Below are 271,737 nucleotides of genomic sequence, written 5' to 3' on the forward strand. Positions count from 1 at the left end.
GCCCAACGATGAAGGACTCTGAAATCAACTATGATCCAAGACCACAGTGGAACAGGAAGTCACTGTAATAAACAAGAAAACCGCGAAGTGACACAACAGCTTTTGCAACCACTCAAGGAGAAGGGGAGTCCTATGAGTGCCAAAAGTATTGATGAAGACACAAATCATTTGCTGATAAATTGCACAGAATAAATTTCAAAATGGAAATGAAATGGACAGGAGTTGGGTGGGTCCTAGCTCATTTTGTAACTGTTTTTGTTTTTATTTGATTTGGCTTTTAAAGACAGGGTTTCCCTGTTTGGCCCTGGCTATCCTGGAACTTATTCTGTAGACCAGACTGGCCTTGAATTTACTGCTGGGATCAAAAGTCTGTGCCACTACTGCCCACCTCATTCTGTAGCTTTGTAAAGTTAGAACTTTGTATCGCCTACTCAAATAAATATACTGTAAATTAAAATAAATAATGAATTTAAGCCAGGCAGGATGGCACACACCTTTAATCCCAACACTCTAGAAGCAAAGCCAGGTAGATTTCTGTGAGTTCGAGGCTAGCCTGAGCTACATAATGAGTTCCAAGACAGTAAGGGCTAAGTAGAGAAAGCCTGTCATAAGAACGTACTCCGTAGCACATGCTCGGCTTCAAGTCACTATGTCGCTCAAGCTGGTCTCCCATTTCTAGTAATCCTCCTGGGTCAACCTCCACATTGTCAAGATTACAGGTGTCTGCCACTTGCCAGGTTTGTCTTTTGTTTCTAATTTTTCTTCTATACATATGTCTATGATAAAGTTTAACTTATCAGTGAGGCACTGTGATCCTTTGAATGAAATGTCTCCCACATTCTCCAGTATTTTAATACTTGGTCCCCAGTTGGATGGCCCTGTTTGGGTAAGTTTGGGAGGAAGAATAGATTTGCTAGAAGGGAGTGTCTTTGAAGTTTCAAAAGGATGTATGATGTCCAGTTTGTTGTCTCGGCTTCCGGGCCCAGCTACCAAACATGCTTGCAACTACATAGCCCTGATGTGAGGATGATGGACTCTCATTCTTCCAGAACCAGAAGCTAAAATAAATAACAAATCAACAAATAACAAACAATCTTCCTTATATAAGTTGCCTTGTTCCTGGTATTTTACCACAGCAATAGAAAAGTAACTAAGACAGGCACTTTAAAGAAATTTACATAACCCGGGTGCAGTAGCACATACCTTTAAACCCAAAACCTGAGAAATAGAGGCAGGTGGGTTTCTGTGAGTTTGAGGCCAACCTGGTCTACAGAGTGAGTTCCAAGACACCCAGGGCCACACAGAGAAACCCTATCTCCAAAAACATAAATAAATAAATACATACATACATACATGCATACATACATACACACACAAACATAATGGTAAAATAGACCCATTATGACAATATACTTAATGAAAGTTACTTAGAACTTAACCAATTTTTTGTGTGTTTTTGAGACATTTTCTCACTATGTCACTTGGCTTGAGACTTACCCTGTAGATCAGGCTGGCCTAAAATTTATCAAGATTCACCTCCATCTGCCTCCCAACTTCATGCACAACCACATCCAAACTCACTAATTTTTATATTTTATTTTCATTCTTAAGTATGTGTGGGGGGGGTTGTGGGCATGTCACTGAGTTGTAAAAGTACATTTCCTCTTTCCTTTATGTTGTTGTGCAGATTGAACTCCAGCCATCAGTCCTGTTAGCAGGAGCCTTTTACCTGATGAGCCATCTTGCCAGCCTTGGGATTTTATTTTTGCTTTTTAAGATTTATTTTTATTTTTAAGATTTATTTTTGTGTATGCCCGTGTGTCCGTGCAAACAAATGCTTGGGGTGTGGATGCCCTTGGAGACCAGAAGAGATCACCGGATCTCTTGAACCTGGAGTTATAGGCAGTTGTAAGTTGCTAGAAGCCAAAGTAAAGTATTCTAAAAGGCTTAATCGGGGTTGGGGATTTAGCTCAGTGGTAGAGCGCTTGCCTAGGAAGTTCAAGGCCCTGGGTTCAGTCCCCAGCTCTGAAAAAAAAAAAAAATCCTATGCCTAAAAGGCTTAATCACCAAGCCACTTTTCTAGTTCTCCAATTCCCCCACCCCTCACCACCAAGATGAGGTTTCTCTATGTAGCCCTGGATGTCCTAGAACTCATTCTGTAGATCAGGCTGGCCTCAAACTCAGAGATCTTTGTGCCTCTGCCTTACAAGGACTGGGGTTAAAGACATGCACCACTAACACCCGGCTCCAAGTTTGACTTTTTGAGACAAGATTTTGGGCTAAAACTCACCGTGGGGCTGGAAAGATGAATCAGCTGTTAAGAACACTGGCTGAACTTCCAGACAACCGAGTTTCAGTTCCCAGGGGTTCACAAATATCTCAAGTGTGATCCACCTGCACGTACCTCTCGTGATGGAATTATAGGAGTGTGACATGATACCCAGCCTAAAATATCTTTCAGAAACCAAAAAACCAAAAAAGAACAGTTATGACAGGAGTAAGGTCGTTGAGAAGAGAAAGAATGAAAATTAAGCCCTCAGGTTGGTAAATATGGATATGAGGGTTCTGGAGGTGGTGAGACTGCGGCCAGCTTGCAAATGGTGGTTAGCACAGCAGCAAAGAATACGTGAAGAGTGTTCAGCATCATTAGTCATTAGGGAAGTAAAAGTTAAAACCACACTGTGAGAGCAACACACAGGGTGATCACAGTCAAATGGTGTGATGCCACATGTCTGTTACCCTACTGTGGGGGAAGGAGCAGAGACAGGTGGAGCTCTGGGGATTGCTGGGGAGACTGTGAGCGAGTTTCAGATTTAATTAGAGTCCCTGTCTGGAAAAAAAAAAAAGAGCAATAGAGTAAGACACCAAATGTCAACCTTCCATACACACATGTTCTGGCACCTGCATGCACACCGTGCACACATGAACATGAATGTACACGTGTGCGTGTGTGTGCGTGTGTGTGTGTGTGTGTGTGTGCGCGCATGCGTGCACAACACAATACATACCACATACACACACACCACACATATATACACACACATACATACCACATACACACAAACACATATACAAACACACACACATACACCACACACACACACATACTACACACCACACACACATATACTACACCACACATACTACACACCACACACACTGGTGGTTACTGTTAATTTGTTAACTTGACAGTGTCCAGAATCACCTAGAAGAGAAGACAGACCTCTGGGCATAGTCTGTGACCAGACTACCATTTTTTTTTAACCTTTTGTTCTTAAATTCCATTTACAAATTCATACAAAGTGTTTCAGATCAATGCTTTTAAAAATATTTTATTTTTTATATGTATGAGTATTTCACATGCATTCATATTTGTACACCACATGAGTACAATGTCTTTGGAAGCCAAAAAACAGGTCCTCCAGAGCCAGAAATGCAAGCAGATATGAGTTGCCTGAGTGCTGGGAACCAAACTCTAATCCTTTGTTAAAGCAGTAAGGTATGTGCTCTTAACAACAGATGAGTTATTCTTCTAACCCAAATTATTCTTGTCTTAAGGATCTGTTTATTTTTATTTTATGTGTATGGGTGTTTTGCCTGTATGCATGACTGTGTGTTGCATCACTACCTGCATGCAGTGCCCATGGACGTCTGAAGAGGGCACTGGATCCTCTGGAATTGGGAGTTGCAAATGGTTGGGCTGAACCATATGGCTGCTGAAATCAAATCTGGGTCTTCTAGGAGAAGAGCCAGTGTTCTTAACAGCTGAGCCACCCCTCCAGCACAAATTATTCTTTTAAAAATATTTTTCCTCTCTTTCCCCCACTGCGCGCGCATGCGTACGTGTGTGTGTGTGTGTGTGTGTGTGTGTGTGTGTGTGTGTGTGTGTGTGTGTGTGTGTTTTGGTGTTTTGAGACAGGGTCGGTCTCCTGTATCTCAAGCTGCTCTCAAGCGCAGTATGAACCAAGGAGATCCCTGAACTCTTGGTGTTCCTACCTCTCCTTCCTGTGTGCCGAGATTATAAATGTACGTCACCATGCATGGCTTGACCTCTGTTTTCGAAAGTAGATGGACCCTAGAGCTTGTATCCTAAACGAGCTTCCCCTGGGAGGCAGCTGGGGAGGAGAAGATAGGTTGTGCTCTGTGCTCCGCAGATGGGTATCAAGGATTTCCAAACAATGACTTCCCCCTGCTTGGGAAGAGAAGGCTGGGTCAGTGGAGGAGGGCAGATCAGGCAACACCGGCTCAGTTCTTTCCAGTTTACTGGGAGAGACTGTCCTGCGCTTACCACAGGTCTGAGGTTTCAAATTCAAGAAGAACCAGTCAGGCTGGCTAAGTAGTTTCCTTTTCCTGGTTCAGCCAGCCTGGAGAAGACAGGAAGCTGAAGTTTGGTCAGGTGCATACCTGAGAGGACCAGAGTGGCAAGGAGGCTAAGGATGTTTGCAGGAAGTGATTCAAAGCATGAGTCACTGAAGGAGGGGCTGAGCAATGCCCAGGAAAAGATGGCTGAGAAGAGCAGGAGGCCTGGGCTGCTGGAGTTGCTCTTTACCTTGTATATTGCTGGGGCAATCTCTGATTTTTTTTTCTATTTCCTTGGTCCTTCCTTGTCAGTGACCACACTAGTAGGCTTCTCTGAGGCCTGACCCTCTCAGAATGCAAATATGGGATACCCTAAGCCCTTCCTCTTCAGTCCATTCTCCCTAGTGTGCCCATGTGGGTGAAGGACCATGAATAACCTGCTCAACGGAAACTATGCTCAGGGGGCTGGAGAGACAGCTCAGTTATTAAGAGCAATGAATGCTCTTCCAGAGGCCTTAGGGTTTGATTCCTAATACCCATATGATGGCTCACAACCATCTGTAACTTCAGTTCCAGGGCATCTGATACCTTCTCTGACCTCCACAGGAACTAGGTACACACATTCATGCTAGCACAGCACTCATACATGTGAAATAAGTGAATAAATCTTACAAAGTTTAAAGACAAACAAACCAAAGAGATAATCAGGAAAAGCTGAGAATGTCATTCAACTGGTGGAGTGGTTGCCTAATATGAATGACATCCCAAGTTCAATTCCTGGTAAACTTCCTCGCATTGGGAAGTGGAGGAGGATCAAAAGATCAAAGCCACCCTCCTACTTAGTGAGTTTGAGACCAGACACAAGACTGTGTCTGAAGAAAAAAAAAAAGCCAGAGTGAGATGGGCACTGTGACATAGGTCTGTCCTCACTACACTCAGGAAGGCTGAGGCATGGGGATTGTAAACCTGAGGCTAGCCTGAGCTACACAGGGAGAAGGTGGAGAAATCTGGACATGGTGTGCTGTATTGGTAACCTCAGTATCAGGTGACAAAATAGGTAACAGAAACCATATATGGGAGGAAAGTTAATTTTGGATCACAGTTTTGGAGGGATTTCTTCCGACTGTGGTGGAAAAGCAGGGTACAGCAGTTCTGTCTATCCATCAGAACTTGTGGTGGAGACAGTTTACAACATGGTAGACCAGGGAGCTAAGAAGTCCTGTAACTAGGGGTCTGTCTGCAAGCGACCTCTTTCGGACAAATAGCTGTCCCCTCAAAGTATCATTACCTTCCCCAACCAGTACCATTGCTGAGAAACAAATACACAGCACCTGCATTTGTAGGGGGCCATTTTTGATTCAAACATCAATGGCTGTATATGTTAAATAAAAACACAAATGGGGCTGGCAAGATGGCTCAGTGGGTAAAGGTGCTTGTTGCCAAGCTCAAGAACTGGAGTTCAATCCATGGGATTCACTTGGTAAAAGGAGAGTGACTGACACAAGTTGTCCTTCACATATATTTTGTGTATGTGGAAGCCCCTCCAAAATAAATGTGATTTTAAATACACAGAACAAAATCCCCTCACTCTCCTGTATGTCTGTCTCTGTCTGTCTGTCTCTGTATGTGTGTGTGTGTGTGTGTGTGTGTGCGCGCGCGCCCGCATGCGTATTAGAAGCCAGAGATATGTGCCTATTGCCTTCCTCAAACATGCTCCACATTACTAATTATTTTTTGGTATTGCTGAAGATTGCATTCAGTATCTCCCAGTGAGAGACCTGCACTCTAAAACTGAGCTCCATCTCCATCTCCTTCACATTATGTTTTGAGACAAAGTCTCTCTTTGAACCTAGAGATCATTTAATGGCCAAAGAGCTTCCGGATTCCAGCTGTATCTGCCTTCCCAGAGCTGGGATTTCAGGTACCAGTAGCTGTGTCTGGCTTTTTTACATGGCTACTGGGAATCTTAACCCAGGGCCTCATGCGTGATCAGCAGGCACTTTATCCACTGAGGCATCTCCTGGATCTCTCCACAGAATGAATTTTAATGTTTTTGCTTTTAGATGTATCTATTTTATGAGTTATTTTGAATGCAGTTACGTATTGCATCATATGCATTATGTCTTGTGCTAGGAAGTCAGAAAAGGGCATTGATCCCCTGGAACTGGAGGTACAAATGGCTGTGAACTATATAGGTGCTGGGGACTGAATTTGGGTCCTCTGCAAGAACAACAAATGCTCTTTTTTTAAAAAAAGATTTATTTATTTCATGTATATGAGTACACTGTCACTGTCTTCAGACACACCAGAAGAGAGCATTACAGATGGTTGTGAGCCACCATGTGGTTGCTGGAAATTGAACTCAGGACCTCTGGAAGAGCAATCAGTGCTCTTAACCACTGAGCCATCTCTCCAGCCCCATGAATTTTATGTTCAATGGATTTCAGTTCTGGTCAAACATAAGAAGTCTCAACTTCATTACAGAAGTGCTGAAGAAAATGGTTCCACCTGAGCCAGTGAGATGGCTCATCCGGTAAAGGGACTTGCCAACTAAGTTTGATTTGCCAACTGGAACAACTGGACCAACAGGTCCAGAGGGTATGTAAACACTTGTCAGCTTGTCTGTCCTGTGTCTGACCCTCTCATACCTTATCAGGGCCACCAGGTTTAGTGCAACACTGGACACACACTGGCATCCTAGCAAATACTGTTGAACTGTTGGTTCATTCAAAGAGTTGGACATCAATCAACACAAAGCAAAATTCTTTTGAAACAGAAATCTCAGTTTTCTCAAGAGCCTCTATACCGATTTCCACATTAAGTGCACCGGTTTATGTTTTTGTTTTTGTTTTTGCTTTTTTGGTTTTTCGAGATGGGGGTGTCTCTGTGTAGCCTTGGCTGTCCTGAAACTCACTCTGTAGACCAAGCTGGCCTCAAACTTATAGACAACCCTCCTGCTTCTGCCTCTCAAATGTTGGGATTAAAGGCATGCACCACCACCACCTGGCTGAGATTATAATTTTTTATGTGCATTGATGTTTTGCCTGTGTGTTTGTCTGTGTAGGGGGTGTCAGGTGCCCTGGAACTAGAATTACACACAGTATGAGCTGCCATGTGGGAGCTGGGAATTGAACCTAAGTTCACTGGAAGAACAGCCAGTGCTCTTAACCACTGAGACATTTCTCCAGCCCCCAGACTTATGTTTCTTAATGAAAATGTTTTGTTTTGTTTGGGGGATTTAGTTTTTATTGGGGCCAGAGAGTTGCCTCAGAGTTCAAGAGCTCTTGCTGCTCTTGCAGAGGACTAGAAAAACTGGAGAGATGGCATAGTGGTTAAAAAGAGTTTATTGTTCTTGCAGAAGATACAGGCTATTGTAAACTGCCCCATATGGGGACTATGGACCAAACCTTGGTCTTCTGCAATGGCAACAAACTCTTCTACACACTAAGCCACCTCTCCAGCACCAAATCTGTATTTTTAAGCATTTAAAAAATTTTAATGTGTGTCTGTTTTTATGCATATGCCACAGTGTGTATGTGGGGGTTGGAGGATAACTTTGGGAGTTGGTTCTCTCCTTCCACCATGTAATTCAGAGTTGGAACTCGAGTTATCAGGTTGCTAGCCAGTGCTTTGACTGGATAAGCAATCAAAACGATGCTTTTTAAAATTTTTACACAAGTTCTCACACTGTAGCCCAGGCTGTACTCAAACATGTGGTGATCCTTCTGCCACAGAATCTCCAACGGCTGAGTGGCACAGTACTTCCATACAGCCATTAGTATTAAGTCTGTTTATTTGTCTCCAAGTTTGTAAAATTTCGAACAATGGAAAGAGAAACTGAATGTTATAAAATGTGGCTTCATGAATCTTCTGTGAGATGTACAGGAGAATAAACAGATCAATTTTAAGAAGTTAACCAAGAACAGAGGGGAAGGACTGTAATCAAAGCTACTTCGGGGTCTGAGGCTGGAGGATCAACTGAGGCCTGCCTGGGCTACAGAATATGACAATGCCTCAGATATTTATTAAAGGGAGCTGAGGATATACTCAGGGGTAGAGCATCAGGGTAGAATTTACCACTAAGGATCTGAACTCTGCAGCAAAGAACTTTCCTAGAATCTCCCCTAGTGAGGGGCTGGGGCATGATGCAGTGGTAGTGCCCCTGCCTAGAATTTCTGGAGACTGGGAATATGGTTCAGTGCAAAAGCGCTTGTCTAACAATGAACGAGGCCCTGGATTCAATTGATAAACAAATAAATAAATTAGCCAGTCTGAAATTCCTGCAGCGGACCCAACAGCTCAGCTCCCGGGATCAGCCTACCCACAAGCATGCTCAGAACGGCTTTAGTAGTCTCCATCACTCAGGGAACACTGCTGTCACCAGGGATCTATACTGGAGGGTGTCCAGTGCACACAGGCATTGTTTTAATGAGGGCTCAGTTCTTCTGTCACGCCCCTCCCCCTACTGCCCTTCCCTTTTGCCCCTTTCCCCAGTCTTCCAACCGCCCGCCTCCCAAAATGGCGACCAACCGCCTCCTTTCCCGCCCCGTGGCGGGTCACATGACCTCTACAGGTCCTGGCCGGCAGAAGCCCCGCCCCTTCCCTCTAAGCCTCCGGGAGTCTGGCCCAGGGGCACGCGCTACGAGCCCGGGCCGCACGTGCCTCGCTCGCGACGACGCCGGGCCATGCTTGCGCGCACACACCGTGGCAGGCGCACGCGCCGGGGGCCGGGACCGGGCTGCGCGTGCGCGCCGGGCGTCGTCCGGGCGCCTCGCGGCTGACGGGCGGCCGCTGGGAAGGCCCCGCGAGGCGCGAGGCACGAGGCCCGGCGCGCGAGCCCCCGGGGGCGGGTAAAACCCGGTTGCTGCTGCCCTTGCCCTTTTCCCCTTTCCCCTTTCTCCCTAGCCCTGTCTGCCCGCCCTTTCCTCTCACCTCAACCCCTCTTCACCCTCTCCTTGGCTTCATCTTCCTCCCCGAGCGCGGGCCTGTGTGGCTCCTGTCCAAAGACGCCGCTCAGCTCCGCGTCGCGCACGCTCCTTCTGCACCCCCGCAGCCCCCTTCCTCCTTGGAGAAGACTCTTGGGGTGCCCCCAGCCCGCTGCACCTACCTTTATTTTCTACCCGGTCCCTGCCAGGTCCTCCAACTGCCCCCTCGCAGCGCCCCAGCTCGCGCCGCGGGCCCTACCCGACCTCTGCGCCTTCTGCACCGCGGCCTTGCATTCGCAGGCCCCTCTGCTGACCGCCCCCTTCCTCCTCAGGTGTCCCGCTTTGGGTAACCCGAATGTATCTCTTTTCGAGGATCTTCCAGCACGAACAACAAACTCTCTTCTCTTCCTTGATCATGCCTCTCCCTGTGCTTTTTCTAGCAAAAATACTATTTTTTTTTCAACCAAGGTCTCGCTAGATTCCAACAAAAAATAGAATAACAGTATTATTATCTAGCCTACAATCTCCCCTTTTGGAATACTTATTCAATTATAAGAGACCAACTCATGTTTTTTTTCCAGTTTCTCTTCTAATGTGTTTGCCTCTTAACCCTCCCTTCTGACTTTTCCAACAAAAAAAATCCTTTTCATCAGTTCTGTCCCAATTAGATTTTGCCTCACACGACCCTCTAGGTTCCTCTTAACTGGCTGGGGTGGGGGGAAGGAATAGGGTTTAAAAAAAAAGTAATTTCCCCCACATTCTCTCTCCAGCTTAGCATTGCTTCGTTTCCTCCCCAAACTGCCTTTCTCCCCAATTTCATACCCATGTCCTTGCTTGTTTTGAGATCCACGTTCTGACTTCCCCCTGCTTTTCACTACCTGTTTTCAGGGCAAAAGATATTGGATGAGTTTTCAAAAATGACCACCTCACCCTTCCAGGAGGAGATACTGAAGGCCTGATTACCACCTGAAACCCCTTCCCAGTGGAGCCTAAGCCAGGTTCTCCTGTTTCCTGGAGAGTCACTCACTTGCTTTTCTGGTGAGTTTTCTTCTTCTGTACCAGTTTGAAGACACCTACTGTGTTGTGTGCATCACTTCTCAGCCTTTCTGAGCATCCCTGCACTAGTGTAAGGACCATACATGTTGCTAGCAACATCAGCAGAAGGATAAGTATAAGCCTAAGAAAGTCATTGAAAGAGAACACAGGGCATATGATAGCTGACCTCTTCTGAGGAAGGCAGACTTTTAGTAGACTGAAGTATGTTCTTAACTGACGGTGTTCATTGCAAAACAAAAACCTTTTACCTTTTCTGCCAGATCAGGGTAACAACTCATCCCTACGGGGACAAGCAATTGAGGGATCATACTAGTAGCGATTATGGCAATTCGAATTGTGTTCTCACCATTGAGTGATGGTAGCCAAGCAGAAATACCAGTCCAACTTTGCAAGAACTTTTTTTTTAAGTTTATTAATTATCTGGTTTATTAATTATCTCTATGTGAAAGTTAAATTACTAATGCTAGCAATTAATTTAATAGTTTAAAAATGGCAGGATCTGGAAAGATGGCTTATTGGTTAAGAATATTGGCTTCTTTTCCAGAGAATCTGGGGTCAATTCCTAGCACTAAAAAAGCTCAGTAACTATCCATTAACCAAGTCCCCAAGGGTCTAGTTCCCCCTTCTGGCTTCCTTGGGCACTGCATGCATATGGTCCAAAGACATGCATGCAGGCAAAACATCCATACTCAAAAATTTAGACAGCAGGGCAGGAGACATAGCTCAGTTGTGAGAGTAGTTGTCTAGTATGCACAAACCCTGATGTGATCTCCAGCACTACAGAAAACTTGGCATGGTGGTGCACACCTATCCTCCCAATTCTTGGGAGATGAAGGCCAGCAGATCAGAAGTTTAAGGTCATTCTCTTCTTTGAGTTTGAAGCATACAAATGGATAGATATAACCCTGTCTCAAGAAAACAATTTAAAAATCCCAGAGTACGTTCTACACCAGTAATCCCAGTACTCAGAAAGATTGCCAAGTGTTCAAGACTAGCCTGAACTAAAGAGTGAGGTCTTGTCGAGAGGGGGGGGGCGGGGGAGACAATGTGAGACCTCAGAAAATATGTTTGGGTTGGGTGTGGCCAATTAGCACTGGAGGGGAGGCAAGAAACAGGCAGATCTTTGAGTTCAAGTTTAGCCTAGAGTACATACATAGTAAATTCCAGAACAGCCAGGGCAAAAAAAACCTGATATATATATATATATATATATATATGTATATATATATATATATATATATGTATATATATATTAGACTTAAGGAAGTTTGTTAATTTTGCAATGCTGGGAATCCAATCCAACCCAGGACCTTGATCATGCTAACCAAGCACTCTGTCACTGAGCTACACTACAGAGATTTTTTCCTATTGGAAACACACTTACCAGAGTAAATAACTTAGAGGACGGTTTCTCTTTAGAATATCAAGTGTTAAATAAACCTCTGATCCTCAGTAACCTGTTACTGGACACATACCAGTAATCCCCAACTAAGGAGGCAAAGGGAAGGGCTACACAATGGGACACTGTTTAAGGAAAAACAAAAACTTTCATGCTTGAGGATCCCAGAGAGTTTTAGTGTAAAGTATATAGGTCAATATTTTCTATTAGAATTTCAATTAAATTATTGGGTATCTCCATTCAGCCTTCTGAGATATTAAATATATTGAAGTTATTATCTCAAATGTTTCTGGATTTTCAAATTTTGCAAATGGTATACCATGCACAAAACACTAAGTTTGATCCCCAGCACTGCAAAATTAAGATAGTGACTAGACCTTAAGAAACAGCCCAGACACTCAGGAGATTAGTAGTCAAATACAGTCAAATGTGGCTTGTTGAAAGTTTTATTGTTTGTATGAAGTATACATGAGAAGAACTAGATCAGACCAAAAAACAAAAAAAACCAGAGTGAGCACAGTGAGTCAAGCCTGTAATTCCTCTGTCACTAGAGGATAGATATTGCTTGACTCTGAAATCAGCTTGGGAAACATAATAGGACCCTGTCTCAGAAAAATAGGCTAGGCATAGAGGTTCCTGCCTTTAATATCAGCAATTAGGAAGATATATCTCTGTGAGTGAAAGACCAGCCTGGTCTATGTAGTAACTTCCAGGCCAGCCAGAGCTACATAATGGGACCCTGTCTCAAAGCAAAACAAGTAAATAATACATTCTATTCTTCATGGCAAAGTACAATAACAAATGTACAGTTACTTATTAATATAAATGACATCTTAATTTAAGACTATGTAAGAGAAATTTAGTGCAAAGAATAATGTTGACTTATATTTTTATAGTCATATGGAGTCTCATGCATGTCTTGGCACTCAGCTGAGATACAATGGCATATATTTTCACTGAGAATAAACACATATTATCATAAAATAGCTTAGACCACTGAACTTCCTGAAAGATTCCTGGGAGACCCTAAGTATCTTCTGTATGTATCCCATTTTAAAAAATGCACACCTTTAATCCCAGCATTCAGAGGCAGAGGCAGGTGGATTTCTGAGTTTGAGGCCAGTCAGGTCTGCAAATGGAGTTTCAGGACTGCCAAAGGCTACACAGAGAAACCCCGTCTCAATAAACAAACAAACAAACAAACAAACAGGCTGCTTTTCCAGAAGACTGGGGTTCAATTCCCAGCTTCCACAGGGCACTCACACATGTCTAGAACTCCAGTTCCAGGGGATCCAACACCCTCACACAGATATACATGCAAGCAAAACACCAATGCACATAAAATTAAAATTATATTTTTTTAAAGAAAGAAAAAAATGTTGCTCTAGGTTTTGTGTTTTCCCCCTTTTGGAAACAGGATCCCAGGCAGAAACTCATTGTGCACTCATGAGAATAACCTTGAACCCCTGGTGGTCCTGCTTCCACCCTACCCCACCCCAGTGGCTGAGATTGAGGTGTGTGTCACCATACCCTGATTGCTATTCTAGAGCTTAGTGCTTCTTTGAATTTTCTGCTAGGACCAGCTCCTAGGAAGGAAGAAACTTTGATGTCTCCTTTTCTCCTTTAGTTGACTCAATGCCAGGGTTTTTCTTTGTGAGCATCCTTCCATTCTTGTGTGAAATATTTAAATTCATTCTTTGTGTCTCATTATTTCTTATGGCAGAACTTTGCTCTGCAGCCCATACTGGACTTAAACTCTCAATTCTCTGCCTCTGTTTCCCATGTGCTAGCAATACAGTCATCAGACAAATACAGTCATAAAGACAGTTAAAACTGACTGGAGGAGGAGGTCTTCCTTAATTGTTCAACTTCAGAATGCAAGGCAGAAACCCAATGTCAGGTATGGGATAATAGCATAGTAGAGTGCTGAAGTGTGAAGGCTTCAAGACCAGACTGCTCGGGGCAGGATTCTAACTCTGAATTGGGATGAGTTATTATCCGGATTGTCTTTATGTCACCCATGACAAGGTTAATAATGTAGTACATGCCTCAGAGAGAAGTTCAGGGAACTAAAAATGGCATGTGAGTAATCTCAGCAGTACTTGGCATATCGTAAAACCTCAAGAATGTCCATGTTGTTATTATGAGAATGATTATTAAAAGGGCCTGCTGGGGAGACAAGTTGGGACTATGGGCAGAGGAGGCTATGAGCCCTGGCTAGAGGGGACAGTTATATCTGGCTCTGTCCTGTTGTTCACTGTTGGGAATAGCAAGGCCAGTTTTCAGAAAATGACAGAAATCTGTGTATGTAGGGGAAATTCTAATTGTGCTGGGGATAGAACAAGGACTGTGCATTTATACAAGTGGTTTACTACTGAGTCTTGACTCCAGCCCTTGAATTTTTAGTTTAGGCTAGCCTTGATCTTATGACCCTGGTGCCCAAGTACTGGGATTACAGGCAAATGCCACTGTGCCTGGGAAAAATATCTCTTCATTAAAAAAAGTATAGGCCAAACCAAAAAAAAAAAAAGAAAGAAAGAAAGAAAAAAAGAAAAAGAAACAAACAAAAAAGTATAGGCCAAAGAAAACGTGTCTATAGTTTATAATAGGCCCTATTATTCATTTATTAGTATGTGGTTTGACACAAGGTTTCATGTTGACTTGCTATATAAAAACTGAGGTTGGCCTTGAACCCCAGATCCTTCTACTCATGCCCCCCAAGTCCTGGGATTGCAAACATTTGCTCCCATGTACAGCTTTATTATAATTATTGTTTATTTATTTTAAGATAGATTTTTACTGCATTACTCTGGCTGGCCTTAAACTTACAGTAATCTTTTCCATCTCTTGAGATCACAACTATTATACCATGTTTGACTTGATTGGCATTTATTTAGGGGTGTGTTATATTTTTTTAGTGTGTGTGCACCTATGTGTGTTATGTTGTATGACATGACGAGATGAATCTTTTTTCAATTATTCTCCACTTTTATTTTTTGAGATAGGACCTCTCATGAAACCTGAAGTTCATCTAATCTGTTAGGCTGGTTGACTAATGAGATTTAGGGATCTTGTCTCTGTCCTATCCCCAACCCTCCACTCACAGGGTTTGCCCCATGCACCTATCACTTTATATTCATTTCAGGGATCCACACTCAGGCTGTCATGCATGCATAAGAAACACTTTACCAACTCAGCCCTCTCCCCAGGCCTCTTTTAAAAGAAAAAAAAAACATTACTTTGGATCCCTAGTGTTGAATTGTTTTCTAAGCCACTCAACAAGGCATTCATGATGCTAAAACAAGGCGTATGGTTTTAAAGCTCACAGCCTTTATAAAGCTATAAAGCCAAAATTAATTTGCAAATGAAATGCAAACAAGGTAACCCAGCCAGTTTAATCAGATTGCATACACTGATTTAAATGAGGTGTAGCTATCTCAATGCGTCTTTAGTGTTCCTGAAGAGGGCTCCCTTGCTGATTGGGTTGCTGTCCCTTTTTGGTTTTAGCCAAGACTCTAGTGCCTCAATCCTCCAAACTCCTTTCTCATTTTTTCTCAGATTTATTTTTGTGTATGTGAGTATATATGCACGTGTGTGTACAGCTGCCTGTGGAGGCCAGAAGAGACCACAGGATCACTAGGACCTCAGTTAGCTGAATCCACCTGCACCCTCTTCCCTTCAGTCTGCAACAGTCAAAGCAGTGCTGCTTTCTGGATAGAGAACAAAGACAGATTGCATGTTAGAAAATAGTGCTCCTTCTAAGGCAGCAGTTTTCAACTTGTGGATATTGAACCCTCTCATTGGGGGTTGAACAACCCTTTCACAGGAGTAACCTAAGACCAACAGAAAATACAGATATTTACATTATGATTCATAACAATAGCAAAATTACAGTTAGGAAGTAGCAATGAAAATAATTTTTTTGAAACAGGGTTTCTCTGCTCTCAAAATCACTCTGTAGACTAGGCTGGCCTCAAACTCTAAGATCTGCATGCCTCTGCCTCTCCTCCACCCACCCTCCCCACAACAAAAATAATTTTTTTAAAGATTTATTTATTTATTTTGTATATGAGTACACTGTAGCTGTCTTCAGACACAGCAGAAGAGAGCATCAGATCCTATCACAGATGGTTGTGAGCCACCATGTGGTTGCTGGGATTTGAACTCAGGACCTCTGGACGAACAGTCGGTGCTCTTAACCACTGAGCCATCTCTCCAGCCCAACAAAAATAATTTTATGGTTGGGGAGACAGCACGGCATGAGGAACTGTATTAAAAGGTTGCAGCAGTAGAAAAACTAAGAACTACTGTTCTAAAGGGTCATTCAGTGATCCACATATTACTCAACCTTTTTCTTTTAGATTATCTTCAGAGTGAAAACAGAAAATTACAAGATTCTTATTTAGAAGCAACATGGGTGGTCTCATTCCTATCTCTTGGGAGGTATAAGCAGGAAGATTATGAATTGCAGGCCAGCTACATAACAAGTCAAAAGTCTCAAATTTCTTATAAAGCAGGACCCGTAGCTCATGTGAACCCACACTAGCCCAGCTTTTTATATGGGTGATGAGGATCTAAACTCTGGTTCTTAGATTTGTACAGCCAACACTTTAGACTAAACCATATCCCTACTCTTCTTCACATTAGTTTTTTTTTAAACAAAGTCTTCCTGCACTTGGAGCTTATCAATTTGGTTAGACTGGCAAAGAGCAAGCCCCAGATTCTCCCCCATTACCTCCCAGCATTGTGATCACGGGTGTGCACTGCCAGACCTGGCTTTTTATGTGAGTGCTAGGAGTTGAAGTCAGGTCCTCATGCTTGATCAGTTCTGTTCTGTCAGTTTAATAGTAAGGGAGAGACAAAGATTCTGTTGGTCTTAGGTTACTCCTATGAAAGAGTTGTTCAACCCCCAATAAAAAAAAAGAGTTCAGTATTCTCAATAAATAACCCAACAACCACCAAACCAAAATAATCAGTGTTTCAGCTGACTCCTGTCCAAGTATGGAGCCCTGAAGTACTGCTAAGCAGGAGCTCTATCTTAGCCTTCCCTGCTTAAGTAAAGCAAGGGACATTCGGGACCTTGTCAGGTCTTTGCTGAGCATGTACTCATAGCCTTCTAAATTCCCAGAATTACATAGAGCTCCTTCAGAGGGTAACTAAGTCCATGTTTATGCTAATGTCCACTCTCGGGTACAGTGTGGTTCTGTGGTTCCTGACTACAGCTACAGCTCTCTACACAGAATAGTACTGCCCCACCTAATGCCTTCTGTGTGCCTCCTGTTAATTCTTTCCCAGCCTGACAAACATCATTGCTAAGCATTATTGTCCAGAATGCCTCGTAGGTGGAGTCATACAATATTTGGCCTTTTTGTGCTGACTCATAATCTCTGCATTTTCAGTTCTTCCCTTCCTTTTTGGCTTGATAGCTTATTGCTCCCATCCCCTTAAACTGTTTTATTTTGCATGTATGGGTATTTTGCCTGTGTATATGTCTAGGCATGCCTGATGCCTATGGAGATCAGAAGAAAGCATCGGATCCCCCAAATTAGAGTTGCAGATGGTTGTAAGCTGTCATGTGGGGGCTGAGACTCAAACCCAATTCTTCTAGAAGAAAAGTCAGTGTTCTAAACTGCCAAGATATCTCCAGTCCTGGTTATTGCCCGTTTGTTTGGTTGGTTGGTTGGTTTTTGAAACAAAGTCTCACTATGTGACCCTGGCTGGCTAGGAACTTGCCAGGTAGAACAAATGTCAAATTTATAGAAATCTGTCTGTCTGTGCCTCCTGAGTGTTGAGACTAAAGGCACGTATCACCATGCACAGTATTCTACTTACTACCTTTTTACTACTGAACAATACTCCATTCACCTGTGAGATTCTTGGTAACTTCCAGGTTTGACATCTATGACTAGAACTGTCATGAGCATTTGTGTGCAGGGTTTTGTGTGGTCATGTACTTTGAGCCACACAGGCTGGCTCCTGAGAGAGCAGTTGCTGGTGGTGTGATATGATTATGTCTAGCACCGTGAGAGAGGTAAGATGAAAGCTTTTCAGAGTTCTTATCCTGCAGTGCACCATCACCCCGGCTTACTCTTTGGCTTTAGCAAGTGAGTTCCTTGCCCCAGGCTGTAGCAGCTTCCCTCTTGCAGCTCATCTCCACCCTAAGGAGTTCCCAAAGTAGGTAAAATAAGGTCAAACCCTTTGCCATGGGCTTTCAGGGAACCAGGACAGGTCGGATGGGAGGCTGTGGTTCTTTAAGAACAAATTCTACTCTGTTCTCCCAGCACCAGGAACCCATACCAGACCCATAGCTAACTCTTCAAGACCACTGCTGAGCCAGGGAGTCAGATGGGCTAGGGTAAGTTAGAATGCTGCTCCATCCAGCAGGTCACTTTTTCCTGTAAAGGCCTGCTGGGGCTGTGAACCTTCACCATTACTAAGAGTTTTGATGAGGGGGCTGGAGAGATGGCTCAGCAGTTAAGAGCCCCGACTGCTCTTCCAGAGGTCCTGAGTCCAATTCCCAGCAACCACATGGTGGCTCACAACCATCTGTAATGGGATCCGATGCCCTCCTCTGGTGTGTCTGAAGACAGCTACAGTGTACTTATATATAATAAATGAATAAATCTTTAAAAAAGAAGAGTTTTGATTAAGGTTTTTGTTTTGTTTTGTTGGTTTTTCAAGACAGGGTTTCACTGTGTAGTCCTGGCTGTCCTGGAACTCACTTTTTAGACCAGGCTAGCCTCAACTCACATAGCTTCATCTGCTTCTGCCTCCCAAGTGCTGAAATTAAAGGCGTGTTCTCCATCACCACATGATAAAGTTTTTTTGTTCTGTTTTGTGTTTGTGTTTCTGTGGTAAGATAGGTGGGAATTATTTGAATTCAATTTGAATTTAGTATTTTTCTTTCCCTTCCTTCCCCCTTTCATTTCTCTAACTCTCCTTACCTTTCCTTCTGTTCCCCATCTTTCTCTTCTCCATCCCTATCTTTCTTCCTCGCTACTTGCTTTTCCTAGGCCAGTCTTAAACACCTGGATTGAAGAGCTTTTCCCATTCAGATTCTGGCATGCTAGGAGTATAGGTGGGCACCACTCCATATCCTCTAATCTTTTTATTTGTTATAAGATCATTCACATATTGTTCTGAGTTTTGATAATTTGTCTATGTCTAGAAATTTGCTTATTGATTTTTTTTTGTATCAGAGTTCAGTGACTAACATAATTGGGTGTGTATCGTAGCTTATCTACTGTGTGAGTGCACTGTCTAAACACAGTTCTTCATAGTATTTCCTTGTAATCTTTTTTATTTTTAGAAGGTGGTAATACTTCCTCTTTTATTTCTTATTTTGGGGATCAGGGTGGGAGGACTATTAAGATAGTATCTCATGAAAAACAGGCTGTCCTCAAATTATCTATTTAGCCAAGGATATCTTGCCTCTATATCCCAAGTGTTGGGGCTACAGGCATGCCTGGTTTATGTGATGCTGGGTGGAGCCTAGAACTTTGTGTGTGCTAAGTAAGCATTCTACTAATTGAGCTACACCCCCAACCTGACTTCAACATTTACTTTATATTAAAACTCACTCTGCTTACTTTTTTATGGTATGAGATTTTGCCAGTCCTGGCTGCTTCCATTTGGGCAGTGGTATTTCATGTGTCTCCTAGCCACATGGGACAAGTGGACAAGCAGCCCTAGGCTTAAACTTGGGCCTGAGTGTCCCAATGGACTGAACTTGTGCCTGCACAAACTCTAGCTTTGAGTTTTCTTGTGGCTGGCCTTGGGGTTTTCCTTGCTTGTTTTCTCAGCCTGAACACACATTAAATTCTATCTGATCTTTCTGGAATTTATAGCTGGAGGCAGAGAACTCTGCAGTCCACCATGAGCTATTCATCTGTCTAGTTGACAGATGAGGAAATGGTGCTTATGGAACTTGCCCAGAGTCATGCAACAAGGTTAAATGTCCAAGAACAGACCCATTTACGTGGCTCTATTTTCAAGTCCACATTCTGCCTACCACACCTACTACTTCTTAATTCTAATACCTTCTTGTTCATTTTAAGGAGCTAGCTGCCAGCAAGGGCTCTCCCTTCCTGACTCTGGACACGACTTCGCTTGTCTGGAGACGGGCTCTAGCCAGGACCTGGCAGTGGAAAGCCATGGAGCCATACAGTCTTGGAGAAGAGGGACCACTTCCATCAGAAGGGCACCTCCCATCCTTCTCTGAGAGTCAAGGGCTCAACTGCAGTGACACACTCAACCGGGACCTGGGCCCCAGCACACGGGACCTGCTCTATGCTGGCTTAAGCGGTTTGGACCTTGACCCCAGTCTCTCCACATCAGATATGCCCAGTGAAGTGCTGGAGGACAATCTGGATACCCTGTCCCTATACTCAGGGAAGGACAGTGACTCTGTGAAGCTGCTGGAAGAGTATGCGGACTCCGAATCACAGACCTCCTTACAAGGTGAGGCTGCTCATGGACTGAGCACCTACAGTTCCTGCAGGTAGCCAGGGATGGAATCAGCTGGCATTGGCTAGGAAAGGTCTCCTTAGCTGGGCATGGTGATGCCTGCTCATAATCTCAGGGTGTAGAAGCCAAACACAGGAGAATACTACAAATTGAGGCTAGCCAGAACTATATAGTAATAAGACCCTGTCTCCAAAAGGTCCTAACCTAAAGGGAAGGAAGGAAAAGAAGAACAAAAGCCTCTTCTTCTACAGGCTTTTGACCTACTTCGGAATTGTTCCAACTTGTGGGATCTGGGGGCTAAATACAGGTCCTCAAGGCTTCCATAGCATGAGCTTTACCACTGAGCCATCTCATAGACTGAGACCACAATCTTTTATCTGTGTATAGGCAGACCATCAGGCTTATAGGGGACTTTCCTATCACTGCCATATCTCAAGAGCATTCTTCCAGAATAAGTGAGGATTCTGCCCATTCCATTCTGTACTTGTCTAGCTCTTCCCAGCCTTATGTCCTCACCATTAAAATAGGGGACCCCAATCCTCTCATGCTCCCTGCTCCAGAACAACAGTGGCCAGAAGACTGCAAAAGCCTCCCATAGACCATAATGCACCAGACAGGTAGTAGGCGCTTGATTAGTTCCTGCTTTGTCTTTTTAAATGAGAGAGAAAGGCCATCTTTCCAGAACACTGAGGCCCCAGCAGACCTCTTGCCTCAGCCTGTCAAGGAACCAGGACTATAGATTGTGCCATGCTCAGATAGTTTTTTTGACAACCAATACTGTCAGTAATACTTCATCTTAAATAGAGCCTCCAACGTTTCTCTTCAACCATGGAAGAACAAGAGAGAATTAGTGAAATAATTGAGCAGCTTGGTTAAGTCTCATTTTAGTTTGCTGTTGGCCTCCTGTGGAAGAGAGTTCTTTTGTTTACTTTTGGTTTGGTTTAGTTCTGACTCTCTTTATTGGTTCCTGGCAAGTTGCTTCAATGGATTGACTGGGAGTTTATAATGTTTGCAGGGAAGTCCACATCTAAATGCCCTGAAACTCAGATAGTAATCTGTTGGGACTGTACCTGAGGAAGTGCTCCAAGAATTTGCTACCAGGAGAGATTTCTGCAGGCCCCACTCCAAAGACTACCAAGCAATGACAGGCCTGTGTCTGTGTTGGAATGATGGCAAAGCAGGAAGTCTTGGAACTTAGGAGAGTTCACATGGGGACACTGACTATGGCACTAGCCAGGTCCAAGGCTGTGGTATAGCACTCACCTTGGGCCATGGTGATAGTGAAAAATGTTCATGGTGGAGATGTGTGCATTTTTCTGGACACGGGAACCCTAATTGTCATCAGTTATTCTCAGGGTTTTCCTTAGTTAGCCTTTATACTCAACTGTTACCCCCAGCCCAAGCTTTACATTCCAACTCTGCTTTTAAAACTTAAATTAAGGCCCATATAAGTGACACATGTATGTGTCACTTTTTTCTTTTTTGTTTTTGAGATGGGGGTTTTACTATGCTACTGATCAAGCAAAGCTGGCCCTGAATGCCTAGGCTCAAGTGATTTTCCTGCCTCAGCCTCCCAAATTCTTAGGACTAAGGCATGTACTACATGCCCAATTTTCATTTACTATTTGTTCATTTGAGACAAAATCTCACTGTGATGTCCAGGCTGCCCTCGGACTCTGAGTAATTCTCCTGTCTGTTTCCCAAGTGCTGATGTCTACTGGCATGAGCCACCACTCCTGACTATATTAATTTTTTTAATTAGAAAAGTAAAATGTGCTGGGGAATGTTGGTGCACACCTTTGGTCCCAGCACACAGGAGGCAGAGACAGGTGGATCTATGAGTTTAAACTCAGCCTCCCAGGACAGCCAGGGCTCCACAGAGAAACCCTGTCTCTGTTTTAAAAAGGAAAATGTATTTATTATAGAAAATACAGTATGAAGCAAAAAACCTACCTCTAAGCTATATACTATACACATGCTTTGTTTTTTATTTGTGGGGACTGTCCACTGTCTGTGTGTCCCAGACTGGCTTGAACTCAGCAGCTCTCCTGCCTTAGCTGGGACTACAAGTGTGAACCTCCTTTAGGTTTACCTTCAAATTCTTGGGCGAAATTGCTCAGACATATGTTGTATTTTTACAGTTAGTACACATCAAAGGCTCTGAGTTCCAATCTCCAGCAGTACACCCATATACATAGTTGATATGATTGTGTTTGCTGTTTTAAAAGCTTGGTGTATTTGATTCTTATGTGAGAGTGAACTGATTGCTATTGCGAGAGATGTTCTAATGCATTGTCATACCACAGTCTTGTTGGATTGTTAAAGGGTTTCTATGAACAGCTTTAAAAATATTTTATTTATGCATATGTGTGAATGTCTGTGAGTGTGTATTCTACATGTATGTAGGTGTCTGTGGAGGACAGAGCAGGAATTGGATCCCCTGGAGCTGGAGTTAACGGGCAGTTGTGAGCTGCCTGACATGGGTGAGGAACTGGACTCTGGTTCTTTGCAAGAGCAGCCAGTGCGCTCTCGCTCTCTCTCTCTCTCTCTCTCTCTCTCTCTCTCTCTCTCTCTCTCTCTCTCTCTCTCTCTCTCTCCAGCTTCTGTGAATAGCTTTTTAAATACTGGATTTCCTTTTGGATTGGTTCACTGAATATACTGCTCACAATTTTTCAACCTCATGTCACTGCTTTCTAGAAAACTCAGGTGACTGTCTAGGCCAATTGCTTTGCCTGTTTCTGTGTCCTTGTCAGTTTTGTTTTGATGTAGTCCGTTTTCTAGGTTTGCTATTGCTTTAAGGTCTACTTAAAGTACCCCAGCAAGGCTGAGGACTATATCTGCTTTTATCTTGTTTATACTTTTAGAGTTTTTGTTCAGTTAACTTGTCAAGGTGATTTTTCTCCCTTCAGTCTTTTTGTCCCAAGCCTCTCTGTCCCCCTGAAACAAGACATAAATTATCTGTTCTTTCTCCATACATTGGCCTTTCTAATACTTGCACACACACCCTACCCCACCTGAATGTCTTCAATTCTTTCAGCTGCCCCTCAGTACACATAATTCATAAAAATATGTAACATTTTACCAAGGGATACAGAAAATATGGTAATTTCAGATACATACAGGGGTGAGAATTAAAATCTGCCCATCTCTCTGGCATCGAACTCCAACCTTCCTGTTTCTTTTAAATGTACTTTTTTTCACATCTAGGGTAATTCTGTGTTTAAATAGGCTGCTTTCTCTTTTCTTCTTTCTATTTTTAGTAATATTATTGTATAAACACTGTTCCATGTTTTTAGATATTTCTCCAGTTTTTGTTTGGAAAGTTGTTTAATAGGTCATAATACAAGCTGGTATGTAGCTCACTTAAGGAGTACTTGCCAAGCAATAGCATGTGTCAGACCTTGGGTTCAATCCACGTGTCTGTCTGTCTGTCTCTTTTACACACTCACACACACACACACACACACACACACAGAGAGAGAGAGAGAGAGAGAGAGAGAGAGAGAGAGAGAGAATACACAAATAAAGCACTGGCCTCTACTCTAAACTTTCTAGTCAGATATAAGGTTGTTTCTAACATTTTACTAGAAAAAGCAGGTAGATTTTTTTTTTTTGTAAAAAGGTGAGAACCCAAGAGCAGCGCAAGATGGTGAGTGCTTTTTGGTCTGGATAATGCATCTCCAGATAGACATTATGTGGGTGGGTTGGCTTCCACCCTTGCTTGTCTTACCATACTGCTGCCCTAGAAGCTCAATCTGATGTCATTTCCATACCTCTACATCTTACCAAGACCCAGTGCAGTCCTATAGATAGGGCCTGCTCTAGACCTCAGTTCCCTTCTAGCTAAGCCTTGTCTTCTGGTGTTGCAGAACCTCTGAGGTGGAGGAGTCCTCAGGTGAACAGAGCTTTGTGCTGAGGGTCTATATTGCTTTAACACTCCCCTGTCCTATATCAACATAACCTGTGCTTTCTCCCTTTGTTTAGACCTGGGGCTGGGCACACTCAAGGTGCCTAAAGAGGCTGATGAAGGAGGCAGGGCCACTGGGAGTACAAGGAAAGGCAAGCGGCAGCACAGTTCCCCTCAGAATCCACTCCTGGACTGCAGCCTGTGCGGGAAAGTGTTCAGCAGTGCCAGTTCCCTGAGCAAGCATTACCTGACGCACAGCCAGGAGAGGAAACACGTGTGCAAAGTCTGCAGCAAGGCCTTCAAGCGGCAGGACCACCTGTATGTCAAGAGTCTGGCCAGGAGAAGGGCAGGGGGCATGCACCTGTCCTTCTTGTACCCTCTCACCCACCTATCTGCTCCTCTGTTGAGTTCCCACTTCTGTGCTCCTCAGATGTGTGTCCCCTGTTCTCCAGTGTGGACTCTGTTCTCTTCACACTGCTACTGTCTGGGGCAGCTTCATTACTGAGCCTCCAAACTTACATCAGTGAGGAAATTTCTGCCTCCATTTGCAGACATGACTCTTGTAGTTTATAAATGTGATGAGTTATCAGGCATGATAGCACACTGGGGAGGTAGAGGCAGGAGGAGCAAGAGTCTAAGGCCAGCCTCAACTACATATATTACAAGTTTGAGGCCCATACAAGTTTGAGACCCACCTGGATTACATGAGGAAAAAAAAACAGTACAAATGAGGTTGGCTAACTTGGTAAAGAGATGCCCTAAGTCCCCAGTGGGTATCTAAGGACAACAGGTCTGCAACCCCCCCAAAGCTGTATAAAAGCTTAGAGCAACATTCCTTTGTTATTAATGTCTCTGTTGCTGTGAGGCTAAGGAGTGGGAGAGGACAATGCCTAGCTAGAAGGTTGGGTGGAAGGAGAGGTTTTGATAAGTCTACTACCTCTCTCTTGACCCTCTGGTCCAGCCTCACCTTAAGCAAAGGTCATTGAGTCCTTCCCTCACAAGATCATGGACATTCTCTACAGAAAAAATAGGAGTCATTAAAACATCCCAGCCACATGCACTGGAATTGTCCAAAGCTAGACTGTTAGGACCCCAAAGGTAAGAGCTCATTGTTCACTCATATTGTAAACATAAGCAGGAGTAGGCACAACATATATTTACATGCATTTACACTTTCACAGATTATTGACACACCACCTTTGGCTCTAGGAAGGATTATTAACTCTCTGTAAGTTAGTTTCTTGGCTGAAGTGGGAGCTGTTCAAGGAAGCTGTCACCATAGACAGTATTATCATAGTCCCAGATTGGCCTCTCCTCAAATGTATTCTAAGGAGCTCTGCTTCTCAGGAAGCTCAGGTGGAGCTATATGAAAGCAAAAGTTAAAGATGAGCCCCCTCACACACCCAATGCTTTGTGAACCTCCAGAGTAAAGTGGTGTGTGTGCATGTGTGTGTATATGCATGCTTTAACACATCCCTGTTGTACCCAGGTCCCCAGAGCTTACCTCTAGAAAACTGTTGTCTCTTGTGAATCCACTTTGGGGAAACCTGATCTGGCTTCCATTGGATTTCAGTGTTTGTTAGTGATGAGGGCACAGAAGTGAGGCCCTCCCAGTTGGTTTGACAAAGTAGAGGTCCCAAGCAGTTCCTATATTGAGGTGTGGGACCTTCCTGGTGACCTCCCTTCCATGTCTCACTACAGGACTGGGCACATGCTCACCCACCAGAAGACCAAGCCCTTTGTGTGCATTGAGCAGGGTTGCAGCAAGAGCTACTGTGACTACCGCTCACTGCGCCGCCACTATGAAGTCCAGCATGGAGTATGCATCCTGAAGGAGGCTCCACCAGAAGAGGAGTCCTATGGGGACCCAACCCACAACCATGATGTGGCCAACCAGCCTCCACCCAGTGGCTTGAGGTCCCTGGGGCCCCCAGAAGCTAGGTCCCCAGGCTCTGTCTTGCCCAACCGAGACCTCCTCCGCTGTATTGTGAGTAGCATCGTCCACCAGAAGATTCCTTCTCCTGGCCCAGCAGTGGGGTCTTCTGATACTGAAGCAAGGAGCTCAGCCTGTGCCTGCCCCACCTCATTGGGGTCATCATCATGTACACCGGCCAGCACCCCAGTGGCCCCAGGAACCCTGGGCTCTGAGATTCCTGAGGAAACTCATCCCCCACGAAAGGAAGCTGCCACTGAAATGTTCACAGCTGTCCAGTCAAGAGCAGCTGAGAACAGTGCCCCTGATCCACCAGAGTCAGAGTTAGAGTCAGAGTCTCCACGACTTCAACGGCCATCCTCTCTGGAGGGCTGGCCAGAGGGCAGCTCCCTGCCTGCCTGCCTGCCTCTCTTTAGAGGCCACTCTGTCCCCTCAGGATCCCAGCCTTCCAGCCACAACTTCCAGTGGCTCCGGAACCTGCCCAGCTGTCCCAAGAACAAAAGCAGCAATGTGTTTATGGTCCACAAGCCCTCTGCAGTGGCATCCCGGGAGGGCTCTGAGGGGGGCTCTGGGCCCAGCAGTACCCCGACCTCAGTGGAGCCTTCACCCAGCCTGGGCACCAGCCAGGAGGACCTGCTGCCATTTCCTCCTGCACTCCTAAAGGCCCCTGGTGAGGCCTCCAGTGAAGTCCGGCAGGTAGCTGGGGAAGATGAAACCTGGGCTCCCAAAAAGTGCAAACCCGACTGTGAGTCATTCCCATGGCAGAGCCCCACTGAGCTAGGGCTCCAAGATGCACAGAACCCAGGTGGACTCCCCTCAGATGCCACACCCCTCTTCCGGCAGCTTTTCATGAAGTCACAGGAGTCTCTGGTAAGCCATGAGCAGATGCAGGTGCTCCAAATGATTGCCAAGTCCCAGCGGATCTTCTCCCATACCCAGGTGGCTACAGCCGCAGCCCAGAGACCAGGGCCTGAGGGCAAGCAGTCCACTCTGAAGCCATTGCAGGGGCCATGGCCACCACAAACTCTGCCACCAGTACCCACTGTAGACTCTTTCCAGATAGGCCCTGGACACTCAGAACCAGAGGGATCCCCAGTCCGCAGGAGGAAAACCATGCCTGCAGTGTCCAGAGAAACATCTCCTGGGGGCCCTAGGCGAGACACAAAAGGAGGCCCCAAAGTGGCCTCTGCACCACCATCCCTCACAGGGCCAGCTCTGCACCCCTCCCGGAATCCAGACAACTCTTCCTTGGCCAAAGGGACCTTGGACCTGGGAGACATTATCCCCAGTGCCGGCTCAAGGCAGTCCCAGTTAGGTGGAGATGAGCCATCTGGAACCCAGCTGGTTGGGAAACAGGGGCAAGGAGAGAATGGCCTGGCTTCAGGGGCCATGAGAGGTGAGAAGGGCCCAGCCTGCCCCCGAGGTGGAGGCTACAGGCTCTTCTCAGGGCACCCCAGGGCCCAGAGATTCTCAGGTTTCCGGAAGGAGAAAGTAAAGATGGATGTGTGCTGTGCAGCTTCTCCCAGCCAAGTGGCCATGGCCTCCTTCTCATCAGCCGGGCCCCTGGCAGATCCACCCAGAGACATGAAGTCCAAGCTGACAATCTTCAACAGAATCCAGGTACTGTAGCCCTCTGTCATGTTCTGGGCTGTGGCAGGGTTATGTATATGTCCTTGGATGTATAGGATTGCTTAACTGTCCAGGTACTTCCCCCACTGCAGTAGGTCTTCAACTGTGACTTTATAAGAGCACTGATTGCTGCTGTTCACTAAGTTACCTTCCCTGCTTTCCTTTGCCTTCTCCTTCCACCTAGATTTCCCTCCTTCAACTCTTGAGGGAGATAAAGGTACAGGCCTCCTCTCTTAACTGTTAACTACATGCAATGGCTATGCATTTCCCATACATACGCAGAACCCAAGTCCTTTCTGCATCATGCAGTGACTTTCTGCTCTGGGCACTTAGCTACTCCTCTTATTGAAACCAGCATCATTCCTTCCATCTCACAGCTACCACTTTGTAAACATCTACATCTTTGTTAGCCAAATGATGTTTAATGAACCCTTACAAAGTTGATGTTTTGGCAGACATTGTTATAGACACAAGTTTACACAGCTATTACTGTTGGCCAGAACACTTTATCACTCCCAGAAGATACCCTGCATCCCTTAATAATCACTCCAGTCTTTTGGTTCTTCTACCATTATCCTTCCAGCCCTGGGAACCCACAAATCCTCTGTCTCCGTGGCTTAACTGCTCTGGACATTTCATGTCAGTAGAGTCAGATGTGTGGTGGTTTATATCACATGATTAAGGTCCATTCATGTGGCAGCATCTGCCAGTGCTTCATTTTTTTAGAAATTAAAAACAAATTTTACATTTATTTAGAGTCAGGATATGTAACTTTAACTGGCCTGGGACTCGCTATGTAGTTCAGGTTAACCTTGAACTTACAGAGATCAGTTGAGATCAGCCTACCTCTGCCTCCTCTCAGTGCTGGGATTAGAGACTGTTTTGTGGGTGCATATTCTTGTTTCTCTTGGCTAGACCCAAGGACTGGAATCATCAGTCTCTTGCTCAATGTTTAAAGAGTCACCAGACTACTTTCTAGAAAGCAGCAGTTTTCTAGTGCCTCTGCTGTGCACAAGTGCCCTGTTTCTCCATGCTCTTTGCTGTGACAGTCACACTAGGCTATGCAATGATATCTGCTGGTGCTGCCACTGTCATGCCCTGGCATTGCTGATGTTAGAATCCTTTCCTGGGCTTATAGACCAAGTCTTATTGACTTATACACGCAGGTGTGCGCGCGCGCACACACACACACACACACACACACACACACACACACATTGTGTATGTACATCAGACATCAGACATCAGACATGTGACTTTCTCTTCCATTGTGTGGACTGCCTTTCCATCTTATGTGTGAATATTTGTGGGGTTGAAGCTTTCAGTTTTAATGAGTCCAGTATGTCTGTTGGGTTTTCTGCTTTGCTTTGGTGTCAAATCTGAGAAATCATTGCCCAAAGCACCATCAAGCAGGCTTCCCCAATGCTGTCTTCCTTTTTCCCTTGTCTGGCCTCTGATGGCTCAGATATCTTCTCATCCCCAGGGTGGAAACATCTACAGACTCCCCCATCCAGTGAAGGAAGAGAGCTTGGCAGGCGGATGGTAAGTTTAGGAGCTCTCATGCCCCACCAAAGCACTCCACTGGAAAGTCCTCTAGACTCTCTGTACTGTCTAAAGAGTGAGGGAGCCAGATGCCTCTAGCCCTGCAGAGGACATTTCAGCCCTTGGAAAATTGAATATGGTCTTCCATTTTCATTGTTTAGTACAAGTTTTCAGTGGATTGGGGTTACATGCAAAAAAAAACAAACAAACAAAAACAACCACAAAACCCAAACCAAACCAATAGCGAAGACAGCAACAACAAAGCAGCAGTCAGGGCTAGAGCCTCATTCTCCCATTCTCCCTCTGCCTTCTCTATCAACAGCCATCAGCCAAATGGGACTCCCACAGATTGGATGGAGTCAAAGAGCACTTTTGTGTGCAAGAATTGCAGCCAGATGTTTTACACAGAGAAAGGGCTGAGCAGCCACATGTGTTTCCATAGTGACCAGTGGCCATCACCTCGAGGGAAGCAGGAGCAACAGGTGAGGGGCAAATGGTGGCTTCTGTAGCTGGGTTAGACAGGCTTTGGAAGTGGATGAAAAGACAATGCCATCCATCTCAGGTTAAAGGCAGCATACTGGCAAGGATGCTGGGTGACATGAGGGCCAGCCAGGACCATCTGGCAGGCTGTAGTAGCCCCACTGGCCCTTAGTCAGTTTTGTGTACTTCCTATGTCATCAGGAGCCACTCTTCTCCCTAGCTGCTCCTTATCTTGGAGCTACCAACTCTGTATGCTCAGGTATCTGGCACAATTTTTCACTGAGGCCTGCTGGGGACAGGGGTCCCCAAAAGCCAAAATGTCCTTGGAAAGCATAATCATAGCTAGGGAACTCAGCCAAGATGGGTGCTTCTCCAGCTGCTGTTTCCTAAGAAAATCCCAAACCAGAAACACCCAGAGGTCCTCACTCTAGAAGCCTTGGTTTGAACCCACGGTCAGCACTGGCTGAGCCCTTATCAGGCCTAATGGTGTGAGTGCTGGTGACAGCACTGATATTGACAGCCCAAGTCTTGACCCTGGTCAGCAATGACCCAAAATTTGCAGAGCTGGGATGTGGGAGAAGAAGGAACTGAGGGCCCAGGCAGGAAGGTATGTCAGAGCTAAGACCTGGAAGAAGAGGAAGGCCGGCAGGGAGGAAGGAACAGTAGAAGATATGAAAGTCATTATGATTTCAGTGATGGATCTCCCTTATTATCTTTATTACTGGACCCTGTGTCAGTGCTAGGCCAGTGGTGGCTCATAAAAGACACAGGCCTCTGGGAGAACACATTATTGTTGCCACAATACTCTTGTTTCTTGCTCCCATTCTTTTTTTTCCTTTTTTTTATGATTTTCTTTTCTTTTTTCCTTTTAAGATTTATTTATTTTATTTATTTGAGTACACTGTAACTGTCTTCAGACACACCAGAAGAGGGCATCAGATTCCATTACAGATGGTTGGGAGCCACCATTAGGATGCTGAGAATTGAACTCAGGACCTCTATAAGATCTGTCCGTGCTCTTAACCACTAAGCCATCTCTCCAGCCCTCTTTTTTTCCTTTTAATACATTTTTTGTTGTTTTCTAGGTTTTTATTTGTTTGTTTGCTTGCTTGCTTATTTATTTTGTGAGACAAGGTCTCTATTATAGCCTTGCCTTACCTTGAACTTGCTATGTAAATGGGGATAACCTTTTACTCCACTTTGCTTCTGCCTCCTGTGTGCTGAGATCAAAGGCATACACCCTGTATCTGACTCTCACTCTTGGAATGCTTGGCACTTGAGCCACTGAACTGCCCCAGTGTCTTCCTATATGACTGTATGAGGAGGCCCCTGAGCCTCAGGATGGCACCATACTGAGTATGTTAGTCAGTTCTGGCTCATGTGGGTCTGGGCTATGAATAGAAGAAGGTTCTACTCAGCTTCCTGTGCTAACCCTGGGTATGGCCATGGCAGACATATATATCCTCCTCCTCTCTGTCCCTATGAGAAGCCCCATTTTCCCTTCCCTGAACAAGCTGAAGACTGAGTTAGTATAACAGATGGTCTCAGGTGACACCTGTGGTTCTGTCCTCTCTTCTTTAGGGACAAGAAAAAGACGGGGAAGAGAGAGACAGCAAGGAGAGCAGCCAATACAGAAAGAGGAAGAAGCGGCCCCAGCCCAAGGCCCTGTTTGCCCCTCCTGCACCCTCTGCCCTTGGGGAGCCAGGCCCAGGAGGGTGCCACCAGAGCTGCCTACGCTCTCCTGTGTTCCTGGTGGACCACCTCCTCAAGGGCTTGTTTCAGTGTTCTCCCTACACACCACCACCTATGCTTAGCCCAATTCGTGAGGGCTCCGGGCTGTACTTCAATACACTCTGCTCCACATCCAGGGCTGGGCCCCACCTTGTCAGCCCTGTACTTGGTGAGTGAGGCCAGAAAGCTACTCTATTCCAGGCTAAGGTGCTTCTCCTATGGCCCACAATCCCTGTGCTTTGCTGTATATGATCCAGCCATTCTTTCCAGCCTTGTATGTGCCTGTTCTGGGGGGACTCAGTGCTACTCAGAAACATACCAAGATGATTCTTCTAGATGTTTGATTGGTTTAGTTTGGCTTTGGTTTTGGTTTTAACATCCAGAAAGAACACATAGAAGCCCTTCAGCCTAATCCCTCTTGTATTCATTTTATAACCACTCTATGGATACAGAGATACACACCATGCAGATCAGCCATTTCAAGCTTGTGCTTTGAGCTTATTCTCTAGCCGCTGAGCTTCCCTGCACACAATCTTTAGAGGGTTTTTGCCATCCAAGAAGCCTGTTTTCTGGGCGGCTACACCACCCTTTTGGCTTTCATTCTCACAGTCCTATGTATCTCCCAGCCTCAGGGAGCCACTCTAATTCCTGTCCCTATAGCCTTTCCTATGCTGGTTATTTCATATAAGTGACATCATACAACTGTGGCTTTTTATGTATCCCCCATTTTACTTAGTTTATGTGTTCAGGGTTCACCAGGTGGTTGTGTGTGTCAGAACTTTTTTTTTTTTTAATCAGTGAGTAATAGTCTACTCAATGGCCAGACCACTCTTTTTAATTATCAGTTGGTAGGTATGGGTATTGTTTTCCTTTTGGCTATTGTAAATAATACTGTAACAACACTTGTGTATAACTTCCTGTGGGGGTCTATGTACCAATTCCTTTTGTGTAAATACCTAGAAAGAAATGCTGGGTTACATGGAAACTCTATTTAACCATATAGGAAACTGCCAAACTGTCTGCCAGAGTATTTGTTCCATTTTGGATTCCTGCCAACAATCGGGAGAGTCTGGATACCTCTGCCCCTTACCTGCACTTACAGGCTGTGATTCTTTCTAGCCACCCAGTCAGATGAAAGATGCCTATTGTTATGTTTAGATTTGTATTACCCTAGTGGCTACTGGTGCCAAGAATCTTGCTGGGTGTTCATTGACTATTGGTGTGTCCTTCTTTATAAACTAAGGAGATCTGGCTATTCTCCTAATGTGCACTGGGTTTTATATGTGACCACTTGACTGGCACAGAGTAATGAAGAGCCATTCCTGTTTACTCTGTTGGCAGGCAGGCCTTGAGTTCACACCCCTCCTACCTCAGCCTCCGGAGTAGTTAGACACATAGTATTATATTTTTTGAGAGTTTTATAATTTTGGTTGGTTGGTTTGGTTTGGCTTGGTTTGGCTTGGCTTGGATTTTCAAGACAGGATCTCTCTGTCTAGCACTGACTGTCCCGGAACTCACTCTAGATCAGGCTGGCCTCTAACTCATAGAAATTCACCCGCCTCTGCCTCCCAAGGGTTGAAACTAAAGGCATGTGCCACCACTGCCCAGCTATAATTTTGACTTTTAAATTTATATCTTTTTTTTATTTATTCATTTTATATATGATGAGTACACTGTAGCTGTCTTCAGACACACCAGAAGAGGGCATCAGACCCCATTACAGATGGTTGTGAGCCACCATGTGGTTGCTGGGATTTGAACTCAGGACCTCTGGAAGAGCAGTCGGTGCTCTTAACCACTGAGCCATCTCTCCAGCCCTTAAATTTATATCTTTAATCAATTTCCAACTAGATTTGGGATATTGTATGAGATAAGGATCAAAGTTCATTATTTTGCATGGATTCAATTCACTCCAGGATTGTTTGCCAAAAATATCATTCCCATCCTATTTAAAAAAAAAAAAAAGCCTAGGGTAGTAGCATACACTTGTACTCTCAGCACTAGGGAGACTGGGGCTTTCCTGGTAGGCAGTTTAGCCTGTTTAGTGAACTGTAGGCCAGAGAGAGATCTTGTCCCAGAAAACAAGGTAAGTGACGTCTGAGGAATAACATGTGACATTTACCTGAGCCACCCCCACTTGCACGCTTTTCCGCATAAATGTGCACTTGCACACACAAACACACACCTCCATTAATTATCAGTGTGTATGGTTGCTCCTCAGACTAGGAGTTCTCTATTATCTGCATGCTTATTCTTACGCTGCTACCATAATGCTTTCACTACTGTGGATTTGTGTACGCTTTCTAATAGGTGTATTTGAATTCTTATGTTGTTCTGTCTTCCAGGATTGTTAGCTGCCATGGGTCCATTGCATTACTATAGAACTTTAGATCAGTGGTGATTTTGATGGCTACTCTGTTTAATATGTAGATACATCGGAAAGTATTACTATCCTAAATAATTTAGACCTTTCTATTCATGATGGCCTGGACCATCTTCCCATTTATTGAGGACTTGTGGCACTTTGTCTCTCATTCTCCCAGGGTGTGTCTTACATATCTTTGCTTGCTGCTGTTTTTTGAGATAGGATCTTTATACAGCCCAGGGAGGCCTGGGACTCCCCACTCTCCCACCTGTGTCTCCCAAGTGATGGAAAGGCAGGCACATGCCACCATTTGCTGTGCAGTAGACGTCTTTCCTTAGAAGAATCCATTGAGATTGGTATTCATGTAGTAACTGTGAAGAACAGAGACACTGCCTTCTCCATCTCATGGGCCTTTCCTGTTCCAGCTGTTTCCTAAGCAGATGTGTCAGCAGACTCCATTCTGAACTGTTGTCCTTACAACTGTATGTACATGTATATACAGGTATACATGTGTGTTGTCTTAGGGTTTTACTGCAGTGAACAGACCCCATGACCAAGGCAACTCTTAGAAGGACAACATTTAATTGGGATTGGCTTACAGGTTCAGAGGTTCAGTCCATTATCATCAAGGTGAGAGTGTGGCAGCATCTGGGCAGGCATGGTGAAGGCAGAGCTGAGAGTTCTACGTCTTCATCTGAAGGCCACCAGGAGAAGACTGGCTTCTAGGCAGCTAGGATGAGGGTTTTAAAGCCCATGCCCACAGTGATATATTTCTTCCAGCAAGACCACATCTCCAAAGAGTGCCACTCTCTGGGCCAAGCATATTAAAACCACCACATGCGTGGAGGCTAGAAGATAACCTTGTCACTGCCTCTTTCTTTTGAGACAGGGTCTTTCACTGGACTGGAGCTCATGGAACAAAGTTCGCTGGATGTTGAGTAAACCTAAGGATTCTGTTTTGCCTCTCCATCAGTGGGTTTGCAAATACGCACCCCAACACACAGACTTTAGTTTAGTTTAGTTTAGTTTAGTTTTCTCTTGTTTTTCTATTGGCATTCTGGGAGTTGAGCTGAGGAGTTCCAGACTTATTGTGCCATCTCCACAGAAGACAGCTTCAGTCCTTTGTACTGTCACTGTAACATATATTTCTAGATGTTTCAGGCCCATGATATACATGGCCTTATGCAGCTGATCTTTAAGTTAATTAGAAAGAAAAAATAAATTACAATGAATTATACTACCTTTTATAATTACATGAACAATTACTTCTGCCAGCATTTTAGAGGGTGGAGTCACACCACTGCCTGAGCACTCTTTACAACCTTTTCTTAAAGATTAATAATAGCTTTAATGGCATACAGTTCACATATTCTACAATTAATCCTTGTTTGTTTTGAGACAGGGTCTTACCGTGTAGTCCTGGCTAGCCTGGACCACATTCTGTAGAGCAGGATGGCCTTACACAGAGATCTGCCTGCCTCTGCCTCCTGAGTTCTGGGATTAAAAGTGTGTACTACTATGCCTAGCTTAATTTTTTAAACTCTCTCTCTCTCTCTCTCTCTCTCTCTCTCTCTCTCTCTCTGTGTGTGTGTGTGTGTGTGTGTGTGTGTGTGTGTGTGTGTGTGTGTGTGTGTGTGTGTATTATATGCACATGAGAGTGCGGGTGCCTGTGTAGTTTAGATAGGGGCATTGGACCTCCTGGGGCTCAAGTTATAGGCAGTTGTAAGCTACCTCATGTGGGTGCTGGGAACTGAACTTGGGTTTTCTGCAAGAGCAATCTGAGCCATCTCTCCAGTTGCACAACTTATTTTAAACTGCATAATGGTTCAGTGGTTCTTAGTAATGATACAGGACCATCTATCATCATCCCACAATTGCTTTTCAGATATTTTTCTCACCCAAGAAACTCCACTCTCCGTCACCATTCCTTTCCCATTCTCTTGCCCAGGTTTGGGCTGAGCTCATCCAATTTCTGTCTCTGTAGGCTTAGCTGCTTGAAAGGTTTCAAACACATGGGTCACAGTATATGGTTCCTTATGCTTGGCTTCTTTTACTCCCAGCCATGTTCAGATTCCATCTGTGCTGTGGGATGTCTTGGTATCTTTCTCCCAAGAGTGAAGATTATCCCCCTGTAATATTTCTCATAAACCAAGATTGGTAGCAACAGATTTTCCTCAATCTTCTTTAAATCTGGGGATCTTTGTCACTTTGCTTTTTAAGGTTAGCTTTCTGGTATAAGACGTGACATTTATTTTCAGCACAGTGCTGTGTCCCTATCTCCTGACCATCACTCTATTAGAAGTCAACTGTGAGTGTTACTGGAATTCTGCATAGGATGAGGTGGGTTTATTTTTGCTTTTTTTTCTCATTTTGCTTTTGAGATTTTAATCTTTGACTTTGCACTTTTGCCTCTGTGTTTGTCCTGTTTAGAATCACAGTGCTTATTGGATGTGTATATTGTTTCTCACCAAATCTGGGGGCTCTTCTACCATTCTCTCTTCAAATATCTTTCAGTTCTCTTCTCTTCTCTCTGGGGCATCTATTGCATGTGGTGTTAGCTTTCAGTGCATTCTTTCCCCTCTTTAGGTTCTTAATTCATTCTCCTCCAGGTTTGCTCATCATTTCCTTCTACCAACTCAGGCAACCTGATTTCCACCTCTCAAAGTTATCCCTTGATGAGAATTTATTGTTCTACCTTACATGATTTTTAATTGTATAGTTTTTAAATTTTTCTTTTTAAAAATTATATCTATTTGTACATGTGGGCACATGGGGAGGTCAGAGAGCATCTTGGAGTCAGTTCTCTCCTTCTACTATGTACGGCCTAGGGATCAAACTCAGGTCATCAGGGTTGGCAGTAAACACTTTTACCCACTGGATCATTTCATAGTCCCTTCTGCAATTTCCTTAAGCCTGTGAGCTGTGTGCCATGGGGTAGCCCCATCTTTCAGCTGAGTCCTTGGGAGAAAGCCTCAATTACTCAAGCCAGGAGCTTGTGGGGAAGAAAGTCAAGCTTGCTCAGGATTCACAGACTCTAATTCTTATCAAGAAAAAGTTGTCTCTATTGTTTTTTTTTAATCTTTAAAGCTTATATTTATTGATTGATATCTGCTTAATCATATGTGCATGGGTGGCATGTGTGGATTCAAATGGCAACTTGTGAATCAGATCTCTTCTTTCACTTAATGGGCCCTGGGAATTGAATCAAAGGGTCTAGGACAAGTGCCTTTATGCCCTGAGCAATCTCACTGGTCTGCTAACTGTTTTAATGTGTGGGGTTATTTTTCTATTAGTTTTTAATCATCTACTATTTATTTACTTATTTATTTATGTTTATTTGTCTGTCTGTCTTATGTGTGGGCACATGTGAAATGAGGGGACAACATGTAGCAGTCAGTTTCCTGTTTCCACCATGCGGGCCCCAAGGATTAATCTAAGTTCATCAGACTTAGTGGCATCTTCATCAGATACGCCATCTCACCAGCCTCACCAATTGGTTTTTTGGGACAGGGTCTTTCTGTGTAACCCTGGCAGTCTGGCCTTGAACTCACATAGATCTGCCCATCTCCGCTGCTCTGTGTTTGTTTGTTTTATTTTAAATTACTCAGTTTCTTCCTCTGCATTTTTCATGGGTCTTTCTCTCCTTCGGTGCCTTACAGTTTGTTTACCATGTCCACAAAGATAGGCCCAGAGGATCTTGCTAGGTCAGTCTTGTTAAGGCCCTTCCCTGTGTGTTTTCTAGACCAAGTGGACGGCTCCTTTGGCATCTGTGTGGTGAAGGATGACACTAAAATCAGCATCGAACCGTGAGTTGGAACACTTAGTGTCCAAATTCTTCTAGTGAGGGTGCTTTCACCAGCCTGACCTTCCAGAGCCTCCTTTCCCAGCCCTATCCCTCTGAGGGAAGGGCAGACCAGATGCAGACATTTCATATAGAAGTTGTGGGTTTCTCCAATTGTAGGTCAAAAGTTTCTGCTGTGTTATTTCTGTAACACAGATGAGCATGGGGTGGGACAGAATCTTTGCCATGGACCTGGGTTTTGGATAGTAGTGGCAGCATAGTGCAGGAGGCTGGGGGGTTTGTGGGTTGTGGCTGAACACAGGTGCTCTGAAGTGCCTGTGTCTGTTGGGTGATGAAGGTACTAAGCAGCCACCATGTCTGAGAAATAGCAGCAGACTACCATGAGCAGCCTGTGGCTATGAGCAGAATGCATGATACATCTCTGCTGTTTCCTGGCTTAGGCAGCTTTGCATCCCAATGTTTGTGTGTGGCCTTGTTTCAGACATATCAACGTAGGAAGCAGATTTCAGGCGGAGATCCCAGAACTGCAAGAGAGGCCGCTGACCAGAGTAGATGAGAATGTAGCTTCTCTGGTCTGGAAGCCATGGGGAGATGTGATGACCAATCCAGAGACCCAGGACAGAGGTAGCTGAGGCTTTGATCAGATCCCAAGGCTCTTCCTTTCCCATCTAACTCCAGAAAATAGACCCTCGACCCAGCATCTCTCCCTCATTGCATTGCCCCCCCCCTCACTTGCCAGTGCAGGTGCCAGGCCAGGGTCTCTATGGTTCCTCTTTGTTCCCCTTACTCAGCCTGCCCCTGCCTTGGGATTGTAAGGAAAGGGAAATTGACCAGGATTCCCTGTACTATGGGGAAGACTACCTCCCTCACAGGCCTGACTTCATTTCTTTTCCCCAATGCTCTTTGGCTTTGCTGGGACCACAGTGATGGAACTCTGCAATGTAGCATGCTCCAGTGTGATGCCAGGAGGGGGCACCAACCTGGAGCTTGCCCTGCACTGCCTGCATGACGCCCAGGGCAGTGTTCAGGTGAGACCCTGGGTACCCTACGCACCTGAGGCTGGGCTTTCAGGGACTTGGATGGCCCAGCCGAGGGAAGGTGAAAGTCCAAGCCTGCAGTCCTTTGGAGCTAGAATAACAGAGTGGGAAGTAAAGGCTAGTCAGTTACAGGATTTTCCTCTAGGACTGCAGTTCTCAACCTGTGGGTCATGACCCTTTTGGAGTCGGGCAAAGACCAATAAAAAACAAAGATATTTATATTATGATTCATAACAACAGCAAAATTACAGTTACAAACTAACAATGAAAATAGTTTTATGATCATGTAGGGTCACCACAACATGAGGGACTATATTAAAGGGTCACAGCATTAGGAAGGTTGAGAACCACTACTCCGGGAGAAGGGGTTCTGGGGCAGTGTAGGAGGACCAGTGTTTAAGACCTGAGACTCAGTCCTGGGCCATGCTTTCTGCCGAGCTGGGAGGCAGTGTATACTGAGCACCCACTGGGTCTCAGTCATGTAGGATTCTGTCCTTGGCTTAATACTTCATTGTTTTCATCTAGGGAGTCATTAGACTTTCTGAGTGAAAATATTTGGTGTTTGTTTGTTTATTTTGTTTTGTTTTTTTTATTTTCAGAGAAAGTGTTTCTCTGAGTATCCCTGGCTGTCCTGGAACTTGTTCTTTATACCAGTTTGGCTTTGAACTCAGAGATCCACCTGCCTCTATTTCTCAAATGCTGGAATTAAAGGCATGCACCACCACAACTTAGTGGAAATCCTTATTTTCATTTTGTACCAGATCCTAAAAAAGGTCTGGTCCCCACTGGGATTAGCGTAGCCCATACCTCACAGGGCTTTGAGTCAAAAGCTTTAAAAGTATATTGCTAAGGGATGTGATTGCTCACACCTGTGCTTCCAGCACTTGGAATAAGTTTAAGACAAGCCTGAGTTACAGTATGAGGTTCTATCTCAAAAGTCAAAGGCTGGTGGTATAGCTCATACGTGAGGCCCTGGCTCCATCCCCAGCTCGATTGAAAGGAAGAAGTCACCCAGTACCGAGTGCAGAAGAAGGAATAAAGTGGAATGCTGGCTGAGATGCACTCTTCTAGGCAGCAGCCTCTGATGGGTAGGAGAATGTGCCTCACACACGTAAATCCATATGCTGTGTTCTTCATGAAAACAGTCATATTTTGAAAATAAAGATGACATTCAAAGGGGTGCTTAGTGAGGTCATCATGGGCCAACAGATTGTCCACCAGCATAAGGACCAAGCACCTGTAGGTTGCCTTGAACAAGTTGACTTTAGAGATATTTGTTTTTCAATGAAAGAAAGAATGGAGACAGTCCCTGATTCCTATCCCTGATTCCCATGCCTTGTGAGTGACCCACACCTCCTGTCCTTCCAGGTTGCCCTGGAGACTCTGTTACTCAGAGGACCCCAGAAGCCCCGGACTCACCCGCTGGCTGACTATCGCTATACAGGTGACTGGAGAAAGGGCTGCTTGACACTGGGACCTGGCTGATCTCTGCCAGGCTGATGGCAGACTTCACTTCTGCCTCCTCCCCTTGGCCTTCTTTCCAGGGCCTTTGTCTTCCTAAAGGGGCCTGTTCTTTCCAGGGGGACTTAGCAGGCACTGCTTTGAGTTCACTAAACCCCACCAGTCCTGTCCCATCGTTCACCCAGAGTTCTTCCAGCAAGATCAGTGTTCCTGTCTAGGGCAGGGGATATGGGATAAGCTGAGCCCACCTGCTTTTGTTAGGCCACTAAGGCAGGCCCAGCTAGTTGCCCACATCTATAACCTGAGGATAGTGAGTCCCCAGCTTAGTAGCATTAGGGAAGACTGTCTGAAATTAGTATATCATCAGTGTTCATAATGTCAGTCAGGCTGTGGTCCCTGGAGAAAAACCTACCCTGTCCCCGGCAGGGTCAGACATCTGGACCCCCATGGAGAAGAGGCTCTTCAAGAAGGCATTCTGTGCCCACAAGAAGGACTTTTACCTGATACATAAGACGGTAAGATGACAGAGGGCTGGGGCAGCAAGCCCCGCCTCGCACAACTGTCCCTACTGCCTGCAGCACATTCAGTACCTTGTAAGCGGCTTGTTACCTTAGAAGGCTTCCCTGCTGCTGCCCTGCTTCTCATCAGTAAGTGCTGTTCACTCCAGCTCAGCACTTGCTGCTTTTCTCTCTCCTTATTTACTCCTGTGCTGAAAAATACACAAACATGAGTCCTAATACTCTCTTCTGTTTTTTGTTTTTTGTTTGTTTTGGGTTTTGGTTTTTGGTTTTTTTTTTTTTTTTTTTTTTTTTTTTGAGATGGTCTCTCTGTGTAGTTTTGGCTGCTCCACTCTGTAGACCAGGTTGGCTTCAAACTCACAAAGATCCACCTGCCTCTGCTGGAATTAAAGGGGTATGCCACTACCACCCAGCTCTCCTTTCTTTCTTTTTTTTAAATGACATACAAAAAACTACACATAAGCAAGGTGCAAGGATGAATATTTTTTATATGTATGAATCCATAGGATTGTCACCAAGGCAAGATAGCAACTTCTCTGTGATGCCCAGCACTTCATCCTGCCCTGGCAGTGTATCACACATGCCACTGTGCCTGCCTCCATGTCACTGGTCAGCCCTGGTCTGTAAGAAAGTTTGTACTTTCTGGAGTTTTATATCTCTAGGACAGTCAAACAGCATGTGTTCCACACTTCATCTGGCTGCTTACACTCAGTATACTTACTTTGATGTTCATTTGTGATGCATTTATTAATAGTTCGTCCTTTCTGCTGCTAAATAATACTGTACTGCATGGATCTACTGCAGTTGTATTTAATCATTTATCAGTTGATGGGCATTTGAGGGGGTTCCAGTCTGGGCAATTATTAAAGTGATTATGAGCGTCATGTACCAAGTCTGCTCTCAAAGTTCACTACCCTTCCCAGCACTGTTTCTTTCATTGTTTTTGGCTGGAAGGTGAATTTGTTCCTATTTCTCTATCTTTCTTAGAAGCTGAAGCCGGTTTCTGTTTCCTTTTAACTTGGTGCTGTTTCCTAAGCAGAGGACATGCTGCTTGACTTCTAGTTTGTGACAGCACACAAGCAGTTTCAGGATCATGTGGAGAAAGTGTATTCTGGAATGAGGCCCTCACTTGACCAGTTAATTTCCTGGGAACGTTTCCCAGGCAGCCCAACTTTCCTTCCATCCTACCTCCCTTCCTCGTCTTCCTCTTCCTGGTGCTGGGAATGAAGCACACATCCTCTTTCATAGTAAGCAATCTACCACTAGGTCCCACCTCCAGCTCTCCATTTTTGTTCCCTCCACCACCATCCAGAGGTTCTTTCTTTCTTGATATAAGGCATCAATGTGTAGCTCCGGCTGGCCTCAGGTGCTCAGTCCTCCTGCCTCAACCTGCTGAGATCTAGGATTATTGTCCCACATCACTCACTATACTTGGCTCTAAAAGTCATTGTTTTGTTGTTTGTTTGATTGATTGGTGTTTTGTTTCGTTTTTCAAGACAGGGTTTCTCTGTGTAGCCTTGGCAGGCCTTGAACTCACAGAGATTCGTTGCCCTCTGCCTCCCAAAGTGTTGGGATTAAATCATGCTTGTTTCGACACGGTTGCTCTATATCCCTGACTGGCCTGGACCTCACTATGTACTCCAGCCTGTCCTTGAACTCTCAGAAATCATGCTGCCTTTGCCTTCAGAGACATGCGGTATGATATTCAGCTCAGGAGTCATATTTTTGCCTGAGTGCTGTGTGCACTCATGACTGTCCTTCTTTGGGGCCACTTTCCCTGGAGGGCTTCCTAGGCTATGTTTAGTTGTGGTGGCTGAAAGCTCACCACAGAGGAAAGGCATTCTGTGTTAATCTTAACCTCACCAAGTATGGCTGTTGCCTGCTGTAGTGTCACAGTGAGCCTCCTTACCTGTAGGTCTTTGTGTGTCTTCCTACAGGGAAGAAGCATGCTGGACTTAGTGCTGATGGCTACTGTGTGGCTTCACTTTGGACCCTTCACCACCCAGAAGGACCAAGATCCCTGCCTTTGCCCTGCCATGGGCAGAGATGTTGGGGAAGGGATTTCCAGGGTGGAGTTCACATGTGAGGTACTGCCCACAGCCTGCTTCTGTATCTTCCTTCCCACTAGATCCAGACTAAAAGTGTAGCACAGTGTGTTGAGTACTACTACATCTGGAAAAAAATGGTTAAGTTTGACTGTGGCCGAGCTCCTGGGCTGGAGAAGAGGGGCAGAAGAGAGCTGGATGAGGTAGAAAGGACTGAAGACAAGGTAGAGGACGCATGAGGAAGTGGTCTGGGTGCATCTGTGGTCCAGTCAGAGGGTGGTGGAGGCTCTCAAGGGAAGGTTTCCCTGCAGAAGACATGGTCCCACACTAGTGTCCTAAATCATCTTTACCCTCTCTGTAGGTGACTTGCAGCCCTCGAGAAAGACCCACCCACCGTCCAACTCCTGAATTAAAGATAAAGACCAAGAGTTACAGGAGGGAGTCTATCCTTCACTCCAGCCCAAGTGCAGCCCCCAAGCGCACTCCTGAGCCTCCAGGGAGTGTGGAGAGCCAGGGCGTGTTCCCTTGCAGAGAGTGTGAGAGGTACTAGCCTTCCCCCTGAACCTTCACCCTCTGGCCTGACTTGCTTCCCCAGCTCCTCTGGGCTCTGACCTATATCCTTGTGACTCCTCAGGGTGTTTGACAAGATCAAGAGTCGGAATGCCCACATGAAGCGCCACCGCCTCCAGGAGCATGTGGAACCCGTTAGGGTGAAGTGGCCTGTGAAGCCCTACCCACTGAAGGAGGAAGAGGAAGAAGAGGAAGAAGAGCTGGGGGCCGACATGGGTCCCCTGCAGTGGTGACTTCTTGCTAGAAGTTGGTCTGCAAGGAGAGGGGATCCAGCTCTGAACCAGTGCCCTGAGCCCCCGAGAAGTGTTTGGGGCACTCTTATCCTCTCTGTCCTCTCACTTCTAGCCTTGCTAGCGAGTTTGGCTAGCATTTGGACATGAACAGGCAGAAGCTCTCAAGGTAGCTCTGAAGTCATGTGGGTAACCAGAGGCTCTATTCTCTCCTGGTTAATAGTTGCTTACTTGCAGTCCCAGTCACTTGGAGCAGGGGACCCTAGGAAGCAGAAGGTTTGGTCTAGGTGGCATTTAGCCCTGAGCTGTAGGCATGGGACTGACATTGGTTAGAGACAATCAGTAAGGACACCTGAGATACAGTGAGCTGGGCCCTCCTTGGGGCAGGGCCTCCCTGCATTCCCACCATCCCTAGTCTTGCAATGACTGTATATTGTTAGGTGTATTTTTTACATGTCTGCTTGTATCTTATTAAATTGGGTTCTTAAAGAGCTGTCTTCCAACTCCTAAGCCTGTGTGCTCTGCAGAAGCTTCAGGGCCATAGCAGGGGCCAGGAAGTGAGCAGAGAGAGGAGAGAAGGTGGGCACAGTCAGCTGTGCTCGGTTTAGCAGCACACGGCAGTTCTTCTGAGTCTGTAGATGGGCATACACACACAACAGTGAAAGCCCCTTCATCATAGAGCTTCATTTTAGGAGGGGTCTTGTAGCAGTTGTGAATAAGCACACAGGTGAGAAGGTAGTGACAGGAGGCATGATCTGGCCATGATAATGGGGTCGGTTAGACTGAAGCTAGAAAAGCATGTGTGGCTGTAGCTGCTCAACCTGAAATGAAGGAGAAGGACCTTGTCAGCAGGCAGCCTTGTCAGAATGATGCCATATCAGGTCAGAGACATCTATACGAACCCCAACTTGCAAGAGCCATGCCTTGCCTCCTGTGTTCCAGGGCCCCATCCCAGCACTACAGAAAGGGTCTCAACATCTCAGCTAAAGCTTGAAGGCAGCAGGGGTGGGGGTTGATTTTGGAGCTGTTGAGACATCCTGTTTGAGGGAAATGAGGGGTACAGGGCAGCCCAGGAACCAGAATGGCTCTCTTCCTTCCTACCTGAACATTTTTTCCCAATGTGTGTAGTGGGTAAATGAGGAAATGCACTTTTCTTGGTGGGCATTCCCAGTGACATGAGCATTGCTTTGCAGTGAGCATTCCACTGCTCTACCCTGAAGGACCCAACTCCATGAGTGGAAGCAGCTGGCCTTATGGGTTGAGGGTATATAGTCATCTATTGCTGCACAGCTCATTGTTCCAAAAAGATGAGACCATGCAGCAAATGGAAGGGGAACCATAACTGCTTGTGGCCCTCCAGACTCACCAGCTCCGGGGTCAGAGCACAGTCGGGAGCACAGGTATATTTGGGAAAGTGCTCAATGGGAAGGAGGTGGGGGTGGGGAGATGTCTTTTGCCTTTTCCTGACCCCCAACACTCAACTCACATAACACTTTCCTCAAATGTTCTCTGCTAATCAGTAAACTTCAGTAAAGAAGAAATACAGATTCTTGCACCACAGCACACTGTTGGGACTGAAATCGCTGTGCACAGGGCCTTAGAATAACGAGATTTACAGAAAACTAGCATAGTACCAAAAGTTCTCACATAGCCAGTTTCTCTTATAGTAAGATGTTGCTCTTACTATAGTGTAGTGTATTTACTACAGCTACTGAACCACTATCAATAACTGCCCATGCTTTATTTAGACTTTTTTTTCACTAATTTTTAACAATGTTTAATGTGTAGGCCAGGGGTTGATGTCGGGAGTCTTCTTCAGTTGTTCTGCATCTTATTTTTTGAAACCAGGTCTCTTTCTGACCCTGGAGCTCATTGATTCTGCCAGACTTGCTGGCCAGCAAGCTCCAGGCATATGCCTGTCTCCCACTCACCCATTCCTGTTACAGCTACACGCTGACACACCCAGCTTTTTACATGGGTCTGGGTATCCAGTGCCATTCTGTGTGTGGCACTGCAAAATATTCTAAACGCGTTGTGTGCGTAGGTTAGAGAACAGTTTGGAGGAGTCAGTTCTCAGCCTCCACCATGTGGGTCCCTGGAATCGAACTATAGTTGTTAAACTTGCCTTTAGCAGCTGAGCCATCCAGCTAGAAATGGAGAACTTCTGGACTCCGCAAGCCAATTCTAGAGACGATCGCCAGAGGGAGTTAGAAGGTTCTTTTTTACTACAAAGCTGTTACTCCCAAGTGACTAAGACGTAAAGTGAACCAGGAGGTGGAACTAAACTGCTGGGTCTGTCAAACCTCGAGAACGAACCTTGAGGCGTCACGTGAGCGCCGAGAAACTGGTCAGCTGATCAGTGCTTCCCAGTTCCGCCGAGGCGTGGCGGAACAGATCTATGGAGCCTGCTGATTGGTTGGAAGGAGTCAAAGGTCGCGTTTTGTGGGGGGTGGGGGAGAAATTGGCACTTGGCGGTGCGAGCTTATGATTGGCTTACTTGGTGTCACGTGGCAGTGCGCTCTAGGGTTCTAGGAGGCTAGCAGCGTCAGACCTCGGGCGTGTGCTCACGTGTTGCGGGTCAAGGTGCGGAGTGCGGTAGCCGGAGGGGCGTGCCGGGACGAGAGTGCTTCGCAGCTTGAACCCTCTGGTTGGCTCTCACGGTTCACGTGGGATAGCAGACCCGGGTGACGTCAACGTAGCGGGCGGAGCTCCGCTGAGTGCGCGTTGTCCCGGGCCTGTGAGTCGTAGCTTGGCTGTGTCGGGCCTGAACCGAGCAGCTGCGCGACGTCATGGACACCTCCGGGAAGCAGGCTGAGGCTATGGCGCTGCTGGCTGAAGCGGAGCGCAAGGTGAAGAACTCGCAGTCCTTCTTCTCCGGCCTCTTTGGGTGAGCAGCGGGCGAGGTTGGGCCCAAGGCGGGGAAGAGCGGGCTCTTCTGCTCTCTGCACTTTGGGAGCCCCTCTGCGGCCTTGCAGGTTCTGAGGGTGGCCCTGTGGCTGACGGCCCTGTGGCTGAATGGTAGCCGCGCCTTTCCCAGGCCGGTAACCGTGGATCTGTGCGGCCCAGGCTGCCGGGGTGAGGACACCAGACCGAGGGCACCCGGGCTGGGGCGACCCTGGGCATGATGAGCCGGAGTACGAGGTGTGAGGGTAGTGGCTTCCTGCTGAGAGTGACTGATGGCAAGTAACTAAGGAGACCTGGACTGAGAGGTGGAAACTTGGGGGTTGGGGGGGGCAGCCATAAACAGACAGTGACACTGGTTTGGTCAAGGAAATGGCTATGGGAGGATGAGGCAACCAGGAGAATCAGAGTAGGGTAGAGGTCCTCAAGTCTGGGGTCTGAACACACCCAGGAGGTGGCAGGTACCTCACACAAAGTTTATGCAAGTTCGACATCTTCAGCCATATTAACTTGGGAGCAGAAGAACCCATGCTTGGGATGTAGTTCCGAGGTTTCTTTATTTTAGGGGAGTACGTTTCCCTGAAAGGGCTCATTGGTAAAAACTAACTGACTGCAGAAGTTTGTTGTGAGTATGAACTATGTATAATGTGCTCAGAATTGAGCCCTCTGAAAGGCTTACCAGCCAGGAAGAAGCAGAGTCAGAGAGTGTAAGATGCTGGTGGGGAGACCAAGATGGTAGGACAGGAGAGCTTGAGGAGCTCTGAGGAGAGGGCCAGCTGTTTACCACTTCCCACCACTGATAGAGCAGAGCCTTGGGGTGTAGGAAGGGTAAGGGGAGACGACACTGCATGGGAGCAGGCAAGACTCCTGAGGGAACAAGCAGAGAGGAGCACTGGGGAAAGGTCCAAGCAGGTGTCGAGGAAGAGCTGTGCTCAGGGTAGGACACAAAATCAAGCCTCCGAAACAAGGATTGAAGAAGACAGAAGACTCCTAGGAAGTTGGGGGAAGGCTGGGAGAAAAGCCCTGGGTTCTGGGAGAGACTGTTAGGAGCTGGGTGAGGACAGAAAGACATGAAGTGGGGGAGAGGATGAGGCTACCCTTTTGTTGTTTGACATTAGATAATGTTTATCAAAGGAACTTGAAAAATGTTTGTACCTGCTGCTGAGACATCTGGCTAGTGACAGGCTGTGTCAGTTAGATGAAAATGTTTCATTTGAGAGAGAGAGAGAGAGAGAGAGAGAGAGAGAGAGAGAGAGAGAGAGTGTGTGTGTGTGTGTGTGTGTGTGTGTGTGTGTATAGAGGCATGGTAGTGGGATGGCACCTCCAACTCAGTTTTCATCAGTAGTTTTCCTGATGGCTCAGAGTCTGGTCTCTTTGGCCCAGAGAGATAAGTGTATACTTGGCTGCTCCAAGGGAGCAGCTGTGTGTCCCTGTTTACCACTTCCCAACCACTGATAGAGCAGAACTGTGGGGTGTAAAGGCCAGTTTATCACACACACAAAGTTCTCGAGCTGAAAAGAAACTTTGAGAACTTGAGGGAGGTTTTTGGTGAGGAGTGAGGCTGAGAACAGTGGTCTGGGAGGGCAGTCTAGGCTGCAGGGATGGTGGGAATGAAGCTCGCTCTGGTGCAAAAGAGCTTCTGCCCAGAATGTAGAGGACAGGGACAGAGATGGCTTCCTAGAGGATGAGCCTCCATCCCAGGGCTGAGCAGGAGATCTCAGGTCTCTCAGTTGGAGAGCAGCAGAAAGGACAAGCTTGAGAAAGGGCCCAGAAGCCTGCCTGCTGAAGGAAGGGTTAGCATAGGCAGAATTCCAAGTCAGACTGTGACTTGAAAAGGGGGGAGCAGAGGCTGGACATAGATGAGGACTGTGAGTATGGGCTTGGAGTTGAGGTACTGGGGAGCCTGCAGGATTTTAGTGAGGGCCTGTTAAAATGACTTCCTCTTTTACCCTTTAGAAAAAAAACAAAACCCACAACAGCTGGTTGTGGGACAGTATGTGGGACCCTGTTACAGTGATAGTGGATCATGCCTGCCAGTTGTTCACGCTACTGCCCAGCCTTGCCTGGCCAGGCAGTCAGCCTTATGTAGTCCCCACAAGATCACTGTGGAGGTGGGTAAAAGATAAAGGGAGCAGTCTAAACTTGATTCATTTGTCTAGCAGCACAGGAAGCTGAGGAGGCACCAGGTGGTCAGACCTGGCCCATGTAGGCTTATAGTCCCCCCTCCATTAGTCTGATACCTCTGACACCCAGAGAGTCCCAGACACTCAGGCCTGCTTGTGGGCACTACATGTAGGGAGGGTGTTGGCAGACTAGTTTGGGGTGCTACCTCCCTTAGGCTGCTGCCTGCCCCCACAGTAGTTTTCTACAAACATTTGAAGGAGCAGGTGCATTTCTTCTGGTCCTTCCAGGAAGAATAGAGGAGGTAGGGAAGTGAGCAAGGCCCACTGGAACTCAGGGTCCTTGGAGGTACCCTGAGATAACCTGGAGAGAAACCACCACCAGGTGGGCCCTGCTCTGGCCCACCACTGGGGCTGCCTGGTAAACATTTGACAAGCAGCCTTTCCCCAGCTGCTCACCAAGGCTTCTTCTGCTCTATGGAATGTCTGTGTTAAGGGCTTGCCAAGTTAAGAGGCCTCTGCTCAGGTTACACGGGTCAAGTAGGCTATTCTCACCCATCTTCACACTTCTGGATTTGTGGGCTGGTAGACACTAGGGGGCTTTAAGGCACCATTTAGTTTAAGGTCAAAGCCTTTTTAGCCCTTCCCTTGCTGGTGGGCATACCTGCCTGAGAGTTTGGATACCCGTTACCTCCTCTTGTTCCTCTGCTGTGCACCATAGGGACTGAATTGGTCCTGAAGGGCAGTTCTGTTCTGTAGGGCTCTAACCGATCCCTAACTTTGCCCTACCACCTTCCCTTCAAAAACAAAAGACCAGCATTTGGGAACGAAAGGCTGGCACATCTCTGTAAATTTGACGTCAGTTTGGTATATACATAGCGTGCCAGTTGTGGGCTTGGAGTTGAGGTACTGGGGAATTGGGGAGTTCCTTGACAAGACAAGGCCAGGGTGACGCCTCTTCCCAGCATTTTTCTATGGAGTAAGCAGGCTGACTTGGAGCATGGTGATTATTGTTGACTCCGAGTGTGAGTATGAGATGCTCACTGGTATCATTGCTGCAAGTTGAGCTGGAGGCGCTGGGAAACTGGAGGAGGTGGCAGAGTGTTCTGTATACAAACAGCCAGTTCCTCAAGATGACATGTTGACAAGCTGGTTCCATGTGCACTGCCTGCGGCACCAGGTGCCTGCAAGGCCAGCTTTGGAAGTGAGCAGGAGAGGGAGGATGCCTCCAACTGGGCCCACAGGCATTCAGCAGAGCCTGGGGCAGGCTCTGCCTCGTGTCAGCTCCCCTGCCATTTGCACTATCCTTCCCAATAGGAGACACAGTGCTCACCAACTACCAGGATACACAGCTGAAATACACAGCAGGATACCTCTTGCCCAGTCTGCAGGGCAGGTGAGGTTTGTGGGGGAGTCCTAGAGCTCCTGACTTAATCAGAGAGGTTCCCTGGTACCTCCTATGTGGAAGAAGTTGCTGAGAGGCCAGGGGCATCCTCAGCACTTTTTTAAGGAAGGCAAATATTGGCCTTCTAGGCTGTGATGAGTGAGATCCTGTTGGGGCACACAAAGGAGGCCTTCCAGGGTGTGTGAGCAACATCTGTGACCTCTCCTTGAGCTGGCGGTTTCATGAGACAGTAGGCTCACTATTAAGTCCCAGTGTGTCCTCCCCTAACCACCCTCCACCTTCACCCCACTCCCACAGACACCAGCATCTGCTCAGATCTCTTCTATGAGAGGGGGTAGCACTTACATAAACCCCCTGTACTCTTTGAGTCACTTGCAGGTTACTTCCTTATACAATGTCAGGGTGGAAGGATTGCCTCTCCCCTGTGACAAGGAAGAAGCCAGGACATACTGAAGGCAGGTATAGGTTTTTAGGACATTCATGATCCTGATAGGTTGATCTATGGCTGCAGACCCAGAGACCCATAGACCACTGCCCTGTCAGCACTGGCAGATTGGTGCAGGAAGGGGAGACCTGGGACTCTAGAAACAAAGGAGGTGTTCACAGCTTACCAGAAGGAAGGAGGAGGCCTCAGAGCCCACACTGAGCTGCTGAAGTGGGGAAACATTCCTTAGTATGACTCTGAGGTCTGATGACAGTGACACCCTCACCAGCAAGGTGTAGAGCCCTGTCCCTGTGGCAAGAAAGGCAGGGATGCATTGTCACAAACCACTGTGAAAGTGCTCACTGTGGACGGGGGTTGTTTTCCTCTGTTCTGCAGCCACCTGAGCACCTCATGCACTTCTCCCAGGCCAGGTACTGAGTGTGTGTTGTCTCTCAGATTTCTTCCAGGTCAGGTTCAGTCTCCATTGTACAACTGAGGAGAGGCAGGCTCTGGGGTACTAGCCCAAGGTCACAGACACAGACAAGTGCCTGAACAGTTCCTGCCAGTCACTGACCTACAGACTCGTGTAAGAGGGTTCTGAGAAGATTTGAGGGCATGGTGGTGAGCTAGTGATCCTTTTCCTCTGCCTGTGCTCACCTGTGAGGGCTGGCTATATAATGTGTCCCTTACCTAGAGGATGCTTGGCAACTCCAGGAAGGAGCAGAGTTGTGCTGTCAGCAGCCCAGTGTTGCATGCTGTTCTCGGTATACTCAACACTGGCATGCACCTGGCCACCTTCCTCATTTTCCGGAGGAATCTGGGGTGCTCAACAGGAGACAGGCAGTGTCAGCTTGTGCACACTCCTACAGGTCCTCCAGCAACATCAGTTGAGAGCCATGCTGGAAGCCATGGGTGATTATGGCAGGCCGTGGGTCCATCATATTAGTGAAAACTAAGTACCAGGTGGATAATCTGGCCAGTGAGCCTTAGGTCCTAGGAGAAAACTGGGAACTAGTGGCTATGGCTGCCAGGGGGACAGAAAGGAGAGTCTCAGACTCAAACTGGGGGACTGAAGGGGGAGTGAAATGGCATGGTTCTGGGAGCAAGAACGTGTCTAGGGAATGGAAGCGGGAGGCAGGCAGGCCAATCCTGTCCTGCAGAAGCCCTTGGCCGCTGCCACAAGCGCCTGCATTTCCCTGGCACCATTCAGCACTCCATATGACAACTGTGCCTGGGAGGCCTGAGGCTGCTTCCTCCGCGCCTCTTGGGGGAGCAGAGCTGAGCGGTAATTATAGACAGCCTGCACCAGGCCAGCCCCAACCAGTTCCCTCTATTCCCAGTGAGGCTTGGAGCTGTGGGCTGAAGAGTGCAACCGAGGCAGCTTGGAGGAGGTCAGTGGGGGAGGCCTGTCAGCTGTCACATGCAGCTCTAACAGGCCCTTCAGGAGGCAGCCAGTGAGCCTGTGGTGCATCCCGAAGGAGTCTTCCTTCCAGTGGTCAGCATTCTAGTCAGGCCATAGCAAAGAGGTGACTGAAACAGCTTCCCCAAGCTGGGATGGGAAGCCTTAGTTAACCAACAGAGGAACAGCATAGCACAGTGGATCTGAGGGCATCTTCCTTCCAGCCACTCTCCCTCATGCCAGAGCAAGCCCTCTACTCTTCCTTGTCCTGCCTGCTCTAACCTAGTTGTGCCACACCCTGCCCTATCCACCTTGCTGACTTCCCTTAGCTCCTCAACCATGTTTTCTGACTCAGCCTCTGCACACGCTGTGCACCTCACCTCCAGTGCCCCTCCCGCTTCTGTGGTAACTCCTTAGCCACTGAGGACTGAGCTCTGGCCTCACACCATCAGGTACAGCCCTCATGCCAAGTAGCTGTGAGCAAGTATGTTGATACTGTGCACGGCAAGCATCTTCCTCTGTGAATAGCCATCATCAAATCCTCAGATACTTGTTTTCACAGCTAAAGGATGTGTGCATACGGCTTTTTTTTAGGATTTCCTTGGATAACCTACACAAATGGATTTGCCCCTTGTGACTTTTCTCCCATCTGCAAAAGGAATCGGGACTCTGGAGATCTGTTGCCACTTCACAGAGGCAGGGACCAGGGTATGAGAGCAGGAGGCAGCCTGGGGCCAGAACAGGCAGTAATCCCTCTGGCTTTCCCTGCAGTAGACAGGTCAGCCCAGCTTAGCACAGGATCAGAGAGCTTCAGCGAGACAGACTTTGTGCTGAGTCTGCCTGTCGTGCTAAGCTGAAGCCAACCTAGCCAGCAGTGTCTGCTCTTCGCCACTCCGCCTCAGACTTCTTGGTGACCCTGGACACATCTGCTATGTCAGGAGCATCTGGGACCCATGGGACTTAGTTCCACCCACCAAGTAAGGATTAGCTGGGGGAACAAGGGGGGATGGAAAGATCTGTGGCTAATGTCTGTGAGTATGGACTATTCAACAATCTTCCAAAGGGCAGAGACAGATGCATTTAAGAACAATTTCTTCGGGCACCAGGCACTCAAATGGCATGCATGCATGCATGCATGCATGCAGGCAAAACTCTGTGCATAAAGTGAATGTAAAAGAATGCAGGGGCATAGCTTAGTTGGTAGTGAGTTTGCCTGGCATGCACAAAGATCCAAGTTCCATCCCGAGCACCACATAAAATCAAGCCTGAAGGCTAACCTCGGTGCATAACAAGATGAAGGCCATTGTGGGTGTTCAGGTACAACAGACTGTGTCAGAGACAGAGAATACTACTATTCTGGGGCTTAGGGTGCCAGTGGCAGAACAATTGAGCATGTGCCAGGCCCTGGCTTGTACGTCCAGCACATTCAGAGAAAACATTCCAAAGGTTCTAGTGGGGCGTTTTACATCCGGGTTCAAGGGGCCTTCCTGATTTTTCCTGTGCCAACAGCAACATAATATTTCTGACCTCACCATGGCTCAAGAGACGACAGAGTGCCAGTAATGTAGGGAAGAAGGACGTGATGCTCGAGCAGGAGAGGGTGGTCTTTGAGGAAACACTTTACCTGGTGCTGTTTAGATTCAGGAGATCTCCAGACCAGTTCTGGCTTAGCACAGTGATCAGACTCTTAGACCCAATCCGGGCCCACCATCTACTGAGCACATGTGCCGGCATGTTCAGGGCTGTGGGTGCTGCCCCACACAGATCAGGGCTATGTTCTGTCCTTAGGTCACACACAAACTCAATAGCCCCCGCAGCTTCATGATGAGGCCAAGTTCCCAAGTGCCATCCACACTGGCATCTGTTGACTTGGGGGTGCAGGGCAGGTGGTAGGGATAGTGTATGTGACTTTTTAAGAGGAAATGTTCCTTTTTGTTTTTTTAATCACTACCAGTTTGGGAAGGTTTGAAATCTGTTTGATGGGATATTGGAGACTGTCATTGATTGCTCATGTGGGTGATGAGAGTTTAAACAGTCGTCAGGTCACAGTCTTCATGGACTAGTCCTCATTGGAATGCAGAGTGGAAGGGACTTAGGAGTCTGAGCTAGTAAGGAGGCTTCCTTCCCCTGAAGTCCCCCAACCCAGGAAAAGGTTCTTGGAGGTTAAGCAAGAATAAAGCCCAAAGAGGTAGCCCTTATTTTAAAATAACTATAAAATACTGGGGCAGGAGATGTAGCTCAGTGGCAGAACACTTGCTTGTCTTGCTGAAGTCAGATGGGATGATACAAGCCCATAGTGGGATGAGGAGTCTTAGATCACCTCCCACTACATAAGTTTGAGGCCAGTCCGGTCTGTACAAGACTCTGGCTCAGCAAAGAGACTAAAAGTCCTCTCCGTGTGTGTCTCCCAGGCTCCTACCCTGGCACAGTGAGGGTAGGAGGGTGGTTTTGCATTTCCAGAGTGCTATGCCAAATGCCTTGGCGGTTCTTCTGGTTTGTGTCTTAGGATAAATTGCAAATGGTGTTGTTCAGTGCTGGGCTACAGGATCAGATATAAATCCTGATAATAAAACACACAAGGCTGGAGACAGAGCTGAATTTGCTTGGCATGCATGAGGCTATCCCTGGGACCACAGGAGCCTGCAGTGCATACCTGTAATCCTAGCACTCAGAAGATGTATGCAGGAAGATCCAGAGGTTGAGGCCAGCCTAGGATACAAGAAAGCCTGATTAAAAGTAAGGTAATAAATTTTTGGAAAGAGATGAAACGTGCAGATGGTGCAAAACAAATTAGCAGTGCAAATGTGTATAGTGGCTAAGCCACCCCCTCCCCCAGCCCCAGTTCTGCAGGCTCTACCTCAGCAAACAATGCTATTACTAGGTTTGGGTATACTTTTCCAGAAATATTCAGTGTTTATATAAATATGCGTGTTTGAGGAGCATTTTGTATTTATGTCTTGTGATAGTTTTTCTCCATATGGCTGTCATGTGCCATATCTACCCTGTTCTGAAGTATGACAACACACTCTGTATTGAGGCCTTTCTGGAACCATGGCCATGTGCAAGGCAGAGGATCAGAGTCCTGGGGATCCCCCCCCCCACCCCCCAAATGCTTTGCAGTCTCCTTGAGTACAGCAATGTAGATTTCTGGGTCTGAGTGGTCACCCACCACCTAGGCAGGAATTAGAAGAGGCCGAAGAGTCAGGCTGTGGAGGAGGGGTTTTCAGGAATCAACATCATTACCATGGGCACCCACACACTCTCATCCGGGGATGGCACTAGCAACCTCCTGCAGCCTGCCCGTATGGCAGGGCAGAGTATGGGTTTGCTTTCTGATAGAAGATGGGATGGTCTCTTCACCTCTTTCCTTCTTCCCCAGAGGTTCATCCAAAATAGAGGAAGCATGCGAGATCTATGCCAGAGCTGCGAACATGTTCAAGATGGCCAAGAACTGGAGCGGTGCGTACCCTCAGCTCACAGGCCCAGCCCTGCATGTGGCCTTGAAGTCCCCTCTTCATCCTCAGGAGGCCACAGCATGAGACCAAATGGGATGCTTTGCCCCCTAAGTTGGGGGTATGGAAGGATGTCTTTCTAAGAGAAGGCAGGGAGACATTCACTTGCCTCCAGATGAGATCTGTTGGAGCAGCCCATCACCGTGTGGAGCCTGCTAAGCCTGACTTTATAGTATGGCTTCCATTGTCTGCAAGGTTTATCAGTAGGGACCAGAGCTACAAATAGTAGACCCAGCTATCGCCACACCTGAGTGGAGTTCCCCAAGTCCAGCACTGCAAGGCCTGACTTTTAATCCCAGGCTGTATTCCTGCCCCTCCCCATGTTCAAAACAGAAGTCTGAGGCCATTCGGTCCATGCTTTCAACTTTTATTTTTAACTATTTAGAGACCTCCTAAAGATAATTCAGGAGCCTAGTGTGTGTTCCAGCACTCCGGAAGTGGGGCAAGAGAGTCAGGAGTTTAAGGCCTCCCAGGGCTACACTGGGGATTTGAGATTATTCTGCAGTAAAAAAGAACCTATCTCAAAAAACTAAAACATTCCAGTGACAATGATGAATATTGCTACTGTTACTGATGCTGTGATCAGATAATGGTAGGGCAAAGCCCTGGTAGGTTTTGTGTGCCCTGCTGTACTCAGGTGAGAGGCCAGCCAGTCCTCCCACAGCTTGGAGGCTCCCACTCAGCTGGGACTGGAGGAGCATGGAGCGAGGTAGCACCTTAGCTGGGCTGAGGTGATAATTGAAGCCCACAGTGGGGCAGACCCTGCTTTCTCCCCTTGGCCAGTCTGGGGCATGAGCACTGTCTTCAAGGACTCTGGTTCTTGCTGTCCTGTTTCCCTTTCTAGGCAAGGACTCATTGTAGGGCTATACCTGAGAGATTTGGGGAGTTAAGGAAAGAAATGGACTAGGGGAGGGAGCAAGTGGGAAGTGTCACATGGATTAATCTCACTGTACCTTCCCAGAGCACCCCTCATACCCTCCCCATCTTCTCCTTGCTCTCTGTTTAGGTTCCAGACTTTTCTGTGCAAGAGGAGAGTCTCTGAACCCAAGAGCCTGGATGTTTTGTACTTTTAGTCCTCGGCTCTGCCTGCCTTTTCTTCCTCTCTGTGGAAGTGGAGGCTCTTGAGTTGCTGGGTGGAGGGGATGGGCGGGTACTGTGTTCACCCTGGCCATTTGTTTATAGTGGGACCTAGGCTTCCCAAGGCAGCTTTCTGACCTCCTCGATTCACCAGAAAGCTCTGCGAAGGCTGCCATTGGGCTGGAGTAGGCTGATCTGGACCTCTGCCTGGCACTCTAGCTGTGTTCTTGAGAGCCCGAAGTGCCTCCTGGGGCCGTGACTGAAGCTGGGCCAATCTGTTCTATTCTAGCTGCTGGGAACGCTTTCTGCCAGGCTGCCCAACTGCACCTACAGCTCCAGAGCAAGCACGATGCAGCCACCTGCTTTGTGGACGCCGGCAACGCTTTCAAGAAAGCTGACCCCCAAGGTAAGGGCCTGTGGGAGCCACAGACGGCAGAACAGGTGAGCACTGTCCCCATCCTCAGGTGTCTGCACAGATCTGGGCTTTTCCAGTGGCTGACACACGATAGGCCAGGAGCAAAACAAGCCCTGACTGCAGAATTGGCTGGTCTTTGCTGTCACTGGCATCCTGCCCCGCAGGTGGCACCTCTCCCACCCAGGCTTTGAGCATTTGGGAGTGGGAGTTCCATTTCAGACCCACTGTTTGCCAGGAAACCAGGCAAAGCTGTTCAGTTGTCAGAATTAGCATGCAGAAGGGGGCAGGGCAGTCCAAGCCAAGCCAAGTAAAGTGGAGCTCTGCTTGACCTGGCTTCCCTGCACTCCAAGAAGAAGCAGGGGAAGTTGCCAGAGGCCAGTTCCTTAAAGCAGAGCCTCTGGGGACAGGTTTGGACGCAGCACAGCCCAGGGACCTCAGACTCGGATTTCCTGGGCTGGGGAGTTTGCTTTCGTTATTTTTCTTGGTTCTTTTTTTTTTTTTTTTTTTTTTTTTCCGGAGCTGGGGACCGAACCCAAGGCCTTGCGCTTCCTAGACAAGGGCTCTACCACTGAGCCAAATCCCCAACCCCTGCTTTCATTATTTTTATTCGCTTATTTGTGATGCTAGGGATTCAGCCTGGACCTCTGATGTGCTGAGAATGTGTTATACACATCTCGGTCCCCAGAATGATTTCTTTTTTAAATCTTAGAGCCACATAGATTGCTAACTTTAACTTTTAGCAAGCAGAGGTGTCTGACGCAGTCATGGTGGCTCATGCCTATCATCTAAGCATTTGGCAGGCAGAGGCAGAAAATTCAGGTACTCAAAACAAACCATCCTCAACCCTTGGCTACAAAGCGAGTTTGAGGCACACCTAGGGCTGTATGAGACTAAGTCTCATTAATAATTTTTAAAATATCTAGGATTTTTTTCTTTAGAAGAATGGAAAAGAAGTGACTATTCTTTTCAAAAGGAGGTGCTCAGTGTTTGGATAAAGGTTCACCTCTAGGGAGAAGACACGCACCCCATGCTCTCTGCAGCATCAGTGAATAACTGCCATTGTTGACAGAGCCACTCCCAGTTAGAGAGATGACTGTGTTGGCTCCGTCCCTGGGCTGACAAGCAGAGAGAGACAGCCTCTCAGCTGGGTAGGACTTGGATACAGCCAGCGGCTCAGGGCAGTCCTTTCCTCCACACAGCCCTCCTCATGCTTTCCCCTTTTGCTCCCTGGGGGACTGGTTGGCCTGGAGACACTGCCTAGCATCTGTGCCCCTCAGCTGCTGCTCCATCCGGAGGGGCTGGGAGGACCAGTTCCTGGGTGCTAGTGGCTGCCAGCCTAAAGGATGCCCTAGCATCATGAGCTCTTTGAACAGAACTGTACCTCCCAGTTTGTGGTTGGGTCCTTTTCCTCCAGAGACTCAGGCATGGGCCCTGTCCTCAACACGTGCAGGCTAATGTGGATGTGCACTGAGGATGCTGCAGCTAAGGGCGTAATGGTGGAGAGGGTACCTAGCACAATTGTGAGAGGAGAGCTTCTGATGGTAAGGGCTAGGGACTCATGCTGGACAGGGAGGGATGACAGCTGAGTGACATTCAGCCCCACTGCCATGGTACCCTCCCCAATCACAGCTCCACAAATGAGGGGAATGGACTGCATTTGCAAAGATAACAGCCATTTTGTCTAGGGCCAGTCAGGGCTCACAGAGAAGATTAGCCAAGCAGGGGAAGACATGCCTGGGTAACCTGAGCCTCACTTCCCCCTCCCCCAAGAAACCCAGGGCCTTGTGCTGCACCATGAAACTGCATCCTAGCCCTGTTACTCTTCAGGGCTTTATTTTCTCCTCGGTGATAGCATCCACTTACTGCGAGGTGCACATAGCAGCTTCTGATATCCAGGAGGGAGCCACCCTGAGCTCTAGAGCTTCTCCCATGTGGCCAGTGTCCTAGGAAACAGGTGGAGGAAGGCCAGGGAGGCTTGAACACCCAGTTTGTTCAGGAGGAATCTCCCTCACCTGTCTGATCACCTGCCCTGTGGTCTCATCCGTCAGCTCTTTAGGGATCCCACCTGAGACTTCCATTAGCAGCAGCTGACGGCCTGGGAATTTAACCCTTTTATAGCTTGCCTTGTGTGTGCATAGGCAGGGAAATAGTCTGTCCTCACGGGTCTTCTACCTAACCCCACGCCTACTGTTCTGTGGTTTCTTGGATGCCTACTATGTACAAGCACCTGACGCTGTTGCATCCATCCCCTCTCCTTGCTGGGGCTTGCAGTTTGTCCCTGTTTTACTGTGAACGGTGCTTGCTTAGCTCTGCATATGCCAGGGACTTCAGAGTAATGTAGAGTTGAGCTGGGTTCTGTAAGCCTCTCTCTACAGGCTGAGCACCCAGGAGGGTAGGAACTGACCTGTGGCATCAGAAGCCCTGTGGTGAGAGCAGATCAGGGTGTCAGCCAGCAGCCTGCTGCTTTCCAAGCTGTTCCTAGAGCAAGGAGCCAAGGCCCTGTAAATCCATGTTTCTCCCTTGCTTCTGTGGCAGGGACAGCCCCCTCAACAGATCCCATGCCAACAGGCTTTAGCTGCTGAAATCCCCACAGGAAGCAACCTTAGCATCCACATCCCGAGAGAGCCCAGCACACTCAGTCCAGTAGGAGCCCTGGAGCCTTCCTACCACATGGTCTGTAGTCCATCTAGACCCTTTGTCCGGCCCTGTGCCTCTCCCAACCCCCTCCTGAGTTGGTGGTTAAAAGATACTGAGAGTTCATTTCCATCTGCTAGAAGATGCCTCCCACTCATGCCTCTCTCCTCCAAATAACTTGTTCAAAAAAAAAATCCTTTTCCCAATTTAAAATCTTAGAAGAAATGGTACAATGAAGGTACCATCCTGGTGTTCGGTACAGCTTGCTATTCAAGCAGCCAGTAGGGCCAGGACCTTTTGGATGCACCAAGGAGAGGACAGTGCTCTTCAGATGGGGGTGCAGAGCCCCCATGAAGAGGGCCCAGTGCTCATTGCATCCAGCCTTCTCTGCAGGAGAGGCCAGTCAGGCTAAACTCAAGGATAGGACTCACTCAGGACAGTCTTCAAGGTCAGACACTGAGCCCTATAGCCTCTGCCCCAGCTAGCAGTTTGCCCTTTGATGGCAGGGCTGTGATAGTCTGATTCAAACTCTATAGGAGTCTGACTGTGCCACTGTGCCCTGATCTGCTTGCAAGCTGGAAGTGTGGCTGCCTAAGGGAGCTGGCCTCCCTGGGAAGAAGTGCCCAGCATGTCTCTGTATGCAGAAATACTCAGTCCAACTAGGTTGCCTGGGGTCTAGGGCTCCCACCCTTCCGGTTGCTCGAGATCCTAAGAGCCCTGAAGCCAAGGCAACCATGTGCCCGTCATCTCCCTGAGGGAGTATAGTCTGCCTCCTGTCCTCAGGACCTGCTATAATGACCTCTCCATCTTCTCTTTCCTCCCCAGAGGCCATTAACTGTCTGATGAGAGCAATTGAGATCTATACAGACATGGTAAGGGTTGCTTGCTGATCCTGCCTTGCTCTGTCCCATCCTGTCTATACTGTGCTTTAGGGGTCAGGGATTTGATCGCTGAGCTGAGTGACAGAATGGGGTGTCTGCTGCGGCACACACCCGTCTCATGCTGCCTCTGTCCCCTTCATGATCCCCTGTGGGGGCAGTGCCTATGCAGGTGCTTCCCTTGCCCGGCACTCCCCTGGTGTCTGTAGGAGCCTGAGAAATGCTCAGCCTCACCCTCTAGTAAGGTACTGTCCTGAGAGCTAGCCGCTAGGGAGAAGGCCACACTAGGCCACTGCTCTTGTCAGCTCATTGCTGTTCATCCCTCCACAAGTCATCCCCCTGTCTGTGTGGTCAGACCCCTTACCGAGGTGGGAACCCAAGGAGGCTAAAGTGGATTGGGGTGAGAATTGCTGTGGAACACTTCTCTGGTCACATCTCTTTAGTGTGCTCTCCCCCTCATCCCCAGGGCAGATTCACAATCGCAGCCAAGCACCACATCTCCATTGCTGAGATCTATGAGACAGAACTGGTGGATGTAGAGAAGGTGAGCTGGTATCAGGCTGGCTGTGCCTGAGCCTCTGGTGTTCCCATTCCCACCCACCATGATGTCCCACCCTATGGTCTCGGAAGGCAGGGGAGGCTGTGTTGAGTCACTGCTCCACCCTGTCCACCATTTCATTTGTCCCATTCTCATGTCTCCCCAGGCCATTGCCCACTACGAGCAATCTGCAGACTACTACAAAGGAGAAGAGTCCAACAGGTAGCCCCTCCCCAGCCTCCCCTCCTGTCTTGAAGGGACTTGCTACTGTCCCTTCATGCCCCTCCTCCCCACAGCTCAGCCAACAAGTGTCTGCTGAAGGTGGCTGGCTACGCCGCACAGCTGGAGCAGTACCAGAAGGCTATCGACATCTATGAGCAGGTGGGCTTTGCCTGGCTGTCAGCTTCTGCCACCCACCTCTGCCTGCCCCACTCGGTCTGCACTCTCTCCCAGGCCACTCTCACCAAATGCTTCTTCCACCTACAACCTGTCCTAGGTGTGTCCTGCCCCTCCTCACAGGAGCTGTCCCCAGAGCTGGGTATCCTCTACAGAAAAAGTAGGGCACAAGGGAGAAGAATCAGCAGAGGAGGGACCCTGAACCATGGGAAGCACCAGGTGTCATGTGACACTGTGCTTGGGGGGGCCAGTGTGTGACCAGAAGAAAGGCAGGCAGCTGGCTGTGGGAGAAGGGCGGGCACTACTTCTCATGCTCCCACAACTGCCACCCCTCTGCCCACTAAATGCCAATTTCCTGTGTGTCTAGCAGTGGTGCCTCCTCCCCACTGATTGGGGAGAGGCCCACAGACACCTGCCTTCCCTTACTCCACCCACACCCTCATCATGTTCTGGTCATTCTGGCAACACTCTGTAACCTTGCTGAGCTGTCTCTGTTCACTTGTCATCCTGTGGTCCCCAGACCTCACAGCAGAGTATGGGCTTAGCTCCCAGCAGGCTTTAGGGCCACAGTGACCTTCACCCTTGAGTTTCCTGTCTAAGCTCATGGTGATATGTGGCTGTAGGTGGGGACCAGCGCCATGGACAGTCCCCTCCTCAAGTACAGCGCCAAAGACTACTTCTTCAAGGCGGCCCTTTGCCACTTCTGCATCGACATGCTGAACGCCAAGGTGAGCCACTGCCTTTCCATGCTGTCACTTTTTGTCAACAGGCCAAGATGTTTCTCAGTGTTAGAGGTCAGTTTATCCACTTGGCCCCTTACCCTTTGGTTAGGATGGAAAATAGTCTGGATGCTTTTCTGATTTCCCAGCTGATGGCTGGCCTGTCCCCTTTATGGCTACTATATATCCTGACTGTCCCATTCAGCTGTGGTGCAGAAGCTGCTGAGGCCCAGGCACAGATCCTGCCAGGACCTGGGACTCGAAAGTGGCATGACTTGACTTTTGGCTTTATGCCTGCCCACTGAATCTCTGTACTTCTGGGCAAGAGGTCAGGGATAGGGATAGCTATGGTTGGTAGAAGGGTCTGGAAACTGAGTGTTGGCTTTCAATCCTCTAGTAGCCCCACAAGGACTACGTGACGTCTGGCTGCCCCACAGTCTCCTTCCCAAGTACAGCTGGCAGCTCTGCATTTGGGGGAGGTAGAACAGTTTGCTGTTTTTACTTTCTGTGGTGGGCATGGAACCTGAGCCTCCTGTCTGCTATGCAAATGCTCTGCCACTGAGCCACATCCCAGCCCGCAGTGATGAATTAATTATAAGCACACAGTTGGGTTTTGTCAGAGCAGGCTGCACCCCCACCCAACTCACCTAGTATCCCCAGTAAGTTTTCCCACTGCCACTGACCTGCTCACGGCTCTCAGAAGGGCTCCACGTGTGAAAACTCAGCTATAGACCTGACAGGTGCAGTAGGCTCTTTTGCCTCCTTCCTCTCTCTGTACCTGGACAACTTGCCCCTTCCTACAGCCACCTCTACCAGCTGGACTCAGCTGCGCTGAGGAATGGCACCATCAGGCATGAGTCAGGGACCCTGGATGCCAGGGCATGGAGCACCAAAACAGAACTGCCAGCCAGTGCTTTTGGTGCCCGAGTCTCTCTCACCTTTTCTCCCCCTCTCTCCTGTTGCTCAGCTTGCTGTTCAGAAGTATGAGGAGCTGTTCCCTGCCTTCTCGGATTCCCGGGAATGCAAGCTGATGAAAGTGAGCACTGGATTGGGCTCGCCCTGAACTGGGTGTGGAGTGGGCAGGGATGCCTGGATCTGGGTCTCAGCTGGGGTGACCACCAGAATTGCTTAGAGGGGCTGTGTTTAATTTGGTTTTCTCATGCCGTTCTGTTCAGTTCTCTACCTGAAACAAGTACATACATGCAGGGACAGTGGAGAGCAATGGGCAGGGCCAGGAGCTTGGGGTTTCCCTTGCACATGCACCACAGTGTCCTGACTGGGGCAGAACCTGTCAGTGTGGGGTCCTCCTTGCAGTTATACCCCACAACATCTGCTGAGTCCACCTGACCCTGACCCTGTTTGCAGAAGCTGCTGGAAGCCCATGAGGAACAGAATGTGGACAGCTACACAGAGTCGGTGAGTGGCTGGCACAGTTGTGGCCAGTAGATCTTCTCCAGTGTGCTCTCTCATAAAGTCTACCCTACTTGAGCCACGCAGAGATAGCACACACCTTTAATCCCGATACTTGGGAGGCAAAAGCAGGAGGATCTGTAAATTTGAGGTCAGCCTGGTCTACAGAGCAAGTTCCAAAACAGTTAGGGCTACACAGAGAAACCATCTCAATAATTCCCTACCCCTAAAAGATTCTGCCCTACTTGAACTCTAGGCCTGTGCCTTGACTATAATTTTCTTTCTTGTGAGTCACCCTGGAAACCTCAATGTTTGCCCCAGTTTATAGATGGTGGTACAAAGGCTGAGGTGAGTCTGGTACTTGCCTCTGTCCCTTGGAGTTTCAGTCCATCTCTCTGTCCCACAAACCAAAATGTCTTCAGAGCCACTGGGGACAGTAAGGCGTCTGAACTTCTCTGCTGCTACTCTTACCACATGGCTGCCCTACAGGACTGTTTTCCTTTCCCTCTTCACTGTGAACATTTGTTTCCAACTATGTCTACCTTGGTTCTCTAGCCAGTACTTGTCGCTGACATCACTCTCTGGGTGCCCTCAGTAACCAGGCACCTGAGGGCAGAGGTCAGGCTGACTATATCCTGATGAGAGAGACAGTGTTTTCATGACTCCAGGCCTCAGTTCCACCCACAAAGCCAGGATGCTAGGAGGGTCTTTTAAACTACAAAGTCGTTTACTGACAACTCGTACTCCAAGCAGACTGAGGTGACGGGGTGCTCGCTTGGAAAGTTTGGGACTGGGGCCAGAGTGGGTTCCAGGACGGAGCAGCGTGTCATGGCTCACCATCTCTGTGCCACAGGTGAAGGAATATGACTCCATCTCCAGACTGGACCAGTGGCTTACCACCATGCTTCTACGAATCAAGAAGACCATTCAGGGTGATGAGGAAGACCTGCGCTAGGCCTCCAGCCACTGCCTTCCACCCATCTGTCTGTCACAGAGGTGGAGCCAACACCTCCCACCAGGAGTCTGAAGGAGTGGGTGCAATGTAGGCCTCATCCTCCAGGGCACCAGGCAAGCTCTCCTGGATGGCTGGTCACCCTATGCCCACTGCGTCCTTCACCCCGCCATTTATTTAAGCTCCCAAAGGTGTCCTCCTGCTCTGGAAAACCCACCTGGACAGATTCTCCAATACAGACTTCTCTGTGTGCTTCAGGAACCTGGAGTCAGCATCCAGTCCCATCTCCTGACCAGCAGTGTACTAAGGCTATTTCCATATCTCCTACCTTGTCCCCTAGCAGAGATAAGAACACAGGTAGTTCTGAGACTTGCTCTCCCTGGCTGGGGGTAGCCTCTGCCCCTGGAGCTTTCCCTTGTTCCTACAATGCCAACCTCTCAGGTTAGACCCAGCCCTGGAGCTCACAGGGTGCCTTGGCCCTGCCCTGCCCTGCACCTGCTTCTCTCCCTGCATCCAGGTCTGTCTGTCGACTTGAAGCTGCGGCTGGCCCAAGAAAGACAATAAAACCTGCCACTTTTGCATGAGTCTCTTCCGCTGTCCCTTTTGCCCTTGGCGCCCTTCCCTTTGGGCCTTGGCTGTCCTGGAGGAGTTAGAGGTTTCTGCAGCTGAGCCTTAGAATCAGAGTGCTTTCTAGAAGCTGTATACTGGCCCTTGATTCCTGTCCCTGCTCATCTCCTGTAATGCCAGAAGAGATAACAGGAGCCTCATACCCATTTCACCCTACAGGGGGTCTGCCAGGACTAGGCTCCTCCCATGGGATTGCCCTGACTGAAGCAGACAACCTAGTAGAAAAAGTTGACTTTCCAGACATCTTTCTTGCTCTGCTCCTCTGTCCCTCCAGTGTCCCCAACAGCTTCATTCAGTTGATAACTTGAATGGCCCTCAGCTTTGGAGAAACCTGAGGCTGGAGACTGACAGTTTTACCATGGGATTGCCAAGGAGACTTTTGAGAATCTCCCATTTATGCCCAGGGCTGTGGCCTGCTGCTCTGGTTAGACTGAGGTCGATATCCTGATGTTTTGGAAGCTTCATAAGTGGCTCAGATACATACTAGGGTTGAAAACATGAGTGAACATGGTTTATAAGTTACCACATGAGTCAGAAGCATCCTGAAGAGACTGCACAGCCGGGAAAGTGGGTAGATCTTAGTGGGTAAGAACACTTACTTTGCAACAAGCAGAAGGACCCAAGTTCAGATATTCATCACCCATGATAAAAAAACACGGGTGTGACCACACGGACATGTAGGCCTAGGGGTGGGGCTTGGTGGCCAGAAGCCTGGCAGCAGCCTCAACAAAAAGACCATGTCTCAAAGGAATGACAATAACGGAGCATGGCCATTGGTAACCATCTTCCCAAGTGCCTGGATGTGGACAAGATACATCCATTACATACACAAAAACAAGAGGCCATGTCAACCTTCACATCCCATTCATTCTAGATGGTTCATGAAGCAACTGCTAGGCGTCCACTGGGAGCACAGTACTCTGCCCACCTGCCAGGAACTCTTCCTCACCAGACCAGGAATCAGGAATGCTCCAGCTCCTTGCTTCTCATCTCCCTTCATAACCACACTATGTCTAAAGGCTGCCCAGAGGAAGTCTTAATACAACATACTGGCCAATGGCCAACCACATGGTTGGAGGTTTCTAAATCTGTGTATGCTCATACACCATGGCCCACATGTGGAGATCAGAGGACATGGTCAGTCAATCCTCTTTAACTCCTTATTGAATCAGAGTCTTGGTTTTCTGTATAGTTTGAGACAGGGACTCACTATGACGCTTTGGCTATAGATTATGCTGGCCTCCTGTGTACTGGAATTAAAGGTGTGGGCCACCATGCTGGGCAAGGCAGGGTCTTCTTTCTGCTAATGTACTTAGGACTTCAAGTTAACTGGCCCAGGAGCTTCCAGCCCCATCTCTGCACAGGAATACTAGGACTACAGATGTGCACCACTTCATCTGGCTTTTTACATGGATTCCATAAATTGGATCTATGCCATCTATCTGGCCCAAAATTGGCTGGATTTTAGCATATCTATTAAGCCTGCTTTATGTCTGAGGCCATGCATTTCAGGTGCTGAGGTTGATTGAGATGGCAGATCCAGACCCCCTTGAAGGCCTCATAGTTAGGAGTACCTAGCTTGTAACCCATCTCCATCACCAAGAAGCATTAGTCCAGATCCTGCTCTCCCTAGGCTTTGGACTTGTCCTCCATAAAGCTCTTTGCATAGTTCTGGTGAGAAGTTTGTGAGGGACTCTAAAGAGTGTGATGGCACCAGGTGCAGTCTGAGTGGGCAAGGTAACCACGGGTCCTGCAGATTGTCACTATGAATATTCAGTAAAGCAGGTAGTCTCTTCTGCCACCCGGATGGACAGGTTAACTTATCTCTCCCCTGGAATAAGAATACACTTTACTATTTTAAAACTAATATTGCTTAAGTATGACATTATAATTTAGGTTTAATACTAGCTGCTTCTTTCTTTGTGGTCTTAGGGAATTTACCTACCTCAGTTGGCCTATATAATAGCATCAGTACCTTAGGGCCAGCAAGATGGCTCAGCAGATAAAGGCGCTTGCTACCAAGCCTAACTACCAGAGTTCAATTGCTGGGACCCACAGTTGTTCGCTGATCACATGCCATGGTACATGTGCCCATACAGAAACATATACATAAATGTTTAGGAAGTATTAAGAGTACCTACTTTAGAAGGACATGCCTGTGCTCTTGGCACTTGGCATACAGAGGTAAGGGAATTGTCACAAGTTTGAGGCCAGCCTGATTTGTAAATTACCGGTTTGGCTAAGGCTATGAAGTAAGATCCTGTCTCTAAAAGTAAAAAGGTTAGATATGTGCCTCCGCTTGCTTATGAGTTTAAATAAATTGGCAGATCGAACGTGCTTATACAAAAGTGTAGTAATTAGGTTTTATAATTGTTTTGTTCAGGTAGTTTTGTTGGGGAATGAGTCTGTTTATAGGAGTGCATGTGTGTGTATCAGAGAGTCAGAGTTGAGGGCTGAAAGTGTCTCATGCAGACCGGCGGTCCTGAAAACTACTTATATACTTAAGCTTGGTCTCAAACTCTGTTGAAGCGTATGGCTTTGAAACTGGTCCAAGAAGTGCCTCCACTTCCCTAATGCAGTAACCACGGGAGTGTGTGACCATCCCCCAATTCAGGGTGATTCTTATTCTTTTCACACTGCTTTCAAAGAGGCCCGAAGACGCCTTCATCCCCCATCTCAAGTCCTGGAAGACCCTCTCCTTAGTTCTGAAATGGGTAAGAAGAGTACACTCATATGCAGAAAGGCAATTTTGTCTGGGCCGCCCAGTCAGGAAGCTGGGCGCCATCTTTGTAGAGGGCAGTGGCGGCAGCTTCTTGACGTCATCAGTATGCGCTAGTGGAGGTTCCCTGACAGGTTGGGGAGCATCGGGCCAGCTGGGACCGATCGCGGAGGGCCAGGATGGGGGAGGCGGCCGTGGCAGAAGGGCCCTGTCCACTGCGAGAGGACAGCTTCACGCGCTTCTCGTCGCAGAGCAACGTGTATGGGCTTGCTGGAGGCGCCGACGGGCGAGGGGAGTTGCTGGCCGCCACTCTTAAAGGCAAGGTGCTCGGCTTCCGCTATCAAGACCTCCGACAGAAAATCAGGCCTGTGGCCAAAGAGCTGCAATTCAACTACATCCCCGGTGCGTAGCGCTGTGGTGCCGGGGGCAGGGCTGGAGTCTGGTGTTGAGGATTTTAATACTGTCACTGAGATGTGAGGTCAGGGTCAAAACTGGTAATCATTTAGGATCCGAGACAGTGGTCGTCATGGCCGGAAAGTAGTCAGGGTCCAGGATTCCGCAAACATAGATGTCAACAGCGTAGTACTCGGTGGTCAGAGGTCATGGTGATGGTGGTTAGATTCCCGCCGACCCAAAGGTTTTACTGCAATGGTGTGGAATTAGTGTGATTCGGATGCAAGACTGGAAATCTGCCTAATCAGTGAACTTTGAACTCCCCTCATAGTGGATGCTGAGATCGTCTCCATCGACACTTTCAACAAGTCACCCCCAAAACGGGGCCTGGTTGTGGGCATCACTTTTATAAAGGTACCATAGCACCCTCCACCTGTCCACGTCCTCTTCCTTAGTCCCTGTGGATCCCACCAAGTCTATCCCAAGTGCTCTGAATCTACAGAAAATGGCTTACTCCAAATGCCTTTCACCTCCCCTGCATCCCCTGAGAGCAGTTTCCACCCCACTCCCTCACCCCCCCCCCAGGACTCAGGAGACAAGGGCAGTCCCTTTCTTAACATTTACTGTGACTATGAGCCCGGCTCAGAGTACAACCTGGACTCCATTGCAGGTGAGCAGGACTTGGGGGAAATTGTGGGTGGGGCTGCCAGTTGCTACTGGGCTCAACTTGTGTCCTTCTACAGAGAGCTGCTTGAATTTGGAACTCCAGTTCACACCCTTCCAGCTGTGCCATGCAGAGTGAGTGACCCTGGGCTCCCCTGCTCTCCTACCCTTTCCTTGCACTCAGAGGCTTTTACCTTATCTGGAAAACAAAAGGCCTTTAAGGATCGGATACAGGTACTGTTAGGGGCCCAAGAAGTGATGGGCAGTATAGTCAGGAAGTAGAGTTTCATGGGACTGAAGCAGACTGGAATCCATACACCTGCCATCACCAGTCTGCTTCTCATGGTGCTTTTCAGATTGAATGCAGCCAAGATGGCTACATTGTCACCTCTCAAGTCTATTATTCCAGTGAGTTAATTGAGCACCTAGAACTCAACTTTTTTTTTTAAGATTTACTTATTTTGTTTATATGAGCACGCTGAATCTGTCTTCAGACACACCAGAAGAGGGCATCAGATCTCATTATAGATGGTTGTGAGCCACCATGTGGTTGCTGGAAATTGAACTCAGGACCTCTGGAAGAGCAGTCAGTGCTCTTAACCACTGAGCCATCTCTGCAGCCTAGAACTCAACTTCTGAAATTCTAGATCTCTATTTCTCAGACCTGGAGTCACTCTCTACCCTCATAAGCCCTGAAATCTCCATGTTGAAAAGATGCAGTTGAAGGCCGAGAATACAACTCAGGCAGTAGAACACTTGCCTAGCACATGGAGCTCTGGGTCCCTTCCAAAGCACTATATACACCAGTAATTAACCAGTGGCCCATACCTCTAATCCCAGCACTCAGGAGACAGAAGCAAGAGGACTGGAATTTGGTTCAAGGTCATCTTTGGCTGCATAGTGAGCTTGAGGCTAGCCTGGGTTATATGAGACCGTGTGTGTGTGTGTGTGTGTGTGTGTGTGTGTGTGTGTGTGTGTGTGAGAGAGAGAGAGAGAGAGAGAGAGAGAGAGAGAGAGAGAGAGAGAAGAAAGAGGGTCTATCAAACCCAGCAGCTCCTGAGAGTCTGTAGAGGGTCCTTTAAGGAGGTAGATTACAAACCACCTAGAATCTTCACGATTTAAAATCCCAACGAATGTGGGTTCTATTTCCAAGTCTTCATCACAACACTGATACCAGAGATTAGCAACATTTTGATCTGTTTTGCATTTTTTTGGGTCAGGGCTCAGTTAATAAATGTTAGGTTTTAAGGGTCAGTTGATTGGTATCACAGCTGTACAGTTTTGCCCCTGGAGCAAGCAAACAGCAGTTGACACTGAATGAGTGGCTAGGATTGTGCCAATAAAACTTTATTTACAAAAAGCACTTAGTGGGTTGGATTTGGTATGCAGGTCCTAGTGCCCAACCTTTGGTTTAGCAGGTGAGAGATACAAAAATGAAACTTCAAGGGTGTGTGTGTGTGTACACTTGCATGTACATGATGTACATGTGCAAGGATGTACTGGTGTGCATGCATGTTCATGTGTGCATACATGTGTGTGTGTATGAAGATTATTATATTTACTTGTGTGCAACAAGATCCCACAGCACATAGGCAGAGGTCAGAGAACAACCCACAGGAGTCAGTTCTTTCCTGCTATGTGGACCTGGGGATCAGGGATCGAATTCAGATCATCCAGAATGGTAGCAGTTGCCTTTATCCACTGAGCCATCTCACCCGCCCTGGCTGCGGGGTTTTTGCAGGTTCTTTCTAGAGTAACCTATCCTGTTCCTAGAGTGAAGATTCAAGCAGTCGGGGCTCTCAGAGCAGAGCTCCCAGCACCTGCACTTGGCCGCTCTGAGATCTTGCAATTGCAGAACTTATGAGCTGGTGTACGCAAATGTGCAGAACACTAAGCCATGCACCTGCCATGAGACTCTCTGAATGTCAGGTTCTCAAAGGCTTTTTTTTTTGGCTCTTACAAATGCATTTCAGTCTGGGTGTAAGAGGTACAGGTAAGTGGATCAGGAGTTCAAAGCCAGCTATGGCTACATTGTAGGTTCAAGACTAGCCTTGGGTACAGGAAACCCATCTCAAAATAAGTTGACAGTGGCATTTCTAAATCCCTGTAGGGAATTTAACCCCATTCAGGTTCTGGCACAGTCTAGGTTTCTCTGCTTTCAGAGTCCAGGTTGGGGACCAGCTAGAGACTGTCTTTCTCCTGAGCGGGAATGATCCAGCTATTCATCTCTACAAAGAGGTGAGGTGGGCAGGCTTGGCATAGTCTCAGAATGTTGGCCTGTGTGCAGGAGGCTGGTGACTGACTCCATTGCCTGGGGCGGGTCTTGCTTCTCCAGAATGAGGGGCTCCATCAGTTTGAGGAACAGCCCGTGGAAAACCTCTTTCCAGAGCTCACGAACCTGACCAGTAGGTAGGAGGGGACCCCGACACCCGAAGAAGAGATCAGGACCCTGTGTTCAGAGAAGCCAGACAGAATAGGCTGCTCTCTAGCACAACGCACAGGAGGGCGACCTTAGAGAAACTAGGAAGCATGTTGGAGTCACTCCGTTGGTAGAATGCTTGCCTAGCATGCTCAAAACCCTAGGTTCCATCCTATCATCCAGGCATGATCGTGTACACCTCTAACCTCAGCACTCGGGTGGGAGAGACAGGAGAGTCAGGAATTTAAATTCATCCTTGATTTTGAAGCTAGCCCAGGCTATAAGACCCTGTCTCCAAAAAAAAAAAAAAAACCTGGGTATCTCATTTCTCATTCCCAGCTTGCAGCATGAGCTCAAGGAAGTTGAATTGATCATGGATGAGTGTCTAGAGCAGGCAGGATGGGGCTCAGGGGCTGGATCCCGGTGCTTCAGGGAGGGGCTGGGTGTTCTGGAAAGCACATATGGAGTTGAGTTCTGGGAAATCTACCCATCTGTCCACCCATCCACTGTCCTCCTACCAGCGTCCTCTGGCTTGATGTCCACAACCTCCCAGGCTCATCCCAGCGGCTCTCAGCTCTGGGCTGCCAGAGTGGTTATGTGCGTGTGGCTCACGTGGACCAGAAGAATCGAGGTAAGGGTCAGGCCTGGGGTGGGGACAAGCCCAGGGATGGGAACAGGTCCATGAGTCCCCACTCTCCACACAGAGATCTTGCAGACTTGGACAATCCAGCAGGACGGACCCATCTCCCGAGTGATTGTGTTCCGCCCGTCGACCTCGGAAGGTGAGCTCTTCACTCTAGATCTGGGGTCTAGGAGGTGGACTCTGCAGTCTCAGCTTTCCCTACCTTAGGAGTCCAGACCAGACCTCTGGCTCCTCCTGGGGCCCCTCGCCAGCCCATAGGCTGTGTCACAGGTTGGCCTCAGATCATGTCTGTTATCCAGTCTCACTCTCCCCACTCTAGTCTAGCCTTCAACTTTTTCTCTATTTTCAACTTTCCCTTTGTGGGCTAGCCTTCACTCCTCATATTATCTTACACTGGCTTCCCCCACCCCAGACTTCTCATTCACTTTGGACTGACAACTGTCAATCATGGTCTCACCCTACCCCCAGGTGCTTTTCTTCCTTTTCCTTGACCTTGGTTTTCCCTACACTGACATTCACCTTAACCTGCCCCTCATTTTCTAAGCAAAGTCCCCTCCATCCTAATTCTCACAGTGTGATCTAGCCTTAGACTTCAACTCTGCTCTAACCTTCGTCTCTCCTGTTGTGTTCTACTTTCAGACTAACACGTCTAATGTCTGGCCACAGCCTTGTTGTAGTCTAACCTCTAATCCTCCCTTCTGAGGCACAATCTCGGGTCTTTCTTTGTCCTGAGGTCTAACCTGCATTCTTCACTGCAGAGGGGAAGGGGATAAGGGAGAGCCTTATCTCCATAGACCTGCCAACTTCTGTCTCTTCCATAGCAACCAAGGACAGCCCCCAGCAGGAAGGATACAGTCTGCTTGTGGCCAGCATGTTGGAGCCGGCTGTGGTATACTGGTGAGCATGCCTGGGCTTCTGGGCACAATTTAACCTTGTGCTTGTGTGGTATGGTCTAACCTTGTCAGCCCTTTGAGGTGGCTAGGGTCAAGAGTGGTGCTGTGATGAGGGAGAAGGTGGGAACGCTCACATCTGGATCTTGTAGAGGATTTGTTAAGGGTGGATATATCTCCCCTCCCCCGCTTTAAAGAAACCCAGACCCCTGATATGAGTGGACCAGGGATGCCAGCAGACACTGGCTTGGGAAGGCCTAGACATGCAGTGCTCAGCAATTTCCATGGTGTCAATATTCCCACCATCTTGGATTTTAAGGCACCACAAACTATGCAGTTGTGAGGCTAACAGGCAGTCAGCTTTGTGTGTGCTGGGCGTGAGTGAGATGGGATCTCAGGAAGTCAAGGCTGCCCTCCAACTATGTAGCTAAGGATGACTCTGAACCCTCATGGTGGTCCTGCCTCTGCCCCCCATGTACACAGGGGGTTACATGCATGTACCACCACACCCAGCTTCTGTGGTGCTGTGTCAAACCCTGGGCCTCATTCACGCTGCACTGTACCAATTTAACTACATCCTCGACCTCCATGTCCCCTCCACCTCTTCCACTTCATGCACTCCCATCAGCTCCTATGAGCTAGTCCCAGTTGGCTCCAGCGCACTTATGAAAGCAAGCATGGAGTTCTCCATGCTCTGTGAAGTACCAAGTGCTTAGAAGTTCAGGGATCAGGGCACCTGTGTCTCAAGAGCCACCATGTGGGTCTATACCTAGGAGCCCAGTAGGCCATCCAGAAGGGAGTCTACAGGATGGACACTTGAGGCCAGCCACTTTCAAAGGTACACACATTGAAACCAAGGTACACAGTATCAGGAGTGAGTCTGGACCTCAGGGGAAGCCAATCGGGCATCACCTACAGCCCAGAACTAAAGGTGGCCAGGACCTGTCATCTGACCTTAGCTTCCCCCCCTGCATTTGGGACCCTCAGGGACCTTCTGAACAAAGGCCTGGATGACCAACTTCTCCTGCCTGGCAGTGACCAGTTTGACAGCGTACTCTGCGGGCTGGTCACTGACGTGGACCTAGATGGACAACCGGAAGTCCTGGTGGCCACCTATGGACAGGTGGGTCTTGAAAGATGGGCCTGTCATTCATCTGCACCCCTGCAGCGAGTGACCCTGCCTCCTCAGCCTGCATGACCTTGGTCCCTCTCCCCACAGGAGCTGCTTTGCTATAAGTACCATGGACTGCCAGAGGCCAGCAGAGGCTTCCGCCTGCTGTGGCGAAGGAGCTTCGCCAGCCCCCTGCTGGCCATGGCCCATGTGGACCTGACTGGAGATGGCCTGCGGGAGCTGGCTGTGGTATCCCTGAAAGGGGTGCACATCCTCCAGGTATCAGGCCTGCCATGACTGAGGGGAAGCCACCACTCACTGAGGGTCCTTGCCAGGGACAGTGGGAGGGAGGTTGAAAATGGGGTGCCCAGCTACAGGCATAGTGTCTTGCCTTTAGGAAGGGGTAGCCTGGTCTTGGGAGGTTTCTAGAAGCCGGGAGAATGCCAAACAGTGGCATTCATGAGGGAGGTATCAGCCTGGTAAAGCAGAGTTAGATGCTGTGGGTTTTAAAATCTCAGTGTGTGTGTGTGTGTGTGTGTGTGTGTGTGTGTGTGTGTGTGTAAGGCAGGGAGGGTTTCATGTATCCTGCTCTCCTCTATCTTATTCTCCTGAGGCAGAGTCTTCTACTAAACCCCAAGCTAAGCTGGCATCTCATGAGCCCCAGAGGAGCATGTCTGAGGTCTAACCTCAACTTCTGCTTTCCACTTCTGCCTGGTTCTTGCTCTGTTAACCTCTTATTTGTTGTAGGATCTTACCTTTGTCCTCCCCACTGTGGTCTAACCTCAGCTTCTCTCTAACAGTTGAACCTCAAATACCAACCGTCTAATGTAGTCTGTTTTTTGAGCCATCTCTATCTTTCCTCTGATCACTTTCCTATTCCTTCCTTCCCTCTCTCTTTCCACTTATTTATTCATGTGTCTGGTGCTTCGTATCAGACCCACTGTGCTATGTCCCCCAGCCCTTGGGTTTGCAAGGTACAGTCACATTGTACAGCCAAAGCTGTCTCAAAATTCAGTTCTTCTGTCTCAGCCACCCTAGCACCATACCCAGCCCTTCTGCTGATCTCTAACCTCAGTTCTTTTCCACTTGGGTCTAATTTGCCCCTCCCATAGGAAATTGATCTAAAGCTGTATCCCCCACTTGCACCCTGAGTCTGGCCTCTGCTCCTACTTGGGAGATCAATTCTCACCCAACACCCTGTGGTCTAGTCTCTGTCCAGTATGGTCTAACAGGTGCCCCTCTCCAAGTCACAGCTTACCTTCCTCTCTTGTCCCCACAGCACAGCCTGATCCAGGCCTCTGAGCTGGTCTTGACACGGCTTCGTCATCAAGTGGAGCAGAGGAAACATCAGCAGGGCCTTGGGGACAAGGCGGGTCCCAGACCTGAGGAGCCCCCAGCCTCCTGAGCACTCCCTCTTCTCAGGTGTAGGCCCCTCGTGTCTATCATTGATGGGGAAGGAAGCATCTCAGAAGACAAATGTGCCCCTTGGACTCCCCGAGAAGGAGGTTGCTGAGAGTCCCTGACCCACCCCAGTGTGCTGTGTGACCCTAACCATTTGAAAAGGGGCGGAAAAGGAACGTTCTCAGCCTACCACTGCAATCCCATCAGGTGTTGGTCCCTGAAGACTATTCACACATGCAGAGCAACAGAGCTGCCTGGCTGTCATCATTTCCTTGTCTGGCAAGCATCTCTTGAGTCCTTACTGTGTGCCAGGTTCTACTGCTGGGGTCACTCTCAAAGGACTGAGGAGGAAGAGGACTTCGCAGAGATTCCTAGGTTAGACCCAGACGAAAGAAAGAAAGTCACAGTGTGTGGAGGGTGCATTTTTGAAAGCTATGAAGCCGTTCTCTGCTCCGGTGAGCTAAACTCAGGAAGTACAGTCCCAGACAAATGCCACTGAGGCTACTCTAGGTTCGTTGTCTCAACCTAGGTTGAATATAGAACCACAGATAAGGAGTCTGCAGTGAAGGGGAAGCGAGAATTCGCCAGGGGCTTCAGGCTCTGGTGGGTCCCCTGGGAGACCCATGGAGACTAAGGGAATCTTTGGGGATTTTTAGCATCTCCAATGAGCCCAATAAGGGGTCTGCAGACTCCCTCAACCCCAAAGTAGAAGTGATCAAGCTACTGGTCTATTTAGGAGGGGGATGGTCTGGAAAGAAAAGGGATTAGACTGGGCATGGGTGAAGGCTAACAAAGTAAGTGTGCATAGACTGTGGTGTGGGGTGTCAAAGCTAGACCAAGGCAGGCAGGCCCCAGGAGATACTGTGCTAAAGTAGGTATTGGGACTCAGCTGAACAGCCCAAGGATCAGAGAGACAAGAGCAGTTACCACCTCCATGGTTCCATCAGAGACTCCAACCCAAAGCCCAGAGGAATGTAGCCCAAAGGAAATGTTGCTTCCCCAACCTCTGACCAGGAATAGAACTGGGGTCATATGAGAGAGGGAGTCCAGACTGGGGATGGGGCCTGGGTGGAACATCTGATCCCTTGGAGGAACATGTGTTTGCGGGGTTGGATAGGTAGCAGTCACTCCTACTAGGAAGTCCACCTGTAAATCTGACCACCTTCCTTCGCTGCAAAGGTCTTGGGACATCAGATGCCAAGTTCCCAACTTCCCAGGCTCCAACCTCTAGAAGCCAGGCCAAAGCGTGGGAAGCTTCAGGGAGTTGGAATTTCCCTCTCCTGGCAGCAGGCCTGAGTGTCCCTCCAGAGCTGGCAGTGGGTACCGGCTGCTGGCAGGGCCAGCCTTCTCTCCCTCCTGTACCATTTTGTGCTCAGCACCTAGCACCTGTCACCTGTCCTCTAGAGGGAGGGAGCCTGCAGTGGGGTTTGTCCTTAGGGTAGTGATGGTGAGGGGGTGTGATACATGCATCCTGAGGTGTGTGCATCTGTGCACTTGTAGGTAGGAGTGCAAACATTCTTCCAACTGGTTCACATCTTCAACCCCACACACCAAGATTGTTTTGAGTCTAGGTCTTGCTGTGATGATGGCTTGGAACTCAGCCATTCTCCTGTCTTGGCCTCCTGAGTGCTGGGGTCACAGATGCATGTCACCGCACTGGTGATCTTGATCCTTCCTTCCCTACCTTGCCAGCCCAGAGACAGTACAGCATGTGGTAAAGATACAAAACCTGAAGCCACAGTTGCTGTCTCAGTTTCCCCACCTTCGAAATGTTAAAATGGAGCTAATAACATCTACCTCTGGGGATTGGGAGTGAGGCCGTGTTTTGGCGTGGCAGGGGCAGTGGGAATGGTTCTCGTCGTACCTGGGCACTCTAGTGACAGTTCCCTGTCTTCTGTAAGGTGCTCTGAGCAGGCTGAGCTGTGAACTTGGAAAGATCTGCCGCCCGACATTCCTTCCCCCACTTCCCCCAGGTCTGCCAGCCTGTGGCTATTTGTAGCGATGACTGCATCTCTGGGCCCTTGTATGGACGGGATGCTGTGCGTGTGTGATCAAGGAGGGGAACTGGGAAACTACAGGACAGACAGGTGTATGTACTTGCGCCCTCCGTCGCTGTCCTTGGATTCTAGTGCTGAACCCCGAGACTGGGGCAACCTGCAGACCCAGCCCTGCCAAGCCCCTCGGCCACCCACTAGCTTCCTTGGCCACGCCCCATTCTGGGCTCCTCCCTCTTGCTCTTTTGCAAGGCCTCGTCTCAGCTTTGTGGCCCCGCCCCCAACTGCCTGGCCACGCCTCCTCCTATTGGCTCCTCCTTCGGCGGATTCCCCAGCCTGAGCTCCCAGGCCTCGCTCCCTCCCATAAGCCCTGCCCTCTCCTGGCTCCTCCCTCTTTTCCTCCGGCCTCTATATTCCTCCTCCTGGTGGTCCCTTCCCTAGCTCCCCTGTGCCCACCCTCTCTCTTCCTTCAGCTCCTCCCTCTTCCAGGCTGTCCCTGTCCTCCAACCACAACTACCCTATTTCCACACCACCCTTCCTAAATTTCCTCTCTCCCACCTCCCGGTGGTCCTTTTCCCAGCTCACTTGTCCCACCCCCTCTCATCCGCGGCATCTCCCTCCTTCAGCCTAGTCCCTCTTTCCCGGCTGATTCCCCCGCCCCAATTCCTCTGTTCCCGCCCCCTTCCCCCGGCTTCCTCCCAAGCTGTACTCCCCTGCCTCTCCAATCTAGCCCCCTCCCCGGGGCTGCTTTCTCAGCCCCCCCCCTTCCTCTGTCCCCGCCCCCTCCCCTGGACTCCGCCCTCCTCCCAGCCCCTCCCCAGTTCCCCTCCTAGCATCCCCTCTCTTCCCTCCTCCCTGCTCTCCCTCAGTCCCCAGCTCCTCTCCCTCTTTCTCCCTTTCCTCCTCGGGCGGAGGCGCCCACTGCCGGGGGCCCAGCGGGGACCGGCCCGGCTGCAAAGCAGGTAAGAGCCCAGCGTGGCCGTCCGGAGCCCAGGGGTTGCGGGAATCCAGGCTGCGCCGGGTCGTCAAGTGCAGGGGGCTTCCTGAGTCCTGGCTCCGAGTCCTGGCTGTCCGCTTTCAGCGTGCGCCATGTGTACAGTGTATGTCTGTCTGTCTGTCTCTGGGCACCTGGGTCTGTCTCTCCCCTCTTCTCCCTCTGCCTGTAGCCAACTCACACCCACACACCTCTGTCTCCGCCCCTGATGCACAGGGACCTGGAGGAGGCAGATTCCCCGCAGTGTGGACTCCCCCGAGGGCCTGGAGTGCCCTCAACTCCTCCTCACCCCTTCTTAGCCCAGGTCTCTCCATTCTCCCAACCCTGACTTTCTGGGGCTGGTCCTGCCTACAGCCTAGCCTGTGTAGTAACATTAGACCAGTCCCTCCACAGTCTAACTCCCATACAAAGTCTAACTCCCATACCTCTCACTGTTTGTCCATTCATTCTTTGGACAACTCTGAGACACCTCGCTACTCCTGGGCACTGTTCTAAGGTCAGGCTAGACAGGTCCTTCTCACAGTCTCACTTCCATCCCTCCAGCTTCACGCCTGCTTCACAGTGAGGTTGGGTGGGGAAGCAGACACCTTCTGTGGGCTGTATAGAGGGGCTCAGCCCGACGTTTTCCTTCCCTCAGGAAGGGCTCCAGAAAAGGTGGGCGAGGTGCTGACTGACACCTGGGCCAGAGCTGGGGTGAGCTTTCACGTGCCCACAAGATGCCCGCCCTGCATGACAGGCGCGTGGGGATTCCAGATGGCTTAAAAGATCACTGGGTTAGGAGCCCCACGCCTTAATACCTCTGCCTCTGACTTGACCAAGTCCTTTCTCTCTCTACTGGCCTCAGTTTATCTGTCTGCAATCTGCAACTGTGTGTGTAGTGGGGGCCCTGTGTGATTAATGGAAAGAGAGCTGGTGTGTGTGTGTGTTCTGAATTCTGCATTTCCACTCTGCGTTGCATCGCCCCCGCCCCCAGCAGTCAGGATAAACACCAGGTCCTCACCCTGCTGTAGCTGCCTTGAGGAGTCCCACCTGGCTTTCCAGAATCCCCCAGAGACAGGTCAAGCAGAACAGGACACTCACCACTAGCCCAGCTGGCCAGCAGCCCATGAGGTTTGTGGAGAGACTAAAGATGCCACCCTGAGAGGGTACTACCATCCTCCCTGCCGGCCCTTCCTGGATTCAACCTGATCCTTTCGACATTGAGTCTACACCCAGCTTAGCTTTCAAGGCTCAGAGGAGGAAGCCTGGAGCAGAAAATGTGGCTGCCCTAGCCACAGACAATGCTCAGGCCTCTTGTCCAAGTGTTTCACAAATATTTATCTAGTGCTTTCTCTCCTGGGTCCCTCTTCCAAGACTAGGAGATGGGGGAGAGAAATCTGGGTAACAGCAAAAGAAATCCAGTGACTGGATGACCCTGCCTCTGGGTGGGCAAACATTAGTCTACCCACCCTGGTGTTCCTGGAGGACTAAAACTGGAGGGACAATTGATTAGACTTGAACTAGGACTTCCCAGGCATCTCACCCTCCTCCAAAGAGGCAGTTAAATGTAGTTAGATGGATTCTTGACTTTCAGGGTCTTCCCTGTTTCTCCCAAAACCCAAAAAGGGAGGAGGGAGAAGCAAAGGGGAGTCTGCTTGGGATCCTGGTGGGTTCGTAATTACGCCTGAGTGTTTGCTAATTAGGGGCTGCTAATTAGATATATCATTAAAGGCCTTGTCTAGGGGGCTAACTGTGTAGCGGCTCTTTAAGAATCACCCCTCTCCCCGCCCCTGCCTACACACACACACACACACACACACACACACACACACACACACACACACACTCCACTCACTCCTTTTCGGGAAGTTCTGCCAACATACTGCCTCCCTCCCCCAGAGAAGCGGGCTCCTGGTCTGTGGGTGTGAGTTGAGGGCAGGCTGTGGGTTAGACTTTGAGAGGAACTTTTAGACTGACAGAGAAAGTGGTAATTCCTGAAGACAAGGCTAGAGGCACCCTAAGGTATTTCTAATGGGCAGCAGGCTCAGGTGACAGCTCCTCCGGACCGCCTTTTCTCTATAATAGGCAACTGGGTTACCATAACAACATGAGGGCGGGGCCAGGAGCTCAGACCTTGGGCACCTTCTGGGGAGAGTGGATGCTGGGTGATCTGTGCAAATTGCCTCACTTCTCTGAGCCTTGATCCTCTACTTTGTGAACTGAGTGGAAGACTCCTCTCCAAAGGCCAAGGGTGTCATCTTGGAGAGCTCAGTCAGAACCCCAGGGAGGAGAGAGCTTCAGGCCCCAAGGGAGAAACTTGCATGGTTTGTGTGAGGAACAACAGAGGCTAGAATGCCTGGAACAGAGCAGGTGGGACAGAGGCCATGCAAGCAAGGGAGGTGTCCATAGTCCTCTGAGACTGGAGCTGTGGAATGTTCTGGAAGGAGAATGGATGGGCACTCCTGTGTGCTTATTGCTTATTTGTTACTGTGTGGATTTATAAGGTCAGAGGACAACTTCGTTGAGTCAGCTCTCTCTTCCTATCTCTTCTTTGGCCATAGCACACTTAAACCCTCCCCCTCAAAATAAATAAAATGTAATAAAACATAAACTCAGAAAGACAAAAATAGACACTCATACCCAGAACCTATTACAGCCCCGTCAAGGGTCAAGCCGAAATGACTAGAATCGCCCAGTGGGCTCCTGGCCTCCAGCTGATATGGGTTTCACAGTGTTCTTTGTAACTGGTGTCCTTCACTGGGCCCCGTGTCTCAGGATCGGGTTCCTCTATGTCCTCACAATCAGCCACAGTCCCTCCCTGCTTAGGGGCAGTATACTACTCCATCACTGTTCCTGCATTTAATTGTTGAGAGGCCTCTGAATTGTTTCAAGGTTGTCCCTGTTGTAAATAAAGCTGCCCCAGACATTCTCCTGGGGGCCATTTCCCGAGATGGGTGTAGAAGCCTCTCCTAGGAACAAAGCTGCAGAATCACAGAGTGTGTGAGGGTTGGCTGCAGGTTCCCAGGGTACTTTGACTCACTGATGTTTCCAGCATTTCGCAAACCCCCTCTGTCCTGGGTATTCCTGTGTTTTTTCATTTGGGTGTCCATGTGGTGATCTCTGTCTCCTTGTCTCCTGTGCCGGTTCCCAGCTCACCTGTGTCCTGTAGTCTAACAAACTGGGATACTATTCTTCGACAGTGCTGGTAATGAAACCCAGGGCTTTCTGCATGCTAGGTATGCAGTCTATCAATGAGCACCACCTTCAAACCCTCACTGCATAGTAGGAAAGTACTGTGCCTTTGAGCAACATCCCAGCCCCTCACTGGGGGATTCTAGGCAGGGGCTCAACCACTGAGCCACGCCCCCAGACCACACTGTGCATTTTGAGTGGCAGGGAGGCATGTGATCTGCTCACTTTGATCTCTTGCTCCTCTCCCCAGGACCTGACCACCCCCCATGGCTCCCTTGGCTTTGGTGGGGGTTGCCCTCCTTCTGGGGGCACCCCACTGCTTGGGGGAAGCTACTCCGACCCCATCCCTGCCACCTCCCCCAGCTAATGACAGCGATGCCAGCCCAGGCGGCTGCCAAGGTTCCTACCGCTGCCAACCAGGGGTGCTGCTGCCTGTGTGGGAACCCGACGACCCATCACTGGGGGACAAGGCTGCACGGGCCGTGGTGTACTTTGTGGCCATGGTCTACATGTTCTTGGGTGTGTCTATCATTGCTGATCGTTTTATGGCATCCATTGAGGTCATCACATCCAAGGAGAAAGAGATCACCATCACCAAGGCAAATGGGGAGACCAGCGTGGGCACTGTACGCATCTGGAATGAAACGGTGTCCAACCTTACACTCATGGCCCTGGGCTCCTCAGCACCTGAGATTCTGCTGTCTGTCATCGAGGTCTGTGGCCACAACTTCCAGGCGGGTGAGCTAGGCCCAGGCACCATCGTGGGCAGTGCCGCCTTCAACATGTTTGTGGTCATTGCTGTGTGTGTGTATGTCATCCCGGCTGGTGAGAGCCGTAAGATCAAGCACTTAAGGGTCTTCTTCGTCACAGCCTCTTGGAGCATCTTTGCCTATGTCTGGCTTTATCTCATTCTAGCAGTTTTCTCTCCAGGCGTGGTCCAGGTGAGTAAAGACCAACACTCCAGGCCTGGTGGCTTGGAATGTCTGTGTGTGTGCATTTGTGTGCGTGCGTGCGTGCGTGCGTGCGTGCATGCGCGTGCACACCCGTGCGGGTACGAGTGCCCGTCACACTCTGCACCAGGGGACTGAGCCAAAGACAGCAAGTTAAAAATGCAGGTACAAGTAGAGAGCTCTGTGCCCACCCAGAAGGTAATTCCCAAGGCTGTGCATTAGCTAACAGAGCCCAAGATCCATGTAAGACATGCCTCAGCTAGCCACGCAGTTACCTGAGAGCACTCTTTTTGCATAATTTACTCTGGACTTTACCATAAGACATCTCTATTTGCATAATTCACACTTCATTTGCATTGACCAGCCTCCTGTGTTCTGACAGCGCAAATCAATTTGAGTAACTTGGCCCATTTACATAATATATCCACAGGCTGGCATCTGTGGTACACACATCTGCATAATTTATCTCTGTGTAGGGCCAGAGAGATGGGCAGTTTGCATGGCTCATTCATTATTCAGCTTCAGTTCAGATTCAGTGTAGTTTATACTCCCATCCAATTGGCAGGGACACCAGCAAAAGCCGGTGTCCCCTTTGCATAATTTATTTCCACACCAAGACAAATTTGAAACTCACAGCTGCCTGGCTCACACCCCGATTCCCACAATCCTCCGTCTATCTCCCCAGCGTCCAGTGTCTTCACCAGCACCCCTGCCTGTCCTCATCTTCCTTTACAACATTTGGTTAATTTATTTCCCACAAGTCTAAGAGTGCAGCCTCTATTTGCATAATTTATTCATGGGTCTGGCCTAATTTGTACACCCACATGCATAATTTATTTGTGGTGCCCAAGACTCACTCATTCACGCTGTGCATGATCTGTTAACTGCTGTCACTTAATAGATTCTACTCTAGAAGTACCCAGATATAAAAGTGCCCTAGAGTTGGTATCAAAGTAGAGACTGCAGGGTTTATCTGGGCATGGGACCTCTGGAAGAGCAGTCAGTGCCCTTAACCACTGAGCCATCTCCACAGCCTCAGTTTTCAGGTTCTCTTAAAAAAGGACTGCATCCTGGCTTAGGACCGAATCCAAATAGCCTTTGTGTGAGTGTGTGAGGTGAAGGTTTTCGTGTGAGTGTACACATGTGTGCAGCCACAGAGGTCAATGACCGGGCTTCCTCAGTGGTCCACCTTATTTTTTGAGACAGGGTCCCTCTCTGAACCTACAGATCACTGACTGATTAGACTGGATAGCTCCTGAGCTCAGGAGACCTCCTGTCTCCACCTCCCCAGCACGGGACTCACACCTCACCCAGTATATACAAACATACATACATACATACATACATACATACATACATACATACATACACACACACACACATGTATATGAAAGAGAGAAAGAGAGAGCTCTGTGAAGAAGGAATTTTAGATACTGTGGGTGAGTTGTAGGGAGGAGCAGAGTGGAGGAGACATAAAAGCTGGCTATGATGTAGAAGGTAGAAGGAAGATGGAAGATACCACAGCTCCAGATGGAGGCAAGGTCCAGATGGACCTTTTATTTATACTCAGGGAAGGAAATGAAGTGGGAGAGGCTGGGGGCTTTTGCCAATTAATGGAGAAACTCCATTAATGAACACACACACACACACACACAGAGAGAGAGAGAGACAGAGACAGAGACAGACAGAGACAGAGACAGACAGACAGACACAGACAGAGAGGGGAGCCTCCATGAGTGCTCTCCCCTGCTTTTGCCCCAGTGGAGCTATGAGGTCTCAGAGCCATCTGGACACACTAAGGGGTGGGGACTAAGGGCTAGCGAGACCAGATCTGGACTGGCAAGATTGCTCAGTGGATAGAGGTGCTTTGTAGCCAAGCCTAAGGGCCTGAGTAGCTTCTGAAAGTTTGTCTCTGACCTCCATGCCCCCTCCCACTTCACAACAATAAACAAATAATGTTATAAACAATGAAAAATCCTCTTTCTCTCTCAGACATCTTTGTAAGAAACTTGGGGACCACATCATCTGAAGCGCTCCGTCCTTTCCTTCTTACCTTGAATGAGAAGATGGTGTCGTGGATATTTATGTGATAGCCTTTGTGACCTGGAGAGATGGCTTAGCAGTGGGGAGTGCCTGCTGCTCTTGCAGAGGAGACAGGATGGGTTCACAGCACCCAGATCTGTGGCTCACAATTCCTCTAAGCCCAGTTCCAGGGGATTTGATACCCTTTTCTGGCCTTAGACAACTGCACAAATATTCTCTCTCCCTCTCTCTCAATTAAAAAAATTTTTTAATTTTTCAAGACAGGGCTTCTCTGTGTAGCTCTGGCTGTCCTGGAACTCACTCTGTAGACCAGGCTGGTCTTGAACTCAGAGATCCACCTGCCTCTGCCTCCCAAGTGCTGGGATTAAAAGCTGCACCACCGCTGCTCAGTCAGTTTTTGTTGGTTGTTTGCTTTGCTTTTTTGTGTTGGAGATTGAAGCTAGGACCTTCACATGCTAGGCTAGGGCCTTCACATGCTAGGCTAGGACCTTCACATGCTAGGCCAGGACCTTCACATGCTAGGCTAGGACCTTCACATGCTAGGCCAGGACCTTCACATGCTAGGCTAGGGCCTTCACATGCTAGGCTAGGGCCTTCACATGCTAGGCCAGGACCTTCACATGCTAGGCCAGGACCTTCACATGCTAGGCCAGGACCTTCACATGCTGGGCCAGGACCTTCACATGCTAGGCTAGGACCTTCACATGCTAGGCTAGGACCTTCACATGCTAGGCCAGGACCTTCACATGCTAGGCCAGGACCTTCACATGCTAGGCTAGGACCTTCACATGCTAGGCAGGTGGTACTGAGCCAAGGTCCCAGCCCTTCAATCATAGGTTCTAGGCAAGCATTCTACCATGAAGCCATTTTGGGGGGATTTATTTATTTTTATTTTACATGTACGAGTGTTTTACTGCATGTCTGTGCACCATGTGTGCCTGCTGCCTGCAGAGACTAGGAGAGGATGCTGGATCCCTGGAACTGGAGTTTTAGATAGTTGCAAACCTCCGTGTGAGCGCTGGCAACTGAATCTCCTGGGTCCTCTGGAAGAACAGCCAGTGCTCTTAACCACTGAGCTATATCATTCCAGCTCCACCGATTTCTTTCTCAAAACCTAAAATATTTTAAAAATTAAAAAAAAATAATTTTTGAGACAAGGCCCTGGCCTGTTTTGAACTTGTAGAGATCAACCTGCCTCTGCCTTCCCAGAGCTAAAGGCATGCACCACCACACCTGACTAAACCCCTCTAAAGTTGATGTTTGTGTTGGATGTATATGGTGGGTACCCAGGAAGAAAGACAGAGGATAACTTGAAAGAATCAGTTTTCTCCTTCTACTCTGTGGGCCCTGGGGATCAACCTCAGGGTGTCCGTCTTGGCAGCATGCATCTTTACCCACAGAGCTTTTTTAAAAATATTTATTTGTTTTATGTATGTGAGTACACTGTCAATGTCTTCAGACACACCAGAAGAGGACATTGGACCCCATTACAGATGGTTGTGAGCCACCCTGTGGTTTCTGGGAATTGAACTCAGGACCATCTTCCCAGCCCCCAAGCCCCCACCACAGCTTTTTGAGAAAAGATTTCACCAAGTTTTCCAGGCTAGCCTAGACCATGTTGTCCTCTTGCCTCAGCCTCCCAAGTTGCTCCAATCACCAAATTGTGCCAGATCATTTCACCTCTTGGGTGTTTCACATGTGCCAGGAGCAGGCAGTGCTCTGTGCTAGGGACAGGCATGGCAGCTCCAGCTTAGAGGTGGCCCTCATTAACTGACCATGAGGTCATTGGATTTCCTCAGCTACCTGACGTGGGGCAGCTTCCAAGGAATGAAAGATAAATGATTGCCCCAGATCCCAGAAATGAACTTTTAGAGTCAGTCTTGCCCATGAGATCCGCTCAGACTCTGAGGAAGGAAAGGCTGTCTGGAGCTCTGGTCACCAGTTCTTGTATGGTGAGATGGAGTGATTGTGGCGATCAGAGAACATGTGTGCAAGGTGAAGAGGAGGAAATGGAGGGGGAGGCACAGGAAGAGATAACCCTGATAAGCCAGGACCACAAGTGGGACATCGTCACTTGGCGGAGGCTAAGAATGTCTTGGTGTCTAGTGCATATGCAGCAAGGTATAGCGCTCAGTGGGTAGATGAATAAGAAGACCAGGAGGGAGGCGGGCAAAGAGCACATGCCGTTTGGAGAGGCGCACTTACTGAGAGGGCAGAGGAGAAAAACTTTGAAGACTCTTCAAGGGAGAGAGCCAGGTGTCTACAAAAAGATTTAAAAAAAAAAAAAAAAAAAAAAAGGACATAGAGGCGAGGGAACCTAGGTAACCGGAACAAGTGAAAAGGAGAAGAGAAGGAAGATTAAAAACACCAGCTGAGAGAAGGGGGCAGACAGAAGAGACAGTAAGAGAGGCAGAGATGAAGAGTCAGGCCATTAAAACTGACATGAGATGGGGAAAGGAGAGGGGAAAGGAAGGAGGGGGGATAAATAGTAGGGCTGCAGAAGAATGCATGAGTGGGTGAATGGGAAAACGGGTGGATGGCTGTGTGCATGCTTGTGTTGATGGATGAGTGGATGTGTGGACGAAGGAAGGATACATAGGTGGATAGATGGGGAGTTGATACAGGAATAGGTAGATGATGGACGTTTGGGTAGAAGGAGGACGGGTGACTGGGTAGCTGGCTAGATGGAGGATGGATGGATGGGAAGGATAGATAAGTGGTGGATGTGAGTGTTGGATGGATGGATGGTGGGTGGATGGATGGATGGGTGGGTTGACATATGGATGGATGTGTTAGATGGGTGTGTGTGTGTGGAGAAACATGAGCATAGGAGAAGCAGAAGTGAACAGAGATGAGCAGGAGAAAGGGACAGCATGTAGAGCACTCACAGTCTGCTGCCCTCAGGTGTGGGAGGCACTGCTCACGCTGGTCTTCTTCCCGGTGTGTGTGGTGTTCGCCTGGATGGCGGACAAGCGACTGCTCTTCTACAAGTACGTGTACAAGCGCTATCGCACCGACCCTCGCAGCGGAATCATCATCGGGGCAGAGGGAGACCCGCCCAAGAGCATCGAGCTGGATGGCACATTCGTGGGCACTGAGGTCCCAGGCGAGCTGGGTGCATTGGGCACAGGTCCCGCTGAGGCGCGTGAGCTGGACGCCAGCCGGCGCGAGGTCATCCAGATTCTTAAGGACTTAAAGCAGAAGCACCCGGATAAGGACCTGGAGCAGCTGGTGGGCATCGCCAAGTACTATGCACTGCTGCACCAGCAGAAGAGCCGTGCCTTCTACCGCATCCAGGCCACGCGGCTGATGACAGGTGCGGGCAACGTGCTGCGCCGACACGCTGCGGATGCTGCCCGCAGGCCTGGGGCCAACGATGGTGCCCCCGATGATGAGGACGATGGTGCCAGCCGCATCTTCTTTGAGCCCAGCCTCTACCACTGCCTGGAGAACTGCGGGTCAGTGCTGCTGTCGGTGGCTTGCCAGGGTGGTGAGGGCAACAGCACCTTCTACGTGGATTACCGCACGGAGGATGGCTCTGCAAAGGCAGGCTCCGATTATGAGTACAGGTGCGTCCTGGTACAGGTTACTCTCAGGTTCACGTGGGTCCCAGCTATGAGTAGGACCAAGATCCAGGTGGGTCCCAATCTAGGTGGCTCTTGGACCCAAGTAGTTCCCAAGTAAAGTTAGGTCCTGCTTCAGGAGACTCTCAGGCCCACATAGATCCCAACGGCAAGTGTGTCCCGGGTCCAGGTAAGTCTTAGAATAGGTAGTATACTATAGTGTACTAGTGTCCTATAGTATAATGGTATAGTATAGGTAGGTCGTATAGTCTTTGTCCAGATTGGTCCCGAGCATAGGTGAGTCTAGGTGCACGTGGGTTCTAGGCAGGTCACATGAGAAGGGAGGCATAGTGCCTCCCTTGGGCTAAGCCTCAGGATCTCCTCTAGAGTCTCCCTTCCTTTCTATTTGCAGATCTGTAGCATCAGTGTATGAATGCATTCATTCATCATTCATTCATTCATGATCCAGCCATCATTCATTCCTTCACTTCCCTGAGCCATGCCCCAAGCCCCTCACTGGGGGATTCTAGGCAGGGTGTAACCACTGAGCCACACCACTATGGAATATTTTGTTATTCAGAGGAAGGGGCATCCCTGCTGCTTAAATACATTTTCAGGGTGCCCTGTGGTAAAGGAGCTACACCACACTGCTTTCCACCTTGCCCTCATTACCTGCCGCTCTTGGTGTACAGACAGGCCCTTGTAATGTCTGTAGTTTTTTTTTTTTTTTTTTTTGGTTCATTTTTTTCGGAGCTGGGGACCGAACCCAGGGCCTTGCACTTCCTAGGTAAGCACTCTGCCACTGAGCTAAATCCCCAGCCCCATGTCTGTAGTTTTATCAAGTTCTTAGCCATTGGGAAGAAGTGCTGGTTCTATGTAATAATTTTCCTGCCTCCTAAATGTACCAGATTCTGGGGTAGGCAGAGTTGCCTTTGAGATTTTTCCCCTCAACATTCACAAGTCATTTGTACCTCTTATTTCTGGACCATGCTGGCTTTGTTTGTTTATTTGTTTGTTGTTTGTTTAAAACAGGGTTTCTCTGTGTAGCCCTGACTGTCCTGGAACTCATCTGTAGACCAGGGTGGCCTCAAATGCAGATCTGCCTGCCTCTGCTTCCTTAGTGCTGGGGTTGAAGGTATGTGCTACTACTGCCTGGCATACTATTTTATTTTTTTAAAGATTTATTTATTTTAGGTGTATATAAGTACACTGTCACTGTCTTCAGACACACCAGAAGAGGGCATCGGATCCCATTACAGATGGTTGTGAGCCACCATGTGGTTGCTGGGAATTGAACTCAAGACCTCTGGAAGAGCAGCCAGTGTTCTTAACCACTGAGCCATCTCTCCAGCCCTTATTTTATTTTAATTAATGGAATGTAGCAGAGTCAACCTAGTGAATCTCCAGGATCTGCCTGCCTCTTCCAGGGTCCCCATGGCATCCTCTGGCATAGTGTCCTCCCTCTCCTCCCATTGAACCCAAAGGCACACATGTCACTTGACTGCCACATCTCAATGACTTTCTTCATTCTGTTTCTTAGACCTCCCATGAGTTTTGTGTCCATGTTTCTCTCCTCTCCCGTTTTCACATGTGTGGCTGATCAGTGTGTCCCTATGTGTGTACAGGAATGTTTGAATGTGTCGGTACACATGTATGACAGTGCATGTGATGACGGGAGTCACCCTCCATCTCCCTCACCTCATTCATAAGGCGGGCTCTCCCATCACTCAGAGTTTGCAGATACTGCTAGCTTTCCTAGCCAGCTTGCTCTAAGGATCCAGTCTCCACCCTATGGGGCTGGAGTTAAACCTGGGCCACCATGCCCACTTGGCATTCATGTAGGCTCTCGGGAGCTGAACTCAGGTCCTCGTGCTTGTGCAGCTTCCTCCCCATCCCCAGTGCATTTGAAACTAGGGTCCTAGAACTATCTGCAATTTGACCTGGCCTCATAGTTCCACAGACAGAGACCACGTTGTGTGTACTTTGTGCAGGAGGCCAAGGAAGGGAAGCTGCCTCCTTGGTCCACTTTGCAGGTGCACGGTGCCTGCTCCTTTGTTGCCGGTGGGGGTCCAGTTTGATTATTTGACAAAGATGAAGCTACCCCCATGTTCTGCTCCCCCTTAAGTTAGAATTTCAAATATCTTATTTTAGAATTCTGAGAGGTTTGTTTTTAGGTGAAATCTTTGGTCATCCAAACTGCTCTAGAACTTTCTATATGGCACATGGTGCTCTTGAACTCCTAATCCCCCTGCCTCTCTTTGTGTTGGGATAACAGGCATGCACCATTACACATGGTTTATGCAGCGTTGGGGATGAAACCCAGGACGTTGTGGCTGCTAGGCAGGCCCTCTACCACTCAGCCACAACCCCAGCTTGTAGACTTCTAGGATTCTAACAATTGTATGCAAATATCACTAGACAATTTGCTTTATTTTGCTTGAGACTATTCTGGCTGTATAGGCTGGGTGAGCCTCAAAGTGGTAATCCTGCCTCTGCCTCCCAAGTGCTAAGATTATAGCTGTGAGCTACCACAGCCAGCTAAATTTATTTGAGTGCTTCTGTATGAATTTAAAGTCCCCTCCTCAAGCAAATGGCTCTCTGCTGCTATTAGCTCCCTTGTACATCTGAGACACTGGGGTTGGAGGTCATTCACCTCCTTGCTCTATGGTTGAGCTAGGCTCATAGTCTGTTGGCTCATAAGGCTCGGAGCCACCAAAGACAGTGTCTGTCAAGGCAAGGGCTCCAGTAACAAGGAGCCCCTGATTCTAACCATTTATTCTTAGTTCTACAGGACCCTGGGTTGCCTATGTCCCTCCCACTGAGTTGGGGTTTTCCTGAAGAACCTTTTATACAACACTGGCACAGTGTTGGTGGCTTCCACTTTCCAGTCCCAGAGCTCCAAACCAAGGGGCCCCTCATCTGCAGGGCTCAGGATTCACTAACATCTGAGTCAGCATGGGGGTGTAGCTTACCCATAGAACACCTGTGTAGAATCCCCCCAGTGAGGGACTGGGGTGTAGCTGCACCACTATGCTCAGCTTTTTGTCTTATTTTTCTTTAATTTTTAGGTTTCATTTTTAAAGTTTTTTGTTGTTGTTGTTTTATTTTATGTGTATGAGTGTTTTCTCTACAGGTATGTCTGCACACCAGTGTATGCTTGGCACCCACAGAAGCCAGAAGAGGGTACCAGGACCCTAATACTAGAGTTATAAATGGTTTTGAGCATGTGTGTGTGTGTGTGTGTGTGTGTGTGTGTGTGTGTGTGTGTGTGTTCCTTTGGAAGAGCAGCCAGTACCCTTAGCCACTGATCCAGTCCCTAGATTACATTTATTTGTGTGTGTGTGTGTGTGTGTGTGTGTGTGTGTGTGTGTGTGTATGCCTAATGTATGCATGCACGAAGATCAGGGGGACAACTTATGGCTGAAGTCAACACTTTCCTTCTACCTTGAGAATCTCAGGAATCAAGCTCAGGTCATCAACATTGGTGGCAATCACTTTTACCCATTGGGCCATCTTACCCATCCCTGATCTGTCTGTCTATCTATCTCTCCATCTATCTATCTATCTATCTATCTATCTATCTATCTATCTATCTATCTTAAATCAGAAAGACAAGGTCTATTCCAAAGTCCCTAAATCCCCGCTATTCAACCCAACATTGCCCACAGCCACTACAGATAACAAATACAGAATCTAGAAGCTAAGGGGCTTTGCACCAAACTCCCACTTCAGCAGATACTAAAGGCAACCTGAGGACATTAAGGCCTTCCTTGGGACTGGAAAAATGACTTAAAGGTTAAGAGCACTGGATGCTCTCCCAAAAGACCTGGATTGGAGTCCCGACACCCTTGAAGGGAGGCACACAACCCTGTAGCTCCAGCTTTGGGGGATCTCCCGGTCTTGGCAGGCACTGTACACACATATGCACATAATAGGGACAGCCCCCTCTGGTTCTCGTCTGCAGCGAGGGCACGCTGGTGTTCAAGCCCGGGGAGACGCAGAAGGAGCTGCGCATCGGCATCATCGACGACGACATCTTCGAGGAGGACGAGCACTTCTTCGTGAGGCTGCTGAACCTGCGTGTGGGCGATGCTCAGGGCATGTTCGAGCCCGACGGCGGTGGGCGGCCCAAGGGGCGGCTGGTGGCGCCACTGCTGGCCACCGTCACCATTCTGGACGACGACCACGCGGGCATCTTCTCCTTCCAGGACCGCCTGCTGCATGTGAGCGAGTGCATGGGCACCGTGGATGTGCGTGTGGTGCGCAGCTCTGGCGCACGTGGCACCGTACGCCTTCCCTACCGCACAGTGGACGGCACGGCTCGTGGTGGTGGTGTGCACTACGAGGATGCTTGTGGAGAGCTGGAGTTCGGCGATGACGAGACCATGTAAGCACGCGTGGAAGAGAGGTAGAGCCTGAGGAAGGGCTGGGTGGGCCTGAGGACCACCCCTACTTAGAGTGGGTGGGATGAGATCAGGGTCAAGCTGACCTGAAGAACAGCCCTAAACCTGGCAGGCAGTGGTGGCGCATGCCATTAATCCCAGCACTCAGGAGGCAGATGCAGGCCAATTTCGGAGAGCCTGGTCTACAAAGCAAGTTCCAGGACAGCCTTGGCTACAAAGGGAAACCCTGTCCCCGCTCCAAAAAACAAACAAACAAACAAACAAAAAATAACCCTAGCAGGAGATGGGGTGGGGCCAGGGTGAGAGGGGTCACTAAAGAATGGCTTGGCTGGGAGTGGGTAGAGCCTGAAAAAATGATTTGGCTGGGGATGGGGCAGGGCAGAGTGTGGGAAATAGTCTTTGCTGGAGATGGGCAAGGCCAAGAACAGTGAGGCCTGGGAAATGGCCTTGGCTGAAGGAGGGGACAGAGCTAAGGTAGGCTGGATCTAAGAAATGACCCTGCTTGAATAAAAGATGGGGATGTGGCTGGGTGTGTCGCCAGAGTAGGCAGGTCCTGTGAAATGGACTTAACTAAGAGGTTGTGAGAGGCTGTAGAGACAGGGTGGGACCTTGGGAGTTCTCAGGGCAGGGCAGCTAGGGGCGAGGGGGAAGGAGGAAGTGTGCAGAGAAAGAGAACCTGACTAGGCTAAGCAAGGGATGGAGTCCAAGCTCAGGAGAGCCTACGTTGTCTGAAGAGTTTGAAAAGAGAATAGGACCTTGACAGTGAAAGGGACCATGCAGAGACAAAGTTTGACCAGGCCAAAGGGCGCGGCTTAAGAAAGGATCATGGTCAGTCTGTGGATGAGAGGAGATGGGGGTGGGGTGTGGTGGGGGCGAGGTGGGGGGGTGGAGCTTTAGGAAGGAGAAGGACTTGAATGGGGCCAAACTGGAAAATGGAATTTGATTGGGAAGAAGGGGGAGGAACCTGACAATGGGCGGGGCCTGGGTGGATTTTGGTTGGAAGGGTCAGTTTGGGATGTGGAAGCAAGGAGGGAGTCTCAGGTGGAGGAAGGTCTTTAGAAAGGGGCATTTGTAAGTGGCTGGCCTACTGAGCCAATCTGGAATGCTTGGCTTAGTAGAAGTCGTGGTCGAGTGTGGGTGAGGCTTAATGTGTGGTAAAGTCTCAGAGGTGAGACTTGTGAGATCCCGGAGGACCTGGGAAACAGTGAGAGACCCAGGGAGCTGGGAAGAGGAACTGGCCTTGGGAGACATGGGGCATGGATTCCTGAAGACTAGGAGGTGCCTGGACTCACATGTAGCCCTGTAGATGCGCAGATGGACAGGGCATTGCAAACCCTGTGCCCTGGGTTCGGAGTCTCTGGAGAGCCTCCCCTCACCTCCCCTGCGCCTGCCCGGTGCAATAGCGCTGCTCCTCCGCTCCTCGACTCCCGCCGCTCCTCCGCCCCCGCAGCGGCTGGCTTCCTCCTCTTGCCACCCACGCGCTCCCTCCAGCCGTGGGGCCTCTGCCTTGCCATCAGCCGGCTGGTGATGGCTTTCCTTCCTTGCATCTCTGACCTCTCAGGCTATTCCTCTCTGGAATCTTGGCTCTGTCCTGGGTCTTCCTTTCTGCCTCGGGTTATGCTTTAATCAGAAACCCTGAGCTGCTCTCCACTTTTCTCTCTTTGGGACGAGCAGGTGGCGGCTGCTTGGAGTGGAGCCCTATCATCATCCCTAGCCAAACTCTCTAGAGACAGAGGTTATGGCAGAGGTGTCTTTTTTATGGTTCTTGTCCTTCTGGTCGTCTAACCTGCTTCCTCCTTGCTGCTGCAATTCCATGGGCCTCTCCTCCCCCTCGCGGCTTCCCCAGCCTGGGACACCCTCTTTCCTCCCCCACCTCCCGCCTCCTCCCAAGCTTCCAGCTGTGGCTTCAGGAGACAAGAGAACAGGAGGCTAATTAGCGTTTAGGGAAACACATCCTTCCTCTGACGGGCAGGCGCTAATTAGAAGAGCTTTGAAGCAACCAGGCTGGAGTGGAGGCCTGGGCAGGATCAACACAGAGACTGGAGGAATCAGAGACAATGGAGATAGCCAAAGACAGAACAGAGAGAGGCAAAGAGAAGGAAGCAAAGGAGAGAAACGAGAGCAGAAAATAGGAAAAGATTCAGACCCAGAGAACTGGGGCCGTGGAGAAACGGGAAATGAGAAAGTAGAGAGTCGGGACTCTTAGTGGGTGAGGGGTAGAATGGAATTTTCAGAAATTTGGCAGAAAGGCTTTTTTCCTAAGCTCTCAGGTCAGTCCACCCCTTGTGTAGCTCGAGTCTCTCACTGTCCTGTCAGTTGGCATTCTCCTGGGCTGCCTGTCAGAGCACTGATTGGCGTACCTGTCACCAAGATTAGCTACCGTGTTAGCGGTTTGTGGGCTGTCTAAGAGAGTGCATGACAAAGTGTATGCCACTATGTCAGTGTGTCACTGTGTCTGTTCGTGAATTTGATGAGCCCGGTGTGTCTTGGAAGATGCTCCTCATCAGGACCCCCAGTCCCAGATGTGGTGTTTCAGCACCGCGGACAGCGCCAAACCCACTCCAGAGGCCAGTCCTCACAGTATCCTGAAACTCAATTGAACATGGTCTTGGTTGCCTGGAGACTGGAGACTGGAGGGTAACCATGAGTTGAAAGGCCAGCCTTGCCTACAGTGTGAATACCTACTTAACAGACAGAACTGGAGACATAACCCTGGTGGTAGAGTGTTTAGCACGCCTGAAGCCTTGGTGTCCATTCCCGGTGCCATGACATCAGTGGCGCATGGTAGCCCACTTCTTTAATCCCAGCATGTGGGAGGTGAAGATGGGAGGATCAGGTGTTCAAGTTCATCCTTCTCTATGCATGGTGTGTGTGGACTACAGCTTGCCTGTGGAGACAAGAGGACAACTTTGGAGAGTCCCTCTTCTCTTTCAACCTTTTACACGAGCTCTATGGATCAAATTTAGGTCAACAAGCTTTCAAGGCAGGTGCCTTTACTCACTGAATCGTATTGCTAAGCCTTCACATAGAGTTTGAGGCCAATCTGAACTACATGGGACCCTGTTTCAAGTAAATAATTTTAAACCCAAAGTGTGGAGGTGGGTGCCTGTCCTTACATGACCATGTCTCTGTGTGCTGTGTAAGTTCTCCTGCTGAGATGTGTTGATCGAATTATTGCCTGATTAGAAGTCTTCTGCCTGACTGTGTTAACTTTATTTCATTTGGAAGCCCCTGAGAGACAAAGACAACAAGGAAAGAACACAGACAAAGAAAGGCAGAGAGAGGAAAGAGGCAAAAGCAGGGAGATACAGAGACATAGAGAAAGGCAAGGAGATGATGGTGGTCAGAGAGGCTGATATGCAAAGAGAGACACGTGGTGTGGAGAGTGTACACAGACAGCCAGTGGTATAAAGAGCGGAATCTAAGCCCGAAGTGATTGCGCATGCCGGACACCCCAGATTTTAGAAGTTGAGGCGGGGGTAGTAATTTTCAAGGCAGTTTGGACTATCCAGTGAGTTCCAGGCCAGCCTAGGCTAAATAGTAACACACTGTCTCACAGAAACAAAAAGTAATTAAATAACAAAAGAGCAAGGTCCGTGGAGGAACATTAAAAGGGTCTCACAGGGTGACAGTGTCTGTCTCAGGCTGTGCTGGGGGTGTCTCTCAAACGAACAGGCATCTGTTCCCTGAGATCATGCGCTGCAGGGGGATGGCTGTGCATGTGGGCGGGTGACTGGTGGAGCTTCCTCTATTGGTGACTGCGTGGGTGGGGTGTTTGTGTGGCTGGGATCTGGGGCCAGGCCTTATGGGGCTGGCTACATACACTGTTCCTCTAGCCAAGAGTTGCTGGCACCCAATCTGTGAACATTCCTTGGTGTGGGGCTTGGAGATTGCAAGGAGGGGTAGGAGGTGTGTGGGTTCAGTGCCTTAAGGGGACAGGTAACATTGGACTATTCCCTGCCTCACCCTGGTTACCATGGGAACAGAGATGCTGGAAAAAAACTGGGCACATTAGACTGATCTTCCAAATGTGGTCAGGATGGAGGGTGGGAAGCTGCAGGTATTTTGTACTGACAGACTTAGATATTTGTTTCCTTTTCTCCTTCCTTCTTTCCTTTCTCTCTGTAACTCAGGCTAAACTTGGTCTTATGGTAACCCCCTTGCCTCAGCCTCTCAAGTAGTTGGGATTTCAAAACCAGTGGGATTTTTATGTATACATGTGTGTATATACACATGTGTGTGTGCTCATACATGTGGAGGGCAGAGGGCAATCTCACATGTCATCCTCGGAGACCCCATACACTTCTTTTGAAACAGATACCATTGGTCTCAAGCTCACCAATTAGACTAGGCTGGCTGGCCTGTGTCCAACCCCCAGACACGACAACCTGCTGAGATGGGGATCAAACTCGGGTCCCCATGCTTTCGTGACAAGCTCTTTATTAACTGAGCCTTCATCCCAGGTCCTTCCAGGACCCAGCTTCATTCACACATGTTGTGTCTTTGGGGTTAGGGTTGTTTCTAACAAATGGGGACAAAATAATGACTCTAAAGGAATGACTGTTTAAACCAACTGGGGTCCAGTGGCATTGTCCTGAGGTGGCTCTGTTGGAGAAACATGCTCTTCTTCTGCCCGTGCCTCCCCCACCCCAGGAAGACTCTTCAGGTCAAGATAGTGGACGACGAAGAGTATGAGAAGAAGGACAACTTCTTCATCGAGCTGGGCCAGCCCCAGTGGCTTAAGCGGGGCATCTCAGGTGAGGGGTGAAGAGGTGGCTACGGGAAGAAGCAGGGGGTCCAGGGTTGGGGGCCCCGGGGGACTCGTGAGCCTGAGCTTTGAGGAGAAGCGACTCTCTCATTGTGTCCCTGTCTCTGTCTCTCCCCAGCTCTGCTACTCAACCAAGGTGAGTGAAGGGACCTCTGGGTGTGGAGGGAGGAGCCACTGGAGCCGCAGGGTTGGGTTGGGGGCAGGTCAGAGGTGAGAGGTAGATTTGGAATGGGCAGAGTTTGGAGCCAGCTGGGACTGGGATGGCGATTGTGGCATTCAAGACGGCAAGTTTAGTCACAGACTGGGGAAACTGAGTTGTAAAATCAGATCTGAGCTTGTGGCGTGTGCTACTCAGGTTTAGCACTGGTTGGAACGGTCATAGGGTAGGTTTGGGGTAAAAGATCCATCTTTCCGCTGGGTCAAGACAAGAATTGAAGTAGAGGCTGTGGTCCAGGATTCAGAGGGGGTTAAATTAGAACTGGAGTCACCGTTTATGCTAAAACTGAGGTGGAACAGATGGTTCAGCTGTTAAAAGCACTGGCTGCTCTTCCAGAAGACTCAGGTTCAGTTCCAGCACCCACCCCGAGTTGCTTACAGCCAGCTCTAGGTTATCTACCATACCCTCTGGCCTCCTCAGACACACACACACACACACACACACACACACACACACACACACACACTAAAAATTTTAAATGGAAGTCGGAATTTGAAGATTTTGAATTAGAAGTGGTATCAGGAAGGCTGAGGACCTCTCAATCAGTATGAGATTGCCCAGGGTGTGAAAAGCCCTTGGTCCCATCCCAGCACTGTAGTAACACAGGTCTGTGATCCCTGCACTGGGGAGATGAGAACAATAGAATCAGAAGCTCAAGGTCATCCTCAGCTACACAGTGAGTTTGAGTCTAGCCTGGACTATCAGAAAAAAGGGGGAAAAAAGACAGACCTGGTAGCTAGCACTTGGGAGGGAGGTAGAGGCAGAGGCAGATAGATCTCTGTGAGTTGGAAGCCAGCCTGGTCTAAATAGTTTGAGGTCAGTCAGAAATACAGAGAAGCCCTGTCTCAAAACAGCCACTGCACCAAGGGGCCCCCGGGGGAATTGATGCCAAGTTGGCTGTGCGGAGTTGAAGTAGGAGCCCGTAGCTTGCATATAGTGACAGTTTAGAGCAGGATCTGCACTGGAGCGAACAGTCAGGACTAGCCTGAGATTAAGATGTTTTGAGAAGTCCTATAAGCTGCTGTAACAAAAGGCCTAACAATGTCTGTTTGTTACAAAAAGAAGGCAAATGATTGCTACAGTACTTTATTGGTTACTTAGTCCAAGTTTCTGAGTCTTCCTTTGTGGCAGGTGGCCTTTCCATACTGTGCCTTCCCTTGCTATTGAGCTGTTCGATGTTGTCTCTACTGCCTGCAGGCAACTGGGCAAGAAAATTTCCAGAACCACAAGGGAGATCCTGGAGGATCACCACTCCATCACTTCTCCCCCTAATTCTGTTGGCTTTAATCCAGTCACATGACAGTACCCAGCTACAAGGAATACTGGGAGATGTAGTTCATCTATTTGCTCTCAGATTTGGGTGAACTGGTAGCTGTCTGCCCTGTGGCCAAGTTTTGTTGCTACTGATATCCAGGAGTGGAACTAGAAGTGAAGCCTAGGGCCAGATGCAGGGTTCATGACATTACATGACAGTGGCATTTGGGACTATATGAGGTCGGTACTATTACTGTACCCATTAATGTACAAAATATGAAGCAGACAGGTTAATAATACACTGCCTAAGGTCAGGCAACCTCCGCCATTTGAACCCAGAGTACACATCTAGAATTTCATGGGCTGAGGAAGCAGGTGGTTAGAGGGACTGGACGAGTTCACCAGTGTCCCAGACAGAAGAGATAGTATTACTGACCCTGTTAGGCATAGTTCCTGGGCATCTAACCTCCATCCCTCATGCTGCAGGGGATGGAGACAGGAAGCTGACTGCAGAGGAGGAGGAGGCCCAGAGGATAGCAGAGATGGGCAAGCCAGTTCTTGGGGAGAACTGTCGCCTCGAGGTCATCATCGAGGAGTCTTATGACTTTAAGGTGACTTTCCCCTTTCCTGAAGCCTGTCCTGAGCTATGTTGGGTGGGTAGGTGCAGGAATGAGACTCAGGAAAGCAATGCAAATCCCAAAGTTGGGGACCACAGTGGGGTCCCAGGGTAGTCTCCAGGGCCAGCTTCAGCATTGTGGAATGCATATGATTCCCTTCCTGGACAGGGCGTGTGAGACTCCTTGAATGTGGTTTTGATTTCCAGCCCCAAAGCCCCCCATCACAGCACCCTGGGATGCTTGTGGGAAGTAATTCCTCCCTTCATCCTCTCTTTCCCAGAATACGGTGGATAAACTCATAAAGAAAACAAACCTGGCCTTGGTGATTGGGACCCACTCATGGAGGGAGCAGTTTTTAGAGGCAGTTACAGTGAGCGCAGGTAAGTTAAGGGGGCAGGGTGAGAGCCAAGGGAGGTGTTGGAGAGACAGAGACACAGAGGTACACACAAAGGTACACGGAGTGGGGTTGGTGAAGAAGGCAGATGGGGAGCGGTTGATGGCCAGAGAACGGCATCCCATCCCTCTGCGGAGAGCCAGAAAGGGAAAGACAGATGGAAACGGAAAGGAGAAAGTTGACACTGTGCAGTGTGGTCTCAGCTGCCGGGAGACTGATTCGAAGGCTCAGCTTCACTTTCCACCCAAGGTAGGTGTGGGGGACCAGCCTGGACTTTACCCTAGTAGCGTCAAGAAGTTAGAGGTTAGATGGACGAAATGGCAGCAGGTCTACACACCCTCCACCCCCAGGCAGCCTTGGGCTCCTCAGTTGCTATGGACACAATCACCAGGGCACCTCTTTCCCACTTGCTGTGGTCCTCGCCCTTCTTAGTTCTCCCGCGGATCTACGGCGCCCTCATGCGGCCAGAAGTACAATGGCAGCTGAATCCACAGACTCTCTCTTGGACATTTACACCGAGCCCTTTGTGACACAGATGGGCAAACTGAGGCTCAGATAGAGGAAAGGACTGCCCAAAATCTCTCAAACAGTTTATAATGAGTTCTGCAGCTGCAATTCAGGACTCCCTCCCATACATAGTATTGAATTTCCTTCTGGGAAGCCTCAACTGGAGAGACTAATGTGTAAGGAATTATGGTTAAAGAATGTTGGGGTTGGGGATTTAGCTCAGTGGTAGAGCGCTAGCCTAGGAAGCGCAAGGCCCTGGGTTCGGTCCCCAGCTCCGAAAAAAAGAACCAAAAAAAAAAAAAAGAATGTTGGGCAGAGATGGCTCGGCAGGTAAAGGCGACTGCTGCCAAGCCTGATAATCAGAGTTCAATTCCTGAGACTCGTGCAGTAGGAGAGAACCGACTCCTGCAATTTTTTCCCTTTGATCTACACACATGCACACACACACACACACCAAAAATAAATAAATGTAAAAAATAAAAAAGAAATTGTTGAGTGCAGTTCAAAGTTAAGGCTGTGGAGATACGAGGCCAGCCTAGAGATGCCCATAGGTTGGTACAACCCTCCAAAGCCGCAATTTTCAATGTGTCTGAGGGAGACGCTGCTTGTGTGGGAGACAAGATGAAGAAATGGCTGAGAGCACTGGAGATCACTGGCCCTGGCCCTGGCCCTGTGGAGTTCACAGCACAGTGGGAAGGACAGACATGTCACAAAACAGCAACAACCCTGGGGATGACAGACATAGGAGGAGAGACCCCCAAGAGCCCACACGAAGCTTCTGACCCAGCCTGGAAGTAAGGGAAGGCTTCTAGGAAAGGGACACCATGCCAACGCCTAGACTGGGGACAATTGTGTGCAACAAGGAGGAGGGAACAAACATGGCCGTCCTTGGTAAAGGGAGCACCAAAGACAGAAGTGTGGGTGTTCAGAGGGAGCACCAAGGATGGAAGTCTGATGTTTGGAGACAGTGATTAACTTGGGGTGTGAGAAAGGGGTTGGCCATGAGACTAGAGAGCAGTGAGCCTGGGTGCTAGGGCAGTAGTGAATCATAGCAGAATCTGGAGTGGAGCAAGGAAAAGCCTAAGAGAAGCAGTGCATGGCGTCTGCACCGGCCTCAGCTGTCTCAGTACAGTTCAGATACGACGAGTCTGTCTGTCTGTCTGTCTGTCTATTGAGACAAAATCTCATTATGTAGTTTTGGCTAGCTTAGAACTCTCCATGTAGACCAGGATAGCCTCAAACTCACAGATATCCTCCTGCCTCTGCCTGCCAAGTACTGAGACTAAACACATGCCCAGAGTGCCTGGATGTGGCTCCTCTTTTGCCTTCTCATCCTAAGCTTTTGCCCTCATCATTGCAGAATAGTCCCTGTGCCTCCAAGTGTCCCCAGTCCTAGAGGGAACAAAAGAGAAATCAGGGGAGCCAGAAAGGATGAGGTGGGCCTGCTGAGTTTTCCATTTTCGTTCATGATGCCCTGATGTGGTTGAAGCTAAACGTTTGGTCTTGCAGAGCTAAGAAACCACAAAATCCGCTTGGATAAGTACAAAGTCAAAGTTTTTATTTCTTTGGCAAGCCAGTGGTTAAGCAAGTTAGGAAAGAGAGCAAGCGGGATGTTGTGACTGGAGTCCTACCTTGGGGGCAGGGTTGGCTCCTCCTCCACCACTGCAAGGGTTCTCCTGTTTCTTAGAGAGAAAACTTGGGGATTTGTAATCTCAAATCCTGGCGAGTGGCTTCAGGGTTTGACAGCTGGCTTAGCCTCATCTTGCCTTCCTGCCTGCTGCCTGCTGCCTGCTGCCTGCTGCCTGCTGCCTGCTGCCTGCTGCCTGCTGCCTGCTGCCTGCTGCCTGCTGGCCCCTGGCCACCTTCCTTACCAGTACCCTTCCAGCTATAATATTTGGCACCCGGGAGCCTGCTCTGTTTCACATTCACCACCTCCTGCTTCTCAGCTCAGGATGAGGGCTCCAGATAATTCTAGGCTTTCTAATCACACAAATGTCTGGGTTCTAAAAGCCAATCTGGTCACCGTAAAGGACAGGATGGGACTCTTTACAAAGCTCAGAAGATAAATGCATGCAGGGTGCCTATACCAAGGAAACTAGAGCATTTCAGAACCCCTCCTTTTGTCTTATTGGCAGAGAAGTAGAGAGTGAACCACCATTGCAAGGGATTATGGGAAAGTATGTATTTTAGCATTGCTAGAAGCAAGGGGGATTCTGGGAGGGTGTATATTTTTATCTGAGGACGTGGCTGTTGCTAACCTCAAGGGATTCTGGGAGTTAGCTAATTTTAGCTGGGTGTTTGTCTCTGTCTTGCTCCTGGAGACTCTGGGAAAGCCAGTTGCATTAAACCAACTGTGGAATCTTAGTGTGCATTTGGTTGATGATGCTCGGGATGGAACCCAGACCCTTTCACATGCTAGGCAGGCAGTCTACCTCTGAGCCAGAGTCCCAGGCCGCTGCAGTGACTCTTAGAGTGAATATTTCTTTTTTTTTTTTTTATTGATTGGTGGTTAGAATTTTAGCTGTTGGACAATTTGAGTTGACCCTGACTCATTTCTTTCTTTCTTTTTTTTTTTTTTATTAACTTGAGTATTTCTTATATACATTTCAAGTGTTATTCCCTTTCCCGGTATCCGGGCAAACATCCCCCTCCCCCCTCCCCTTCCTTATGGGTGTTCCCCTCCCAACCCTCCCCCCATTGCCGCCCTCCCCCCACCAGTCTAGTTCACTGGGGGTTCAGTCTTAGCAGGACCCAGGGCTTCCCCTTCCACTGGTGCTCTTACTAGGATATGCATTGCTACCTATGAGGTCAGAGTTCAGGGTCAGTCCATGTATAGTCTTTGGGTAGGGGCTTAGTCCCTGGAAGCTCTGGTTGCTTGGCATTGTTGTACATATGGAGTCTCGAGCCCCTTCAAGCTCTTCCAGTTCTTTCTCTGATTCCTTCAACGGGGGTCCTATTCTCAGTTCAGTGGTTTGCTGCTGGCATTCGCCTCTGTATTTGCTGTATTCTGGCTGTGTCTCTTAGGAGCGATCTACATCCGGCTCCTGTCGGTCTGCACTTCTTTGCTTCATCCATCTTGTCTAATTGGGTGGCTATATATGTATGGGCCACATGTGGGGCAGAGAGTGAATATTTCTAACTCTACAGATGGCTGTCGGTGGTTGTGAGGAGTTTTGAGGAAATGACTATTTTTACCTCAAGACATGGTGGTCATCTCTAGCAGCCACTAGAGATGCTGAGACACTGAGTGCTCTTAAAAAGGGATTTATGGCCTCCTCTAGCTTTGAGATGTTCTGGGAAAATAAATGGATTTATCTATGCCCAGCACTCTTTTGTCTGCAAGGGATGCTGGGGAAGTAAGTATATTAACCTGGACCCAAAACTCCCTTAGCTGCAAGGGATTCTAGAAAGTGTGTGTTTACCTGGTTCCAACACTCCCTTAGCTGCAAGGAATTCTGGGAAAGTAAGTATATTTACTTTTCTCCAACATTCTCAGCTGCAAGAGATTCTGGGATACTGAATTAACTTAAGCTCAATATTTATTCTCTTAGCCACAAATCTGAGAAGGCAAAAATAAGCTTCTCTCAGCCCAGTATTCTTAGGTGGTAGGATTTTGGAAAATTACATTTACCTGGGCACAACACTCTCTTAGCTGCAAGGGATCCTAAGAAAATAAATATATTCATCTCAGACCAACATTCTCTTAGCTGCAAGGCATGCTGGGAAAGCAGTTCATGTGGAACTGTCTGGAAGCCTAACACAGTGGAGCAGTATGAGCAAGGAAGTCTGAGGCATGGTGTGTGCCCCAGCTGGGTCATGTGCCCACAGGGGACGAGGAGGAGGATGAGGATGGGTCTCGTGAGGAGCGGCTGCCATCCTGCTTTGACTACGTGATGCACTTCCTGACGGTGTTCTGGAAAGTTCTGTTCGCCTGCGTTCCACCCACGGAGTACTGCCATGGCTGGGCCTGCTTTGGTGTCTGCATCCTGGTCATTGGTCTGCTCACTGCCCTCATCGGAGACCTGGCCTCACACTTTGGGTGCACCGTGGGCCTCAAGGACTCAGTCAACGCCGTGGTCTTCGTGGCTCTGGGCACCTCCATCCCTGGTAACGCCCCGAGCGGCGGCTCTGCAGAAAAATACAACAGGACCAGGGAGGGGCCCTGTGGGTACAGTATGCTGACTGACCCCACCCCAGAGCGATCAGGGAAGGGGTCACAGGGGACTAACGTGGCAGGAAATGGTAAAAAGCAGTCGCAGACTCCATAGGAAGGGGAACCCCCCCCCAACGGGGGTTGGGAATGGGTTCAGTGTTCCTGGAAAACCCTCACAAAACCCACTGTGTTGGTGGGGTGCTCCATGGAGACAGGCCCTCCCCAGACGATTTCACCGCCCCTTGTGGTAGACGGTGGGAACCCTCTCTGAGGTGCATGTACATAGATCCGAGGACAGCTTGAGGGCGTTCTTATTCCACTATGTGGGGTGTGGGGATCAGACTCAGGTCATCTTGCTTTGAGGCAAGTGCTTTTACCTCCTGAGCCATCTTGCCAGCTCAAGGCCCAGCCTTTTACATGAGCACTGGGATCCAAACTCGCATCCTTATGCTATATTTACACCCAAGGAGCCGTCTCGCCTTCGGTTTTGTTTTGTTTTGTTTTGCTTTGTTTTGTTGTAGTGGGCCTTAGGTAGTCCAGGCTAGTCTAGAACTCACTAAGTAGAAGAGCCTGGCCTCGAACTCCTAATCATCTTGCCTCCACCTCCAAGTGTTTGGATTATAGGCATATACCACCACACTTTTTTTTTTTTTTTTTTTTGAGATTCGGGTCTCAATTTGTAGTCTTGGTTGCCCTGGAATTGACTGTGTAGCCCAGGCTGACCCTAGACTCGTGGTGATCCTCTTTCTTCAGCCTCCCAAGTGCTAGGAGTGCAGGTATGGATAACACCCTGGCTAAATCAACTCAGATGAGAATAGAGACCAGAGAATACGGGTGAACGTGCCCCAGAAACAGGGCAGTGTCTTGTGTCCTGTACAGAGGCTGTGACTATGATCGTCTGAACCCCAGCAAACCTCTTGAGAAGGATAGCACATTAGGGACAAAATGGACTCTGTCCCTTCATCAATAAGGAGAGCACTTGTGGGGACACACAGCTATTTCCAGAGGGGGGTGTGATGGGAAGAGGACTGGGCAGCAGCAGCCCCTCCAAATTTAAAAAGTGGGCCCCTATAGAAGATCACAATGCCAGCTTCACAGAAAGCAAGCCTTACGCCATTGAGAATAGGCAATAGAGCTTATTGGTTGCACAAAAGTCCCAAAGAGGTGTCCCCAGACAGTGGAGTTTCCTGCATGCAGACCGATTCCAAAGGAAGTAGGCAATGGTCTGGGAGCGTCATGCAGCCTCTCTCACCCCTGTGTCTTGTCCCTGTAGACACGTTTGCCAGCAAGGTGGCCGCGCTGCAGGACCAGTGCGCCGACGCGTCCATCGGTAACGTGACCGGCTCCAATGCGGTGAACGTGTTCCTGGGCCTGGGTGTGGCCTGGTCGGTGGCCGCAGTGTACTGGGCGGTGCAGGGTCGCCCCTTCGAGGTGCGTACAGGCACGCTGGCCTTCTCGGTCACACTGTTCACCGTCTTCGCCTTCGTGGGCATCGCAGTGCTCTTGTACCGGCGCCGGCCACACATCGGCGGCGAGCTGGGCGGCCCGCGGGGACCCAAGCTAGCCACCACCGCTCTCTTCCTGGGCCTCTGGTTCCTCTACATTCTCTTCGCCAGCCTGGAGGCTTATTGCCACATTCGGGGCTTCTAGGGCCCCAGCCGCTACCCTGAGGGTGGGGACTTGTTGGCACTTGCTCTTGGACCCACCCCTGTCTCCCTACCCAGACTCAACCTGGGTACTTCCTAGGCTCCTCCTCATCAGCCTTCTTCCTGGGATCAGCCTCCCTTTCCCCCTGGAATCCCATCCCTTGCCCTCCCTTCTCAGAGGCACCCCCTTCAGCCCATCTTTGTGAGTTACACCTGAGCCCTCTGGCCAGACACCCAGCCACCAGATACTACTTCTCTGTCTCCCTAGACACCTAGCCTGATTCTGTCTTCTCGTGTCCCCTCCCTCAAGTCACGAACCTCCACCTGTGTCCCCAGGTCTTAGAACATCTCCCTAGGTACCTCAAAGGGAGGCTGTGCCATCCCAGGACGCAACCCATCACCGCCCTTACCCACCTCTACCCCACCCTCAGGGAGCTCTCTTAATGTCCCCAGGGGAAGGAATAAGGGGTGTGTACCGGGGTGGGGGAAGGGCACGCACCTCCCCTGATTTATCCACTCAGAGGCTTGGAGAGGGAGGAGGGACGTTTGGAGTTTCTGTCCCCCCAGGCTCGACCAGAGGAGGCACATTTTGAACCCACCACTTCTGACATTCCAGCGCCCTACTCGCCCTCCACTACCTCTGAGAGCCTAGCCACACCTTGGAGGGAGGGGCCTGTGTATGTATATAGTGTGTTTGGGGAGGGGGGACACGGGAGGGTGCATGTCTTGGGGGAAGGGGCGTTGACAGACTTTCCCTTCTGAGAGGGCAGCACGACTCACTCAGCCTTGAGAACCGGCTTAGTGGATGAGACTGAGAATCAAAGGGAGTCCAGTTGACCTCCCCTGATAATATTCTAGAAGGGTTAATGAAAATACTCTAGTCTAGATGGTTTATTTTGCCCTCAGTGCCAGCCAATCTGGGCAGGACCCTCGAAGAGGAGACCGAGGGTCCCAGAGGACCAATGCTACAAGCCAGCAAATGCTGCCACATCTCTGCCTGTTGGGGGGCGGGGGTGGAGGGGAGGGTGGGAGGGGGCTGGGGGGCATTTTTAACTTTGTGGGCCGTACATCCGTTGGTAGGCCACCTGCATTTTCTTACTGTTAATGTCTCCTGCCCAAAACGACATCCTTGGGGAACGGGGAGTGTTGCTCACTCCTTGCAACCTTAGGTGACCCTGCCACCCTCATATCCTTCTGCTTTCCCTAAGTTATTATTATTATTTTTGCATTTTCTCATCCAGTTGTGCATTGGACCCATTACCCACTGCCCTCCTCACCCCTGGCTCATCAGCAACACTCGATCTCCCTTCTCTGTGATTTCTGTAAAAATTGCCATAAAACTTTGAAATTCTGCCTGAACAGTCCTCCCATGGGAAGTCGGGATGTTGGAGGAAAGGGGTGATAGCAGCTCTGACATCTAGACGACAGGAAACAGACCAGGCAGCCTGTGCTTTAGAGTTGGCCAGACGGCAGGACACCAGCATGCGCTAACCACACTCAGTGGTTACCAGAGCGTGCACCAACCACAACCCTGTCTAAAAGCCATAGGCTTCTGGTACCACACCCTACCCATTAGCCAAGAGCATCTACTAGTTACACCCCTGCCCATCAGCCATCAACCATGAGCCTCCACTAGCCACTCCTGTAGCCTCTCGGCCCCAGGTTTCTAGTACCACGCCTCACACATCAGCCAAGAGCCTAGCCTGAGTGCCACGCCTCCTCACTAGTCCTGAGCTTCTGGCCACACCCACTCACCAGCCACAAATGGTGGACAGTTTCCTAAATAAAACAGGTCACTTTCTCAGAATCATGCATGGAACAGGAGGGCTGGTGTGTGTGTGTGTGTGTGTGTGTGTGTGTGTGTGTGTGTTCATGAGCGTGGAATGAGTACAACCAAAGTTAATGTGTACAGACCTGTGAGGCAGTGGCTTTTTCAGAGTGGGACAAAGGATGAACAGGAACGGAAGACATGCTTCCTGCATGGAGTGGGGAGCAGAGAGACGTTCAGGGGACCAAGTGTAAGAGCCATTAATAGCCACACTAAGGAGGCTTAGTATTTAAGAGTAAAGGGCTGCTTTGGAAGAAATTTAAAAGGAGCAGGCCGGCAGTTGATGTCAGCTGGTTTATATAATTTTTTGTTTTGTGTGTATGTGTACATGAGTGTATATGTATGTTCATTGTGTGTGTGTGTGTGTGTGTGTGTGTGTATATGTATGTGTATGTGTTGTGCCTGACAAGGTCAGAAGGGGCTTTGTATACCCAGAACAGGCAATCGTGGGCCACACAGTGGATACTGGGAACGGTATCCTTCCGGGTCAATGTTCTTAATCTCTAAGCCAGCTCTCCAGTTCCTGATTTATATTTTCAAGTATTCCTCGTAGACGACTGTGATATCATCAATTTCCTGGGATATTAGAGGTTGGAAATTAGGGACTCAGGCAGTAGAAGAGGGGTGGAGGCTGGACCGGGTGTTGGAAATCAGGTAACAGATAATGGGTCAAGCCAGTGAGAAGGCACAGGAAGACCTATCAGCTGGAAGGAGATGGCGGTTGAGGGGGATTTAGGGAAAGGACCTTGGAGTCACCTGGGTAGGAATAGGAAAGGTGTGCATGCCACGGGACTGGATGAAGAGGGAGCAGCTGCCCTTCCTGGACACAAGATGAGCAGAGGCTGCTGTGATCCAACCGCTGCTGTGCTGAGTTGGGTGACACAGGCACACGGAGTGTCCGAGGGCAGCACTAAAGAACAAGTGAGCACCCTAACCTTACCCACCATCTCCTGTAGTCACAGGCTGAGCCCAACAGGAAGCCACAGGTCAAAGCCAGTGCCTGTCGGTCTAGAATGAAGAGGGCAAGAGAGCAGATGGGGGTGTGTGTGGAATGTCGAATGCAGAAGAAATAAGGGGCAGGGGGAGGTCTAGGGCCACAGAAAAGGAAACTGACTGCCAGAGAAGGGGATTTGGGACTTGTCAGCAAGCCAGGGCTGGCACAAGCTGCCCAGGGAGTAACAGAAACAGTTCCTGGGGTATCCCCAACATGGATGAGGGCGATGAAGGCAGAGGAGACACCAGAAGAGTAGAGGGGAACCCAGGTGGCAATCGAGTGTCCAAGACGCCATGCTCATGAGGCAAAGTCTGGCAAAGATTGAATGGAGGGCTCAAGTACACTTTAGGATAAACCATTAGTACACACCTGCAATCCCAGAACGCCGAGGGCAGAAGCGGGAGGACTGAGTCTCAGGCCAGCCTGAGCTACACAGTGAATGAGACCTTACCTTAAAGTCACAATGGGCTGTGACTGCATCTCAGGTGGAGAGGGCTGGGTTCATATGCACGAAGCCCTGGGTTCAGTCCCCAAGGCCACATAAAACCAGTCATTGTGGTGTGAGCTTGTCGTCTTAGGGTTTCATTGCTGTGAGGAGAGCCCATGACCAAGGCAATTCTTTTTTTTTTTAAAGATTTATTCATTTATTATATATAAGTACACTGTAGCTGTCTTCAGACACACCAGAAGAGGGCATCCGATCTCTTTACAGATGGTTGTGAGCCACCATGTGGTTGCTGGGAATTGAACTCAGGACATTTGGAAGAGTAGTCGGGTGCTCTTAACCACTGAGCCATCTCTCAGCCCCAACCAAGGCAATTCTTACAAAGAAAAAGTATTTAATTGGGGCTGGCTTACAGTGTCAGAGGTCCCGTCCATTATCATCATGGTAGTAAGCATGGCATCGTGCAGGCAGACATAGTGTTGGAGGAGCTGAGAGTTCTACATATTGATCCACAGGCAGCAGGAGGAGACTGGATTTGTTTCACACTAGGTGTGCTTGAGCATTTAAGATCACAAAGCTGGGTCTCCACAGTAACACACTTTCTCTAAAAGGCCACACCTCCTTCTATAAGGCCACACCTCCTTCTATAAGGCCACACCTCCTATAAGGCCACACCCCCTCTATAAGGCCACACCTCCTTCTATAGGGCCACACCTCCTAATAGTGCTACTCCCTATGAGCCAAGCATTCAAACACTTGAGCCTATGAGGGCCATATCTATTCAAACCACCACACTCGTAATCCCAGCGCTAGGGAGGTGGAGGCAGGAAAGCAAGGAGAGCCTTCCAACCTGGGCCACATGAGAATCAATCTCTGTCTCTGTCTCTGTCTCTGTCTCTGTCTCTGTCTCTGTCTCTCCTCTCTCTCTCTCTCTCTCTCTCTCTCTCTCACACACACACACACACACACACACACACACACACACACACACACACACACACGGTTTCTCTGTATATCCCTCGCTGTCCTGGAACTCACTCTGGAGACCAGGCTGGCCTCACACTTAGAGATCCTCCTGCCTCTGCCTCCCAATTGCTGGGATTGAAGGCATGTGCCGTTGCTAGGGCAGTGAGAAGCTTTTTGTAAGAAAAGAAAATATCTGAGCTTGGACCTTGCTGGGAGAAACGGTGGTGTCTGGGTCAGGGAAGAAAACATGGGGTTTTAATCAGCCCGATGTGGAGTGAGTAGAGCTGGGAAACTGAGTCAAGGTGCAAAGACCACAGTTAGAAAATCTGGAGAGGGAAAAGAGGAGTGGGAGGTGGCCAGGGCTAGGGGTGACCTGTGCCAGAATGCCCCCCTGCAGTTTCCTTAAATCCACCAGCAGCCTTTTCACAGACGAGGAAACTGAGGCTGAGCGGTGCAGCAGCTTACCCAAGGCCTCACGGTGAGGAAAGGCGGAGATGGGGCCTGGGATGCAGAGGAACAAGGATCCACTCCATGTTAGCAAGGATGAATGAGGACATCGGAAATGTGCCAGGGACAGGGCGGGTGATGTCCATCGAGGCCTGTAGGAGGGTGAGGAATGGCAGGTTGGCTTGGGTCTGAAGGAAAGAGCTTGGAATGTAACTCAATGGTAGAGCGTCTGCCTAAAGTCCCCCAGGGAGGGGTTGGGATGTTGCTCAAAGGCAGAGAGTTTCCTTAGTATGTAAAATGCGTCATCCCTAGCACCCCAAAACACAGCTGACCTTCGACATCCCAGTCTGTCTGACTGGGAGGCAATGTCACTGCTGTCAAGTTCTGAGGCTTCTTCATCTCACAGATGGATCCCACTGGGGGCCCCTTCTGCAAGGTGCACGTTTGGAACGTAGGACCTCACTGGGATCCAAGTCATGTGATAAACACACGGAGGCCGGGAGAGTGAATCTCAGGAGTTCCCTCAAAAGAACGCTCCCCTCGGGTATTCTGAGTGTACGCAAAAGGCAGATGGACACTGAACAACAAGAAGCTATGTGCTTTCGATTCCAGATGAGACACAGATCCGAAAATCCAGATGAGAAACCTTTCAAACGGTTTCTGTTTCCCATAAACCTTCCAGCTTAAATTCAGACATTCTTCGAAGTCTGATGCCATATTAAACCATGATGTTAGCTGGGTTATACTCCCAGGGACTTTGGGGGAGGGGAGAGAATCTGTTTCCAAGATTCCAGAAGCTTCCATTTCGACCTCCTCTGACTCCAGTCTCTTGACCAGTTCATGGAGTTTCCTTGTGACCCTCTCTTAACTAAATGGCCCCTGGTGATGGCATGTCCGCTCCACCTGGATAGTTAATGCTCTTTCCCCTTGTCTCCAAAATTTTAAATTGGAGACATCTACAGATTCTTCTGGGGTCACATTTAGGGACATTCTCAGGTTCTGAGGACTGTAGAGTGGTCATCTGGGGGAGTGGCTATTATTCAGCCTGCCACTGTCTCCACTGTGACTTAATGGAATGCATCTAAGGACCCTCTCTCCTGCTGTGCTCCTGCAGACATCAACCAAGCCACACACCCCTGCTGTCCTATACTGTTTCCTGGGATCAAACGAGCTCATGGAGGAACAGGGCAACTCCTGAGACCAATGCGAGGGGTTGGAGAGAAGGCCCAGCCATTAAGAGCATGCATTGCTCTTGAAGAGAACCCAGCACAGGAGTCACAATGTCAGAAAGCTCACAAGCACCTATAATTCCAGCTCCAGGCGACCTGCCCTTCCTCTTCCGGCCTCCACAGGCACCTGCACTCTGGTACACACACACACACACACACACACACACACACACACACTTTAAAATACAATACAATAAAATAAAAAACTTGTTTTTTTTTCAAGTCATGGTTTTTCTGTGTAGCCCTGGCTGTCCCAGAACTTAGTCTGTAGACCAGGCTGGCCTCAAACTCACAGAGATCTGTCTCCCTCTGCCTCTCTAGTGCTGGGATTAAAGGTGAGCACCACCGTCACTCAATAATAAAACTTTTTATATAAGAATTTAGGGGCTAGAGGAATGGCTCATTGGTTAATAACATTTGTTGCCCTCGAAGAGGACTCAGGTTTGGTTCCCAAAATTGGCATAGTAGCTCACAGCAATCTATAGTTCCTGTTCCAGGGGGTCTAGTTCCCTCCCCTGACCGTAGACACCAAATTTGCACATAGTGCACATGCATACAAGCAAAACACTTATAAAATTGAAAACAAATCTTTTCTTTTTTTTACTGAAGCTCACAGCTGCCTGTGACTCCTTTTTTTTTTTTTTTTAAAGATTTATTTTATGTATGTGAGTACAGTCACTTTCTTCAGACACCAGAAGAGGGCATCGGATCCCATTACAGATGGTTGTGAGCCACCATGTGGTTGCTGGGAATTGAACTCAGGACCTCTGGAAGAGCAGTGCTCTTAACCGCTGAGCCATCTCTCCAGCCCAAATCTTTTTTTTTTTTTTTAAGGAACTCATGAGACACATGAATCAGAAAGCTCACAAGGCAGACTCCTCCCTGTGAAATTGAAATTTCTGGTTTCTTTGGAAACAGTTGTGTCATATGACGTTTAGCTGGGGCAGACATGTGTGAAAGGATGTTCTACTGAAGTGGACTCATGAGAGGATGCCTGATGTTTAGAAAGAATATAAACATGGCCCCACAGACAGTAGGAAGAGGCTCTAGCACTGGTTCGCCTTACAATGTGTTGCTGACCTTCGCTTGTCATGGCTTGGTAGAGAGTTACTTGCCAAAGAACTTCTTGTAATATTCTGGCAGCTCCTTGATGCCTCTGCAGACTCAGGCCCATTGGCAGAGCCTCTGGGTTTCTTCTGGATCAAACTGCTGTTGCAGATTCTTGAGTGAGGATTGCTGAATGGACTGGAGTGCCACCGCTGTTTCGTGTTGGTGTTTTGCTAGAGGGCTGGACTGCTAACAGTGAAGATTGGGATCACCCCCCAAAGAGCTATTTCTAAACAGGTCCATGACCTCCATTTCCTATTAACCTTTCTTTTCCACTTCCTCTGGTGGGTGGTGGCCTAGAAGGGAGATTAAAGTATTTAAGAACCATTATTAAGGGGCTGGGGATTTAGCTCAGTGGTAGAGCGCTTACCTAGGAAGCGCAAGGCCCTGGGTTTGGTCCCCAGCTCCGAAAAAAAAAGAACCAAAAAAAAAAAAAAAGAACCATTATTAAAGTAGGTTGTGAAAAATCTAAGCTTGTGTAAAAACCTAGGGTACACGAGCAGTGGACAACCGATGAGGAGAGATAGTCTCTTCATGTGGCTCTGCCTGCGTGATGCATAGGGAAGGCGGGTTGGGGGTGGTTTAAATAGGATTGGCCCTTATAGACTAGTGTGTTGGAATGCTTGGCCCCTGAGGAGTGGCACTATTAGGAGGTGTGGCCCTGTTAGAGGAAGTGTGTCACTATGCAGGTCTCATACACATGCTCAAGTCTAGCCAGTGTGACGCAGTCTCCTTCCTGCTGCCTCTGGATCAAGATGTTGAACTCTTGGCTTCTCCAGCACGATGGCCACCCGTATGCTTCCTGGTATGATGATAATGGACTGAACCTCTGAAACTGTAAGCCAGTTTCAATTAAATGTCGTTCTTTATAAGATTTGCTTTGGTCCTGGTGTCTCTTCACAGCAATGAAATCCTAACCGAGGCGCCAGGGGTGCAGTTTTGTGAGTGCATTCTGGAGTGAGCTGTTGGGTGAGGCAGTTGTCTGCGTCAGTGACATTCCTGGAAGTAACCCCCGAAACTTATTTCCAAGATGCATGTCAATGCAATCCTCCCTTTGGACCAGCAGTGCCATCTATCCAGGGTGAATAGAAAAGTCCTGAAACAGAGCACCCAACAGGCTCAGGGTGAGTCAGGGTGTCTGAACCCCAGGTTCCCAGCATGTCTGACCAGCATGCCTGGCCGCAAACTCGCAGAGATCAGCCTATCCGTGCCTGCCGCTGTGTTGACATCAAAGGAGTGCATAATGACACCCAGCTCACAGCTCCTTCTCTGCCCAGACTGCACACTTGCCAAGTCCTTCTGCTTTATGAACCAGATCCCCATGAGAGTCTGTCTAAAGGCATGGTTACATGGTGTAGCCCAAATGCTATGCCCTCTTGGAATTTCTTCTGCTCAGTTGAATAGTTTGTCACTTTTGTTCCAGTTTGCTTTCTACTGTACTAAATGCTATGACCAGAATCAATGTGCAAGAGGAAAGTGTGACTTGCGTGTCCTAATGGTCACACGCCATGACTGAGGGAAGTAAGGACAGGAACACGGAGGCAGGGACTGAAGCAAAGGCTATGAAGAAGCAATGCTTACTATGAGGCTTGTTCCCCATGGCTGGCTGGCTTGGCTTGCTTAACTCCTCCTCCTCTTCCTCCCCTTCCTCCTCCTCTTTCTCCTCATTACTACCACCATCCCCTCCTCTTCCTCCTTCTCCATTGAGATGGGGTTTCTCTTTGTAGCCCTGACTGATAAATCTTTTTCCAAAGTGTAAGAGACGGTGGCTGGCCCCAGTGCTGTGACCTAGAGGACACTAGACAAGATTGTTGCTTTCTTATACAGCCCAGGACCACTCAGCAGTTGAGACAGAGAGACAGGCAGATCTCCATGAGTTCGAGGCCAGCCTGGTCTATGGAGCTAGTTCATACAGCCCAAAGCTACACAGAGAAACTCTGCCTAGAAAAAAAAAAGAGTTTAGATTTTTTTTAAAAATTCTACTGTTGTATATGTATGTTTGCCTGCATGTATGTTTGTACACCATGTGTGTGCTGATGCCCTTGAAAGTCAGAACACATTGGATCCCCTGGAACTGGGGTTATGAAAGGTTTGAACCACCATCTAGGTGCTGGGAATCAAACTCGGGTCCTCTACAAGAGCAGCAAGTTAAGAACAACAATCTTAACTACTGATTCAATTCTCCATCCTGAGGCTCTTATTTTTAAAAAGAAAACAATCAAGGCCACCTCCCACTCCTCCTGTTTTCTCTTCTACCCCTCCAGCCATTCCTCCCTCCCAAGTTCATGTGGGGTTTTTTTCTTCACCCCCCACTGAATTTACTTCATGCTTCCTATCTACTGGAGCACAGATGGCCTCTAGGGGATCCTGTTATTAAAGAACTCTCTCTCTCTCTCTCTCTCTCTCTCTCTCTCTCTCTCTCTCTCTCTCCCTCTCCACACACACACACATCTATCACTCCCCCTCTGTTTCTCTCTGTCTCTGTCTCTGTCTCTGTCTCTCTGTCTCTCTCTCACACACACACACATCTATCACTCCCCCTCTGTTTCTCTCTCTCTCTCTCTCTCTCTCTCTCTCTCTCTCTCTCTCACACACACACACACACACATCTATCACTCCCCCTCTGTTTCTCTCTGTCTCTCTCTCCTTTCTCTGTCTCCATCTCTCTCATTCTCTCTCCTCTCTTCTCCTCCCTCTCTCTCCTCTTCTTCTCTCTTCTCCCTCTCTCTTTTCCCTCATCTCTAACTTTATCTCTCCCCCTCTGTCTCTCTTTCCTCTCTCCTCTCCCCCTCTCCCCTCTCTCTATCCCCTTGCTTCCTCTATCTCCTCTCTTCTCCCTTGATCTCTCCCTGTCTCTTTTTTCTCCTCTGTCTCTACTCTATCTCTCCCTCTCTCCCCTCCCTCCCTCTCTCCCTCCTTCCACCAGAAGCCATTGATGGCCGGTACCTGCTTAGCTAGGAGTGGGATGTCATACCTACCTCCTCTCTCCATGCTGGGATTTTGTTCGGCTAGATCTTGTGTGTGTTGTGTGTGCTGTCACAATCTCTGAGTTCGCACATGCAGCTTTGCTGTTGTGTCTGGAAGACACTGTTTTGTTGAGGTCACGTACCACCTCTAGCTCCTACAGTCTTTCCACTCTGTCTTCCAGTGATCCCTTGGGTGTTCGGGAGTGATCCTCAGATGTGACGAATGATAATTAAAAATTAACCATCAGAGCCTCCCGCAGAGTCTCAAGACATGGATAGAATGTGGCCCAAGCTCTTCCTCAGAGTGGAACACAAATGGGCCCCAGCCCAGTTCCCGACAGAACCCTGTTCCCTTTTGAAGTCTGCATTTGTACTGGCATTCTGGTCCTCCAAGCTTCCACCCAGGCCACCTACTGTGCAGGGCTCCTCCAGCCTGTCTCCAATGTATCCCATGATCCTCTTCCGAAGGCTTAGGAACCACCTGCTCAGGTTTGCTGACAGTATTCTCTGGTACCAGCCTTCCCTATTAGCTAGTTTTTACAAAATATTTATTTATTTTATGTGTATGAATATACTATCTTCATGCTCACCAAAAGAGGGCATCGGATCCCATTACAGATGGTTGTGAGCCACCATGTGGTTGCTGGGAATTGAACTCAGGACCTCTGGAAGAGCAGTCAGTGCTTTTAACCCCTGGACCATCTCTCCAGTTCCCTTGTATTAGCTACTTTTATATCGCTGTGACAATGTACCTGATAAATAAAATACCTGGGAAGGTAGAAGGTGCTTGGGATCTGAACTCGGGTCTCTTACACTTTCAGTTTCTTTACCATCAGTCCTTCCTTTTTATTTTATTTTATTTTATTCATTTATTTATTTATTTTCGGAGCTGGGGATCGAACCCAGGGCCTTGCACTTGCTAGGCAAGTAATCTACCACTGAGCTAAATCCCCAACCCCAGTCCTTCAACTTCTTGGATGCAGCCTATACTGCCAATCTTTTTTGACTGGTCAGCCGGCTTCAACATACACCTCACTCTAAGAGTATCTTTCCCAACATCGTGGAGGCTGGCGTTTAGCCACCGTCTGGGTACCCAGACCTTGCTGAGTAAGTATCTACAATGAGCGGTTGCAGGACGGGTGTCTTTTCTCCTGTCTCTTCTGTGTCCTCCCCACAAGCCAGGCTGAGGCAAGGATGGAGACAGACGGGACCTGGAAGAAACATTAAAGAAGGGAAAGGAAGTGCGAAAGTTCATGTGGATGAGCTGGACCCGCCTTGGGGAGTGTGCAGGTTTCCCAGTCCCTCAGTGGAGGACGGGGACATTGAAGTGTTACATGACACCTACCTGGGGGCAGTTATGGGGTGATGCTTCCTGATAGTTGCCCTGAAGTCCACGGGGTTCATGAAGGGCCTCTGTCATGGCTGCCTTGGAGCCAAAAGAACTTCCCCATCCTTCTAGTATTAGTATGATTATTGGAAAGATGAGTCACCACCCTCAGAGGGTTGGACACACTCATGGCCAACCCCCAGCCCACAGCTTCCAGTCTCTCCAAGGAGCTTCCCTGATCTCATGAGGATTGAGATCAGACTCTAGGGAGGACTTCTGGGAAGGGAGAGGGAACAGGAGAAGGGTTGTTCCCAGCTTCGGGTGCTTCTCTCCTCAGATCATCCCCCAAGGTGCTGAATGCACTGCCCTGGCCCCATCTCCCTCTCATCTCCTTCCCTGCTCTCTTCCCTCTTCCCTCTATGCCCTCTGGGAAAGGGGAGGAAAAATGAAGGCTAACAGACAGAAATGAAAGGGGAGTCGGAAGAGGACGGACCTCTGGAGGCAGACTGAGGAGACTCAGAAAGAGAAGAGAGGGTGAGATGGGAAGACAGGGCCGGGAGGTGGGGTCATGGGGCACAGAGAAAGAGGAAAGAGGAGGAGGAGGAAGAGTGAGGAAGAGAAAGGAAAGTCAGCAGAGGAGGAGAGAGGGGGAGAGGGACGAGGAGGGGGGAAGAGAAGGGAGGAGACACTCAGCCATGAGACCAAGGGAGAGAGGTCACATCTGGCAGAGGGAGGAGACTGAGAAGGGACAGAAAGGGCCAGGGAGAAATAGTTGGGGAGAAAAGGATGGGGGTGGGTGGTGAGTGCCTGGGGCAGACAGTGGCAGCCTCCTGCCCCCCCTCTCCGGGGTCAGGCAGTGCTCCCTGGGACTGCACAGCCATAGCTAATGGAATGATTGCTTGGTGGGGCGGGAGGGGAGGGGAGCAGGCTGCAGGTGACAAAGGAGCTGCCCCAATCACCACTGCTGTGATGGATGGCCAGGCCTGCAGTGAGGAGGGCTCCTTAGACAAATGGTTCCTTCTGCTGCAACCAGGCTAGGCAGGGAGAACCTGGTGTGTAGAGAGATTCAGAGAGGCAGGTGGCAGGTCTGAGAGATAGAGCAACAGAGGGAGACGCTCACGCGCGCGCGCGCACACACAGAGAGAGAGAGAGAGAGACAGAGACAGAGACAGAGACAGACTGACAGAGACAGAGATAGACAGAGACAGACTGACAGTTGGAGAGAGAGAAAAAGGAGGGAGAAAGAGGGAGATAAGAGACAAAGAGGGCAGCTGGGATCCCTTGAGAACCTTGCAGGTATGGTCACTACATAGTCTCAGTCCCCATGGTTTGAGGCCAGGTGGGAGAATCCTGCCCGGAGGCTGAGCTGGGAAGACTTGGGAAGCCCCATGCTCTCAGTGAGGGCTGGTGCTGGATATAGTCTGGAGCCCTCCCCTGGGTTAAGGGGGGTCACACAGGAGCAATCCCAAGCAGAGCCCAGCACAGTTCCCCAGCTCCATCCAGATGCATGCCAAGTGGCCCAAACACCACCCTCCCAGAGGGGACACCAGCCAATAAGCTCTGGCTGCCACACCCACTCCTGTCCCAGAGAAAGGGTCCCAGCATCATGGGAAGCAGCCATATCAAGTTGGCCAGAGCTCAGGGGAAAACAGGCCAAAGATTGTGCACACACACAGTGTGTGTGTGTGTGTGTGTGTGTGTGTGTGTATGAGAGAGAGAGAGAGAAAGAGAGAGAGAGAGAGAGAGAGAGAGAGAGAGAGAGGAGAAAGACTGGGGCGTGTGAGCTCTGCCAGCCTCCCTCCTGCAGCCACCACCTCTCCCATCAATTTCTCACAGACACTCTCCATCTCCCACACCCCCAAGTCCCTTTCATTAATTAAAAAGATTTATGCCCACAAACCCTAGCCCCAGCTTCTTGCTGGGAGCCGTTAAAGTGTTCTTACTCAGAGTAACAGCAGCCAGCTCTCTGCGGGCACACACACCCTCTTATTTCTCACACACACACACACACACACACAGACACACACGCACACAGACACACGCATGCACACACATGCACATGGGCACAGACACACACACCACCGTGCTCTTCTCTGTCCACCCCTTTCCCTCCTTTCACCATAGACTGAGTGAGGTGGCCCCCTGGTTCAGATTCAACCTCTCAGTCAGGCACAGCAATGGATGCTGGTCATCCTAGCACGTGGGAGGCTGAGGCAGGAGGATCATGCATCAAGGTCATCCTTTACCACATAGAGAGTTTGTTAGCCTGGGTCACATGAGACTCTGTCATCCCCCTGCCCAAAAATCTGGTCCCATGAGGACAAAGCTGACTCCCCCAAGGCACAGATCAAGGCTGTGGCCCCAGACTGCTGGGTCCCCCTCCATAAATCTCCATTGCAGGTATTCAGGGAGGGGAGAGCAGACAGGGATTCTTTACTCGTTTAATTGAAAGTTATTTAAATTAATTTTCTACCTCACAGTCCCTATATTGGGGGCAGGTATGTGTGGCCAACTCCAACCCCCCTCCAGCTCCTCAGTGGGCCAAACTGGAGGGACCTGAGGGGGGACCCCATTCCGTGTGATAAGTCCACACTCAGGCAAGGTTCTCTGAAATCTGCAGCCCTAACTTGATGCAGAGAGTGAAAGGCATGTTGGAAGAAAGTCTGGACTCCATTCATCAGGATCTGAGGGTGTCCCCAGGTAACAGAACAGAGTCAAGAGAGAGGGGCAGACTCAGGGACAATAAGAGGAGACCCTTCAGGAGCTGAGAAGAACCAGGGTCCTGTCCCTGCTGTCTTCCCTCCATAGCCTCCCGTGCAGAATATCATGCTTCAGGCCCTCCCCACCTGTCACCTCTGCCCTGGCTTTTGTTTTATTTCCAGCAGAGAAGATGGAGTGCAGGCACTGTTTATGGGAGTCATAAAATGTACCTCCAGCTAGCCCAGCAGGGCTCACACCACCAACAGTGAACAAGTGAGCTGCCTCTGCTCGCTGGTCTCCCTCTCCCACCCCCTTCCCTCCTCTTCTCTCTCTCTCTCTCTCTCTCTCTCTCTCTCTCTCTCTCTCTCTCCCCTCTCTCTCTCTCTCTGGGATTCTATTCCCTTCTTTGTCTCTTTCTCAGTTTCCCTTTCTTCCTCTTCCTCCCCCAACCCATATATCTGGTTTTTGGAAACAGAATCTTACCATATAAGCAGGCTTGCATCCAACTCATAATCCTCCTGCCTCAGCCTCCCTGAGTGCCACACACCCCTGGCACAATTACTTTTTTGCCAGTGGAATTCCACTCCAAAGCTTGGCTTGGGGCTTGGCTGGCATCTTGTCTGCAGCCCTCAGTGGCTAGACCCATGATTTACCCTGCAAGGCTTGGAGGTCCCAAGCTGCTCCCCTGGGAGCAGCTGAGGAGAGTCCATTCAGGTTAAGGGCCTTCCTTAAAAAAGGGCTCAGGAGGACAGAGGTGCACACATCCCTAAGGGATACTCAGGCAACCCAATACTTTGCCACTTCTGGGCCCTCAGACACACACTGGAGCCTCGGGCCGACAGCACCCTTGTCCCCCAAGGGACGGAACCAGAGCAAGAAGACAAACTAAAATATAAGTTTGATTCTTTCCTGAGCCTGGTTTGCTCTAATCCTGTCTCATAGTTAGACAGGACAGAGACAGTAGATTGACAAGAGAGAAGGAGGGGCAAAAGGCTATTGCAGACCCCTGGTGGCCAGGCAGGGAGAGAGCAAGGAGAAGCAGAGAGGACCAAGAGAGAGGGTGGGGACCGCGGGAAGCTCCAGACACAAGACCCCGCGAATCTGACATACAAAGGCCAAAGTGGGTGGAGGCAGACCTGGAGACCAAGAGGAGGAGAGGAGAAGGGAGGGGACAGCACTGGGGGAAGAAGGGGAGGCAGGGAAGGAGAGGGAGGAGGGGACTCAGAGGAGAGGGGAGGGACAAGACAGGAGAGGGGACGCTCGGGAGGAGGCCCCGCTCCGGCAGACAGCGGGTTAAGCGTCTCCGCGTGAACTTCCGGATGTGACACAGGCCGGGCCCGTGTGAGCCCAGGAGCCGCCGCCACCCTCGGCCGCGATCCGCGGGTCTTGGCCACTCGGAGACCCCGGCACCCGGCGGGGACCTCGGGGACCTCCGGCCGCGATGAGCCCCAGGCCGTGACCTCCCGAGCCCAGGACGCGCGGCGCCGGCTCATGGCCCGGAGGGTAGGTGGCTGCGCTGTCCCGCCCCGAGCCCCTTTCTACCTCTGAATGTGCCTTTTTGCCCCTTAGAGTCCCTGCTGCCCCTCCCTCTATTGCTCTCTCTCCCCCTCACTCCCCCGCTCCCCTACTCCCTCTGTCTCTTGGGTCTTCCCCATCCCTACCCTCTTCCTGTCTGCCTTTCCCCAGGCTTCTGTTGTCTGAGACCCACCCTGGGGTTAGGGGTGGGACATCTCACCAGGCTGCCAGACAAGGGAGAGCAGAGGAGAGATGGGAGCCCTGAGAGTAAGGGAGGGTTGGAGATGGACCTGGCAGGAAGTAAAGATCCCATCTTCTGGGTTCATGATGAGCAGCAGGGAGCAGGTGAATTCACTTCAGGATGCTCAGAGAAGTTAGCCTGCGGAAGCAAAAGAGGAGTGACAGCCACACAGGTGGCCCAATGCTCCCAGGTTGGCCAGAGCACACAGGACCCTCTGCCTCATACCAGTGAGCCCTTTACCTCTTGGAGCCCCAGTCTCCCCACTGCTAAGGACAGTCTTCTACCTGGAGATCAAAGGTCCTGCTGCCCCATGGAGATTCTATAACAGGAGGACCCAGAAATCTGACTCCTATACTCTTGTTTCTGGTTGGGGCTGTTTGCATAGTTGAATGGGGTTACCCTCCCCCAAATGTATTTATTGACTGTTGTTGAACTGTGCAAAATGTATTTGATTTCCTCATTCATTCAGTTCCTACTTGATGTTAAGTGCGTGCTCTCTCTCTCTCTGTGTCTCTCTGTCTCTGTCTCTGTCTCTCTCTCTCTCTGTGTGTGTGTGCGTGTGTGTAGGGTTGTAAGTTGTCGCTTGCAGTTGGGGGTATGGTGTTCTAAGCCTGCATGCTCTGGAGACCATACCCTATAGCATATATGTGCATGTGTATCACATGCCTGAGTATGTCAGCGGTGTGCCCAACTGTGTGTGGATATGGGTATGGTGGATTTACATGTTGGATGTGATAAGTTGATAAGGTGTGTAGTGTAATCTCAGCACTCCAGGGGTCAAAGCAGGAGGATTGCTCTGAGTTCCAGGCCACCATGGGTTGCACAGTAAGATTCTATCTCAAAACCAAACAAAGCTGGGAGAGCATCTGCCTAGAATCCCCCAAGGAGGAGCTGGGAGTGTGGGTTAGTGGTAGAGCCCCTGCCTAGAATCCCCCAGTGAGGGGCTGGGGGCGTGGCTCAGTGGTAGAGCCCCTGCCTAGAATCCCCCAGTGAGGGACTGGGGGCGTGGCTCAGTGGTAGAGCCCCTGCCTAGACTCCCCCAGTGAGGGACTGGGGGCGTGGCTCAGTGGTAGAGCCCCTGCCTAGAATCCCCCAGTGAGGGGCTGGGGGCGTGGCTCAGTGGTAGACCCCTGCATAGGATGCATCAGGCCCTGGAACCCAATACTATACAAATAAAACATACATTTGTAAAATAAGCAGAAAAAAGCTGTGCATAGGCAGGTGAAATTTTTTGATTTTCCGGGTTGTGCCTCCTGTCAGACCTTGCCCTCCCCTCGCTGTTCTTCTTCCCTGGCTCACTCCCCAAAACCCAAAAAAAAGTTGGGTTATTAAGCCACCCAACTCCTTCCTAGATGTCCCCTGACCTGAGCCAGTCTTCTGAGCATTAATCTCATATCTGCTTGGACGATCGTGTGTGATACTGTGAAGGCCAGGATCCTTGGAGACTGGAGTACATGTTGTGTAACCTTGGGTAAGGAGGCTGAGCCCTGAGGACGCTAATCTCCCTGCGCCTTGTCCCTTCTCTTGTAGTATGAGGAGCCGCGCCACTACCCCGGCATTACCGAGCACACGGCAGCCCTGGCCAGTTTTCCAGAGGCAGCACCTTCAGTACCTCGAGCTCCTGGGCCCTATGGCCCACACCGGCCGCCCCAACCCCAAGGTCCAGGCTTGGACAGCGATAGCTTGAAGAGAGAGAAGGATGACATCTATGGGTGAGTGAGTCTAGGGACAGGCAAGGGTTCCCCAGAGTGTTCTTTTTGTCTCTCAGGGTCTGTTTCTCTCCTTGTGTCTGTCTCTGAGCACTCCATATTTCCCCTCATGGATGAATACCCACTTTCCTGTCCCCACAGACACCCCCTCTTCCCACTCTTGGCCCTGGTCTTTGAGAAGTGTGAGCTGGCTACATGCTCGCCCCGTGATGGGGCCTCGGCTGGGCTGGGTTCACCCCCAGGTGGTGACGTCTGCTCCTCTGACTCCTTCAATGAGGATATTGCTGCCTTTGCTAAGCAGGTGGGCAGCCCCAGAACGAAGTACTAAGGGAGGCAGCAGGCAGGGCGGGCGGGAGGCGGGACCACCTTGCCTGGCCTCTCTTCTCCCTCCCAGATCCGCTCCGAGAGGCCGCTGTTCTCTTCCAACCCGGAGCTGGACAACCTGGTGAGGCCCAGGCCCTCCCCGTATTCCCTCCGCAGCCAGCCCTTGTCCTTCCCCTTCCCCTTTGTTCCTGGGGTCGGCTGAGGGGTGAAGACAGGAAACCACTGGCCCACATTTACAAACCACAAGAGTGTTGAGCATTTGAGAACTCCAGGTGGTCAGAGACTGAATCCCAGTTCTGCCATTCTAACGTCATGAACCAGGTAGCCAAGGCAAGTGACGTCACTGCCCTAAATAGTGCAGGGGCGAAAGGGAGAAAGAAAACTAGTGAGAAATACCCTTTCTGTGCACACCAGCACTTCCTTTGGACCTCATCCTTTGGCAAAGCTCTCTGGGAAATGTAGTTCACAAGGTGGAGGTGGGAACAAAAGCAGAGGCCAGGCTGTGCCCTGCCTTAGCACCTCTCAGCTCCCCCTTGTGATGGACTCTTTCCCTGTCGCTTCTCTTTCTACCTCAGCCATCCATCAAATTCTTCCTAATGCTGACTTACTAAGCCTGACTCTGTTTCTCCTTTGGCCCAGTTGGTTTCTCTGTTCTGTCCCTATAATTTTTTTGCTGTACGTCTCAAGGATATTTCTCTATCTTTTATTATTATTATTATTATTATTATTATTATTATTATTATTATAACAACAATAGCAATAACAACAACAACAACAACAGTGTCTCACCCTATTGTCCAGGAACCCATTATGTAGCCTAGACTGGTCCTTGTGGGCAATCCTCCTGCCTTAGCCCCCTCCAAGTGGCTGGGATTCCATGTGTGCACCTCCACACCTAGCTGCTCTCCTTTCTTCCCCCTCTCTGTTTGCAGATGGTCCAGGCCATCCAGGTACTCCGGTTCCACCTGCTGGAGCTGGAGAAGGTGAGGGTGTCTCACTTGCACCTGCCCCACCCCCTCCCTCTAACTCCTCTCTCCCTACTCCCCATTGGAGTGGAAGCAGAATACTCCCTCACCCTGTCCACCCCAGCCCTGGCTCCCCCGGGTGGCCCCCCCAGTACCCCACTGCCCTCCCAGGTCCACGACCTGTGCGACAACTTCTGTCACCGCTACATCACCTGCCTCAAGGGGAAGATGCCCATAGACCTGGTGATCGAGGATCGGGATGGTGGTTGCAGGGAGGACCTTGAGGACTACGCAGCCTCCTGCCCCAGCCTCCCAGACCAGGTGGGCATCAACAGGCCTCTAGGCACTTCCTGGCAATGACAGCTAGGCATGAACACAGCAGGAAGCTATGTTTCACATCTGAACACCTCAGAAATGTCAACCATGAAGTGGACCTTACACTTACATTCCTCTGTCACAACAACCCACAGATACAGCTGGATTAGACACATATACACAAACAACCAGCTTAAGTCAGGTATAAATAGTCCTACTCAACAGACCATAATGAGTACCACCTCCTGAAACAAACCTCAACCATAAGACAGTAGCATAGACCCTACAGCCACCCAAGGTCCCGAAATAACCCACAGTCATGAGACAATAGCACAGACTATAGAGCTGTTGCACAACCTCAAACAAGCCACAACCATGAGACAGTAGCATAGACCCTACAGCCACCCAAAGTCCTGAAGCAAACCACAGTCATGAGACAATAGCACAGACCATAGAGCCATTGCACATCCTCAAACAAACCAAGATCACAAGATAATAGCACAGACCATACAGTCACTCCTGCACTGCACTGGTTATACTGCCAAGTATAATCATAGCATATACACATTACCTCACAGCTCTCTCTGATGGAATCAGAGAGCTCTAGATACTGCTGAACAAACTCAGATATGGTCACACTTGTACAGAGACTGACCCAAAAGCCCTTGTTTCCCAGCAGCCTCATATTCATCTATATAAATTTATAAATAAAGATAAATAAACTGGAATCAGCTCAGAACAATGGGCAACAGTTACATGCATAGCAGCTGTGTTGATCCCAAGTCACCTCAGTTGGAAAAGGCCATCTGAGGGCCACACCTAGATGCTGTCAACAGATCCAGCAATGACACAGCCCAGAGTCAGAGACAGGTACACTGCAAGACTCCTGAGGTACATCCACACACTATCACACAGGAGAGCCTCACAAACCCTCGGTTGGGGTTGGAGAGATAGTTTAGTGAGAAAAGTACTCACTGTGCCAGCCTAGGAACTGGAATTTGGATCCAGAGCAGCCATGTAGATGCTGGGTGAGTCTGATAGCCTAACTCTAATCCCAGCACTTACAAGGCAGCGACGGGTACATGGGACAAGTCAGCTAGCTAAACTATCTGTATTAGTGAACTCTGGATTTAGCGAGAAACCCTGCCTCAGTACATATGGTGGAGAAAATTTGAGCAAGGCACCAGATATGACTCTGGCACAGACACACACACACACGCATGCACGCATGCACGCACGCACGCACACACCCTTTGTCTCCAAACTCATCAGAGTCTCAGGAGAACTTTACATGAAAAGATTGGGTATCATTCCCAGGAAGGTCCCTGTTCAGACTTCACACACTCTCTGCTATCCTCAAAGGACAGTTACCTGGAGGACACACACACACACAACACACACACACACACACACGTCCCCATAGAGTCACACATACCCTCTCTGTGGACAATGCTACCATCTGGGCAGTCTAGGGGAGCAGTACTCACACTCAGAAAGGTCATATTCAGTTATACAATACATAAAAGTCTCAGGGAACAGTCTGGCATGGTAGTATAGGTAGGCCTGGAATTTCAGAATTCTGAAGGCAAAGGCAGGAGGGTCACTGTGAGCTTGAGGCCATCTTGAATTACACAGTATGTTTTCAAACCAGACTGGGCTACAGACTGACCCACATCCCAGAAAAAAAAAAGCCTACAAACAAAAATAGCATCTGAACCCCCTTATATGAAATTCTGAAAACTGAAGATGTGACTCAGTGGTAGAGCCCCTGCCTAGGATCCCCCAGTGAGGGCTGGGGGCATGGTTCCCTGGTCGAGCCCCTGCCTAGCATGAAGGATACCTTAGGTTCTGTTCCCAGTACTGAATAAAAGACAACACATATGGAGACAATTTTTTTCCATAAGTTCGGTGTAAATTCATTGGGGAAAAAAATCCAACCTGAACTAATGAGAGGCTATTTATAGCCTGTATTTTTCCCACTTAGTTAATATTCATGTGGTTTGCCAGGGCACGTTAATGGGTTTGGTGCTGAGATGAGCCCAGGCTCCTGCTGGGGGTGAAAGGAAACCCATTGCCCCAGTATCCCAGCTTAAAACGAGAAAGGTTTTGTTTGCTTTTTTGTGTAGTTCATTGCTTTCAAAGATCGGTCCTACCCTGTGATCCAGAGTTCCTTGGAACTCATGGCAATGCTACCTCAGCCTTCTGAATGCTGGGATTATTGATCACCACCAACCCTGGCTTTCAGAGGGAGGTGTGAAGTCTGAGGTTATCTCTGGTCCTGAGGGTGTCAGACAAGGGTGTCCTATAGACTACTAGATCTCCCTTACCTACCAATCACCAATCACTATACTCCTGCACATAGGTGAGCTCATTGCATTCTCTCACACCAAGGGGGAGCTGCCATTGCCTTCCACTTACCAGCTGAAAATGGCACAGAGAGGCAAAGTCACTCACCTAAGATCACACAGCCAGAAGAGCAGAAACAGGTTTCACCTACAGAGCTTGGGTTCCCTAAGCTTCCCCCCTGATGTCCCATTCTTGTTTCCTAGAATACTACATGGATCAGAGACCATGAGGACAGTGGGTCTGTACATTTGGGGACCCCAGGTCCATCCAGCGGAGGCCTGGCCTCCCAGAGCGGGGACAACTCAAGTGACCAAGGTGAGAAACTTAGGAGGGACAGAGGAAACATGGGCGTTGCTCTGGGGGTTAAGGCTAGTCTTCCGATGGGACTCCCAGGGACACAGCCGCAGTCTGGTGTCTTGCAGTCCAATGGGGCATGTGTCCTTCCCCAGGAGATGGGCTGGACACCAGCGTGGCCTCTCCCAGCTCCGCAGGAGAGGATGAGGACCTGGACCTGGAGCGCAGACGGAACAAGAAGAGGGGGATCTTCCCCAAAGTGGCCACCAACATCATGAGGGCCTGGTTGTTCCAGCATCTCTCGGTGAGAGTCTTCAGACTGGGTGGAAATGGACACGGAGAGAGGGAGGTCACTGTCCCAGAGGCCAAGCTCCAACCAAGAGCTACCCAGATATGGGTCCTCCCAGCAGCCCCTGCTCCATCCATCTACTCACCTACCCATCAATCATCCACCACCACCCATCCCAGGATACCATGTAGAGGGTGTTCTATTACTAAATGCATTATGAAAACAAGGCCCAGAGAGGCTAAGGATTTACCTCCGGTCACCCAGTCAGACACAGGTTCAAGTGCAGGCAATCTAGCCTTAACGCTTGTACCACAGTGCCTTGTGGAGGGAGACTAATAAGAAGACATGGAGAGGCTAAAAGCAGAGTTGAGGAGGGCCTTGTAGGAGGAAGGTAGAGATGGGGATAAACTAAGAACAGAGGAAAAAGGACAGAGAAAAATGGAAACTTAGAGCTGGAAATGACAGCCCATGTTTGTGATCCCAGGACTCAGGAGGCTGAGGCAGGAGGATTCTCAGTTTGAAGACAACCTGGGCTACATGGGAAGCCTCTCTATTGCACACACTCACACACACAGGCACACACACACACACACAGAGAGAGAGAGAGAGAGAGAGAGAGAGAGAGAGATGCACACACGCACGCATGCATGCGCATGCAAGACCAGGGCTACTGAGATGGCTCTGCAGGTCAAGATTGTTTACTGCAAAGCCTAAGTTTGGTCCTTGTACCCATTTGGTGGAAGGAGAGGACTGACTTCCACAAGTTGTCCTCTGACCTCCACTGCGGCTTGTGCAAGTGCACGCGTGCACACATGGCGGGGAGGGGAATGAGAATATAAATATTATCTCAAAGAGGAGGCTTGATGTGTAGTTACGTTTGGTGCATTGCTGTCCTAGGGTAAGGACGTCTTGGATTCCACCCAGTGCTGCATAAACAGGGTGTGGTTTGTGGGGCACACCTGTAACCCCAGCACGTGGGAGGCAGTGCTGCCCTCAGCTAAATAGCAAGTTTGAGGCCAGTCATTGCTACAGGAAGAAACCTAAGGGTGGGAGGTACAGCTGAGCAGTATAGAGTGGAAGTAGAAGTAAGTGTAAAAGGATTGAGTAGAACGAGGTGGGTGTGGCTTGCCCCTTCGTGTGAGTCCCCTCTTGCCTGATTTGCCTCTGGTTGCTGTGAGAGGCGGGGGTGGGAAGTAAGTTGCCTAAGGCTTTGTTGGTCTCGGCCTCTTTGGTCAGGGAGGGAGAGTGGCTCTCCCACCTTCCTCCTGCCTTAGGGACCAGTTATACCAGGCTAGACCTTAGGGAGCAGTCACCAGCGGGGCAGGCAGAATGACTCTTGTTGGTGGCTGCAGCACCCGTACCCCTCAGAAGAGCAAAAGAAACAGCTGGCCCAGGACACCGGGCTCACCATTCTGCAGGTGAACAACTGGTGAGTGACTGGGGTGGGTGCTGTCCACGGTGCTGAAACATCTCCCACTCCTTGGTCTTGGCAGCCCAGATCTGGATTCCTTCTGCCGACCCTCCTCCTTCTTGCGGTTCTCTGACCCCTTGAATACTTCCTCACGCTGTCTTTTTTTTATTTTCCCCATCACTTCCCAGGTTTATTAATGCCCGGAGACGGATAGTGCAGCCCATGATTGACCAGTCTAATCGTACAGGTACAAAAGGGACAGAAAGTTCCTCCAGTCTCAGGTAGGACCAGGCCTCCTGTGACTGAGTCTACACCACATCTTTTGAGGCTTCCTGAGGCTCATCTTGTGCCCCTGATCCCTTCTTGAAGCTTCTGTGGCCCTACCTGAACTCCCTTCCATGGGCCCCCAGGGCTCTGTTTACACCCCAAATATCATCTTTTCTAAATTAAGTATTGACAAATTTTAATTTTATTCTTAACACTGAGTCTCATGATGTAGCGCTAGCTAACCTGGAACTCCCTCTGTAGACCAGGCTTCCCTTGTCTGCCTCTGCCTCTCAAGTGCTGGGGTTAAAGGTGTGTGTCGTCTCATCTGGCTCCAACCCTATTCTTGTGATTCCTAGGGAGTCTATCTTACTCCAACTCTCCCTAAGGGACTTCTGGGCCTCTGCCTGTATCCCAACCCATTCTGGGGTGCTTCCAGACCTAAGCCTCAGTCTTAGCTCCCTCCACAGGTGTTCTGACATTCTGCCTGCACACTGACACCCTTGTAGGCCTCCTGGGGCTCACCATACACCCCATCCCCTTTCCTAGGGCAGGGTGCATCTTTCAACCCTGAGGGCCAGTCCATGGCAGGCTACACAGAGACTCAACCACATGTGACAGTCAGGACGCCAGGTAAGTTCCCTGTCTCTGCTGAGGCATTTCCTATACCAAGCTCCACCCCTAACCACATACCTTCTAGTCTCAGTTCACAAATGAGTCATGACTGACCTCCACACAGGCAGCAGAGGATGATACCACTGGCTTGCTCTAGTTCTTCCAGGCTCAGCCAAATTAGAGACCATTTTTCCTTAAAAAGCCAGATTTCCTTCCTCTTCCTCCTCCTCATACTCCACCTGAAACTCCTCCTCAAACTCCTCCTCCTTCTTTTTAAAGACAGGGTGTCTCTGTGTAGCCCTGGCTGTCCTAGAACTCACTCTGTAGACCAGGCTGTCCTAGAACTATAGGTATCTGCCTGCCTCTGTCTCCCAAGTATAGGTATTAAAGGCATGTGCCACCACAGCTTGTCTCAGAACCTTCCTAAAACACTTGACTCATTTGATCCTGGTGAAGGACCCTGGGTAACAGAAGGGGTGAGGGGGTACTAGGGTATCTGTGGGTAGGAAGGCTCACTGACCTTCTCTTGCTTTCCAGGATCAATGGGGATGAATCTGAACTTAGAAGGAGAATGGCATTACCTATAGAGGTTGGGGTCAAAAGGAGGGTGAGTGTTTGAAGTCTAGAGATCCGCAGGCTCAAACTTCATTAAACTCCAGCAGTGAACCCAACTAGAGCAATGCTAATATGGGTTCCTGAAATAAGGATTTTCCAAGTGTGGTGGAAAGACACTTTATCCATCCCTTTATCTACCCACCCATCAACATTTCTACACATTTACCCATCCATCCACCCATTCACCTGTCTACTCATTCATCCATCTATCCACTCATTGATCATTCATCCATTCACCCACCTCTCCATCCATCCATCCATCCATCCATCCATCCACCCACCCACTCATCCATCACTCACCCATCTTACCTGTCTACACAGCCAGACAGTCCTGCACCCACTCATCCGTTATCTGACCATTCACCCACTTGTCCATCCACCCATCCATCATTCCATCCATTCATCTATCTGCTGACTCAACATCTGTCTAACCCATCTATTCACTCATCCATTGTAGGGACCAATGCAGTACCTTCTGACTTCTACCTTCCTTCCCACAGGCCCCAGCCTCTGACTATGACCACCAGCCTTGCACCTAATTGGTCCCTGCTGGTCCCTGGGCTTCAGGACTTCACCTCCAAAGCTCCCACCCCATTCAACGCCTACCTCCCTGGGGCCCCCAGAGGCTTGAGGACCCAGAGCCCACTTGAGGGTTTCTCAAGGGCAAAGACAAAGCCTCAAGGTCCTGCACCCTTCTTCTGCCCTCCCCTTTGCCCAGGACCTGAGCTGAGAACTGGGCCAAGGTCTGAAGAAGATGGTGGCTGGGGCCCCAATCCAGGACAGAGAAGAGACTGGGGTTGGGCAAGGATGGGCAAGGAAGGAGGGTCAGCTGGATCCAATGTTTGGGAGAATCCTTCATCTTCCTGCTCTCTGCCTCTCTCACCTCCCTTCTCTGACATTCTTCTACCTTTCCTTTTTTTAATGATAAAGTCTTAAAAGTGCAAATCAAAATTCTCATTTGTCTTCTGAGATTTTAAGTCTTTGGTAATTTGAAACTGAAGAACCACAAATGCTAACAGTCACTGGCCATCTTTCTCCTGACTCCTGCTCTGAAATACCATGTGTACCTGTTAGCTGTTGCTGTGTAACAAGCTGCCCCCAAATTCTGTGGCTCAAAATGGGTACTATTATTGAGGTCGTCATGCTTGTACTTGGCATCCTATACTAGGCACAGGACTTTAAAAGTGGTTATGGGAATTAGGAAAATAGTTCAGTGAGTAAGGTACTTGCAGCCAAAACTGATAACTTGAGTTTGACCCCCAAGAATCACCTAGAGGGAGGAAGGGACAGATTCTTCCAAGTTGCCTTCTGACCTACACACACACACACACACACACACACACACACACACACACACACGTACGCATGCACACACAGAAACACGCATGCACACATACACACACCTACACACACAATGAATTCCTACAAAGAACACAGAATAAAAAACCAGAGCTGTTGAGATAACTCAGCGGGTTAAAGCCACCACCACCAAGCCTAAAGAAAACAAGTTCAATACTCAGGACCCACATAATGGAAGGAGAAAGTCGACTTTCATAAGCTGTTCCCTAACTTCCACATACATACCATGGCACGGTATGAGCTCTCCCTGTGAAGTAAATACCAAAAGATGTTCTCAAAAACACAGCATAAAAACCTTAAAAAGAGGTTGAGTTTCTGTGTGGGTAGCCAGTTCCAGTGCCTGCTCATACCCAGGGTAGCTGTAGTCGTAATTGACATGGCAGATAGAAAGCCAGCACTGAAGCCAGCAAACTCAAGGGCCAGTCTGATACTTGCCCCAAGACACGGCAAAGCTGCTTGCTTTCAGGGAGCTTGGATCTGAGTACCCGCTTACAGAGACCAACCAGTTCCATCCAGCTTTGTGGATGGTCTGTTCCAGATGTCCTGTGGACACCAACCTCTACACGGTCGAGCCGCTAACAGATAATGGCACAGTGGGTGCACAGAGCTTGTGAATGCTCTGGATGATATCAGTAACTGCAGATGACTCCCAGTGTGTCATGGAATGACAGCATCCTGTCCACAGCAGCTACCCCGAGCTACTAAGTGATGAGGAAGTGTTGATGGCAGACATGGATCGACAGAAGAGCTGGTGCCCAGAATCCCCCAGTGAGGGGCTGGGGGTGTGGCTCAGTGGTAGAGCCCCTGCCTAGAATCCCCCAGTGAGGGGCTGGGGGCGGGGCTCAGTGGTAGAGCCCCTGCCTAGAATCCCCCAGTGAGGGGCTGGGGGTGTGGCTCAGTGGTAGAGCCCCTGCCTAGAATCCCCCAGTGAGGGGCTGGGGGCGGGGCTCAGTGGTAAAGCTTCTGCCTACAATTTCCCAATAAGAGGCTGTCATTTGACCTCCACAACTCAGTGTGGCACACATGCGTGTACACACACACACACACACAGAGAGAGACAGAGAGAGAGAGACATAGAGAGAGACAGAGAGACAGACAGAGACAGAGATAGAGAAGAGAGAGATTAAGGAGCCAGTGAGATAGCTCAGCGGGTGAAGGCACTTGCCACCCAATCTGACAACCTGAGTTTGTGCCCTGAAACCTGTGTGATGGAAAAGGAGAACCTACTCCCACAAGCTATCTTCAGACCAGACCTCTACAGTTGTAGTGTGGAACTTGAGTCTGTGAGAACACACACACACACACACACACACACACACACCACCGTTTTTAAAATAAAACAGGAGTTTGGCTGATGGCTCAGCAGCTTAGAGCCCTGGCTGCTCTTGCAGAGCAGCCAAGTTCCATCCTCAGGACCTACATCGTGGCTCACCATAATCTGTAACTCCAGCTCCAGGAGATCAAGCACCCTTTTCTGAGGGTGCTGCACATGTGTGCATACATGGGTACTGCATATGTGTGGTATCCATACACACACGCAGAAAAGCACCCATGCATCCAAAATAACCAAATAAAAATTAAAAAAAAATGTACCACTAATTTTTTTTCCCCAGAGCTGAGGACCGATTGCTAGGCAAGCACTCTACCACTGAGTTAAATCCCCAGCCCCCACCAAAATCCTTAATATTTTAAAAAGCTAACATAGAAGCCAGGTGTGATGGGACATGCCTGCAACACCATCTCTCTGAGGGCGTAGAAAGGAGGATTATGAGCTCTGAGCTAGTCCGGGCTACAGATCAAGATCTGCCTGCAACATCACCACTCTGGAGCAGAGGAAGGAGGATTGTGAGCTCTGAGTCAGCCGGGGTTACAAAGCAAGACCAAAACAGGAATCTCTAAGGCAGTGCTGGACACAGGTGCCTCACAGCCGCCAGTAACTCCGGCTCCAGGAGACTCCACACTGTCTCCAGCCCCACAGGCACTGCACACACATGGCGTCCACTCACAGGCATGCACATATGCACATAAGTAAAATTAACAAAAATAAACGCTTTGCAATTAGCTAACGTGATGTATTTCCCGGGTGTGATATGGGTTTTGTGACTAGGATGAGCTGAGTTTATTTCTCTCAGGACTCCCCAGGAGTCTGTAGTGGGATAGAGGAAGGACCAGGAGCTGGAAGGACCACCAAACCGACCCTCTATACCATTCACCATTGAGTCCAGGGGATGGGAGGATACTAAGAAGTCTGAGTCCTGCCACAGGAAAGGTGGCTGCAGATTCACTGACCCGGCATGGCACAGGGCAAGGGTCTCAGTGGCAGGCCAGGGGACTGTGGAATTCTGGGTAGACTCTGGCTACTCCATGTTCTCAGAGACCAGAAATGACTCCCCCTTAATTCTCCCTAATCAGTAGAGTCTGATGGGCCACCCAAGAGGAGGGAGACTGGACGGAAGGTTAATTGCAACTAAAATACCTCTTCCTAGGGGAAGAAGGCAGCACACCCTAGGGTATGAGTGGCTGTGCCCAGAAGCAGGGAGGTAGTAGAACCAAAGTGAGGGTGGTGAGGTCAGACCTGGTTCTCAGCCATGGGAGTCAGCTGTCACCCAAACCAGGATGTCAGACACAATACCTGTGTCCCAGGTTGTCGATCCTGCTCCCTCGGTGTGAGTTACTGTGTGGACATAGGAGACTCTGTACATCCCAATGACATACTGCAATGGTTGGAAAGAGGGGTCCGTGTCCTTGAGGGCCATGTCCTGGGTGTCAGGAACTGCATCCCTGTGAGTGGAGCTGGGGTGGGATGAACAGCTGCCTTCTGTGTCTACCAAGTGAGTCTTGCTGCATGTGGCTGTGTGGCATTGCCCTGATGGCTTGGTGTGGGTTGGATGTGGTGAGTCCTCCACAGATACAGATTTTAGTGGGACGCTGACACCTGTGGCATGCAAAGCCTCACTGGTCACCAAGGGCGGACCTGAGCTTACAGTTCACACCCACTTCCAGCCTGTGCTCACCAGTTGTCCATTTAACGTAACTGATTGCTTTGCCTGCTTGTATGTCTGCACACCATGTGTGTCCAGTGACTACTGAGGATAAAGGGGGTTGTACGTTCCCTGGAACTGAACTTACATGCAGCTGTGAGGCACCATGTGGGTGCTAGGAACTGATTCTGGGTCTGCTGTAGAAGTAGCTAGAGCTGTAACCCACTGGGACCATGTGTACAATCTGTCACTGAATGTTCCCCCTTTTCTTCTTCTTTCATCCTCTTCCTCTTCCTTCCCCTCCTCCTCCCCCTATCCTACTCCTCCCCCTTCTCCTCCTCCTCCCCCTCCTCCTCCTCTTCCTCCTTCTCCTCCTTTTTTGCAGGGGAGATTGTTTTATGTGTGTGCCTGAACATACGTATGTGCACCACTTGCATGAAGAAGCCCGTTGTCAGCAGAAGAGGGCACTGGATCCCCTGGAACTGGAGTTATAGGAGGATGTAAACACGATGTAGATCCTAGGAGCCCAACCTGTGTCCCCTGCGAGGGGAGTAAGTCCTCCTGAAACACTGAGTTGTATCTCCAACCCCTCCCTCTTTTTTCTTTAACTCAGGGTACCATGTAACCCAAGTTAGCCTCAAACCCCAGGTAGAATAATCACGAACGTCTCATGCTCCACCTCCAGGTCCTTAGCGCTTCCACCCTTGGCTTCCATTCAGCTTTCTGGTCATTTATTCACTTATTTTGTGAGAGGATTTCATACAGTCCATATTGGCCTCGAACACCACCACCTCCTGAGCGATGAGAGTACAGGTATGCTTGTGCCACTGTGCCCAATGAGCACTTTCTTCAGAAGTCAAGGTTTAAGGGGAACTGCTGCCCCGGAAGTAGAAACCCTAATCTAGCGGGGCTCCCCTTGTGAGCCCCAGGGGCTAGGGTACAAACACTTCAGGCTCAAAGGCAAGCCAGGTGCTCTCACTAACAGGGACTCATTAGGCAAAGCAGCCGGTGGAGAGTCCGAAGAGCAGGATGATGACGTTGGCTGGTTATTCATGGTTTCTAGAAGCCAAACAGACAAACAGGAACACTCGGTCTCATAGCCCTGGACTGCGGCTTAACAGATTAGGCAACAACAGGTCACATGACCATAATGTCACCCAAAGAACCTGAGTCCATCTGAATCTGTGTAGGATACTTTATGACATCTACAAACACTCTCCTCAGTACATCGCCATCAATAAGTGAGGCCAGAGGGTATACAGAAAGAATTTCAGGTCAAGCAAAGGAAATTCTAACTTGATTCGTAGGCAGAGACATAAGCCCCTCAGCCCAATCACAAGATAGAGCCACTTCCAAGTCCCAGAGGCCTTTGCAGGAAGCAGGGTATGGAGGAAGAGAAGGTGCCAGGCATGGAGGGCTACCTGCAAGCCTGAGTACTAGAAAGGCTGAGGCAGGAGGATCTTTTTTTTTTTTTTTTTTAGTTCTATTTTTCGGAGCTGGGGACCGAACCCAGGGCCTTGCGCTTCCTAGGCAAGCGCTCTACCACTGAGCTAAATCCCCAACCCCCAGGAGGATCTCAAAACCGTGATCATCCTGTGCAAATTAGGAAGGCCCATTTCAAAATGAGAGCAGCTATGAGATAGATTAGCTACTGAAGGGTGTGTTTTCAAGCCTGAAGGCTTGAGTTCGATCTCTGGACTCACAAGTTGTCCCCGGAACTCTCCAGATGTATACCACGGCATGCATGTGCCTTACACACATGATAAATACATTTAAAAAAAAAACAGGGCTGGAGGGCTGGATCAGCAGTTATGAGCACTTGTTTCCTCTCTTGCAGAGGAACTGGCTTTGATTCCTAGCACCCACATGTAACTGACAATCATCCTTAACTCTAGCACCAGCGGATCCAAAGGCATGTACATGACGCACATGCATGCAGGCAAGACATTCATTCATTCATATATATATATATATATATATATATATATATATATGAATAAAAAAAACCAAACAAAATAAAAAGAGGCTAGGGCATGATGGCTCTGTAATAGAGCCCCTGCCTAGAATCCCCCAGTGAGGGGCTAGGGGTGTGGCTCAGTGGTAGAGCCCCTGCCTAGAATCCCCCAGTGAGGGTTGCTTGGGGGCGTGGCTCAGTGGTAGAGCCCCTGCCTAGCATGCCCCAGTGAGGGGCTGGGGGCGTGGCTCAGTGGTAGAGCCCCTGCCTAGAATCCCCCAGTGAGGGGCTGGCAACATGGCTCATAGTACATTTCCCTGCTTAGCATTAAGTGAGGCCTTAGACTCAAGCCTCAGCATTTTTTTTTTTTTTTGGTTCTTTTTTTCGGAGCTGGGGACCGAACCCAGGGCCTTGCGCTTCCTAGGTAAGCGCTCTACCACTGAGCTAAATCCCCAGCCCCACAAGCCTCAGCATTGAAATAACAATAAATGCTAGCCATAGATATTGTTGATCTTTCTCTCATATCCCCCAAAGGGACTGTGGCTTCATTTCCGGACCACTATGCACTGGGTAAAAGAAAATAATCAAGTTTGGGGGACTGATAATCCCAGCCCAAGGAGACCAGAAGTTTCACTGGGAGCAAAGCAGGGGGTCGGTAGAATCAGGTCATCCTCAGAGCTTACTTTGAAGTACTTGTCAGCAGCTCTATAGGCCTCCAGACCCATCCATGACTATCTCTGGGTCTCACACCGAGCTCCCTGGCAGGGTACAGTTGCAAAGGCTCAGGTGACGCCTTCCGACCCTTCATAAGCCTGTGTCTGTGAGCCTGGGACGTGCGGCACTAGTAGTCTCTAATCACTGAAGTCCAGAGTGTCTCATATATCCCAGAACTCATCCTTCACAGCCAGAGCAATGGCCAGTGGTGGGCTCGGAGTCAGGTGCAATTTGCCAGAGGAGGGGGAAGTGTGGCTGGAGTAGGTCAATAGAGTTGAAGGCCATCTTCACCGGGACCATTGAGCAGCAGTGCGTCTGAATACCACTATGGGGCGCTAGAGAGCCATGAAGTTTTTAATACCTCCACCCTCCACTCCCCTTTTTTTTTTTTTTTTTTTTTTTTTTTTTTTTTTTTTTTTTTGAGTCTAACTATATTGCTCTGACTGCCCTGAAACTATGTAGAGCAGCCTAGCCTCAAACTCATAGAGGTCCACCTGTCTCTGCATCCCTAGTGCTGGGATGTGCCACCACACCCAGCTTTTATTTTATATTTATTTCTTTAGTTGTTGAGAGAAGGAGCCTGCGTGACACGTTCCTGTGACAGAGGACAAGCTCTAGGAGGGAGTGGGTTCTCTCCTTCTCCTAAAAGAGTCCTGGAGACCAAACTCAGGCCGTCAGGCTTGACAGCAAGCACCTTTTACAAACAGAGCCCTCACAGACATTGTCAAATGTCAGCTTCTGGGACACAATCGCATATCCTTTCAGCTGCACATCATTGATGGATCATTTTTCAATGTATTCATGTTATCTCCATGCATTGTTTTGCCTGCCTGTCACATTTTAAAAAAATTTAAAAAAAGCTGAGCATAACAGCATGAGTCTAAATCCAATGCTGGTGCTAGGGCCCACACACATGCACGCACATGTACACCACACACATGAACACGCACACACATGCATACATGCATATATATGCACATACATGCACGTACACAAATAGTATAGTCAGCTGTGAAGAAGTGGATGATATAAGTGGAATGCTGAATCTGAAAGAGCAGTAAAGGCAGGAGGATGCATGTGTGTGGTGCACATGTGTGTGGTGCACATGTGTGTGCTTGTGCATGTGTGCATGCGTATTTGAGTGTCTTAGATCAGAGGCTGACCAGGTATCTTCCTTGATCAGTCTCCATCTTTTTTGAGACTAGGCCGGCTGGGCCTCCGGCCCTAGCACCAGCATTGGATTTAGACTCACGCTGTTATGCTCAGCTTTTTAAAATTTTTTTTAAATGTGGATTCCGAGATCCAGATTCAGGTCCTCCTGGCCCGAGCAGCAGGCACTTTGCCACTTGAGGCCTCCCCAGCCCCTGATGTTGTCGTGGAGGCTATGGAAGCTTTAAGAGGTAGGACCCGGCTGATGGAAGTTCCTGGGTGTAGCCCTTTGAAAGTTAGTCCCTCACCTCTGTCCACCCTCTTGCTTCCTAGTCTGCAGTGAAGACCAGGGATAGAAATCGCCATGCTTTACGCTGCTCTGTCGGGGACTGAGGTCACAGCAACGCATTAGTAACACTGCAGCTGGGTTCCACCTCAGACTCCGGAGGCTGCAGGTGTCAGGAGAGGCTGGGCCGAGTGGAACTGGTGTGGCTGAAGCAGGGCCTGGAGGAGCTGCCTAGGGGATGAAGAGGGATGCAGGGCAGGGCGGGGCGGTGTGCACCACCTGTGCTGGTGAGGGGGAGGAGCCGAAAGACACCAAGGAGTGGGTGTGACTAGGGAGTCCAGCAGCAGACATGGCTGGGCGGATGTCCAAGGGTAGCCATGGTCCCACATGAACATTACCTCATTAGGTGAGAGTGGCTAGGCTCTGGGATCCCACACAGACTCACCAGCAGCCTCAACGTGGCCCCTACCAGGGTCCCTCAGGGCTGCAAACACATGAAAGAGACAAAAGCTTGCCCTGTGGAGTCTTGATGGCCCAGAGCAGGGGGATGCTAGAGGTAGAGGGTGAGTGGGAGTGGGTGGGGGAGCACCCCCTTAGAGGCGAAAGGGAGGGGTATCGGGTGGGAGGCTTGTGAAGGGGGATAATGTTTGAAATGTAAATAAATAAAATAATTAATTTTTTAAAAAAAGCTTGCCCTGATGAAGACAGGCTGTGTTTCTTCCCACTGAGGGAGGCACAGGTTCTGAAGCAAAGTCTGACTTTATTTGCCTGGACACATGTCTGACCCCCACTTGGGGTGCTCAGGGGAGCTCTGGCCATGAGGTGCCGGCTCACACATGCTGCCTTCGATGTCTCAGCACCTCCGTGGGAGTGAAGAGGAAGTCCTGCCCGCACACCTGACAGTGGTAGGGCCTCTGCAGGGCTGATGTCTTCTGCGTTGGTACAGGAGCAGCCTCCTCAGACCCTGGAGAGGAAAGGGATGGCTCTGGTTCCCATCCGACCCTGTGCCCGTAAGCCAGGTTGGCCCCAGCACTGGGGGCCCACAGCCACAGTCTCCACTGTGGAGTGGCACTGTGGCACTATAGCAGATGAGACAGCACACTAAGACAGAAGTGGCTGTGGACAAGGAAAATGTGATCCCCACTGAAGAGAAAACAGGACAAGAACTGGCCTGCGAGGTCCTCCTTCCCTGACCAACTGGGCTTCAAGGATTGTGTGTGGTCCCAGCCAGGGCCCGGGTGGCTGCTGGTCCCCAGAATCCAGCAAGTCAGACCCAGGAAGCAGTGTGTGATGGACAGTGGTTAAAGATATCACTCTTGGCATACAACACACACATACAGACACACACAAACACATACAGAAGCACAGACACATACATATGCAGACACACAAAACATACACAGACATACACACAGACACCTACACATAAAAACACAAAGACACAAACACAGAGACACAAACACACACATACAAACACACACACACAAACAGACACATACATACATACACATAAAGACACACATACACAGATTCACATACACACACACAGAAACACACAGACACATATACAGACTGACACACACATATACAGACACACACATACATATACTCACACACACTCACACAGAGACACATATACAGACACACACACATAAACAGACACACACACACAGATACATATAGACACACACATACATACACACAAAGACACACATACACAGAGACATACACATACACAGACTCACATACACACACACACAGAAACACACAGACACATATACAGACTGACACACACATATACAGACACACACATACATATACTCACACACACTCACACAGAGACACATATACAGACACACGCATACAAACAAAGACGCACATACACCAGACTCACACACACACAGACACACGCTCACAGACTCACACATACATAGAGACACACACGTACATAAGACTCACACTCATACACACACACACACACACACACACACACACACACAGACTTGCCTGGACCATCACTCGGCGCCTCAGGGCAGGTGTTCTCATGAGCAATGCGCTCCAGAGGTGTAAAGGGCATGTGCAGGCCACAGTGTGGGCAAGTCCAGAAGGAGCGCAGACAGTCACTGTACAGGTCAGTGTCACTCTACAACAGAGGAAAGCTGTTGGGACTCCTGCCTCAGTGGCTGGACCCTCCCAGCCCCTCAGGGCATTAAGTGTGGCTGTGGCTGCCAGCTGGGCCTGGAGCTTCCAACCACCCATGCCAAAGCAGCAAGTGACCTCGCTCACCGTGAGGCAGTTGTAGGTGAGATAATCAGAGACAGCGTAGCCCCCCTTGGTGGGGTGTGGGGACAAGATAGAATTTCCAAAGAGACCGGGGAGACTAGGGGCGGTCGTGATGGTCTGAGGTCCCACATAGAGGTTCTGGGCTTCTAGACCAGTGAGCCTTCGGAGGCGGTAGGGAACCTGCAGAAAGGGAGAGTGAGACAGAGATGCGGTGGGCACCCCCAGGAGCCAGCTCTGCCTAAAGCCCTCCCTTGGACTCTGCCTAAGCCACTCCCCACTTGCTCTCAGACCTTTGTGGACCCGGTGGCTCCTCCAGCCACCGTCCCCAGGCTCACCCTCTCTGCCTCTAGCTGATGAGACCACAGCCAGCCCTTAGCCGCTTTGCCCTTCCTGCAAGATGCCTCAGGTCTGGTCTCCTTTCTCCACCTACTTAGGTCTGCCCTCTCCTCCTCACTGAAGTCAACCTGCATTCACCCCTCTCCCTGGACTCCCATGGCTCAGAATCAGAAGCTGTTCCCACCCATGAGAGTAGTTTCAGCCCACTCTGCCCACATCTTCCTCGCCGTCCTCACAGGAGACCCTTGGACCCTCACACTCCACACATCCTTAGCTCACACCATGCATGCAGAAGTCAGTGAGTGGCACACAGTGGTGTCTAGCAGCATGGCCTCTGGGGCAAACACCAGTGCTTCCCCTTGTCAGCCATGTGACCCCAGGTACCACTGAACCTCTCTGAATCAAAAAGCCCTTAAACGAGCCCCCACTAAGTGACGGCCCCTTCTGGCCACACAGTACCTTGGCCGCCATGAACTGCAGCAACTCCCTGCTGAGAGCAGCCACCTCCTGGGGGCTGACTGCTGGAGACTCCGGGTCTTCCTCCTGCTCCAGCTTCCGTCGCTGGGCCTGCTGGGCCAGCTGCCGGTCCAGGGCACTCTCCCAGTGGGCACGGAGCCGTAGGGAGGTTGCCAGGAGCCGGACAGCACTCTCACTATCTGCGAGCTGCAGCTCCAGCCAACCGTCAGCCACCAGGCGGGAGCAGTCGCCATTGGTGTCGATGGAGCGGCTGAACAGCAGGAGGGACTGCAAAAGAAGAGCTGTGCAGCTCAGGATGCCACCTCGGAAGCCACCTGGCTGTGTCCCTACCTACCCCTCATCCACCCATCCATCTATGCGTTCACCTGTTCATCTCATCCGCCCACCTACTATTGTCATTACTATACCCATGTCCCTCTCCCACTAATCTATCCCATCTATCTACCCATCCACCCGTCCATCTATCTACCCATCCACCCGTCCATCTATCTACCCATTCACCCGTCCACCCACGTAACCTACTGTCTGTCTCCATCTGTCTTTCACCTTCCCATCCACCCAGCTGTCCACCCATCTACCCTCATCTGTCCTTCCCTTCCCCGTCCATCCAGCTTCATGCCCACCCCACCTGTCCCCCTGCCTGCCTATCCTCCCACCTCCCTGTTCTCCTGTCCACACATCCTCCATCTGTCTACTCAATATACCCGCCCCACAATGCTGCAGGCCTCCTCTGCCATGCTCCGGGGACGTGCTGGAGACACAGTGGTCAGCACAAAGCCAGTCCTGCCACCAGCCAACATTAGAGAGACGAGGACAAAATTAAAGAGTGGAATGCCCTACAAACCTGAGTCAAGGCACCTTAGGGGGTCACAAAAAGGGAGCATGACCAAAGGAAGTAGTTAACTGGTGATGCATGTTTTAATCCCAGTCCTTGGAGGCTGAGGCAGGAAGATAGAGGCGGGAAAGACCCCCAGGTAGAGAGGCACATGGGGTCCGGACACCATGGCAGAGCCAATCCCACAAGAAGAGTAGGGCTGGCTATGGGTGATGGCTGGAGACTGGTGGTGTCCATTTGAGATTCCTCATCACTAGCAAGGAGGAACGAGAAGTGGGGGAGGAGGATCCAGCATCACCCCAAATGCGCACGTCTCCTTCCCACCACCTCACCGCTGTCCCACACTGTCCCTTCCTCTGTAGTAAGCGGGAGCCCTGGATGTACTGCTTCCCACTGCACGTGAGCCCCATCAGGCTGACACAGATCCCCAGCCTCACAGACATGGTGGCTGGCACAGGGGAAAGGCCTCAGTGGAGGTCTGAGGCCCCTACGCAGGTGCTTGCCCGTCCCCGGGAACAAAGCCAGAGGGGTCTGAATAGCACAGACATCTGACTGATGGGAGGATCCGTTGGGGCAGCACGTGACTCTGGAGCTGTGGTCTACCTCTCCCTGTGTGGCCCAGGAGGTGACTCGACCTCAGCTTCCTGTTGGTAGAGCAGAACACCTAGCCCATGGAGGTAACTGTGGGTAGGCCTGGCACTTTCCTTAGCCTCTTCCTGGCCAAGGCTCGGCTTCCCACAACCACCACATCAAAGCTGGTCCCAGTCTCCAGCCATACGCAGCAGCGCACCCCTGCCTTGGGGCCTTGGCACATGCTGGCCCTCAGCTAAGGATATTCCTGATGCCTTCAGGACTGCAGCCAGTCAGCACATCCCATCAGCTCGTGTCGTACCACTCAGTGCCCCCACTTGCCCTAATTTTCCTGGTCATTTTTTTTTAACACAATTTCAAATAGCCCAGGCTGGCTTCGAACTCATGAACCACCTACTGGGATGATAGATGTTCACGTGTGCTTCCGGTTTCCCTTGAAGACATGACATAAGCTTTCCCCCAACTGTGAGCCCAGAGGGGCAGGAGAGGATGTGACTCCTCGGTATGCCTCTGGGTGCTGGGGACAGTGCTTGGTGACAGCAGACACTCAGCAAGTAACTGAGCATAGAACCACAAAGGAGAACCACCCAAAGCTGCTGCAGACCATGCCAGAAGCCAGTGGGGGCAGAGGGCGGCTCCTCCAGGCAACTGTCCAATCCCAGTCAAGGCAGAGGCCTACCTGGAGGGCGGGGATGCGGACGCAGTTCACCAGGTATGGCTTGTTGGTCTCCAGCAGGGAGACGAAGGCCAGCAGCTGGTGCTTGCAGCTCATTTGGTCCTTGCCGTCTGAAAAGCAAAAGAGGCATCTCAGGCCCCTCTGACTCCCCCTCACCCATGGCCACCCGTCCAGCACTCAGGGCCCATGGTCACACAGCACGCAGACCACACGCCCTTGGCGGTAGACAACTTTGGGTTATTACAAACACTGTCGCAGCCTGTAGTGGCTGACACTAAGGAACGGCTCTCCACCTTGATGGGGTGGGTCGTGGGCGCTATCCTGACACATACAGCCCTTGTTATTATTAAATGACATGAAGTCTGCCGTGTGCTTTAAAATGCTCCAGCAAGGGCTGGTGACATGGCTCAGTTGGTAAAGGCGCTTGCTGCCAAGTCTGACAACTTGAGTTCAATTCCCCGGGACCCACACGGTAGAAGGAGCGCTGACTCCCTCAGGCTGACCTCTGCCTGCAACGCATGCAGTGGTGACATATGCGCGGTGACATGTGCACCCTCCAACACGCACAGAGTACATACGTGTAGAAGTGTTACTTCTGAAAACACAATGCTCCAGCAAACACCGAGAAGGGAAAAATGACCCCGACCCTCCAGGTAGCGAGTAAGGGGACAGACACAACAAGGCTGGGGACAGTGACCGCTGTCGAGGCTGCTCGAGGGCACTCACGGCTCATCGCTACCTCGTATGGCTGGGGATTCTCAAAGTGGAGAAAAGGAGAGGCTGAGGATGTAGCCAGGTAGGGCACTTGTCTTGCTCACTTGAGTTTGTGGATTTAACACAGTACCACAAAGAATGACCACGAAGAGGGAGGAGGTAGGGTGGAAGGAAACGCTAGGGTCACAGTGACAGTGCCTAACGATGTTCATTCTTCCCTCCACCCTGCCAATCTGAAGCCTTGATGTCTTTTTCTGTGACCATCTCCCCTTCTCCACAGCCAAGGAAGCTGAGCTGGCTCTCACTGTTGGTCTGCAGGAGCCCAAGGCTCTGCCTGTTGCTGCATGTCTGCACGAAAGCCTGGGGTGGGGGGACACACGACACCTCCCTCCTCAGGACCAAGCTGAGGCTCGCTCTCAGCCTGACCAGCATAGTGCAAGCTGCAGGGCCGCAGTGGCTGGGGACGTTCAGCACAGTGTACTGTCCTCAGCCCGCTGGCTTCCCCTGGAGCTTCCCTCCCACAACACAGCACAAACAGGAGATGAGAAGGCACCCAGCCCAGGGAGTGCCCGAGTGAGGGGCCTGAGCTGGAGGTGCCGCCATCCCTCACGTGCCGCCAGGCTCACTGTACCTTGGCTCCCTTCTCGGCCTGAGGCCTCCGGCCCCTGTGTGTGCAGTACCTCAGGGCTGTTGGCAAAGACACAGGTGGGGTGCAGCACGGTGCCCTGCTTGGCCTGCGTGTGGAAAATCTGTAGAGGCCAAAGGCAAGTGCTGGAACAGAGGCCCCACAGAAATAAATACCAGGTTCCCCTTTCTCCTCCCCTGGGACAAGTTCCTTCTCCATGACTGTACTCAGGTGCCTCCTCATCCACAAAGTAAGTTCTCTGGACTCCTGCCCAAGCCAGGTCTGACCCTCTGCCTTGTCCTCCTCCAGCCCTGTCCCCTCTGGCTAGTGTACAGAGTGGCCAAAGGACAAAGCCAAGGGTCTCTCTGTCACACTAAATTCCCGGAACACAGTGGGTACTCAGGAAACACATTAAGAGAGTAGGAACCCTACCTGGTCCGAGTCCTTGCGGCCACTGTTGAATGCATCGGGCACAGCCAGCTGTGGGTACAGGCCCCGCCCAAGCACCAGCTTGAGCAGGGCCAGCTGGTCTCGGGTCAGGTCCTGGGCTGAGCTGGCAGCTGCCTGGAGTTGCTCCAGGTTGTGGCGAAGCTTGAATTTCACATCCTGTAAAGGCAAGGGTAGGTGGTGGCTCTGAGTGATGCCCACCCCTGCTCTTCAAGGTGCTATGTTAAGATGCGCAGGTCGGGAGGGGCTGCAGACATCATTCAGGCAGAGGGCGAGGCTCTTCAATCCCTTGGGGGTGTCTGTGTCTCCTGTGTTCCATGCCCCTTCATGCCCCCGACCAGGACCTGGCTGTCCCACCTGGATGTCAACGCTGTCAGCCCGCTGGGAGGCAGAGCCCTCATGGTCCTCGTCGCTGGAGCAGCCGTCTTCCTGCAGCCTCAGTACCTTGCGCCTGCGTCCCCCACCCTCCTCATGCTGCCTCTTCAGCTGATGCAGGGTCTGGCGCTCTCGCCGCTGCTGCAGCCGACTGTAGCTGTCCCTTGGGGCTACTACCTGGGCCCCCCTCAGCAGCCCATGATCCTCCAACAGCTCCTGTAAACAAGAAGGGCACAGGTGAGCGGGCAGTTAGTGGACTCTGGGCTGACACAGGCTAGAGGCTGGTGTGTGATAACTGCCTGGTATGTTCTCCTCAGTGTACAGTGAGGGTATCCCCACACCTCCCAAGGCCGGGGCTCCATCCAGTCCTTCGCCCCAGCCTTGAGTTCTGTGCCCTGGGAACAGCTCTTACTCGTTAGCCCTGGAATATCTGGTCAGGCACAGATGGCTCACAGGAAGGTCATGGCAGCTGTTCCCAGAGCTGCCTGCAGGCTCACTTGAGGACTAGCATGGGGCACAGGTTCTCTGGCCTGAGAAGATTCCTCTCAAAGCTGGGCTGTGCCTGGGAACCTGTCAGGAATGCCAAATCTCAAACCAGATCTGGCTATGCATACCTGTTATTCCAGCACTGAAGAGGCTGAGGCAGGAAAATCATGGGTTTGGGGCTAGGCTGGCCTACATAAGACCCTACAGCTGGAGAGATGGCTCAGTGGTTAAGGGTACTGACTGCTCTTCCAGAGGTCCTGAGTTCAAATCCCAGCAACCACATGGTGGCTCACAACCATCTGTAAAGGGGTCCGATGCCCTCTTCTGGTGTGTCTGAAGACAGCGACGGTGTGCCCATATAAATAAAATAAATAATAAGACCCTATAAAGAAAAGAGGGTCTGGGAGTTTCTGCTCAGTGATAAAGCACTTACCTAGCATCAACGAGGCCCTGGGTTCAAGACTAACAAGGGTAGAACCAAAGCTCTAGAAGCTGCAGACAAGGGCGGGGAATGACTGAGCCCAACACTGAGACACTAGAAAGGTTTTGGAGCCCCAAGTGGCCCACCTGCTGTGGAGCCTTAGACTACCCCAGGGACTCCTATTGCCTCCATGCTACAGACCACTGCAAACTCTGATGTCCCTGAGCTTCTGGTAGTGAGGGAGAGATGCACAGAACAGAAGCCACACAACAATGGAGAGCCCATCTGTCCTCAGTCACCTCCGGTGACCACAGTGACACACTGCCCACACAGCCTGCCACATGAACAAAAGGTGGCATCTGGAGCTATGTGTACTTGTCATTGAGACTGAAGAGTGACATGACTCATCTTCCAGGGGAAGCTAAGGCCCAAGGGTTACAGTGGAGGGTAGGGCCTCGGGGGAACCACAGAGAGAACATGGCAGAGCCAGGAAATGCCACTTGATGTTGGACTGCAGACACAGTGGCTGTCCTGTCACCCTGAATGTTCCCCCACCCCCACCCCAGCACTCAGCCTGAGTGGCAGGTCAATACCCTGGGGCCAAGGTGGGCTTCTCCCTCAGGACACCATACAGCCAATGACCCATGTGCCTTTCCCAGGAACCCTCCTCAAGGTCCACGCGCTGTCCCAGTCCTGCTCCCCTTATGGGACAGTGATGTGGTGAGGCCCTGGTCACCCGGAAGGGTCTGGTCCCCACCTTGAACTGTCGCCGTAGGTTGGCCATCTCATACAACCGGTGCTCCTCCACACCCCGGCGGCGGCACCACTTGCGAGAGTTTCCGCTCCGCTCAGACTTCACCTGGTTGAGGGGCAGACACCTGAGTGATTGAACCTGGCTCGCTCTAGGAGCAAGCCCCAGTGGGGGAGGCTCTGAAGGAGGGGTGGGCTGGGGGCCGCCCTAAGGGACCCTCCTAGCCTCTTTCCAGGACTCAGCCCCAGTTCTGTACCCCGACAGGAGCATCTTGATAGCACGCTGGGTTGGGTGTCTTGGGTCCTCACCCTGAACTGCCACTGATGAGGGCTCAGGAGTGGTGGACTGGGTACACAGTGTCCCCCAAGAAGGTTGGCTTTTCTCTAGACAGCACTGGGTTCTGTTGGGCTCCCTGTGGATCCTGAGCTGGACGCTGGCTGCCACACCCTCACCCCCACCCCTGGCCCCAGAGCATGAATGGCAGGGACAGGGATTCTTTGGGTCGATTCAGAGCTCAGAAACATGAAGCGGGGCAGCTGTAAGGTCCCCCAGTTAGGTTGAACGAAAGAGGCACCCAGCCCGGCCTCACCTGCACCCAGGCATTGAAGACATTGAAGAGCGTGAAGGGGTCACCCTGGTCGCTTTCCAGCGGCCTCCGGGCAGTGGCACAGTCCAGGTTGCTCTGGGCACTGCGGGTGAATGGTGACTGGACGCTGAGAGCAGCAGCAATGGTGAGCACAGGCTCTGCCAGGCTGAACATGGAGCCCAGGATCATCATCTTCCCTGTGGGCAGCAGGGGCAGAGCTAAGCCTCGGGAAACTCAGCTCTCTGCTCTGGGGGATTCAGAGGCCCTGATCTCACCTCCTTCTCCATTGCTTACAGAGAGCCTTGGGAACCAAATGGGCCGGTGCAAACCCAAGAGCTGAGATTTGTGGTCACAGAGCCTTGGGAAAGAGCCTCCGTTTCCCCATCTGTCCACTAGAGGGCACTGCCGAAGTCCCTACATCCTTCAGCTCACAGGGCCCTTTTTAGTGCTTTGAGCTACCGGACTTCCACCAGCCCTTCCTGGCTTGATTTCCTTGGCTCCCCGTGGCCACAGCTCTCCTCCCCTAGTGAGACCTGCACACAGCCTGCCCTGGTCTGTCCCCGTGCTGACTGTGCTGAGGAGGAAAAAGAAGAAGAGGAGGAGGAAGAAGGAGGCAAGAGTAGAAAAATGGGGGTGGAGGGTAGCTGAAAGGAAGGTGAAGCAGGACAGGGAAGGTCGCGGGTCATGGATAGGCTGTTTAGAAACCGCACCGTGGAAACCCATGTCCGAGACCCGTGTGGACTTCCTGGGAGCTCAGGCCGTATCTGCCTGCTCCTGTCACATGCCTATGCATCCTCACTGCCCTGCCCCCCAGTGTGAAAGGCACTGAAGCAAGGCTGCAGTGAGGCTGCATGAGGCCCCAGCACGCCAAGATCCGCCCTGTCCCTATCACTCTCCTGTTCTGTGTCTGTGAGACACAGCAGTGGGCTTCCCAGGACTGTCCCGAGACCATCTGTGTCTCACTGCGAGACACTCAGAGCCAGTCTATCGGGGGTCATCTGTGCCGAGTGCCCTCTGCTCTGCCACTGCACGTGCTCGCTTCCCCGGGAGACAAGTGGGTCACAGACTCGTGCCCACCCCTCATGTCGTGGAGCGTGATGCCAACAAGCTCTACGGCTCCCCTGACGGTGCCTGCTCCACGCCCTGGAGCACGTGCAGCTCCCTAGCTGAGTTTGCTTCCTGTCTATCCTGAGGATCAGAGGCCGCGTCCTCACCAGGAGCAGAGGAAACGGGGTGAGAGCCTGGCGCTCCCCTGGCACAGCACAGCAAGAGCCCCCAGGAATGCTCTTCATCCCTCAGCTCTGCTCTGTCCTTCACTTTAGCCTGAGCTCCCTCTAAACAGGCAAAACCAGCCATCTGCTTAGCCACTGAGGGGCCCAGAGACCACGGCACCCAGCCTCTTCAGGCTGCTCTGCCGGGGACGTGAGAGGTCACCTCGGCCACAGAGTTGGGCAGTGGTGCGTGGGTGGCCCTGCTGAGGAGCATAAAATGTGGGCTGTGGTGGAAGCAGAACACTGTGGGTCAGGAGAACTGAGGTACAAGAGTGACTCAGAATGAGCAAGAGGAAGACACAGCTTGACACATCCGACGACAACCCAGGACCAGCAGGGCAGAGCCGCCAGGGACAAGGCTGTACAGAGAAGTGGGTGTGTCTGAGCTGTGGAAAGGTCACCTGCTGACCTTCCTCTGGGGTCCGGCTGGTCAAAGGCCTATCAGATCTTGTTCAGTCAGGCACCTTCACCTTTCCCTCAGGCGTGCCCGCTCCCAGTGTTAGCACCTGCAATGGAGTTGATAACTGGCCTAAGGCCCCCGAGAGTGTCATGGGCAGGACGGAGTTGGTAGGCCACTCCCTCGGGGCAAATGCCCCTTCTTGGTAATGGGTAGACAGGCTCACCCCATCCGCTCCAGGACACTGAACTTCAACAGTGCAGAGTTAGAGATGACATAGGCTTTACTGGGCCCCAGACCTGGTCCATCTCCTGACTCACCAGACTGATCTCTTCTTCTGCTCACCCCCTACACACACACACACACAGAGCAGAGTTCTCCTTAAACACTCCAGTCTTTCACCCAAAGCTCTCACTGACCCCAAGCCAGCGGCAGCACTGTCCCTGCCTGCCATCAGGCCTCTGCTCGGGTGCCAGTTTAGCCCCATTGCTGCCTGGTGCCCTCACGGGCGATGTGCTGTGTCCCCCAGGAGTAGACCTGCCCTCCCCCTGTGCATGTGCGAGCTCCTTGAGAGTGGGGTTGGCTCTTCTCTGTCCCACTGGCTTCTCATACTCCTGGCTCATGGCCACTAATGATGAGGCTAGGGGCTAACACCATTGTGTGCACACCAAAGCTGCTAGAAGGAGCAGCTTACTGTGTCACACCCGCCAGGGGCCTCTAGTTCAGCAGCTCTCAACCTGTGAGACACGACCCCACTGGGGGCTGAACAACCCTTTCGCAGGGGTTGCGAATCAGATATCCTACATGTAAAATATTTACATTATGATTCGTAACAGTAGTAAAATTACAGCCCTGAAGCAGCAGTGAACATGATGTCATTTTGGGGGACTGTATCCATGTCAGCATGAGGAGCTGTATTAAAGGGCTGCAGTGCTAGGAAGGTTGAGAAGCTTTGGTCTGGTGGAATGATACGTACAAAGGCTAGGGGACCCCGGTATCGCAATGTTGGGGCTTTCTGTGTTTCTGGCTTCTTGACTGCATACATACAATGGATGCTTTAGACTACTAGGCAGGGATGGCTGGGAGGGGGATGGAGAGAAGGGAGCTGCAGAGCGGACGTACTCCGTTCTCGAGCACACATGAGGACATGCCAGCACGGGCACACGCCGGCTCTGCACACTGACCTGCCTGAGCGTCTGTTTCCTGTTTCTCTTCTCTCTTTTCTACTTTTTCAGTCTCACAGCATTTATTGTCACCTAGTGATAATGGGCCACTAAAACAAGATGAACAGATGAAGCTCCCAGCAGATAACACCTTTAAAAATGTGTCACTGCCTTCTCGGCTTCTCCCGCGCCTGACCATCGCTAGCTGGAAACACTTTGGAGCGGAGTAGTATTATCTCCTTTTAGTGTGATCCGACCCAGTTGTTTCCTTGACTGTTCTAGAATGAATTTCTTCTGCATCATCTAATACGAGGTTCGTGTACTCATCAAAGCCAGTGACACAACCCTCTGTCCGCACGGTCACCTGCTCAGACAAGTATCTGAAGAGGAGGTGGATGGGCTGCACCATCGCTTCCTGCACCTTCTGACCTGGCCGAGATACACGCTGGTGGAAGTCACAAAGACCACACAAGTATGAAGGCCGCCTCAGAAGGTGACCTCCAGAAGCAAGACCTGGAAACAGAAGTCAGCTTATCTTTCCTTACTTACCCTTCTAAGGTGCCCTCCTCCCCTGACCTCATCTGCCCTCTTCCTCTGCCAGCCATACAGACTTCCGCAATCACACTGGAGGGCCCCACCACAGGGCCTCTGCACTGGCTAGTCCCTCAGCCTGGCATGCCTTTCTGACACACCGGTCCAATATGGCAGCCCTGAGCGCTTAGATGAGGCTGATCCAAACGTGTGCTGGAATACAAAACGCACACTGGACTTCCGAGACTTACATGAAGAAACAACACAAATACTGCGATAGTTTTACACCAACTGCACGTTGGAAAATGTGTTGGGTGTGTTTGTTTAGGCAAAATGAATTGTCAAAAACAGGCTCTCCCAGCTCCCTTTGGATTCTCCTGTCGCCCTTTGCTGAGTCTAAAGTTACACACGATACATCTGGCTTAACGTGGGAATGCACTGCCCCTTCTGCCCACACTGCTCACACCTCATCTTCACGTCTCCAGTCTCCCCACAGCTGTCAGCTTCCCAAGAGGTGATGATGGGGCCTGGCCTTCCCTATACCTGTCCTATCCATCTCCCTGCGACCCCTGTGCACACCGCTCACTTTCCTGGTCTGGGAATGTCCTGGGAAGGTCCAGACTGGCCTACGGGTCACTAAGAACATGCAGGTCTGTGAGCTCTGCTGGACGGGATCCTTACCAATCACAACGTCTACAGGCAGCTGAGCCAGCAGGGACCCGATGGGGGTGAGGGCCTCCGAGCTGTCCAGGGCCCCCTGGTCTTGAAGATAGAGGATAGCAGTCTCCACGCTGGCAGCTGGAGGGGGCTCGATGAAGGGGAAGGTGCGTGGGTCCCCCACACTCATACTCTTCATCTGAAACGACAGGCAAATATCCTCAGGGAGCATGTGGGCCACTGTGGTACACAGACTACAGGGCGTCAGAATCACCAGACTCCAAAATGCCTGCGATGTTGAGGTCTGTCTCCCTCAAAAGTCTACTTGGATGAATTGCAATTCCTCAACCCATTAGAGCAACTGGCTACTGGTGAGTTTCCAGGGTGAGTGCACTGGGCTAATCTGAGGCACACTGGAGCTGGAATGCCCTTGACACCCTCTCTGGGTGGGGGAAGCCAGGCTACCAAGGCTATATTACCTGGACCAGTCCACCTCAGCACAAAAGTCCTTACATTGCTCCTCGGCCGGGCATGCCACCTCTGGGGGGACAGCAGCAAGCCTGTGACACATGTCTGTGCCTTTCTTACTTGTAGACTAAAGACTCCCCATCCATCTAGGGGCCCAAGAGCTGAGCCAGTTCTAGGAGATTGTACCGAGACACCCCTATCACCAGGCTCATCTCAGCATCCAGAACAAATACCTCTCCGGTGCCAAGAGAGTCCAGAGAGTCTGCCTGGACCACCTGGGTGGGGCTTGGAGGTCTGGCCGTCCACCTTGCACCTGCCATCTCACCTTCCTCCCTGTTCCCTGTGTTCCCTGATGCTGCTGAAAAGGACATCCCATGGGTAAAGCATCTTATCCCAATACTCAAGAGGCCAAGGCAGGAGAATTCTGAGTTCAAGGCCAGCCTGTGCTATAGGTGAGATCCTGCCTCAGCGCACACACACACACACACACACACACACACACACACCACACACACCACACACGCACACGCACACGCACACTGAAAAGTTGGGAAAAAGATTAAAAAAGAAGGCAAAAGCGAAGTGTGTGTACTGCTTTAGATTTTTTACACTGCTCAAGCCACAGCTTCTGCACTTGGATTTTGAGATCTAGTGACAGGCTCTCTGTATAGCTCAGACTGGCCTCAAACTCTACATCCTCCTGACTCAGCCTCCTGGGTGCTGGGATCCCAGGCATGGACCATGACGCCTGGTAGGCTGCTGTCATTTTAACTGGCAGATGGATAGTTAGCCAGCAGGTCAGAGGATCTGTCCCAGACACACCTGGGCTGGCACACACGGGTGAGTGCCTCCCTTGTGTCCTCTTCTTTTTCTTCCAGTCTTTGACAGTGAGCCCAGGGTCCTATGCCTGAGCCACACTGCCAATCTCCACTCTTCCACTCTCCACGGCACAGCCTGACCTCAGCTCACTCTGGAGCTTGCAGTGAGTTTGCAGTGTTGAGGAGGGAGCTAAGCGCTGTACTCACGAAAGGCTCCAGCTAAGCTTCAGCCTCAGTCCTGACACTAAACTCCATCCTCGCCACCCAGTCTCATCTGTGCTTGGATGGCAGAGGCTCACGAAGTCCTGGCCTTCCGAAAGGTGACGGGGCAGCCAACTGAGAACTGCTGGGACTTGTGTCAGGGTTCCACGCCTGGCTCTTCTCACTCCGGATTCTTCTCCCATGAAAGGTCTTGTGAGGAGAAGCAATGCATGCCTCATCCCAGCAATCGGGAGACAAAGGCAGGAGGACAGCTTCGAGTCAGAGGCCAGCCTAGAGGAGCCTGGGTGTGGTTCCCGCACTCCTTTAATCCCAGCATTCAGGAGGCAGAGGGAGGCAGATCTCTGTGAGTTCTAGAACAGCCGGGGCTGCAGAATATAGAAACCTTGCCTCAAACCACCCTCACCCACCAAAAGGCAAGCCTGGGCTATATAGCAAATTCTAGACCAGCCAGGTATACACAGAGATCTACTCAGAGTGAGAGCAAGAGAGCTCTGTTGGCCATCCCATGAGGATCTCTGTCACGGAATTTAAACCAAATGCTGCACTGTGAGACAAAGGTCATGGTTTAAATATCTTAAGAAATCCGGTGTCAAAAGCTCTGCTTCCAGAAGCCAAATCCCTGACTGTGCCTTTGGATCTGAGGGACAGTTCTCCAACCTGAGTGTGGACAGCCCTGGCTGGGTCAAAACCCCTCTGCACTGCTCTCCCGCAGCAAGGTGGGCCTCACCTGAAGCACCAATGCATCCAGGGCCACCCTACGAATTTCCGGGACTGGGTACGGAGCAAAGGCATCATAGTCGGATTCGGCATAGAGGCGGTAGCAGACACCGGGGCCCGTGCGGCCCGCTCGGCCCTTGCGCTGCTCAGCGCTGGCCTGGCTGATCCAGAATTCCTGCAGCCGCTGCAGTTTGGCCTGTGGGTCATAACTCATCTCCTTCACCTTCCCTGGGTGGAGAGAGGGTAGGAGTGGGTGCTGAGGAAGGCACCGAGCATGCGCAGCAGCACAAAGACCTGCTGGACACCCGCTCAACCCCATATGTGGTGCCACTCTGCACCACAACTCCTGAGAGAATATTCTAGGCCTCCCCCAACATTCTGCTGACTTCCAGAGAACGGATAATGTGTGTCCAGCATATGCTGCACCCCAACCTTTCAGAGGTGGGACCAGTGGGAGGGCTTCCCGTCACTGTGATGTGAAGGGGACAGTAGGGCTTCACCCTGCTCTGGCTCCACCCCCTTTTGCTTCCTGGCCCTGAGTGAACTGTCTTGCCATCATACACCCACACTTCGTACCACAGGTCCAAAGTCCCAGGTCCCCAGGGACAGAAGCCATGACCCAGGCACATCTCTGCAGAAGTGATGGGGCCAGGTCTGTTAGGTGGGAGGCCTTTTTTCCTTTTTTTTTTTCCTTTCTGATCTTTGCTCCTTCGGATGGAGCAGTCAACCCACACGCCCTGATTAAGTAAGCAGCCACTATGCACAGGCACAGGCATGGTCACTGGTGCTGGGAAGACAGCCACAAGCAAAGGCGCGGGTCTCCCAGGACCAAGTACACAGCCGCACAGCATCCACTATCTTTGCCTCGCTCTACTGCCTCAACGTGAAGAGCATGCCGTAGTCTAACTAACAGCACCCAAACAATGTCTCCGTGATACATGATATTATGGGATGTTTTACCTGCCATGCCACCAAGTCCTAAGGCTCTTGGGCATTCGCACTGTACCAGGTGCCCACACGCCCGCAAGAACCAGTTCACTCCTTCTTGCAACCCGAGGACAGTGTTGTCACCATTTCCATCCTACAAAAGTGTCTATGACCAGACCCGCTCTGATCAGCTCCGGCGCTATGCTAGGCTAACATACCGGTGAATCTTACGGTTGGGAACACAGAAAATAAACAGAGCCACGGATTTAAAGTACAATGCTGCCCCTGCCAGACTGTGGAAGCAGGGGTGATTATCAGATGTGAACACTTGTGTGGGCCCTGAGAAAGGCTCTCTATAAAAGAACAGAGCTCAGCAGGAGAACAGTAAGTGCGAAGGCCCTGGGGCAAATGTAAGCCCTTGGAATGTCTGGGGGATGCTGAGGTGCTGCTTGGGTTCCACAGCTCAGTACCTAGATCCCTGCAGGGGTCTAGGACTCCATGGCCACATGGCTATCTACGCCTATGTTTCTCCTGGGTCCTCCTGGTGGGAGGTGTGGGCACTGAGTGCCATCCTTACCAGAATCCACCACAAAGCGGATGCCGTCGATGGTGACTGAGGTCTCTGCAATGTTGGTGGACAGGATGCACTTCCGTACGCCAGCTGGAGCCACATCGAACACCTGGGGCAAGGGAGGAGGTCACGTCAGGAGCTAACTCAGCCCTCACTGACCTGTTTGTTTCATAGCCTCCTGGGTGTTCTAGGCATGCTTCGCCCATGGCCTAATGCAGCCTCCGCACCCTCCTGGGTACCTGCCTCACCGTCTACACATTGCCTGAGCCAACCCAGGCCTCCTCCCTCAGTTCCTCGCCCATGAACGTTTCTTAAAACATCCCTTGATGTTTACCGCCCCTAAGCCCTGGCTCCTTCCCTAGTCCAGGCCCTCTCTCTGTCTCTACCCTCCACCTGCAGAGCTGTCCTATGGCCTTCTGGTTCCAGTGGAACATGAATGCACTCCAACCCATCCCCACATGCTCCCCTCCCTGCTCAGAACTTTCCTGTGGCCCCACTGTGTGCTCAGGACAAAGCCCCACCCACTTGTCAGTCCCCCTGACTGTCTCCTGACTCCTTCACATTGACACCAAGGCGCCCGACTTGGTGCTTAGAAACGGCTAAGCATAATAGCCCAGAGCAACAGCTGTGATGACATACAGTCTGCCACATGTCCCTGTAAATGAAATTTCACTGGAATTCAGTGAGAGTGCCTATGGCCTACAAACCTGAAAGCATCTCCCTCTGGTCTTTCATAGAAAACCTGTCAACTTCTGGCTGAGATCCCCAGGACCATGTACCCTGGGTTTACAGGCTACTTAGCCATTTGATAGCCACCTTAACCCCATAGAAGCCCACGACCTGGGACTGTGGGATACAACCAATGTAGCTACACTTGCTTTGGCCTAGAGACTCGGGCCCACCCTGCTTTGCAGGCTGCACTCAGTACCTTGTCCTGGTCGGCCACAGAGAGGGCGCTGTGCAGCGGCAGCACCACCCAGCGCTGGGTGAGGGTGGCATAAGCCTGGGCAGCATCCAGCACCGTGCTGATCTCTGCCATGCCACTGAGGAAGACGAGGAGGTCTCCCCGCTCCTCGGGGGGATACTTATTGTCGATGGCCTCCAGCACCCTCAGGAAAGGCCGTGGGTCCAGCTTCTCTGACTTGGATGCTGACTGCTCTGCCTCCTGCGGCTGGTACACCACCTGAGAGAGCAAAGTGTAGCAGCAGCACGCTGTCACTGGAGCAGCAGGGGCTATGGGCTCATGGGGGTTGGGGGGGGCTGGTTGGTAGGTGGCACACTCAAGGTGGGTAACTTTTAGAGGAGATAGTGGAAACAAAAAGCAGTGAGGTGATGCAAAGGCTTCTGGGTGCTGGCAGTGCTAGAGGTTTTTAAATCCAGATGCATTACAAAGTACAAAGATGCATTAACTAACAGTACATATGCTCTTAGGGAACAGTACCCCGGGCAAGAAGAGCTGAGCCAGAGAGGGCCCCGCCCAGTACTTCTTAGGAAGCATCCACATGGGCATGCAAACCCGTAGACCACCCGAACACTGAAGTCCTGCCTGGGCGCTTGACTATAGCAACAAGGACAGAGCCTCATTACACAACGGCAACATGGGGACGGGGGAGGAGGACACATCTGACATGTAGAGTGAAAGATGCAATTAAGGGGCTGGAGAGATGGCTCAGCAGTTAAGAGCACCCGACTGCTCTTCCAGAGGTCATGAGTTCAATTCCCAGCAACCACATGGTGGCTCACAACCATCTGTAAAGAGATCTGATGCCCTCTTCTGGTGTATCTGAAGACAGCTACAGTGTACTTATATATAATAAATAAAATAAATCTTAAAAAAAAAAAAAAAAAAAACACTTAAAAAAAAAAAAGAAAGAAAGAAAGATGCAATTAAAGGTTCTATGACGGCAAATCATCCAGCCCAAAACCTCAAGCTGGATCCCTGTGAGAGCCCTCCCCCACAAGATGGTAGAGCTGTGAGGAGGAGAAGCCTAAAGCCCTGAAGACTGCATAGAACAGAGCGGTCTTTCTCTCTGAAGAGCCTAATGGGCTGGAATGACGAAGGACCAGATGCTTTAACAAGAGGGGCTGTCGGCCACAGAGACAGTAGGAGACGGAGTCTCAGGAGGCCACAGCAGTGCTCACCGTAATGGGGAAGAGCCTCCCAGGCACCTGCACCACAGGAGCATGGCTGAAGTAGCTGGAGAAGAGAGAGATGTTGATGGTGGCCGACATGAGGATGACCTTGAGGTCAGGCCGTTGGGGCAGCAGGCGCTGCAGGACGCCCAACAGGAAGTCATTGTGCAGGTGTCGCTCGTGCACCTCATCCACAATCAGGACCTGGTACTGGGGCAGCCTGGGCTCACACTGGATCTGGCGAAGGAGCAGCCCCACCGTCAGGAACACAATCTTGGTGGCTGCTGACCGAGTGCTTTCAAAGCGGATCTGGTAGCCAACCTGGGGTGGGAGGAAGGAAAGCGTCAGGTCAGGAGAGACCATGACAAACAGCGCAGGCACCAGAGCTTCTCCCTGTCCTACATGCAGGTCTGAGGCAGAGCCATGGCTGCTGGTCAGACTGGAATCCTGCATGATTGGTGTGGAATCACGGTTCTGCTAGGCACACAAGGCCCCCTAGGAACTGGATTTCCTCCCCTGGATGCATGATCACTTGTAGTTATGCTCTCTCCATGTCTGGTGCAGTTCCTGATATCAGAGCAATGGACGGGAATCCTAACGGTTATGCTTTCCCTCTCCTTTGAGTCTTTATTACGCGCCGGAAACACTACCCGGATGCTATAGTACACAGCTCATACCCTCACCCCTCACCCCACTGCCCTATCTTGACCCCACATGAGGAAACACAACCACTTAACAGGTAACAGATGAAACAATACTGAGAAATATTTCTTCACCCTGACCTCACGCTTCTACCACATCTTCCCCATACACACGCCCATGTCCACCACATATACATGCATATAACCACACCTCACACAGACCCATTCCTCATACACACACATCTGTACTCATATTCCCATACACGCATAGCCCCACATACACACACACCATACACTCATAGCCCCACATACAAACACACCATACACTCATAGCCCCACATACACACACACACACCATACACTCATAGCTCCACATACAAACACACCATACACTCATAGCCCCACATACACACACACACACACACCATACACTCATAGCCCCACATACAAACACACACACCATACACTCATACCCCCACATACACACCTTCTTGATGAACTCTGGCTTTAAATGCAGAGCAGAAGTTCTCTTTTTTGTTTTGTTTTGTTATTGTTGTTGTTGTTGTTTTTGTTTTTTGAGACAGGGTTTCTCTGTGTAGCCTTGGCTGTCCTAGAACTAGCTCTGTAAACCAGGTTGGCCTCAAACTCATATCCGCCTGCCTCTGCCTCTGCCTCCCTAGTGCTAGGATTAAAGGCGTGCACTACCACCACCACTGCCCAACAAGAATAGCCCAAAAGTAGGCAAAAATTCTCAAAACAGGACTCAAAGTGCACTCACCACAGGAAGAACAAGGAGAAGGCAGATGGGAGGAAAGGCTGAAGGGAGCTGCATTATAAACACAACATCAGCAGAAAATTTAAGCGGTAGAGACAGGATTAGAATCAAGAGGCTGCCAGGTGTCTTTAATCCCCGCACTTGGGAGGCAGAGGCAGGCAGATCTCTGTGAGTTCAAGGCCAGCCTGGTCTACACAGTGAGACTCTGTCTCAAAATGAGATCCAAGCGTTCTAGAGCTTAGAGGACAGCAACAGGCTTGGAATGCAGCCCCATGACAGAGCAACTGTCTATTGTGAATGAGACCCTAGTTCAATCCCAGCACTCACACACACTCACACACACACAAACAAAAACCTGTCTTCAATCAGAACATTCTAATGGCTGCTAGGAAGTGAGATGGCTGAGCATTACAGATGTTTCATCTGCCTAGCTGTTAGCTATACTGGTTGATGCTAGTTGCCTCTTATCATCTGTAAAAGTCATCTCTGGTTCAGCGCCTAAGTGTTAACTTTTACGCATACTGCCACAAGGACTATCAAATCATTCCACAGTGGAAAACCTGGGAACCTGGTGTGCTGCCCACCTGGGAGCCATACTGACTGAGGCTCTCGAAGCCAACTCGCTTGGCCAGTGAGATGCAGGCGATTCTCCGGGGCTGGGTGCATGCCACGTGACTGAAGCCGGCAGCTAGTAAGTACTGGGGCACCTGAGTGGACTTGCCACAGCCCGTGTCCCCGGCCACCACCACCACCTGGTGTTCCTTCAGCGTCTGTAGGATGCGGTTCCCGTACTGGGCGATGGGAAGCGCGGCACGTTCACGCTGAAGTTTGGCGAGCCGCCCAAAAGCTTGCTTCTGCTGGAAGTCTAGGTAGTGAAGCAGTGCACGGCGAAATTCAGACACTCTTTCGGGGGGCAGCCCCTTGCCGGGCCCATGACGACCCCGAGTGTCCGGGCCGAGAATGGAGAGGTTGATGCGGTAGCGTGGGTCATAAGTGCAAGGTAGGTCAGCTAAAGCAGCGATGCCATGTTTGGGCTGACCAGGGTCCTTCTCCTTCTGGGAGGTCTTGAGGTGCTGGTATTTCTGCAGGCGTTCAAAGAAAGCCCAGAACTTCTGACACTCCTCTGAACCACGGCGGATATAATCCTCATCGCGGAAGAATACATCTTCCAAGAGGCAACGAGTCTCTGGACAATTCCAGTCCCATTTCTCCGGGGCCTCTTCCTTCCTGGGAGCTCGATGGTGGTCTCGGTCTCGGTGGTCCCTCCCCTCCCTTGTCCTGGGAGGAGGCATGGTTCCTATCAAAGTGCTGTCACTAAAGTAGTCTCACCTAGCTCCCACACCCAAGAACTGCTTTCTCTTCAAAGAGTGAACTCTCCTTTCCTTGTACAGGGGCACTGTGGATGGCAGGGAGGGTAGCCAGGGGTCTGGTGGGTAGGTGGGGACGCCCAAAGCACTTCATGACTCCTGCAGTGATCTCTGGAAGGGACAAGGGTTCATTCTGGACTTCCAGGTCCTGAATGTCTGGAGAAGGAAAGAGAAGATATCCACTCACTTTTAGAACCTCAGTTAAAAGTCTGCTATTCTTCAAGCACAGGACGAGGAGGCCACAAACGCTATTACATGCGGGTCACATGGACAATCAACAGGGGAATCTTGTAAGAAGGAAGACAGAGGGCTGGAGAGATGGCTCAGCGGTTAAGAGCACAGACTGGTCTTTCAGAGGTCCTGAGTTCAAATCCCAGCAACCACATGGTGGCTCACAACCATCTGTAATGGGATCAGATGTCTTCTCACAACCATCTATAATGGGATCAGATGTCTTCTTCTCGTGTGTCTGAAGACAGTAACACTGTACTTAAATACATAAAATAAAATAAATCTTTAAAAAAATTTTTAAAAAAAGGAAGGCAGAAACAACGAAAATAGGGTACAGACTTTTCATCCGGGGTCCATCGGGTTTCACAACACTGGAGTCCCCGGAACTTGAATGGAATATATCTATGGTGCTAGAAATTGGTTGTGCCTGCCTGGCATATGCCATCTTTTGCCTGGTAAGTTTCCATCTTCCTTCAGAGAATAGCTCATCACATATACACGGCTCTCACAGTTTAGGCAAACAAAGGCCCAGTCAGCCATGCTATCCTTTTTAGTCTGAGGAATGGACACAAGACCCAGGTAGGTCCCTACTCTGGAGTTTACACCTTCATCAGGAGAAAGAAGCCCTCTGTTTTTATCTGTTCTAACTAGACAAGCTGGGTTAAACCTGAACCCATTCAGAGTAGCTCTGGGGTATGAATCTTTCCTAGATATGTACCTGTAGCCCTGCACAGTGGGAACACACAGGGATGGCCACTGTGAGGGGGACGGGAGATGCCTGACAATATCATTAGTGTTCAAGGCTTAGTTCCAGTCAACCCTCCACTTCTTGGCTATGTAAGAGGATGAATTCTACTTCCCTACCCCTCGCACATCATACACACATGCTCCACCACTGAGCCATTCTGCTTAAAGTCAGAATCTTGTCTGTCAGCTGAAGAAAACTCATAATGAAGCACAGATAGCTGTGTGCACAATTTTCTAGAGGGAAGTTCCTCATTTTTCCTTATTTTTTAAAGATGTATCTTATTCTGTATGTGTTTTGTATATATACAACATTGATGCCTGATGGTGTTAGAGCTACCTTTGAGTGTCCAGTGAGGAAGACCTTGTGAAGTGGTGGGGCGATACCTACAGACACCGCAGACACCATGCAGAGTACAACACTTGTGAGTAAAGACTGAAGCTTGCTGATGACAGGGCTTAGAGAACTCTAGTCTAGAAGGGAATGAGGACCACACCTTGGTAGAAAATAGAGCCAGTGATCCTCAGGAACAGACAGGGGCAGCAAGGAGAGAGCTCCTTTTAGACAACAAAATGCCTACTCCTGCTAGGCCAACATCAGCAGCCACAGCTACCAAGGAGTCGGTTCCTCAAGCATTCCTTCACTTGATTTAGGTTTGAGTTGGGGGGTCTCATGTAGTTCAGCCTGACCTTGAACTCTCCACACTGGTAAGGATGACCTTGAACTCACCATATACTCTCCAGCACCCAAGTGCTGGGATTGCAGGTAAGCACCATTATGTCCAAGTATGGTTTACTGGGCTATCCTCCCAATACGTCTGTCTCTGTCTATCTCTCTGTCTCTCTCTCTCTCTCTGTCTTCTCTCTCTCCTCTCTTCCTCACACCTCCATTTGACTTTCTCTGCCTTTGCCATTTTGCTTCAACTTTTATTTTTCTCAGATTTATTTATTTCTGGAGACAAGAGTTATCCGATGTAGTTGGCCTTTAAATCACAATCCTCCTGCTTCAGCCCAGTTCTCAGATTTCCCACCTAGCTCCTGGTCCTCTATTTATGTTTACAATTCTCCAGTCAATACTTTTATCTACTTGTGGTCTCTTTCTTTACAGCTACCACCAGGGTATTTTTGTCTGTGTAGTCTCAATCACGTATGTATACATATTTGTTCACGTTCTCACGACACTAAGTAAACACTATCTCCACTCTATTTTGCTAAGCTAAATATGCAGTACGAGGAATGCAAATTTAGGGTGTGTTTCTTCCTTTTTCAGCACAACTCTCCCATCACCTCCAACTTTTAAGGCTGTTTCAAACTCCATCTTTCCATAACTGTGGGTCTCACCACCATCCAGGCTTTTCGCCAATCTGTTCCTGGAGCCCTTGTGAGCCTCTCTTAGGGGCACCCCATCACCCTGGTCCCCTTTTCTTTCCCTTTCCCAGACCCTTGGTCCCTCTGTGCCGCCACTCGGTTAAGTTCCGGGCCTCTTGGTCCTCCCGCTTCTAAGAATCACGCACTACCAGAGCTCCCTGGGTTCTGGCACGTCCCTTCATTATATTAGGATTCTCTTAACTCCCCGGCTCGCTCGAAACCAGCCTCAATAGTGCCTGCAGCGGACACCAAAGCCACGCATACACCCCGCACACACGCCCCGCCCCTTACCTCCGAAATAGCGCGGACGCCTCAACTTCCGGTTCTAAATGGTCTGCGCCTGCGCACACGCCCACAACTCTCCAGACTGCGCATGCGCAGACCGCTAGGGCGCCACCACCTCTAAATACAATTAAGCCTACTGGGGAGTAACGGGCCGGCCAATGCCCATCGCCCAAAACGCTCATGGGCACCTTGCTTCAGGCAATGTTTTGGGTGATTCGACGCCCTCTCGAGGCCAGAGAATGGGTTACAGGTAAATGCCAGTCCCTAGCTGTGACCTCTTCACAGCCTTGTACATCCAGAATTGCTAGAAAGTCAATTTCGGGTCAGCAAGGGAACTCGAACACTATTAAATCAGTCCCGTGTTGGGGATTTAGCTCAGTGGTAGAGCGCTTGCCTAGCAAGCGCAAAGCCCTGGGTTCGGTCCTCAGCTCCAAAGGGGAAAAAAAAAAAAAAAAAGAGGTTAAATCAGTCCCGTGACTAGACGAGGTGGTGTGCGCCTTAAATTCCATCACTTGGGGGTTGGGGATTTAGTTCAGTGGTAGAGCGCTTGCCTAGCGAGCGCAAGGCCCTGGGTTCGGTCCCCAGCTCCAAAAAAACAAAAAACAAAAAACAAAAAAAAAAACAAATTCCATCACTTGGAAGGCAAAGGGAGGTGGATCTCTGTGAGTTCAAGGCCATCCTGGACTGCATACTGAGACCGTCTCAAAAACCTAATTAAATTAATAAAACAGTCATGTGACCACTGTCACTATAACTCACTAATAAGTAATCAGATCTAACCCCAGCAGCCTTAAGCCTGGGGCCAGCTCTGTACTGGTCGGTTTTGTGTCCCCTTAAAGCCCTCTATTGAGCCTCAAGTGTTGAATTATTGACTAAATGTGTGAGAAAAGACTCCAAAGAGAACTACTCAGTACTCCTTGGTGTGCCAATCACTGGGGAAGTGAGCCTCAGTTTCCCCATTCATAACGTAAGAAAACTTGTTGCAAAAAAGAAAAATCACTGAAAAGTATACATAAAAATATAGAAACCAGGATGAGTTGCAGCCAGCTTTTGAGTTTTCTGCTTCCTCTTCTGGCAATGCTTCCCCTTCAGGCTCCTCCGTGCGGCTCATTTGTTTTCCCCCACTCAAGTATTATTGCACCGAAGCTATCGGCTCTGACATTGCTTCTAAAAGCAGCATCCCTCCACACCCTCCATTCCTGTCTGTGTTTCCTCAAAGAGCGGGTGTTGTTGCTCAATGTTTTATTTAATTGCTTATTCACGTATTTCAGACACGAACTTTCTGTTTTGCTTGTGCTCCAACTCTTCCTCTTCCCACTGCAGCCTCCTGAGCGCTGGAATAACGGGTGTGCTTCACCATGTCCTGTATAATCTGACTACCTCTGTGTCCTCCAGTGAGATATGCAATCCCTAGAAGCATCAAACTCATTTGTTTTGTTCACCAAAGTCTTCTCTATGCAGAGAAGGAACCCCAAACCCTAAGAATGCACCCCTCACAGGGTAGTGCAGCCCTAAGGGTAAAGAAGGACATCTGGAGGCATATAATCAAAACCAACGATTTCTGAGGGACTTATATGCACAGCAAGCAGTGAAAAAAAAGTTTATGCACTTCTGTTTTTTGTTTGTTTGTTTGTTTGTTTTTGGGGGGCAGGAGGGCTCATGTAGCCTAGTCTAGCCTTCACTATGTAACTGAAACTGGCCTTGAACTCCTGACCCTCCTGCCTCCTCCTTCTGAGTTCTGGTCTTACACGTTTGTATCAACACCTGCTATTTTATTTGGTGCCTAGGATTGGTACCAAGACCTCATGTAAGCTAGGCAAACAAGGAACATGGAAGAAAGAGGGGAGGAAGCAGCCTGGCAATGAGACAGAGAAAGAGGGTGGATTGTAGACACCATGGCAAGGACTCTGGCCTGGGAGCTGAGGTGGAAGGGAGCCATGGGAGAAGTTGAAGCAGAGAAATTATTGTAGACCTGGTGCCCATATGAAAAACGAACAATGGGGAATTGTATTAGTCAGGGTTCTCTAGAATAGCAGAAGTTATAGAGTGAATCCCTTTGTCTATATTATATAGAAGGGGATTATTAGAATGACTTACAGGCTAGGGTTCAGCTACTCCAACAATGGTTGGCTATGAACAGAAAGTTCAAGAATCCAGAACCTGCTCAGTCCATAAGGCTGGATGTCTCAGCGGATCTTCAGTAGATGCTGGAATGCCGACACTGGAATCCCAAAGAAGTAAGCTCTAATGCCAGAGAAGGAATGGACTTGCTAGCAAGGCAAGAGCAAGCAGGCAAAGAACAAAAGCATCCTTCCTCCATGTCATTATATAGGCTTCCAGGAGAAGGTGGGACCCAGATCAAAGGTGTGTTTTCCCACCTCAAGATCCAGATCAAAATTGGGCAGTGGTGACCCATGACTTTAATCCCAGTGTAGTCCCTAAGTGTGGCATGCTGCAGAATCTGTCAAAGTGGCAGCTAGACACTCCTTCCCACCCCAGCCTACAGCCTCCTGCCCTTGCAGGAGCTGTCAAAAAATGGTGGCACCATGACATCTCCACAGCCTGCAGCCATCACAGGAGCTGTTCACAATGGCCCACCTTTCCTGCCTCAGCCTACAGTCTTGGTAAAACACCACAGCCCCCAGGAGCTGTCCACAGTGGCAGCATCTCCTCTCCAGCCTCCCTGAACAGCTCCACAGAGATGGAGCCTCAGCCAACGCCACATGTGAGTGGGACTGATTTCCTGTCCTAACCCATGGACCCTATGCAAGGGTGAAAAAAACCCCCCAATCCCTGAACAGGAAAAACCACCAATCCCCAAGCTTCCCACAAAAACCCACCAACACCTGAGGCCCCCAAGTTCAGCATTTGAAATTACACCAATCCTTGTTACTTTAATTTTTTTCAAAACCTATTTTTAATGTAAGGTAGTGGAAAGGAAAGGATATGGGGTGGGGGGACTGGGAATGGATCTATTTAAAAAGTTTTTTGGGGGCTGGGGATTTAGCTCAGTGGTAGAGCGCTTACCTAGGAAGTGCAAGGCCCTGGGTTCGGTCCCCAGCTCCGAAAAAAAGAACCAAAAAAAAAAAAAGTTTTTTTGGAGCAACTCCCATCTGTGTTGCCTGGAAATCACAGTTCAGTTCACAGGTTAGCAGCAGCAGCTTGATCCACTCACAAACACTTCTTGAATACACCAGAGAGTCTGGATAGCAAATACAAATCAGCAGTAGTGGCACTACCTAGCAGAGACAGCCGGGCCTCAGTCTCTACATGAGTCAGCAGGAGGGACTTGGAAGGGTGCCAGAAGTTCTCAACTGTGCCTCTCTCAGAGAAGTGATGATCAGCGAAGAAGCGAGACCAACAGGCGTGCACAGCTACCTCTATAAGCAAGGTAGCTCAGCCTCCATCACTGTCCTAATCCTTTTTATATCCTCCTCAAACATTATGTCTTCCATGGATCTTGCCTCGGCACCTGTGTCTATCTCAGCTAACATCACTCTGCCAATCAGCCCAAGACCACAGAATTGGCAAGAAACCGTGGCACAACACCAGAAGATTTTTGATGTATTTCTCTCTGTGGAGTCCTGACAAATGCAGTTCAACTACACAGTGTAAGGCTGACCAATACATCTTTGTCATTACAAAGAACCCTTCATTGTGTGTCCTTTCAGGAACTTGCGCTAGCAGAATATCCTTTCTCCTGTGTCTGCTTCAGGAAAACACTCCTCCACATATTTGCCCCAGCAAAACACCTTCCAACACAACTGACTTTCCAAAGAACCCTTAAGTTTCCACTTCAAATCCTCACTCTGGAAATCTCTGCCGCCTAAGAAATCTTATATAAGGCCTGCCCTTTGTCCACTCCCTGCCACCCTTTCCTGGGAGCAGAGAACAGCCATCCCTGGATTCTTTCCTCTTCACTGAACCCTCCAATGAATCTCTTTCATGAGATTTTTCTCCCTGATAACTCTCTTCCCAGAAGAAGAAAATAAACAAAAAAGAGAAGTGAGGAAGGTGCAGGGCCGAGGCTCCTGAGCTCCTTGGCTCAGCTGGGGATACCCTCTCCTGTGAGCTGCAACACCTCTGCTGAAGAGGCTTCCTCTCAGAGAGAGCTATGTGGCTCCTGGGCCCCATGTCTCAGGATGCCTTTCCACTAGGACACTGTCACACCTCAGAGCTGTATTCCATTTGAGCAGGAACGTTTATACCCATCATTACGAGGCAGAGGCAGATGGATATCTGTAAGTTTGCGGGCAGCCTGGTCTACAGAGCAAGTTCTAGAACATCCAGGGCTACCCCAAGAAAAAAACCTGGTTCTATACCCAATCCTATGGGGGAGAGAGCTGGATTCTCCAGAAGTGTGGACAATCCTGAGAGCTCAGGGGAGACAATTACTTCTGCCCACATTCCTGAACCAAGAGGAAACTGCCTTTTGCCCCATGTACTCTCTGGGCACAGCAACCTAGGATCAGTCAGGGACAGGACCCTTTCAGTTTCTGCCTAAGCCCGGAGCTAAAAACCAGTCACCAGGAACACTGACAAACCTGAGAGCAGAGGTAAGACCAACTCTTCTGCTCCAAGCCACCCACCTAATGGCCTCAGGACACACAAAGGCAGGAGTGTGTCTGGGACAGGACATTTCTGGTTTCTGCCTGTGCCCAGAGCTAAACCACTCCCACAGCTCTCTGTACTCAAATCCAATGGGGGAGAGAGCTAGACTCTCAGAAGTTTGGACAATCCTGAGACCTCAGGGAAGACCACCACTACTACTCACATTCCTGGCCCAGGAAGAACCTGCCTACTGCCCTCTGGATACACGAACCTAGGAGCAGTCAGGGGCAGGAACCTGCTGGTTTCTACCTGACCCCAGACCTGAAAGCCAGTCACCTGGAGCACTGACATACCTGAGAGCAGAGGTAAGACCAAATTTCTGCTCCAAGCAACCTGCCTGGAGGATTCAGGACACACAAATCCAGGAGCAGCTCTGTTCCCAGATCCGGCTGAAAGAAAAGAGGTCTACAAGAGCACTGACACACAGGCTTACAGGAAGGTCAAGCCACTGTCAGAGACAGAAAGACAAGCTAACACCAGAGACAAGCTGATGGCGAGAGGCAAGGGCAGGAACCTAAGTAACAGAAACAAAGACTACTTGGCATCATCAGAGCCCAGTTCTCCCACCAAAGCAAATACTGGATATCTAAACACACCAGAAAAGCAAGGTTTGTATTTAAACTCACATCTCATGATGATGATAGAGGACTTTAAGATGGAAATAAATAACTCCATTAAAGAAATACGGGACAACACTGATAAACAAGTAGAAGCCATTAAAGAGGAAACACAAAAATCCTTTAAAGAATTACAGAAAAACATGACCAAATGGGTGAAGGAATCGAACAAAACATCCAGGATTTAAAAATAGAAATAGAAACAACAAAGAAAAGCACAAAGGGAGACAACTCTGAAGATAGAAAACCAAGGAAAAAGATCAGGAACAAGCATCACCAATAGAATACAAGAGATAGAAGAGAGAATCTCAGGGGCAGAAGATTCCATAGAAAACATCGACACAACCATCAAAGATAATGTAAAATGCAAAAAGTTCCTGAGCCAAAACATCCAGGAAATTCAGGACACAATGAGAAGATCAAACCTAAGAATAATAGGTAGAGAAGAGAGCAAAGACTCCCACTTAAAGGGCCAGTAAATATCTTCAACAAAATCATAGAAGAAAACTTCCCTAACCTAAAGAAAGAGATGCCCATAAACATACAAGAAGCCTACAGAACTCCAAATAGATTGGACCAGAAAAGAAATTCCTCCCATCACATAATAGTCAAAACAACAAATACACAAAACAAAGAAAGAATATTAAAAGCAGTAAGGGAAAAAGGTCAAGTAACATATAAAGGCACACCTTTAAGAATTACATCAGACTTCTCACCAGAGACTATGAAAGCCAGAAGATCCTGGCCAGAGGTCATACAGAACCTAAGAGAACACAAATGCCAGCCCAGGTTACTGTATCCAGCAAAACTCTCAATTAACATAGATGGAGAAACCAAGATATTCCATGACAAAACCAAATTTACACAATATCTTTCTAGAAATCCAGCCCTAAAAGGATAATAGAAGGAAAATTCCAACACAAGGAGGGAAACTACATGCTAGAAAAAGCAAGAAAGTAATCTCCTTGCAACAAAACCAAAAGAAGAGAGCCACACAAATATAATTCCAACTCTAACAACAAAAATAGCAAGAAACAACAATCACTATTCCTTAATATCTCTTAACATCAATGGACTCAATTCTGCAATAAAAAGACATAGATTAACAGGCTGGATATGTAAAGAGGACCCAGCATTTTGCTACATACAGGAAACACACCTCAGTGACAAAGACAGACATTATCTCAAAGTAAAAGGCTGGAAGACAATTTTCCAAGCAAATGGTCGGAAAAAGCAAGCTGGAGTCGCCATTCTTTTTTTTTTTTTTTTTTTTAAAAACAAGAACAAATCAAATATTTCCTTTATTGGGATGGTTAAACTAAATAAAACTAAACAGGCAGTGAGGACTCAAAGTATACATAGTTGTTTCTCTACTGATAACAAAGGTCTGGAGGCCAGGCATGCGCTGTAGACCAGGTGCCTTTGTCATAGTTACTCTGGTCTTCTACTGCTACTCAGAGGCGAAGGAATTTACGTATCAGGGAGGGAAGGAAAACAACCTGAACTGGGCAAAAACCTTGTATGTGAACACAATCAAAGTCATCTCTGGTGTTAAGCTAGAAAAATCTGCTTGCACAGGATTACTCTATGTCAGCAGCTACCAGGGCAATGGTTTTACCGCCAGGAAAAGGCAGCGGAGAGACTTCTGACAGGTTGGAACAGTCATAGAAAAGCCAAGTACTTAACAGAAAACGTTACCGTATTACTACAGTCTCATTTGTAACCAACAAAATCAACTATTCATTAAGTTTGCAATTAACTACTTCAAAAGTAAAGCTGATCAATGAGTGTTCGCTGTGTGAATCATGTCAGATTACTGTATGCTAAGTCCTATGTGCTGTTAGCAAACACACATGCTCCGAGAAAAAGAACCAAGACGATTTCACATTTCAGAATTCCTGAGTCTCATCAGGGAAAAGGAATTATCAAAGCCCCAAACAAAACAGCAATAATACAGCAGATAGCACAAACATGGGCTTTTATTAATGTTTGTTTATAGTTTTAAAGCTGAAAACTATAGAGACATATATATTATAAGTACTTTACTGAAACTATAAACGTGATTTTAAAGCTTGTTTCTTTTTAACAAGGCGTTTTGACTAAACAAGGCCACCTGAATGACAACGTCAGAAATGGTAAGCCCACCGTTTTATAGGAATAATATGTTAATTTCAAAGCCTAATTATTAATATAAAAGGGAGAAATGGTTTGGTAAGAGTGCTTTCGGACAGCCCTTGGATGAGGCCTAAAGGGTGAAAACAGGATAATCAAATAAGAATGCAGGCTCGACTTGTGAAAACAGGATAATCAAATAAGAATGCAGGCTCGACTTGTGAGTCGCCTGCTAAATAATGTCCCTTTCACTTTGCATATTACACAGTGAAAATAAAAGGGGTCTTAAGAGCACTTCAGTCCCACAATGTAGGATTTACGCTTGTACGCAAAGTTGTAAATGGCCCACAGTGACATAATGCTGACATACATTCGACCAAAGTACATCTATTCTCTTACAAGCAAGAAAAGTAAAGCGAAGTTTTCCTGCTTGAAACAAACAAGTGAACAATAAACAAAACAGTTTACCCTTCTGGACAGAATGCCAAAGCAAAGAACATCCAACAGTGAGCCACTGAGAACTGTACATTTTTACTCATCTTTAAAGACAGATGCACACAACTATTCATGGGCTTTATAAATAAAGATACTAAACAGAAAAAAAAATTTGGGTTATTTCTCTGTTCATAAGTCCCAGCAATAAAATAATTCAAAAACACTAAAGTGCACACCTATAGGCCATTACAGGTATGACAAGGGGCAGCCAAAGCTGCATCTACATTTACAGACCCAGAAAATGATTCTTGCTTTTAGAAAATTGTGCAATTTAAAAACTAGTCAGTTTTGCTTGTGCCATAATACAACGGCACTTGTCTCTGCCATTAGGTAAGTGACTGCTAGGCCCGGACAGCAGAGTAGGCGCTCGACAATCACAGTTTGTAAGAGTCATACAACATTGATTCCACCTCCAGAAAACGTGAGGGTCCTCTTGTTGTAGAAGGAAGAGCCACTGGGATTCGGTTGACTGCCTTTAACCAGAGAGGTTTTCAGTTCCATCTCACAAGCGACGATAGCTGCATTCAATTCCACTTGAGCGCGATGAACTACATAAAACATGAGGCCTATGCTGATAACAATCTGTAAACAAAAGACAAAATATCCACTAACACTTTGTTCTGCAATGACATCTTCCATCGTCCGTAGTGTGGTTCCCAAGTAAGAATTCAGAAGCTGGGTCGGAAGCAGTCCAACTGAAGACGCCATCAGATAGTTGGGTAAGGAAAGATCAGTAATCGAAAACACTGCATTCTGAAGCCCAAAAGGTATGGGAGTCAGCCGGGCCAGCGCCACCACCTTCAGGCCGCTTCCTCCCTCCACGACACGGATAACGGCGCTCAGCTTGTCGCTGCTCTGGATCCTGGCGGCCACCCAGGCGGTGAGCAGCCGTTTGCAGACCACATGAGCAATAAAGGTGCCGATGAGGACGCCCACCACCATGAGCCCCATGCCTAGCACGAAGCCGTACAGGTAGCCGGCCGCCACATTAAGCACGATGTAGCCCCAGCCGCAGGGGAAGGAGACCACGATGAAGCCCACGACGAAGAGCAGGACACCGAGCAGCGAGTCGAGGCTCTCCACCCAGAGCAGGAGGTGCTGCAGGTAGCGGCGGACCAGGGCCAGGGAAGCGAAGCACAGGGCGGCCAGCACGCACACCAGCACGAGGCTCCGGCACCAACAGGTGCTGCCGAGGCAGCAGCAGCGCCAGTTTCTCACCTCGGCCACCCCGACCACCACGCCGCCGCCGCTCCCGGGGCCGCCTGCCAACGCCCCGGCCGGCGCCGGCAAGTCCGAGGCCGCGGGCGGACCGTGGCGCTCCAGATAGGCGCCGAGCAGCGCGCCCGAGGCCGCCGCCGCAGCAGCCTGGAGTCGCCATTCTAATATCGAATAAAATTGACTTTCAGGGCTGGAGAGATGGCTCAGCAGTTAAGACACTGACTGCGGGGCTGGGGATTTAGCTCAGTGGTAGAGCGCTTGCCTAGGAAGCGCAAGGCCCTGGGTTCGGTCCCCAGCTCCGAAAAAAAGAACCAAAAAAAAAAAAAAAAAAAAAAAAAAGACACTGACTGCTCTTCCAGAGGTCCTGAGTTCAAATCCCAGCAACCACATCGTGGTTCACAACCATCTGTAATGAGATCCGATGCTCTCTTCTGGTGTGTCTGAAGGCAGCTACAGTATACTTACATATAATAAATAAATAAAAATCTTTAAAAAATTGACTTTCAACCAAAAGTCATCAAAAAAGATAAGGAAGGACACTTCATAGTCATCAAAGAAAAAATACACCAAGATGAACTCTCAATCCTAAATATCTATGCTCCAAATATAAGCGCACCTACATACATAAAAGAAACCCTTCTAAAGATCAAAGCACTCATTGCAACTCACACAATAATAGTGGTAGATTTCAACACCCCACTCTCATCAATGGACAGATCATAGAAACAGAAACGAAACAGAGACATAGAGAAACTAACAGAAGTTATGAACCAAATGGATTTAACAGATATTTATAGAATATTTCATTCTAAAACAAAAGAATATACCTTCAGGCTGGAGAGATGACTCAGTGGTTAAGAGCACCGACTGCTCTTCCAGAGGTCCTGAGTTCAGCACCTCTGAGTCCCAGCAACCACATGGTGGCTCACAACCATCTGTAATGAGATCCAATGCCCTCTTCTGGTGTGTCTGAAGACAGCTACAGTGTACTCATATACAAAATAAATAAATAAATCTTAAAAAAAAAAAGAATATACCTTCTTCTCAGCACCTCATGGTACTTTCTCCAAAACCGACCTTATAATCTGTGACAAAACAGGTCTCAACAGATACAAGAAGATAGAAATAATCCCATGTATCCTATCAGATCACCGTAGACTAAGGCTGGTCTTCAAAAACAACAAAAACAACAGAAAGCCGACGTACACATGGAAGTTGAACAGCATTTTATTCAGTGATAACTTGGTCAAGGAAGAAATAAAGACAAAAATTAAACACTTTTTAGAATTTAATGAAAATGAAGGCACATCATACCCAGATTTATGGGACACAATGAAAGCTGTGCTAAGAGGAAAACTCATAGCGCTGAGTGCCTGCAGAAAGAAACAGGGGAGAGCATATATCTGCAGCTTGACAGCACACCTAAAAGCTCTACAGCAAAAAGAAGCAAATACACTCAAGAGGAGTAGAAGCCATGAAATAATCAGACTCAGGACTGAAATCAACCAAGTAGAAACAAATATAACTATACAAAGAATCAACCATACTAGAAGCTGGTTCTTTGAGAAAATCAACAAGATAGGTAAACTCTTAATCAGATTAACCAGAGGGCACAGAGAGTGTTTCCGAATTAACAAAATCAGAAATGAAAAGGCAGACATAACAACAGAATCTAAAGAAATTTAAAAAAATCATCAGATCCTACTACAAAAGCCTATATTCAACAAAACTGGAAAATCTGGATGAAATCGACAATTTTCTAGACAGACACCAAGTACCAAAGTTAAATCAGGATCAGATAAACCATCTAAAGAGTCTCATAACTCCTAGAGAAATAGAAGCAGTTATTAAAAGTCTCCCGACCAAAAAAAAGCCAAGGACCAGATGGGTTTAGTGCAGAATTCCATCAGACCTTCATAGAAGACCTCATACCAATACTGTCCAAACTATTCCACGAAATAGAAACAGAAGGAGCACTACCCAATTCCTTCTATGAAGCCACAATTACGCTTATATCTAAACCACACGAAGACCCAACAAAGAAAGAGAACTTGAGATCAATTTCCCTTATGAATATTGATGCAAAAATAATAAATATTCTTCCAAACCAAATCCAAGAACATATCAAAACGACCATCCATCATGATCAAGTAGGCTTCATGCCAGGGATGCAAGGATGGTTCAATATACAGAAATCCATCAACAAAATCCTTTATGTTACCAAACTCAAAGAAAAAAATCACATGATCATCTTAGATGCTGAGAAAGCATTTGATAAAATTCAACACCCCTTCATGTTAAAAGTCTTGAAAGATCAGGAATTCAAGGCCCATACCTAAACATAGTAAAAGCCATATACAGCAAACCAGTAGCCAACATTAAACTAAATGGAGAGAAACTTGAAGCAATCCCACTAAAATCAGGGACTAGACAAGGCTGCCCATTCTCTCCCTACTTATTCAATATAGTACTTGAAGTCCTGGCCAGAGCAATCAGACAATGAAAGGAAGTCAATGGGATACAAATTGGAAAGGAAGAAGTCAAAATATCACGATTTGCAGATGATATGATAGTATACTTAAGTGACCCAAAAGTTCCACCAGAGAACGACTAAGCCTTATAAACAACTTCAGCAAAGTGGCTGGGTATAAAATTAACTCAAACAAATCAGTAGCCTTCCTCTACACAAAGGATAAACAGGCTGAGAAAGAAATTAAGGAAATGACACCCTTCACAATAGTCACAAATAATATAAAATACCTTGGTGTGACCTTAACCAAGCAAGTGAAAGATCTGTATGACAAGAACTTCAAGCCTCTGAAGAAAGAAATTGAAGAAGCCCTCAGAAGATGTAAAGATCTCCCATACTCATGGATTGGCAGGATTAATATAGTAAAAATGGCCACTTTACCAAAAGCGATCTACAGATTCAATGCAATCCCCATCAAAATACCAATCCAATTTTTCAGAGAGTTAGACAGAACAATTTGCAAATTCATTTGGAATAATAAAAACCCAGGATAGTGAAAACTATACTCAACAATAAAAGAAATTCTGGGGGAATCATCATTTCTGACCTCAAGCAGTATTACAGAGCAATAATCATAAAAATTGTATGGTATTAGTACAGAGAAAGGCAGGTAGATCAATGGAATAGAATTGAAGACCCAGAAATGAACCCACACACCTATGGTCACTTGATCTTTGACAAAGGAGCTAAAACCATGCAATGGAAAAAAGAAAGCATTTTCAACAAATGGTGCTGGTTCAACTGGAGGTCAGCATGTAGAAGAATGCAGATCAATCCATGCCTATCACCCTGTACAAAGCTTAAGTCCAAGTGGATCAAGGACCTCCATGTAAAACCAGATACACTCAAACTAATAGAAGAAAAAGTGGGGAAGAGCCTCGAACACATGGGCACTGGGGAAAATTTCCTAAACAAAACACCAATGGCTTATGCTCCAAGGTCAAGAATTTACAAATGGGACCTCATAAAACTGCAAAGCTTCTGTAAGGCAAAGGACACAGTCATTAGGACAAAATGACAACAAACAGGTTGGGAAAAGATCTTTACCAATCCTACATCCGATAGAGGGCTTATATCCAAAATATACAAAGAACTCAAGAAGTTAGACTCCACAGAGCCAAATAACCCTATTAAAAATGGGGTACAGAAGGGTTGGGGATTTAGCTCAGTGGTAGAGCGCTTGCCTAGCAAGCACAAGGCCCTGGGTTCGGTTCCCAGCTCCGAAAAAAAGAAAAAAGAAAAAAAATGGGGTACAGAGCTAAACAAAGAATTCTCAGCTGAGGAATATCCAATGGCTGAGAAGCACCTAAAGAAATGTTCAACATCCTTAGTCATCAAGGAAATGCAAATCAAAACAACCCTGAGATTTCACCTCACACCAGTGAGAATGGCTAAGATCAAAATCTCAGTTGACAACAGATGCTGGCGAGGATGTGGAGAAAGAGGAACACTCCTCCATTGTTGGTGGGATTGCAGACTGGTACAACCATTCTGGAAATCAGTCTGGAGGTTCCTCAGAAAATTGGACATTTCACTACCTGAGGACCCAGCTATCCCACTTGTGGGCATATACCCAAATGATGCCCCAATAAACAGCAAAGACACAAGCTCCACTATGTTCATAGCAACCTTATTTATAATAGCCAAGCTGGAAAGAACCCAGATGCCCTTCAACAGAGGAATGGATACAGAAAATGTGGTACATCTACACAGTGGAGTACTACTCAGCTATCAAAAACAATGACTTCATGAAATTCATAGGCAAATGGATGGAACTGGAAAATATCATCCTGAGTGAGGTAACCCAATCACAAAAAACACACATAGTATGCACTCACTGAAAAGTGGATATTAGCCCCAAAGCTCAAATTACCCAAGATACAAGCCATAGACCACATGAAGCTCAAAAAGAAGGACAACTGCGGATTCTTCAGTCCTTCTTAAAAGGGGGAACAAATATATTCATAGGAGGGGATATGGAGACAAAGTTTAGAGTAGAGACTGAAGGAGAGGCCATTCAGAGCCTACCCCACCTGGGGATGCAGTCCATACATATACAGCCACCAAAACTAGACAATATAGCCATCTCTGAGAGGCTCAGGCAGAGCGTGACAAATAGAGAGGTGAATGCTAGCAACAAACAATTGAACTGAGAATGGGGTCCCCGTTGGAGGAATTAGTGAAAGGATTGAAGGAGCTGAAGAGGCTTGCAGCCTCATATGAGAACAATACCTACCAATCCGAGCTCCCAGAGACTAAACCACCATCCAAAGAGTACACATGGACACACCCATGGCTCTAGCTGCATATGTAGCAGAGGTTGGCCTTGTTGGGCACCAATGGGAGGAGAAGCCCTTGGTCCTGTCAAGGCTGGACACCCCCCCCCAGTGTAGGGGAATGTCAGGTGGGGCAGGCGGGAAGGTAGTGTGGATGGGGAGGGGAAACACACTTATAGAAGAAGGGGATTTGGATGGGATAGGGGGGCTTATGGACAGGAAACTGGGAAAAGGATTAACATTTGAAATGTAAATAAAAAATATCCAATTAAAACAGAAGACACACACACACACACACACACACACACACATAAAGGAAAAGAAAAGAAAAAACAAACCTGGATCAAAAGATGTGTATCGGGGTTGGGGATTTAGCTCAGTGGTAGAGCGCTTGCCCTGGGTTCGGTCCCCAGCTCCGAAAAAAAAAAAAAAAAAGAAAAGAAAAGAAAAAAGAAAAAAAAAGATGTGTATCTTCCTACCTCAAAGGTAGACTAGAAGTGGATCCATCTAATCCAAACCAAGCAAAATCACCCCACAGGTATGCCCTCCATTTCTGGACCGTCGTTCATTACACATCTCGTCAACGTGACAACAAGAATAGCCATTACAGGAACCAGATGAGAAAAAGAAGAGCAGAGCAGTGGCCCCTGAACAATGAAGAGTTGCAGTGTGGTTGTGTTCCTGGCTCTTTAAAGCATCCCCAAAGGCTAGTCAACTGACATTTTGTAAATACTTAAGTTAGAACTGCTTGACCCTATGACCTTTAGTAGCAGTTGCCTCTTGGACTTCTAAGAACAGGAGAGGATATTTAAAAAACTAGCAGAGCCTGAAAGACAGAGAGAAGGGTCCAGGAGACATAGTAGGATTGAGTGGGAGTCCAGGTGGCAGAAGAGTAGGGTCAGAGAGTAGAATTAGAGAAACCAGTTGATGCAGAAAGAGAAAGATTGAACAGAGCGAAAATAAGAGGCAGACGAGCCAGGAGAAGCTGAGCTGAGGCATAGAAGGTACGGTTAGGAGACAGTTAGAGAAAAACCCACACAAAGTAGCTAAAGAAAAATAAATTAAAGCTACAATTAGCCAGACATAGGGCTGGCTATTTATAGGGAAAAGAAACATTAAAAGAAAAGTGGCCACCAATGTGCCCAGCCAGAAGAGGGGAGGGGGGACTTGATTTCTAGTATCATAGAGCAAAAGGCGGGAAATGGAGAAATAGATATTTTGTTTCAAAAAGCCAACAAGGGTGTTTACTGAGACTGTTGGGAGATCCCCAGCATGGTTTTTAATAGCAGTTTTTTTTTTCCCTTTTCCTCATTTTGGGCTGTTTTGTTTACAAAACACTGGCTGAGCAACCAGAAAAAAAATGAGGGTAGAAATAGAGAAGCTTAGGAACCAAAAACCAGAAGACAGGGCAAAGCAGTTCTAGAAAGATCTAATTGGGGGCTGGGGATTTAGCTCAGTGGTAGAGCGCTTGCCTAGGAAGCGCAAGGCCCTGGGTTCGGTCCCCAGCTCCGAAAAAAAGAACCAAAAAAAAAAAAAAAAAAAAAAAGAAAGATCTAATTGCACCTTGAAAGAAATGTTTATAAAACAAAAAGGAATAAAAACCCTCAGGGATAGACTAAATAGTGCCCTGTTAACTTTAAATTTTCTGAACGTTAATGAAAGGGGGACAACAGCATCTGAGAGACACACTGGATTACAGGAAAAAAAAACTGTAATCATCCTATATACTATAAGGATGTGTTAACTTCAGAATGGAAGTCAGCAAATGATTTGCGTTGGGAATGCAGGTTTGTTTATATTTCCCGGGGAAACAAAAGCCGTGGATAACATCAAAACTGATAAAGCTCAGAGGTGAGCAGAGGAGGTCTTCTGAAAACCTTAGCCATGGATCCAAAACCAGCAAAGAAGAGAGCCTGACCAGTCACTGCCTTCCCCTTCCAGCCAGAGAAGCCCGGACAAGAAATGTTCAGCACCTGACCACTGACAGGCCCGTGAGCAGGACTTTGGTCTCCTGCAATACAGAGCCACCCACAGTGCAGAGCAACAATGGGCCCGTGAGCAGGACTTTACGACAGACCATGCCAAATAGTGAATAGCACATCCTGCATAGCCCAAGTAGGGGCTGCAAGCTAATCTCGGGGCTGCAAACTAAAGGTTCACAGAGCTAGGGGCAGAGACTGAGAGACTCCATCGAAGAAACTCTCCAGAACTCAAGATGCTAGAAGATAAGATAGTCCGGGAATACAAAAAGTCCAGGAAGCATACCCACATTACAAGACAGGGATGCATCGCTGTTAGGTTCTCATCTCAGTTGTGGATCTGCTCCTGAGAGATAAACAGAAGGATCCCATCAAACTCCTCGGACCCGGAAAAGACATCAGAAGGAATGGAGAAGCAGCTTCAAAACTGCATAATTAGTAGCTAGAATTGTTGGGTTCGGGGAGGAGGCTGAGAAAACTCACTTCAGACAGGGAAGCTTAAGAATGAAGCACAAGGCCCTGGGTTCGGTCCCCAGCTCCGAAAAAAAGAACCAAAAAAAAAAAAAAAGAAAAGAAAAGAAAAAAAGAAAGAAAGCTTTATTTTATTTCTGAGCACTCAGGGAAGGGCCCAGTCTGGGATCTGAACTACATCCCAAAGGGAGATTGAACATTTTTAAAGGTTGAAACACTGGGGGGGGGGGGCAGCTGGGGAGAGTTGAAGTGTTACCCAATCCTATTTTGACATTGAGGGTTAAGCAAGGGAGTTGGAAACTGAGCCCTATCCAGGGCACCTGGCTTCAAGGTCCTTAACTCATTCCCCTCCACAATAGGTCCTCAGAAGTGATAAGGGGACAAAAGAGAGGGTCAGCTGCATGTAGTTAACTAGGGCATAACAGGCTTATGTGTTTTTATAACTTATGCACCTTGGTTTGATTTTTGTATTCTTTACCAGTTAACAGACAATTAAGAAATCATTTGGAGAAGTGAGATAGGAGTTCGTTCCTAAGCTTCGGAACATGAACTTGTTTGACCCTGCCAGCAAGACGGAGAAGTTGTCCCTGAAATGTCTGGACTCAGAAGCTGTTTACAACAGAAGCTGTTCAGCTATCAGGAAGTCGCCAGCTCCCCTAGGACCAGGGACCTTGAATTTAATTTCTCCCTATGATCAAATGGAGTTTGAAAACGAAATGGTAGTACTTAAAGTAAGCTTCTTTTGCATGTTCCCAACAAAACAAACAGGAGGAAATGTAGTATGGGTTTATTTAATGTGCCCCTATGGCTACTCACCTGGCTCTTTGGGAATGCTTAGCCATTAGAACTGCTTGACCCCTTGACCCTCAGTTCCGGTTGCCCCTTGAGCTTCTGAGAACAGGAGAAGATACAAAAAGCCAGCAGAGGCTGGCAGAAGGGGAGTAGGTAGGAGTAGGGTCCAGAAAATAGAAGAAAAAAGATTGAGCTGAGCAAAAACAAGAGGCAGTTGAACCAGGAGAAGTGAAAGATCACCGCTTGACATCAGTGCAGCCATTTCTTAAAAATGAAAAATTTTAAGTTGGCCTCTGCTTAGCCCCTAGACGTTAGACCAGAAAGTACAGAAAGCACATTCCCACGCACTCTCCAAGAAGCTACCCAGGCACAAGAACAGATGATATAGCTGTGGCCTTGTCCTGGGAACCCGAGGATGAAAAATAACATTTGTCAAGTCAGACGTCCTTGGTACTGGAATAGGTGCCCTGATATGGTTTCGGCCTTGTCCCAGGAACTCCAGGACGAAAAACATCTGCCTAGTCAGATATCCTTGGCACCGAAAGAGCTGAGCTAATGAAGCTGTGTGACCTTGTGGAGACTATATAGACTGTATGTTCCTGCTGTTCCGGGCTCTGCACATCCATCCTGCGTGAGGACCGTGTGGAGCCCCAGTGCACTAGTATCCCGAGTAAACCTCTTGTTTTTACATCAAGACTGAGTCCCGTGTGTTTGCGGGGTGATGGGTGTCCTCAGGATTGGAGCGAGAGTCTCCTCTATCTCAGGGTCTTTCAGAAGCTTTTATAAAAGCTACAAGGACTTATTTCAGCTGAGCCTGTGAGGTGGTAGGGGAGATGGTAGAGAGCTGTCTGGGCCACTGGAAGTGTGGCCACCTAGATAAAAAGACGGGAAAATTATTCTGTTTGGACCATATGAGTTGGGTGTAAGGCTCGAAATGAGTCTTAACTATCAGGAGACCCCCCAAGTGAGACACAAGAACGGAGTTCGAAGCAAACACAAGGGGTTTATTTTTCCAGCACATCAAAGTCAACCCTCAATCAGCCCATTGTGGCGAGTGACTAGAAGGCGACCCCGAATGGCTATAACAAGCAGCTTTTATACTTTGTAGGGATACAGGTTACATCAGCAAGGTTACAGTTTAAACTAATTGCTAAGCATATTGACCTTTGAATCTATTGGCTAGCAAGCATATGACATGCATGCGAGCTCTATCTGGGGCCAGAGGGTCAGGTGACTATCAGTGTATTCTGTGTTTCTCCAAGAATGTTCCTGCACCTTCCGAGAACTGTGGGTGGAGAATGGAACTTGGCCTAGCCTTGACCCAAGGTGGGAAGCTGGTACTTGGCCTAATCTTGACCTGAGGTGGCGGGTGTACGGCTGGCGAAGACTCCTAGGGTTCCAGACCTGTCTGCTTTCCACCTTGGTTATTCACTAACCCTTTAAAACTATAAGCAGTGTCTCTTCACAGAGATAGACGTAACTAAGACAGTGAGCATGGTGACTCACTCCTGTAATCCCAGAACTTGGGAGATGAAGGCAAAATAGCTAGAAACTCAAGGTCATCCTCCTCAGCTACATTCCAAGTTTTAGGCCGGCCTGATCCATATAAGTCCCCAAAAAAAAATTTTTTTTGGATTTTGGAGCATCCTGAGATTCGTATTTCCACATGATGGGTGTTCAAACTGACTTAAGATTGAACTGCATACTAAGTACTGTCTTTGTGACTTTGCGTTGCTGTGATCAAACACCATGACCAAAAGCAACTTACGGAAGAGAGTGTTTCCATGCTTCCATTTCAAATGAAGTGTCCATCCTGGTGGGGGCGGCATGGCAGCAGGCAGCCAGAGCAGAAGGTGAGCTCACATCTTCAGCGTCTATACAGCTAACTGGAAGTGAAGCAAGGCTGTAGACTCTCCAGGCTTCCTCCAGCAAGGCTCCACCTCCTAAAAGTTCCATAAACTCCCAAACAGCACCACCAACTGGTGATCAGGAGTTCAAGTAAATGTGCCTATGGGGTACGTACCTTTCAAACTACCACACCAGATAGGGATGAATGAAAAATTAGACATCAGTACCAAACATTTGGGAAACAGACCGAGAGATGACTGCTATTGCAGAGAACCCAAGTTTTGTTTCCAGTATTCACATTAGGCAGCTCACAATCACCTGTGATTCCAGGTCTGAGGCAATCTGATGCCCCCTTCTGGCCTCCACGGGTACCCCCTCTCTCTCTCTCTCTCTCTCACACACACACACACACACACACACACACACACACACACACACACACGGAAAACAACTCATATGGGATCCAAATCAGCCAATCAGCCATAATCATCAAAAAAAAAGGCAGAATACATTAAACATTTATTTATTTATTTATTTATTTATTTATTTATTTATTTATTTAATGTATATAAGTATACTGTAGCTGTCTTCAGACACAGGGCACCAAATCTCATTACAGATGGTTGGAGCCACCATATGGTTGCTGGGAATTGAACTCAGGACCTCTGGAAGAACAGTCAGTGCTCTTAACCACTGAGCCATCTCTCCAGCCCCAAACATTTTTAATCTTTCAAAGAAGAACTACATTAAATTTTTGTTGTTGTTTTGTTTGTTTTAGTTTTTTTAAATATTTTTTATTTATTCATTTATTATATATAAGTACACTGTAGCTGTCTTCAGACACACCAGAAGAGGGCATCGGATCTCTTTACAGATGGTTGTGAGCCACCATGTGGTTGCTGGGAATTGAACTCAGGACCTCTGGAAGAGCAGTCAGTGCTCTTAACCGCTGAGCCATCTCTCCAGCCCTTGTTTTAGTTTTTGAGACAGTTTCTCTAGGTAGCCCTGGCTGTCCTAGAACTCACTTTACAGACCAGGCTGGCCTCAAACTCAGAGATCCACTGAAAGACCCCCTCCCAGAAAGGGAATTGTACAAGCCCAAGGCCCTCAACTATAGAAGTAAAAAGTAAGTTTTTAGATATGTGGGACAAGCTGACCCAACATTTAGACAAAATAGCCCAGAAAAGAAAACAAAATGCAGAAACCAGACTAAATTATGGGCACTGCTCCATGGGCCACCTGGCAGGAAAAAGGAAAAGTCCCTGACCCCCCGGAAGCCCTGACCACCATGTACTTTTTGCTAACTCATTGTTATGATTATAGCCAAAATAAGTAACATACACGTATGCCTCATTTACTCCACCAATCACATCCCTGTAACCATGCATCTGCTTCTGTAAGCCTGCTTCTGCTCCCCAAAATACTATAAAAAGCCCACCCTGGCTCTGCTAGGTGCGCCAGTCTTCCGAATTGACTGGGATGCCCACAGATACCTGTGTATCCTGATCAATAAAAATCCTCTTGCTGATTGCAGCCTGTGGACTCGGACTGGTCATTGGGCTTGAGGATCTCCCTCCTGAGGGAAGATTCTCTCTGAGAGTCTTACACCACCTGCCTCTGCCTCCCAAGTGCTGGGATTAAAGGTGTGAGCCGCCATCACCTGGCAAACTACATTTAAAAAAAAAAAGAAAGAAAGAAAAATGGAGGAAATAAATGTCAAATCTGTTAAGCCACTGCCCAGCACCAGCTCCGTTGCATGGCAAGCAGTTCTTGGAACAATACTGAGCTGAGATTCACTGAGAAGTTAAAGAAGTATGATTGTGTTAAGAAACCAGCCCAAGCTGGCTGTGGCAGTGTGGGCATGTAACCCTGTCCTTACTCAAGAGGTTGGAGAAGGAGGCCTGCCATGAATCTGAAGGCCAGCCTAGGCTATGGAGAGAGACATTGTCTCAGAAAACAGCTCTTAAAGACCACATAAGTAGGGGCTACAAGATGGTTCCTCCATATGCATCCCCATCACTCGTGTAAAGCCAGGCACCCTCTCACACACCTGCAATCCAAGCACTGAGGAGGTGGAGGCAGGAAGACCCCTGGAGCTTGTTGTCCAAGCAGTCTAGACGATTCAGTGAACCCCAGGCTCAGTGAGAAACACTGCCAAGAAATAAGGCAGAGGGCCAGCAAGATGGCTCATCGAGTAAAAGCCCTTATGGCCACACCTGTCAACCTGAATTCAATTCCTGATGCCCGTGAAGTGAAAGAAGAGTGCCAACTCCTGAAAGTCGTCCTTTGTGCACTACAAAATGTATGTGGCATAACATGCACACACTGATAAATAAATGGAAAGAAAGAATTTTGAGAGGTGTCTGGAGAGATGGCTCAACGGTTAAGAGCACTGGCTTTTCTTCCAAAGGTCCGGAGTTCAATTCCCAGCACTCACTTAGTGCTCACTCAACTCCCAGCTCACCACTCTCTGTAATTCCAGTTCCAGGGGCTCTGACACTGTCACACAAGTATACATACAGGCAGAACGCCAAAGCACGAAAATTTTCTAGTTGTTTTGTTTGTTTATTTGTAAGGTGAAGACTGATATGGAACACACCTGTGGTGGATTGAAATGCTTGGCTCACAGGAAGTGGCACTATTAGGAGGTGTGGCCTTGTTGGAGGAAGTGTGTCACTGTTGGGCTGGGCTTTGAGAACCTTCTGGCAGCCTCCAGATCAAGAGGTAGAACCCTCAGCTCCTCTAGCACCATGTCTGCCTGGACGCTGTACTTCCTGCCATGATGATAATGAACTAAGCCTTTAAAACCGTAAGCCAGCCCCAATTAAATGTTATCCTTTATAAGAGTTGCCGTGGTCATTCTGTCTCTTCACAGCAATAAAACTGTAAGACAACACCTAATGAGTACCCCCGTACACACACACACACACACACACACACACACACACACACACACACCATGTTTGCATGAAGACCTCACACACACCAACACATCCATACATATGAAAAGAAATCATAAATAATCTCTCTTGTGTGGCTATTTCTGGGGAGATATGAACAAACGTTTACTCCCACCATATGATGACTCCCACCACTGAGGACAGTCCAAAGTAAGGGTGTCACTAAAGTCCAACCTGGTGACCCAGTGAGGTTATTTGGGTTACTTTCCAGGGAGGCTGGATGACAAGAAGCATCGCAGAAAGCCTACTTGTAGCTGCTAATACGTTATATGGGTTCTTCTCCTGTCTCCTAACAGTATCTTCTCTAGCTTAGCTCAAGTGCTTTTGGTTCAACAGCCTTCACTTCCCTCTCCAATTCTACTCCTCTGTCTCCTGGGAAGGGGCAACCAACACTAAAGATCACAGGGTCAACAGTTCTAATGGTTGAGCATTCTCCAAAAGTCAGCTGACTAGCCATCAGGGACTCTTAAAGGGCCAGGCACATAAAACAAATCATACTACAGCTGCCCCAGCATAAGTGAGGGTTTATGAAGGCAGGAACCCTGGAGCTCTCTGGATGGCCCAAAGGCAGCACCACAGGTCGGAGAGGTCTCCTCTTTCAGAAGCCTTCACTGTGTGTGTGGTGGTTTGAATAGGAATGGCCCCCATAGACTCATGTGTTTGTATGCTTGGCCCATGGGGAGTGGCACTATGAGGAGGTGTGGCCTTGTTAGAGTGGGTGTGGTCTAGTTGGAAGAAGTGTGTCACTGTGGAGGCAGGCTTTGAGGACTTCTACTACTCAAGCCACACCCAGTGTGACAGTCTCCTTTTACTGCCTACAGTTCAAAATGTAGAACTCCCAGCTCCTTTTCCAGCACCATTTCTGCCTACATGCTGATGATAAGGGACTAAATCTCTAAAACTGTAAGCCAGCCCCAAGTAAATGTTTTCCTTTGTAAGAGTTGCCATGGTCATGGTGTCTCTTCACAGCACGAAACCTTAACTGAGACAGAAGTTGGTACCAGGAGTGGGGGCCTGACTATACTTTTGTTTGAAGAAATGTGGACTTTGGGACTTTGGAGTAGAAAAGCAGTTAAATTGACATAGTAGGGTTAATGGTCCATCCTAGCGGGAATGAGGAAGACAGTGGTGCTGGGGTGATTTGAACTGTGGGGCTTTCTCAGAGGAAGTGAAAGTTAGTATGGGACCTAGAAACTGTTCTTGTGATATTGTAGTAAAGAATGTGGCTGCTTTTTGTCCTTACATAAGAAGTTCTCCTGAGTGGTTGGGGATTTAGCTCAGTGGCAGAGCGCTTACCTAGGAAGCGCAAGGCCTTGGGTTCGGTCCCCAGCTCCGAAAAAAAGAACCAAAAAAAGAAAAAAAAAGTTCTCCTGAGGCTGAATAGTTTTGGGTTAATTTCATTGGCAGAGGAAATCTCAAAACAGCCAAGTATTGATTCTGTTGTGTAGCTATTAGTGTTCAATCATATGAAGATATATAATGAAAAGGAGCTAACTGAGAAAGGAAAATACAAAATGTACAATTTGAGTAGAAAAGGGGCACCAGGAAGTAGAATGGGACTAAATCCCTTGTTCAAGAATATTAAAGAAAATCTGCTGTTAAATGAAATAAAAGGAACAGTGAGCTCAGGGCAAGGTGGGGACTTTGCTAAGCTTCCAATTTGTGGAAAGGAATTAATGTGAAAGGAAATTAAAGAAAAGCTTAGGAGCAGGTGTGGTGAGGTACACCTTTAATCTCAGCACTTGGAAGACAGAGGCTGATGGAGCTCTGAATTTGAGGGCAGCCTGGTCTATAGGTCCAGGACAGTCAAGTATAGGTAGTGAAGGAAATCAGGGAGTGAAAGCAAGCTAGTGAAGATGTAATTGAACAAGGGGGCCATGTTTCAGCCCCAGCAAGCAGCAAAACCTGGAAGCTTCAGCCATGTGGTTTTGGCTTTAGCATCAAGGATACAAGAAAGAGGTTATGGAATCTCCATCCATGACTAAGGAAAGCCCCTGAGGCTGGGTATGTGGCAGGGGTGTCCCTGCATGAAGTTCTGAAGGTGAAGCCTCGATTGCTTTGGAGACCCCAAGACGTTGGTAATGTCAGAGTCGTAGGATACCTGCCAAAGAAGGCTGCTAATGGAGTGGGACCAGCCCAAGGGAAGAAGTGCATCGCAGTCAACAAAGCTAAAGGGAGTTGGAGATCTGAAGAGTGCTTTGCTATTAGACACGGAGATGCAGAGTTTGAGGTTTGCCCTGCTGGTTTTTGGTCTTGCTTTGGTCAAGTATCCCCTCACTATGCTCCCCTTCCTGTGTTGGAAGTACGTGATCTGTCTTTAACTTTGACTTTGTGGGAAATTACTGTTAAAAGAGGTCAAAGAAGAGACTTTAAATTTGGACTTTTAAATAAGTTTCGAACTCTTATAGACTATGGAGATTTTTGAAGTTGGACTGAATGCATTTCGGCATTACAGTATTGCTACAAGTCTATGGGGACCAGAGCTTGGAATTTTTAAAGGAATGAATAGGCCCTCATATGCTTGAATGCTTGGCCCATAGGGAGTGGCACTATTGGGAGGTATGGCCTTGTTGGTGCTGGTCACAGTGGAGGTTTCATACATGTTTAAGCCATACCCAGTGAGATAGTCTCCTGCCTGCAGATCAAGATGTAGAACTCACAGATCTTTCTCTAACATCATTTCTGCCTGAATGCCACCACAGTTCCCACTGTGGCAATAACGGACTAAACCTCTAAAACTATAAGCTAGCCCCAGTAAAATGTTTTCCTTTCTAAGGCTTGCTGTGGTCATGGTGTTTCTTCACAGCAATAAAACTCCAAGACACTGTTCATATAAGCTTGGTGTCTTAGTTAAGTTTTACTGTCAATTTGACACAACCTGGAGTCACCTGGTAAAGGGAACTTCAGTTGAAGAATTGCCTTCATCAGGTTAGCCTATGTCTGTCTGTGAGAAATTGTCTTGATTGATATGAGAGGAATGAGCCCACTGTAGGTGTTACCATCCTTAGGTAGGTGATCATGGGATCTATAAGAAAGCTATCTGAACATGAGCAAAGAGCTAGCATGCAGACAGTGCTTCTCCATGGTTTTTGTATTCAAGTTCCTGTCCTGATTTCCCTCAATAACGGATTATGATGTGGAAGTGTAAGTCAAATAAACTCTTTTCTCCTCTAAATTGATTTGGTCAGAGTGCTTTATCACAGCAGCATAAAGAAGATTAGAACATTTGTGGAAGAAGGGACCTGGTATATGTGGTCAGTTTCAGGACTATCCTGAGACTTGTGAGTTGTTTACATCCTGATTCTTAAGGAGTGTCTCTTATTTCAGTTTGGAAAAATTATTACACAACAATCTGAACCAGAGAAAGCTTACAATAAACAACAAAACACAGTATTTTTAACATCAAGTGATTTTATGTATAATTGCACAGAAATACATTTAGAAGATCTCATGAAATTTCTCCTTCATTTTTTAAGGCTAAAGAATTAAACAGAAACTCTCAAAGTATACTTTTAAAAAAATTTTTTTCAAAAGGCTTTCTAAAGAGGCTCTCTGGTCCAGTAAATTAACCAAAAATTCTTTGAACTTTTCACACAGACAGGTGTATACATTGTTCAAGTACAGTTTGGGATGGAGCTCAGTACAAGGACAGCTGCCTAGAATGCCATGGTGAGGAACTCCAGTTGATAGAGCATTTGCCTAGCATGGATGAAGCCCTGTGTTTGATCCCCAGCACTCCATAAACCAGGTGTTGTGATGCAGGACTATAATCCCAGCACCCAGGAGATGCTAAAGGCCATCCTTAGCTACATAGTGAGTTCAAAGCCATCATGGGCTCTATGAGACCCTATCTTAAAAAAAAAATCAAGAAAGAAAACCAAGACCAAAGCCAGGCTGTAGGGATCTGTGGAGGAGAGTTGGCTGGACACAGTATGCCATAGGTGTTACAGATCTGCAAACCTGGGGTAAGGGTGGAGATCTCTCGATGTACAATATATAGCCATAGGAACTTTTAAAAATAAAAATCGTTTAAAAAAAATCCTCGAAAATAAATTAACAAAAAGGCATCAGCAATATCAACAGGCCCAGAGACCAGCTGAAATAAATTGGTGTGTGGACAGAGGAAATACAGTACTTTCTAAGACTGAGGAGTTTAGGGCTGGTGGGATGGCTCAGCAGGCTCAAAGATGCTTACAGCCAAGCCTGACACCCTGAGTTCAATCCCGAGGACCCACATGATGGAAGGCGTTGTCCTCTAACCACCCCTCTACCCCACTCCCTTCGTGCTTCCAGACACAGGCAATAAATAGATATAAACTAAAAATATAAAAGATGGAGTGAGTTCATCTCTCACTTTTAGGGGACTTGGGATTTTTCTGAAGCATTTGTGTTGAAGAGATGAGCCCTTGTGTCTGGGAGGGATGCAATCAGGGAGGGCTTCTTGGAAGAGGTACCCCAGAGCAAGGCCTCTGCGTTTGCTCCGTCTGCTTGGAACAGTTCCCCAGACTTAAGCATGGATGCTCTCTCCATTAGTTGGGTTTTGGCTCAGTCATTACCATTTTTCAAGGTGCTAGCCTACCCGACATCTAGTACTCTCTACCTGGATCTCACTATGTAGATCCCGATAGCCTAAAACAGATCTGCAGGCTCTGCCTCCCAAATGCTGAAATTAAAGTTCTCACCACCATGCCTGGCTCCACTCTATTTCTTGAGACAGGCTCTCTGACTGGAGTTTGTTTATTGGGCTAGACCACTCGTCCAGAGAACCTCTGGGGTCCACCTATTCCCTCCGTGCTGGGGTTAAAGGTGTATCGCCATACCCAGCTTTTGTGTAGGAGATGGGGCGCAAACTCAGGTCCCGGTTTGTACAGCAGGCACTCAGTGTCCCCAGCACCCTCTTTGGATTCTGTAGAACATCCCACCCTTGACATAGTCCGTATCCCTTCAACTGTTTCCATATCTGTCTCCCTCTGTAATGTGCTACCTCCTGGGGAAGGAATTGGCTCCAGCCACTGTCACCTTTATATCAGGGTTTTGCACAAGCAAGTGCACAATGAATGTTTATTGAACGAAGAATAAAAGCCATCTCCGAGCTCCTGCATCCAGCTGTGCCTGAAGCTGCACAGTTGTGAGCTGGCCTAGGAAATCCAAATCCCTCCCGCCTACACCGGCATCTCAGACACCATTTCCTGGCTGGTGGATACCTTGGTCACGGCACTTTCCTCCTCATCCTGTAGATCCCTCAGGGCCCAGTGACATGCAGCCTGGAGTGACTTGCAGAGTTGTTTTCTTCCGAAATACAAAAACATAATAGGATTGAGAGCACTGTGAGCAAGGGCCAGGCCCGTAACCAAAGGCTCAGCCTCCAGGGCCCAGGCAAGGAGCGGGGAGTGTGAAGAAGCCACTGCAATGATGACCCGCAGGAGGTGAAAAGGGGTCCAGCAAATGAAAAACCCCACCACAACAGCTGTGCCCAGGGGCCAGTGGCGGCGAGCCATCTGCCGTTGGAGGATGCCGTGGCAACTGGCCATGAACACCAATGGCACCAGGAAGCCAAAGAGGAATCGAACAGTGGTGATGGTAACTTCCGCGGTGACCGATCCCCCATAGTTTGTGCCACACACAAGCCGGGGAGGATAGTGCTCCTGAAGCAGCTTACGATAGACAGCACCAGGCACAGTCAGCAACAGGGCCAGCATCCAGGAGGAGACCTGGACCACACGCACCCCACATGTTCGTTGATCTGCATTCTTCCAGGAGGGCCTGAAAGCCAATAGGAAGAGGTCGCCACTGAGGCCCGTCAGGAGCAGCACACTGGCATACATAGACAGAACGGTGATGGAGGACAACAGCCAGCAGCCTGCTGTCCCGTATGGCCAGTGGCCCTTTTGGGCGATGGGCACAGCCAGGAAGGGCAGAGACACACAGCAAAGCAAGTCCGCCATGGTCAAGTGCAGGAACCAAGAGGCCCCGAGCCTGTGGCGAGACTCTTTCCAGGTCACCCACGCCAACAGGGTGTTGCCTGGCACACCCACCAGGAAGATGACTGAATACAGGCCAAGCAGGACTATGAGGTAGGCATCATTAGAGAAGCAGTTGCCAGCTGGGCAGTCTACGGGGACGTTCAGAAGGTCACTATACTGTTCCTGATCATACTCATACTCATAATCCTTGCTGGTGGTGTCGTTCAGCATCCTGGCCCCAGACACCTGCAGGGGACAGACAGGAGGGAAAGTCAATGGGAAAACTCCAGCCTTGCTGTCCTGGGCAAGGCGGGTCCAGCAGCTCCACACTAAAGACAGCAATACTGTGATGAGGACTCCTGCACTCCACGGTACCAGCATTCTGTGATGGTTATTGTCAACTCTGGGAACTCCACGGAGGTCTATTCTTACTGTGCCAATTGATGTGGGAAGGTTCATGCTAATTTCGGGAAAGATTGTTACCTGGCTGGGATCCTTGAGAAAGAGGGCCAACAAGATGGCTCAGCAAGTAAAGGTGCTTGCCGCTAAGTGTGAGGACCTGAGTTCAATCCCTGAGACCCACATGGTGAGAAAAAAAAAATTGTACAAAAAAGTTGTCCTCTGATCTCCACACAGGTGCCAAGTAGCACACACATACTCACACACATACAAAAAATAAAAATGAAGATGTTTCAGTGAGATGAAAATAAACGGAAAAAACATCTGGGCAGCAGCATGCATTCAGCACTAGTGTTTTTTTGACTGGTTTCAATGTGATCAGCTACTTCAAGCTGCTATTGCCTTGACTTCCCCTCCATAATGGACCAGATATTGGAACTATGAGTCTGACTATGATAATATATAGTAATATAAAATGGTATATGATATACAATATCATTAATATAACTATCAATAATATCATAATGCTATTAATTACCATAATTAATATAATTTTATTTTATAAATTATTATAATTAACATAGTGTATAATCTATAAATTAAATATTGCATAAATAAATATAATATAATGATATATTGTGGTTCATAAATATTTTATGTACGATATTAATAATTAATATTAACAAGTATTGTATGTTGTATAATATCAACATAATCATATAATATATGATAATGTATAATGTATTGTATGTTGTATACTATGGATTATATAATATTAATTCTATAGATTATATATAATACATAATAACATAGTTTACAAAAATATATAATAAACACCTTTTGCCTTAAGCAGCCTTTTAAGAGTATTTTATGTAGACCAGGATGGCCCCAAACTCACAGAAATTCACCTACCTCTGCCTCCCAAGTGTCCTGGGATAAAAAAGTGTGCCACCACATCCAGCTGTGGAATATTTCATCACAAACAATAAGAAAAGAAACTATTAAGATAGAAATAATTAGCCAGGCAGTGGTGGTATACACCTTAATTCCAGTACACTGGAGCAGAGACAGAGGGATCTCTGTGAGTTTGAGACCAGCCTGGTCTACAAAGCAAGCTCCAGGACAGCCAGGGTTACACAGAGAAACCCTGTCAAAAAAACAGAGAGAAAGAAGGAAAGAAAGAGAGGGAAAGAGAGAGAGAAAGAATGAAAGCATAGAGTCATCTCATTAGCATGCAGAATTCCAGAATATGAGAGCAGAAACTGAGACGACAGCAAGGACAAGAACTAGAATTTCAAGATGCTAAAACATGCACATCTTGAAATTCTAGTACATTGATCCTTTACACACTAAGTACTTGGATTGAAGCCAGAGCCTCACAGGTGCTAGGCAGGTTGCTCTACCACTGAGCAACCACACACATGCACACACACACACACACACACACACACACACACACACACACGCACACACAACCTTGAGGAATTCTAGGCAGGGGCTCTACCACTGAGCCACGCCCCCAGCCCCTCACTGGGGGATTCTAGGCAGGGGCTCTACCACTGAGCTGCATCCCATCCTTGTATCTTGGAATTTTAGGATGTCACAATCTTAGAATTCCAGCCTGTTGGCATATTGGATTGCTGGAACCCTAAACAATTCCTTAAAACACTAGAATTGTACCTCACATCTGTCTTAGAAGGGCTAAGGTGCAGTTTTAGAACCTCCAGGCAGATTTGAATATATCAATTCAGAACGCTACTGAACAATTAGAACACCAAGCTCTTGGAATTCCAAAAATTAAAACTCCAGCAAGAATGAGGCATGGAGCTAAGCAGTGGTGGTCACACCTTTAATCCCAACACTAGGGAAGCAGAAGCAGGCTAATCTCTGCATCTGAGGCCTGTCTGGTCTACAGGGTGAGTTTCAGCACTGTCAGGGCTACAGAGAAATCCTCTTGGAAAAATAAATAAATAAATAAATAAATAAATAAATAAATAAATAAATGGTATCTTGTGGGCTCAGTGGAAAAAAAATCTATCTGGAGACATTGTCTCAACAATACTAACATAGAAAATCCAGGAAGAAGAGAACCCTGAATTCCTTACAGATCATTCACAGACTCAGTTCCTGGGTACTTTGTGGTTTTTTGAAAAGAGGATTTCATGTCGCTTGGGCTAGTTTTACATCTGCTGGCCCCCGAGAGTGACTATGTACTGCTGCTCCTCCTACCTCAACTTCCTCACTCCGCCTCAAAAAATAAAAAAAAAAAATCCTAGAGAAGGAGGCTGTGTTGGAATTGCACATGGGTGGTCGAGGAAGGCTTCTAAGCTTGTGAGCAGGACCTAAAAGAATTATGGGAAAGGGTGAAAACCTAGAGTGGGATAAAAGTATGGTAGATGGATTCAAGGAATACCAGGGCAGTGTGGCCAGAATAGAGTGGCCAGAAAACAAAAAAGTGAGGTTGGAGTCGGCCAGGCACGATGTAATCACAGTGCTCAAGAGTTGAGGCAGCGGGATTGCCATGAGTTCCAAGCCAGCTTGACTACATGCTGATCACTAGGCATGAGTCAGCGTTTACCTAGCAAAATGCTGTCTCATCAGAGCGTAGCTAGTCCCACCCTCCTGTCATTGCAGCGCTTAGGAGGAGGGTCCTGAGTTCAATGCCACCCTGGGCTACACACTACAGGACACACTGTGTCAAAGGGGGAGGTGCTAGAGAGACAGCTCCGTGGTTAAGAGCACTTGTTGCTCTTGTGGGGGACCCAGGATCTGTTTCAGCACCCACATGGCAGCTCACAGCTGAGCCGTCTTCTCCAGCCCCCATCCTTATCTTCCTTTTTTTTATTTTATTAATTCTTTTATTTATATAAGTAAACAGTAGCTGTCTCGAGACACACCAGAAGACGGCCTCAGATCCCACTACAGATGGTCGTGAGCCACCATGTGGTTGCTGGGAATTGAACTCAGGACCTCTGGAAGAGCAGTCAGTGCTCTTAACCACTGAGCCATCTCTCCAGCCCTTTACCTTCCTTTTTTTTTTTTTTTCTTTTCTTCTTTTTCGGAGCTGGGGACCGAACCCAGGGCCTTGCGCTTGCTAGGCAAGCGCTCTACCACTGAGCTAAATCCCCAACCCCTACCTTCCATTTTTAAAACGCGTTGTTGTTGTTGTTGTTGTCGGTGGTGGTGGTGGTGGTGGTGGAGGTGGTGCTGTTGTTTGGAGGTTTACCTGCTTGTGTATATGTGTGACACATCGTGCCTGGTGTCCATGGAGGTTTACAAAAGACATTGAATTCCCTGGAACTAGAGTTACAGAGGTTTGTGAGACATCAGGAGGATACTAGCAAAAAATCTAGAGTCTTCTGGGAAAGTAACAAATGCCCTTAACTAGTACTCTTGCAGGTGGTCACTGGGCAGCTCACAATTGTCTGAAACTCTAGCTCCTGGGGAATCTGTCGCTCTCCCCTGAACTCTGTCTGCGTGGATATGTGCTCAGGTGCACAGACTCATTCATGCACACTAAAAACCGTTAAGAAAGAAAATTGGTAGCAATGAATATCCTAGTAAGAGCACCAGTGGAAGGGGAAGCCCTGGGTCCTGCTAAGACTGAACCCCCAGTGAACTAGTCTATGGGGGGAGGGCGGCAATGGGGGGAGGGTTGGGAGGGGAACACCCATAAGGAAGGGGAGGGGGGAGGGGGATGTTTGCCCGGAAACCGGGAAAGGGAATAACACTCGAAATGTATATAAGAAATACTCAAGTTAATAAAAAAAAAGAAAGAAAGAAAAGAAAGAAAATAGCAACAGAGTGTGGTGGTTTGAATGGCTAAGGCCCCATCGGCTCATGCCTTTGAATGCTTGGCCCACGGGAAGTGGCACTATGAGCAGGTGTTACTCCTGGTTGCAGTGGGTGTGGTCTTGTTGGAGGACGTGTGTCACTGTTGAAGCAGGCTTTAAGGTCTCATAGGCTCAAGCTATACCTAGTGTGGAAAATAGTCTCCTTCTGCAGTATAACAATTAAGATGTAGAACTCTCAGCATCTCCAGCACCGTGTCTGTCTGCATGCTGCCATGTTTCCCACCATGATGATAATGGACCAAACCTCTGAACCTGTAAGCCATCCCCAATTAAATGTTTTCCTTATAAGAGTTGCCAGAGTCATAGTGTCTCTTCACATCAATAGAAACCCTAAGACACAAAGTGACTTAGTAAAACAATAATAATAGTTTTAGAGTATTAGAGGCACCATGTTGAGCATTTTGTGCACATACAAGGCATGGCCCCAAACACTTTTCAACATTGTATCTTGATACAGTCTTGTTAAACTAATTCTACAGTGGAAGAGGCACAGAAAGGGTGAGGAACATACTTAAAATCACTCCGCTAAGAAGACAGAACTGAATTGCAACGTGTCTCCAGGGAGTCTGAAAATATTACCATCCCCAGATAGGAGAAAGTGGGACGCTAGACAGTCACATATACCCTGTGACCCTGAACTGACTCCATGGCTTGGGACTGCAGTCCTGACTGGCTGTCCACACCCTCCTCTAGGACTCATCTCACCAGTTTGGTGGGATAGCAGAGTTAATGCCTAAGAAACACACACATGACACAGAGTAGGCTGGGCAGGGCTGGACTTAGGTGAAGGGGACACCCAACGCCACGTCTGGCCTGCAGCTCTCATCTGACTATTTATGGCTTGTCTGGCACTGCCCAAAGCCTTAACCAACACTGTCAAAACAGGAAGGACAGAGCGGAAATTGGGCCACTCTCAGCTCTGCCAGGTAGCCAGTTAGGAAGCCAAGCCATTTTTCTGAGTATTTTTCCATCCTTAAACTGTACCTGTTTTGGTTTTTTTATTTTTATTTATTTATTTATTTTTTTGGTTCTTTTTTTCGGAGCTGGGGACCGAACCCAGGGGGCCTTGCGCTTCCTAGGTAAGCGCTCTACCACTGAGCTAAATCCCCAGCCCCTGTTTTGTTTTTTTTAAACTCACCTGTCAACCCAGCACTCAGAGACTGAGGCAGGAGAAATGCCATGATTTTGAGGCTGGGCTATAAGACCCCCACCTCAGGGGAAAAAAAAAACAAACAAGCAATGTAAAACCTAACAAAAGTACAAAAACTCAAAACTTCGATAGCTGTGTGGCCTTCAACAAGTTGCCTAATCTTTGTGTGTGTGTGTGTGTGTGTGTGTGTGTGTGTGTGTGTGTGTGTGTGTGTGAGAGAGAGAGAGAGAGAGAGAGAGAGAGAGAGAGAGAGAGAGAGCCTACATGTATGTCTGTGTGTCTGTCTCTGTGTGTCTGTGTGTGTTACCTGCCATTACCGCTACCTCTCTTCCCATCTCTGACCCCACCCTGCACAGCGTCTACTGATAACAATTCAGGACAGTGTCTGTTCTCAGACACTACCAGCCTATGGTATTTCCTCTATAAACAGACAGGGATGATTCCCAGCATCACATTCCCTCCCTCTCCCCCTCCCTCTTTCTCTCCCATTTCAACTCAGGGCTCTATCACTGAGCCACATCCCTATCCCCTCCCTGGGGAATTCTAGGCAGGAGTTGTACCATTGAGCCACACCCTCAGCCCCTCACTGGGGGATTCTAGACAGGGGCTCTACCACTGAGACACACCCTCCAGCCCTCCACAATTTTTTCAAACAGGATATCTCACCTCAAGTTTGCCAACTGGCTCAACAGAGAGTACAAGAAACCTTCCCATCTACCCTCTCTGTCTGGGATTACAAATGGATACTTCGACACCCAGTGACATCGATGTCTTTTACAGTAAACCATTTATATTTGTTTGGTTCTATACACAATGCAGAAATATACCATTGCCATTATTTTTACATATTAGTTTGTGCATGCGTTCACACACAGGACGCTTCTGTGGTACAGCTCACATTGGAGGTCAGAGGACACCTCATCCTCTACCTTCTTCTACCATGTGGGATACGGGAATCACGTACAGCTGTCAGGCTTGGCAGTGAGTGCGTTTACCTACTCAGTCACCTTGCTCCCAAATTGCTGTTCTGTTTTAAGACAGGACCCTACCATGTACCTCTGACTGGCCTGGAAGTTACTATGTAGACAGACTGGCCTCAAACTCACAGAGATCTGCCTACCTCCTGGGTGCTGTCATTAAAAGCTTGGTCTACCACGCATGACTTACTTTTTCATTTTTATTTATGAATACCTGTGTTTGTTTGTTTAAGTGTAGGCCGAATGGGTGCGGTTACCTGTTGGGGCCAGAAAAAGGCGTCAGGCTCCCTAGAGCAGGAGTTACAGGTGTTTGTAAGCCACCTGATATGATGGGTGCTGGGAACCGAACTCAGAACCTCTGAAAGATCAGCACATGTTCTTAATGACTGAGCCACCTCTTCAGTCCCAAATTGCCACTTTTAATTATAAGCCAGGCGTACTGATGTACGCCTTTAATCCCAACGCTCTGGAGGCAGAGGGAGGTGGATCTCTGTGAGTGTGAGACCAAACTTGTCTACACAGGGAGTTCCAGGATAGCCAGAGCTACATAGAGATATTTTGTCTCAATAATAATAATTACTATTATTACGACAATATAATAATATACATGCTGATGAGATAAGAGAGATCAATGGGGGTGAATTTGAACAAACCTCAAGAACCTTCATATATGAAACACATTGTTTTTGTTTTTGGTTTTTTTTTTTTTCTTTTTTCTTTTTTTCGGAGCTGGGGACCGAACCCAGGGCCTTGCGCTTGCTAGGCAAGCGCTCTACCACTGAGCTAAATCCCCAACCCTGAAACACATTGTTTTGTATGCTAAAAATGCAATTTAAATGGGAAAAACTGACAATGAGATACATCCCTGAAACCTCAATACTTTGGAGACCAGGGCAGGAGGATTGCCATGAGTGTGAGGCCAGTTTGGTCTACCTAGCAAGTTCCAGGCCACCTTAAGCTATACAATGAGACCCGATCTTCCAAAGCCACAAAACCGGGCTGAGGATGGTACTCAGTTGGAAGAATGTTTACCAATACGGAACGCTGAACACTGGCGACACACTGGCGACACATCGCTATGGCGTCAGCACTTGGGAGGTGGGAGCAGGGGGATCAGAAGCTCAACTCCACCCTAAACTGTGAGTTCGAGGCCAGTGGGTTACAGGAGATCCTGGAGAGAGAGACAGAGAGACAGAGAGACAGAGAGACAGAGAGAGAGAGAGAGAGACAGAGACAGAGACAGAGACAGAGAGAGAGACAGAGACAGAGAGAGAGACAGAGAGAGACAGAGAGACAGAGAGAGAGACACACAGAGAGACAGACAGACAGACAGACAGACAGAGGTGGGGAGAGAAGGAGGGGAGAGGAAAGGGGAGAGAGAGAGGGAGAAGGAGAGAGGGGAGAGAGGCAGAGACAGAGAGAGAAAGGGAGAGAGAGGGAGGGGAGAGACGGAGAGATGGACAGGGAAGGGGGGAGAGGGGGAGGGGAGACAGAGAGGGATGGGGGGTGCGCTGATGCTCACTGCACTCACTGTGCTCTCTGCGTTCACTGTGTTTGTATTCTGTTTCAGAACTGCCTGTCCCACCCATCCCAGACCAGAAGATACATTATCATACTTTCCCAGAACTTGGGCTCCACCCTGTGTGGACGCCAGCGTGTTCCTGGCATCTACAGCAGTCCGTGGGGTTCATATGGTATTTGGTGAGTGAAAGAATGAATTAGAAAACCGAGGCCTAAAGGGGGCTAAGGAGCTGCTTAGGGGCTGAGGGGAATGGCTGGGGGCTACAGTGCTCATCCTGCAAGCCTCGTGACCTGAGTCTCATCCCGTGACCACATGTGGGAGAAGAACACACCTGAGTCCTGGCTTCTACACGGAGGTTGTGGCACACATGGCTACATGCACATGCAATAAATAAATGCAATTTAGAAAGAAAGATACACACGAGCTGCTACACACACACACACACACACACACACACACACACACACATCAATTAATAAAATAATTAAAAGAAAATATATGAGAATCACAAAATACTTTTTTTCTTTTTTCTTTTTTTTTCGGATCTGGGGACCGAACCCAGGGCCTTGCGCTTCCTAGGCAAGCACTCTACCACTGAGCTAAATCCCCAACCCCAACAAAATACTTTTAAAGAAAAGGTAACACAGAAATGTGAGAAGAGCAGGGAGTGCATCTGTGTTAGAGGTAAGAGTTCTGTTGCTTGGAACCGCGCTCACAGAATAATACTCTTGTGGAATGCACTCGGCTTACAAGAAGCCCCAGAGCTTTCTAGGTCTGACCCATGTCCACCTCTTTCTAAAGTAACCCTTGCTGTCTTAGGAAGCAGGAACGTGGAGTCAGAGGGCTTGCCCACAGACACACTGACTTTTAGAGTACTGGATCCGTCCTGCAGGAATTCCTGAAAGGGAGGCTGTAGCCCTGTCCTGCAGAGTGTGGATGAACGTTTTCTACTTGGCTCACTTAACTGTTACCAAGCATCTGGGGCACTGATGCGTTTTCATAAGCAGTGATGTTAAGATCCAGGGCTGGGGGTGTGGCTAGGCTGGTACAGAGCCGGAGTCCTGAGCTCTACTCCCAGCACGACATAACCTGTTTCCGATGATCCCTGTACTCTGGAGGTGAAGGCAGGACACGGGTGTTCAAGATTGCCTCAGCTACATAGTGAGTTTGAGGTCAGCCTGGACAACATGAGCTCTTGTCTCAGAAAAATACAATAAAATTAATTAATTAATTAAAACGCACACACACACACATACACACACACACACACACACACACACACACACACACACACACACCATCTGGAATGCTAATTCTGACTCCCAAGATTTCAAAATGAATTTGTCTAAGAAGCCAAAATCATGAACCCCTCCACCCCTTCTCGCAACCTCCTTTATGCCTCCCTTCCTTACCTTCTCTTCCGACTGCTCCCACGTTGGCTGAATGCCGCTAACAAGTACACAGGGAGGCCCAGAGTCTCTCCACCAGGGACAGTCGTGGGTGTGAGTCTCGCCAATCCAACCCTTCCCGGGATCCTATGGGATTCTGTGAGGACGCCCTGCACAACCTCCCTAACCAGGAAAAACAGGCGTGGCCTCCTCCCAGCCCCAGGGGAATATTTGTCTTTTCTTCCTCCCGTGAGTCACAAATTAACCCACAGAAAGAAAGGTTGGAAAGGCCTCAAGTGTGGAGGACTGGACAGTGTCTCCACCCCCAGTCTCACTATCATCAGCTTCCTGGAAGCCAGATGTGTGTGGGCTTTGCACAGCAAGGTCTACAGGGCTATCTTTGAAACCACTTTCCACCCACCTTTGGCACTAAAGTGCCTCTAAGGATCCAGAGTAAGTACCAGCAGCCTGCTGACCCACTCCTGACCCGCTGTGCTGCTCTCCGCCACGCATTCCTGCCAGCCTCAGACTCTTAAAGAGCTTTCCTTCCTCAAATGTGAGGAGCATAGCCCACAATTACCCCTTCTCAAAAGTTCAAGAAGCTGAGTCCAGGGCCTGAGGTTTCCAGAGAACATAAAATGCCAAGACCTGTCATGCAGTGGTGGCGCACACCTTTGATCACAGCACTCTGGAGACAGAGGCAGACAGATCTCTGAGTTCAAGGCCAGCCAAGTGTTCCAGAGAGAGTTCCAGGACTGCAAGGACTACTTAGGGAAACCCTGTCTCACGCTCCACCCCACCCCACCCACACACACACAAAGCAAGTCCTGCCCCCACCTCTGGTTTTTTACCTGTAAAATGGGAAGACATAGCAGGCATAGGAGAACATGCTTGTCATGCCAGCACTCTGGAGGCAGAGGCAAGGAAGATCTCACAGTGGAGGCCTGTCTGGTCTCCACTGATGGATCACTGGAAACGCAAGCATGAGGACCTGAGGTTGAATTTCTGGAACCCAAATAATAGCCACATTCAGTAGTATATGTATGTAATGCCAGCATTCAGGCAGGAAGATAGCCAGGGCAGACAGAATTCCTGGAAACATGTAGGCCAGCTAGCCTGGCCTTTGCCACTGCAAGCAACAAAAGACTCTGTCTCAAAGTAAAAAGGAAAGGTCTAGAATTAAGGCTATCCTCTGACCTTCATACACAAACTGTGACTGTAACAGGTTCATGTGCACAGAGATTTACAACGAAAATTATTATTGTACATTTATTATTATTTGTAATAACAATAATAATGGCAACCAAAAGAAGGAGGGGGAGGAGAGGGAGGAAGGGGAGGAGGAGGAGGGGGAGGAGGAGGAGGAGAAGAAGAAGAAAAGAGGAAGAAGAAGAAGAAGAAGAAGAAGAAGAAGAAGAAGAAGAAGAAGAAGAAGAAGAAGAAGAAGAAGAAGAAGAAGAAGAAGAAGAAGAAGAAGAAATTGTTGTTGTTGTTGTTGACCATAGTAGCTGGTTTTGGTTTTGATTTGGTTTGGGTTGGGTTTGAGACAGGGTAACTTCAAGCTCACAGAGATTTGCCTCCCTCGGCTTCCCAATTGTTGGGATTAAAGTGTGCCCAGCTCCTGAGTACAGTATCTTAAACTATACACCTACGGGCATGGTGCAGGCCCAGGACACCGAGCAAGGCATGGCCTCAACCCTGACATGAAATCTCTTCACTCGGCAATTCTGATGAGCGCATTTCTCTCCGAGCCTTGCTTAAGGCCTAGAGGGGATGTGCTCATGAATTCTTCTGTTGATATTTAGAGCATAAAGTCATGTTGTTAGAGGAAATTGTTTCTGGGTCAAAACACTACAGACTCTGATGCAGGCCTCTCTCTTTCATCCTGAGAGGCCTCTGCATTTCATGGGAGACTTACTCTGTCAGTAGATGTGCCAAGAAAATAAAAGGTCTGGGGCAGTGTCATGATATTTACCTAGAATCCTCCAACAAAGGACTGGGGGCCTGGCTCAGGAGAACATCTGCCAAGAACCCACCATTGAGGAGCTGGTGGGCGTGGCTCAGTGGTAGAGCCCCTGCCTAGAATCTCCCAGTGAGGGGCTGGGGGCGTGGCTCAGTGGTAGAGCCCCTGCCTAGAATCCCCCAGTGCATTGGTTACTTTCCTGGCCTGTAATAAAATACCATGACCAAAAGCAATTTATGAAAGAAAGAGCTTACTTTGGCTTATGGTTCTAGAGGATGAGTCAGTAAAAAGTAGGAATGCATGGAGGCAGGAAGCCCGTCGATCACATGCTCACCCACACAGAGAACACAGAGGAAGGACACAGGACACGAGGTGAGAATACAGATCCCCAGAGCCCTCCTCCAGTGACCTACTTCATTCAGCAAGGCTCCACCTAAAAAACTTCATAACCTCCTCAAACAGTTCCACTAAGTGGTCAAATATAAGAGCTGATATGGAACATTCCTCATTCAGGCAGTGACCAGCTTGGGGTTCAGTGGTGGAGATGAAGAATTTGAAGGCAGTGATGGAAAAACATGGAACAACCAAGTGTTTTCAGTTTAACCCTTAGAATCTAGGACATCAACATTTCTGGGGTGTTCTAACCCTAAGCCACGCCCCCAGCCCCTCACTGGGGGATTCTAGGCAGGGGCTCTACCACTGAGCCACGCCCCCAGCCCCCTCACTGGGGGATTCTAGGCAGGGGCTCTACCACTGAGCCACGCCCTCAGACTCAAGGATATTTTTATGCTGATCACATATCAGAATGTTATCTTACATATATTCAGATTAATAAAATATATCAGCAGAAGCTAGCGCTACGGCTGAGCAGGTAAGAGTGCTGCTGAGCAGGCCCGCACACGCCTTTGAACCATCTCTCCAGACCACTCCCTTTCCTTCCGCCTTGTGTTTTGAGACAGGGGTTCTCAGTGGGATCTAGAGGCTTAGTGGTTAGCCCAGGCCTGCTGTTCAGCAAGTCCTAGAGATTCATCTGTCTCTACCTCCCCTGTGCTGAGGTTACAAAGGCAACTCACCGTGCGTAGCTCTGTGCTGGACATATCCACGTCCTGGGGCTGGAAGTCATGCCCTTCTGTTTGAATAGCAAACACTTTACTCACTGAACCGTCTCCCAGCCCCTCATAGTTCATCCCAGAAGACTCTACTGCAGAGTAATAACTTCCTGGACGTGAGCTCCTGGAGGTCACCAATACAAGGGAAGGCAGCTCTGGCTCCAGGCCTTGGAGCCCTACATCTGAAGAACAGGTAGGTATGTAAGACCCAAGGGTCCAGAAGGCTGGGGCTGGGGGAGGGGAAAGAATATGCTAGAGTCTGCCAAGCCCTCAGCCCACTTCCTTTCCTGCTCACTTCCCCTTCCAAACCTGTTGACATAGCAGATTCCTCAGGCCACACATTTGGCAATCCCCTGGACTCTGCTAACTTCTGTTTTGGACACTGTTGCTTAACCCTAACCTGCCTGTGGGTCACCTGGGGTAGGGGGTTCCCGCCATAGCCATCACCTACTGTATGCCCATTTCTTTTCTTTCTTTCTTTTTTTAGATTAATTTATTTTTGCCTTTGGTGCAGGAGTGGTTTGTCTGTATGTATATCTGCATGTTACACACATTCCTGTGAAGGCAAGAAGATGGCATCAGCTCCCCTGGAACTAGAGTTACAAACAGTTGTGAGCCAGCATGTGGGTGCTGGGAACCAAGCCTCAGTCTCCTGGAAGAGAAGCTGCCAGTGCTCTTAAACCACAGGACCGTCCCCTTTTGTTTCATTTTGTTTTTGAACCGGTCCCTGTGTAGCCTGAACTCATGGAGGTCCAACTATTTCTGTCTCCCAAGTACTGGGAGAAAAGTTGCATGTTACCATGTCTGGCTGGGATTTTTGTTGTCGTTTGTTTGTTTGTTTGTTTGTTTGTTTTTGTTTGCGTTTTCAGGCAGGATTTCATGTAGCCCAGGCTGGCCTCATGTAGCCCAGGCTGGCCACAGACTCACCTTGAATAGATGAGAATAGATGAGCCTCCTGCCTCCACCTCCTGAATCTGCCATGCAGGTTTGGTTTCTTTGTGTGTATATATTTATTTTATTTTGAAACCAAGTCTCCCTATGTAGTCCTGGGTCTGACCTGGAGCTAAGTAGATGAGACGGCCTCAAACTCCCAGAGATCTGCCTGCCTCTGTGTCTGGAATGCTAGAATTAAACACACGTACTGCCACACCATTGGAGATTTTATTCAGATTTTATTGGGGACTGAATCCGAGGCTTATGTGTGTTAGGCCAGCACTCTGCCTACTCAACTGAAACACTTTGTATCCTGGGCCTAGCTCTTTTTTTTTTTTTTTTTCTTTTCTTTTTTTTCGGAGCTGGGGACCGAACCCAGGGCCTTGCGCTCGCTAGGCAAGCGCTCTACCACTGAGCTAAATCCCCAACCCCCCTAGCTCTTTTTTTAATATTTATTTTTATTTTATATGTATGGGTGTTTTGCCTGCATGTATAATTGCTCAGCAAGTGTGGGCTTGGCGTCCACGGTGGCCATTACAGACCCTTAGGAGACACTAAGTGGAGGCTGGGAACTGAACCAGATCCTTTAAAACAGTGGTTCTCAACCCTAGGGATGCTATGATCCTTAAATACAGTTCCTCACGCCGTGGGGACCCCCCAACCATAAAGCTATTTTCATTTCTACTTCATAACTGTGATTTTGCTAGTTATGAATCGGAATGTAAATGATTTGGAGACAGAAGTTTGCCAAGGAGGTTGAGAACCGCTGCTCTAAAAGGACAACAAATGCTCTCAATCACTGATCTAGCCCCACCCTACCCCCGCCCCCTAACCCCTAGCCCAACTCTTTTTTTTTTTTTCTTTTTTTTTTTTCGGAGCTGGGGACCAGGGCCTTGTGCTTGCTTGCTACGCTCTACCACTGAGCTAAATCCCCAACCCCTAGCCCAACTCTTAAAATAGCATCCATTACAGAAGGGGCCTGGAGGGAGGCGACTCCCGATCTACTACTTACTCCCTGAACCAGGAAGCTTAAATGTAGCCAGAGAAAAGGATTGATGACAAAGGTGCTCCCTTAAGGAGGGGACACCTGGCAAGAAGACAGGATGGTCATTGAGAGATGTGTTGGGCAATCAGGAGACCAGAAGAGAGGAGAGACAGGAACCCAAGAGAGGACAGAGGACCTAGAGCAGCCGGGTGTGTGGTAGGAAGGGAGGCTGTGTCTGGAATGGGGGAGCTGAAAGGGCCTGAGTGAGCAAGTGGCCAGTGTGGTTTTTCCTGGAATGGAGAAGCAAGGGGAGGAAGAGGTTCGCAGGACAGCTGGGACATGGGTGAGTAGGTGAGGAGATCAGCCGTGGCAAGACAGATGTGACCAATAATGAGAAAAACCATGAGAGAGAGACAACTAGGAGTCAGGGCAGATGGCCTATAATCCTACCTACCACGTGGGAGGTGGAGGCAGAAGGATCAGGAGTTTAAGACCAGACTGAGATGATGCGCCAGGGCTTCGGTAGCTCCACGGCTTCGGTAACGACCGGCTGTCCACTGCTGCTTGAGCGGCGCCAGCACCTTCCCTAGGAGCTCGCAGCAGCCGGCTGGCCCCTGCTCCACGGTAACCATGTGCGACCAGAAGGCAGTGATCAAAAATGCAGACTTGTCGGAAGAGATGCAACAGGACTCGGTGGAGTGCGCTACTCAGGCGTCAGAGAAGTACAACATAGAGAAGGATATCGCGGCCCATATCAAGAAGGAGTCTGACAAGAAGTACAACCCCACCTGCACTGCATTGTGGGTCGGAACTTCCGTAGTTACGTGACACACAAGACCAAACACTTCATCCACTTCTACCTGGGTCAGGTGGCCGTTCTTCTGTTCAAATCTGGTCAATAGCGTGGACTGTGCCAAAATCCATCCAAAAACAAGGATCCTAAACTCCAAATACCAGAGACTGAATCTTCAGCCTTGCTAAGGGAACACCTCGTTTGAATCTGTTGTGTTTTGTACAGGGCGCCATTCTCTGTCCACGTTTGTGGTTATAAAATTAGTAAAACAGCTTACATTTGTATTTATTTTCTAGTTCATACTTCTGTACCCCCATTTTTTTCTCCCTTAAGTCATTCCTTTAAAACAAATCTGTTGGAGGTGTTAAAAAAAAAAAGACCAGACTGAGCTGTAAAACAAGTTTAAGGCTAGCCTGGGCTACATGAGATCCCGTCTCATAAATAAATAAATAAATAAATAAATAAATAATGCCGGGGCATGGAGCCTGTAAAAAGTCAGTGTGGTTAGTGTCACTATATAGACACTGTGATGGGTGAGACCCAGTGGTCACATGTCCATTAGGAAGAAGAGAGGGCCTAGCAGAGACAAACTCCAGCATTTTACTTTATTTTTTGTTTGTTTGGACTTCGTGAGACAGAGTCTCCCTAGGTAACCCAGGCTGGCTTCGAATGCTCCATTCTAGCTCCCGAAGCTCCCACATTCTGGGATACAGGTTTGCGCCACATTTTTAATGTGCTGACCAGAAAATTCAAAACCATTTGCCCGCTCGTGTGATACTTCCGGTGTCGCTCGTGTGGTACTTCCGGTGTCGCTCGTGTGGTACTTCCGGTGTTGATCTGTACGTATTTTCTAGCCAACACACACGCTCATGCACACACATTCACTAAGCTGAAAGAACGCCTTATAAAACAGTACATCTCAGCAGGTAAAGGTGTTTGCTGCCAAGCCTGAGGACCTGGGTTCAATTCCGAGGACCTTCCTGGTTGCAATGAGAGAACCAAATCCAACGGGTCATCCTCTGACCTCCACATACATACCGTGTCATTCGCCCAGCACCACCCCCCACAAAATAGATAAATACATGCTTTTAAAAAAATTAAACAACACATTTCTGTACCTTTTTAAAAAAACAAAAATTTTTTATCGTGTAAGCCGTGCACAGTTGTTTTTACAAAACTTGGATATGTTGGGTTCTGTCGAATACCATTTTTGAAAAGACAAAATTGCAGAAATAAAGGATAGGTCGGGCATGGTAGCACAGGTCTACAGTCTCGACCTCTGGAGGATGATCACAGGAGGAGTCCATGGCTAGACTAGCCTACATGGACTTTGTCTCAAATAAACAAAAAAATCAGACATAGAAAAGAAATAAAGGGTGGGTGCTTATTTGTTGCCTGGAGTCTAGGGCTATAGCTTACTCACGTAGTGTATCCGTGAGCCCCGGGTTCCCTCGAGACCTGGGTTCTCTGTTACCTGACCCCTAGACGTCATCACTAGGTGTATCTGCCTAGACACTGCAGATGGGCAACGAGGCCAAGGCCTGCCTCAGAAAAAAAGCCCAGTAATATCTTAATGTAATGTTTCTCTCCAAAGGAATTTTTACCTATAATCTCAGCATCCGTGAGCATCCTGGGCTCAAGGCTAGTCAGGGCAATTTAAAGAGAATCACATAAAATTAAACATGCAAAGAGATGGGAGGAAGGGAGGAGGGGTGAGAGGAGGAAGGAGGAAGGGGAGGAGGACTGGAAAAGGAGCAGCTAGGCAGTTGTGGCATCTCCTCTACACTGCCTGACTCTTCTGGGTGGAGGTATCCATCGTGGACCGAGTGAAACTCTTGCTGTCCCTGCCCAAGGAGTCCTCAGAGAGCACGTTTCGTATGATGCTGGGGAGTGACCTTCGGAGTCTCCCATGGAAACCCTGGCCAGCCATGACGTAGATGATAGGGTTAACACAGCAGTTGATGTAGGCCAGGGAAACGCACAAGGAGTTCAGCCTCTCCACTGACTGAAAAGTGGATGAGGACCGGGGCAGCCAAGCTAATATCACCCCTGTTACCTGGTAGGGTAGCCAGAAGACAAAGAAACATGTGACCACCGCCATCACCACTTTGAGCGTCTTGGTGGAGCGCGTGGCCTTGCGACTCCAGGTCCGGATCAGGAGGAAGGTGTAGCAGATGTTAAGAGTGAGCAGAGGCAACACGAAACCCACCATCAGCCGCAGGATGGCTATAGCCTTCTCTATGAAGAACGGACCCTTACTATAGTCAATATTACATAGAATGCTATCTGAGTAGGGGTCCTTATGTATCCGCCGGAACACGAAGGACGGAATGGTGAGGAGCAATGCTAAGACCCAGGTTACTCCGCAAGCCATCCAGGCCAGGCCAGGCCGGCGGAACTTCTGACACCAGATGGGTTTGAACACCAGCAGGAAACGGTCGGCACTAATAGTGGCCAGCAGCAGGATGCTGGAGTACATGTTGAGCAGAATGAGCGAGGGCAGGACTATACAGGCCTGGTCACCGAAGGGCCAGTGGTTATGCTTTACAATGGACGTAAACAGGATAGGCAGTGCCAAGCACGAGAGGAGGTCGGCCACCGCCAGATTCAGAAACCAAATGGCGTTGACAGTACGTTTGGCCTCAAAGGCTGTCACCCACACCACCAGGGCATTTCCGGTAACTCCTACCAGGAACACGGCCAAGTAGATAATAAGGGCTGCAATGTCCCCAGGTTCCATCTTCGGAATGTAAACGCCATCTGCAGGCATGTCAGGATTTGGGGTTCCATCAGAGTAATCATAGGTGATTTCACTGCTGTCGTTACTTATGGGGTCCTAAGCAAATCAAACAGGTAGACTGTGTGAGTTGGTAGACACATTCCCAGGGGACTGGAGCATTCATTGCCCATCTTTCTGAGTCTCAGCACTACCAAGGGATACTGAAGACCTATAAAACCAGTGTAGTTTGTAGATTTTATTTTGAGACAGACAGGTTCTCTGGTAAGTAACCCAAACTGGTCTTAAGCTCACTGTGTAGCCCAGGCTGAACTGAAATCATGTCAGTCCATCAACTTCAGCTACCCAAACACTGAGACTACAAACAAGGCCCTCCATACCTGGGCTTTAATCCAGTATTTGGGGTGGGGTGGGGTGGGAAGGTGACGGAATTGAGAAAGAGTCTCACTCTAGACCAGGCTGGCTCCACTCTTACAGAATTCCGCCTGCCTCTGCCTCCTGAGTGCTGGGATTAAAGGCATGCGATGACTGACCAGTGAGGTGTTTTTCTAATTTTTTACTGTCCATGTATGCATGCATCTGCATGCCATGACACACACACGGAAGTCGGGATAACCTTGTGCAGTCTGTTCTCTCCCTCAACCTTTATGTGGGTCCTAGGATAGACCTCAGGTCACCGGGCTTTGGGGGTTTACCTACTAAACCATCTCACCATTGGTATTGTATGGGGGTACTGACAGGGTTTCTCTGTGTAGCCCTAGCTGTCCTGGAACTCACTCTGTAGACCAAGCTGGTCTCAAACTCACAGAGATCCGTCTGCCTCTGCCTCCTGAGTACTGGGATTAAAGGTGTGCGCGCCACCACTGCCCAGCTGATGTGATATTTTTAAGTGTGTTAGGACTGAACTGTCCTCTGGCAAGTACCCTTGATGGCTGAGCCACCTCTCCAGCTCCCAGTGATGTGTATGAGAATTGTCCCTAGTTCAAGGCTCAGTTTGACCTATGTGGCCAGACACTACACACACACACACACACACACACACACACACACACACACACACAAATAATTTTGTTTGTTGTTGGTAATTCTTTGTCAATTAGTTCTTTGACAGAGTCCACTGTACCCCAGGCTAGTCCCAAAACTCACCGTGTAGCTCAAGATAATAAACTACTGATCCTCTCGCCTATACCTCCTGCGTGCTAGGACTATAGAAGTCAGCCCTTAATTTGGACCAAAATCCAAAGTTGAAATTAAGACAGGACAATGTCATCTAATTTTGAAACACCTCATTGTTGGCAGTAAAGTTTTATTCTGTGGTTGGCGTCCTCAGTGGAGTGGGTTTCTACAGGGTGACAATGTGACCATGATGTATAATATTGGGCAATGTGGGCCTCTGAGAACCATGACGGATATCTGTGGGTTTGAGGTTTCCTTTTCAACCTTCCTAAGGCTGCGACCCTTTAATACAGTTCCTCATGTTGTGGTGACCCCCCAACCATAAAATGATTTTCGTTGCTACTTCCTAACTGTAATTTTGCAAATCGCAACATCTTTGGCAACCCCTGTAAAAAGGTTGTTTGAACCCCAAAGAAGTTGCCATGACAGGTTGAGAACCACAGCTTTAAAAGCTCTTGTATTAACTGTGGGCATGGTGGCCAGTGACTGTAATCCTGACATTCAGTAGCAGGAGGCGGGATGGGGAGGCATTCAGTGATCGCCTGCATTACAGGAAACCAATCTCAAAGTGCGAAGTCACAGACTCCAAGCCCAGCACCACGTAAAACTAGAAATGGTGGCTCCCACCCCAGAATTTGGGGACACAGGAAACAGGATCATCCTCAGATGCACAGTGATCCTCATTACCAGCCTGGGCTACTTGAGTACTTGAGACGGCCTCAAGAAAATGTTTTATTAAATTTTCTCCTTAGTTAAAATGATGGACAGATGCCAGGTGGTGGTGGTACGCATGCTTAATCCCACACTGGGGAGGCAGAGCCAGGTGTGTGTGTGTGTGTGTGTGTGTGTGTGTGTGCGTGCATGCGTGTGTGTTTGAAGCCAGGATGTTTGACATAATGAGTCTAGGACAGGACAGAGCCACTGACAAAGACAATGAAATACTGTCTTGGGGGGGGGAGGGCTGGAGAGATGGCTCAGCGGTTAAGAGCACTGACTGCTCTTCCAGAGGTCCTGAGTTCAAATCCCAGCAACCACATGGTGGCTCACAATCACCTGTAAAGAGATCCAATACCCCAGAATACTCATATACATAAAATAAATAAATAAATCTTTGAAAGAAACAAAGCAAGCAAGCAAGCAATATTTTAGTATAGGAAGGGAACAGGCAAAGGTTCCACTCCCAGCTAAGGAAAGGCTGTCCTTTGGATACTTGCTTTGGAGTCATCCCCTAGGGTCCAGACCTCCCTGGGGCACATGAGTCCTTCTGCAAATTTCTCCTGCTCTGAGCCTCCCTTTCTTCCTTCATTATTTCCTTGACAGCCCAAGAATCCACCCATTTCCCAAACCCTAAGTTTCAGGATTCAAGACTGGAGGCCGAGGCAAAGTGGGGCCAGCAAAAGGCAGAACAAGAAATAAGAAAGTCTCTTTTGTTCTTGCTCCATCTTGCTCCCTCCTGTTCTCTCTCGCTCTCACCCTCTTCCCCCTTTGTCCCTTCTCTCCCCATTCCCCTCCTCCTTCTCTCCATGTGCTCATGGCTGGCCTCTACTCTTCTATTTCTCTGTCTCTCTCTGTCTCTCTCTCTCTGTCTCTCTCTCTCTGTCTCTCTCTGTCTCTCTCTCTCTCTGTCTCTCTCTGTCTGTCTCTCTCTCTCTGTCTCTCTCTCTGTCTCTCTCTGTCTCTCTCTCTGTGTCTCTCTCTCTGTCTCTCTGTCTCTCTCTCTCTGTCTCTCTCTCTCTCTCTGCCCTACTACCTTCTTAACTCCCCTCCCCATGTCCTGAATAAACTCTATCCTATACTAAAAAAAAAGAGAAAGAAAGAAAGAAAAGACTAGCCAGGTGGTGGCAGTGCATGCCCTTAATCCCAGAACTTGGGAGGCAGACAGAGATCCCTGTGAGTTCAAAGCCAGCCTGGTCTCCAGAGTGAGTTCCAGGACAGCCAGGGCTACAGGATGAAACTCTGTCTCAAAAAGCAAACAAAAACTAACAGAAAGGAAGGAAGGAAGGAAGGAAGGAAGGAAGGAAGGAGGGAGGGAGGGAGGGAGGGAGGGAGGGAGGGAGGGAGGGAGGGAAAAAATTAGAAGAGATGGGTTATCCATTAAGAGCACATGCTGCTCTTGCAGGGAACTGGAATTGTGGCAGCCCACAACTGTCCAGCACTCCAATGGCAGAATCCGACACCTGATCTTTGCAGGCTCCTGTAGCCACTTGGTGCACATATATACACTCAACAGACACATATATACATAAAACAGATCAATATTCTTGTTAGAAGCAGAAATAAGAATTAGAAGTAAATTTGGACGCAGGTATGGTGGCGTGCATCTGTATAATCTCAGTACTGGGAAGACTGAGGTAGAAAAATCAGAAGTTCAAGACAAGCCTGGGTTACTGAGAGCGAACGGGTGAATGGTCGGGTGGGTGGGTGAATGACGAATAGAATGATTTATAGACCAAAGGATGGAGCATAGATGATGAACAAAAAGACGGGCAGATGGGTTAGGCGTGTAGCTCATTGGTAGCATGTTCACTCAGCACATATGAACCCCTGGGTTCCATCCCCAGCTCTATATAGACTGAGCACAATCTGTAACCCCTGAATCTGTGTGGTGGAGGCAGGACGGGCAGGAGTTCAGAGTTATCCTCAGCGGGGTAGGGAGTTCAAGACCAGGCTGGGCAAACAGATAAATGGGAAATGCATGGGTAGATGATGAATAGCTAGAGAGGAGTGGTGGAGAAACAATGGGTGGATACATAAAGATAGCTATATTGACAGATAGAAGAACAGATGAGGGGCTGCAGAGATGGCTCAGCGGTTAAGAGCACTGACTTCTCTTGACAAGGTCTTGAGTTCAATTCCCAGCAACCACATGGTGGCTCACAACCGTCTGTAATGGGAGCTGATGCCCTCTTCTGGCGTGTCTGAAGACAGTGACAGTGTACTCACATATATACAATAAATAAATAATATCTTTAAAAAAGAAAGAAAAACAGATGCAAATGTAGATATTTAAATAAACTGATGTATAGATAGAAACATAGAAACATAAATAATACAAAGATTCATAAATATATACGTGGGTAAACAGACACATACGCAATAGACTACATCTGGGGACTCTTGGGGAGGAAACACAAGAGTTTACGGTAACTAACACACGCTGTAATGCCACCAATGAGGAGGCTTCCAGACCAGCCTGGGCTGTGCATTACAATGAAGGCCAGCCTGAGCTACATAGCAAAACCCTGTCTCAGTAACGATAAATAACAACAAAAGAAGCCCTTAGACTAGTCTCACACTTTTCTACAGTTTAAAAATATCTCAAGCTGGACAGTTGTGGCGCACGCCTTTGATCCCAGCACAGGAGGCAGGGATCTCTGAGTTTGAGGTCAGCCTGAACTATAGAGTGAGTTCCAGGACAGCCAGGAAAACTCTGTCTGGAAAAAAAAAAAACAAAAAAGAAAGAAAGAAACAAAGAATGAAAGAAACAGAAAAAAAGCCAGGTCCCGGATGCTCAGTTCTGTATATTTTTACTTGTTACTCTGGGCAACCCCCAAGATCCCATGCTCAGGTCACTTGAGGGTTAATTATGGGCTCTACAGGAAGCCTCACAGCCTGTCCCAGGTATTCTCAAGGCCCCAGACACGGTAAAATGCTTCTACTGGCTTCTACAGCTCTCACCAGCCTTACTGCAATGACTCGGACTTCTCTAACCCCATCTCTCAGCCTTGCCACTGATCTTCTCCTGCGAACCTCTCTAACGGGATCTCTCATCCTTGCCGGCTGACCTTCTCCTTTCTTCCTTCCTGGCATGATCTCACCCTGTCTTTTCCATGACTTCATGAGGCAGAGAAAAAGATGCTGATCATAAACTCTGTGGTTTCCTGGAGCTTCCAGATACAAACATCTCAGGAAACTTTGACCTTTACAAAGTTCCTGTAGTGAGGGGAGATTGACTGAGTATAATGCATACCTATGATCTCAACACTTGAGAACCTCAGGCAAGAGGAGCTTGAGTTTGGGACCAGCCTGGGCTACCAGAAGGGGGAGGGGGAGGGAGAGGAGGAAGAGGAGGAGGAAGAGGAGGAGGAGGACGAGGAGGAGGACAAGGACGAGGACGAGGACGAGGATGAGGAGGACGAGATGATAATGATATTTGAAACTGGCCAGTGTGCAACAAAAGGGAGTGAGTAAGTTAGTAATGGCCTCTAGACAACAAAGCACTATGCAAATTTTTAAAAGAATAAGGTACTTGTTAATGAACTGATACAGAAAGATCTCTGATATCTAGGGAAATTTTGTCAAAAATGGGAAATAACAGTGGGCAATGCTCACTGCATATTACCTATGGAAGGAAAAATGCACACATGTGTGTGAATGTGTGTGTGTGTGTGTGTGTGTGTTCATTCACATGTATACATAGAGACTAGCCTCACATACGTACAGTAACAGTTGCCTCTGAGGAAGGGACTGGGACTCAGGAATTAAGAAAGCTTTCTCCTGTTTATGTGGTTCTTGGGTATGGGATATAATATATGTAACATATTATATGTATATATAATGTGAACTACCATAGAAGATGTGTTGTCCCTCCATATACACAGTGTCCATGTCTGTGGGCTCGACTAATTACAAGATCAAAAATTTTTTTAAGAAGGAGAAAAACAGGGGTTGGGGATTTAGCTCAGTAGTAGAGCGCTTGCCTAGCAAGCCGAAGGCCCTGGGTTCGGTCCCCAGCTCCGAAAAAAAGAAAAAAGAAAAAAAAAGGAGAAAAACAATTGGAAAAAAGAATAAGAAAGAGGTGGAGAAATGGTTCAGCAATGAAGAGCATTGGCTGCTTTTGCAGAGGACCTGAGTTCATTTCCCAGCACCCATAGGAATCTCACAATTGCCTGTAACTCCAGCTCCAGGGAATCTGACACCTTCTTTTGCCCTCTAAAGGCATCCTCCCATGTGTGACGGGCAGATACACAAGCATACACATAATTAAAAATGAATCTTATAAAACAAATAAATAAATAAATGATATAAAAATAGTTGCTTAAAGACATTATACAATATATAATATGAACTGAGATATAGATAGATAGATAGATAGATGATAGATAGATAGATGATAGATAGATAGATAGATAGATAGATAGATAGATAGATAGATAGATAGATAGATAGATAAAACAGAGGTCAGAGGTAGAACAGGAGGACAGGAGTCAAAGCCATCCTTGGCTACATAGTGAGTTCTAGGTTCATCCCTGGCTACATAAGAACCTATTTCAAAATAACAATAAGTTAGCCTGCTCCTTAAGTTTACATGCTTTTTTGTTTTCTTTTGAGACAGTGCCTCATGTAGCCCAGACTGGCCTTGAACTCCTGATCCTCCTGCCTCTTTCTCCTGAGCCACTTGTGAGGAGCTCTCAACTGCTTCATTTAACACATATGGCAGCCCATTGACACACTGATAGTTCGCTATGTAGTAAATCAAAGTGCTTAGAAAGAGGACAAGCATGCAGTAAGCACTCAGTAAATACCTATTCACAATATTTTAAAAAGTATTCATTCAAAGCTAGGCAGTGGTGGCACATGCCTTTAATCCCAGCACTCAGGAGGCAGAGGCAGGAGGATCTCTGTGAGTTTAAAGCCAGCCTGGTCTACAGAGCAAGTTCCAGGGCAGCCAAGGCTACACAGAGAAACCCTGTCTCAAAAAAAACCCCAAAAAATTATTCATTCAAACGAGAAATTATGTATAAGAGCTATCCATGGTGGTACATGCCTATGTTCCCAACACAAAGAAGGCTGGGAAGGATAGTCATGTGATTAAGACCATTGGGCTACATAGTGACATCTTGTCTTAAAAGATAAAGGATTGAAATGTTGTAGGACTCCTGCCTAGAATCCCCCAGTGAGGGGCTTTGGGTATGGCTCAATGGTAGAGACCCTGCCTAGAATCCCCCAGTGAGGGGCTGGGGGCATAGCTTGACCATAGAGCACTGACCTAAGAATTCAGTCACCCCAGTCCAAATCAGGGACTCTGCAGTTCGGTGGTCAATAAAGTGACTTCGTCTTCAGGAACATTGTGTAGTCAGTCGTAGTCTACCCTGTTCTGGAAACCCCAGTTGCTCAGGGCAGATGCTGAGGATTGGATGGGACCAAAGAAGGATGAAGAAAGCTTGCACCCTCCCTGTTCATCAAGTTTTCCATTTCCTCTTTTGTGTGAATGAAGCAAGACTATATCTTCTGTTACAGTGGTGCCGAATTACAGCTGGCCTAGCACCATGCCTTGACCTCAGGGTATGAAAAGGGGACCTGCCTAGAGGACACGGACAATGGGCTTTCTGGCTCTGCCGTTAACCGCCAAAGGACCCCAGGTCATCAGTGCTCCTGCCTGGGCTTCAGTTTCCCCTCTAACTTTTCTGATAATGACCGTTCTTCCAAACTGGCTGTCAAGACTCCCAGTGCTGACCTTCCTTAGATTTCTTTACTTGGCTGCTTCTTCTTCTTCTTCTTCTTCTTCTTCTTCTTCTTCTTCTTCTTCTTCTTCTTCTTCTTCTTCTTCTTCTTTTTTTCTGGAAGCAGGATCTCACTCTGTCACCATGTAAACCAGGCTGGCCTCGAACTCACAGAGATCCATCCTGATTGTGCTTCCCAAGTGCTAGCATTAAGGGCGTGCACCACAGCACCCAGCCTCTGCTTGGCAGTTTTAGAACAGTGTAGGAGACAGAACCCTGGACCACACTTAGGCTAGGCAGTGCTCTAAATCCCAACCAGTTTCTGCACTTGTTTCATTCTTCCTTCCTTTATTCATATTGTTTGGGTTTTTGTTTTTTGTTTTGTTTTTTTTGTTTTGTTTTGTTTTTGAGACAAAGTCTCAACAAAGTTGCCTGTGCTTCCCACAAGTCCTCAAGCCTCTGCTGGAGGCTGGGAGAGCAGGATGGAGACAACACCAGGGCTAATTTGCAAAATTATTTTTTGTTCTTGTTTTTCTGAGGTAGGGTCTCATGTAGCCCAGGTTAACCTCAGAATTACTCTATAAGATTGAACTTCCACCTCTTCTTCTGCCTCCTAAGTACATGTGCCACCCCACCCAGTCTTATGGGGTGCTGGTCATTGGACCCATGGCTTGCAGTACTCCCACAGAGCACTCTCACATCGGATCTCTACCTCCTGCCCATTTGTCTCTCAACACAGCATCCCACAGTGTAGCTCACGCTAGCCTGAATTAAAGTCACTACGTAACCCAGGCTGGCCCTGAACTTGGCCTCTTGAGGGCTCATATTACAGGTGTAAATGAACATGCCCAACTTCTAGAACTTTTCAGTTAGGAGAGCTGACTCCAGGGTTTCCTGTCCTTAAGAACCTTGTCGAGCCTACATTCTGGTGAGGCTGCTGTGGTACCCATCCATAACTCCTCTTAGTCCCTTGCCACATCCCATCCTCAGAGTGTGACCTAAGGACGCAGGCAAGAAAGGGTAGATGAAAGGAGCTCGGGGTAGGAACAGAGCAAAGAAAGTCAGAGAGGGAGAATGAGCAGAGAGAGGAACCCACTCACCATGTCCTGGCTTCTCCTGGGCTCTGTGGTGACCAACGATGCCTGAAGGCCCCTCCTGTCACTCGGGCTGCACTTCTTAAAGCCTCAAGAAGGGATGCAGGCAACTGAGAGGAAATGACTGTCTTGTTTCTCGGAGGTGCTCATTGGTGCACACTGCTGACCATCCCAGCTAGGGCTCCCTCCACCGGTGCTTACTCAGAACACCCTCCGCACCACCCAGAACCAACTAACCAGAGGAGAGACATCAGCTTGGAAAATAAAGGAAGTCTCTGGCCCCAGAGGGGGAAAAGGCAATTTCCAGGGCCTCTTCACCTTGGGGACACAGCTGCCTTCATGACCTCGGTTCCTCATCTGTGGGGGACTCTACCTCTTCTGAAGGAAGTCTTGGGGTTTCTGGGGTTTCTAGACAGCAGGAATAATGACCACAGCTCCCCTGCCTGGTGGCTTTTACAGCCAGAAAGCACACAGAGGGCTGAAGAGACGACAGAGGTCTTGGAGTTTTCTCCTATGGGGGGCAGGGAGATGTGGTAACTCAATCCTAGCATTGGAGACTGGGGCAGGAGGGTCATCCTAGGCTGCAGAATGAGACCTGTCTCAAATAATAAAGCAAAGCATGCTGGGATCGTGGTTTGGTTGGTTAAATGCTTGCCTAGCATGCACAAAGCCCTGGATGCCGTTCCCGGCACCACATAAAATCTGATGGAGTGCTGCATCTGATCCCAGCACCCAGAAGGCTGAGGCAGGAGAATGAGAAGTTCAAGCTCATCCTCCTGACTGCACAGTGAGTTCCGATCCAGAGTAGGCTTCATGAGACTCTTTGTAGCAGCAGTTTACAACCTTATAACACCACGACCCTTTAATACAGTTCCACCCATTGGGTGACTCCCAGCCATAAAATCATTTTGTGGGGCTGGAGAGACGGCTCAGCGGTTAAGAGCACTGACTGCTCTTCCAGAGGTCCTGAGTTCAATTCCCAGCAACCACATGGTGGCTCACAGCCATCTGTAATGGGATCTGATGCCCCCTTCTGGTGTGTCTGAAGAGGGCAACAGTGCACCCATATACATAAAATAAATAAATAAATCTTACTTTAAAAAATCATTTTGTTGTTACCTCATAACTGTAACTTTGCTACGGTTATGAATTTTAATGTAAATGTCAGATATGCAAAATACATGATATGTGATATCCTCTCCCCCAAGCGTCAAGACCCACAGGTTGAGAACCTATGCTTTTTTTTTTTTAACGATTTATTTATTTATTTTATGTACAGCATTCTGCCTGCATATGTGACTGCAGGCCAGAAGAGGGCACCAGATCTCATTACAGATGGTTGTGAGCCACCATGTGGTTGCTGGGAATTGAACTCAGGACCTCTGGAAGAGCAGTCAGTGCTCTTAACCACTGAGCCATCTCTCCAGCCCGAACCTATGCTTTTTAAGTAAGAAATTTGACTTAGGTCAAGCATAATTATGTATGCCTGTAATCCTGTTACTTGGACTACAGCAGGAGGATCAAAAATTCCAGGCCACCTGTATAGGAACGACCAATTTTAAAAAAGAAAAAAATCAAAAGATCACGTGTGTGGTACACACCGCTAAACCCAACACTCTGTACGTCTGAGGTCAATAAGGGCTACATAATGAAAGCCTATGGGGGGGGGGGAGAAAAGAGAAGAAATGTCATATTCTGTCTTTTTTTTTTTTTTTTTTTTTTTTGGTTCTTTTTTTCGGAGCTGGGGACTGAACCCAGGGCCTTGCGCTTCCTAGGCAAGCGCTCTACCACTGAGCTAAATCCCCAGCCCCATTTTTTTTTTCTGAAGAGGGAAGAGTTTATTGCAGGTTGGGGATACCTGGAGAAGGCAAAATCTAACAGTGAGAGTGAACTGCGGGGTCCACCCGTTTCGAAGACAAGCAAGTAAAACAAATACAGCTATATGTACAATTATTAAAAAGAGTGGGGTGGTGGAAAACAGGAAAAACTGCCAGCAGCCTTCCAGAAGGTTGGTCACAGGACATTCAAGGAGCACCATGCGCCCCAGTCCCCGCTGGGTCTCAGCAGACCTGCAACAAATGGCTTTCTGCCTGCTCATGACAAAGAGCAGAGGTGAGAGGAGACCCTGGTGATGACACAGCAGAGCTGACCCTGCTCTGCCAAGAACTGCTGCACATTCCACAGCCCACAGGCCAACTCCATTAGCATTTCCTAAAACACACATAGGGGAAGTCAGGGGAAACTGAGGGCATGTCTGCTAGGTCTGTGAGCCCTGCACCCTGCGGGAGGGGATCTGCTTCCTAAGGCATCAGAATGCAGTTCCCAAAGTCAGGAATCCCAGAGGCAGCTGACCCTCTCAAGGACTCACTTCTATTCAGAAGTCAAGTGCCGGCTGGAGAGATGGCTCAGTGGTTAAGAGCACTGACTGTTCTTCCAGAGATCCTGAGTTCAACCACGTGGTGACCCACAACCATCTGTAATGGGATCTGATGCCTTCTCTGGTGTGTCTGAAGATGGCGACAGTTTACTCGTATACATACAGAAGTCAAGTGCCTCAAACCAGCTAAGTAGAGGAAGAGACCATGTTGCCTCTCACAGAACGGATAGTTGTGTCCTGAGGGAGCACTTGGGATCGTCCTTCGATAAGGAGAATCCTAATTCATCCAATGCATTTCTATAAAAACGATGTAGTTCCAGATGAAGTTGCACATTCTCTGGGGAAAGCGGCCAAGTGTCTACTGGACTAAAACACAGATGATTTAAAACAAGTCACTCCAAATCTGTCCCCATGATTGGCATGGCTTGCTTGACACAGCCAGGAACTAGAAAGGGCAGAGCCCAAAGTGCATGAGGCCATGCTGCACACTGGCTCCAGGACGCCCCAGTTCTGTTCTCAGGCAGCGACTGAACATACCAACAAACTGTCAAAGCAGCAGTCAGGAGAGAAGGGCTCTTTCAGCGAGGAGGTGATGGGGCCTGGTGATTATTCTGTCTTAACAGCATAATTAATGCTTTGTTGTTGTGTTTTCTGTTTGTTTGAAACCTGAATTCTTCTCTCTTGTCCTCCCATATCCTACCCTGAGTACCTGATGCATTGGCCACATGAGGCCACTGGGCCCCGAAACCTCTGTGGGTCTGAGCGAGATGGGCCATGAAGGGAACACAATCCGTGTTATTCAAAGATAACACGGGGGGGGGGGGGAGTTGGGGGAACTAGGTGTGGCCACGCATGTCTATAATCTCAGCATTTGGGAGGTGGATGCAAGAGATGGACGCCATAGCTCAAGCTCACCCTTAGCTATACAGACAGTTGGAGGCAAGCCCAGACAACCTGAGACACTGTCTCCCCTAAACAGCCTGGGGTGGTGGCACAAGCCGGTAATCCCAGCACTCAGAAGGCACACTCAGGCAGACCTCTGTGAGTGTGAGGCCAGCCTGGTCTACATAATGAGCTTCCAGCCAAGAAAGAGAGAACTGCCTCAAAATAATAAAAACTAAATAAAATAAATATCATAGGTTTACTGATCTGCTTTCTAAACCTGTTTAGCCTGTGGATGTGTGTGTCTGTGTGTGTCTGTGTGTGTCGACCAGAGGACAAACTGCAGGAATTATGTCTTTCCACCATGTTGGTCACAGGGCTGAAAACTTTTTTTTTCTTTTCTTTTTTTTTTTTTTTTTTTTTTTTCCGGAGCTGGGGACCGAACCCAGGGCCTTGCGCTTGCTAGGCAAGCACTCTACCACTGAGCTAAATCCCCAGCCCCGAAAACTTTTTGACTTACCTAATGGAAACCAAAAAAGCTGAAAAGGCTCATGACCCAGTATCATGGGAAGTGTGAGCTGCCCCTCATCCATAGCCCCAGTGCCCTAGAAAGCCTGCCCCCTGCAGAAGTGCATGAGCCAGCGGAGCAGGCAGGCAGCTTCCATCCACTGTTTCCCCAAGGGAAGCTCAAAGCCCACCATGGGGTGGCAATCAAACATCTCCTACCTCCACACACACACACACACCACACACACAGACACACACAGACACCACACACACACACACACACACACCATACACACACACACACCACACACACACACACCACACACACAGGCACACACACACCACACACACACACCACACACACACACACCATACACACACACACACCACACACACACACACCACACACACACACACACACACACACACACACACACACACACACACACCCTGCTGCGGTGCTGAGTGAGGCCTCAGGCTCCAGCCATAGTGACTTCTATGGCAGGATGTGGTGGGCCTATCATTGCAGTGCTGAGATGCAAGCAATCTTCCCACACTGCTCTGACCTGGTGGGTCTAGTATCTGCTCCACCAAGAAGCAGGAAGCAAAGACAAACAGACACACACACACACACACACACACACACACACACACACACACCATACACACACACACACCACACACACAGGCACACACACACCACACACACACACACACACACACACACACACCATACACACACACACACCACACACACAGGCACACACACACCACACACACACACACACACACCACACACACACACACACACACCACACACACACACACACACACAGACACACACACACAGAGGCGGAGGGGGGTTGGAGAGAAGGGAGGAGGACAGAAGAGGAAGAGGAGGAGGAGGAGGAAGAAGAAGAGGAGGAGGAGGACTGTGGGAAGTGCCAGTGCCAGGGGTGGAGAACTGACTGTTGAAGGCTGTCCTCTGACTGCCACTTGTGCACCATGCACCATGGGTGCACACAGAAAATAAATAAATAAATAGATAGTAAATAATATAAAGTTTAATTATATATTATATATTAAATATATATTATATAATTTATACTATATTATAGACACTAAATATATAGTATACTTTTATATGTAATACAAATTTATATTATTTATAAAATATATATATCATATATAAAATATTTTACTAAATATATATTTAGTATGTCTTTATATGATTTATAATATATTATATATAAATTATATATAAAATATTTTTAAAGTATTTATATTAAATAAAATGGAATTTTAAAAGCTAACTAATTAGGCTTGGGCACACAATAAACAAACAAACAGACAAGTAAAATGTAATCTTAAAAGTTAACCGATTAGGGTTGGGGATTTAGCTCAGTGGTAGAGCGCTTGCCTAGCAAGCGCAAGGTCCTGGGTTCGGTCCCCAGCTCCGAAAAAAAGAAAAAGAAACAGAAAAAAAAAAAGTTAACGGATTAGTCCAGGCTTCGGTGTCAGACACCTTTAATCCTAGCACTTGGGGAGACAGAGGCAGTAGAATATCTGTGAGTCAAGGCCAGCCTGGTCTACAGAGCAAGTTCCAAGACAACCATGGTTACACAGAGAAACCCTGTCTTGAAAAAAACAAAAAAGAAAAGAAAAAAATTAACTAACTAAATAAAAGTGATTGCGTTAGTTTTCTGTGTTGGTTGTAACAATCAGAGACTTGTGGCTTACAAGGCTGAAAATTTACATTTCACTCTTCCAGAATCCATAGGTCTGAAAGTCACGGGGACCCAGGAGAGCCCTGAAGAATGCCCCAGAAGGATCTGAACCTCTCTTCATGGTTCCTTGTGGCCACTGGCTGCACCACTCCACTTGTCATTTTATCTACAGTCCCCCTCCCTTTCCATATACGTTTATATCCACAGCTTCTACGGTGTTTTGTTTTTTGTTTGTTGTTTTTAAGATGGGGTCACCATTCAAACCACTTCATGAACCAAACTGCTCTCCAAAGTAGAGGGATCGTTTCAAGTCATGTTCTTGTTGCCACTAGAAGATTCCATGACTCTCAGGCACCTAATGTGAGCCGGGTAAACAGATCCTGGATCATCTGAGGTCATCCTGTATGCCCCCTCCGCCCCTCCCTCCCTCCCTATCCTCTGCATTGGCCCCTCCTGAGTGGGAAAGGAATGCAGGTGAGGGACCTGAGGGTGTGGCTCAATCGGTATTGTGCTTCCTTAAAATGCAAGAAGTCCTGGGTTCGATACCACAGCACCACAAAAACCAGATGACTCATGCCTGAATTCCAGCACTGGAAACTCGCCCCAACTATCAAGAGATCAAGGCCATCCTCCATATACATCAAGTCCAAGGCTAGCCTAGGCCACATGATACCCTGTCTCAAAAACAGTATAAAGAAAAAAGAAGGCAAGCATTCAAGCTCAGAGGTGACTTCAGCAGGGTGCCTGGGAAAAGCTGAGAATCCAGCCACTGCTTGGAGACGTGAAAAAAGGTTTGTCCTGATTCTCAATGTTCAGCTGGCGCCCTCTAGTGGCTGCATACCAATCATGCTCTTCTTTAGCGCTCAACCAAGTTTATGACTGGAGGCTTTGTGGGCGTTTGGTTTGGTTTGGTTTGGTTTGGTTTGGTTTGGTTTGGTTTGGTTTGGTTTGGTTTGGTTTTTTGGCAGCGAGGGTGGGGTGTGGAGGTGGAGATTTTTCCATCTCCTTTTGGTTTCTGGTTTGTTTGTTTGTTTGTTTGTTTGTTTTTCGGAACAGGGTTTCTCTGTGTAGCCCTGGAACTCACTCACTCTGTAAACCAGGCTGGTCTCGAACTCACTGTTCCGCCTGCCTCTGCTTCCACATTGCTGGAAATAAAGGTGTGTGCCACCACCGCCCCGCTGGGACTTAGTTCAAAAAACAAAACATTTAATGTGAGAGCGCTTTGGCTGCACCCATCTGTGTGTGCCATGTGTGTGCCTAGTACTAAAGAGGGTTTAAAAAAAGGGGGGGGGTTGGGGATTTAGCTCAGTGGTAGAGCGCTTGCCTAGCAAGCTCAAGGCCCTGGGTTCGGTCCCCAGCTCCGAAAAAAAGAAAAAAAAAAAAAAAAAAAAAAAAAAAAAAAGAGGGTGTCGGGGCTGGGGATTTAGCTCAGTGGTAGAGCACTTGTCTAGGAAGCGCAAGGCCCTGGGTTCGGTCCCCAGCTCCAAAAAAAAAAAAAAAAAAAAAAAAAGAGGGTGTCAAATCTCATGGAACTGAAATTACGGACGGTTGTAAGCCTCCATGTGAGAGGTGGGAATTAAGCCCCAAGGGCCCTCAGTGCTCTTAACCTATTAAACCATATTTCCAGCACCCTGGGGGCTTTTTGTTGTGTGTTTGTTCATTCTGCAGTGCTAGGAATCAACTCAAACTCATAGCTTAAGCATGCTAGACACACCGCCCTTACCATCTGCTTACAGCCACACCTCCATGGTCCAGTTTGAAATGTACTGAAAACCTGCACTGAAGGCAGAGAGGTTGGCTTTGGAAGGAAGTAACTTATATTCTCTACTTATATTCTCTAATTTGTGCTTTTGCCCTCTAAATCCCTTTAGAGCTGAAGACGACTTTGAATTTCTCATCCTTCTGACTCGACCTGGAGTTACAGCCGACTGCTACAGTATCAGGTTTAGGCATGCCCCACCCCCCTGCTTCCTGTACAGGAAGCAACTGATCCACACCACAAGCCCCTCGTCTCTTAGCTAGAGCAGCTGAACATGGCTCTCAAGAAGAGAAGGAAGTCTGGAAGTGGGTGGAACCCAATGATAAAAAACAATCTAGACAAGATCTACAGAAGAATGGCAGTTTTGCTTAGATTCCCCCTAAGCAGTCTAAGATAAGAGTTTTGGAAAAGGAAGTTTATTTGGGAGGTGTCTAAAGCCCCCCCCCCCCCACGCCGTGAGAGGCTGGGTTTTGGGTTGGGGATTTAGCTCAGCGGTAGAGCGCTTGCCTAGCGAGCGCAAGGCCTTGGGTTCGGTCCCCAGCCCCGGAAAAAAAAAAAAAAAAGAAAGAAAAAGAGAGGCTGGGTTTGTAGATCATTTCTAAAGTTCCTACCCTAGAATCCCCCAATAAGGGGCTGGGGTGTGGCTCAGTGGTAGAGCGCTTGCCCAGGATATGGGAACTAAATTCAATCCCTAACTCTGCAAAAGAAAAAGGGAGGGTCTGGGGATTTAGCTCAGTGGTAGAGCGCTTGCCTAGGAAGCGCAAGGCCCTGGGTTCGGTCCCCAGGAAATTAGGAACTGGAGAGATCTTTCAGTTAAGACTATACACTCGGGGTTGGGGATTTAGCTCAGTGGTAGAGCGCTTGCCTAGGAAGCACAAGGCCCTGGGTTCGGTCCCCAGCTCCGAAAAAAAGAACCAAAAAAAAAAAAAAAAAAAAAAAAAGAGTATACACTCGGGGGCTGGAGAGATGGCTCAGTGGTTAAGAGCACTGACTGCTCTCCCAGAGGTTCTGAGTTCAATTCCCAGCAACCACATGGTGGCTCATAGCCATCTGTAATGAGATCTGATGCCCTCTTCTGGTGTGTCTGAAGACAGCGACAGTGTACTCACATATATAAGACAGATAAATCTTTAAAAACAAAAAAACAAACAAACAAAAAAAACCACTCTTCCGGAGGTTAGGGACTCCCAAGGATGCTCACAAATGCCTGTAAGTCCATTCTAATGATCTGACGCCCTCTTCTGGCATCTGTGGGCACAAGTACACAAGGGGCAGTCACATACAAATAATAAAAATGAATCTTTAAAGTTTAAATTAATAATAACCTCAGTTTTTCACTTTTCAGAATTAAAGAACACACCACTCAAGGAATTATAATTTTAGTAGGCATATTAATTCTGATAGGCAGTGCTGTTCCAGAATCCTCCTCCTCAGTCAGAACGGGTCCTCAGCATCACCATTTTCTGTTTTCTGAAAAACTGTATGGGTTTCTGTCAGGAATCATTTTGTGGGGTTTCTGGTGACAGAAAGTTTATGTTTGCTCCCCCCCCCCCCCGCCATGGAGAAATTACATAATACTGCAGTCACTCCGACCACTGCAAGGCAGGCAGCCGAGGCCAAGGTCAGTCATGACAGTCAGGAAAATAAAAAGAACTCTTTCAGGCATACGGAGGTGTGAGGGCTGAGTTTTTTGCATACGGACCTGTGAGGGCTGTTTTCTTTTTTTTCTCCAAAGAGAAATGTTACGATTTAAAAAAAGATGGAGGGCCTGGAGAGATGGCTCAGCGGTTAGGAGCACTGACTGCTCTTCCAGAGGTCCTGAGTTCAATTCCCAGCAACCACATGGTAGCTCACAGCCATCTGTAAGGGGATCCGATGCCCTCTTCTGGTGTGTCTGAAGACAGTGACAGTGTACTTATAAAATAATTAATAAATAATTTTTTTTTAAAAGGAGATGGAGATGAAGGTTAAGTAGCATGTATGAGTCACCTTTTGTTTTTAAAAATGTATTTATTTTGTTTGTGGGCATTTTGCAGGCATGTGTACATGGTGTGTACCACATCCATGCAGTGCCTGGTGAAGGCCAGAAGAGAGAGACACAGGTCCCCTGAAACTGGAGTTATACTCAATTATGTACCACTGTGTGGGTGCTGGGATTCGAACCTAAGTCCTCTTGGAAAAGCACCCAGTGCTCTTAACTGCTGAGCCATCTCGCCAGCCTGCTTTTGTCTATTTAAAACACCATCCTTGATGTTTGATAATTAAAATGACTTGTTGTCCTGTGAATTTCTTTCTTTCTTTTTCCTTTTTCTTTTGTTGTTGTTGTTGTTGTTGTTGTTGTTGTTGTTGTTGTTGCTTTTTTGCTTTAGAAACTGAAAATTAAATTGTGTAATTTGATTGTTGTTGTTTTGATTGAGGGCAGGTATTTTTCTTTTAAGATTTATTTATTTATTATATATAATTACACTGTAGCTGTCTTCAGACACCCCAGAAGAGGGCATCAGATCTCATTACAGATGGGTGTGAGCCACCATGTGGTTGCTGGGAATTGAACTCAGGACCTCTGGAAGAGCAGTCGGTGCTCTTAACCACTGAGCCCTGTTTCTTTGTTTATTTGGTTGGTTGGTTGGTTTTGTTTTTTGCTTTTTTACTTTAGAAACTGAAAAATAAATGTAATTTGGTTGTCGGCTCTAGGGGGTTGTTTTGTTTTGTCTTGGCTTTTGTTTTGGGGGTCTTGTTTTGTTTTTGTTTTTGAAGGTAGCCCTGGCTTGCCTGAAACTTGCTATGTGTACCATGCTGGCCTCGAATTCATTGAGGCTTCGTTGGGATTTACAGTGTAGACTGCCTCGCCTGGCTAGCCCACCAGTTTTTACAACAGTCATAAGTGAATCACTGTCTTCCTTTTTTTTGTTTTTTTCCAGAGCTGGGGACGTAACCCAGGGCCTTGCGCTTGCTAGGCAAGTGCTCTACCACTGAGCTAAATCCCCAACCTCCAGTTTTTAATTCATGGCATTCATCAGTGTTCTCATCCTCAGGAGGGGATCCTGTTACTAAGGCAACAGAATGGTGAGCACACAGTGGGGCCTTTATCGAGAACACTGAAGTAACGCATGACCCTGACAGAGGGACAGCTGCAGTGACCACTCCTCTTGGAAGGGCATGTTTCATGGGGCACGGCACTGGCTTGCAGAACCTTTTATTTTGGGGATAGTTCCAAGATACATTTCTATCAGCAATGAACAGAACAAGCCAGTTGGGTTATTAATATTCATGCAGGCTTCCATCCTGCACACCGGGAGGCTGGTATTCCTCAGATTTTGGTTTTGCACCTACTGTGGGGGAGGGAGGGGCATGTGCCACAGCACAAAAACAGGGGTCAGGGGATGGTTTGAGGGGCTCAGTCCCCTCTCCACCACGTGCAACTTCAGGCTTGTGACAAAGTGCCCTTACCTGCTAAGCTGCTGTGCCTCCTCTCCTCCGACCATTTGACATAGAATAGAATCCCACTATACAGAGAGGGGGCACCGTCTTCGTCTCTGGAAGAAATTCTGTGTGTATGTGTGCACACTCATGTTCACGTGTGTGCATGTTTATAAAGACCAGAGGACAGCCTAGGCTGTCGTTCCTCAGGAGCCTCTCCCCTGCTGCTGCTTGGTTGCTGTTTGAGAAAGGAGGCTCCTTCCTGAAGCAAGGGCTCACTGAGTTAGTCACAGACATCCTCCTGCCTCCTGCCTCCCTGGTGCTGGGATTAAAGCATGTGCCACCACACCTTGCTTTTTTTTTTTCTTTTTTTTTTTTTTTTTTTTTTTTTTTTTTTTTTTTTTTTTTTTGCATGTGGAAAGGGAATATATATATATATATATATATATATATATACACATATATATATATATACATATATATATATTTATTTATTTTTTTTTTTATTAACTTGAGTATTTCTTATATACATTTCGAGTGTTATTCCCTTTCCCGGTTTCCGGGCAAACATCCCCCTCCCCCCTCCCCTTCCTTATGGGTGTTCCCCTCCCAACCCTCCCCACATTGCCGCCCTCCCCCCATAGACTAGTTCACTGTGGGTTCAGTCTTAGCAGGACCCAGGGCTTCCCCTTCCACTGGTGCTCTTACTAGGATATTCACTGCTACCTATGGGGTCAGAGTCCAGGGTCAGTCCATGTATAGTCTTTAGGTAGTGGCTTAGTCCCTGGAAGCTCTGGCTTTTTTTTTTTTCTTAATGGGGGTTTACTCTGTAACTCAAACTCGGGTCTTGTGCTTGCTAGGCATGAATGTTACAAACTGAGCTACCTCCCTATCCTCACAAAATACATACATACATACGGGCTGGAGAGATGGCTCAGCGGTTAAGAGCACTGACTGTTCTTCCAGAGGTTCTGAGTTCAAATCCCAGCAACCACATGGTGGCTCACAACCATCTGTAATGAGATCTGATGCCCTCTTCTGGTGTGTCTGAAGACAGCTACAGTGTACTTATATATAATAAATAAACAAATCTTTAAAAAAATACATACATATACATACATACATACATACATACATACATACATACATACATAGTCTTTTCAGACAGTCTCTCTATACAAAGTTTTTGAAAACTGTTTATTCTTAAAGTTGTGGTAAAATATATGCAACATAAACGTTACCATTATATATTCTCTCTCTCTCTCTCTCTCTCTCTCTCTCTGGCACACGCCTTTAATCCCAGCACTCAAGAGGCACAGGCAGGCAGATCTCTGTGAGTTTGAGGCTAACCTGGTCTGTGTATTGAGCTCCAAAGTTACAAAGTAAGACCCTGCTCCAACAAACAAACAGAAAACGTTTTTTAAAGACAGGGTCTTACAGCATAGTTCAAATTGTCCTGAAAGTCATTACACAGTCATTACACAACTGATCAACACCCTGTTTCAGCCTCCTGAATGCCTGGATGACATGTATGACCCAGCATGGCCGATTGTTACAGCCATTAAAATATTTTCCCATTTATTTATCTGTGTGTGTGTGTGTGTGTGTGTGTGTGTGTGTGTTTAACTACACACATGCCACATCGTGTGTAGAGGAACCTGGAGGGGTCAGTCATTCCTTTTCTATCACTCAGGTAACTGACTTTAAAAAGAAACGATGTGTTTTATATTTCTTTTTCTAATAGATGTATTTATTTATTATATATAAGTACACTGTAGCTGTCCTCAGACACACCAGACGACAGCATCAGATCTCATTACAGATGAATGTGAGCCACCATGTGGTTGCTGGGATTTGAACTCAGAACCTCTGCAAGAGCAGTCAGTGCTCTCAACCACTGAGCCATTTCTCCAGCCCTATATTTCAATTACATATAAGAACATGTGCCTCGGGGCTGGGGATTTAGCTCAGTGGTAGAGCGCTTACCTAGGAAGCGCAAGGCCCTGGGTTCGGTCCCCAGCTCCGAAAAAAAGAACCAAAAAAAAAAAAAAAAAAGAACATGTGCCTCTCCTTGAGTGTGTATGCCAAGAGGGTGCATGTGCCCACAGGAGCCAGCAGAGGGCATCAGATCCCCTGGAACTGGAGTCACAGGCAGTTCTGCACTACCTGACCTGACTGTTTCCCTCAGGGGTGGAGCTGTAATCAGGACTCATGAGCCGAAGAAGCCTTTTCTTCCTCAGGTTGATTCTGCTCATGGCATTAGTCACAGTGATACAAAGCAAACTGGGAGGGACTGGATGGAGTCTCACTCAAGCTGGCCTGAACTCACAGGGATTCTGGTGCGTGCATCTCCAGGAAGGACCGCAGGCATGTGCCGCCACGGCCAGCTTCTAGATGGCATTTGGAGGAGACAACCATTCAGACCCTGGGCACCCCCAATGCAGATTTAGGCAACACAGCCACAGCCTTTCCCAGGAAGTCTCCGCTAACTTTAAATAGCATCCTTTCAGCAGGAGTTTGATTCTCCTGGAATCATTTTCATATTTATTTATTGAAATTAAGATGAGACAGAATGTCTACAGCAATTAGGATGACATTTTCCCCTTATATTATTCAAGTGGTTTATGAACTCTCCTTGTAAACAACCCCAATGATTCAGAAATTGAGCGAACGTGATTTTGTTCTGAGCTTTGTTTTGAGACAGGATCTCATGTAGTCCAGGCTAGCCCCGAAACCCATTGTACTGGCTGGTTTTGTGTGTCAACTTGACACAAGCTGGAGTTATCACAGAGAACAGAGCCTCAGTTGAGGAAATGTCCCCATGAGATCTGTCTGTAAGGCATTTTCTCAATTAGTGGTCAAGCGGGGAGGACCCAGCCCATTGTGGGTGGTGCTGCCCCTGGGCTGGTGGTCTTGGGTTCTATAAGAAAGCAAGCTGAGCAAGCCAGGGGGAGCAAGCCAGTAAGTAACATCCCTCCATGGCCTCTGCATCAGCTCCTGCTTCCTGTCCTGCTTGAGTTCCAGTCCTGACTTCCTTTGGTGATGAACAGCAGTGTGGAAGTGTGAGCTGAATAAACCCTTTCCTCCCCAAGTTGCTTCTTGGTCGTGATGTTTGTGCAGGAATAGAAACCCTGACTCAGACACCCATTGATGTAGCCGAGAACAGCCTTGAGCTCCTTGATCCTGAGCCTGCTTCTGAGTGCTGGGATTTCAGGTGTGTGCCACCATGCCTGGGTGTTGCTATGTGAAAAGCAACTAACGGAAGGACGGAAGGAACAAAGGAACGAAGGAACGAAAGGTGGGTTAATTAGGACACCATCCATCACAGCAGCTTGAGGCAGCTGAGACCACTGTGCGCCCACTTGGGAAGTTGAGGGATGAACGACAGTGCCCAGCTTGCTTTCGCCTTTGTATTCCGCCATGAACCCCCAGTCCATGGGATGGGTCCACCCACAGGGTGAAGGTCTTCCCACCTTGGATAATCTAGATGACCTTCCACATACTCGGCCCAGAGGCTTGTCTTTCAGGTGACTCTAGAGCTTACCAAGGTGAGGACTTAGCAGGACACACCAGGTAGACAAGCTCCGAGTTACAGCAGCCCTGTGTTTTATCGCTGCTGTTTGCCTTTCCTGCAGAGACAGAGTCTCACTGTCTGACCTGTCCCTTGCCTTACACGGTGAGGCAAAAGCACATCTCCCCCTAGAGGCAGCCTCCATTCTTTACAGCAAGGGTGGAGCGTCTCCTTGCTGATCCTAGATGGATGACAGGCTATGGGACCAAGGTGGGAAATCCCATGGTAGCTGCTCTTCCTGTATGGTGCAGAGTGGCATCTTGACTGGATGAGTAAAGTCCACTGCTTACAGGCCAAGTCACTGCACACGGCTGAAGGGACAGGGAACACACTAGTAGCATTCGGGGGAAAGACTGTTCCCAAGCCACTGTGGCCACATGCAACCAGCATCCTCTCTGTTAGCCCCCAACATGGTGGGTGAGCTAGTCTGACACCTCGTGGTAAATCTGATGGGGTGGGGATGAGATGGAAGGGCTTGGTTGCCATTTTTATGGCTAGAAAGCCAAAAGGAAGAGTGTATCAGTTAGATGGGTACTTAGAAGCCATTGGAACTAGAAACCCAGAACATGAATCAAGATTGAGGAAAAAGAGGACAGGAGGACTAGAGAGACGGCTCAGTGCTTAAGAGCACTGACTGCTCTTCCAGAGGTCCTGAGTTCAATTCCCAGCAACCACGCAGCAGGTCACGACCACCCAGTGCTCTCTTCTGGTGCATCTGAACACAGCTACAGTGTACTCGTATAAGTAAATCCTTAAAAAGAAAAAAGGAAGACAGGAGCCAGGCCTTGGGTGCAACATTTAACAGAGAGAATCTGGAATTCAACACATCACTGGCAGCACACGGAGACAGTGACAAGCAGGGAGCTCTCAGATGGGCAGAAGGAGCTGTCGCAGCCTGGCTTCTGAGGCTGTGAGACATGGGGGCATATGGCATCAGCCTGGCTGCTGTGGAGGCAGAAAAACTGAGCAGCAGAGCTGCCTGTCCTCCTCGAGGCGAAAGCTTCATAAGCCGGGACCATCTGAGGGAAAGCAGTCCCCAGGCTGGCTTCTCGGGGACATTGGGGACATATGTCCCCCATGGCTCTCAGGGAGAAAAAAGGACAGCACGCCTGAGGGAACTCAGCATGAGGAGAGCAGCATCTGATGCTCAGTTCACTGTGCCAGCAGAACTATGCTCTATGAAAGTTAAGGAGGATGATCCTGCCAGGTCGGAAGGAAACTCCACTTCCCCAAATTCTGATGGTTACGCCAAAGCCAGCATTCCTCAGGAATTCCTCCACCAAAAGGAGACACTCTCATCACTTTACCACCTGCACAAGGGACAAATGGCTGTCTGTGATGCTTGTTAACAAACCCATGCCGGCCTCCAGGCTCCCTCAGCACCACGAGGACCAGTTACACACTTCAGAGTCCGTGTCAGCATCTTCTCCACTCTCCTCACCTCCGCCCCTGCCATAACTCCCCCAGCTCCCGGGCTTCCTTTCTCCATCTATTCATCCTCCTCATAACCCTGCCATTCCAGCCGTGTGCCCTCTCTTTAGCCTTCCTGTCTTAGTCCTTTCTCTTGCCTTCTCTGGCTCCCCCTATCCCACAATGGCCATGGCCAGTCTACTGCTTTCTCTTCCTGCTCTGGACTCTTCCAGATGCCTTTGCTGTATGTACTCTCTCATATCTACAATAACCCTCCCCTTCAGTCATACCACGGAGTGGTCACGTCGTCATGTCATTTATACAGATCTGGGACCGCCTATATGGCTCAGTGAGGAAAGATGTCTGTGGCACAAACCAGAAGTCCAGAGTTCAATGCCCAGGTACCAAAGCAGGAGGAGAAAACCAACTCCCAGAAGTTATCCTCTAACCTCCACATGTGCATACATAACTACAAACAGCAGGAGGCCCACGGCGTGATCCCCAGGGCACAAGATGCTCTGGAAAATGGGAATGGCTTTGGGCACATGTGACTAGAGTGGAAGAATGTCTAGAGCCTCTAATCTGCCAAGCTGTCCAGTTGCTTGTAGAGCACTCAGGTTACGCCAAGGCCTTGGCTTTATGAGCTGTCAGTCAACTGGCAGATGCAGGTTTTTGGTGGCATGGCTGCCTTCGAGTCACCCACACTCCCCTATAATTAATGCCCACCCCCCAAACAAAGTCACTTGGCAGTGAGGAGGCATTTCCTCCCGTCTCACAGGAAGAATCAATATGACACAAATGTCATCCTCTCTGCTATATAGGAAACCCAAGACCAGCTTGGGTTACAGGAGACAAAAAAAAAAGGTGATGAGAAATTAGCTCTTTTTTTTTTTTAACAAAACCTTTAAATAAATGTTGAACCAGTAATTAAGATAAATCAGGGTTGACAGGGTGCCAAGTTGCTGGTCCACAGTCCCTTAGCTGAGGTCTTCAGGGACAGATGCATTTCAGAATTCAAGGCTGACCCAATTTTAGAAAGGCCATTCTGTACCTATTATGCAAACTCCCAGTGGCCCAAGGCCGGCACTGTCCACTTCCCCTGGTGGACATGGTAATGTCTTTCTGCAGCAAAACGTGTGAACAGTCACACTGGAAGAGATAAATAAAAATATAAATAGCGTGGTATGAGTTGCTCTGTCATCATGTGAGAGGGAAATTATTCCCCACCCCACTCCCAAATGGTTAAAGTGGGCAGAGCTAGTCAGAATTCAAAGCCCATGGCTGGACTTTGCATAGCAGTACAATCCCAGCCCTTAGGAGACAGAGGGAGGGGGGCTGCTGAGAACACAAAGATCTTGCCACAAGAGAGAGGGCTGGCTCAGTGGTCGAGCACAGTAACAACATGGAGATTCTAAAAACAGAGAAAGAGAAAAGCAAGAAGATAGTGGAGGGAGACAAGAAGAAAGGCTGGGGGGCCATGGGGCTGGAAGAAAAAAAATGGAAAGGAGAAAGGGAAGCCAAAAGGAACAGACAAGAGGATCCTTCCCCCCAACTCACTACTTGATGGTGTACAGGCTTCGGGCTGACAAGCTATCCCTGGGGAATACAGGCTGTGACTCTGAAAGGGCTGAAGGTCAAAGTGGATACGGTACAAACCAACGCTGTTCTCGGGTCTGGATCACTGGTTTAGTTCTCTGAACAACAATGTGTTGTCTTCATTTTACAAGACCAGAGAGGTTTAAGTACATTGCTGTACATCATCCTGTGGGGGGAATGCTGGTAGGACAGAAGGAACCAGCAGGGCAGATGACACACTCCCATCTGACAAAAGGCCTCAAGTTCCTGAGGCTGTCCAGCTCAGGGGGAAGAAAGGCAATAAAGGAAAACCCTTCTTGAAGCATGGAAGCAGGGTATCCCAGGTCTGCCCAGGGCCAGGCCACAGTCACAGGTAAGGGAAAATAGACTCAATCGCATGACTTCTTTATCAGAAGCTACACCAGCTTCTCAGCATGGCACCAAGAGCAATGCGGACCAGTTTTGTTATTTTTGTTTTGGTTCAGCTATATGCTCCACACTTCCAAAGCAGCAAATGTGTTGCATCACCACCCAAACCTGAGAAAGCTACAGCATCACTGGCAAGGACAAGCTAGCGCACGGGTGACATCCTCTAACCCTGCCATTGTAAATTATACAACTGCAGTTTCCAGCACACACCATTGCCTCCGACACTATTGGAGAGCCCGTGACACTCCAAAAACTGCTAAGGCCTTTACAGTATCTGACCTTCAATGGCCCCGAAAACTGGTAGGCCGCTTCTCCCCATTCCAACCCAAAAATTACATGCGAGCAACGGAAGAGAAAAGCTTTTAAGCCCGCGCGGACGAAGAGACCAGCGGACGCTGCTGAAGACCACAGACCAGGTAAGCCAGCTGAGGCTGGAGTTTATTGCCGATGAGCGCTGAGTCCTGGGGAGGAGCGGGGAAGGATAAGGTCGGGCAGGATCAGGACCTTGGCTAGGAGAGGCGGCGCCACGAAGGCGAGGCCGGGAGGTGCAGACAGACAGGCGCAGGCCACGGTGGGGGCGGGCCAGGCTATCCAGGCACTCGGTGAGCGGTCTCCGGCGTCGCTCCCGGAGCTGGGTGGCGGCTGTGGCGGCGGCTCCGCGGCAGTCCTGGCTGCGGTCGTGGCCCACCGGAGGCCCCAAGCAAGCAGGACGCGGCGGGAGGCGGGGCGGGTGGTGCTGCTCGAGCACACGGAGCAGCTGCAGCGCTGGGCAAGGGGTCGGCGGGGCCCGCAGGCGGCCGCGTGGGGACCCAGATGAGCCCGTAGTATACCGCAAGCAACACAGCAGCCAAGGATACACACAGGAAGTAGGCGCAGACAGGGGCGAGCCGCAGCCATCGGCCGCGGGGCCCCTCGCTCAGCCCCGTACCACCTGGGCTCTCGCCACCACTGCCCACGCAGCTCGAGCCCCGCATGGCGCTGCCCACTCAGCCTGTACCGACCCCGCCCCCACCCCGCCGCTTCTAGCAAGCCACGCCCCTTCTAGAGTCACGCCCTATCAGACCGCCACCCCCAGCTTAGCCAAACCCCTACATCCTAGACACGCCCCCACTGCCTCTGACCCACCACTATCAAGGAAAGATTTCTTACCCACACCCCAAAGCCACACCCACTCGCTCTTTTCCCGCCCTAGTTGGGTGAGCTCTCCAACCTCAGACTTCTATTCCCTACCCTAGCCCGAGCTCATCGAACCCCTTCCTTCTTCCACCAACTCCAGCTCCGCACACTAGCCACCCTCTGCCCGCCGGAGAGAAGATTCCTAGTCTGTTAAAGCGGGAAGCCTACAGAGCTTCTGAACGCTAGCCACGCCCTCCAAGCCCCAGCCCCGCCCCGTTTCACAACCCTGCATCACTTCAAATGTTCTGAGACCCAGTTCCGCTCATCGCCCCTGCTGGCCTTCCCCAGTAACTCCGCACCAGCGCCAACTTCTGTTCCCTAAAGGCGAAGGATCCAGGGTGGACTGCAGGGAGGAGAGCAGCCAGCCTGGGAGCCAGGCAAACCTGCGCTGCCGCCCCTCCCACCAGCGTCTTCAGGATTGCGGGACTGCCTGCGGAGTGGGAGGGGAGAGGTGTGAGGATGACGGGGAGCACTTTTGTCCCGCCTCTTCCGCCACATCAAAGCCCGCCAAGCACAGCAGCCCAGCCTGATCAGCTAGCAGCACAGTTCAAAGGTTGGCGGTAGCACGCGTTTAATTCAAGTCCTCTAGAGAGCCTCCGGCCCTGGCTGCAGGTTCCTGCGCACCCAGGCCTCACAGGGACTGACTTGGAAGCCTCGGCTAGACGGGTACCGTATGACTGGCCCCGTTGGTTCCTCAGCAAATTTAGAAGACACCCCTCGGGTCCGGGCTTGTTGCTAACCTGCTTCCTCCCCCCTAAGTTTAACCCTGTCCTGTACAGAGTGTAGCAGAAGCAGAGGAGCTGAAGGTTAGTGCAGAGCGAGGCGCCCTGGTCTGCTGGCGCTGTCAGCGGGCAGCCCCCGGCGGTGGAGCAGCTGCCACCACCTTGCAGAAACGCACCCTCTGGAAGTCTGTGATCTCTGCCGTCTCCTGGCCCTCAGGGCCCACCACCTCTGAGGAGACAAAAAACAAAAAACAAAAAAAAAAACGGTAAATGGAGGACCAGCCTGCCTGATCCACCCTATCCCGCACCCCAGTCAAACCCATCTACAACTTGGCTTCCAGCTTACCCCAGCCCTCAGGAGGCCCATGAAGCAGAGCCCCCTCCAATCTAACCCTATCGACTACTGGGAAGTCGATTACTGGGAAGTGCTAGTGTAATGAGCTCACCCTCCCCTCCAGAACCTCAAACTGTCTAGTCTTCCTAAGACGCCCTTGGCCTCCACTCCCACCACTCCTTTGACAGCCTTCCTAGGCTCTGCTCCATGTCTTATTCCACTGCAGGGGAAGTGAAAGATAAACACACGAACCTGGCCGACCACATTAAGGTGAACAAGATCAGTCTCTTGCTTCTACTCCCTGGGTTCCAAATTCCCACTTTGGTCTGACCCAAAAACGCTAACCCTGCCTTCAGAAAAAGTCTTAGTAGCCAGCTCCATTCATTCATTCGTTCCTACCTTTAACTAACCACGTTTTGCTTTTATGGGATCTCTAACCAAAATTCGGTTTCAAACTCGAAATCCTATTGCTTCAGCCTCTTACCTCTGAGAACATTCAGATTTCGAATCCCACTTTTAGCTCCTTCCCTGAGCCCAGCTTCCTTGCCCACCACAATTTCCATTGGCTGGGGCCTTAAAGTCCACCCACCCTTTGCACCACAATGGTCTGATTCCAGGCCCAATCCAGAACAGCACCTTGACTCAGCCCATGCCCTGTTCTCCCTATCCCCAAGCCCTTCTCTCCTCAAGGAAAAGACGCAGGACACCCACCTCCACCAGCCTCATGCATCCCACCTGGAGATGCCTCAGACCCCTCTTCTTCAGACTTCAGGGTTCCTGCCAAGGTGGGCCTGCTCTCCAAGGAGGCAAGGGCTGGCTGGTCACCTCCTGGAGAAGGGGAGGCTCAGTCAAGCCCATCCTTTTCTAAACATCTCCCCATATGAGGGGAGCAAGGGGGGTTCAAGGACACAGTGGGGTGGGTGTCATTTAAGGAAGTGAACTTTTTATTGTAAAGAGGCTCTGAACCAGCAAGAGCAGGCTCTAGGAATTGGGATAAAGGCATGGAGTAGGCACAACTGCCCTTCCCTGCCACAAGGGTTGAGGGAGGTGTGGGCACAGCCACACCCTTGTGTACACACACACACACACACACACACACACACACAGAGCCAGTTCAAGCATTCCCAAAAGGCCAGGCCTCACCCGAAGAGTGGGCACCAGGCGAGTGGGCAGTGCTGGGAGAATTCAGTTCCATCTCCTCACCCCAGTCAGACACAGGCTGGTGGTCCTCAGAGGGTGAGAAGGGGCTGGGAGGTTCAACGGGGACTGGGGACAGCAACTCCTGGGGCCCAGCAGGCACGGGGTCCACCTGCTCACAGGTGGGCTTCCCAGCAGGCTCAGCCTCAGGCTGGTGATCAGGAACAGCTGCTGCTTCCTGCTCCTTGGGACTCTCTTCCTCCTCTTCAAACTCTTCTTCTTCCTCCTCCTCCTCCTCAGTAACATCTTCACTCACATCCTCCCATTCTTCATCCTCATCATCATCTTCCCCCTCTTCTTCTCCCTCCTCCTCTTCTCCCACATCTTCCTCACCATCCTCCTCAGGAGGCCGGTGGGCTGGAGCTGGGGTCTCAGGAGGCTGCTGGGAACACAGGCAGATCAAAGAAACGCTTGGGACCTGTTGCCCACCCCCACAAACCCCCATACACACACCCTACCTTATACCTGCTCTGCCTTACCTGTGTGGGTGTCTCCTCCAGGGACATGGACTGAGAGGATTTGGGAGCTGGGGACACAGCTTCCTCTTTTGTCTCCCAACGGTTATCATGGTCACTGGAGTGGACAGAGCAAAGGGGTAAGGCCTGGGTGAGGGAATGGGATAGACTTCTCCTTAGAGAACATCTGGTACGCTGCACAGGGGGACAGTAGACACAAGCCAAGACAGGGCAGTGACCCTCAAACCGAAGCCAGAGAGAAGGACTCCACACAACCAAGCACATTGAGGAGGGGCTGTCCCAAGGGAAGGGCACCCCACCTATAGGCACGAGGGGCCACCTTGGCCTGAGGTCGGCTGTTCTTTCTCCTCCTACGGCTGTTGACTTCAGCTTTATGCTGAGAAAGGAACTCTCCAAAAGTGGGGGGCTTAGGAGGTCTTGCCCAAGCTTGATCATCTGCAACAGAAACCCAGATCCAAGGATTTAGGGGAGAGGAATAAAGTATATGCCACATTCAAACCCTACTGCCTGACCCTTTCCAAGATACCACTCACCATAGCGGTGGGACGGTTCGTGGGTAGGGGCTGGGCCATCCTTGAACCTAGGAAAAGAGAGCAGAGCCAGCAATAGCTGAGGGAACTAGGGAAAGGCAGGAGAAAGCAGGGCAGAGGCAGAGGCAGAGGCAGGGCCAGAACAAACCAAAGAAGCTTCAAAGGCGGTTAGACAGGGTGAGGGTAGAATGATGAATCCTCATTCGGGCAAACCGAGCTTCCTAGTGCCAAAGCCAGGCAAAGATACGTGCATGGCCTCTGCTACCTCTGCGCCTTGTATGTCTAGCACACCAAGCTCTGCTGGGTTGCTGCCCTCAGCCTGCATCCCACAATGAACACATTCAGTGCAAGTTCAAAACGTAACTGTGGGCCAGGCTTGGGATCCTAGCATTTCAGAGGTAGAGGCAGGAGAATTAAGGTTTCAGGCTATCCTTGAGGCCTTGTAAACAAGAGAGTATCACTCTGCCACCATCTCCAGGGAAGCAGGCTGATTGAGCCCCGGGATGACAGCCGCTCAGAGTCAGCCGCTGTGGGTTTTCCTCATCCTGTACCCTGTGCTGGCTACACCTTCTCGGACATCTCGGGGCTCATCGTACAGGAAGATGCAGAGCCTGGGAAGCCTAGTCTTGTGCTAACCTGGGTCACTACAACCCAGAGGCATGTAAGCACATGGCAAAACTTTCCTTACACATCTTTGAGGCCAAGGCTGGAAGATGCTGAATTCTATGCTCACTTGAGCTGCACAGCCCTATAATCACAGCATGTAAGTTGAGGCAGTTGGACCAGCAAGACAGCTCAACAGGTAAAGGTGACTGCCACCAATCCCCAGACCCACCCTGTAGAACCTTCCCTATAGGCTAGCTGTCTGCTGTGCTTCCTTGCTCTCCCAATAAATAAACAGCACACAAGCCAAGCATGGCAGCGTATGCCTTTAAACCCAGGCAGGCAGATCTGAGCTCCAGGACAGCCAGGGCTACACAGAAAAGCCCTGTCTCCAAAAGCAAAACAAATTATATGTAATATAATAAAAAGAGGCCGAGGCAAGAAGACTAAAGATCAGAGCCAGCCTAGTTAGCACGCTGCCTTGAAAAGTGAAAGGGATTTAAATGTCAGAAGGCCTGGCTCAGCTCTGGCTGCTCTCCCAGAGGACCCAGATTCTTCTCCCAGTACCTTCATGGTAAGTAACTCCAGTTTCAGGGATCTGACACTGTCTTGTAGCTTCCATGGGCCCCCAGGCATGCACATAGTACACAAACATACATGCAGACAAAACACTCATACATAAAAGTTTTAAAGGTGGCGGAATGGGGGCTGTAGAGATGGCTCAGTGTTACAGCACCTGTCCAGAATCCCCCGATGAGGTTCTGGGGGTCTAGCGTAGCACTGTAGCACTTTCAGCATGCCAGAGGTCATAGGTTCAATCCCCAGTAGCAAAGGAGAAAAGGAAAGGCAGGCTTCCACTTGCCCGACACATGGCCAGCTGTGGCAAACCACCAATAGCCAAGATGATGAGAAAGTGGCTGGAGCCAGCACCCAGCAGGAAGAAGACTGACTCACATGCCATCAGTCTTCTCAGCATCCCACTCCCGCCGCCACTGCCCAGTGGGCTTGCGGTGTCGCTGCAGACGCTCTTGGTCGATCTTCTCCCTCTCCTGCTTCCAGCGCAGGTATTCTGACCGCTCCCGGCCCGTCATGGACATTGTCATGTCGCCCCCACTGCCCAGGCCAGCCCTGCGACCCTGCTAACACCACAGCCAATCAGTCTCCAGCTCTTGTCCATGCCCCTCCCCTCCCAGAGGCAGAACCACTGTTCAGGGTACAGACAAGCAGCAAGTGTATGGCTGACGTGGCCTCTTCAGAATGGATCTCTTAAATTTTTGGTTTCAGACAGGGTCTTACATACCCCGGGGTGGCTGCCTCAAACTCACTATAGAGCTGAAGATGGCCCTTGTGCTGGCTGGTTTTATGTCAACTTGACACAAGCTACAGTTGTTTGGGAAGAGGGAATCTCGGTTGAGGAAATGCCCACCCTAGACTGGCCTGCCTCCACCTCCCAAGTGCCAGATCTCATCTTTCTAGAATTGAGCATTTCCATTCGGTGGTGTATGTGTGAAGGCCAGAGGCCTGTCCTGCTCTGTCGCCCTCCAGCTTATTCCCTTGAAGCAGGGACTCTGCCTTAGGCTAGCAGCCAGCAAGCCCCAACCACCTTCCTGTCTCCATCCCTAGGGTGCACGGAGCTGTGCTCAGCCGTTTCACGAGTATCCCTACTGCTTATGCACCAAGCACTCTCACGCATTGGCTCCTCTCACTATCGATCCTTCTTTTAAGATCTATTTCTACTATTTTCCTGTATATACCATGTGTATGTGTCTGTGTACCCAGAGGCCAGAAAAGGGTGTCACGTGCTTTGGAGCTGGTAGTACAGGAAGTCGTGACTTGCCCAATGTGGAGGCTAGAAACCAAACATGAGGACTCTGAAGAGCAGAGCCCCCACACCCCTTTTTCAGACAGGGTTTCTCTGTATAGCCCTGGCTGTCCTATCATGCTGGCCTCCAACTCAGAGATCTACCAGCCTCTGCCTCCCAAGTGCTGGGATTAAAGGCCACAACGCTTGGCATCACTCAGCACTCTTATGCCCTCTCAATTTTCTTAAGAAACATCCCTGACCCCTCTCACCATTGGGATGGTGGTGTTTCGTATTGCCCATTCTACAATTAGACTTTCACCCATTCAGTTCCCACTGGGATACACTACAATTTTGTCTTGGAACTATTTTCCCTGGCCAGTAATCCCAGCCCTTAGGAGGTTGAAACAGGAGGATCAAGAGTTCAAGACTGCCTAAGCAACTTAATAAAGATAAAAGGACTGGGGATGCAGCCCTGGTACACAGTTTGCATAGCATGTGTAAGACCCTGGGTTATATCCCAACATGGAAAAAAGAGTCCAGCATAAATCCCTAACTAAGAAAACACTGGGGCTGGAGAGATGGCTCAGCAGTTAAGAGCACCCGACTGCTCTTCCAGAGGTCATGAGTTCAATTCCCAGCAACCACATGGTGGCTCACAACCATCTGTAAAGAGACCTGATGCCCTCTTCTGGTGTATCTGAAGACAGCTACAGTGTACTTATATATAATAAATAAATAAATCTTTAAAAAAAAAAAAAAGAAAAAAAAAAAAAAAAACAAAACACTGGCAGCAGGGCAGAGTAGCACAGCTTTAACCCCAGCACTCAGGGTACAACAGGCAGATGTCTGTGCTGGGCTTATGGCTACAACTACATGTAAACTGGGCTGGCCTGGAGGTCCAGGTCACCAGGGCTGGAGGTGAGACCCTGTCTCAAAAAGAAAATAGAGGGCTGGAGAGATGGCTCAGTGGTTAAGAGCACCCGACTGCTCTTCCAGAGGTCCTGAGTTCAATCCCAGTAACCACATGGTGGCTCACAACCATCTGTAAAGAGATCTGATGCCCTCTTCTGGTATATCTGAAGACAGCTACAGTGTACTCATAAAATAAATGAATAAATCTTTAAAAAAAAAAAAAAAAAAAAAGAAAAAAAAAAGAAAAAAAAAAGAAAATAGAAAACCCTGGCCAAGCCTGGCAACCCAAAAGCTTGAACTGCATAGTGAGTTCCAAACCAGCCCAAGACCCTACCAAAATCCCCCAAAATCAAGCAGGTACTAATCCTGGCAAAAAGCAGCCCCTGGTCTGCCCACCAAAGCCAGCCTAAAGGGCCCTTGGGAGCCCTTCCACAGGGAGATGCAGCACACACCTGTCGCTCCTGTTCCAAGCCAGAGCGCACCCGCTCAAAATCCGAACCTCCCCAGTTGCGTCCATGCCGGCGGCTGCCTTCCCGGCGATCCCTCTCGGACTCCTCAAGGGGCCCACCGCGGCGTCGGGGGTCATCCAGAAAGTTGCGTACTGGGTTGGGCTCCAGCACCCCTTCCTGCAGCAGGAGACTGGCATGTAGGCAGGCTGGGGGGCGCGGAGGCGCCTTTCCACTCAGCCCACCCTGGGCCTGTGCGGACCCGCTGGTTACGCTCGTATTCCGCGATCCTCTCCATCTCCTCATTCATCTTCTCGATGTTCTGCCTGCGCCGCTCCTCCCACTCCTGTGGGGACAAGACGGCACATGGCTGTCAATAAAAAGCCCATATGACCAGCTATACAGGAAAGACAGGGCAGCCCAAACTCCCCAAGGACAGACAGGTGACACAAGATGCTTAACTTAAAACTTGTATGGACTTTGGGGACCTGCCTCCTGCAAGCCTGACACAGTTCACAAACTACAGCCAGCTGGACAGGACTCTCCCTTCTAGCCTCCGCTGCTGTGAGTGTGGCGGCCAAGTTCTTCCCAACAAAATGTAAGAAAATGTGTTTTCCTGACCTTGTCAGTGCCCCTTTAGGACAACAATCAACCGGCCTTGGCCTCCTGGTCCACACTACTTAGCTTAACACGTGAAAGAAACAAACTCTGATTCTACTGAGGATATTGCATCTGGTGTCTGTGCATGCACATGCATGTTCACGTGTGTATGTGAGGAGGCCAGAAGGGCAACTTTCAGCACTAGTCTCGTCTCTTCTTTGGAGACAGAGTCTTGCCGTGTAGCTTTGGCAAGCCTGGAACTAACTAGCAGAGATTTGCTCGCCTTCCTCTGCTCAAATGAAAGGTGGGCACCGCAACATCAGGCCTATCCACCACTTTTTGAACAGAGCCTCTCACTGGCCTGGAGCTCACCATGTAGGTTGGCATGGCTGACCACAGTCCCCAAGGTCCACCTGTCTCTACTGTACCTGCTAGGGTACAGGTTACAAGCCTACACTACCACACTCATCTCTTCTGTGGGTTCTAGGAACCAAATGTAGGCCTCAAGCACTTAGTGACCAAGTTGTCTCCTAGATTTGCAACCCATGCTGCAGCAGCAGCTCAGCAAACCTTAAGAGTTCATTTCTGGTGTTTGCTGAGTGCCCGCCCTGAGGCACAATGCTTGACAGCAGGGAACACTTACAATGCCCTTTGGGTCTAATCTGTGTTTCCTGGAAGAGCAAGAATCTTTACTCCCAGAGAGAAAGCAACCTCACCAAGGCAGAGATTCGCCTTGGACACAAGTCCACACAGCGTGCAAGCCATCACCCAGGCCACTGGGGGCTGGGGAGTGAACAGTCACAGTAAGACCACTAATGCCAACACTAATCTGAACACACAGACAGACACAGAGTGGGCACAAAGAAGATTCCACACAGGAAACAAACAAGAGCAGGAAGTCGGAATCAGAACTTAAGACACAGAGTACTGGTCAAGAAAGGAAGAAGAGAACCCTTTTGAAAGCCAGCCGGAGGGACAAGACCCCAAAGACAGAGGATCAGGGAGAAACAAGCATAGAGAGAAGGCAAAGGGAAAGAAATGAACTAGCTGGACACAGCAGGGCAGGCCTGTGTTCCCAGGCACTGAGGAGGCTGAGCAAGAAGACGCCAAATTCAGGCCAGCCTGAGATGATGATATCCTGTCTCAAAGTAAAAGTGAAGGGCTGAGGAAGCAGCTCCATAGTAAGACACTCATCTAACCTGCCCAAGGCCCTACTTTCAATCCCAAAACCAAAAAAAAAATGAATGAATGAATGAATGCATTTAGAATGAAAGCATGCATTGAGTAAAAAACAGGGAACAGAAAACCTTGACCCAAGCTTCATGGTCTGCTTGGTGCCTACCTTGGACTTGCGGTCAGAGGTTGAGTTGTCTCCTGCCCCTAAGAGATGAGGGGATCCCCGGCCCCGGCCCCTCCGGCCCCGGCCCCCAGTACCCCCTCGAAGCTGCTCCCCAGCACCATCCTCCCAGCCTCGGGATGCCCGGCCTACGCCTGCCCGGCCTCCCTGCTGGGGATGGGTCCGGCCCCCTCTGCTGGCCCCTGGGGGCCGAGGAGTCCCAGGAGTCCTCCGAGAGGGACCCAGGTTCTTCTCCTGAAAGGGAGAGGAAAAAGAGTCAGTCAAAGGCCAGACAGACCGAAGCGTACTAAGCTAAGAGGCAACTGACAGGTCTTGGTCCCAGCCCTCAGCCCTTGGCCTCCTCCCCATTCTGCGGATTCAGACATGCTGGGCTCCCCACCTCCACTGCCATATTCTCCTTCTCCATGGAACGGCTCTTCCGGGGGGCCGTCACTGCCACACCCTCCAGTTCAGCTTTTTTCCGATCCTCCTCAATCTCCTAGAGGCAAATTCCCAGGGGAATGGAGGGTTAGGGGTCCTGTCCACCAGCTGGACTCCCATAGTCCTCTACATTTTCCCTGCACCTCTACTCAAGACTTCTCTCCGGAGCCTTATACATCACCTTCCATCAAACCCCTGCATGTTACTCTGCTGCTCCAAAGCCCCCACTGTGAGTAAGGCCATCTGTAAGAGCCGAATGCTTTCCCATCACCGTGGAAGTCATGGTGGGCCCCTCCCGCTCCTTTGCACTGGCCATCTTGCTATTCCCCAGAGCTTTTGCACTAGCTGCTCTGCTAGACTGAGTGAGCCTGTAACTACTCAGGTTTCAACTGCCTCACCACCAACCTGCCTTTCTCTGTTCTCATCCCCTGCTTGGTAAAGCGTGAGGATACCTTTTGGGACTGTTCTCGAATGCACCCCTCCTCCCAGCCTCCAGTGCTGCCTGGCATACAATCAAACCCAGGTTTTAGCATTTTGTTTTGTTTTTATGAATGAATGCATGAAAATGAGTCAATGAGGACCTCCCTTCTCCCAGATCCCCTCATAGAGACAGCCCCCCTATGTCTCTGGGGTGCTGCTCTGGACCCTCCCTCCTCTTACCATTCTAGCCCCAACTGCCCTTGGTCACTGAGCCATGCCTATCCTTTCCCACTAGGGCCCCTGCCCCAGCTTTCTATCTGGACTCCCGAATGACACCCTACCATCCACCACTACACAGAAAAATTGAGATTCCCTATACAGAGCTATTCTCACCAGGTCTCACTCCCATGCAAAGCCTCCGTGGCTCCCTAGTGCCCTTAGGAATTCTCCAACCTACATGGCTGTCCCCTGATGACCTCCCTAGATCAATTCTCCACCAGCTGATTTTCTTTTTTTTTTTTTTTTTTTTTTAAAGATTTTATTTTATTGTATATGAGTACACTGTAGCTGTCTTCAGACACACCAGAAGAGGGCATCAGATCTTATTACAGATGGTTGTGAGCCACCATGTGGTTGCTGGGATTTGAACTCAGGACCTCAGGAAGAGCAGTCAGTGCTCTTAACCACTGAGCCATCTCTCCAGCCCCCACCAGCTGATTTTCTAAGCCTTCTCTTGCATCCAGACATTTGCCCAAACTGGTCCCCATGTGAAACGTAATCCATTTCCTTTCCAATTCCTTTCTAATATCAAGCCTCCCTCAGTTCTCAGAATCCCCTCTATCAGGAAACCCTAATGTCTTCAGGCTAGAGGGAGAGGTCTGGACTCCCACAGACCTGTTAACTCCCCAATCCCAGCCTTGTCTACTCTGGGTCATCACAGAGGGTAACTATGTCCCCAGGACCATTCAGCATGGAACAAGGACTCTGAAGACGTCAGTGAGCAGCGTATGAATTCACGAATGAATGAATGAATGAATGAATGATAGGATGGAAGAAGGGAGGCCAGACTACGGCCTTTGGCTTGCAACCTGTGAGTGAAGGGGAAACATGAAAAAGCTTGAAGGGAGAGGTGGGGAAGACTCACTGCGGGGAGGAGAGGGGATGGGGTCTCCAGGGCAGGGCTAGGGCACCTGGTAGCGCCGGATGAGGGCCTCATTCTTCCGGCGAAGAGCCTCAATCCTCTTGTCCAACTCCGCGTCCTTTTCCTCCTTTGATTTCAAATCTAGTGTAGTAGCCTGTGGTGAGGATGCAGTTAAAAGGCGGAAAGAAAAATCTTCCTACCACACAGGCATTTTACCCAGTATTTGAGGCTCTGGTCTCTGTAGCCTACCTCCCCTCCCCTCCCTGCCCCACCCCAGCTCACCATCTTTGGCTGTGATCTTCCTCACAGAAAACACATGTAGCACTGGGAGCTCCTGAAGGCAGAGAGAACAGTTTGTTAAGATCAACAGTATTCTGAAAAGGTATCTCCTCTCCTTTTTGAGGGTTCCAAAAACACAGACTTACAGAAAAATGCACTTGCACTTCAGCAAGGGAATTCTCAAGTACTGGCCTCGCCTCTCTCCTAAAGAAATACAAACCCTGCCCTTCAATTTTAGATCCACCCATGCAATTAGTCAGACCCACCTTGGGAAAATTCTGACCCCACCCCTGTAACTAATACTCATTCCTCCCAAGATGTCAGTCCAGACTCATTTCCTATAATAATTTTAGCCAGGATCTGGATCTCAGGTCAGCTACAACCTTTCCTTCCAACCCGCACAAGTAATGTCTAGAGGGCCAGAGGAATAGCTCCTGGAGTAAAGGGGCTTGGTGCCAACCCTAAAAACCTGAGTTCATTCCCCAGAACCCACGAAGTAGAAGAGAACTGACTTCCACCAGTTGTCCTCTGACCTCCGTGTGATTACACATCCATGCACAAAATAAATAAAGCAGAATGAAAAACAGTTCTAACTCTGAGACAACTTTAGTCTGTAGCTCCCCTAAGCCCAGCCCCACCAGCTGAAAAGGCACTCATCCTACCAAGGCGGAAAAGATTCAGCAAGCAGGCCCAGGATCCACTGCAGGGGCCTTCCTGGAACGGACTTGACCTTCATAGTGATACTCAAGGCAGAAGACAGAACTTCTACAGAGGCTTACAAGAGAAAACTGCCAGCTGCAACCACACCCGACCTCCAAAAACCTCCGTGGTCCCACCCCTAACTAGGGTGAAACTTCAGGCCCCTCCTTTCCGGCCAGATTCTGGCCCCGCCCCTGCCTCTGAGTTCCCTACTTCCTTGCCTGTGTTCTGCTGCACTCCCAGGTCAGTAAAAACTTTCTAGCTCCATTCCCGCCATTTGCCATTCTCCACCAGCACCCTAGCCCCACTCGCGAAATCCCTGAAATCTTAGCTCCACTTCCATCCAGTCTCAGCCAGCCCCTGGACCCTCCACTAGCTTCTGGGCAATCATCAGGACCCACCACCAGAACCAAGAAACTTTCCTGCCTCGCCCAAGGGATCTCTGCCCCAAACTCTAGCCCCATTAAACACTAAAACCACGTCATAGTGAAATAATCATTGCCCAAAACACTGAGAACAATATTCTGGCTACACCCCCAGCATCTTGGCCAAACTAGCCTAACGCCTCAGTTCAATCCTCACCTCTTCACTTAAAGCCCTGCCTCTTTCCCCACTCCCCTCGAAGCTTTGGCCCCGCCCCGAGCAGGCCAATCTCTTAGCTCCGCCCCTGGCCCTCATAACCACGCCCCCGTAGCACCCCCTACCGCCAAGACGAACTTGTAAGGCCCCAAGCAATACTCTAGCCCCGCCCTCAGTTCACTCCGCCCACCGACCTTTACCCCGCCCCGCGCCGTTTTGACCACTCCCCCAATTCGCCCGCCTACCGCCCAAACCCCACCCCTTACACGCCCAACACTTTAGCCCCGCCCCAAGTTTTTATCGTGCCAACGCCCAGACTCCGCCTCTTACCCCCACCCTACACTATTTGGTCCCGCCCCCAGCGTCTCCGCCCAACGTCCCGAGCCTGCCCCCTAATCCTCTAGGCAAAACTCTGGCCCCACCCCCAGCCCAGACACAGCTTTGCAAGGCCCGCCCCGCTAAGTCAACCACCCAGGCTTGGGGCCCGCCCGCACCCGCTCGTCTGGCCCTGCCCACACGTTCACGGCCCAACCTCAGCACCCCTCAAGCGACCCATGTGGGCGTCGCGTCCCCGCCCCCCGCAGAGTACCCTGACCCCGCCCCCGCCGGCAGCTCGTCTCTATCCGCGCGCGTTCACGCTCCCTCACGTGGGCGAACAGGCCCCGCCCTCTCCGGGCGCGCACCCGGCCCCCTCCCCCGGTCACCTGTCCCGGAGACCCCGCGGTGTCTGCGACTCCGGCTCCGTCCGCCTTCGCGTCCGCAGCTCCCGGGCCTCACGCGTCACTTCCGGGCCACACCACGTGAAGAGAGGAAATAAGTGGGGCACTTCCGGTCTTGACATCCCATTTCCGGGTGCCTTAAAGGGTCCGCACCCCCTCAGGCTCTGCAGAAGGTGGCAGAAGCGTGTTTGTTCTGTCTGGTCTCAGGGGATGGACATGTAGCACTAAATCTCTGGGTTCCTTTTTTGGTTTAGACTTTTATCACCCGGAGCCACTGGTTCCCGATTTTACTAGGTAAAAATTAGACATTATACAGGGACCCCTGAAAACCTAAATTGGTTTCATTACCTCTTCTTGCTAATGAAACCTTAGTTATAGAAACTAACCAATTCATAAAAATATAAAGTTTTGGGGCTGGAGAGATGGCTCAGTGGTTAAGAGCACTGCTCTTCCAGAGGTCCTGAGTTCAAATTCCAGCAACCACATAGTGGCTCACAATCATCTGTAATAAGATCTGATGCCTTCTTCTGGTGTGTCTGAAGACAATTACAGTGTACTTATATATAATAGATAAATAAATCTTATATATATACATATATATAATTTTTTAAAATCAACTATATAAAGCTGGGCAGTCCCAGCTTTATATCAACTATATAAAGTCCTGGTAGATGCCTCTAATTTCAGCACTTGGGAGACTGAGACAGAAAGATTACCTCGGGGTCAAAAACAGCAGGATAGATGATAGATAGATAGATAGATAGATAGATAGATAGATAGATAGATAGATAGACAGACAGACAGACAACCAGGGCTACATAGATCCTCTCTCAAAGGAGAAATAAAAGCAGGGTGACGTGGCTGAGAAAGTAAAGGCACTTGGCCAATTATGATGACCTCTGTTTGAACCCTGGACTTTGAGATGCACACCCTCTTTTACCTGTTGAGCAACGTACTGGCACTTGAATTATTCTTTTTTTTAAATATCTGTACTGGCTCAGTTTGTTGTCAACCTAACACAAGTTAGAGTCATCAGAGAAGACAAAGCATCTGTTAAGAAAATGCCTCCACGAGATCCAGCTGTAGCATTTTCTCAATTACTGATTGATGGGGGAGGACCTAGCCCATTGTGGGTGGTGCCATCTCCGGACTGATAGTCCTGGGTTCTATAAGAAAGCAGGCAGAGATGGCTGTGGGGAAGAAATCAGTAAGCACCACCCTTTCATGGCCTCTGCGTCAGCTCCTGCCTCCAGGTTCCTGCCCTGATTGAGTTCCTATCCTGACTTCCTCCAATGATAGATTGTGATATGAAAACAGAAATCAAATAAACCCTTTCCTCCCAACTTGCTTTTTGGTCATGATGTTTCATCTCAGCACTAAAATGTTGACTAAGACAATATCTCAGTTGTCCCCAAACTCCTGATCCTCCTGCTTCAGCCTCTTCAGTATGAAGGTAGGATTATAGGTCTGAGCATTTCTTCCCACAAAAATTGACCACCTTAAGCTGCTGTGAGATAGCCCATCTGACAAATGGCCACAATTTGTCCAACCCATCTCACTGAAATTCAACAGGGATAGTTCTACCTCTGTGTGTGTGTGTGTGGTGTAGACGAAGCAAGCTTGTGAACAAGTTCTGTCACTTAGCTACATCCTCAGCCCAATTTTGTTGTTATTTCTTTTAAATTGAAATATATACCGGTCCTAGGCAGTGGTGGTGAACACCTTTAATCCCAGCACTAGGGAGGTTGACTGTGAGTTCAAGGTCAGCATGGTCTACATAGTGAGTTTCAGGACAGCCAGAGCTACATAGTAAGACCCTATCTCACAAAATTAAAATTAAAAGTTTTATATATATACATATCTGTGTGTGTGTGTGTGTGTGTGTGTGTGTGTGTGTTTACTTTTTTTTTTTCCGGAGCTGGGGACCGAACCCAGGGCCTTGCGCTCGCTAGGCAAGCGCTCTACCGCTGAGCTAAATCCCCAACCTCGTGTGTGTGTGTGTGTGTGTGTGTGTGTGTGTGTGTGTGTGTGTGTTTGACATGTGTATTGTATATATATATATATGTGTGTGTGTGTGTATATGCATGATATATATGTGTGTATATATGAATATATATATGATGCTTGTGGGTGTTTTACCTGCATGTATTTCTGCGCACCATTTGAGAGCCATCATGTGGTTGCTGGGAACTGAAATTGGTTCCTCTGTAAAAGTACTAAACATGGGGCTGGAGAGATGGCTCAGTGGTTAAGAGCACTGACTGCTCTTCCACAGGTCCTGAATTCAATTCCCAGCAACCAAACAGTGGCTCACAACCACCTGTAATGGGATATGATACCCTCTTCTTGTGTGTCTGAAGAGAGTGACAGTGTATTTATATAAATAGATAAATAAATACTCTTTTTTTTAAGTACTAAACATTCTTTTTTCTTTCTTTCTTTCTTTTTTCGGAGCTGGGGACCGAACCCAGGGCCTTGTGCTTGCTAGGCAAGTGCTCTACCGCTGAGCTAAATCCCCAACCCCAGTACTAAACATTCTTAACTACTGAGCCAATCTGCACATTTTAGTTTTTTGCGATAGATTTTTCCTCTGTGTCTAAGCTGTCTTCAACCTCCAGAGGATTCTCCTGCCTGTCTCCTGAATGCCTGAATTACAGATACGAACTATTCTGTAGCAGCCCATGCCTGCTTTCTCATTGTTTTAATTTGGGGGAGGAAAGGAAGCACACAAGCTGTGGCACATGTGTAGACCAGAGAAAAACCTACAGAAGTTAGTTCTCTCCTACCATGTGAGATCCAGAAATAAACTCAAGCATAAAGACTAGGCAGGAGGCTCCTGGACCTGCCTAGCCAGAGCCACCTTGCCTGCCTATTTTGTTTTGTTTTGTTTTGTTTTGGGGGGGTTGTTTTTTGAGGTAAAGTCTCACAGTGTAGCTCTGACTGGCCTGGAACTCTCTGTTGTAGACCAGGGTTTCTCAAAGGCATAGAGATCCATCTGCCTTGGATGGATAACAGGGAAGGACCATCATGCCCAGGCTAAGGATTTGTTTCATTTTTTTTTATTTTAGTTGAAACATAACTGTGCACATGCTGTAATTTTTTTTCTTTTCTTTTTTTCGGAACTGGGGACTGAACCCAGGGCCTTGCTCTTGCTAGGCAAGCACTCTACCACTGAGCTAAATCCCCAACCCTTATAATGTTTTGATACATATAAACAATGTGTAATGATCAGATCCCAGTAACCGATCTCGGCCACCTGAAACACTTGTTTCTGTCTCATTTGTTTTGTTTTGTTTTGTTTCTGTTTTTTGAGACAGGGTTTCTCTATGTAGCCCTGGCTATCCTGGAACTCACTCTGTAGACAGGCTAGCCTTGAACTCAAAAGATTCACCTGCCTCTGCCTCTGCCTCTGCCTCTGCCTCTGCCTCTGCCTCTGCCTCTGCCTCTGCCTCTGCCTCTGCCTCTGCCTCTGCCTCTGCCTCTGCCTCTGCCTCTGCCTCCTCTGCCTCTGCCTCTGCCTCTGCCTCTGCCTCTGCCTCTGCCTCTGCCTCCTCTGCCTCTGCCTCTGCCTCTGCCTCTGCCTCTGCCTCTCTCTGCCTCTGCCTCTGCCTCTGCCTCTGCCTCTGCCTCTGCCTCTGCCTCTGCCTCTGCCTCTGCCTCTGCCTCTGCCTCTCTCTGCCTCTGCCTCTGCCTCTGCCTCTGCCTCTCTCTGCCTCTGCCTCTGCCTCTGCCTCTGCCTCTACCTCTGCCTCTCTCTGCCTCTGCCTCTGCCTCTGCCTCTGCCTCTGCCTCTGCCTCTGCCTCTGCCTCTGCCTCTGCCTCTGCCTCTGCCTCTCTCTGCCTCTGCCTCTGCCTCTGCCTCTACCTCTGCCTCTCTCTGCCTCTGCCTCTGCCTCTGCCTCTGCCTCTGCCTCTGTCTCTGCCTCTGCCTCTCTCTCTGCCTCTGCCTCTGCCTCTGCCTCTGCCTCTGCCTCTGCCTCTGCCTCTGCCTCTGCCTCTCTCCCTTTATCCCTTTCTCCCTCTCTGCCTCCTCTCTCCTTCTCTGCCTCCTCTCTCCTTCTCTACCTCCTCTCTCCTTCTCTGCCTCCTCTTTGCCTCTCTGCCTCTCTCTGCCTCTCTGCCTCTCTCTGCCTCTCTGCCTCTCTGCCTCTCTCTCCCTCTCTGCCTCCTCTCTGCCTCTCTCTGCCTCTCTCTCCCTCTCTGCCTCCTCTCTGCCTCTCTCTGCCTCTCTCGGCCTCTCTGCCTCTCTGCCTCTCTCTGCCTCTCTGCCTCTCTCTGCCTCTCTGCCTCTGCATTGGAACTAAAGGTGTTTACCACTATCACCTTGATACATTTATCATTTCTTTGTGTCAAAAATACTCACATTTTTCTCCATTAAGTACCTGAAATATGCTATGCTTTTATTAGTCATACATGTTTTGCAGTAAACGATCTGTAAGTCTGCTCCAAAGAGCATATAGCAGGGCGTAGTAGCAAACACCTATAATCCCAACACTTGGGAGGCAGAGGCAGGAGGACTTCTGTGAGTTTGAGACCAGTCTTGTCAACACAGAGTGTTCCAGGCCAGCCAGGGATACATAGTGAGTCCCTGTCTCAATAAATAAATGCATAAAGATACAAATTAAAGGTCAATCAACTACAGGCTCTCAATAGGTGTGCACCATTATTATTGCTTCCAAGTACACAAATTACTGGACAGTAAAATGACCTACAGCAGACCCAAGCAGACTGCCTAGAGCCTGGAATTTATGCCAAATTTAAAAGCATGGGAGAGAGTTATATATAAAAAGTCACAGAGAAGGGCAGAGCAGGGCAAGGTAGGACTGGGATCCCAGACACTGGGGAAGCTGAGGCAGGAGGGTTGAAACTTCAAGGTCAGCTTGGGTTACATGCTGAAATCCTGTTATAAAATAAGAAGTTAAGAGAGTACTGAGCTGTAATTTAGCGCTAAAAGTGCATACCCTGGCCAGCAGAGATGGTGCACACCTTTAGTCCCAGTGCTCAGGAGACAGAGGCAGTCAGATCTCTGAGATTAAAGCCACCTTATCTAGGGCAGCCAGAGAGAAACCTTGTCTCAAAAAACAAACAAACAAACAAACAAAGAGTGCATGCCCTAAGTTCATACCTCAATACCACATACGCACGCACTCACACTCACACACACAAAATGTTCAAAAACTTAGAAAGTCTTCTGTGGAAGGGTTAGTTCAGTTACTTGCGGAATCATCAACAAGCTGACAAGGTTTGTCCAGAACTTTGATGGCATTTGCAAGTGATGTGCTCCTTACTCGCCACGAGGGGGCGCTATCTACACTAGAAACCAGACTCATTCAACAAATAATTCTTGGAAGCCTGGCAACATAGTTACAGCTCAGAGAAAGAAGGATCTGAACTTCAAAAGATCAACTTTGGCTACATATTGAGTTCAAGGCCAGCCTGGGCTACATGAGACCTTGTCTTAAATGTTAAAATTTTAAAAAGGGGCCTGGAAACAAGGAATAATTGTGCACAGCACTCAAGAGGCAGAGGCAGGTTGCGCTCCAAGTTGGAGTCCAGGCTCGTTTGCAGATTGAGTTCCAGGACAACCAGGACTGCACAGAGAAACCTACGGGGAAAAAAAAGGTCTGGGGGTGCTGAAGAGATGGCTCAGCGGTTAAGAGCACTGACTGCTCTTCCAAAGGTCCTGAGTTAATTCCCAGCAACCACAAGGTGGCTCACAACCATCCGTAATGGGATCTGATGCCCTTTTCTAGTATGTCTGAAAACAGCTACAGTATACTCATATATAATAAATAAATAAATCTTTTTTAAAAAAAAAAAGGTCTGCGGAGATGGCTCAGCCAATAACAAGCTTGCCACAAAAGCATAAAGGCCTGAGTTCAAATCCCCCAGGACTCCAGTAAAAGCCAAATACTACATCACATATCTGTAATCCCCAAACTAGGAAAGCTAAGACGGTTAGTTAGGTCTTGGAGCTCAATAGTAAAGTTGGTGAACTCCAGGTTCAAGGAAAGGCCTGACATGGACGGTTAGCAAAATGGTTAGCTCCATATGTAATAGTGTTTGTAACCAAGACTCATAACTGGAGTCAAAGCCTTGGAACACACGTGGTAGGAAAAGAAAGCCTACTTCTACAGGTTGTTTATGATGAGTTCACAAGTCTGATTGTGTGTGTGTGTGTGTGTGTGTGTGTGTGTGTGTGTATACAAAAAAGTACAAATAAACTGAGAACAGTCTGGAGGGACAGTTCCTGTGTTGAGAGCAAGTGCTGTTCTTTTAGGTGACCTGAGAGTTTGGTTCCCAGCACCTACAATAATACTGTGGCCTGTATCTCCAACCCCAGGGGATACAATCCCCTCTCCTGGCCATATGCACAGAGACACACATACACATACACTTATTTATTTATTTATTTATTTATTTATTTATTTATTTATTTATGTTTTTCTTGATGAGATAGGGTTATCTCGGTGTAACCGTGGCTGTCTTGGAATTCACTCTGTAGACCAGGCTGGACTCGAACTCAGAAATCCATTTGCTTCTGCCTCCCAAGTGCTGGCGTGTGCCACCTTTTTTTTTTTTTTTTTTTGGTTCTTTTTTTCGGAGCTGGGGACCGAACCCAGGGCCTTGCGCTTGCCACCTTTTTTTAAAAAGAGCATTTGTTATTTTCTGTCTGTGCAACGTTTGTCCCTGCAATGTTCATTCGTACACCATGCGTGCAGTGCCGGCCGAGGCCAGAAGAGGGCGTCAGATACCCCGGGACTGGAGTTAAAAATAAAAGCCCGCCTTGTGGGTCCTAGGACACCAACCCTGAAAGATCAGCCAAAGCCCTTAACCACTGAACTATTTCTCCAGCCCCTACACACTTCTTTTCTTTTTTTTAATCTTTAATGGACTGGGGGTAGAATTAAGTGTATGAAAACTTAGCCAGGATGTGTGAAGTCCTAAATACATACATACGCAAACGCACACACGTGTGCGCAACACTCAACTGCATACGCAGTCAATTCAGGGTCATCTCCGTGGCCCTGGGTTCGAGTCCCAGCACTACAAAACCAAGTCTAAGTCCCGGGGTTGCTGTGAGAACTTCAGGTTCCTCTGCGTGGTCCGAGAACCCTGCGCTTCCACCTTTGGACGCTAGGGGACAGCAGGCGCACGATGGATTGGCGGCGCAGGACCAGCGCGGGGGCAACTCAGGCAGAGGAAGCTGATGAAATCCTAGCCAACTTGCAGTGAGCTCATCCAGCCCGGGCGCCTCCGGAAGCCACGGGGCCGCCCGGCCTCCGCCTGGCCCGAGCGATAACGCTCTGGTTTGGAACCAGGGCGGGAAGTCCTTCCTGAAGTCTGCCTTGTATGGGGACTGCTGCCAGAAGCCTGGACCTGAGGGGAGGGACGAACGAAGTGGCTGTTTCTTGCAGAATAAAAAAGAAAGTGAATTCTGAGCCTAGTCGTGGGATGGAGAGAAACAGAGGTGGGGAAGAAGGAAAGGAGAGACATGAATGGAAGAGACTTTTGTGAGCGACAAAGATAAATTGAGGCAGGGGTTGGGGAGACAGAAAGAAGGTTCAAGTCAAAACAGATGGAAGAGAGGTGGGACGCGAAAGACAGTAATAGGGAGAGACCCCCGGCAACAGGCACCAAGCAAGTGGCAAGGATGCTGAGGCACGACGGGTTATGGGCGCAGTGGGAACAGGAGGGACCAAGCCCTGCGGGATGGGGCGCGTCGTGGGCCCGCCCAGCCCCCCAGCCCCGCGGCGGCGCGGGCCAGTTACCAAGTTACCAAATTACCGCAGGATTCCGGAGCTTCTGACTGGCGAGGATGCAGCCAATCAGAGAGCGACGCCGCTGTTCTCGGGCAGGAGGCCTGGAGACACGCGCACCTTCCCACACCCAGGAAGCCGCTGACACAGACTCGGTGGCGCGCGCCACCACTGTCCCGCGGACACGCGGAGTTTTTCTCCACGGTAACACACACACGGAGACCTTCCCCCCACACACACACACACACGTGCACGCACATTCATACACATGCGTGCACCTATATCTGCATTCGCATACATAAACACATTCACACACGTGCATCACACAAACACAACACAGATACACACAAATACACATATACACGCATATAAACTCACATGCACACACATATACACATGTACACATGCACATACAGAGTGCATACATGCACATGAACACAAGCATACACCATAGATGAATATATACACAAACATACATAGACACATTAACACACACAGGCATGCACAATCCCCAAGACACAGACACACACAGACCCAGGATGATCCGCACTACACATGTTTTTTAAGTCGGTAAAGCAATGCACAGTTCACACATACCACTATACTGACACACAACGGCCTTGTCATAAGTAAAAGTGGCACAGTCATAAGCCCCCACCCGCACTATCACAACCACACTCGAGGGAGACATAATAATCGACACAATGTCACTAATGTGTTCACAGTCCCAGGGACATGCAACCCGACCTGCGGACATAACCACAGTGACATAGTCGCAATGACACATGGCATTGTATAGATAATGTTTGTGCTTGGTGGCAGTATATCATGTAAACACACCCATTGCTGTGATGTGCACACAGTCCTGTGGGTGCTTGGCATGGCAGACAGCATCAGAGAGACACGCTGACAACAGTAGAGAGATACAACACATCCACAAACCTTCCCACACACACGTGGCTGTGACACAATTCCAGTGTTACACAAACAACCACACACAGGAGCCATAGCACTGACACTTGCCAGCCTACTGCTTATAACTGCACGCTTTTCACAGGAAAGCACCCCAAGGACTTCTGTAACAGCCCAAGGACTCAAGTATTTGTCGAAACAGCCTGACACACACACACATCACCATACTTAGCGTGCTGAGTATGTAACCATCACAGTGACACACTAACCTCCTGACACGATCACTTTTATAGAACAACTCCCTAACACACTGGCCACACGCCTAGAGGAAACTGACACTCACTTAAACACACACATCATCCCTGCCCTGGTCCGTGGAAGCTAAGTGCACGTGGGATGCTGGGGAAGGGATGCAGCGAGGACCTGTGTTTGTGTATTTGTGTGCAGTTCCTCCCCCTTCCTGCACTTCCTGGGGGCGGGGCCAAGCGGCTGCCGCTGTTACCGGGTAAACTTCCCCGCCTCCCCCCAGTGCGGCCATTAGTCACCCCCCCCAGGATGATGTCATCGCCTCATTCTGGAGGCTGAGTAATCCTAGTCTCCGCCCCCTCCCCCCAGGTACCAGGGAAGAGGAGGACCGCACCTGGGCTCCACTGAGGGCTGGAGCTGGGGTCTGGAGCTGAAGGCTCGGCGCCTTCGGTGTCCCTGGGGTGCGGACTGAGGAATCTGTGCCTCTCTAAAGTGACTTAAGAGTGCGAATCAGTGTCCCCGGAGACTGGGGGCTTCCAGTCCAGGATCGGTGGTAGCGGACCCCTGGATCTTTTAGGCTTGAGGTCTTTTTGTTAATGCTCGTTCACTTGCTGCTTTGTGTTTGATGTTGGGATTATTTATTTATTTATTTATTTATTTATTTATTTATTTATTTATTTATTTATTTGGCAGTGCTGGGGATACAGCCCAGGGCCTCACCCACGCTAGGCAAGGTATCCTTCACTGATCTTCATCCACACTTTATTCTTTAATTTTTTTTTTACTTTTAGACAGTTACCTCCCCCCCACACACACACACAGAGAGAGAGAGAGAGAGAGAGAGAGAGAGAGAGAGAGAGAGAGAGAGAGAGACAGAACTATCACTAAGTCACCCAGACTGGCCTTGGAGTTACTCTGCAGTCCATACACACTATAAACTTTCTATCCTCCTGCCTCAGCTTTGCAAGTAGCTGGGAATGAATACAGACCTGTATAACTGGGCTCTGCTTGTTGGTGCTTTTTTGAAAACAGGATCTCACTCTTCAGTCCAGTCTGACCTGGAACTCTTAGCAATCCTTCTGCCTCATTCTCCTGGGTGTTAACAGGCATGAACTCCCTTATTTATTCAGTTCTAGACTCTCAAGCACCCCAAAGTGCTCCCGACATTCACTTTAAGGGCTTGATCTGCTCTCTGGCCAGAGTGTAGGGGGCAGAGCCTGGGTGTTCTGAGGCCTGGGATAGATTGAGCGTAAGGAGTACACAGTAGATATCAGGTCAGGTCCCCTGATTCTGAGAGATAAACAAGCTGAACCCGGGAACAAGTGCTTACAGGAGACAAAATAGTATGGGTCTGTGCCTTAAGGAGGGGCATATGATCACACGGATGCACTAGACACCTGAGGGTCTGCTGACTTATGGGGGGGGGTCATTTCTATCAGTATCAAAATGGTGCTGGGTAAATTAGGCTGGGAGTTCCCAGAGGCATCAGAGGGTCTGTTTCCCAAAAATCCCCAGTTCCTATGTCCTGTGCAGTGAGACGTGGGTCTCCATTTTTAAAGACTATTCACACACCTGCCTACCCCTTCACACACACACACACACACACACACACAAACACACACACACACTCAAGACTTTGTTTTTGTTTTTTTAAATAAGGTTCCATATAATTCAAGTTGGCCTCAAAAACATACTATGTAGCTAGAGGTAACCTTGAACTCATGACCCTCCGGCCTCTATCTCCCTAGTTTTGGTATTACAGGGATGAACCACTACACTCAGCTTTATAGGGTGTTATGGATGGAGCTCAGGACTCATGAGTACCTGGCAAGCCCTCTGTGAACTGAGCCTCATCCCCAGTCTGGCTCCGTTTTGAAGGGGACTCAAGACCTTGTCTCCTGGGGCTAGTAGTCCCTGGGGAGAAAGGACTGTATACTTATTTTGTAGTCCAGGTGATCCTTGAACTCCCTCCACAGCCCAGGCTGGCCTTGAATCTCTCTGGTCATCCTGCACTGGAACACCAGGTGTGCACCATCATTTCTTGCTCATGTCCTTGGCTTTTCCCCCCCTCTCTCTCCTTGTGTTGTTTTACATTTGGAGAAGGGATCACAAGATGCAAGTCTGTCTGACCTAAAAACTTAATAGGTAGCCAGAGATAACCTTGAACTCATGACCCTCTTGCCTCTACCTCTCTCTCTCTCTCTCTCTCTCTCTCCACAGACCATGCTGACAACTTGCAGAAATCCTCTTGTCTCTGCCTCTGCCTCCCAAGGGTTTAAATAAAGGAATGAGGCACCATACCTGGTGATATCCTTCTTTTATGACACCAAAAGTCCATTGTGTGTGTTGGGGGGAGGGTGTTGCCTTTCTATGTTTGAGAAAGTTTTGCTACGTGGCACAGTAAGGCCTCGAACCCGTAGCAATCCTCCTGCCTCCGCCTCTGGAGTGCTAGGATATAAGGATGGCATCAACATATCTGGTGTACCGCTGTTTTTGTAAGGCCATAGCTGAATTTCTCTTCTGTAAAGTCTTCCAACTTGTTTTCCACAAACGGGACTCCGAATTCTGTTAAGGAGATAGGGTAGAGTCTCTCCCTGCCTTCGTGGGGTCACCCTGCAAAGGTCTCTTTAAGGAAGGAAGATACTTGGTGGCTATTTTCCTAAGACCAACTCCATGGGACCTTCCAGCATGGAAGGCACTTTGCACATCCCCCACCCCCACCTCTACCCCGTCCCATCCTTTAACTGCACATCCTTGCCCTGCGAATGTACGGGGCAGCATGAAGAGCTGAGGTCTCACCCCAACCGGCCACAGAGCTTGCGGGCCGCGCAGCCTGCAGCTCCCCGGGGCCCGACTCCCCCGCACCCCCGCCCTACAACTAGGGCTCCCCCAGATCCGGGAGGACTTTGGCGGTGGCCAATGAGAGCTCTCGCCGTCTCCGGGAGCCGGGCCGGCTCTGCCCGCCTGGCATTGGGCACACGATGGGCAGCGGCGGGCGGGGCCTTGGAGCTCCTCGCGCCTGGTTGGGCCAGGCTTGTTGCTGGGTAACGGGGCGGCGAGTTTCCCCTGGCAACGGCGGCGAGTACCGCTCACTGGCTGGCCGAGATGGAGGCAGGGCGCGGGCGCAGGCAGGCCCCGCAGACCCCAGCAACAGCGCGGCCCCCGCCCCGCGCTGAGCTGTAACCTTCACACGCGCAGCCCGGACCCTGCGGACGCCCGGACGCCCCGCCGCCCAATGCATCCCGGCCCCGCGTGGGGACCCAGGATGTCGCTCCCTATCTGGACCAGGGCCCTGCGGTGGAAAGTTAAGTCCTTCCCAACTCCTGAGCTGCAGTTTTCTGCTTTTTTAATTTTTCATTTTTATATTTTAGACAGGGTCTCATTCTGCAGCCCATGCTGGCCGCCAACTCACAATACTCCACCCTCAGAGCCTCAAGTGCTGGAATGACACGTGCGCATCTCTTCCACGCTGAGCTGACAACTGCCTATTTTATGATTTTTTTTTTAATTGTTTCTGTAAGACACAGGCTCACTGCGTAGCCCTAGCAGGCCTGAATCCGTCCATGTAGACCAGGCTGCCCTGAAACTCACAGAGATGAACCCATCTCTGCCTCCTGGGTCCTGGGTTTAAAGACATTCACCATCACGTTCGTCTTACTCAACTTTACTCTTGAGACAAGGTCTCATATAACATAAGACTGTCCTCTAACGTGGAGCAATTCTCCTACCTCAGACTCTCGGGTGCTGGGATGACAGGGGTGAAACGCCATGCCTGGCTGAAATCTATTTATTTTATTTTTTTAAAGATTTTATTTATGGGCTGGAGAGATGGCTCAGTGGTTAAGAGCACTGACTGCTCTTCCAGAGGTCCTGAGTTCAATTCCCAGCAACCACATGGTGGCTCACAGAATCTGTAATGGGATCTGGTGTCCTCTTCATGAAATAAATAAATCTTTAAAAAAAAGATTTTATTTATTCATCTTATATATGATGAGTACACTGTCACTGTCTTACACACCAGACGAGGGCATCAGATCTCGTTACAGATGGTTGTGAGCCACCATGTGGTTGCTGGGATTTGAACTCAGGACCTCTGGAAGAGCAGTCAGTGCTCTTAACCGCTGAGCCAACTCTCCAGCCCTATTTATTTTATTTAAAATAATTAAAATATTAGCAGGGCCTCGTATAGCCTAGAGTGGCCTAGAACTTACTATTAGTACAAGATGACCTTGAACTTCTGACCCTCCCCATTCAGGCATACAAAACTACACCCACTCTTATGGGGTGCTTGAGATTGAGCTTGGAACCTCATGAATCCTTAGCAGAAAGTACAACAAAGCCACATCCTCAGCCCTGACACCTGAGTTTTGGAGCCAGCATCCCATGGGATTGTGTGACTACTGGAACAGTCCTCAACAGGTTGCAGCAAACATTCCAAATCAATGTCCACAGATGTTTGGTTTGGGGGCACATGAGGAGAGAAAGGCAAAAAGAACCAGAGATGCTCTCCCGAGTTATTTGGGAAGCTAGCTTCAGAGTCTGGGGCCTTATCTACGGCACTGTGCAGGACTGGTTCAGGGTACAGCACTTGGGAGCCTGGGGCAGACAGCGCACCCCAAGTCCTAGGTCAGCCTGGGCTGCATACTGAGACTCTTTCTCAAAGAAAACAAAGTTTAAGAAGCTGGGCATGGGGTGGGGGAGGGCTGGAGAGATAGCTCAGCAGTTAAGAGCACTGGCTGCTCTTCTAGAGGACCTGGGTTCGATTCCCAGCAACCATATGGCTGCTCACAACTATCTCTAACTCCAGTTCCAGGGATCCAGCACCCTCAGACAGACTGACATGCAGGCAAAACACCAGTGCACATTAAAAGAGTTTGGACATGGTGACTCACTTTCATCATGTCAGTACATAAAAGGCTGAACCAGGTTGATTAGGGCAGATACAAGACAAGCCCGAGTTACAGAATGAGACCCAGCCTGAGGAAATGAAAGCCAGGCTCTCTGCTCCTCCCTGGTCCAGAGACAGCCGCATCTTCTCATGAGGTGCCAGCCTTGTCGTCAGGTACACAAGATGGTGAAGGTCAGTGTGAGTGGATTTGGCTGTATTGGGTGCCTGGTTACCAGGGCTGCCTTCTCTGCGTCTGACAAAGTGGAGATTGTTGCTATCAATGACCCCTTTATTGACCTCAACTACATGGTCTTCATGTTCCAGTTTGACTCTACCCATGGCAAACTCATGAGTTCAATTCTCAAGGCTGAGAATGGGAAGTTTGTCACCAACGGGAAGCCCATCACCATCTTCCAGGAGTGAGGTCCAACTAAGCATCAAATGGGGTGACGCTGGTGCTGAGTATGTCATGGAGTCTACTGGCATCTTCACTATGGAGAAGGCTGGGGCTCACTTGAAGGGTGGGGCCAAAAGGGTCATCATCTCCACCCCTTTGACTGATGCCACCATGTTTGTGATGGGTGTGAACCACGAGAAATATGACAACTCACTCAAGATTGTCAGAGATGCATCCTGCATCACCAACTGCTTAGCCCACCCCTGGCTAAGGTCATCCAGGACAACTTTGGCATCATGGAGGTGCTTGTGATCACAGTCCGTGCCAACACTGCTACTCAGAAGACTGGATGGTCCCTTTGGAAAACTGTGGTGTGGTGGCCATGGGGCAGCCCAGAACATCATCCCTGCATCCACTGGTGCTGCCAAGGCTGTTGGCAAGGTCATCCCAGACCTGAACAGGAAGCTCACTGGCATGGCCTTCCATGTTCCTACCCCCAATGCATCCATTGTGGATGCTGCCTGGAGAAACCTGCTAAGTATGATGACATCAAGAAGGTGGTGAAGCAGGCATCTGAGGGCCCACTAAAGGGCATCCTGGGCTACACTGAGGACCAGGCTGTCTTCTGCACTTTTTTTTTCTTTTCTTTTTTTTTCAGAGCTGGGGACCAAACCCAGGGCCTTGCGCTTGCTAGGCAAGCGCTCTACCACTGAGCTAAATCCCCAACCCCCGCACTAGTTTTATATTTCAACTCACTAGAGGATTCTAGGCAGGGGCTCTACCACTGAGCCACGCCCCCATCCCCTCACTGGAGGATTCTAGGCAGGGGCTCTACCACTGAGCCACGCCCCCATCCCCTCACTGGGGGATTCTAGGCAGGGGCTCTACCACTGAGCCACGCCCCCAGCCCCCTCACTGGGGGATTCTAGGCAGGGGCTCTACCACTGAGCCACGCCCCCAGCCCCTCACTGGGGGATTCTAGGCAGGGCTCTACCACTGAGCCACGCCCCCATCCCCTCACTGGAGGATTCTAGGCAGGGGCTCTACCACTGAGCCACGCCCCCATCCCCTCACTGGGGGATTCTAGGCAGGGGCTCTACCACTGAGCCACGCCCCCAGCCCCTCACTGGGGGATTCTAGGCAGGGTCTCTACCACTGAGCTGGATCCCAACGCCTTATTGGGAGAGGTGCTGTGGCATCTGTGGGCTGAGGAGGTCAGATGTTACTAAGCATGCTACAGTGCCCCACAACAAAGATTTATTCAGTCCTAAATGTCTATAGAGAGGGGAGAAGAAGCTCAGGTCTAGCCTGACCCTCTGCCCAGACACTTTACCCCCTCTCCCCCTCTCCCTCCCACTCTTCCTCTCCCTCCCCCTCCCCCTCTCCCTCTCCCTCCAGACAGGGCTTCTCTGTGTAGTTCGGAGTGTCCTGTAACTCACTCAATAGACCAGGCTGGCATTGAATTCATCGAGATCTGCCTGCCTCTGCTTCCTGAGCCGGGTGCCACCACACCCAGACGACAAAGTTTTAGTCCTGTTAACAATCTTAACATGAAAATGGAAGTGCAGCCTATATTCAATCTCTGTCATCCTACAGCAATGGTTCTCGGCCTTCCTAATGCTGCAACCCAGTAATACCTCATACTGTGGTAACACCGAGCCATAAAATTATTCTCATCGCTTCTTCATAACTGTAATTTAGCTACTGTTATGAATCGAAATGAAAATATCTGATATGCAAACCCTGTGAAGGGGGGTCACCACCCACCAACCTAGAACCACTGCCCTAGAGTAAAGGGGTCTGGAAACACAGCTATTCGGAGCTGGGGAGATGGTTCAATGGATAAAGTACTTGCCGCATAGCATGGAGACCTGAGTTCAGTTCTAGCACCTGTGTAAAAAGCTAGGTAAGTTGTAGTGTGGGTCTGTAACTCCGGCATTGGGAGGCAGAGACAGGAGGAGGCTAACTGGTGTAGACAATCAGTGAAAGAAAGGCCTTGTCTTAAAAACTAAGGCGAGGGGCTGAAGAGATGGCTCAGTGGCTAAGTGGTTAAGAGCAGTAACTGCTCTTCCAGAGGACCCGGGTTCAGTCGCTGGCACCCACTTCGCAGCTCGAAACTGTCTGTAACTGCAGTTCCAGGGGGTCTGATGCCACCACACAGACACACATGCAGGCAAAACACGAGTGCACGTGAAAAGGAAATTAAGTAAGCTATCAAAAATGAGTCTGAATAGCCAGACAGAGGTGGTGCACTCCTTTAGTCCCAGCACTCAGGAGGGAGAGGCAGGAGGATCTCTTGTGAGTTTGAGGTCAACCTGGGCTACAAAGTGAGTGTCAGGACAGCCAGGGTTACACAGAGAAACCCTGTCTCAAAAAACAAATAAACCAAACAAACAAACAAAAAGCAGCCTTTGACCCATTGGCACATTTTTAGCCACAGTCCCCAGAAGTCCCTAATTCTTCCCAGTGGAGTAACTTTCTTACTTATTTGAGATGCTGAGGTTTGAATACAAAGTTTCTTGCATGTTCCACCACTGAGCCACACCCTCGTCTCCACCACCCCCTACATACACACAGGCACTTCTGGGTAAGGACTCTACTGCTCTTTAAAAAAAGAAATAAATTGGGGGTTGGGGATTTAGCTCAGTGGTAGAGCGCTTGCCTAGCAAGCACAAGGCCCTGGGTTCGGTCCTCAGCTCCGAAAAAAAAAATAAATGAATAAATAAATTTATGCCAGCCAGTGATGGTGCTCACCTTTAAAGTTTTGGGTTTTTTTGTTTGTTTTTTTCCCCAGAGCTGAGAACTGAACCCAGGGCCTTGCGCTTGCTAGGCAAGCGCTCTACCACTGAGCTAAATCCCCAACCCGGATGCTCACCTTTAATCCCAGCACTCAGGAGACAAGAGTGAGGTAACTCTTTGTGAGTTCGAGGCCAGCCTGCTACAGAGTGAGTTCAGGGGCATCGGAGGCTACACAGAGAAACAGTCTCATAAAACCAACATAAAAGTAATAAAAAATAAATTTATTATGTTTGTGCACCCATACATGTTGAGGTTAAAATGAAAGTAAATAATTTTAGTAAGAGTTACATTAGAAAAACTCTTGGGTTGGGGATTTAGCTCAGTGGTAGAGTAGAGCGCTTGCCTAGGAAGCGCAAGGCCCTGGGTTTGGTCCCCAGCTCCGAAAAAAAGAACCAAAAAAAAAAAAAACTCTTGGGAGTTGGTTCTCACTTTCTATTATGTAGGTCCCAGGAATCGAACCCCAATTGCTGCCTTTACTAGAGGTCTCTTTACCTGATCAACCATCTTTGTTTTTCTTCATTTATTTATTTGTTTATTTTTTTATTAAAGATTTATTTATTATATGAGTACACAGTCACTGCCTTCAGACACAGCAGATGAGGGCATCAGATCCCATTACAGATGGTTGTGAGCCACCATGTGGTTGCTGGGATTTGAACTCAGGACCTCTGGAAGAACAGTCAGTGCTCTTAACCACTGAGCCATCTCTCCAGCACTCGTTTATTTTTATTTTGAGACAGGGTCTCTCTCTATGCAGCCTTGACTTTCCTAAAACTCACTTTGTAGACCAGGCTGACCTCGAACTCACAGAGATCCCCCTGCTTCTTCTTCCCAAGTGCTGGGGTTAAAGGTGTGCGCCACCACTGCCCAGCTCTGCCTAGCTGTCTTGATGGCCCCAGCTGAGTTATATCTGCAGCCCCCATTCCACTCTTTTATTTTGGGACATCAGTGAGTGGCTGATTTTTCCATCCTCCTGCCTCACCCTCCAGAGTAGCTGGGAGGACAGGTCTGAAACGCCGGGGTGGCCTTTACCACTTGGCTTTGTCTGATGTTGGCTCTTGGCATTGACTCTCGGGTTTGGGGTGACAGGGACGGTGGATGCTGGAGATGCTTCTGACAGGGGCTGAGACCTGGCTCTACACAACCTCTCTACCCAGTCAGATTTCCCACCCATTTCATACTTAATTCCTTCTCAGAGAAACATTCCAGCCAGTCTGGCCTGCTGTTAGTGGCTAGAGGTCACTGGATGGTGAAAGAGGGGCCCAGGAGGATCTATAGGCAGAAGGCTGGAGCCTGACCCCCTCCCAGCTACTTTCCTGTGAGGCCCTGAGCAAACACGTTGTTTCTAATTAGTCCTACTAATGACAACAGCAAATACTGATTAGGCCTTCGTGTCAAACGCTGTGTTTAATGACTTCGAGAAGCATCTCATTTAATAAGTCGAAAGCAGGGCTATGCTAGTGACTCTGAACTTGACCCACAGTCAGAAATACAACTTTACAGACGGGCTGTGGCGGTGGTGCACACCTTTAATCCCAGCACTCAGGAGGCAGAGGCAGGCCGATCTCTGAGTTTGAGGCCAGCCCGATCTTCGGAGTGAATTCCAGGACAACTGGGGCTACACAGAGAAACCCAGTGTGTGTGTGGGGGGGGAGACATACACTTTTGCATCTGCTGTGCATTCACTGTGGTTTGCTGGTTTGCGGTAGGATCTCATACATCCTAGGTGTGACTCAAATCCCCAGTGTAGCTGCCAACAGCCTTACCCAGACTCAGCCTTGCAAGGGCTGAGATTACAGGCGTACTCCATCGAGTTTGCTGAGGACCCAAACCATGGCTTTATACACACTAGGCAAGCATTCTACTAGCTGAGCTGATTCTCAGCATATATGTGTGGGAGGTTGTTTTAATTAATTAATTTGTTTTGAATATGTGTGGTGCTGGGGATGGAATCCAGGGCCTCAGGTTCGCTAGGCAAGTGCTCTCTTTGTTTTTGAAATGTGCTCTCCCCCATACAGGCCTTGTAATCTCTATCCTCCTGTCTCTGCAGCCCCAAGGCTTGGCCCACCACACCCAGTAAAAGGTATACTCAGACTCATCGAACCTTCTGTTCCCAAAAGGAAAGGTTTATTTTATTGCTATCAGTGTTTGACTCATGTTGATGAGTCTCATGTAAGCTCGTGAGATGGGGGGCTCTGGGTGGGGGTGGCCCAGCATACAAGACTGCAGTGGTGGCCCCCACGCCCAAGCCCTGTGGCCTGCACCAGACCAAACTACTACAAAACCTTGGGAGAAAGGACAAAGAAGGAAGGAATGAGGTGTATGTGTGTAGTTGGGGGGGGTGATGTCTAAAAATTCACAGTTTCAGGTATTCAAAATAGGAAGATGTCTTGTGAGATCCTGACCCCTGATTTGCTACAAGATCTAAGTTCCTGGGGCTGGTCTTCTTGTTGTTGTTGGATTTTTTCTATGTAGCCGTCTGGTCTAGAAGCTGCTATATAGGCTTGCTTCAAATTCACAGAGATCTTCCTGCCTCAGCCACAAGTGCACCACCATACCTAACTACTTTTTTATTTACTTTTTGTTTCATACAGTATGTTTTGACCATATTCTTGCCCCTCCCCCCACTTGCTCCCAGATCCTGCCCACCTCTCTATCCATCCTACTTCATGTTCTTTCTCTCTGTGTCTTAACAAAACAAAACCCCCAAACCAAAAATCAGAACAAATAGAAAACTAAAGGGACCAAACCAAACCAAAACTAGACTCAGGGGAAAGCACATAAAAAACGTGCAGTCGGGCTGGAGAGATGGCTCAGTGGTTAAGAGCATTGACTGCTCTTCCAGAGGTCCTGAGTTCAATTCCCAGCAACCACATGGTGGCTCACAACCATCTGTAATGGGATCCGATGCCCTCTTCTGGTGTGTCTGAAGACAGCTACAGTGTACTCATATACATAAAATAAATAAATAAATCTTAAAAAAAAAACAAAACAAAACAAAAAAAAAACGTGCAGTCTGTTTTGGGTTGGCCAATTACTGGGGTGTGTGTGAGTGTGTGTGTGTGTGTGTGTGAGAGAGAAAGAGAGAGAGAGAGAATGTGAGTGTGTATGCATGTGAGTGTATGTATGTGAGTGTATATGTGTGAGTGTATGTGTGTATATGTGTTTATGTGTGTATGTGTGTGAGTGTGTGTATGTGTGTGAATGTGTGAGTGTGTGTGTGTGTAAGTAGAATCTTCCCATCTCAGTGGCCTGCAATGTGTATGTGTGTGTGTGAGTGTGTATGTGAGAGAGAGAGAGAGAATGTGAGTGTGTATGCATGTGAGTGTATGTATGTGAGTGTATATGTGTGAGTGTATATGTGTGAGTGTATGTGTGTATGTGTGTGAATGTGTGTATGTGTGTGAATGTGTGAGTGTGTGTGTGTAGAATCTTCCCATCTCAGTGGCCTGCAATGTGTATGTGTGTGTGTGAGTGTGTGTGTGTGAGAGAGAGAGAATGTGAGTGTGTATGCATGTGAGTGTATGTATGTGAGTGTATATGTGTGAGTGTATGTGTGTATGTGTGTGAATGTGTGTATGTGTGTGAATGTGTGAGTGTGTGTGTGTAGAATCTTCCCATCTCAGTGGCCTGCAATGTGTATGTGTGTGTGTGAGTGTGTGTGAGAGAGAGAGAGAGAATGTGAGTGTGTATGCATGTGAGTGTGTATGTATGTGAGTGTATATGTGTGAGTGTATGTGTGTATATGTGTGTATGTGTGTGCGTGTGTGTATGTGTGTGAATGTGTGAGTGTGTGTGTGTATATGTAGAATCTTCCCATCTCAGTGGCCTGCAATGTGTATGTGTGTGTGTGTGTGAGTGTGTGTGAGAGAGAGAGAGAGAGAATGTGTGTATGCATGTGAGTGTATGTATGTGAGTGTATATGTGTTAGTATATATGTGTATATGTGTGTATGTGTGTATATGTGTGTATGTGTGTGAGTGTGTGTGTATGTGTGTGCGTGCGTATGTGTATGTATGTATGTGTGAATGTGTGTGTGAGTGTGTGTATGTGTGTGAGTGTGTGTATGTGTGTGTATGTGTGTGTGACCTGTCCTGGAGTACATAAGCCCAGTGACATTCCATTGGAGAGAACTGATTGTCCCTCCCGGAGAAGGAATCAATTACAAATAGCTTCTGTGCTAAAAGTGGAACCTTGTGTCCTACCTTACTGCTAGAATTTTGTCTGTTTTGAACCTGTTCGGGTGATGTGTGTGCACACAGGCGATGTCGAAGCCCTGTTGTGTCCAGAAGACTCTCCTTGGAGTTATC

General features: G+C 48.9%; 11 protein-coding genes and 1 pseudogene across 61 annotated transcripts; 6 read left to right on the forward strand and 6 right to left on the reverse strand.

Annotated features, from left to right (window-relative positions):
- Nucleotides 1-9,033: 9,033 nt before the first annotated feature.
- Nucleotides 9,034-45,459, forward strand: Zfp541 (zinc finger protein 541). 7 transcript variants are annotated; one of them, XM_063288451.1, is made up of 18 exons: nucleotides 9,034-9,149; nucleotides 10,113-10,262; nucleotides 13,470-13,579; nucleotides 18,693-18,757; nucleotides 19,737-20,139; nucleotides 24,130-24,370; nucleotides 25,754-27,605; nucleotides 29,098-29,156; nucleotides 29,479-29,638; nucleotides 31,218-31,536; nucleotides 37,475-37,538; nucleotides 38,016-38,158; nucleotides 38,459-38,562; nucleotides 39,940-40,015; nucleotides 40,459-40,547; nucleotides 42,679-42,819; nucleotides 42,957-43,138; nucleotides 43,230-43,884. In XM_063288451.1, exons 5-18 carry the CDS (start codon nucleotides 19,833-19,835, stop codon nucleotides 43,396-43,398), a joined length of 3,906 nt encoding a protein of 1,301 aa, XP_063144521.1. In that variant the 5' UTR covers nucleotides 9,034-9,149; nucleotides 10,113-10,262; nucleotides 13,470-13,579; nucleotides 18,693-18,757; nucleotides 19,737-19,832; the 3' UTR covers nucleotides 43,399-43,884. The 7 variants fall into 7 exon arrangements, with proteins under 7 accessions (XP_063144521.1, XP_063144520.1, XP_003748823.1 ...); XM_063288456.1 differs by having other exon boundaries at nucleotides 9,140-9,556; XM_063288450.1 differs by lacking the exon at nucleotides 13,470-13,579.
- A 333-nt stretch (nucleotides 45,460-45,792) lies between these two features.
- Napa (NSF attachment protein alpha) lies at nucleotides 45,793-64,759 on the forward strand. Of its 5 annotated transcripts, XM_039081799.2 has the most exons (12): nucleotides 45,975-46,282; nucleotides 52,239-52,621; nucleotides 55,024-55,103; nucleotides 56,523-56,639; nucleotides 60,108-60,154; nucleotides 60,627-60,704; nucleotides 60,865-60,920; nucleotides 60,995-61,079; nucleotides 61,718-61,822; nucleotides 62,781-62,849; nucleotides 63,179-63,229; nucleotides 64,077-64,759. In XM_039081799.2, the coding sequence occupies exons 3-12, from the start codon at nucleotides 55,076-55,078 to the stop codon at nucleotides 64,176-64,178; spliced, it is 738 nt and encodes a 245-aa protein (XP_038937727.1). In that variant the 5' UTR covers nucleotides 45,975-46,282; nucleotides 52,239-52,621; nucleotides 55,024-55,075; the 3' UTR covers nucleotides 64,179-64,759. The 5 variants fall into 5 exon arrangements, with proteins under 5 accessions (XP_038937687.1, XP_063126744.1, XP_038937727.1 ...); XM_063270674.1 differs by lacking the exon at nucleotides 60,108-60,154 and having other exon boundaries at nucleotides 45,963-46,282; NM_080585.2 differs by lacking the exon at nucleotides 52,239-52,621 and having other exon boundaries at nucleotides 46,140-46,282; nucleotides 64,077-64,749.
- A 2,867-nt stretch (nucleotides 64,760-67,626) lies between these two features.
- Nucleotides 67,627-68,421, forward strand: Kptn (kaptin (actin binding protein)). The gene is made up of 2 exons (NM_001107457.1): nucleotides 67,627-67,923; nucleotides 68,246-68,421. Exons 1-2 carry the CDS (start codon nucleotides 67,701-67,703, stop codon nucleotides 68,335-68,337), a joined length of 315 nt encoding a protein of 104 aa, NP_001100927.1. The 5' UTR covers nucleotides 67,627-67,700; the 3' UTR covers nucleotides 68,338-68,421.
- Nucleotides 68,422-75,456: 7,035 nt separating this feature from the next.
- Nucleotides 75,457-113,605, forward strand: Slc8a2 (solute carrier family 8 member A2). 5 transcript variants are annotated; one of them, XM_039080746.2, is made up of 11 exons: nucleotides 75,457-77,997; nucleotides 81,451-82,141; nucleotides 87,098-87,762; nucleotides 91,721-92,143; nucleotides 96,813-96,916; nucleotides 97,046-97,063; nucleotides 98,885-99,009; nucleotides 99,296-99,395; nucleotides 103,745-104,023; nucleotides 105,343-105,500; nucleotides 111,510-113,605. In XM_039080746.2, the coding sequence occupies exons 2-11, from the start codon at nucleotides 81,467-81,469 to the stop codon at nucleotides 111,591-111,593; spliced, it is 2,631 nt and encodes an 876-aa protein (XP_038936674.1). In that variant the 5' UTR covers nucleotides 75,457-77,997; nucleotides 81,451-81,466; the 3' UTR covers nucleotides 111,594-113,605. The 5 variants fall into 5 exon arrangements, with proteins under 5 accessions (XP_038936674.1, XP_038936639.1, XP_063126193.1 ...); XM_039080711.2 differs by lacking the exon at nucleotides 111,510-113,605 and having other exon boundaries at nucleotides 105,343-107,074; XM_063270123.1 differs by lacking the exons at nucleotides 103,745-104,023; nucleotides 111,510-113,605 and having other exon boundaries at nucleotides 105,343-107,074.
- Nucleotides 113,606-117,306: 3,701 nt separating this feature from the next.
- Nucleotides 117,307-131,578, forward strand: Meis3 (Meis homeobox 3). Of its 16 annotated transcripts, none has more exons than XM_063266349.1 (14): nucleotides 120,703-120,844; nucleotides 121,055-121,227; nucleotides 123,011-123,192; nucleotides 123,331-123,490; nucleotides 123,584-123,634; nucleotides 124,446-124,496; nucleotides 124,701-124,799; nucleotides 127,343-127,454; nucleotides 127,589-127,737; nucleotides 129,075-129,151; nucleotides 129,322-129,380; nucleotides 129,947-130,030; nucleotides 130,550-130,619; nucleotides 131,128-131,578. In XM_063266349.1, the coding sequence occupies exons 2-13, from the start codon at nucleotides 121,216-121,218 to the stop codon at nucleotides 130,597-130,599; spliced, it is 1,086 nt and encodes a 361-aa protein (XP_063122419.1). In that variant the 5' UTR covers nucleotides 120,703-120,844; nucleotides 121,055-121,215; the 3' UTR covers nucleotides 130,600-130,619; nucleotides 131,128-131,578. The 16 variants fall into 16 exon arrangements, with proteins under 16 accessions (XP_063122420.1, XP_063122416.1, XP_038937577.1 ...); NM_001108472.2 differs by having other exon boundaries at nucleotides 120,755-120,844; nucleotides 124,650-124,799; XM_063266346.1 differs by lacking the exon at nucleotides 120,703-120,844 and adding an exon at nucleotides 117,540-117,558 and having other exon boundaries at nucleotides 124,446-124,799.
- Nucleotides 131,579-139,751: 8,173 nt separating this feature from the next.
- Nucleotides 139,752-165,182, reverse strand: Dhx34 (DExH-box helicase 34). Of its 7 annotated transcripts, none has more exons than NM_001271452.1 (17): nucleotides 163,966-163,998; nucleotides 160,549-161,479; nucleotides 158,558-158,869; nucleotides 157,344-157,598; nucleotides 156,422-156,524; nucleotides 154,928-155,145; nucleotides 152,717-152,891; nucleotides 148,677-148,870; nucleotides 148,094-148,195; nucleotides 146,412-146,645; nucleotides 146,040-146,213; nucleotides 145,614-145,731; nucleotides 144,272-144,378; nucleotides 142,149-142,433; nucleotides 141,357-141,533; nucleotides 141,078-141,213; nucleotides 139,752-140,034 (listed from the first exon to the last, which is right to left on the reverse strand). In NM_001271452.1, exons 2-17 carry the CDS (start codon nucleotides 161,254-161,256, stop codon nucleotides 139,901-139,903), a joined length of 3,432 nt encoding a protein of 1,143 aa, NP_001258381.1. In that variant the 5' UTR covers nucleotides 161,257-161,479; nucleotides 163,966-163,998; the 3' UTR covers nucleotides 139,752-139,900. The 7 variants fall into 7 exon arrangements, with proteins under 7 accessions (NP_001258381.1, XP_038946776.1, XP_038946786.1 ...); XM_039090848.2 differs by having other exon boundaries at nucleotides 139,814-140,034; nucleotides 160,549-161,487; nucleotides 163,966-164,985; XM_039090858.2 differs by having other exon boundaries at nucleotides 139,814-140,034; nucleotides 160,549-161,487; nucleotides 163,037-163,983.
- Nucleotides 165,183-170,464: 5,282 nt separating this feature from the next.
- On the reverse strand, nucleotides 170,465-190,454 carry LOC120098270 (transmembrane protein 64-like). The gene is made up of 2 exons (XM_039097347.2): nucleotides 190,448-190,454; nucleotides 170,465-173,194 (listed from the first exon to the last, which is right to left on the reverse strand). The coding sequence occupies exons 1-2, from the start codon at nucleotides 190,452-190,454 to the stop codon at nucleotides 172,185-172,187; spliced, it is 1,017 nt and encodes a 338-aa protein (XP_038953275.1). The 3' UTR covers nucleotides 170,465-172,184.
- C5ar2 (complement C5a receptor 2) lies at nucleotides 189,262-204,288 on the reverse strand. Of its 3 annotated transcripts, none has more exons than XM_006228352.5 (2): nucleotides 204,158-204,288; nucleotides 189,262-192,077 (listed from the first exon to the last, which is right to left on the reverse strand). In XM_006228352.5, the coding sequence occupies exons 1-2, from the start codon at nucleotides 204,269-204,271 to the stop codon at nucleotides 191,031-191,033; spliced, it is 1,161 nt and encodes a 386-aa protein (XP_006228414.1). In that variant the 5' UTR covers nucleotides 204,272-204,288; the 3' UTR covers nucleotides 189,262-191,030. The 3 variants fall into 3 exon arrangements, with proteins under 3 accessions (XP_006228414.1, XP_006228415.1, NP_001003710.3); XM_006228353.5 differs by lacking the exon at nucleotides 204,158-204,288 and adding an exon at nucleotides 201,543-201,890; NM_001003710.3 differs by lacking the exon at nucleotides 204,158-204,288 and adding an exon at nucleotides 201,146-201,258 and having other exon boundaries at nucleotides 190,916-192,077.
- A 2,453-nt stretch (nucleotides 204,289-206,741) lies between these two features.
- On the forward strand, nucleotides 206,742-207,172 carry LOC134482892 (dynein light chain 1, cytoplasmic-like; annotated as a pseudogene).
- An 841-nt stretch (nucleotides 207,173-208,013) lies between these two features.
- C5ar1 (complement C5a receptor 1) lies at nucleotides 208,014-218,706 on the reverse strand. 2 transcript variants are annotated; one of them, XM_039105863.2, is made up of 2 exons: nucleotides 217,275-218,706; nucleotides 208,014-209,740 (listed from the first exon to the last, which is right to left on the reverse strand). In XM_039105863.2, the coding sequence occupies exon 2, from the start codon at nucleotides 209,672-209,674 to the stop codon at nucleotides 208,685-208,687; it is 990 nt and encodes a 329-aa protein (XP_038961791.1). In that variant the 5' UTR covers nucleotides 209,675-209,740; nucleotides 217,275-218,706; the 3' UTR covers nucleotides 208,014-208,684. The 2 variants fall into 2 exon arrangements, with proteins under 2 accessions (XP_038961791.1, NP_446071.1); NM_053619.2 differs by having other exon boundaries at nucleotides 208,021-209,740; nucleotides 218,361-218,454.
- A 16,968-nt stretch (nucleotides 218,707-235,674) lies between these two features.
- Nucleotides 235,675-237,159, reverse strand: Inafm1 (InaF-motif containing 1). The gene has a single exon (NM_001136272.2). It carries the CDS (start codon nucleotides 236,983-236,985, stop codon nucleotides 236,599-236,601), a length of 387 nt encoding a protein of 128 aa, NP_001129744.1. The 5' UTR covers nucleotides 236,986-237,159; the 3' UTR covers nucleotides 235,675-236,598.
- Nucleotides 236,422-250,516, reverse strand: Ccdc9 (coiled-coil domain containing 9). 13 transcript variants are annotated; one of them, XM_039100826.2, is made up of 15 exons: nucleotides 250,411-250,516; nucleotides 248,432-248,483; nucleotides 248,199-248,303; nucleotides 246,548-246,646; nucleotides 246,154-246,402; nucleotides 244,474-244,557; nucleotides 244,218-244,391; nucleotides 242,004-242,188; nucleotides 240,450-240,496; nucleotides 240,216-240,351; nucleotides 239,920-240,013; nucleotides 239,447-239,822; nucleotides 238,955-239,071; nucleotides 238,086-238,138; nucleotides 236,422-237,617 (listed from the first exon to the last, which is right to left on the reverse strand). In XM_039100826.2, the coding sequence occupies exons 2-15, from the start codon at nucleotides 248,432-248,434 to the stop codon at nucleotides 237,600-237,602; spliced, it is 1,740 nt and encodes a 579-aa protein (XP_038956754.1). In that variant the 5' UTR covers nucleotides 248,435-248,483; nucleotides 250,411-250,516; the 3' UTR covers nucleotides 236,422-237,599. The 13 variants fall into 13 exon arrangements, with proteins under 13 accessions (XP_038956754.1, XP_038956750.1, XP_063129939.1 ...); XM_039100822.2 differs by lacking the exon at nucleotides 236,422-237,617 and adding an exon at nucleotides 248,575-248,632 and having other exon boundaries at nucleotides 237,742-238,138; nucleotides 250,411-250,504; XM_063273869.1 differs by lacking the exons at nucleotides 236,422-237,617; nucleotides 250,411-250,516 and adding exons at nucleotides 249,091-249,202; nucleotides 250,201-250,299 and having other exon boundaries at nucleotides 237,742-238,138.
- Between the last annotated feature and the right edge of the window lie 21,221 nt (nucleotides 250,517-271,737).

This window comes from Rattus norvegicus, chromosome 1 (assembly GCF_036323735.1).
Source record: "Rattus norvegicus strain BN/NHsdMcwi chromosome 1, GRCr8, whole genome shotgun sequence".
NCBI classification, from domain to species: domain Eukaryota; kingdom Metazoa; phylum Chordata; class Mammalia; order Rodentia; family Muridae; genus Rattus; species Rattus norvegicus.

Bases quoted from the DNA above. Each gene is read 5' to 3' on its own strand.
- Ccdc9 (XM_039100818.2), bottom strand. The intron at 242,189-244,217 runs GTGTGTGCTGCA...CTGTGGTGTTAG, and splicing joins GCTTGGAACAGGAGCGACAG to CAGGGTCGCAGGGCTGGCCT. The intron at 240,497-242,003 runs GTGAGTCAGTCT...CTCTTTTCCTAG, and splicing joins GCTGAGAAGACTGATGGCAT to GTTCAAGGATGGCCCAGCCC.
- Kptn (NM_001107457.1), top strand. From the start codon at position 67,701: ATGGGGGAGGCGGCCGTGGCAGAAGGGCCCTGTCCACTGCGAGAGGAC. The intron at 67,924-68,245 runs GTGCGTAGCGCT...CTCCCCTCATAG, and splicing joins GCAATTCAACTACATCCCCG to TGGATGCTGAGATCGTCTCC.
- Meis3 (XM_039081649.2), top strand. The intron at 123,635-124,445 runs GTGAGGCCCAGG...CTCTGTTTGCAG, and splicing joins ACCCGGAGCTGGACAACCTG to ATGGTCCAGGCCATCCAGGT. The intron at 130,031-130,549 runs GTAAGTTCCCTG...CTTGCTTTCCAG, and splicing joins TGTGACAGTCAGGACGCCAG to GATCAATGGGGATGAATCTG.
- Zfp541 (XM_063288451.1), top strand. From the start codon at position 19,833: ATGGAGCCATACAGTCTTGGAGAAGAGGGACCACTTCCATCAGAAGGG. The intron at 29,639-31,217 runs GTGAGGGGCAAA...TCTCTTCTTTAG, and splicing joins GAGGGAAGCAGGAGCAACAG to GGACAAGAAAAAGACGGGGA. The intron at 40,548-42,678 runs GTAAGATGACAG...CCTTCCCACTAG, and splicing joins TTTACCTGATACATAAGACG to ATCCAGACTAAAAGTGTAGC.
- Dhx34 (NM_001271452.1), bottom strand. From the start codon at position 161,256: ATGCCTCCTCCCAGGACAAGGGAGGGGAGGGACCACCGAGACCGAGAC. The intron at 146,646-148,093 runs GTGGGGACCAGA...TCTTGTTTACAG, and splicing joins ACCTACGGCGACAGTTCAAG to GAGCTGTTGGAGGATCATGG. The intron at 144,379-145,613 runs GTACAGTGAGCC...TTTGCTTTTCAG, and splicing joins AGGCCGAGAAGGGAGCCAAG to ACGGCAAGGACCAAATGAGC.
- Inafm1 (NM_001136272.2), bottom strand. From the start codon at position 236,985: ATGCGGGGCTCGAGCTGCGTGGGCAGTGGTGGCGAGAGCCCAGGTGGT.
- C5ar2 (XM_006228352.5), bottom strand. From the start codon at position 204,271: ATGAACTATGAGGGGCTGGGAGACGGTTCAGTGAGTAAAGTGTTTGCT. The intron at 192,078-204,157 runs GTGAGTTGCCTT...TGTCCCCTGCAG, and splicing joins CCAGCACAGAGCTACGCACG to GTGTCTGGGGCCAGGATGCT.
- Napa (NM_080585.2), top strand. From the start codon at position 46,185: ATGGACACCTCCGGGAAGCAGGCTGAGGCTATGGCGCTGCTGGCTGAA. The intron at 60,705-60,864 runs GTGAGCTGGTAT...ATGTCTCCCCAG, and splicing joins AACTGGTGGATGTAGAGAAG to GCCATTGCCCACTACGAGCA. The intron at 61,080-61,717 runs GTGGGCTTTGCC...ATGTGGCTGTAG, and splicing joins CTATCGACATCTATGAGCAG to GTGGGGACCAGCGCCATGGA.
- Slc8a2 (XM_039080711.2), top strand. From the start codon at position 81,467: ATGGCTCCCTTGGCTTTGGTGGGGGTTGCCCTCCTTCTGGGGGCACCC. The intron at 92,144-96,812 runs GTAAGCACGCGT...CCCCCACCCCAG, and splicing joins TTCGGCGATGACGAGACCAT to GAAGACTCTTCAGGTCAAGA. The intron at 104,024-105,342 runs GTAACGCCCCGA...TTGTCCCTGTAG, and splicing joins TCTGGGCACCTCCATCCCTG to ACACGTTTGCCAGCAAGGTG.